The sequence below is a fragment of the Chionomys nivalis genome, chromosome 5 (genome assembly GCF_950005125.1).
Source record: "Chionomys nivalis chromosome 5, mChiNiv1.1, whole genome shotgun sequence".
NCBI classification, from domain to species: Eukaryota; Metazoa; Chordata; class Mammalia; order Rodentia; family Cricetidae; genus Chionomys; species Chionomys nivalis.
Genome location: NC_080090.1, coordinates 22723008 through 22997875, shown reverse-complemented (window position 1 = coordinate 22997875; position 274868 = coordinate 22723008). Strand labels below are relative to the sequence as shown.

Sequence of the window (274868 nt, the reverse complement as noted above, 5' to 3'; positions counted from 1 at the left end):
GTTTAACCCCCAGTATTGCAAAAACTGAACAAGCCAAAATGAGTAACTGACACTAGGAAGCACATAGTTTATGTATGGCAGAGACCTGCTCCAAAGGGATGAATTAAATTTTGAAGAACAAGGGATTTGAGGATGGGCAGTCCTAATATTAAGCCAGGTCATGTCAAAAACTACCATCTGGAGCCAGGGAGATGGCTCAGTGGATAAAAGCACTTTATATAACCCTGACAACCTGAGTTCAGTCCTACAAAACCCACTTAAAGGTGGAAGATGAGAATCAACTGTACAAAGTTCTCTCTGACTGTCACATGTGCACACAGCCACACACACAACATGCAATAATAATAATTAACAATTAATTTTTAAAAATTAAAAGCCTACCACCTACTTCCAGCTAGCAGAGACAAACTTTAAGTCCCAAAGCTTTCTCTACATGGTAATATAAAAACATGAGAAAGCAAAAGTTCTCTCCATTCCCACAAAAAGTATTTACAAAAAATAATTACTTTTTCTACCTAAAAGTTGCTACTTAAAAAAAAATTACATGGACTGGAGAGATGGCTCAGCAGTTAAGAGCACATGTTGCTCTCCTCGTGGACTAGGGTTTAGTTTCCAGCACCCACATGGTATTCACAACCATCTGTAACTTCAATTCCAGGAAACCCAACGCCCTTTTCTGGACTCTGAAGGCACCAGGCACACACCTGGTACATAGACATACATGTAGGCAAAACACTCATACACATAATAAATAAATAATTAAATTTTTTTAAATTACAGTTTATTTATTTTGTGTGTGATGGTGTACAACACAACGCACATGTGGGAATCAGACAACTTGCAAGGACTTGGTTTTCTCCTTCCAACATGTGGATCCTGGGATCAAACTCAGGTAATCAGGCTTGTAAACCTGTAATACTGGTATTCCGGAGGTAAGACACAGGAAGACTACTGTAAATCCAAGGCCACCCTGGTCTAAACAGCAATTTCCAGCCAGCCAGGGATATATCAGGACCTTGTCCAAAAAGCCAAAAAGGAAAATGAAAAAGAAAAACATTCAACAACACATCCTTTAATCTCATAATTCCAGCGAACACTTCCAAAGCATTGAAGAAGGTGACCACAATGAAGTTCTGGAAGCCAAAACATTTACTATGTTAATTCTATGTAATTAGAATTGTTCACTATGTGCAAGGCGTGTGGAGATAGAAGAGCTTATTAAGACCCCAAACCTGAGCCAGATAGTGGTGATGCACACCTTCAACCCCAGTACTCAGGAGGCAGAGACTGGTGGATCTCTGAGTTCGAGGTAGGTTGGTCTACTCTACAGAGTGAGGAGTGCCAGGACAGCCAAAAACTACAGAGAAACCATGTCTCAAAAACCAAACTAAAAAACCAAAAACGAACAAATAGTATATCTTACCTGGATAATTTATTTTAAAAAATTTAAACTCCAGCATCTAATAGTTTAGGAATTAGCTTTCTAGCCAGTAGGTTGTGGCACATGCCTTTGATCCCAGCACTAGGGAGGCAGAGGCAGGCAGAGTCTGAATTTGAGTTCGGCCTAATCTACAGAGCAAGTTTCAGGACAGTCAGGGCTGTTACACAGAAAAACCCTGTCTGGAAAAATAAAACAAAACAAACAAAAAGCTCCAATCGTCTAAATCCAATAGTCTTCTAAAGGGTTTATGATGTCCATCAAATCACTGACACTAGACACACATCATTTCAAGAGCCTTATGCTCTACAACAGAGCATCAGAAGGGACCATTATTCGAAGAGAAAAACCCAGCCAACCCTTCTTCAGTTCTCTCTCTTCCCTTTGGAGGCAAGAGGTGAATGCTGACATTGTGTGCTGAGGGCTCTTAGAAAGAAGTGGGAACAAATCTCTTTAAATCAACTGAATTGTCTCTGAAGTTGCAGGGCACACATTCCTCACAGCAAGCTAGGCCCCGTCACTCAGCTACCCAGCAAGAGTTTGCAGATGTGGGCTGGAATCTACCCTACCGCATGTTCTTCTGTCTGGTGCTATTGTTCCCCAAATACCAATGTACGCTCGACACAAGGCCCTACAGAAACAAGCTGCATAAACTCCATAGCCTTATTTGAAATATGAAAGTAAGTATCTATCCTTGTGTTCCACGTGAAACCAGAACCTCTGAAAAGACTTTCTGTGCTGGAAAGGAGCCAGCGAGACGGTTCAGAGAGCAAAGGCACTTGCCACCAAGCCAACCTTAGTTGGACCCTTGGGAGTCACAATTGTCCTCTGACCTCCCCACACAAGCCACGGCACATGTGTGCCCACCCACACCCACAATAAAGGAAAGTGAAAAAATTATAAAGGGTTATGGCTAGAAGCAAGTGCTTCGTTTTGAGATAGGATCCTACTCTGTGGCCCAGGCTGACCTGGAACTCACGCTATAGCTCAGGCTGGCTTCAGTATTACAGCAACCCTTCCTGTCTCAGTCTCCTAAGTGCTGAGACTACCGGTGTGAGCCTCCTCAGGCAGCTGATTAAGTCACTTATTGTAGGGCCTGGGATGTCCTGAGCACACTGTCCTATACTTCCAATAACTTCTGTATTACTTATTATGCCCAATAGAATTTAAATGTTCCATAAATGTTATGCCATATGGTTTAAGAAAGAGGGGTGCTACCTATGTGCAGTCCAAATACAATCAACGGGGAAAAGATATATACACACACACACCAATGGGCAGTCCAGATAAACCAATCCCATGCCTACACGAGAACAAAGGTTTTGAAGCAAACAATACCCATAAGTGCTGAACTGAGAATGAGTATCTGAATGACAGAAGGCTACAGCAGGGTATACCTACAGTTTCATCCATATGAACTCAGCATAACACTTGTCAGGTAACAAACTCAAACTAATGAAATGTTTGAAACCAATACGATCATTTCAAGCTAAATGTTAATTCACCCAACAAGCCCTAACAGTCACTAACATATGCTACATCAAAGAATTTGAAGGCATTCAATTATGGGTCAAATAACTAACAATGAAGGGCGCAGCTCTGGAAAACCTGGTCCTGTCATATCTCAGAGAAGAGACGCCTAAGAAAATGCACAGCGCCGTGAAAATAAGACTAAAGATAACTGATCCCAACTTCCAAAGACTCACTTTGTAACAAAGAAAACTAAACAGAATCCCTCTATTTTTATACTGCATGACTGAAGTGGAAAGAGAAATGAAAACACATTTGGGAGAATCAGGGACTGGAATTTCAACAGCACTGAAGTTAGTTTTCCATAACAAATAATTTCCAAAAATAGGACAGGCATAAAACTGCGTTGGGATTCGTACCACAACTGTCTATGCCCTTACAACTATAGAGACTCTGGGGATGATACCAAAAGAGTGAAGAATTCAGAACAAAAGAAAATCTAGGCTATTTCTCTGGACAGGAAATTGAATTTCAGAGTAAAGCGGGGATACCCACCATAACACAACGCTAATGAAAACAAAGCGAATTTTCTGGGCAGCAGCAGAGACCCACTCCAGCTGCTACTGTTAACCCTGGGCTGGGAGGGATACATTTGGAAACCAGATAGTGCCCACGCGTTACAGCAGCAGAACTGCCAGGGATTAGGAAGCATGGAGGTGCACGAGCCCCTCCCCCTATAGTTCCTAAATCCCCCTCCCCGCAGGCCTAAGGGGCAACTGATCTTGAAGTTAGAGGTTTTTGGAGCCTCGGACCTGGGTGGGTTCACAAGAGCAATTTGGGAAGAGGCTTTAGACGTGGGTGAAGCAGAGGGACAGCCGCGCCACGCATCCACACAGAGTGACCTCTAAGCCCTTCCGAGCCAGGCGGGACAGGGGATGCTAGGATCCCTGGGGCGCGGCCTGCACATCTACGGTCCTTTCCTTGTCCCCGTACGCCTACGCCGCTGTCACCACCCTGAGGGCCCAATTCAGGTCCTCCAAGGATAGCGGGCACGGATTCCCAGCCCCAGGCTAAAGTCACCTCAGCAAGAGCGCAGCCATCTTGAGTTCCGGTCTGGACGGAAATGACGCACGGCTCCCATGCTGCCCCTCCCTTTGCGGAGGAGCGGGCGGGGCTGTCATGTGACGACTTAGGTTTTTTTTTTTTTTTTTTTTTTTTTTTAAAGCTGTGTTTTGCGGTTCGGTTCTTTGTGGATGGTGATCCCCCTCCCCCGCCCCCGGGTCTTTGCTTTTCCTCTCTCGTCGTAGTTTCTAGCATCGTTTGTCAAAGCTTTGGCCAAAGCGTAGCGTGATTATACTTAGTGCCTTTACCTACCTAAGTGTTTATTTTGTACGGCTGGCTTTACCAGACAGCGACGTCGCCCCGTTTATTCACTGAGGGATTCGGCAGCTCACTTCAACTCCCTCCTTTCCAAGTTGTCCTAAAATCTCCGAGTTAACTGACTGAGACACTCAAGGAAAAAGCTACTTTGGGCTTCCTTTGGTTCCTTAGTGCTTTCTCACGGTGCTTCAGCCCTAAAGAGATGTTAGGCAAGCACTATACTTTCGAGCTGGTTCCCTAGCGAGATAAGCACACTGAACCCCAATTTGGACAGTACAGGGTGGGGGCGGGGCTGTCAGAGGGCCTTACACCATTATTTGCAAGGGTCGGGGATCCTCTTTGACCACCTCCATTAGGCCTGAGAATTCCAGGCTGGCATGAACCAAACTCCCACCGGCCAAAGACAACGCTCCCTTGTTTCTTTTTCAGCGCTACGTGGGTGACACCCACAGCCACAAGAAGCTGGGGCGTGGAGAACCCAGTTTTTGATTTATATGTGCTGTATATAAATGGTTTTGAGGAATCCAAGTACCGAAATCAGTTGCAGAGCACTCTCAACTGAGAAAAGAGAGTGAGCAAGTGAGAAAGGAATGAAATAGAATGCCAAAGTTCCTGACCCTGGGAGCTGTGGTGGCGGGGCAAAGGGAGAAAGAATAAGGGGGAGAGCAGGGCGACTTATTCTATTGTAAATCTCTTTCGGTTGTGTTAATATTCAGATCCCATTTATATTTAGCTTGCTAGCACTCTCCTGCCTTTTTCCTTTCAGGATTTTAATAGTACAAATTCGCGTTTCCCCCTGCATCAAATGAATAATATTATTTCTGTAACGTTTGACAACGCTCTTTCATATTTTAGGGACTGGAAGGGACCTTAGAGGTTCTCTCGTCCAATCTTCTATTCAGTGCAAGAATCTATTTTGCAGTGTTTCTTGATCTTCAAGACGGCTGCAGCACAGTTCAGTGCTAGATACATCAAAAAATAAGTTTCATGTTGGGAATAGTGGCGGTGCCTGTAGTCCCAGCACTTAGAAGGCTAAAATAAGAAGATTGTGAGTTTGAGGCCAGCCTCCAGAGAAAGGAAAAACAAAACAACAACAACAACAACAAAACAAAACCCAGCTTTTAAAAATTTAGTAAACAGGAGAAACAGAACAACAAAAAAACAGTTTTTAAAAGTAAATAGGCTAATCAGTAAATACCGCCTTCTGATATTGAACTCTAACCCTCTCTAACCCAGGCTTGGTGGCACACCGGCAATCCTAGTACTTCGAAAGTAGAAGCAGAAAGATCAGGAGTTCAGGTCATCCTCAACTACAGATTGAGTTCCAGGTAGTCTGGACTACATAAACCATTATCTCAAAAACAGAAACAGTAAAATGTAATGAATGCCTGTTTAACTCAGCTCTGTTTTTTTTATTTTGTTTTGTTTTAGTATATATAGGTGTTTTACTTGTTTTGTATGTGCACCACGTGTGTGCTTGGGGCTCCAGGAGGCCAGAAGAGAGAGCCAGATCCCCGGAGCTGGAGTTACAAACCTGTGAGCTGCCATGTGGATGCTGTGCTGGGACTCAGTCCCCACCCTCTAGGACAGCAGTCAGTATTCTTAACTGCTGAGCCATTTCTCCGGTCCCATCACTTGTCTTTTATAATTTTATTGACCATATATGTATAATTGATTTTTTGCCAGTCTGTGAAAGTGCTATAGGGGACTCAAAGATACAAGAATATGCTGACCAGCCCACCTGAAGAGACTTACACCCTTAGCAAGGTCAATGAAGAAACAAACAGAAAATAGTGAAGCTGGGTACATAGCCAAGCGAGTAGAATGACTGCCTAGTATTCACAATGCCCCAGTTTTTAGGCCAGCACTGCAGATAACCAGACACAGTAGTGCACACCTGTAATACCAGACTCTGGTCAAGTAGACATTCCAAACATCTTGTTTGTTTGCTTGCTTGATGAGATGATCTTTTATAGCCCAGGCTAGGCTTGAACTCCTGAACCTCCTGCTTCCACTTCCTAAGTGCTAGGAAGACAGGCATAAACTGAGGCTGATTTCCCCATCTCTAATTCAATTCTTGAGGAGATCCTTACAGTGCACTAGAATAAGTCTACCCTCTTGAGCCTGTCATTTGAGACCTTCAAGCTTCCTGTTCAGACTTGTTTCCTACTGTACCCTAAGATCCCCACATCAAATCAAACATGGATGTATATAATCCGCTCTAAAAATGTCCAGAGTTTCACAAATGTCTCACACACACACACACACACACACACACACACACACGGGATCAGGGAGGACGACTTAATTTTGCTTCTGCTCTCCACTGTTCCATCTAGCCACTGTCCCTCATAGTCCCCTTTTCAAAATGGCACTTTTCCTTCAAGGTCCCTATAGAACATTGTCCCCTAGACCTGGCTGCTCCTTCCTCTGAACTTCATATATTAAGTAAGGGTTATTTGAAGAACCTAAGCTTCCTGATGGAGTGAGTGGTTGGTGTTGTGTGGTATTCCCAGCGTTCTGTTCATTGGCTGTTGATGAGTTTGTTGGCTGTTTTTCCCCTCTGCCTCCTCAAACTAGATTTTGAGCTTGCAGGCAGAACCGACTTACCATTTGAATACCAGCATTCTTATACTTTCTAAATGGCCAGCACGCAGGACGATTTGTGCCTTTGCTTGTTTAAACTGCCGTACAGCATAAGGCATTGAAGGGTTTCCTAACAAAAGGGGGAGATTTGGGCTTCTTCTTGGAAGTTTCTAAGTTAAAAAAAAAAAAGCTTCTGTCTAGGTAGAATCTCCTAGGATTCAGGGAGATGGAAAAAGTTGTTCCCAAAGGGCTTTGTCATCTCAAGGAGGCTACAGTGTTGCCGTAGCAATCAGAACAACATGGGACATCCTAATTTGGGAGTTCTCTAAAAGAAATTGGCCTCTAGGTCCTAGGACTCTCGGGCAAGGAGGCTAAGAAGGAAGCTTTTGCATGACTTTTTGGATTTAGGTTTCTCAGCTTATCTATTCCCCAGAGAAGGGTGTCTGTGTCCCTTTTTCTGTCCCTCTCCCTCATCCCCCCAACATTCCAGCCTAGGGTAGGGGGAGGTCAGAATATACAAAGCTCTCTGTGTATGGGGTGGTATGTGTTCTCCCACCCCTCCACCCAGAGTATACAATGCCCCTTCTGCTCCATGCCCCCTGCCACCCTCCCAACCACCTCTCAATTGCACATGCCAGGCTGCAATTGGTCACTGGCTCAGGACAGCCCCCTCATGCTGGGAATCCAGGGGATTTTAAGCAGGTTCCAGAAAACCCTGCTCAGTTCCTTGTCCCCCACTTTCTCCACCCCACAGACGCTCTGGGCCCTAGCCCCTACCCCAGCTATGGCTCCTGGGGCACCCTCATCCAGCCCCAGCCCTATCCTGGCTGCCCTGCTCTTCTCTTCTTTGGGTAAGTGGAGCCCCCCGGTCCCTCACAGCAAGTGAGAGCAGAAAGTGGGTGCTATGTTAGGTGTGGGGAGGGAAGGAAGAGGAAAGGGTATTTCTTGAAAAGACACAGTAAGAGATCACAGAGAGCTTCCCTGAGCATCCAGGTTGGAAACCAGTCAGATGTCCCCAGATCCATGCTGACAGCCCACCAAGAAGCAAAGAGGGGTACGGCAAAGAACAGGATCAGACGCTGGTTCTGAACCCCATTCATTCCCAAGTGGTGCAAGAGCTATCCAACCTTAATTTCCCAGAAAATAAAAGCCAGGCAATATGAACTAACGAGTGAGCCCACCCTCAGGGGTGTCAGCTTCTTAGATTGGGTTTCTGCTGTGGCCTCTCGTCTATAATGTGAGTGAATCCTAAGATCTTGTCCCACTAAAGCCGTCTTCTTTAAACTGACCAACCTTTTCCTTTACCTCTGACAGATGTTGAGTGAGCAAGAGAACATTAGAAAGCAAGGTTAATTAAGGGGATCCTTCCAAACTGCCTTGCCTTCCAAAGGCAAATCGGAGTAAGGGCGGGATGAGCAGCAGGGGAGGGAATGGTTAGAAAATCTAAGGTTCTTTCCTTGGTCAAGTTCAACTCTTTGGGTTGTATATCCAAAAATTAGACTTTTTTGGTTCATACTGGGCTTTCTGTGGTTCCTCAAGACTATGATGAAGATAAGAAGTTTGGGGAAGCCTTGGTAAAGGAAATAAGGAGCAAGGGAGTCTAAGGGGGTGAAAGCTCTGTCCCACCCATAGAACCACTGAGCAAGTTGAGAAGAGCAAAGATTGATGATGGAATAGGAGGAATAGGAGTCAGAACCAATCAATAACCCTCTTTATTATATTGGGGATTCCCAAGGACGCTCTAAGTTAGAATTCCCAGGAGGCAAAGAAAAGATATTGCATGCTGAAGTGGAGGATTCAGGACCACAAGGGTGAGAGTGGGTGTGGCATGAGCCTCCAGCACTGTCTAGACAACGAGACTTTGTTTGGTTGCCCCTCCTAAAGAACAGAAAAGTCTGCAGTTGTCCCCAGGGCCAGCCCACACATAGTCGCCCTGGCATGACTCTCCTGTGTGGGTGGCTTATAGGGGTGGCAGCGGGCCAGTGTGGCCAAGACGAGGGAAGATGGGTGACCCGCAGAGGTCCACATGCAGAGTCCCACATGCAGAGTCCCCTGAGGGCTGGACTTTGGGTCTTACTCTATGTCTAGTTTTTCCCGACGGTGATATGAAGTCCTTTCTTCCCTGGCTCCCCAGTAAAGAGCAAACTAAACAGCAACCAGGGATGCAGCAGGCAGACAGGACAATTGTGCCCAGCAAGAGGACTCACATTCCTAATTACCTTCTTCTTCCTCCTTCTCCTTCTCTTCTTCTTCCTCCTTCTTCTGTCTTCTTGCAAGAATGTGAATTTGCTGTACTGTGAAATGCTATAAAACTTCTCAGTATGGAATGATGTCTATGAGTCATCACGGAAAGCCATCCCAGATACATAAATTCTTAATTCAAAACAAAAAAGTAAATTATAATCCAATATATGGTATATATACTATATTTTAAAAAGCTCCACAAAACAAATTTAGCCATTTGTTATAAGCACAGATAGGTCTAGAGTGTATTGCATTTATATTGGGTTTTATACATAGAGAAAGTATATTTACTAACTAGTAATGGTGGTTCAAAGTGGGTGGAGATATCAAGAAAGAAATTGGTTGTTAGAGTAAGTATGAAAGGAGACATCATCTTTATTTGTATTGCTTTAACAGCTTATAAGAATGCATGCATGACACGGTGGTGCATGTTTTTAATTCCAACATTCAGGAGTCAGCAACAGGTGTATCTCTGTGAGTCCCGTTGGTCTACATATTGAGTTCCTGGTCAGCCAGGGCTACATAGTAAGACTCTTTGTCTTAAAAAAAAAATAAGCTGAGTGGTAGTGGTGCACACCTTTAATCCTAGCATTCAAGAAGCAGAGGCAGGCGGATCTCTTTGAGTTCGAAGCTAACCTGGTCTACAGAGTGAATTTCGGGACAGCCAGAGCTACACAGAGAAATCCTATCTTCGAAAAAACAAAAACAAAAACATTAGCTATCAACCATTGGCACATGACTGTCATCCCAACACTCAGAAGGCTGAGACAGGAGGATAAGAACTATGGGCTATAGTAAAACTGCCTCAGAAGAAAGGAAGAAAAAAAGGAAGGAAGGAAGGAGAAAAAAAGAGACTAAAAGGGAAAGTGAGAGTTGGCCACCACACACCTTCTAGAATCCTACAGAAAAGCACTGATCTATCTCCTCCACGCTGAAGGAGCTATCCCATCCAAACACTAAGCAGACCTGAGCCTGCTTAGCTTTTGAGATCAGACAAGATGGGATACATTCAGGGTGGTATGGCTATAGACACGAGGAGCAGTCTTTCTGCTGAGACCATGGACTGATGCAAGCATTTACATTCGCCAACCAAATTTGTCCAGATGTGTTTCTTTGCTACAGCCTTACCCGCGTCCCGGCCCTTGATGGCTGGTTGGTCTCACATCCTCTCCATGTCTGACTGGACCGCTGTTCTTCTGCTTGCAGTGCTGTCCCCGGCCCTGGCCATTGTGGTTTACACAGACAGGGAAGTCTATGGTGCTGTGGGCTCCCAGGTGACCCTGCACTGCTCCTTCTGGTCCAGTGAATGGGTCTCAGATGACATCTCTTTTACCTGGCGCTACCAGCCTGAAGGAGGCCGAGATGCCATTTCGGTGAGTGTGCTGGGCGGGGTAGTAAGTGTCCTGGAGTTAGATAGCAGGGTGCTTCAAACAACAGAAAAGTGAACTTGGGCAACAGAAGGGAAGCTATTTTATGAGCCATAAACTTAACTGTAGCAAAGTAAGTAAACAGTCTTTGTCACCTTGCCTAGGACCTGTGTGCACTGTCCTCCCTCTCCTGGGACAAGATCTGTTACCCTGAGTCTGGAGCCCAAGATTCAGCAGTTTTCACACTAGGGTTCCCTCACACGATTTCCCTCGTTCCTCATAGATCTTCCACTATGCCAAAGGACAACCTTACATTGACGAAGTGGGGACCTTCAAAGAGCGCATCCAGTGGGTGGGGGACCCTCGCTGGAAGGACGGCTCCATTGTCATACACAACCTTGACTACAGCGACAATGGCACTTTCACCTGTGATGTCAAAAACCCACCAGACATAGTGGGCAAGACTTCTCAGGTCACGCTCTATGTCTTTGAAAAAGGTGTGAGAAGGGACAGGGGACAGGGGTCTGGGAAGCAGTTCAAAGAAGGTATCAGGGAGGGTTGATAGACTGGGGGAAGGGCAAACAGCCTTAGCTAATCTGGATGTGGTAGTGTGAGCCTTTAATCCCAGCTCTGGGGAGGCTGAGGAAGTGATTGCCTGGGTCACACAGTGACCAGGCTGAAATATACAGTAAAACTGGGGTAGGGGTGAGCAGTTGTGGGGATAGGCATGGTGCTTCTGACTGGAATCCTAGTACTTCAGAGGTAGAAACCCATCCATCAGAAGTTCAAGGCCATTGCAAGTACCCAAAGACTCGTCAAAGGCCAATCTAGGCTACGTGGGACCCTACCCAGCCCAAAAATTATAGTAAAATAATAGTAAAAAAAACAAAAACGCTGGGAAGGGAGGCAAAAGGCAGTCTTGGCTAGAATTTTCACATTTCCAACTATTGGAAGTAGGTGTAGTAAGAAGCAACATAGATACAGGCTTCTGTTACCTATCCCTCGACCTACGTTATTTCTTTGTCCCTTCCTAGTGCCCACTAGGTATGGGGTGGTGTTGGGAGCCGTGATCGGGGGCATCCTCGGGGTGGTGCTGTTGCTGTTGCTGCTTTTCTACCTGATTCGGTACTGCTGGCTGCGTAGGCAGGCGACCCTGCAGAGGAGGCTCAGGTAAGGGGCGGAGCCTGACTCCCCACCTTCTATCCAGGATCCGGGACTGCTTCAGAGGTGGGAGGGCGAAAGAAAAGAGGAAATGCGTTCGCTAGGAGTAGGTTTCAGTGAGACCAATCCTGTTGCAATCCCTCTTTCCACAGTGCCATGGAGAAGGGGAAATTTCACAAGTCTTCCAAGGACTCCTCGAAGCGCGGGCGTCAGGTTAGCGAGACGTGAAACTGGGGAGGAGAACGCTGGGAACCCGGGACAGCAGCGAGGGATGGGTGGGCGAGGTCAAGACCTAAACTGATGTGTGCAACCCTCCCCGCAGACGCCAGTGCTGTATGCCATGCTGGACCACAGCAGAAGCACCAAAGCTGCCAGTGAGAAGAAGTCTAAAGGGCTGGGGGAGTCTCGCAAGGATAAGAAATAGCGGTTAGCGGGCCGGGCGGGGGGTCGGGGGTCTGCGACGGAGTCCTCCAAAGGCTCTCAGGTGGTGGTCATCGAGATGGAGCTTCGTAAAGATGAACAGAGCTCAGAGCTCCGGCCTGCAGTCAAGTCCCCCAGTAGAACCAGCCTCAAGAACGCCCTCAAGAACATGATGGGCCTGGAATCGGACAAATGACCGTCACGTCCAGGCCCTGTCAGAGCAGGGGGACCTAGGCTCCTCTTTTCCCAGGTCTAGGTGCTTTCCTCTTGCTCCTCAGCCCTGCCCTGCCCTTACCTCCCAATGAGATGTAAAGTTTCATTTCAACCTTCCTTTCCAAGTTCTTGTATCCCTCCCTCACCTTTACCCCTCGGCTTTCTCGGAGCCTAGGGACTAACCCTACTCCTCGCCTGCCCCAAGGGCTGCGTGTTTGGTGCCTGTCCTTCAGGCACCGAGAAGAAAGGGATCTTGATAGCCTCTGCCCAACAACAGGCCACATGGCCTTCCCATTCCCCCACAACTCCACCCCAGCTGATCCCCATGGCTCTTTCCTGCTCTCTCCTTTCCTTCCCCCAGAGGCCCAGCTCCAAACTCTTGTCTTTGGGCTCAAGTCCACATCATCTAGACCAGACTCTCCATCGGGGTTTATTTAGGTTGTCGAGCATTTTTTATTTGTTCACCATATTTTTTTCTGTTTGTTTATCTGAGCCCATGCCCCCATGACTGAGGACCAATGACGTCATGTGGCTTTTGCAGTTCCCCACTCCCTGCTAAGTCTTTAGCCAGCCAGCCCAGGCAGTGGAGCCCCTGATCCTCAGACCTCAGCTACATGATTGATGCCCTCTGACCACACTGGAGCAGAGTTCTGGGACTCAAGATTTGGGGAAGGAGAGAGAGAAAAATGGATCCTCACGGGTCAGGGGTGGTGTAGGGGGCTTTAAGAAATAAATAATGAGACAGCAAACAGCAAAACCACAGAAGAACAGGAGGGAAAGGAAGAGGTTGCGCTCCCAGGCGCAGGGGATTGTTAGGATTTTTCTACGTTCTGCACATTTCTTCTACCACCTCCAAATGTCCTTAAATGTTTAATAAACACTGACATTTCCAGACACCGCTGCCTCTATCTTGCATTTTCTAGTCCTCATAAGAATCCCCACCTCTTCTCTCATTCCCAACCCACATTTCTCTGTGTCCGGCTCTGCTTGTACATGGTGGGAACGCAATAGCTTTCTTTCCCGAGACCTGAACTCTAAAACATGCCAGCTGCTCACTGGTTGTGTTCCCCAGGCTGGTTACTTGCCTTTGGTAAGTTTGTTTTGCTCTTCATAAACACACAGGACCATTTTATCCACCCTGAGTGATTCCCAGGCCTTTTGTAAGAATCAAGTAAGAGACGGTGGAACCTCCACAGCTACAAGCTTAGTTGTACATAGTATAACATTCTGGCCTTTGTGGGCAATGGGTGCTCACATGGTACACAGATGCACATGCAGGTGAAACACATGTACAAATAATAAGATAAAATTAAAAATAAACGAGTGTACTTTATAAACTAGCACAAATCTCGTTCACCTTTACAAATATACATAGAACTTCAGGCTAAGCATGACAGTACATACCTATAACCTCAGCACTTGGAAGGTACAGTCAGGAGGATCAGAAGTTCAAGACCAGTTCTGACTAAATATCAAATTAAAGTTCAAGGCTAGCCTGGGCTACAAGAGACAATGACAACAGCAACTTCATTTTCTTTGTTCTCTATTCTAGAAACACTATTAATAACTGGCTAGACAGTTTGTTGATAAATCAATACACACACACACATACACATATATATCACTGATATATTAGAATCCTTAGATGACTGTGGAAACATGTTTGCAACAGCTTCCCCTGAGCCGGGGGGATCCCCTGGTTACAAAAGAGAGAAAACAACTATATGTCATTCCCCCTGTAAACCAAAGACATAATTGACACCGGCTTTGCCAAACCCAAGAGCGTGTCTATTCACTTGAGGATATGGCTTACATATTTAAAATTTTTATTTATCATTAGTTTTTCAAGTGAGGGTGTGTGTTCACACACATTGAGTTCTACTGTTTGAGGAGTCCAGAAGAGAGTATTAAATTTCCTGGAGCTGGAATGACAAGCCATTGTGAGCTGCCTGGTGTGAGTGTTGGGACTTCTCAGCAAGAGCAGTGCACAGCCTGTCTGTGGAGCCATCTCTCCAGCTGCTCAAAAGGGTTCTTCGTAAAAGACATCGGCACAATGTCGGAAAGAAAACGGAGATTTTATTTCATACCATATTAAGAAAATGAAACGTAGAGGTAAGAAAGTGTGGTAGCCCACTGCTGTGACCTTCAGAAGGCCGGAAGGCAAAAGTATTGCGAGGAGTTCAAGGTGAGCTAGAGCTGTGGAACAAGACCTTATTTTTTTTTAATATTTATTTATTTATTTATTATGTATGCAATATTCTGTCTGCATGTATGCCTGAAGGCCAGAAGAGGGCACCAGACCTCATTACAGATGGTTGTGAGCCACCATGTGGTTGCTGGGAATTGAACTCAGGACCTTTGGAAGAGCGGGCAATGCTCTTAACTGCTGAGCCATCTCTCCAGCCCAACAAGACCTTATTTAAAAAAAAAAAAAAACTAAACAAATACACATATGAGTAGCACTAAAGGGACTCAGCAGGGTGTGTTTATTCATCTCTCTCTCTCTCTCTCACACACACACACACACACACTCACACACACATATACACACACCATTAATTAAAGAATAGTTAGTGAATTTGAGAAGGAGTGGGGGAGATAATTATTAAAAACATATTTGTTTAAAGTATGACAGGTTGGCAGATGCCTGCAATCATCACTTTTGGGATTTTGAGGCAGAAGGATGGCCTTGAATTCAAGGCCAGTGTGGGAGTGAGAGGGGATGGTGGGGGCACAGGATATTTGCTTAAACTCCTTTAAGCAACACAGGAAATGTAAAAATCACACAGGAAATACTTCAAAATTTTAACCTCTTTATTGGCAGAAAATACTGTGATAAATATTATAAACGAAATCCGAAAGTGAATTGGTAGTGACCAAGGAAACATGAAGCATTTTAATAGCGTCCATACTTCCATTCTATCTGCAGTGTGCTTCCCTGTGTAATGAAGCCATTTGAATATGTCTATTGTGGTGCATTACCTGCAGTATGTCCCATTTTCTCCCTTCAGCCTGCTCTTATCTTTCATGTCTCCATTTCCATCAACCCACTAAAATTGTGCTTCTCAAAGGGCATTAATAATGTCCATGCTAACTAAATATGCTTCTAGCATAGCATAGTGTGTGTGTGTGTGTGTCGTGTATTATTGGTGACTGAACCCAGGGCCTTGTGCACTTGAGCCTAGTGATCTACCACTAAGCTACACCACTAGCCCCCTGTTGTCAAATCCAGTGGTCACTTTTGGGTCTTTGTCATCTTTCAGCAGTGTTCAACATTATCAACCATTTCTTCTTTTTGGTAATGGTTTATCTCTTGGCTTCCTTGAGATACATTATTCTGCTTCTTTATTTTTATCTATTTGAGAAAAATGCTTGAATTAACTTCCCAGCAGAGACTGAAACATTCTCTTTAGCTTATTTCACACACTATGTTTATTCACATTAATGTTAAAATTTCCACAAGGCTACAGTCGATCAGAGATGAATATTCTTTTCCCCCCTTAACTTGTTATTTTTGAAGTTTTGCTTTTAGATTTATTTACTTTGTGTGTATGAGTCTTTTGTCTGCATGTATGCCTATGTACCACATGAATTCCTGCTGCCCAAGGAGTTCAACAGGGGGCACTGGATCCCCTGAAACTGGAGTTAAGGATCAACAAGTGTTCTTAACCACTAAACCATCTATCCAGCCTCCCTTCCCCCCTTTAGATGGAGCTTTGTTTGTTTGTTTATTTGTTTGAGACAGAGTCTGACACTCTATCCCAGGTTCATCTGGAACTTACTACATAGCCAAGGCTTACTTCAAACTCTTCAAGAGATCATACTCGGGGGCTGGAGAGATGGCTCAGAGGTTAAGAGCATTGCCTGCTCTTCCAAAGGTCCTGAGTTCAATTCCCAGCAACCACATGGTGGCTCATAACCATCTGTAATGGGGTCTGGTGCCCTCTTCTGGCCTGCAGGCATACATACAGACAGAATATTGTATACATAATAAATAAATAAATAAATATTAAAAAAAAAAGAGATCATACTCAAGTTATCAGTCTCTGAGGTGAGCGCCCTCAACAGCTGAGCTATAGCACTAGACCCACTGAGGTTTTCAAAGTATGTGAGATAATTCTTTTGCATTATTGTCTAGCATCCTTATTTTTCCTAGACTCTAACTACCATGTTCTTCCACTCTGTATAGCCACACAAACAATCTTTTAAAGTTAATTTTTAAAAAGACAAACAACAGGGGCTGGAGAGATAGGTCAGTGGTTAAGAGCACTGACTGCTCTTCCAGAAGACCTGGGTTCAGTTCCCAGCACCCACATGGCAGCTCATAACTGTGTGAAAATCCAGTTCCAGGGGAATCTGACCCCTTCACACCAATGCACATAGAATAAAGCTAAATAAATAAATAATGACAAACAACAAACTAAAACCTTCCGTAGACTCTTGACACTTTCCCTAGAGGACAGTACATCCTCCTGTTGAGAACTCTTTAGAGGTATAGATAAGGCTTCAGGCCCTCCCAAGAGTCAGAGAACTTGTACAAGCCAGTGTTACACCTGATATGAGTCCCCTGTTGCCTCTCCCCCTCCAGGCACACCAGCCCTTCTGAGCCCCATTTCTCTATCTAGTTCACTTCCAACTACTTTTGACTTTAGAGAGCCTCACTATACGCTCCCTGCAGCAACAGGGAAGCCATTTGGATGAAACTGAGGTCCAGCTAGAAATCTGAGAGTCAGGTAAAGCCAGGATGGGGTCTTCCTGAGAAGGAAGAAAGAGGGTCTGGTATGTGTCTGGTATTCTGGACCAAACAGGTATTCTGGGGCTCAGTTAAAGGGTAGCCTGCCCCACCCCTTTGCCTTCTAACTAGCCTGGACTCTAAAATGACTCTAAAGCCATTTCTGACAATTCTGAAGCCATGTCTGAGGCCTCTCAGCAGTAGTGCCCCCCCCCACAACCAAGGACATAACACATGCATGTACTGAGATGTTGGGAACTTTCCATCTCCCTGAATAGGGGCAAGATAACACTTAGGTGTTGACTCAGTTCCTGGTGTTTTGACTCAGTCCCTGGGAAAGGGGCAAAGTGACCCTCAGATGTTTCCTTTTACCTCATCTGATCTGGCAACTGCTCTCCAGCCAATTATTGGTAATAGCCCTTTAAATAAGCCAATCCCAATAGTTAAAAAACAACCCCAGACACCCCCATGCTTCTGTGACTTTTTCCTTTAAAAGTAGCCTGTACCAGCCATTTGGGGTCTTTCTGGCTCCTCGAATGCTGAAAGAACCCATCACGACAGAATTAATAAAATCCTCATGCTTTTACATCAGCTGTGGTGAGAGAGATGGTCTCTTGGGGCGACTCCTCCTTAGTGATTGGACTCTAGGGTCCAACACCTAACAACCAACCTTCAGCTATCCACGTGGTATAAAAAACACAAATTTGCGAGTCAGACAGCCTGAGTTCTACCCCTACTTCAACTACCCATTTGTTTTGGGAGTTATTTAGTACCTCGGTGGCTCGTTTTCTTCATTTGTAAAATGGAGATGCCAGTTCATTGTAAATGAACCCTGTATAGTGGTACACACCTTAACCCAACACTCAGGAGGCAGAGGCAGGCTGATCTCTGTGAGTCTGAGGCCAACCTGGTCTACAAAGCAAGTTCCAAGACAGGACAGCCAGGTCTGTTACACAGAGAAACGCTGTCTTTAAAAAAAATAGAATGAAATGAGTTAATATATGTGAAAGCTCCCGGAACTGGGACTAACCCAGAGTGGCACTTGACAAACCTTTCTTGCCACTACTCATGTCCTCTCTGTAGCATGAGATGGAGAATCACCCCAACTTCTGCTGGAAGTTACAGGCAGTGGTAAGCTGCCTCGTGTAGAAGGTAGAGCAGCAAGCTCTCTTAACTGTAGAACCATCTCTCCAGCCCCACCTGCTGTACTTCTGTCTGAAGCGTCTATTCGTCATGAAATTTTAATGTTTTAAATCTACGGAATGAGAATCCCAGAGGACCCCAACTATGAAGTTGCCTAAGTCAACAGAGTTCAACCTAGTAAAGACTATCCGCAGATGACCTAGATGGCCTTGTCTTCTCACCCGCCTGCTGGCCCTTAGAGTCCGACACAGCAATCTCGCTTTACAAATGAAGAAACTGAGCCACAGTGACATTTATTAACTTTCCCAAGGCACACAAGTCATTGAACTAAGACTAGAACTCAGGACTAGACCTAGAATCGAGAGGACATTGAGGGGCAGCATTTATGCATCTCAGGTAGTGTCCAGGTGTGTGAGCTTTGGGCCACCTTCGCCGTTTGACTGCAGGCATCTGGAAAAACCAGACAATTACATTGTGCTCAGAGACACAAACTATGCATCTGAAGATCGGATTCCCATTTTGTGGACATTTTTACTATACACGTTCTTCATCTTCTGTTAGTCAGTCTCAGCTATTTCCCGGCATTCTATAGAAAGGAATTTTTACTGCTTTGCAATACAGCAGCCCTGCTTGCCCGCTTAAGCCCCTACTTGTCTCACGTCTTTGAGAAAGACACATTCAAGGCCGTCTGAATCTGGCTCCTTGGTTGTATTTCCTAAGACCCCCAAATGAAGTCCCTTAACTTCCACAGTCTCAATGATTGAGTTGACTGATTAACAGTCGTCGTGTTGGTAAATAAACTCTAAGGGAAGCTAAGGGGGAATCAAGGGCCGCCAGAACTCTCCTATGACTTCCAGAAAGAACTATCCGAGGAGGGAATGAGGATGCTTTTCTTGCGGTCTTGTGAACAGGCTGACTTTCTGCCTCTCTGGAGACTGTGACTCTCTTGCTTTTCCAGATCTGGAGTCTGACCTGTCTCTTAACCAGAAGAAAGAGCACCTGTGATACCTAACAATATAAAAAGCAGAACTCCCCACCCTCAAACTCTCAATTTCCAGAAGCATAGACAACAGGGACTATATTTAGAGTGGTTATGACAAACAGGATGACAGCGGCTAATTAAAGTTAGTCCGGTGAGGCCTGATTCTCAAACACCGAACACATGGCAGGGACAAGGAAGCTTCCAGGAACCACTACCTCTGCAAACAAGATCAGAAATCAGGAACACTCAGGAATAAGAAGCTAAGAGCTGGGAAGGAAGGGCAGCTCCTAGAAGGATATCAGCCAGGGATTCCCAGAAGAGGAAGTCAGTTCCAGGATAGGCTCTAAAACTACAGGGGAAACCATGTTGCAAAAAACCAAAAGAAAAAAGAAAAAAAAGGAAACCAGGGAAGTGAAAGAAACTAGCTCAACACTGGGCAAGATCAATACAATTCTTTCCTGCAACACTGCCAAGTCTCTGAATGCAGCTTGAAATACTGTCCAGAGAGAATTCTTGTCTCTTTAACACCCCATTCCCACTCCTGACCTCACCCAGACCTTTATCTGTCCAAGTCTGGGCTTTGGGAATGTAATTAAAAGTATATCCCTAGCTTATCAGATCCCCAGGCTCCTTCTACTTTTGTCAGGGCCGCAACCCTAACTCTGTCATCCCCACACAGCTAAGAAAGCTCCAGAAGAGAAGTCAGTGTTACGGATGTGATAACGTGATACAGTAAGAAATGTAGGGTCAAACAGGTCAAAGAGAAAAATCCATTTCTAACTGATAGATCTTAACTCTCTGGAGTCTGACCTAGTGACTTGTAATTCTTTAGGCAATTAGAGACCAGCTCCTAATGGCTTCTGGAGCCTCATCCCAAGTGGCGTGCGTCAAAGAAGACAAGTGTTGATCTAAGATTTACTACCTTGGGATTATGAGCTGCTCTCTGGATTTTATTCAAGTATGACCCTGCACAAATGGCCCACAAGGCTGAGAGGCTTCAAACTGCTGTTAAAGGATCCTGTTGCATCCTGGATATCTCTCTCTCTCTCTCTCTATATATATATATATATATATATTTTTTTTTTAAATTGTGTATGTATGTGTGTGTGTGTGAGAGACAGAGACAGAGACAGAGACAGAGAGAGACAACAGAGGCCATGAGAGTTTGTCAGATTCTCTGGAGTTGGAAGTTGGAAGTTACAGGCAGTTGTGAGCTGCCTCGTGTAGAAGGTAGGAACCAAGCCTGGGTCCTCTGCTAGAGCAGCAAGCGCTCTTAACTGTAGAGCCATCTCTCCAGCCCCACCTGCTGTACTTCTGTCCAAAGCGTCTATTCTTCATGAAATTTTTATATTAATTCTAGTCTAGTAAATTCCTTACCCACACAAGCCTTGGACTAGTTCCTACTAAACACATATGTTTTGTCTTCACCCTTAGGTCTTAACACAGGAATCCCAGAACCCCTGGAACTTACTGTGTGCTAAGGGTGAGGGGAACAGCTTTCAATATTCCTAAACCCTTTAACCCCTGCTTGAATCTCCCTACGTGGCTCAGGCTGACTTCAAATTCACTGTGTAACCCCAGGTTATTCTCCAAGTCAAAGCAATCCGGCCTCCTGAGTGCTGGGATTACAGGCCTGCGCCACCTCGGCTAGTTCAAAAGCACAATTCAGCCACACCAGAGCTGATGTTAGTTATGACTCCAAGATGACTCCTGGAAGCTGGCAAGGTCAACTGCCTGAGAAGCCAACTTTGTGATGTGAGGATGAGAGCTTTTAGCCCAACCCTGATCTCTAGGAAGGGGAAAGGGAGTGAAAATTGATTTAACCACCAACATCAGGTGACTTAATTGTGGTTATGTAATGATGATTCTATTAAAAACTCTAAAACTGGGGTTCAAAGTTCACAGAGCTTTCAGATCGGTATATCAGTGGCCAGGAACATGCCCAAAGGCGGCACACGAGATTCTATTTACCTCATCCCTTGCTCTGTTTATTTCTTCCACGTTCATAGCTGTTCCCTAGGAGATAGGTAGGGGAGTTTTTCCGTGTTTCTCACCTCTCACTAAGTCACTACTTAGCTCAGGCTACTCCTGAACTCCCCATCCTCTCTTGCCTCAGAACCCCAAGTGCTGGGATTGCAAGTGTCCCTCACCATAGTGGGTTCTAAGCTGTCTCCTTTAGGACGAACTGACAATAATAAGGAGGAACTTCCTGAGCCAGTCCAGCAAATTTCTGAGCAGGAGGAAGCATTCTGACCGGCAGCAGATTAGCTAGAAGTGCAAGCCACAAGTGGCCTTAATTCTGGATACCTGGTGTCATAACTACAGGATAAGATGTCTGGAGCTGGAGAACGGCTTTATGTGAGAGGAAGTCACACATGTGTTGTCAGAAGTAATGGACATACGTTTCTTTTTTCTTTTAAACTTTTTTGGGGCGTGGAGGTTGAGACAAGATCTCATGTAGCCCAGGATAGCATTGAACTAAGTATGTTGCCAAGGATGACCTTGAACTCCTGATATTCCTGCTTCCACCTCCCAAGCTCTGAAATTACAGGCACACCCAACCATGCTTTGTGTCTTTTTTTCCCTTCTGTTTATCTTTTCTGTTAAGATCTCCAGTTTTTGTTTCACAAGACAAAATACTCGAGAAAAAAAAAAAGTCTCTCTGTGATTAGCATTCAAAGATCATTTCTTTGGCAGAGTTTTAGGGCTCCAAGGAGAGCCCATCAAAAGTCGTGGACATCAAGAGAGTGTTCCAGGCAGGCAGAGAGAAGCAACTCAGCTTAAGTCGTGAGGAACGGCAGGTGGAAGAGAAGCAGCCCTTAGAGTGTTCATTGAGAAACACCACTGATTTAACTGAAGATGACCAAGTCTCTGTTTTGGGTCAGAATTATCTTTCTGAAATCAAAGGGGTTGGGGCTGCGTGAATAGGCTTCACATTAGTGTGGCAAAATGATTCAGCAGATCCCTTCCAACAGCAGGTCTACAGAGACAGGCTGACAACAGAGAAATCACCACTGCTTTTAGCACCAGCCACACCGCCAGGACCAGGAACTTCTGCCTGGCCTCAGCGTCATAGAGGCAGATCAAGGTAGCGTGCCGTCGCTTCTCATCTCATCCATGGACCAAAGGACAAGGAGTATTTTAAAAGGTTTATTGTTGTTATTATTATTAATAATTAGTGTGTATTAATAATTATGTGTCTGTGTGTGAATGTGTATGTGCATGTGTATTTGAGTGGTCACAGAGGCTAGAAGAAAGCATTGAACCTCTTGGGGCTGGAGTTATACCTGACTTGGGTCCTATGGAAGACCATTCTGGGAGTACTTATTTTACATCCCAGCTGTAGCAATGGGGTCCCTTTTTTATTTACCTACGAGGCTGAGATTTAAGACTACCGTGATTACTCTATTGCACTCATATCCGATTCCAAACATAACAATGAAACTTCCTTCTTTTCTCTGGCATCCGGAAGAAGTACTTCCTTTTGCAGAGGGCCTTCCTATGACTTAGTATTCAATTCTATTAATATTCCATAGCCATGGCTTGCTAGGAATGAATATACTCTGGAATACAGGCTGACTTCCAGAGATACCGTGGCTTGTTTCTTTTTTTTTAATTAATTAATTTATTTATTATGTATACAGCATTCTGCCTCCATGTATGCCCACACACCAGAGGAGGGCGCCAGATCTCATTACAGATGGTTGTGAGCCACCATGTGGTTGCTGGGAATTGAACTCAGGACCTCTGGAAGAGCAGACAGTGCTCTTAACCACTGAGCCATCTCTCCAGCCCCTGTCGCTTGTTTCTTACACTTGGCTGCTGCATGGTTTTGATTCCTATATTCCTGGACCAAAAAAAGAAGGAAGTTATGTTGTGAAACATTACTTTAACTATGTGTTACATTTGTTTCTGTTGCATTTGTTACATTTGTTTTACCTTGCCTGCCTAAGGCACCTGATTGGTCCAATAAAAAGCTGAACAGCTGATAGCTAGGCTGTAGAGGGACAGGCAGAGCTGGCAGGCAGAGAGAATAAGTGGGAGGATGAATCTAGGCTTGAGAGAGAAGAGAACAAGAGAAAAAGAGATGGAGATGACCAGGGCCAGCCAACCAGCAACCACTGGCCAGTCAGACACGGAAGAAGCAGGAAAAATAAGAAATACAGAATGAAAGGTTAAAAAAAAAAAAAACAACTCTGAGGCAAAAATAGATTAAGAGACACAGTTTAAAATAAGTTATAAGAGCTAATGGGACAGGCATAAGATAAGGTTAAGTGTTCATAATTGATAGTAAGTCTCCATGTCATGATTTGGAGAAGGCCTGCTACAGAGTTACACATGGTGGTTTTTGTACACTCCTATAATCTCAACCCTCAAAAGAGGATCTTAAGTTTCAAGATAGCACCAGCTGCAGGGTAACACCCTGTCTTTAAAAAAAAAAAAAAAAAAAAAAGAAGCCAGAGAGATGGACAGTAGAACAATAAAATTCACAGAGGCCAGGAATAGAGGGTGGGAGTTGTTTAAAAGATAAAATTTGGGGACTGGAGAGATGACGCTGCTCTTGCAGAGAACCCAAGTTCAGTTCCCAGCACCCACATGGCAGCTCATAACCTCCTGGAACTCCAGTTCCAAGGAAATCCAGGGCTACCTTCTGGCCTCTGTTGACACCAGGCAAACACACGGCGCGCATGCATACATGCAGGAAAACGCTCACATACATAAAAATGAACTCAAGGATGGAGTGATGGTTTAGCTGTTAAGAGCACTGGCCTTTCCTCCAGAGAACCTCGGTTTGGTTTTCAGCAGCTACATGGTGGCTGACAATCATCTATCTATATTCCCAATTCCAGGGGATCTGATGCACTCCTCTGGCCTCCATGGACACCAGGGGATCTGATGCACTCCTCTGGCCTCCATGGACACCAGGCTCACCAAGGCTCACCAGGCTCACCAAGGTACACAGACATATATGCAAGCAAAACGCGATATACATAAAATACTCAAAACCCCCAATTCATAGTATATATAAAGTAAAAAATAAAAAATGGTAAAATTTATGTTTTTGCAAAGTTTACCAAAATAAAAACCATTAGCTGGACATAAAGGCTGTAATCCAAGTCACTTGGGAGGCTAACGCAGTAGGTTGTGAGTTCAAAGACATCCTGGGCTACATAACAAGTGCTAGGTTAGCCTGGACTACAAAGAGAAACCATTTTGTTTTGTCATGTTTTTCTGGAGACAGGGTTTCTCTGTGTAGCCCTGACTGTCCTGGAACTTGTTCTGTAGACCAGGCTGACCTCAGACTCAAGAGGTCATCGTGCCTCTGCCACCTGAGTGCTGAGATTAAAAACATGTGCCACCACGCCTGGTTAGTGCAGTGAAACTGTTTTAATCGCCACTCCCCGCAAAAAAAGTAAAGAGAAGCGTGGCAGGTATAGATGATTTTTTTTGCACAATCTTCAGTCATGTTAATGTGTAGAGCCCATTGCTCAGCAACGCTACCTCACTTCAAAATCATTTCTGCTGATTTCTGGTTAAAACCCTCAGTGTAAGAGTGGTACTCTTTTAGTGTCCAGAGCCATTGTCTCCGCCTCTTAATTTTATAAATGCTAGGAGGGGAGGGGACGATCTGGGATGAAGACCAAGCAGGGAAATCTAGAACAGGTCATTTGGGGATAAGAAGCAGGGAAGAAAAGGTTCGTTTTCAGAGATATGTACCAAGGGTGATCATAGCTGGCAGAAGAGCATGAAGCCATTGTCCTTGCAGGTGCACCTGGGGGCGATGACAGCAGCAGAGCGACGCTGTGTGGGTGTCACATCAAGGTGAGGCCAAGGTCAGGAGCAGGAAGGCAGGATTAGCGTCAGCGGGAATTTGCTCAGGCTGTGTTAATTTCCCGTGCCGCCCTGTAACCCATGCAGTTTCTCCACTGCCCTCCCTGGGCCAGTGTAGGCTTACGTTCATGCTCAACCCAAGAAAAAACACTAGTAGAGGTTCAGTGGCCCCATTCGAGGGCTTTTTTATTGTTATGATTATTAAACATGCTAAAATCACATTACAGTGGCTATTTTTGCCCTGACTCCACAGTGGGGTGGCTGAGAACTATAGGGGTGTCACTTGGCTCACGTGGCTCTGGGGATGACTAGAGATGGGGTAGATTAAGAGGTAGGCAGATTAGCAATGGCCAGAAAGCCCCTCATGTAGCATTTATTTAACAATTAAATTTAAATTCTAGCTTCAGACATCTTTCCCTTCTCTACTTTTCTTTCCTTCCTAAATGTTTTCTGACCTATGGCCTCTGGGCCTTCTGCCATCTTTGGCTCCTCTGATTTCAGACTGGACCATGAAGGAAGATTTTCCTGTCTCTACCTGCTTTCCTTCCTTGGAAGGAATCTACTCAGCATGCACTAATTTATGAAGCTGCTTTGGGGTGGGGGGGTGCAGTTTTTTTTTTTTTTTTTTTTTTTTTTTTTTTGAGACAGGGTCTCTCTCTATGTAGCCCTGGCTGGCCTTGAACATAAAGAGATTCCCCTGCCTCTACCTTCCAAGTTCTGGGACTAAAGGCATGCATCATTACATTTTGCAAGCTCCTTGATTTATGTCTGCCCAGGGGAAAGGGCAGCTGCTTTGTGGCTGAAACATGGGAGATGGGAGGGATGGTGCAGAAGGACCAGAAAGTGTTACCTGAAGTGTGAGTGCTGCCTCTAGCAGAGTAATCTCCCCACCATCAGGCACTGCACCCTGATGGCTTCTCCATCCTGCCCTTGACATTAGGGGGAGAGGAGGGTCAAACCTCAAAACCTTTTGTTCTCTGCAACGCACTGATCCACCCTTAGCCTAGTGACAATCAACTGGCTTCTTCTCAAGTCCTGTGTCTCTACTACTGTGATGGCTTAAGAGAGCCTGAGAAAAGAATCTATAAAGGTTCAGCTTGCCTCTAGGAGAGGCCAGAGGGATAAAGGGACAAGACACGTGAGAGCCAGAGCTGTGGGGGGGAGAGAGGAAGTAGAAGGGTGAGGGGAAGGCTGGCCATTCAGGAACTGGAATCCTTTTTCCTTTTCTGGAATCGCCTGAACTTGCCCTGAATCGCAAGGGCAGCCTTCTCTGTCTCTGGAGCCGTCAGGTCAATGTCAATCTCCTCCTCCTCCTCAGCCTTCTTGATGCTGCCAGCCTTCCCTGTAGACAGAAAGAGAGAGATTGATGAGTCAACCCAACCGATTCCACGTCTTTCCTCAAACCTCAAACCCAGCACCTAGAGTCCACTTTGAGCTAGAGTCTTTGAGGTCCCCCAGTCTGGAGATTACAGACAACTGATGATTCTAAAAGTTAGGGTGCTAGGCTTAGAATTAGCATAATTACCACCAGAAGTTTTGCTATCCTTGAATCAAATGACAGATGTCTTCTTTCATTACTTATTCCTAAATCCTATGGTTTAAATCCCAAAGCACACACCCTTCAGTGTCTGATGGAGAACAGTGGCTTAGATTATCTGAGAAGTTTCTTTTTATCGATCGATGTTTTATGGGGCTAGAGAAATGGCTGAGCGGTTAAGAGTCCTTAATGCTCTCACAGGAGACCAGGGTTACAGTCCCAGCATACACATCTGGTGGCTCACAACCATCGGTAATGCCAGTTCCAGAGGCTCCGAAGCCCTTGTCGCCTCTTTGGGCACCTTCAAGCGTGTGGTGCACATAAGCTCATACAGGCACATATATAGAAACAATTTTTAAATAAACAAATCTTTTAAAATACATTACTTTTTTACTTTCAGAATCTGTACGTGCCCCATGTGTGTGGAGGTCAGAGGACAATTTGTGAGTGCCACTTCTTGTCTTCCATCATGTGGGTCCTAGAGATTGAACGGAGGTCATCAGGCTTGGCAAATAAGCGCCTTTTCCCACTGAGCCATCTCGCTGGCCTTTTATCACTTTACTGTAACACTTTACACGCCTTTTCTAACCATCCACAGTTCTTGTATCACGTTTCTCCCTACATTGGCTCTGCTAATGGCCTAGCCCAGCCTCACTTACCTTTTTCCTCAGGGTCAGATGCCTGGTTGGTTGCTGGGGGTGTTTTTGTGTTCAGCTGGAAGAGAAGAATCACAGTGTGAGATATGCGTGGAGGGATGAAGGTACCACTGTCCCAGATCTCTTATGCACATTCAAGTTTTCCATGACCCGGCAGATTTCCCACATCTCGAAGAAGGAGGTCTTAAGATCATATGAAAAAAATCATCAACATTCATTCAATAAGCCCAGCATGATAGAGAGTGCTCGTAATCCCAACATTCGCAAGACTGAGGCAGGAGGACTACCATGAATTCCAGACCAACTCAGGCCACGTAGCAAGCTACTTAATAAAAACCTTTTTCAAAAAGAATTAAATCAATGGATATTTATTGATGTCAGAGATTGTAGAGGACAAACCAGACAAAGTAACCCGCCTTCACAGAGCTCATTCGAGGGATATTGAGACAAACAAGGTGACCGTGGTGTAAGATGGTAAAAAAGTAGCCAGGCGGTGGTGGCCCACACCTTTAATCCCAGCACTGGGGAGGCAGAGATGAGATCTCTGATTTTGAAGCCAGCCTGGTCTACAAAGTGAGTTTCAGTTCAGCCTCCAAAGCTACAGAGAAACCCTATCTCAGGGGCCGGGCGGTGGTGGCGCACACCTTTAATCCCAGCACTCGGGAGGCAGAGGCAGGCGGATCTCTGTGAGTTCGAGACCAGCCTGGTCTACAAGAGCTAGTTCCAGAACAGGCTCCAAAACCACAAAGAAACCCTGTCTCGAAAAAACCAAAAAAAAAAAAAAAAAAAAAAAAAGATGGTTAAAAAGTACCAGAGAAGAGGGCAAGGTAGGGAAGTGATGACTGCTAGCTAAGGACAGAGGTACAGGCCTTTACACAATCATCAAGATAAATCTATCTGGTCAACTGTGGAGCCATCATCATATTATGATGATGATGATGTACTGGGGATTGAATCCAGGGCCTCATGCAAGCTAGACCAGTGCTTTAACACTGAACTATATCACCAACCCTGGAAAAGTCTCTCTGAAAGGTGGCACTTGAGCAAGCTGTAGGAGATGAGTTGGTAAAGATTGCAGAGATCCGTGGCAAGACCCTGGGGTCTTCGCCTCTTTGAAGACCATCAGGATCCAGGCATAGCTGAAGTGGAGAAAGGAAAGAAAGACGGACGGACAGAGACCTAGTTACGGGTGGGAACAGATTATGTAGGGCTTTGGGGGAGACCTAGTAAGGAATTTCTTGGACTAGAAGTAAAAACCATTCGCAGAACTCTGATTTGCACAAAAGGCAAATGAAAGAGGAAGCAGAAAGCCTGTGGGGAGGGCGCGGGACTCCTGCAGTAAACCAAGCAAGAGAAGATGGTAGCTTGAATCAAGAACAGTGGCAGCGCAGGGAGCACGTGGTGAGGTTTTGAGTACTATTTTCAAACTATGACCAAGGTGACTTTAGTTGTATAGGTGGTTGTGGGATAGAGGGAGTTGATTCTCCTCCTGAGAATGAGAATTGGCCTGAAAAATGAAAAGAAGGATTTCTCATCTCCTGCTACAGAGACGACAGCTAATGGCGTGGGTTTTACGGACAGGATCAGGAGGGTTTTGTTTTTGTTTTTGTTTTTTTATTTGTTTTTGTTTTTAAAACAAGTTTGGGATATCTTTTAATTATCCAAGAGGAGACTTTTCTTGTCATTTGCTTGTTTGTTTGACATGGGGTCACTATGCAGACAGGGTAGGCCTTGAACTAATCCTCCTGCCTCCAGCCCTTCACCTCCCAAGTTTGGGATGACAAGTGTGTGCCGCAGTGCCTGACTCTGGCATGTTTCTGTTGTTGTTTTGATAGTGAGGGTTTAAGGAAGGATATAGCCCATCCTGGCTCAGGAGGCGTGGCAGAAGGTGTGTGAGGAGGCTGATCACGTGGCAGCCTCTCTATCAGGTGTTTCAGGGATGAGTCTGTCTGACAGAGATTAAACTACCTAAGAGAAAGACCTTGGGGGAAATTGGGAGGGTCTGGCACCTTTGTAAGCAGGACAGTGGGCGTTTAGACTAGGATCACAGTGATGGAGAGAGAGTATCAGGCGTCAAAAACGTTTTGTGGTAACAAGTTAGATTGGCAGGTGTAATTTTGAGCACAAAGAACTCTGTGAAAAAGCTTTCTCTTTAAAGACAGCAGAACAGGGCAATAGTTTGGGCTGGATATGAGGTTGTAGAAAGGAGCCTGTTACAGTAGGAGATCTGAATGCTGATGGGAATAATTTAGTAGAGAAGGAAAAATTGATGATGGAAGACAGAAAGGATAATTACTAGAGAGGTATCTAAATGAGCAATAAAGAAAAGGATTCAGCACCTAAGTGGAAAGGTTGGCTGTAGACAGGGTCCTAACACAGCATTAACAGATAGGAACGAAAGCATGCAACGGATGCAGATGTACAGATGATCTCTATCGAGTGTTCCCATCTTCTCAGTGAAACAAGGACAGTTGTCATCTGAGAGTTAAGGGCAAGGTGTAGAATATTATTTTAACTAGGCAAAGACTCGGTACATTTGTTTATGTTGCATTTGTTTAACTAGGCAAATATGTGTTACATTTGTTTATGCTGCATTTGTTTAATTACGTAAAGATGTGTTACATTTGTTTTACCTTGCCCTGGCCTAAGGCACCTGATTGGGCTAATAAAAAGCTGACTGTCCAATAGCTAGGTAGTAGAGGAATAGGTGGGGCTAGGAGGCAGAGAACAGAGCAGGAGGGAGGAAGAGAGGGAGCTACCTAGACAGGATTTCTCTGCGTATCAGCCCTGGCTGTCCTGAAACTCACTGTGTAGACCAGGATGGCCTCAGACTCACAGAGATCTGGGATTAAAGGCATGTGCCGCCACTGCCCAGCACCTCACTGGAATTTTATGTTAATATTTTTTTTTTTTAGCTTTAAGTTACTTTCTCATTTTTGTTTGCTTATTTAGAAGCAGAGTTGGAGTTAATTTAAAAAGTTGTAAGATGGCTCAAGAGGTAAAAGCACTTGACCAGCAAGCCTGCCTGACAAACCGAGGTCTAGTCTTGGAAACTCTGTCTCAAAAAAACCCAAACCAAAACAAAACAGTGAGTTATGGAGTGGGAGGATAGCTCAGTTACTAAAGTGTTAGCTTGTATGCAGGAAGACTTGAGTTCAATACAAAGAAGCAGTGTAGGGGGCTGGAGAGATGGCTCAGTGGTTAAGAGCACTGTCTGTTCTTCCAGAGGTCCTGAGTTCAATTTCCAGCAACTACATGGTGACTCCAAACCATCTGTAATGAGATCTGGCGCCCTCCTCTGGCATGTGGGTATACATGGAGGCAGAAAGTTGTATACATAATAAATAAATAAAAATCTTTAAAATTAAAAAAAAAAAAAAAGCAGTGTAAAAACCCAGGCATGGTGGCGCAGCCATCCCAAATACTGAAGGGGCAGAGACAGGTGGACCTCTGGGCTTGCTGAGAAGTGTCAAGTGTCAAGTCAACAAGAGACCCTGTCTCTCCACCCATCCCAAAATAGGTGGATGGTGTTCAAGGAATGACACCCTTCCTGAGGGATCCCTCTGCCTTCTGTATGCACGCATGCCATGTGCACATGCACACCCCCAGCGTGTAACCCACACACATGCTCACACAAATGGTGATACACTGTATTTAGCATAGGAAAGTGTCTTTAAAAGTAGGTCATAGCCAGGTATGGAGATGCACACCTTTAATCCCAACACCCAGGAGGCAGAGGCAGGCAGGTCTCTATGAATTTGAGGCCATTCTGGTGTACAAAATCAGTTCCAAGCCAACCAGTGAAACACTGTCCAAAAAAAAAAAAAAAAAAAAAAGGTCATAAACTGGTACTGTCTGAGCAAGGATTTATCTCAGTAGTAGAGTATGTACTTAGCATGTTAGAGGCCCTGGTTTCTATTCTGAGAACCAAATAAACAACAATAAACTGATTTGGTGAATTGAATAAGAATCGCCCCCATACACTCCTATATTTGAATGCTTAGGGAGTGGCATTAGGAGGTGTGGCCTAGTTGGAGGAAATGTGTTACTGGAGGTGGGTTTGGGGTTTCAAATGCTGGAGCCAGGTCCAGTGTCACTCTCTTTGCCTTCAGATCTGGATGTAGAACTCTCAGCTCCTCCAGCACCATGTCTGCCTGGGTGCTGGTATGCTTCCCTCCATGACAATAATGGACTAACCCTCTGGACTGTAAGCCAGCTCCAACTAAATGCTTTCCTTTACAAGAGTTGCTGTGGTCATGATGTCTCTTCACAGCAATAGAAACCCTAACGAAGACACTGATAGAGTCTAATATTTTTTAAAGATAGTATTTGCTTACCTATTATATCTTTACTTTTTAATCAGAGGATGGGTCTGGAGAGATAGTTTAGTCCAGGAAGTGCTTGCTGTGTATGCTTGAGAACTTGAGTCCAATCCCGAAAAACCACATAAAAAAACAAAAGGCATAAGGAGAGACAGAAACAGGTGGATCTCTGGGGCTTTCACCTACCAGTGAGTTTCAACTCAGGGAGAGACCCTGACTCAAAAAACAAAGTAGACAGAGCCTAAGAAATAATAGTCAAAGTTAGCCTGGAGCCTCAATATATAGGTATACTTATATGCTTTGGAACACACATACATACACATAGTGTCTAAAAAAATAAGAATTTAAAATCTGAGGCTGCATATGCAGACACAAATGTATAATACCAACATCTGGGAGGCCAATGAATAAGGATTACAAATTCCAAGCCAGCCTGAGCTACAGTAGTGGGGGTGGGGTGGGATTTAAAAACACACCAAACCAGGCATGGTGGTACACACACTTAGTACCAGCACTTAGAAGGTAGAGGCAGGCGGATCCCTGTGAGTTCGAGACCAGTCTGGTCTACAAAATGAGTTCCAAAATAGCCAGGTCTGTTACACAGAGAAACCCTGTCAAAAAAAGGGGGGGGGCTAGAAAGAGAACTCAGCGGTTAAGAGCACTGGCTGCTCTTCCAGATGTCCTCCGTTCAATTTCCAGCACCCACATGGTGGCTCACAGCCATCTAGGGCATCTGCAGGCATGTGTGCAGACAGAGCACTCATAAAAAATACATATATAAATAAAAGTTTAAAAAAGAAGAAGAAAAGACACCAGTCAAGATACTGAAACCCCAGGAAAGTCCTTTTAGTCTCTTGTAGATCAGAAGAGCTTCATGGGAGGAAGGATTATTTTTTGAATCTCTAGGATGACTGATCCAGTCATTCTTCTTTTTCTCTTTTTGGGTTAATTAATTTTTACTTTATTTTTGCACATGATCAAAATAATGGTCTAATCGGTCATACCTTACACTGTGCCATACTGCCGTCACAAGAGGTTTGCTCACGCTGTAAATGTATAGCATAGATCATATGTGGGATTTGCTGGCCAATTGTCAAGACATGAGAGTCATGGAGCAAGGGGCAAGTTCTATAGTCGCATGTTCTCTAACTTCAAAATCTCTGTTATCCTGGCTTTAACCATTATCCCTCTGACTCCAAGCTTATTGCCTTAACCCATCAAAACTTCCTCTTCCTCCCAACTCCTCCCTTTTGAAAATAAAAAATTGGAGCCCCATGCTAAATATCTCCCCTAAGGGGATTTTGTGATGATTTTAATGAGAAATGTTCCCTAAAGTGTTGAATACTTTATATGTATTGTCCCTGCACATGTTGGCTAGCTTTATGTCAACTTGATACAAGGTAGAGTCCCTTTTTTTTTTCTGAGACAGGGTTTCCCTGTGTAGCCCTGGCTCTTCTTGAACTCACTCTGTGGACGAGGCTGGCCTTGAACTCAGAGATCTGCCTGCCTCTGCCCTTGAGTGCTGAGATTAAAGGCGTGTGCCACCAACTTCCGGCAAGGTAGAATTCTTTTAGAAGAGGGAACCTCAATTGAGAAGATGTCCCCACCAGATCATCTGGGCAAGTCTGTGGTACATTTTCTTCATGTGAGGGGACCCAGCTCACTGTGGGCAATACTATCCCTGGGCTTGGTGGTCCTGTGAACTGTAAGAAAACAAGCTGACCAAGTCATGAGGAGCAAGTCAGTAAGCAGAACTCCTCCATGGCCTCTGCATCAGCTCCTGCTTCCAGTTTTCTGCACTGACTTCTCTGGCTGATGGACTACAAGCTGCCACATGAAATAAACCCTTGCCCCCGGAAGTTACTTTTGGTCATGCTGCTTGTGGCAGTTTGAAAGAAAATGGCCCCCAAAGGGAGTGGCACTATTAGGAGGTGTGGCATTGTTGGAATGGGTGTAACCTTGTTGGAGGAAGTGTGTCACTGTGGAAATGGGCTTTGAGGTCTCATATATGCTCAAGCCACATACAATGAGAGAGTTCACTTCCTGTTACCTCTGAATCAAAATGTAAAATTCTCCAGCACCATGTCTGCCTGCATGCTGCCATACTCCCAGCCACCATGCTCCCTGCCATGATGATAATGGACTGAACCTCTGAAACTGTAAGGGAGCCCCCTCAATTTAATGTTTTCCTTTATAAGAGTTGCCATAGTCATGGTGTCTCTTCACAGCAATAGAAATCCTAACTAAGACAGTGCTTTATCACACACCAGTAGAAACCCTAACTACAACAGTGTATTTGTTACTTTTTTATTGCTGCAATAAGACACTGTGACTAAGGAGAGTTAACAACAGAAAGCATTTAATAGGGCTTATGGTTCCAGAGTGTTGAAGTCCATGATGGCAGGCTAAGGGCTCACATCTCACTCAAACCAAATCACAATCAGGAGGCAGAGACACTAGGAAACCTGAAAGCCATTCCCAGTGACAAACCTCTTCCAGGCTACACCTCCTAGTCCTTCCCAAACAGTTCCACCAACTCAGAACTAAGTATCAAACCTAAGAACCTCTCGGGGCCATTCTCATTCAAACCATACAGTTACAGATGGTGACGCTGGTGAGACTCAAGAAGGGCAGGCTTGTTGAGGTTAGCGTGTCACTGGAGGCAGGCTGATTGTGAGAGTTTGAAGACTTAACACCATTTTCTAGTTTATTCTCCCTACATTGTGCTCCTGATTTAAATCGTGAGCCCTCAGCCTCTGTTCTCAGCATTCAATCCCTAACGCCAACGGCCTCCGCTCCGCTCGGCTATCACAGACTCCAGCCCTCTGGAAACATAAACCCAAATAAACTCTTCTATAAGTTGTCTTGGTGGAGGCATTTTACCACAACACTAGAAAAGTAACTAACACAAGCTGTTTCCTTCTCGTGTCAGCTGATCTTGAGCCAAATTCTCTAAGCAAGAGATGTGTCAGGGCTGAACCACACAGGCTGCCACGTTCGTCCGCTGTGCCAGCGTTCCTCTTTCCTGAGCCTGTCCTGGCCTCAGAATAGAGCAGTGGCTGTGATCTGGCTCCCTAGGAGTTCCCAGCTCCATTTGGGTTATATTTATGAAAGGTCATAACCTAAGATCAAGAGTTTCCACTGAGGAGGCCAGAAAGGGGTACGGTAAGGTCCCCACTGCTCCCAGCGCCCCGTGAAATCTCCCTCACACTATTAGCTGAAAAGTGCTAGAGGGTTCGTCTTCCTGCTCCTCCTCTCTCCATTCTTTCTGGCCAGTTCTCAAAATAGCTGCTGTGGGCACTGCGTTTCTAGATTTAGCTGTTAGTGACTTGTTGGGGGTAGGGACAGTTGGACTAGCCTCTATATGGTACTGGGCTTGCTCACAGGTCCCTGTCCTCTCCTTCAGTGCTCTGGGCTGTTTTCTAGAAAGTCATCGGTTTTAGATGAATCAGGGTGGTCTGGTACATGTATGGAAGGCATCAGGCTCCATATTGCAAATTCATCCTGGGCTCTAGGAGAAAACCCCTTACAAACACTTCTCTCTTCAAAGGAGCAATGTCAACTCAAGGGCCGCAACAGATCTGCGCATCTCAGCCTCTTCTTAGCCCCTCCTTCTGGGCAGGTGTGGATCACAAACCTCTCAGTTTCTGCTGCTTTCTGGTCAGAAATAGCAATGGTAAATGATTTAGCAAAGTCTTTATTCTTCTTACAGGATCCAACAGGGAGAGCTGACAGAAATCAAGGACTTGGGAATGTTACCTTACCTTGTTAATTATTATCACATAGATAATATTACTAACCTTTTTGTTTGTTGGTTGGTTTTGTTTGTTAGTTTTTTTTTTTTCAAGACAGGGTTTCTTTGTGTAACAGTTCTGGCTTGCTCTGTGGATCTCCTGGAACTCACTTTGTAGACCATGCTAGCCTTGAACTCACAAAGATCCACCTGTCTCTTCCTCCCCAAGTGCTGGGATGAAAGACGTGCGCCATGCGACTAGAGTCCAGGCTCTTGAACATTATGTTATGTGACATCTAGTTTGACAACTAAAGTATGCATATGTGTGCACACATGCCTTCACCCACATGAACTTGAGGAAGAAGTTTAATATGAACAACTTGACCATTCAGATTATCCCATACAGCACAGCAATCCCCAGGTAGGAAGGAAGATCTCAGGAATCATGACCTAATTCTATACCCACAGTTAAGCAGCTGACTCCAAAGTCTAGCTTCTCAATGCACATCCAAAACACCTTCTTCACATCTGCTCCACAGGGAGTGCTGCAACCTGCCTCCTCCTTACGGTGCCATCTTCCGTGCCCTGTGAGGACTTCATCCCCGTCTAATGCATACCCACTCAGGTTCCTGCTCTGACCTGACCATCCAGCTTACTCCCCTCCCCCAGCCCCCTTGCCATGCTTGCTATGTGAGTCTCTTGACACACCAAACTGACCTCCAGGGACTAGTCACATTCTTCACTTACAGGGCCAGCTCCTGGCCCTTCAGAGTGAGTCTGAGACTTACATGTGCAAGATCACCCCACTCTTTTCCACAGCAAATGACTCCCTTGCTTACATTCAAAACCGTTATTCCAGTTCTAGCGAGCCCGGAGCTTGGCTCAATTCTGTGTCATTGCCCACACAGGAGCAATTGCTTCGCACTCCTCAGTACCAGACACTAATTGGCAACTGTGAAGCCCATCAACTCCTGCCTTCCCTAGAGAGCCCTAGTTCCTTTCCTTGCCTACTTTCTTGTATTCCTCTCCGCCACTCTCTCCTTTGGGCCTGATGTATTCCAGCAATGTTCCATTCCATCATCTTGGCAGTAGGTGCCAATTCCCATGAGCATCCTTTTGTTTTCTCTGCAGCTCCAAGTTGTGGACTCTCCCCTCCCATGGGGGTGGGGCATAGAAGATGAAAGGCCTGCTGGGTTAGGGAACTGTTTTCTTTAGGCTTTAAGATGCAGATGGAGACCATCTTCTCTTTCTCTAGTATTTCTCTCCTCTAAGCTTTCTACCCTTTTTAGTTCTTCCAATTCCAGTAGAGGAAAACATATACTTTGCCCATCTCTACCTTCCCAGAACTTTTGTCAGCATCCAGATGATGTCCGGTCCCATCTGAGCTCCCAGCTCATCCCTCTCTCTCTCTCTTCTAGGAATCATGACAATCAGTTCCTTTTACTCTCAAACATAAACACGCCCTTTCTCTCTCTGCCTGTTCCCCCGCTTTGATGTGAATTCGTTTTCCGAGCACCATTAGAATGAAAAGAAGCAGGGTGGGCCTGGGACCAAGGTCTGAGGAACAATACTATTAAAAGGATAGGGAAGATCATTATGGTAAGAAGAGAAATAAACCAGACTCAGAAAGATGAATAGCAGGTTTCTTTCGCATGCAGACTCTAGACGGGAGGGAGTGTGTATGTCTTGGGCGATGAGCAAGATGAAAATAGAAAGGGGACCATGAAGGGGAGGAAGCGATCTTAAGGGAGAGGAGAGAATGATGGAATGCAAGTGACAAGGAGCAGAAGGGGAGACGCTGGGACAGGAAGGGGAGGAGGGATCTTCTTTCCAACAAACAGTAAGGGAACAATTGGACAGTCGTTTGAAAAAACAAAGAAGCCCACCTCAAACTATATTTGCACCTTCCAGAAATGACCTACAAACAGACACAGGACCTAAACTTTGAAGAAGCAAAGACAGGAAGACTGATGCAAGTTTAAGATCACCTTGGTCTACACAGCACTGCAGGGCTGCCAGCAACACAGAGAAATCCTTTCTCAAAGCTAAGTGTGGTGCCGCTCGCATTTAATCCCAGCACTCAGAAGGCAGAGGCAGGTGGATCTCTCCAAGTTTGAGGTCAGCCTGGTCCACAGAGTGAGTTCCAGGACAGCCAGGGCTGTTCCATAGAGAAACCCTGTCTTGAAAAAACAAACAGGAAGAAAAGAAAGAAAGAAATCCTGCCTCAACAAGACAGCAGTAGCTACAATTAAGTGTAAATTTTAGAATAAAGCATAGGGAGAAAGTTTTTGCAACTTTAGGATACAAAAAAAAATTCTTAGATATAACAAAAGCAAAACACATAGAAAAACATTATAAACTGAATTTTTCCTACGAAAGGAAAGGGGCAAGCTACAGGCAAAAGAAAATATTTACAAATCCCATATCTGATTAAGAATTTGTATTCAGAGACTTTTTCATTGTTTGGTTTGGAGTTTGTTGCTTTTTTGAAACATGGTCTTACACTGTGTAGCTGAAGCTGACCTAGAATTCACTAGGTGGCCCTGGCTTATATCAAACTCATGGCAATCCTCCTTAACCTTTTAAGTGCTGGGACTGCAGGCATGATTCACCATAGAGTAGGCTTTAAAACAAATTTTTAAGAATTTCTTATTAGAACTAGAGAGATGACTCAGTAGTTAGGAATACTGGCTGCTATAACAGAGGACCAAGTTTCATTCCCAGAACCTACATGCTGGCTCACAACCACCTGCAACTCCACTTCTGGGGGGTATAGTGCCTTTTTTTTGGCTTTCTTGGGCACCAGGCAAGCTCATGGTTCACTTGCATACACACAAGCAAACCCCCCCCCCTTTTTTTTTTTGGTTTTTCAAGACAGGGTTTCTCTGTGGCTTTGGAGCCTGTCCTGGAACTAGCTCTTGTAGACCAGGCTGGTCTCGAACTCACAGAGATTCACCTGCCTCTGCCTCCCAAGTGCTGGGATTAAAGGCAAAACACTTATATACACATAAAAATAAATCTTAAAGGGGGCAGGGGAGGCTGGAGAGATTGCTCAGTGGTTAAGAGTCTTGCTGCAGACAGGTGCCTCGGAGCACACTTTTAATCTCAGCCTTCAGAAGGCAGAGTTATGTTCTCAGAGGCTGCTTGTTCATTCCTGGCTGCCCAGAACCGAAATAATCACACAGAAACTATATTATTTGCAATACTGTTTGGCCAATAGCTTAAGTGTATTTCTAGCTAGCTCTTATATCCTAAACTAACCCATCTCCATTGATCTGTGCATCACCACAAGGTCATGGCCTACCAGCAAAGTTCCTAACTAGAGGCTCACCCCTTTCTCCTAGTGGGGGCTACATGGCTTCTCTCTAACTCCACCTACTCTCTTTATATATCTCTTTCAGTCTGGCTTTACTCTGTTAAGCCACTGGCCAAAAGCATCTTATTTATTAAACAATGGCAATAAAACACATTCACAGCATACATCACTTCCCACATCAGAGTTAGGCATATCTCTGAGAGTTCAAGGCCAGCCTGGTCTACATAGTAAGTTCCAGGACAGCCAAAGCTACATAATAGAGAGACCCTTGATTAAGAAAAAGAAAAGAAGAAAAAAAGGGCACTGATTGCCAATTCCTGGGACATCCAACCCTCACCCCAAAGAAAAAAATTAAAACCCAAGAACAAAAACAAACAAACAAAAAACCCAAAAGACAATGTGTTCAAGCATGGTATAGCATGCCTATAATCTCAGCACTGGGGAGGCTGAGTCAAGAAGATCATGAGTTCAAAGCCAATATGAGCTATATAATGAAACCGCGTCTTTGAAAAAAGAAATAAAACACAAAAAGAAAAAAAGAAAACTAAATCCAAAAATAATTATATGAGCCAGCATTGTCTTGCTTAGCTGCTCCTTCCCAGCTGCCATTATTGAGGAGTAGGTACCCCATAGCTCAGTGCTTTACAGAACTAACTCACCCTGACCCCTTCCCTTGTTTCTTTTCTTCCTTTGTCGCTTTCCCTTTTAGTGGTGTTACCACAGCAACCATTATCACTAGAAGGGGAAGACAGGGTCACCCCCCACACACATACACACACACCCCTTTTCCAAGCAGCATGTTAAAACCAGTTTGGGGAAGGGTAAACTCTTCAGTTTTCTCTGTTCTCTTCACACTCTGGGGCTCTTTAAGCGGGATCGCGGCCGGTGGGGTTAGCAATCCTCAGAAGCGAGCACCAGTCCATTGTACCCGGGCCAACTGCACCCTGTATTTGCATGACATGACTTGGGTGCTGTGCAGATGGAAATACAATCACGTAACTTCGACGAGCAGCCACGGATACCCACAGTTCTGTCTCTGTAGACCAGGGCAGAGAAACCCAAAAAGAACTTAAAGCCGGAAAAAAAATTCTAAATAACAAGCTTGAAAAGAGCCCCGCCTTTTGTTTTTGTATTGTCGTGAACCAGAGACTTCACCAACTCCGTTTTCAGGAAGTAAAGGGGAGCACAAATCAGTGGATGTTTTAAAGGGGGCACGAGTTAGTGGATCTTTTTCCAGGCGGTGGTAAGAGACTTTGTTCCTCCCCGCCCACGGGGGTGTGTCTATGAGTGCTGAAAGTGTCCTCCACCAGAGTTAAAGGAAAGTCACGGTTACAGGCCCGGACAGAAGCCGCCGGGATCCCGTGCCCCGGCGCGACCCCGGACTGCTGTTTTTGGAGTACTGTTGGAAGTGTTTCAACCCTTCCAGCGCAGCAACCAGCTGCAGTCCTCCGACTGCTTTAGAAAGATTTGCTCAAGGTCACCCTCAAGATAATAACAGAAAAAGAACTGGGAACCTGTACTCTAGTTTCTACAGATGCATATTCCTCTCCTCATACAGAAAATATAGGCCAGGCGCCTGGTATCTCAGGCGCCTTTTACCCTAAACAGCCCCAGACCCCTTGTTTGTCCCTCTCCCTTTAGCCACCCCACCCTGTTTTCTGGAATAGTTCCCTGGTTTGTACCTCTCCCCTCAGCCACCCCACTGTTTCCTGGAATAGCAGTACCCCCCACTAGAGTAGGGGCAGAATCCCCTGCCTATGCCAAATCATGGTATGCAGTGAATCAACAGCCCCTGCCCATTCCTCCCAGCCCGGGCTGCCACGGTTTAATAAGTGGTTATTTGTGGCACTCTGCACACAGCTTGGCGCTGTGCCTTTACCCCATACTGAGGACTAGGGTTTGGGGGAGAGAGAGAGAGAGAGAGAGAGTAATGCCAAAGCTTCATTTATTACTATAATCTTCAATGTGCATCCCACCCATGGCCTTAACGTTCTAAAATAACCGTATTAATCCCCCCCACAGCCTACAAAGCAAACACTCAGCTGGAGGGCTTTGTGTGGGAGGGAGGCAGCACTGAGCACAATAGAAGGGTAAATGGCACCGCTTCCCCTGGGTGGAGGTTGGGAACTAGGTGAGAAAGCCTTCAGGGCTCACCCAGTGGGAAGCAGAAATCAAGCTGCTGAGTTGATGCTCACCCCTGTGGTCCTCACCCCTGTAAGCTTAGTAGTCAGGAGGCTGAGCCAGGAGCATCTCTGAGTTTGAGGCTAGTCTGAGCCAATAAGCCTGGGCCAGCCTGGGCTAGCAATGCTGGAAGGAAGGGAAGAAGGAAGTGAGGAAGGGAGGGAACAAGGCTTGGGCAAGCCTGATCAGTGAGAAGATGGATCACAAGGTCTAAATCCATTGTCTGACTTTTTTGTTGCTGTTTTAGATTTTGGTGTTGTTTCTGTATCTTGAGCCAGGGTCTCATGTAGCTTAGGCTGATTTTGAACTTTGTATGTACTGAACTGCTGATCTTGCTATCTATTGCCTCCTAAGTACTAGGATTATAGGTACACACCACCACACCTAACCGCAGAGTCTAGGCTTCTACGCATTTATTTAAAAGGAACTTTGAAGGAGTGCAGATTTTGTGCAAAAAAAGGGGGGGGGAACATTTGATGTTTTGTTTACTCTTTCTCATTTTCATATTCTTTCCTCTCTGTATCCATAAATTCTCACGTAACACAGCCAGGCCTCAAACTCACTACCTGGAGAGGATCTTTTCCAACTTCTGATCCCCCTGCCTCTAACTTGGGAGCGCTAGGATTACAGGATCCTATTTTATGCAGTACTGGAGAGAAAACGGAGGGTTTAGTCCATGTTAGGCAAGCAATCCACCACCCGAGCCACAGCCTTAGTCTTTGTTGGTTTATTCATTTATGTTCTGATGGAGGATCTCCCCTCAGACCTGAGACCAGTGCTGAGCTGGCTACATAGCCCAGGGGGCTCAAACTAACCATCCTCCTGCTGGGAAAAGAAAGCCTCACCACAGAGTGGCACTGCTAAGGAGGGATCAGGAGGTGTGGCCTTGCTGGAGGAAGGGTGTCACTGGGGGTGGGCTGTGAGGTTTCAAAAAGCTTACACTAGGTCCAGCATGGCGCTCTCTCTTTCTCTCCCCCCCTCGTGTGTGTGTGTGTGTGTGTGTCTGTCTGTCTGTCTCTCTCTCTCTCTCTTTGTTTATGAATCATGATTTAGCTCTCAGTTATTGCTCTATCACCTACCTGTGTGTCACCATGCTCTCTGCCGTGAGGATAATGAACTAAACCTCTGAAACTGTAAGTCAGACCCCAATTAAATGTTTTCACTTAGAAAAGTTGCCTCGGCTAGAGTATCATTACAGCAACAGTGACTAAGACATTTAGTTTTCTACCAAAATACCCTATTGATAAATACAGAGGTCTTGTGGGTCCAAAACGTCTTTCTATCTTCTTTTTCAGCCTTTATTAAATCACACTGTTTCTGTTGCTTATAGAAAATATCTATAGCCGGGCGGTGGTGGCGCACGCCTTTAATCCCAGCACTCGGGAGGCAGAGGCAGGTGGATCTCTGGGAGTTCGAGGCCAGCCTGGTCTATAAGAGCTAGTTCCAGGACAGGCTCCAAAGCTACAGAGAAACCCTGTCTCGAAAAACCAAAAAAAAAAAAAAAGAAAAAAAGAAAATATCTATAATTGGGAGGCAGAGGCAGGTGGATCTCTGTGAGTTCGAAACCAGCCTGGTCTACAAGAGCTAGTTCCAGGACAGGCTCCAAAACCACAGAGAAACCCTGTCTCGAAAAACCAAAAAAAAAAAAAAAAAAAAAAAAAAAGAAAAGAAAGAAAGGAAAATATCTATAATATATTCATTAGAAATTAAGCCCGGTGGTGGTGATGTACACCTCTGGTCCCAGCACTGGGGAGGCAGAAGCAGGAAGATCTCTGTAAGTTCAAGGCTAGCCTGGTCTACAGATCAAGTTCCAGGACAGCTGGAGCTGTTACATGGAAAAACCCTGTCTCAGAAGAAGAAGTTACAGATAGGGCCTGGTAATGTAGTTCAGTTGGTAGAGGGCTTGCCTAGCAAGTAAAAAGCCCTGGGTTTTATCCCCAGGGCTGTATAAAATCTGACTTAGTGGTATACCCTCATAATCTCAGTACTAGGGAAGTGGAAGCTGGAGGATCAGAAGTTCAAGGTCATCCTTCGTCACACAGGGAGTTTGAGGCCAGCCTGGGCTACATAGACCTTTTCTCAGGGAGAGAGAGAGAGAGAGAGAGAGAGAGAGAGAGAGAGAGAGAGAGAGAACTACAGGTGGGCAGGGTGACACATACCTGCAGTCTCAATACTTGGGAGTCAGAGAGGTTAGAAAGTTCCAGACCAGCCTGAGTTACATAGTGGGATCCTGTGTCAGATACCAAGGGAGGTGAGGGAGCAAAAGTAGAATTTCAAGATTGAGGCAAGTATGGGCAATCTAATATGAGCCTGTCTCAAATAACATACAAAAGGAGCTGGGTATGATGATGGATGCTTGTAATCTCACCATTTGGGAGGTAGAGGCCATTATGTGAGGAGGTTAAGGTAGAAGTATATGTCTCCATAAGTAAATTAATTAAAAATGAAAATTTAAAGGGAAAAGATAGCTTAGTGATAAAGTAGTTGCTCTGAGCTCAATCTCCAGTGCCATACTTTTTTTGTTTTGTTTTGTTTTTCGAGACAGGGTTTCTCTGTAGCTTTGGAGACTATCCTGGAACTAGCTCTTGTAGACCAAGCTGGCCTCCAACTCACAGAGATACTCCTGCCTCTGCCTCCCTAGTGCTGGGATTAAAGGCATGTGCCACCACCTCCCGGTTCAGTGCTGTACTTTTTAAAACTCTGCATGTGAATCAGATTCTTCCAGATTCAGCAAAGTAACCAGTTAAAAGAGTCCTGAAGAAAATTCATTTGGAGCCGGGCAGTGGTGGCACACGCCTTTAATCCCAGCACTCGGGAGGCAGAGGCAGGGGGATCTCTGGGAGTTTGAGGCCAGCCTGGTTTACAAGAGCTAGTTCCAGGACAGGAATCAAAAAGCTACGGAGAAATCCTGTCTCAAAAATTCCAAAAAAAAAAAAAAAAATTCATTTGGAAAGAGGCAGCAGCAGTAATGTGCCCTAGACTTTTAGTACTGCACAAACTCAATGAGATTTGGGCTCAGGTTCTTCACCTGTAAAATAAGAGATTGGGCCAGATGATTTTTAGAGCTCTTCAGCAAATCTAAAACTCTGGCACTATACGGTCTAGATATTTCATATTGGGGTTATCCTGTAGAAGATATACCCAACTTTCTACTTTGAAGAATTTTTGCGAAACAAAGTTTCATTTTTCTATGATGAACCAGACTTACGAAAAACGATTTAGAAACTTAGAAGAGTAGAACATAAAAAAAAAGTAAGCATCCACAGAATCAACAGTTTGAAAAGAGAGCTGTTGGTTTATTTTCTTCCCCTTAGCCAGGATTACAGTCTGTATACGTCCATTATTAGGACCCCCCACAGACGGACAAGAGAGATGCATCAGACACACCCACCACACCCCTATGGCAGATGGGCAGGAGAGATGCATCAGACACACCCACCACACCCCCTATGGTCACATGCCCCACAGAAACTTGACATTCTGTGAGATGGTGGCTGCCATTTGGGAGAATGAGTCATCTTTAGACACCTGCCCACCCCCCATCACAAGATGAGAAAACCATCAACTCCTTACCACCAGAAATTCTTATTCAAGCCGCTAAAGCCAGTAACCTAAATGGGTGAGCAAAAAAAGGACAAACAAAGTTGTGAACCAAATTCTGGTTTCCCTGTTTTGAAATATAGATTTCCAGAGATTAAAAAAAAATGCTAATAATAAGTAACCGGTCCTATGCTGTTTGTTCAACTTAACCGTAGTAATAATAAACCATCAATAAGAGAGAGAGAGAAAGAAACATGGATGACAGGCTCCCTAACAACTGGCTCACAGAAGATGCTCTAATTGAATGTCCTTTGTGAGGAAGATTGCAGGTGAAGACGGATGTGCACGGCCGGGGGTGGGGTGAGGGTGGGGCAATCCCTAAAGAGCAATATCTGTTTCCGTTAGGTAAGAACACAAGTTCTCTCCTAATGATCTAGAGGATCTGTCCCTTGTTCGGTCCCCTGCCAGCTAAAACTCAGGAGAGGAACTGTGGAGGATTGTCACCAGAAGCCGTGGCTCCCATTTCAGGAGAGTGACTGCTGGACCAGACCAGAGGATTCTACCAGTTAAGTTTCTCACAGATGAGAAAATGCAACATGCAAAACCCTGCAGTTCTGCTCCATGCAGCCAGTTATGCTGCATAAAAAGGGATTAGAGGAAAGAGCCCCTGGGGACTGATGGATTTCCTATAGCCAAGCTTCACAGGAACCAGGGGAAAGTTATTAAACGACAGGAGACAGACTATGATTCACAGCAATCAAGTCCTGCCTCCAGCTGTGAACACAGACAAGCTGGCGATGGTCCCTGCAGCTCCTCAGCACAGGAGCGTGGAGACACAGGGAAACGCTCTGCTGCAGTACTGAGTGACAGCAAAGAGCCACCAAGGGAAAACAGAGCGAGCAGTCCTGCTCAGCAGCTCTACCAGGACCCTCACACTTTCAGTCACCCTGGTCAAGAGCCCCCACCCCACCACCGTCACCTCTAGTCATTCCTCAGTTGAAACATGAATCTCTTAAAGACAGCCCCAATTCCATTTTGTGCAGTGTCTCTGAAGCAAGGAAATAAGCAGGTGGGGGAGGTGAAACTTACATAAGATTCAGGGTACACGGCTTTCCTGGCCTGGGCACATCAACTTGAAGGAGGAGAAGTAAAGCCCTTTGGAGTCTCCCCAGAGCTCCAGAGCTCTGGGCAACACTTCCGCTTTTATCAGAGTTTTTTTTTTACAAGAGGAAGAAAACAGACTGGTTCTTAGACTGTGGGGAAACAGATATTCCCCCCCCTTGGGGCTCTGATTTCAAAACAGCTGGTCTCTGTGTACACCCAGGTGGCTGCCTCTGGATATTATAAATAATCATCCCTGAAGCAAGGCTCCTCTCTGCGGTAGGAGGCAACTTGGATGGCTAAATTGCTATCTGGAACCGTTTTTTCTCTGACAGCTTAGGAGGCTGGGCAGTCTTACATATAGAGTCCCCACCAAAGGATCCCACTCTTCTGCAGAGTCCCTAATTAAGGCTAGCCAAATTCAGCTGCAGTCTAAGAGTGGCCCCAAGGTATGACTTCCCTGACCACACGCCAGATTGTTCTCCTTACCATGCAACAGCACTGTTGCACCCCTAAAGATCCCTTTCAAAGCCCTCCAACGCCTGTCCTACCCAGGGGCCATGTGTCTCTCCTCATATGCACAAACTAACCACAGACCATGTCAGCAGAGCCTCAGATAAACTCCCAAGGGGGGTGGCTTGGATTCAAATGGTCAGATTTAGAAGCACGATGGTGGGAGGAGTGGTTTGAGCCCTAGACCTTGGTTGTGGGGGATGAGGGGGAGAAGAAAGCCCCTCTTCTCTTGGGAGAGCTAAAAAGCCAGAGAAAGTCACTCCTTTTATTTTTATTATTATTTTCTTTCGGCGAGATTGCCACGGTCACAATCACAACCAGCTGAGGTACGTGGAAGCTACTGTCTTTCCCCTGCAGCCCACCAGACTCGCTGGATTTCCCAGGATAAACTCCGTGGACATGGCAACCAAGACAACATAGCAGCTGGCACTAATTGACACCCTAGGTGATAACTTTTGGTAGGAGTCAGCAGAACTACTGAAAATATTCTTCTTTCCTATCTAAACCGGGGCCCAGGCTGCAGGGAATTCTCTCTGTCTCTCTGCCTCTCTCGCTCTCCCCTCCATATCTCTCTCTTCATCTCTTTCTCTCTTTCTCTCTGCCCTCCCCCATTTCTCTCTCCTCTCGCTGGAGATTGAATCCAGAACTTCACTCATACTAGAGGCCAGTGCTCTATCATCAGCGATCTTGGGAATTCTTATGCTGGTTTCTGCAGCTAACTTGAAACACACACACGCGCACACACACACACACACACACACACACACACACCACAATAGCTAATCCAGACTCCAGACTAAATGCCTATTCAGAGCCAGGTAGTGCTTAAAGTACTTTGCACATATAATTTAATCTTTTAGAACAACCAGAATTACCTTCGTTTTACAGAGAAAAAGTAGAAGCACAGACAAATTCTGTGATGCTCCTAAGGCCTCATACTGAGTAAGTAGCAGAACAACGACTAGTGGATTCCTGAGAAACAGATTGAACACAAGGACATGCTCACTAGGAAAGAGGGGGCACAGAAGGAAAGCATGAGATGCTACTGCTCATACCAACATCACCCGGGGACGACAGTCCTCGTTGTAATATGAGGATGTGCCCGGGATGCCACAAATCAAGTCAGACAATAGGACAGGTCTTCTCAAAGTCTTACCATGGACAGTGTTCTTTGAAATGAGTCAACCAATTAAAAGGACTGGGTTGGGTCTGGTTGAACATCAGAGAACCTGTCCGAAGACTTCGAGATGCAGCGCTGAAGATGGAGGTCTACTTCTGTAAGGGACCATCTCCCCAGGGATTGGACTTGCTTCTACCCCAGTGCTCATGGGAGGCAGGACAGGTACCCCAACGTTCCTCACTGCATGAGTGAAAAGTGCCAGGGATGGAGAACAACACAATGCTAGGGTAGGCTGGACAGAACCGAAGTGAGGACAGCAAGGAAAACCATGGTAACCTTGGAGCAATAAGATAGATGCGGAGGACTAGCACCCCAAGAGACAGCTTATCACCCTGAGAGCTCAGTTCCCGCCTACAGCTGACTCCAGTCACCCCCTCCCCAAAGCGTTATCGACAGTTGGTAGGCTAAAAGCACCCCCTTTCCAGTATCTTCAGGAAGACGGGAGATTGGGAGCTGTCCTAGAGGGGCAGTGGCATCCACCCAGAGAGTACCTCTCGCCTCCCGGGGACCTGGAGCCGCAGCCTCCTACCCGGTGCGGCACGGCTCACCTCGCTCATCCCGGCGGCCGGACGGGGCGTGGCAGGCGCAGGTGAGGCGAAGGGTCCTCCGGGGATGCGGAGACAGTGGCCGAGAGTTGCCGGGCTCCGGGGCAGGCGCCCTAGCGGGCTTGAAGGAGTAAGTGCACACCTCGAGACGCTGTTTCGTGCTGCCCTGGGCGCTCTGGCTGAAGCTCTGCTAAAGGGACCCCTTCTGACCAGGTCCTGTCAGCAGCTCCGCGCGCCTTGACCAGCCCCATCTTTTATAGTTGAGCTCCGGTCCCCGCCTCCAGCCCAACCAATAGAAACTCTGCCTACCATAGACTGACAGCTCCTAGAACCCAGTGGTGGCAGACTCAGAAATCTGCTGCATTTCCAAACTAGGGTAAGACAGAGAGAGCGGGAAGGAGGGGGAGACCGTCGGGGGATGAGAAGACAGAAAACGAAGTAGGAAAGCGGTGAAGGAGAGAAAAGTAGTAAGGAGTATCCGAAGGAACTGAACTCTGGTCCTCTGTGCAAGAACAGTAAAGGCTCTTGAGCTATCTCTCTAATCCCATATGTTGTATAAATATTTTAGGGGAATAAACAGGAAGGAAAAAAAAAAACACAGGTAAATGCATGAACCTTCTGGTAACTTTAGTTAATGTAGCTCTGTTTATCTATATAGTTTCATCCCTTTAAGGAAATTCTTTACATTTTTACGCCTGTGTTACTTGTTGGCATTGTACAATCTCTTACAACTTCAGTCAGCCAAACGCAGATGCTTTTAACTTTCACAGATATATTATTTGGTAGAATATAATACCTTCACAGCCGGCTAAAAACATAACTGCGCTTGTCTCAACCATTCCAGTAGTTTGGCCTCTTCTCAACAACTGAATTCCAGTAAGACTTCAAATAGTCTTTTTTTTTCTAGCTTGCCTCTGTGGTTACACATTTCCCCTGGAAAGAAGATCCACCTGAGATCCTCTGGTTCTGTTTCTATTAGGAATCTGGTTGCCTCGGTTACTAAAGTTCTAACTAGGCTAGCTCCTACTCCCTTTATGCAACCTCGGGAATCTTTCTAATGAACAATTAATTAGCTTTGAAAGGGTTGTCTTCAGTGAAACAGACCTCAATTCTTAAGCTGCTGTGACGAAATTCTAGTGAGAATTCAGCCTCCAGGTTAGGGATCAGCTACTTTTGCAGGTAGCAATCAAATTAATAAATGCTCTTGTCTTTGACGGACATAGGTACTGTTGGTGAACCATCTCCTATTATGTGTAAATACAGACACAAACAGTTGTCAACAAACAGGTTTGACTGATATAAATGTATTTGTAATCAATGAAGTTTGAATCTTATATAAATTTCATGAGCTAAGAAAGTTCTTTAAGTTTTAGTGGAAGAGCTGGGAAGATGGCTTAGCAGTTACGAACACTTGTTGCTCTTCCAGAGGACCCAAGTACAGTTCCTAGAACCACATCCAGTGGCTCACAAGTGTAACTCCAGCTCCAGAGAATCTGGAACCCTCTTCTGGCCTCCGCAACCACTTGCACATATGTAACAACATGGCATATACTCACAAATACATTAAATGAATTTTAGTGAAAGTTTTCTTTTTTTTTTTAAGGTAAACTCCCAAAGATGCTAACAATACCACGTGATGGGAATAAATGATCTAATTGTAGGATTGATTTTTTTTCTATTATTTAACTTTTTTTTTTTTTTGATTTTTCGAGACAGGGTTTCTCAGTAGTTTTTGGAGCCTGTCCTGGAACTAGCTCTTGTAGACCAGGCTGGCCTCAAACTCACAGAGATCTGCCTGCCTCTGCCTGAGTGCTGGGATTAAAGGTGTGTGCCACCATCGTCCAGCAGCACTAATTTAAAAAAAAAACTATTTATTTTTATTTTACCTGTATTTGTGTTTTGCATGCATGTATGCCTGTATGAGGGTGTCAGGTCCCCAAGAACTGGAGTTACAGATAGTTGGAAGCCACCACATGATTGCTTAAAATTGAACCCAGGTCCTCTAGAAGGGCAGTCATCACTGCTCTTAACCACTGATTCATCTTCCCAACCCTATTTTATTTCTTTTTATAAATTATTTTTACTTTGGCTTATTATATAAGTGTTTGTCTGTGCACCATATGTGTGACTGGAGCCCACTGAAGCCAGAAGAGAGTATTGGATCCTCTGGGACTGGAATTATAGACAGTTATAAGCCACTATGTGGGTGCTGGGAATTGAACCTGGGTCCTCTGGAACAGCATCCAATGCTCTTAATTGCTGAGCCATCTCTCCAGATTCTGATTTATTTTACTTTTAATTATGTGTATGTGTGTGTCTGAGGAGGGGACTCTATACATGTATGTGCAGGTGCTGATGGAGGCCAGGAGAGGGCACTGGCTTGTCGGGAGCTGGATTTACAAGTAGGTGTAAGCAACCCTGATGTGGCTACTGGGAACCAAACTCTGGTCCTCTGCAAGTGTCGTCCATGCTCTTAACTCCTGAGCCATCTCTCAGCTCCAGTAAAACCATTCGTACCTATATAGCAACCTATATTTGGCTCATAAATCAATCCCTGACTTAGATGATTCATAGGACAATATAAATATGCCTAAGTGTGGCTATAATCGTAGGTCATATAATGATAAATAGCAGTATGTCGAAGAAGAAACACGTTAGGACTAGCCGGCCTAGTTATTAGTTAGGTGTTACACGCCTTTAATCCCAGCACTCAGAGGCAGAGGCAGGCAGAGCTCTGTGAGTTCAAGGCCAGCCTGGTCTACAAGAGCTAGTTCCAGGACAGGCCCAAAGCTACACAGAGAAAGCCTGTCTTTAAAAAAAACAAAACAAAACAAAAAAAATCAGTTAGGACCAAAAAAGTCAAAAGTTTCCTAGGGAAGATAAGATTGAAATTGGGCCTTACAGGAGGGAAAGAATATAGACAAACGAAAGAAGGAAATTTGAGTAACAACAAGAAAAATATAATTAAGCTAGATATGGAAATATATATAAAGATATATGGAAGGGTTTTCGACTATCAGAAGAATTTTTTAACTTAGCTCCCATACAAATAGCATTGGTATGACTGACAAAATGGTTCATCAGCTAAAAGAGCTTGCTGCATAAGCCTGATGACATCAGTCTGCTCCCTGAAGCATATATAAAGGGGAAGGGGAGAACTGACCCCACAACACTGCCTTTGGACCGCCATATATATGTCATGGCATAAGTTCATGCCATCATACACACAATAATAAATAAATCAATAAACAATGTTTCTAGATTATTTTATTTTTACAGAGGAAACAGGATTGGTTTTATAAGAAAAGCACTAACAGGAAGAAGGCCAGAATAGGAAAACTGCAGTTGTACAAAGTATAAGAGCCCAGGTGACAGTTACAGGAGAAAGGACAGCGCCAAGAAACCGACAGCAGGCCAAGAATGGGTGCGCGCCTGCAGTTCCCGCATCAGAGAGAAGGTAGACATAAGGAACATGAGTTATAGGCCAATATGGGCTGGACATCCTTTCTCACAAAACAGAAATCCTCGTGCAATCCTCGTGCAGCGCGGTCTTTATAGTCTAAAAGGAAAGATGCAGGGGGCTGGAGAGATGGCTCTTCCAAAGGTCCTGAGTTCAATTCCCAGCAACCACATAGTGGCTCACAACCATCTGTAAAGGTGTCTAGTGCCCTTTTCTGGCCTGCAGGCATACACACAGACAGAATATTGTATACATAATAAATAAAATAAATAAATATTTAAAAAAGAAAAGAAAAAGGAAAGATGCAGGCACGCCACAGAAAGGTGGTGTTGGAAGTGCTAGGAAGGAAGTCTAGGGAAGTGAGGAGTCCCATAAAGTAATAAAAGTCATTGAAATTGCTGCCTTTGACCCCACTGTTTAGGAGGCACAGGCAGGCCTACAGAGTGAGACCCTGTCTCTAAAGAATGAGAGAGAGAGAGAGAGAGAGAGAGAGAGAGAGAGAGACTTAGCTTGAGAAAACAGCAGAGATGACTTTTAAGAATAGCAATTTTAGTTGTTAGGTGTTTGTTTTGTAGGGTCTAGCCCTGCTGCGGCTGTCTGGGAATTCAGACCAGGCAGGCCTAGAATTCATAGAAATCTACCTGCCTCTGCCTCCTGAGTTCTGGCAAGAATAGCAATCTTTTTGTTTGTTTTTATTGAGCTATATATTTTCCCCACTCCCCTCCCTTCCTCCCCACTCCCCTTTCTCTCCTATGATTCCCCACACTCCCAATTTACTCAGGAGATCTTGTCCTTTTCTACTTCCCATGTAGATTAGAGTCCTCTTTGTTGTCTAGGTTCTCTGGCATTGTGAATTGTAGCCTGGTTTTCTTTGCTTTATGTCTAAAAACCACTTATGAGTGAGCCGATATGGTATTTATATTTCTGGGTCTGGGTTACCTCACTCAAGAATAGCAATCTTAAAAAAAATAAATTACCAGTGTTATGGTGTACACCTTTAATCCCAACCTCCAGGAGGTAAAGCAGCAGAGCTCTATGAGTTCAAGGCCAACCTGGTCTACACCTTAAATTCGAGACCAACCAAGGACACATAGTGAGACCCAGTCTCAAAAACAAGCAAACAAACAAATAACACAATTCTGTGAAACTAGTTACAGATATTGGAGATCTTCACACGCTAAGATGAGGATAAATAAAGCATATAAAGCCACTTTGTAAACGGTTTTTTTAAGCTGTTAGATATGTTCGCTTCTTACTGGTGCCTTGGGAATAGTTGGATCTTTAGGGAAGAAGACAGAAGGTGGAAGGAATCAAGGCTGAGCCTGAGTAGAGAGTCTACATAGTTGATCTCAGAGTCTTGAGAGAAGAAGCACCTCTGAAGCTGGAAGAATATAGAGCTGTTGGAATAGAGGGGGCAGGGCTGGAGGCATGGCTCCGGCTCAGGAGCAGGGTTCTTCTCTGGTAATTTAACTCCCAGCACTGGGCGACAATGAAGAAAGAACAGTAGCACGAAGGTTAGAGAAGAAAAGGTCACAGAAGACAGTGTGGCTATCAGGGTTCAAAAATAGTAGAGATATTGATAGGGGAAAAATATAAGAGAAAGCCCTCTGAATTCAAGAGACTATTAGAGATCACTGGTGAATTGGAAAAAAAAAAAAAGATTAAAATCAGATTATAAGACTCAGATGAAAGGATCTCTTCCCGTTCAGAGTGTTTGTGCCAGTACCTGGGAGGTCAAACAGAATAGAGCAGGCCCAGACTGGAAAGTTGACTCAACGGACCTGAGGAAGGTCAGCCAATATCAAATGCAAACACACAGAAGATAGGAACAGCATGTAGCAACAGTTCAGAAGTCAAAAAGGAGTCTGGAATCAGTATGAGAGAATAATAGGCATCTGGCCAGAGAGTCGGAACAACAAAGGATAATCAGGTCTAACAGACAGCAGCTAAAAGGAAAATAGGAATGTTTCCAAACGACACGTTGGGACTTCGGTGTAACAAAGTGCCCCACACAGACAAGACATCCATTAAACGTTTATTGTAAGAATGAGTACATTCACTCAATATTTACTGAATGAGTGAATCACACAAATAATTTCGCATGGAGTGTAAGTTTAGAATGAGACGGTATTTTATTTTATATTACTTTATGTGTATCAGGGTTTTTCCTTCATCCGTGTATATGTACCATGGGTCTTGCCTAGTATACTCTGATGTCAGAAAGGGGACATTGGATCCTCTGGAACTGGAGCTGCAGGTGGCTGTAAACCAACAAGGAGGGCCTGGGAATGGAACCCAGGTCCTTTCCAAGGGTAACAAAGATAACCACTGAGCCATCTTTTCAGCCACTGGAATGAGACTTTAATTCATATCTTACTCAATTGTTTTAGCCAGAAAACATTTTATATGTGCCTGGAGTACTTAAGACTGTGTATGTCCCACCCAGGTATCATGGTTCATGCTTGTTTTTCTTTTTGTTTGTTTGATTGATTGATTTTTCTATAGAGGGTTTCTCTGTGTAACAGTCCTGACTGTCCTGGAACTCATTTTGTAGACTAGGCTAGCCTCAAACTCACAGAGATCCACCTGCCTCTGCCTCCCAAGTGCTAGCATTTAGGGGGCTGAGGCAAGAAGATTGCCATGAGTTTGAGGTCAGCCTGGGCTACAAAGGAAGACAATATCCCAAAAAAACCAAAAGCCACATCTCAAAGCCTCTGTGAATTGAAAAGTAAAAGATGCAGACTTTAGTCTGGCTCACTGGTTCATAAAGGTTTGTTATCATGGTACTCAGGAAGCTATGATAAATCTCAAAAGGAAAAGAAAAGGGGGCTAGAGAGATGGCTCAGTAGTTGAGAGCACTTCTGCTCTTCCAAAAGACCTGGGTTTGATTCCCAGCACCCACATGGCAGTTCACAACCGTCTATACAATGTCCTCTTCTGACTGCCATAGGCATCAGGCTTGTAAGTGGTTCACAGACATATATGTAGGCAAAATACCCATACACATAAAACAAAACTTGGAAAGAAAAAAGAAAAAGAGGAACCAAGGAATAATGACACCTTTTAATCTCAGCATTTGGGAGGCAGAAACAGGTGGATCTCTGTGAATGTCACAAAGGTAATTCCAGGACAGCTAGAGTTGTTACACAAGAGAACCCTGTCTCAAAAAAACGAAAAAGAAAGAAAGAAAGAAAGAAAGAAAGAAAGAAAGAAAGAAAGAAAGAAGAAGAAAAGGAAGAAAGGAAAAGAAAAGAAGAGAAAAGAAAAAAAGAAAGGAAAGAAGGAAGAAAAAAGAGCAATCCTTGGACTGGAGAGAGGCTCAGTGGTTAGGAGCTTATACTATTCTTGCAGAGGACACACATCAGGCCGCTCACAACTGCCTGGAACTCCAGCTCCAGGGCATCTGATACCTTTCTGGTCTCCTACACATGCTCTTGCATAGACATACAATAAATAAGGATTAAATTTTTAAGAAAATGTTTTTTTAAAGCTCCATTTTAAAAAAACAGTTCTTGCTGGGCAGTAGTGGCCCACATCTTTAGTCCCAGCAGTAGGGAGTCAGAGACAGGCAGGATCCCTGTGAGTTCCAGGACAGCCTGGTCTACAGAGCAAGAACCAGGACAACCAGGGCTACACAGAGAAACCCTGTCTCAAAGGAAAAAAAAAAATACAGCAGCTTACAATTGATTGATAGTCAGAAGCCTGCAATTGTTCTTCAGATAATACAGTGACAAATTTGAGTGCAGATATAGCTTAAAGGCTCCTAGAGGCTGAAGGGCCAGGAGGACCAAGAGAGGAGGGACTGAGAGTGGCAGGAGTTGGGTGGGGAGTGCGGGTATGTGAGGTGATTCCATCTGAATGAAACAACAAGGGCGGATGTCCGAGGTGAGTGAGCACAGCCTGTTCAGGGCACTCTGAATGTTTAAGCACTTCTAGCGCCAAGTGCGATGTACTAGGTCAGGGCAGGGAAGTGAGGACAGAATAGAAGAGGCCAGTGTGATAAATACGGGTCAGATCACAAAGGACTTTGTGTTACATGCTAAAGAGATTGAATTTTTCCCCCCGAAGGTGATGGAAATCAAATGAGGAATTTTAAGCAGGGGAGAGACATGATCAAATTTGCATTTTTGAAATAGCAACCATGGAGGATGGGTTAGGAGATGAGGCTGAAAGCAGGGAGAATAATTTAGTAGGCTACTGCAGAGAGAGTGAAAAACGGTGTGCAGAGAGAGTGAAAAACGGTGTGGGCCTGAACTCTGGCTGAGAGGTGGTGGGTGGTTAGAGGTCAGGGGACAGCAATGACAAATCACGACTTCTGGTCAGTTTTAGGGAGCGAAAAGAGGCCAGGTTGTCCATCTTCCCACTTAACATCTGGGAGAGGGTGGGGATGGAAGAACAGAGAAGGAAGACAGTAAGGGGATGAACACGTACAGACCCCTCCCGTCTTTTAAGCACTGTCCAAAGAATATATTCTTTACAATAAAGTTGTCTGGTAGTTCCCTGACCCCAGGTAAAAGGAATAGAATTTAGAAAGTGTAACACTCAGGTCTCAGCCAGCAGTTTTCCCGGTTCCTGGCCTGGGATAGGTGTGTAGGGAGAGGGTGAACACATCAATGAACTGAAATCCTATTTTCCATGGATACTCATGACCCATGCAGAAGATTCCACTCTTGGTCTGGTCCACAGAAGAGGCCGTAAGGCTGGAGAAGCTGTGCTGTACATAGGAAAGTTAGCTCAGAAAAGTCTGCCTTCAAGAAACCCTGTCTCAAAGAAGTATAGGATGTCCTACACATGGTGCTATGTGTCTATAATCTCAGCACATAGGAAGCAGAGGCAGGAGGATAGGGAGTTCAGTACCAGCCTCAGCTACATAACAAATTCCAGACAAGCTGAGGCTATATGAGACCCTGTCTCGAACAACAGCAGCTGGTAGACTTCTCAAAAAAACAAAAACAAAAACAAACAACAAAAACAAAAACAAAAAACCAAGGCTCAGAATAATTTCTAGACCCCAGTGAATGAACAGCCCAGGCTCAAATGTTTCCTCCAGTTGACCTCCCCCTAAGCGTCCTGTGCTGTTTAAGTCAAGGTTCTATTGCTGTGAAGAGACAACATGCCACAGCAACTCTCATAAAAGAAAGCATTTAACTGGGGCTGGCTTACAGTTTCAGAGGTTTAGTGTTGGAATCTTTTTGTAGACTGTGTAAAGATGTGTCTCTGTCCGTCCTCACCTGTCTAAGGCACCTTCTGATTGGTTTAGTAGAGTTGAAGGAGCAATAGCTAGGCAGGAGAAAATAGGTGTGACTTCCAGGCAGAGAGAGGAACTCTGGAAAAGAATCTAAGGCAGAAGATTTGCCAGCCAGATGCACAGGAAGTTGGACTAATGGTACTGAGGAGAGGTAATGAGCCATAGGGCAGACATGGATTAATATAAACAGGCTAATTTAAGTTTTAAGAGCTAGTTGGTGTTGGGTGGTGGTGACGGAGCTTTATAAATTTGAGGCTAGCCTGATCTACAAAGCAAGTTCCAGCACAGCCAGGGCTGTTACATAGAAAAACCCTGTCTTGAAAAAACAAAACAAAAAACAAACAAACAAACAAAAAACCTAAGCTAAGGCCAAGTTTCCTTTTTCTTTTTTGAGACAAGGTTTCTCTGTAGCTTTGGTGCCTGTCCCAGAACTAGCTCTTGTAGTTCTCGAACTCCCAGAGATCTGCCTGCCTCTGTCTCCCCAGTGCTGGGATTAAAGGCTTGCACCACCACTACCCAGCGGTAAGAGCTAAAGAGCTAAGATCAGAACTTGAACTTAAGTTCTTAGGGTCTTGTTGCAAAATATTTGGCTAACTATGTAAAGATATGTTGCATTTGTTTAATTATATAAAGATGTGTTGTTGTTTCGTCTTGCCTGCCTAAGGTACCTGATTGGTCTAATAAAAAGCTGAATGGCCAATAGCAAGGGAGAAGGTAGAGGTGGCACTTAGGGGTAAGGAAAGTAAATAGGAGGAGGAATTAGACTCAAAGGAGAAAGAAGAGGAGATGACAAGGAAATGTCAGAGGCCAGAGAGACAGACATGGAGGAAGCAGGAAAGTAGGACACACAGAATGAAAGAAAGGCTAAAAAAAGCCCCAAGGCAAAACATAGCTGAACAGAAACAGGTTAAACTAAGTTAAAAGAGCTAGTGGGATAAGTCTAAGCTAAGGCTGAGCATTCATAATTAATAATAAGTCTTGATATCTTTATTTAGGAGCTGGTTGGCGGCCCAAAGAAAATTCCAACTGCAGGTTTCTTACTCTCCCTCTCTCTCCCCCCACCCTCTGAAGCAGGGTCTCACTATTTAGCCCTGGCTGTCCTGGGGCTCACTCTGTAGACCAGACTGTCCACAAACTCACAGAGATCCCCCTGCCTCTGCCTACCAAGCACTGGGACTCCTGAGTGGTGGTGCATTCTAGGCTCTTAGGGCTTTATTGCTGTAGTTAACAAAAGCGAGGAGAAAAGAAGCCTGCTCATGGCTCTGCCATATCTGCCTTCATGTTTCTGACTTCTTGAACATCTGGGTTGCACTTTCAGATTGAGTTTGTCTTTGTTTTCTCCTAGCTAATTCTTTGTTGTATCTTACAAATCAACTCAGTTGTCACTCTTTCAAGAAGGAAATGGAAAATGGTATCATTCTGCCAAATCAGGATTAAGGTCCCCTCTTTTGATCACATAATCCTCTGAACATAGCTCTATCAGGGGTCTGAATATATTTCTTTATATCTGTTAAAAGGACTGTCTGCTTAACAGGTTTAACCCTCATGAATACATGAGAGTGTCTCACTCATCTTTTTATCATTATATCTATGGTATGAGACCCTATGGTAGGGTCTCAATCGGTATTTGTAGTTTTGAAGTTTTTGTTTGTTTGGTTGGTTGGCTGGATGGTTTGTTGGTTGATTTTTGGTTTTTTTGAGACAGGGTTTCTCTGTGTAACAGCCCCAACTGTCCTGGAACTCACCCTGTAGACCAGACTGACCTCAAACTCAGAGAGATCTTTCTACCTCTGCCTCCCAGGTGCTGGGATTAAAGGCGTGTGTCACCACTGCCCAGCTTCAGTCAGTATTTGTTAATAGAAATAATCACTACACCATCTTCTGAAGTTCATGGATAAATGTATACTTGTGGTACACATAAAAACACTCTGACATGCACACACATATAAAATAAATAATTTTAAGACTAACTGTTGTGGAATAATCTTTTTGCACACTGTGACAATGTGTCACTCTAACTGGCTTAATTAAAAGCTGAACAGCCAATAGCTAGGCAAGATTTCCAAGAACAGAAGATGCTGGGAAAAAGAAGGGCGGAGACAGGAGGAAGCAGGAAAGCAGGATGAACAGTACACAGATGAGGTAAACAAGCCTCAGGGCAGCACACACATCAATAGAAATGGGCTAATTTAAGCTAAGCTAGCTAGAAACAAGCTTAAGCTAAGGTTGAGCATTCATAATTAATAATAAGTTTCTGTGTCATGATTTGGGGGCTGGTGGTCCAAGAAAGCCTGCTACAAATGGGGCTGGGCTTGAGGGTTTCAAAAAGCCAAGCCGGTCCGGTGTTGCTCCCCCTCTTCCCCCGGCCTGCAAATCTGGACGTAGAAATCTTAGCTACTTCTCAGGCACCAAATCCGCCTGCATAGCACCATGCTTCCTGCCATGGTAATAATGAACTAAACCCCTGGAACTGTAAGCAAGCACCAATTAAATGCTTTTTTTTTTTCTTTAATAATAGTTTCCTTGCCGGGCGGTGGTGGCGCACGCCTTTAATCCCAGCACTCGGGAGGCAGAGACAGGCGGATCTCTGTGAGTTCGAGACCAGCCTGGTCTACAAGAGCTAGTTCCAGGACAGACTCCAAAACCACAGAGAAACCCTGTCTCAAAAAACCAAAAAAAAAAATAATAATAATAATAATAGTTTCCTTGAGCTAGGCGGGTGGTGGTTCAGGCCTTTAATCCCACCACTCAGAAGGCAAAGGCAGGTGAATCTCCAAGTTAAAGGCCAGCCTGGTCTACAAAGACAGCCAAGGCTACATAGAGAAACCATGTCTTGAAAAACCAAACCAAACATACAAATAAAATCAACATGGCAACAATAAAATTGAACCAAGTATGGGAATCCTCTGACTGCTAGGTCCTGTGTTATCAATCACACAGGTCACACACAACCCATGAACTCAGCTCTAGGACAAGAATTCCCAAATCAAGTTCAACTACTTCTAACTTATTAGAGTCGTGTGTGTGTGTGTGTGTGTGTGTGTGTGTGTGTGTGTGTGTGTGTATGTAGGCACATGTGTAAACCAGCGGACAATCTTGGGTATCATTAACTTCTCAAGTGCCATCCGCTTTTTTTGTAAGGGGTTTTGCTGTTGTTTTTACATTCCTTTATTTGGGAAAGGGTGGACATATGCCACTGAGCACTGATAGAGGTCATAGGACAACTTGCAGGGGGCCAATTCTCTCCTTCCACCATGTGGATTCTGGTATCAAAGAGGTCATCATGCCCGGCAGCAAGTGCCTTTATCCACTGAGACATTATGCCAGCCCCACCTTGTTTTTTGAGACAGTCTCTCACTGGTCTGGAATTTGCCAGCTAGGCTAGACTTACCCCAGAGATCCACCTGTCTCTGCCTTCTTGGCATTGGGATTACAAGTATGTCCCCCTGTAATGAGTCTTTATGTGCTCCACCAGCTCCCAAATAATGACTCGAAGACATAGCATTAATTATAAAAGATCAGCCTTTAGCTTAAACTTATTCTTAACTAACTTATAAAAAATTAACCCATTTATATTAATCTGTGTCTGCCACATGACTCAAGGCTGTTACCTCTCCTCCTGCACATTCTGCTTGCTCTGTATCTCCTGGCATCTCTGCCTTTCTTCTCCCTAGAGTTCTCTCTCTGTCCATTAGTCCTACCTGTACCTCCTGCCTAGCTATTGGTTATTTAACTTTTTATTAAACCATCATAGTGACACATCTTCACACAGTGTAAAGTAATATTCCACAACATCCCACTGTGCCTTTTAAAACAATGTGGGTTTGGGTCTGATAAAATGGCTTGCGGGTTAAGAACACTGCTGCTCTTCCAGAGGACCTGGGTTCAGTTCCCAGCAACCACATGGCAACTCAATATTGTGTGTGTAACTCCAATTCCAAGGGATCTGGCACTCTTAAACAGACATGCATGTAGGCAAAAACTGTCGTGGTCCAACAAAAAACAAAAAACGCAAAATAAAAAAATAAATAAAACTTTTTTTTTTAAAGTGGGTTCTAGGATTTAAACCCAGGCCCTTGCTTGCTTGCATAGTAAGCACTTCAATGACTGAGTTATTGCTCTACCACCTAGGGTTCACTTTTATTCATATCTCAGTCATCCCAAGCAGGGAAGAGATATCTCTTCTGACTTTATGCCTAAATTCTTAATCTCCTGAAGTCTTTTTTAAACAAATTTATGGGGCTAGAGAGAAGGCTCAGAGGGTAAGAGCATTTAATGCTTTTGCATAAGATTCAAGTTCAGTTCCTAATACAGAACATTGTAGCTCACAACCGCCTTTAACTCCGGTCTCAGAAGATCAGACAACGTTCTTCAATCTCTGTGTGTACTAGGTGTACACATTAAAAGAAAAAACAAATCAATAAATCTTTTTTTTAAAAAAAAAAAAGAAAAGAAAAAAAGAAAGAGCTGGGAGGTGGTGGCACACACCTTCAATCCAAGCACTTGGGAGACAGAGGCCAGTTGATCTCTGTAAGTTTAAGGCCAACTTGGTCTACAGAGTAAGTAACAGGACAACTAAGGCTACACACAGAGAAATCCTGTCTTGAAAAGCCAAAAGGAAGAAGGAGGGGGAGAAGAAGGGAGGAAGGAAGGAAGGAAGGAAGGAAGGAAGGAAGGAAGGAAGGAAGGAAGGAAGGAAGGAAGGAAGGAAGGGAAGAAAAAAGGAATTAAGTAAGTGGGGGGTGGTTAAGAGCACTGGGCTGGTCTTCCAGAGGACCTGGGTCAATCCCCAGCACCATACGGCAGGTTATAACAGTCCTGTAACTCCAGTTCCAAAGGATCCAACATCCTCACACCCCTCACACAGACATACATGCAGGCAAAACACTTTGCACATAAAATAAATAAATAAATTTCTTTGAGAGCCTGGTATAATTGTTATAGCTATCCTTCGACTGTTGGCATACTGCATGTGTAAAAACTTGCCCTCTCTCCCTCTTCATCTCTCCTCACTTTATGCAGGATCCACGTAAAGAGAAGGCTGTAGATTTAGCCTAAAGCTCACCAGTAGGGAAAACAAGTAGCAGTTTTCAATGATCTGTGAGGGCCCCACCTATCATAGCCCCTCCCCATCTGCTACCAACCAACAGCTGGAACATGCTTAGGAAAACCTCCCGCCTCAGGTCTTTGCCCTGGGTCCAGAGTCTGCATCCTACCTACTACATATGGCACAAAGAGTACCCGGAGGTCACATGCATGAGACCTAGAGACAAGGTACCGAGGATAATCCCAAATTCCTGCAGCTCCTGAGATCACAAGGAGAGTAGGGTCAGCGTGGAGGCTTGGGGAGAGATTCGGTGGCCTGTATGCGGCATGCTGCCTAAGAGAAACAGGTGGGTAATCTGTGGAAGGCCCGAGACCGAAAACAACACTTCTGCTAGTGCAGACGGTGCTGGTATCGGGTGGAGGATAGGTAGTCTTGGGAAGGGATCCCGCCGAAGAAGAGGAAGAGAGTCTAGTGTGTTTCCGAGCTGACTGTTAACTTCCTCCCACATCCAGGAGACCATGACAGCCACGCTAACACTTGAAACCATGGCCAGTGGAGAGGAATATGAGCCGAGGAACTGTGTGGTGTGTGGAGACCGAGCCACGGGCTATCATTTCCATGCCCTGACTTGTGAGGGCTGCAAAGGCTTTTTCAGGTGAATGCTTTCTCCCCATCAGAAACAACCTCCGCACTCCTATCGGGCCGCCTTGAAACGCTGGCCCATCTCCAAGCTTATGGGGCTGTCATACTCACAGCCAAGCTGTACTGTCCTGTGTCTAGCACCCTCAGTTTTGCTGCCCCCAACACTGTATGGAACCGATGACAATAGAACAGCAGGCCAACCGTTTGTCCTAGAGGCACAGCCTCTTAGTCAAGAGCACTTGTGTAGTACACATCATCTGCCCAGGACCAAGTTAGTACTACACAGTGAGGGCTCGCTTCCCCGTGAAAATGCTCCAGCAGCTTCTGAGGACCTTTGGACACAACTCAGATTAGCCTGTTGTTAAACCAGTTAGCCTTTTCATACCCTTCCAGCCTCCTCTTACGCTCAGCTGCCTGCTTCGCTGCCATCTCAGATCCTGCAGTGTCTTTCTCTGTCTCGCAGACGAACAGTCAGCAAAAACACTGGTCCCATCTGTCCATTTTCTGGAAGCTGTGAGGTCAGCAAAGCCCAGAGACGCCACTGTCCAGCCTGCAGGTTGCAGAAGTGTCTAAACGCTGGCATGAGGAAAGACAGTGAGTTGGCCCCCTACCATCCCAGGATGCCATTGAGTGTGCTTCTCTGCTTTTGGTATACCTAATAGCTCGTGTTCCACATAGCAGGCAGAGTAAGTTTTTTGAAACTTAATTAGATTATGCCATGGTTCCCAAAACTTCCAGTCTCTCTTTTTAAAAGTAAGTTTTTTATTTTTAATGTGTATAAGTGTTTACCTGCATATATGTCTGTGCACCTTGTGTATGCCTGGTGTTCACAGAGGCTCGAAGAGCATGTTGGATCCCCTGGAACTGGAGTTACAGATGACTATAAATTGCCATGTGAGTGCTGGGAATTGAACCCAGGTCCTCTGCAAGATCAGCCAGCGCTTTTAACCCTGAGCCATTTCTCCAGTCTCTCCCCGCTCCAATCTCCTTTAAGGTACATGATTTCGTACATATCCTACTTCAGACTTTGTCTCTTAAGCCCCTTCAACACATACCAGCCACACTGACTCTGTGCTGTCCTCGAGCGCAGCAAGCTTACTATTCCCCAGGACTTCCCCATTTCCTCTCCCCGAAATGCCCTTCCCCTTCAAAGTCACCTGGCTTGCTTGCCTCTTCTCTTCTATCTCTGGAGTACGTGGTACCCATCTTCTTTCTTTTTTTTTTTTTTTCTTTTTTCTTTTTTTTTTTTTTTTTTTTTTTTTTTTTTTGGTTTTTCAAGACAGGGTTTCTCTGTGGCTTTGGAGCCTGTCCTGGAACTAGCTCTGTAGACCAGGCTGGTCTCGAACTCACAGAGATCCGCCTGCCTCTGCCTCCCTAGTGCTGGGATTAAAGGCGTGCGCCACCATTGCCCGGCAGTACCCGTCTTCTTATAGGAACTTCTTAGTTATTCATTGCTGCGTTCTCTGTGCCAGGTAACTGTGCTGTGCTCCCAACAGATAATGCAGCTGGCCTCCCACAGCTTCAGCCTGTCAGCTAAACAGCACAGTCACACTTGGGCATCAAGCCCATCTGCCTCTCAAACTCCAGCACTTCCATATCACACTCTTTCCAGCATGGAGCGGGTGGAAAGGACACTGTAGAAGCCAAATGGCACTGCCTTGAGTTCCGCCTGTCTCACTTATTTTATGGCTGTGGAAGTATTGCTGGAGTCTACGCTTCTGAGAAATACGAAGCCTGCCCTGTCTAATTAGAGTAGCTACAGCCAGTGAAATCTAGCCATAGAACCTTTGAAAGTACAATGCTATGCAAATCTAAAGTGACATTTTCAAAATGAAGACCCTTCTTCAACGTTCCCAAGGAGCTAAACATCTCCCCTTCCCACTTTACTCTCCACCCTTCCCTTCTTTCCCATGGTGCACTGTTTCCTGCTGCAGTGTGTCACTGATAAATACGAGGTCAGTAGATGTGCGCAGGAACTCCCTGCCGCCTAGACACACTGGTTCAGTGAAGTCCACGGAAGCCTCAGAACCCTTCCTTTCTTCCTCAGTCCTTACACGGGGAGACTGAGTAGTCTCGTCTCAAGGGGCAGAAGAAAGGTGCTCTCTGCTGCTCTCAACTTATGTCGTCGTCTTTCTTGCCTGCCACAGTGATCCTGTCAGCAGAAGCCCTGGCATTGCGGCGAGCCAGGCAGGCACAGCGGCGGGCACAGAAAGCATCCCTGCAGCTGAGTCAGGAGCAGAAAGAGCTGGTCCAGACCCTCCTGGGGGCCCACACTCGCCATGTGGTCCCCATGTTTGGCCAGTTAGTAAAGTTCAGGGTGAGAACTTACAGGATTTGTCCTGGGTGCCTGAGGGAGTTATTACCATGCCCTGACAGAGGACAGATCTCCAGAACCCCAGAGTGGGCAGGTTCCTCAGCCAAAAACCCTTCTAAGGCTGGTGAGACCCAAAGGACGGCCAAGGCTGAGGCCTCTCACTCATGCTCTGAACTCTTCCAGCCTCCAGCCCACCTGTTCGCCTATCACCGGCCCTTCCCCACTCTGGTCCCCGTGATGCCACTGCTCACACACTTTGCAGATATCAATACTTTCATGGTGCAGCAGATTATCAAATTTACCAAGGAACTGCCCCTTTTTCGGTGAGTACCATATGGTCTTTCAGGAAGTGCTTCATAAACCATACAAGGCTCTGATAAAAGTCACATATCCACTGGCCTTTCTGAGCACTAGGTATGTCAGTCGGGCCTTTTGATGGGCAAGCCTAATTCTAAAGTGCCCTTATTTTCTGCCCCACACAGGGCCCTACCCATGGAAGACCAGATCTCCCTCCTCAAGGGAGCAGCTGTGGAAATACTGCACATCTCACTCAACCTTACTTTCTGTCTTCAAACGCAGAATTTCCTCTGTGGGCCTCTATGCTACAGCATGGAAGATGCAGCCCATGGTAAGATGGTAGGGACAGCACAGGCTGTATAAAGTATGAAGCGTGACCAGGAGGCTCCTAAGCCTACTGCCTCTCACAGTAGGGTTCCAGTGGGAATTTTTGGATTTGATCATCCGCTTCCATGGGACACTGAAACGACTGGAACTCCAGGAGCCCGAGTATGTGCTCATGGCTGCCATGGCCCTCTTCTCTCCTGGTGAGAATCATCCAAAAGCCAAGGAACTAACTCTCAGCCCCTTTGATCCATCCCTGACTATCTTGCTTCCCAGCCCACAGTGTGGATCTATAGCATTCTCAGTCCCTGTACCACATGAGGCTCCCCACCTGGGTCCCTGCCACCTTGACCTTCCCACTTTCCTATCTCAGACAGGCCTGGAGTCACCCAGAGAGAAGAGATTGATCAGCTGCAAGAAGAGATGGCACTGATTTTGAACAACTACATCATGGAACAGCAGAGGCCCCAAAGTCGGTAGGTAGGAGGCTGGGGACTCACGGGCTGCACCGGGGGAAGGAAGGGATTGGAGAAACATTGGGATCAGAATGAATGCATTTACCGTTGTTTCCTTCTGGAACCTAGATCTTCCCTTGGGCCACCCCTATCACACATAGTTCCAGTACCCAAACTGTGCACACTGCTGTTCCTTCTCACTTTTCCAAGTTTTTTTTTTTTTATTCAGTAGAGATGCAAAGTAGTAGCTCATAGCCTGTGTGATAGCATTCCTGAGACTGGTGATAGCCATCACCTCCTCTCCAACTTCATTCTTCTTTTTGGCCCTCTCCTTTCCCTTGGGTCAACTCCGTGAATTTTTCAGTTCCATTTGAAGTTATAGTCATTCACAGTTTCATGGGCAAAGCCTGTCCCTGGCTCAAGAGTCCAGGCTCTGAAGTTAATGTCACTTTTGTTCTGCTCATTCCTTGATAAATCAGTTTGCTAAGAGGGGGATGTTTTATACCATAGAACAACACACCCGCCTTCTAGAACTCCATCTAGAAGGCTCCACCTTCAGGTTCTATACAATTGAAGTTTTGGCCAAGTCTAGTTCTTTACATTTGACCTCTAAGCCCTGGGTTCAGGAAAAACTAGGCACAAAGAAGGAAGACAGTGCTGAGAGACGCCCTCTTGGGGACTTCTGAACATTTTCAAAATGTAGTATGTGCCATCCACAGCAGGATTTTCTAATGTTCAGACTCAACCTCCTGGGGGGACAGTTCGGGGGACTGGGGCTTCAGGACGAGACTCCCAGCTGCCTTATTTCCCTCTTCTTTCCCTGGTAACCCTACTACTCCTTCCAAAGGTTTCTGTATGCAAAGCTGATGGGCCTGCTGGCTGAGCTCCGGAGCATAAACAATGCATACTCGTATGAAATACAACGCATCCAGGGACTGTCTGCTATGATGCCGCTGCTTGGGGAAATCTTCAGCTGAGGCCCAGGCTGGCCTCCTTCCCCAGACCTCCTGGGATACATTGGACTGGCAAGGGGAAATTGCTGGTGCCCAAGATGGGGACCAGCTAAAAGGAACTCAGTGGCAGCAATGAAACACTGAACAGTATCTGTCTCTCCGTGCGCTCATCCATGGCGTGTGGACAGGGCAGGGGGCAGAGAGTGGGGAGTTGGGGTGACCATAGGACCAAAGCGGTTCTCTGGAAACACAGAAGATGGGAAAAGAGGCAGTCTCAGGGCTAGGAGGTGACGGTCCTTCAAGGAATGGGTGGGCCCATTCTTTGGTCTTTCTATGGCCAAAGATTTAGCTCTTTAACGCTATTTTCCCAACTTTGGGAGGCTGAAGGATGGAAAATGGGAGAAATGGTATAGGAAGTGAATCCCATGCAGATCTTTCTGCTCTGAAGAAGAAGCTAATACCTTAATCAAATAAAAATAATAAAGAAGAAAGTAGGGTGAGGGAAGCCAGATACATCCCTTAATCCTTCTCCTTCAGTCCAGAGCCATAGAGATGTGGAAAATTATAGTGGGGCTGATGGCAGAATTGGGAACCTCAAACCACTGCCTCATGGGGAAGTGATCGTATGGCAGCTTCAGTTCCGAGGACGACACGGTCCTGCCCCCTACTCTGCCCATGGGACCTAGAAGTCATCAGCAAGGTAGGCTCTGGAGAGGGACCTAGTTAGTCTCTGGCCCTAGGGCATCTGACTCAAAGGTTCCAGCTGCTGTGTGGAGGTCGCCTCCAGGACCACTTCAGCCCACGGTAATGCTGAAGCCACAATGGAATCTGTTGCGCCAGTGATTGAGGAAGGCTCCGAGGGCGAGAGTGACGGGCAGGGGGGGCATCTTCTTCTCCAACACAGCACCAACACACCAGTTACTGTCCACCAGGCCTGCCAGGCAAGAGGACACTGGTCAGGCTGTATAGCAGGACTTGGAGTAAGGAGTCAACAGAAGCAAGGTAGAGCCTCTTCCCTCCCTGTGTAACCTCAAATCCCTCACCAGTCCCAAATGTCACAATAATCCTCACCTCTAAACACCATATTGGCCTGGGGCAGAGTCAGGTGGTAACCAAAGGAGAAGGTTGTATCCTGTAGCCTTGTATTTGCCTCAAACTCCACTCCAACCTGAACCTGGGAAGCAGGGACAAAAACGAGAGGAGGAACCATCACCCTGAATACCAGAAGAGTCCCAACAGGGTAGCAGCAAGCTGGGCGCATGTGTGGAAATGTATACCAAAATGAGGGTAGGAAGAATAATAGGCTAGGAGCCTGGGGGGTCCTTAGGGGCAGAGTTTCTCGCTGACCAACTAGGATAGCTGATCAGGTCAGTAATCTTACCTGTTCATTTGCCCTGTGGTAATAACTTGCATGGGCCCCACCTGACCCAACATTCAACGTCGCTACCCAGTGTAGAGCTGGGGGGGGAAAGTATAAAGGGAAAAGACAGTTGCTGTAATAGACATGGGCAAGGAACCCCAGAAAAGCCCAGAGTCGCTCCCCCTCACCACGGTCTCACTTGGCTCCGTACCTGAGTACTTCCCAGCCAGAGTCAAGATGGCCCCCTCTTCACCTGGTCGCCGGTGATAAACTAGCTCTCCTCCTAGCACCAGCCGTTGGGTGACACTCTGCAGGAAGTGAGCAACCATGATCACTGTGGGCGAGTAAGGAGACAAGAGTCAGGTGTGCGCCCCTACCATCCAGTCATCCCCACTCTGGCCTGCCCAGAAAAGTTCCTTTTCTAATCCCCAAACTACATTGAAGATGAAACGGCATGACTGACATTGTTTGCAAATGGACAGGCAAGAAAGAACTCCATCCTAGTTCCCCACCTGACTCCCCAATCAGGTCAGGATTTCCCAGGGTCAGAGTGGCTGTGTAGTCATCTCCCCGATACTCGCCATCAAACTGCCACGTCAGGAACTTGGCCTGCTGTGTCTGGGGAGGAGAGTAAGAAATAAAATACCCTTCCCCCTTTTTATGTTCAATATTGCCTCTGCTCCTCCCCCTAGACTCCCGAGGCAGGATACCCATGGAAGAGAGAGAGAGGTGCCTCAGCGGATGGAGGCAGGAACTGTGGGTCACCTGGAAGACAGCCTTAGCTCGTAGCCGCTCTGCCAACAGAAGCAAGACCTGGGCGTTGAGACTGCCACTGCTGTCCATATCCCCCACCACGGTGGGGAACACCTGTTAAGGAGTGTAGACAGTAAGGCTGAGATGGGTAGGTAGTTTTTATTGACCTAAACAGGAACACTAAGGGATTTCCGTAACAACACACAGTGCCCCCTGGTGGGCTTCAAAGACAAACGCAGGCATCTTTGCACAGGAGTATCTCTCTACCCTGTCCCATTCAGAAGAGCTGCAGAGAACAAAGTTGCTGAATGGTTTTCCTGACAGCACATACATTTCCTCCTCAAGACCTACGCCCGCGTGAGGGAATAGGGAGTTGACGCAAATGTGGTGGAGCCCTCACCTCAGTGGGGCTAAGCTGCCAGTCCCCTGCGTAGGCGGCATGGAGATGATACCCTGGCAAGCCCAGGGCACTCATGTGCACAGTATGAGCCACCTGAGGAAAGAGGAGACAATGGAGAACACGACATTCTTCTTCAATTCCCTATCCCACCCTTGATCTTTTTCCATTCAGCGGGTGTTTCTAAAAACCTCAACTGTTCCGACATATGAAGAGGGTCACTGGATTTTAAGCAACAAGTCCCACAGGCAAAGAAAGGAAAAGGGACCCCACATCGTCCCTCACTAGTCACACCTAGCCTGACTAAGACTAGAGTAAGAGGTGTGAAGAAGAGGATCCAGGGATGGTAGGGTGGTGAAGTGAGGAGGGGCCGGAGAAGTGGGAGCACCTGGAAATGACTGCTCAGAACCTTGTTGACAACCAGCTTCACGCCCTCCATCTGTGCTGGAAATACATCTGAAAGGAGTGAGGGGAAGGGAAGGAATAAGTACAGATGAGGACCCCCAGCCAAGGAGGTAGACCTCCCTTTCAGTCCAACATGAAGCACTGAAGGAAATGACCTCCTTTCAAATCCTGCAACAAAAATGCTCTGCTTTGGACATCTGACCCTTCTTGACTGCTGGATGCTCCAGCTGTGATCTCTCTGTTCACATCACGGGGCATCAGCATTCAAGACCCTCCCCTCCTCTACCCCTTCCACCTAAGACACCCAAAAACCACGGTCCTCACCTTTGCACAACCGGTGCAGCTCATCGAAGCTCCCGGGGTTGGGCAGCGGTTCCTCTCGACGGGGGGTCCGGCGGGGTAAAGTCCCCAGCGGTGCCAGGCCCAGGGTGTTACCCATTTTAGTCCAGAGGACAGGGAGGGGTCGGGGTTAGCCTGGGGAAACAATCTATTGCTCCCTCTATCCTCCACGGGCTCCACCCCCCATCATCAGGCTCCCCAGTTTCAGAAACTTCCATAGGGTTCAATGCTAGACCTGCAACAAGAAACAGTAGGGGAAGAGAACACCGATGGAAAAATTGAATCCCAGGCACACTCCCGCCCCATCGTTGATCCTTCACCCCCACCTGTCACCCCTGTCCGCTCTCCCATTATCTATTCTTAATCACCACCACAGGCTTCAGTTAGCTCCCTAGTTTCTCTATTCTTCATTCTCACGTCCCAAGGCTCTGCCCGCAATGGAACACTAACCCTTACCATCTCAAAGCATCCTGCTGCCTCTTTCCCCTAGGCACACCCCGGTCATCTTGATGGGGGCAGCCATATTAAGTAATGGCAGAACTATAGCTTCAACCTGCATTCTAAGCATGGCCATAAGCGCCATCTTGGAAATGGGCAAAGGAAGCGCTCAAAGACCCAACCCACCCAATGATGAAAAAAGGTGCTTAAATTTCCAGTGACCAATGGGAGAGGAGGAAGCAGAAGAGTGGCAGCCCTGACGGCCCCAGAGCTTCAGTCCGCCGCTGCAGGGACAAGTGGGAGTTTGTGGGTGGTACTTTAGACTTGAGTCGGAGGCCACGTAACTAAGATAGCCCAGCCTCTTCAAGGTCGAGAAAAATTTGTGTGCGTTCGAGACGCCAGGGGGAGCATTTTGTCCAGCATCGCTGGAGCTCCTTAAACCGGACCCGAGAAAAGTGAAACTACAGTTTGAGTTTGGAGACGTGTTTTATGAAGAGACGCTCAGGGAGGGATTGTGAAGACACCAGTTCGCATTACTCTCTACCTACCTAAAATCCTCTGGGGGATACCCACAGCCCTCCCACACCTCCAGAGGGCTGCTGCTCACAAACACAGCTCTCCCCTAGAAAATAGAACTCTATCACCACTACCTCCCCCGCTCTGGAATTCTACAAGCCAGGCCTTCTTGTTAGAATAGGAAAGGGTGTGAGTTTGAGGGAGGGGAGCAGGTTGTGGGTAGAACTAATTTCTGAAGCTGCCCTCTCCAGTTACTCCTTTCTTGCAGACCGGACTAATAAAATCCAGGAATCCGACTACTGCCTGTCCTTACACTCTTCCCCCAGGGCTAGGGGCAAGCGATACTGTGACAATAGAGCTACTTCACAAGAGGACAGCTAGAAATGGGAAACATTTCTTGGTCATTGTTCGCATCCTGCCTCTCAGTAGTATTCCAGTGCACACAGGGTAAATTTAGGGGGCCGAAAGGTGAAAGGTAGCAACGTTTTCAGTATCTACTTAGCTGATTCCACTGGAGAGCTCCGGGCCTAGGGAATGCGCCTCATAGTCGTCCCCCCACACTAATTCGAGCTTGGTCAAAGGGCCAGGACCTAACTGATAAGGTGATTAAATAACCAGGCATCTTCGACCTTTATCTGGACTGAAACCTCTTAACTGTTGCAGCTGGGAGCAGGAAAGAGGGCAGAGGCTATTTTTCTGAATTTGTTTTTTAGGGGATAGGGATGGGAACCCAGGAGTGTTAGTCCACATTCTCATTACACATTAACTCAAAAAGGGACAGAGTCAGCGGTATCTGTTCTTGTATTCCCCTAAGCCCCATTCCCTGCCACTTCCTATTTCAATTCCTTTTCCTCTCTTTCTCTCTCTTCTCTCTCTCTCTCTCTCTCTCTCTCTCTCTCTCTCTCTCTCTCTTCCTCCTCCTCCTCCTCTTCCTCCTCCTCCTCCTCCTTCTTTTTTTTTTTAAGACAGGGTCTCTCTATGCAGCCCTGAAACTCACTATATAGATCAGGCTGACCTCAAATTCACAGCCATCAGTCTGCCTCTGCCTCCCCAGTGCTGGGAAGAAAGGCACATGCCATCACGCCTAGCTTCTTTCTCCTTTCTTTTGTTCCCAAACACCTCTTTGCCAAGTTGCTATGAAAGTATGAATCCTATAGGGTTGGGGGAATGAAGTCTATCCACAGCGAGGTAAAGATAACAAGAGCTACGGGCTTCATGTCAGAACTTCCCAGAGAAATAGCTTAGAATCCTGATTCCCTGCTATGTATCAACCCTGTTAACTTCAGCCCTCGATCCCAAAAGAATAAAACATAAGCAGATAGATCTTGGTCTTCCCCTGAGTTTATACCCCCGCCTCTCATTCGAACACCAAGAGTCCCTCTTGCTTGTTCTTCCGTCCATCTCTGCAGCTTGTTTACTCCAGCATGATCTCTGCCCCTCTGGACTTGCCATGCTCGGCATCACCTGACAGGGGTGGGGAAGGAGAAGCGTATATAGCCCTGTCTCCGTCCAGGCCTGGAGTAGATGCCAAGGACAGCGGCACTACAGGTATGACGAGGGAGCAAGGATGTGGGCAACATGCAGAGAGGATGAGGCTTTGATTGTGGAAGGAATGGGAATTAAGTTAGTGTGGGCATTCTGGTGGGGGGATCTCCGAAAGGGGCTACAGCCCATTTGACTTCAATGTCCTTCCCACCAGCAGCACTGTTCCAAGGCTACGTTCCCACTGCCGCCATCATGAAGCTGCTTGCGATGGTTGTTCTGCTCGTCACTGTCTGTAGCCTGGAAGGTGAGTTTGTAATACGGAGAAAGGAAACCAAAGGAAAGAAGGTGCTGGGGCTCATGGCTACCCAACTCTCCGTGCTTCTACAGATGAGTGTGCCAGCAGAACCCAAGAGGAAAATCGTTCCCTTTCGAAAGTCTAAAAAACAAAACAAAAACCCAGAAAACAAAAAACAAAACCTCAAATACCTAGCAGGACACCAGTTTGGGGAAGCGGCTGAAAGCTGGGATGGATCTTGTGGGGTGTGACGGGAGACTAGGATTCACTGCTGGGAATCCAAATGAAAAGATGGTGCATATGTGTTTGTGTAGGGGCTTTGGTTCGGAGACAGGCAGAAGAGCCGGGTCTGCAGGGCCTGTTCAGTCAGTATTTTCAGACCATGACTGACTATGGCAAGGACTTGATGGAGAAGGCCAAGAGCACGGAGATCCAGACCCAAGCCAAGTAAGTCTCTAGGAGAGGACTCAAGGGGCTCCAGGGCTGCAGAGAATAGGAAGACAGGTGTTCTCATGGGAATCTTAACTCAGCGGCTGGGGTTCCTGAAGATTAGGCTTAAAAATCGGGAAGAAAAATTCCTCCCTCACCCCAGTAGATCCATCCAGTGTATTCCTCAGGTGGGGGCAGCAGGGAGTGGACCTTGAACTCTAGTCGCTAGTGTCTGATGCCCTGCTTGCTGCATGGAAGGTCTACTCCTCCTCTTCCAGACTTTCCAGGGTACTTCAGGGTGCACCACTTAGAAACCTGGGTTGGGTCAGTCTGCTCTGACCTTCACCACCAACACAGATCCGGTCAGCGATTGGGGCCCTTCACATCAGTCTCTGGTCCTTCCCCTCCCCAGGGCTTACTTTGAAAAGACACATGAGCAGCTGACACCCCTGGTCAAGAAAGCCGGAGCAGATCTGATGAGCTTCTTCAGCCACTTTATGAACTTTGAGAAACCAGCTCCTGCTGCTAAGTGAGGTGTGGGGCACCCGTCTTCCTACCCCAGCTCCCCACTGGCCTGCCCTAGAGCCCCCTCCTGCCCACTGGCCTACCCTAAAGCCCCCACTCTACCTTCTGCCTGTGTTGTACAATAAATGCGGAAGGAATCAAACTGTGCCTCGTGTCTTTGGGTGACTGGGGAGAAGCAGCAGAGTGGGGGAGGAGTAGGAGGAAGGAAAAAGAGAAATCTGTTTCTAAAAGGGGAAAGGGACGAGAGTTTTGGTGTGAGCTGTGAAGAAAGGGCTGAAGAAATAAGTGGTGGACACGACAGAGTAGATGCCTGTGATTTGTCTCCACACAAAGGAGTCTCCCCCGTGAGTGAGTGGCTCAGTAGCATCACTGAAGGACATGGACCTAAGAAAGCAATGAAGGACTCACAGCTTGGGGTCACAGGAAACAAGGGCAACCCTCAGAATTTCTTCTTAACTTTCTATGAATAGATCGTGAAGTGGTTGTTGCTTTGTTTTCTAAAAAAAAGACCAGTGGTGTGACTCAAGACTTGACTCCATCTTTCCCTTTGAACCTGGAGAACACTGTGTTTCCGCCATCCCACAGTAAAAGACTAGGCTAACCCTTTTCTCCCAAAGCAATCTAGTCTCTTCCCTCAAAACCGCTCATTTAGTGAGGTGTGGTAGCACACACCTACCTTTAATCCTGGCACTCGGGAATTCCAGGACAGCCAGAGCTATGAAATAAAGAGGCCCTGCCTCAAGACAAAGCAAGCCAGTAAACAAACTGCAAAAGGAAAAAGAAAACAAAACCAAAAGGCTATGGATATAATTTAATGGTAGAGTCCTTACCTAGCATGTGTGAAGCCCTAGGTTCAATCCCTAGCATTTGAATCAATGTAAAACAACAAAAAAGCAAAAACAAATAAAAAAACCTTTTTGTTTTATGTAGAACAGTGTATATATACAAGAAAGTCAGTCCCTACTTTCAAAGTGACCTTAAACAAGTTAATATTTTAAAGAACCTGAATTTCTTATACAGGTTAGTGAGCAGATAAAATGATACAATGAGAAAATACTTTGAAAATATAAATCACTATGCAATGCTGTGCTGTCCAGAACAGGGGACTGCTAGATGGACACTCTGGAGTGCTGTGCTGTCTGACTCAGGGGATTGCTAGATTGGACACTCTAGCCTTTCTGGAAGAAGGCAGGCAGGTCAGAGACAGAGCTCACTGCACCCTCCAAGGCTTAAATACCTCCATGAAGAGCTTCCTAGTGACCGGGAAGAGGACAGGCACTGGCAGGGATTCCCTGACTTGTGGGAAATGACCTCCCATTTGGACCCAACTTGTTCCCCTTGACCTTTCCTACCTCCAACCTATCAGCTTCTCTCTAAGATCCTTCTTGCTCCCAAATCCCCTGAAAATCCATTGTCCTTATAAACCTTCCACTAGGAGGGTCACATGATCTCTGCCATCACATTCCTTCTGCACGCCTAGCCCTTCAGCGATGCTAACTCGAACGTGCACAAGCTGAATTGATATTATCTAGATTGGTGACTCTTTTAGGCTAGACATACAGGCTTCTCTACAAACCAATCAGGATTCACTTTCAGACACAAAAACTATACTGAGTACAGAAGTCATTTCTTAGGTTCCAGGGTCTCTAAGTACATGTATGGGTGGGAGTGTGAGAAGGCTCCCTGCACTAGGTTCCATTTCAGAGCACCAAGAGAACAAGGGTCTTATCACTCGTCTAGATACAGTCAGCACTCATACCTCAAAAGAGCAAGGTAGCAAGGCAGTGGTAGTGCACGCCTTTAATCCCAGCACTTGGGAGGCAGAGTTCGAGGCTAGCCTGGCCTGCAGTATGAGTTCCAGGACTACAGAGAAACCCTGTTTTGAAAAACAGACAAGCAAACAAAAGAGCAAAGTAGCCCTGGAGTCCTGTGTTCTCAGCAGCTGAGTTTGCCTCACTCTAAACTGTATCTTCAGTATCCAGTCTAATGCTTAGTACAAGCTGAACCGTTATATGACAAATGACAAAATGAGTAGAGTCACATCTGTACTAGCTTTATTGGAAGGTAATCCCTTTCCATTGTTTAGCAAGAGCTGGGGATCAGGGGAGGACAGAGAAAGGAAGCAATGGAATATGTAAGGGAACAACCATCTGTGAGTAAGTCTTTAACGGAAATGAGCGACTGCTGGTGGACATTAACTTAGAGCCTGGCATCATGGGAGTAAGGTCAGCTAGCATCAAAAGCACAAAGGTAGCATCGTGATGTCAGCTGTGAGGGCTAAGAGAGAACAGAAGCAGAGAGAGAACGCAGCCAAGGACATATGCTCTAAAGCTACTGGGGTGGTTTCTCGTGCTTCAGAGTCTCGTATGTCTCTTGGTTCCGGGTACTCAGGCCCTGCAGGAGAGTCAAAGGCTGATCAGGAGTTTGAGCTCATCACAGGACCCCCATTCACCTCAGACCCCATTCTTATCAAAGTCATTCTAAACCCAAGCCTCTTTTTCTGACCCCTAAGATATGGAAAAGAGGTTCACTCACCGTGTAAACAGCATCTTTCTGTAGAGATGAAAGGAGCAAGGCATTAAAGACGTATACCTTCTTTGGGCCCCATCCCCCATCATCTTCTTTCCCACCCAGGGACTATCTGGGTCAAGGTTAGCATTAGCTGCCTTAAGCTGGGAGCACTCACACATGTGCTCCCTTACCCGTATGGCCACACCCTTCAAGAGCAGCACACAACACTTGGGCGTTGTCACCTCTGCTTCATTCTTTCCTGTCCAGACATTTTATCTGCAGCTCAACTAGATGGCAGCATGCTACTCATGCTGAGGTGAGGGGCAGGGTACAGATCAGTCTCCAAAACACACGCTTTCCCAGAGGTCTCAGTGCTAAGGCTAATAACCCAGGAAGGCTGGGAGCCTGAAAACAAAATCATTGACGCACAGGTGTGGGACTCCGTACCTCATAGCTGGCTATCGCTGCCTTTCTGACCTGGATCTAGAGGGGGGAAAGGCAATCAGTAAGGGAGAAGTTGGAGGCCCATCTCCTTCCCCTCCAAACCATGGAGAACCCCTTCGGTTTCCCTTCCTGAGACCTCCCACTCCTGGGTCCGGTTCTTCAACCGTCCCTCCCTGCCTTACCTTGAGTCGACAGTAGAGGAGGGTAAGGACAATACCATACAAAAACAGGATGGCATCCAGGATATAGCAGAGCTGGGGCTCTCCTAGGGCAGCTGAGGGGATACAGGATGCCCATGGGACCCGGTGCACAGGGAAAGGGAGGGTTGTTGCTCAGAGGAAGGGGAAGGGGTCAGAGAGGTGGGACAGGGTCTTGTGGGGGGTCCTTCTAACCCCATCTTTAGACTGTTGTTTCTCTTACCTGCCCCTCTCCCCCTCACACTATGGCAGAAGTCGGATAGGACGCATAAAGGGTTCGGTTGTGGTAGGACTTGGGTTTACTGAGGGTTACAGACTTCCCTCTCAGCCCCGACCTCTCTTTTCAGTACTGTGGTTCCTCAGGCATCATTGAGCACTTCTTCTACCTCAAGGACCCATCAGAGTTTACTGGGCTGAGACAAAAACCTCAGCCCAGTGGGGGAGGGAGAAAGAAATAGTGGCAAAATTTCAACAAAGAAACCACAAGAGTGTGTCTCTGCTAAGTCCTATGACCTGTGGCTGAGAGCTGGACAGGAAGGATGTGAGCTGGGGAAGGGAAGGAAGGCAATTACTCTATTATTGGTCATCTCAGCCTCTCTGCCGTTTGCCACCCAAGGCACTAACTATACCAAAACAAGCCAACAACAAACAAAAACAAAGTGACTCTGTTTGAGGCCCAATAGACACCATTGACTGTTCACGCAACGTTGGGTGGTGACCACAGCTCAAAGAAATGACCACAAACTAAATCTAAAATATAGATTCTTCCTCTTGCTACTCTGCCCTGTTAATCATGGTAGACCTCTAAGAGGGGAAGTTTGTGCAACTGAAAAAACAACAACAACAACAACAACAAATCACACAGGAGCTGAGAGTGGCAGGTCATGCCTATAATCCCAGCACTTGGGAGGCTGAGGCTAAAAGCATTGGGTGAGTTTCAGACAAGCCTAGGATATACAGTGAGATCCTGAAGGGGAAAAAAAAAAAAGCCAGGCAGTGGTGGCACGTGATGCCTGGGAGGCAGAGACAGGTGGATCTCTGAGTTCAAGGCCAGCTTGGTCTACACAGTGAGCTCCAGGACAGCCAGGGCTACACAGTGAAACCCTGCCTTGAAACATGAACAAACAAAACAGGAACTCACAACAAGCAACAAACAATGCCCCCCCCCAAAAAAGAGAAAAACCAAAAAACTAAGAAACAAAACTTCCCAAACAATAAGGTGTACAGGAACTGAACATGGTAGCCTCACAATATCAGGAGGCTGAGGCAGGAAGAGTGTGAATGATGCCAGCCCGGGCTACATGAGATCCCGCCTCAAATGACCGCACAGGATCTGGGCTGAGATTGCTCCCAGCCTTTTCAGGACCACGGGGTGTGTGTGTGTGTGTGTGTTTGTGTGTGTGTGTGAATGTGAGCTACTGGGCCCCTGAGGTTTGCCTTTCTCATCTGATTCATGAGTCCCTAGGACTGGAACCTTATACCGCCCACCCCCTCACCAGCTGACAAAAACGGTGTGACCCCTGTCCAGTCCACACAAGTCACTTCTACTTTTTTTTTTTTTTGGTTTTTCGAGACAGGGTTTCTCTGTGGCTTTGGAGCCTGTCCTGGAACTAGCTCTTGTAGACCAGGCTGGTCTCGAACTCACAGAGATCTGCCTGCCTCTGCCTCCCGAGTGCTGGGATTAAAGGCGTGTGCCACCATCGCCCGTCTTTCACTTCTACTTTTTTTTTTTAAATATTTATTTATTATGTATACAATATTCTTTCTACGTGTATACCTGCAGGTCAGAAGAGGGCACCAGACCTCATTACAGATGGTTGTGAGCCACCATGTGGTTGCCGGGAATTGAACTCAGGACCTTTGGAACAGCAGGCAATGCTCTTAACCGCTGAGCCATCTCTCCAGCCCCCTCACTTCTACTTTTGATTCTACAACACTCCTACACGGTATTACAGAAATCTCACAACTACATTGTGAAACAAACATCAGCATCACACTTTCGCGGAGGATAAAATGCAGGTACTCAGAAAAGCTTAGAAACACTCAGGACCAGTGTCAGGCAACAGAATTGGAACTCAAATCGTTTTTTTTTTTCTGCTTCCAAAGCCCATTCTTGTTTGCCTACAGTTTAAGCCCTACCTCTGTAAAAGCCAGCCCTCAACCAGCTTTTCAAGCTCCTTGCTGGGCATGGTAGTACAGGCCTAGAAACCCAGCACTTCTGGTGGGGGCAGGACTAAGAAATCAGGGTTAGCCTTAGCTAAACAGGGAGTTTTCAGGTTTGTCTGGGCTACATAATACCCTGTCCCCACCACACCAAGACAAACACCACACACTGATAGAATGCAAAATAAACCAAAGCTGAGGGAAGTTCTTTGGCAGCCTAGAAGCTCAGAACCACTGGGTCTTGGGCTTTTACTTCTCAACTGATGATTGAGAACACGGGACCCGACCCTCTGCTGCCTACTGGTGTCGGCTGACAGAACGGTGTGACCCATGCCATCCCCAGAAATGGAACTCGTCTATTTTGAGTCCCCTGCCTTACTTCCAAGCTCACAGTCAGGCCCTAGCCTATCTAGAGAGCATTGTATATAGAGATCGGCTCCCAACAGAGACCGAGAGCGTCCCGTGGTACTGCTGATCAAGAGACGGGACTTTCCTAGAGAAGCTCTCCATGCTGCATAGCCCACCCCGACAGACTAACCCAGTACGGGAGGTAAGGAAGGAACAATAAAGATGGAATTGATGAGTAGTGTTAGACCCAACAGGACTAACTTCAGAATCGGCCACAGCCCTGTGCCCACCCGCCTGGCACCAGCCTTCTCCCTGCCTTCCATAACTCACGCCCTGGCTTCCCACTCAAGCACAGCTAAAACACGCCAAACCCTTTCACCTACCTGCTTGTTCGACCAAAAGGAGCAAGAGCAAGACCACGGCTGGAATCATCTTGGGCAGGGGCTTCGGGGCTGGGAACTGGCGATCAGACACTCTGACAGAACTGCGCAGCTGTGCCCACGAACAGCTCCCTGACCACAGTTCCCCCCTTCCTGCCACGCCTTCCCCCCACACTTTGGCCCCTTCCCCTTCCTGCACTAGAGACCAGACGGCTCCCGGAAGGGCCAACTAGGGGAGCTGGAAGATCTGGCCTCTACGCCTCAGCTCTTTCAGGGACCAACCTCCTAACCCACAGAATGAGCAGACTTTCATGTTTGGGAAAGGCTGTCTATATCCGCCATGTTTAACAGCCCCCTCATCAGGAGGAACTGAGGGAAAAGGGGAAATGGGGAATGGAGAAGTGGAAAGGGCAAGCAAGAGTCAGAGAGGGGGTGGAGATTCAGCTGGGAAAATCAAACAGAAATACAAAGTGAAAGACAGTAAGACACCAAGAAAGACTCACTAGAAGCTTGGCATAGGGGCCGCAAGGCGGCTAATTTAATATAATTTCTCTTTTTCTAGTACATGCACAGAAAGCCTGTACAGCTAACTCGGCGTGTACATGTATGTTTGTTTATACACACGGAGACACACAGCTTCGTTTCCTATGAGGGACCTTGCAGGGAAGCTGCCAGGCGTGGGAACACAAAGGCTGTGTCTCTGCTCATCGGTCTATTTCTCCAAACACAATATCCTGGGTACCTAGAAGGTGAGAGGATAAAGTGTTATTGCCAGAGATCCAGAGCACAGGACTGTGTACGACACACTCTGGCCTAGAGTTCAGGACAGTCTACAGTGGACAGGGAGCATTTGGTTTTGTTCCCAAACAGAATCCCAAACCCCATGCCTTAGACAACCTTACTGCATAACAGGTCTCATACCTATGATGGCTACGACATCTGCCAACATGTGTCCCTTAGACATCTTGTCCAAACCAGCCTGTGGAGATGGGGATAACAACATGTTAATGTAAGTTTGCAGAGAAGAGCTCTTTAAAATTCCATCCAAGGCAGGGTTGACAGTATATAAAGTTAATCTAAGCACATGGGAAGATATTTATAGTCTGAAGCCAGTCTAGTCTACATAGAGAATTCTAGGCCAGTCAGAGCTACATACTGAGATCTTGCCTCAAAAACAAAACAAAACAAACCACGACAAAAACCCCAAGCCAAAATCCTCATCTAAGTCAGGCACAGGAGCTCTTGTCTGTAATTCTAGCACTTGAAAGCCTTAAGGCAGAAGGGTCACTGTGAATCCAAGGATAGCCCACACACATAGTGAGCTCCAAGCTTATCTGGGTTATTAAGCAAACTTGTCTTAAACAAACAAATGGAAAAAACAAATTCTCATCCGAGAGTTGGATGTGGAGGTGTGTACTGTAATCCTCGTACCTGGGAGGCTAAAGCAAGAGACATAGGGAGTTCTAGACAAACCATAGCAAAGTCCTATCTCAAAAAGCAAGGTGCTGGAGACATGTACTGCTCTTGCGGAGGACCCAAGACTGGTTCCCGAAACCAATTAACAGGTAGTTCACACTGCTTGTAACTCCAGCTCCAGGGGATCTGAGTCTCTCTTTTGGCCTCTGAAGGCACCTATACTCATGTACCATACACGCATACACATACAAATAAAGTAAAAAGAACTTTTTTGTTTGTTTTTCTAGACAGGGTTTCTCTGTGTACAGTCCTGGCTGTCCTGGAACTCGCTTTGTAGACCAAGCTGGCATCAAAGTCACTGAGATCTGCCTGCTTCTGCCTCCCAAGTGCTGGAATTAAAAGTATGCGCCCCTACCGCCTGGCTAAATAAAATTTTTTAAGCAGCTGAAAATAAACAAAAATAATTATTGATGTATTACAGTTAGAACCATTGAGATTGTCTTACCAGGTGGGCAAAACCAGGGGCCTTGATCTTGCACCGATAAGGTCGGCTGCTGCCATCAGATACCAGGTATACCCCAAACTCTCCCTGTTCAAGGAAGAAAATTGGATGCCCTATGAGTAGGAAGAGTGTTCTCTTTTCTACCAAAGCCTCTCTGGTTCATCTTTGAACTTTGAACCTTCTCTGTCACTGTCAACCTCCAGCCACCAACTTTTATTTTCCCTTCTCTCCTCACCTTGGGTGCTTCAATGGCCGTATATGTGGCTCCAGGAGGAACTTGGTAGCCCTCAGTATACAGCTTAAAGTGATGAATTAGTGACTCCATGGAAGTCTGAGGGAAGAAAAAGGAAACATATTTAAAAAAAAAAAACAAAAAAAACAGATCCAGCCAGGTGGTGGCACATGCCTTTAGTCCCAGCACTCAGGAAACAGAGGCAGGCAGATCTCTGTGAGTTCAAGGCCAGCCTGATCTACAGAGTGAGTTCTAGGACAGCCAGGGCTGTTACACAGAGAAATCCTGCCTTGAAAAGAAACTATAAAAGAAAAAGGAAGAAGTCCTATCTAAGCTCTTCCCTTGGGCTTTCCCCCAGCAGAGAAAGCACTCTCTGCCCTTTGGGAGACTAACAACCTACATGTAAATCAGGAAGCAGTGAAGACAGAATAAAACTCGAGTGTGGTTAAACTGAAAGGCAGAATTTAATCCAAGGACTTTTCTCTTTCCCATGCCTGACCTCTCGTCCCTGTCCCTGCAGCCCACCTTCATCTCTGCTCGCTTAGGTGGGGACACTTTGGCGTCATCAACCTTGATCTCTCCCGGAGGCATCTTGTTCAGACACTGTACGATGATGCGCAGGGACTGGCGCATCTCCTCCACACGACACAGGTACCTGATGTGGAAGAGACAGACTCAGAACAAGAGAAAGTAGGCAGAGGAGTAAGCAGGAGTCTGGACGGATGCCCTTTGGGAGATCTGAAATGCTGGGTAAACGTTCCTGCTTCTGCAGGAACAGTGTCTCTGCTCACCTTGGCTGCCCATATAAACCCTGCAGTATTTTGATTCTACCACTGAGTCCTTCTCCAATCCCCCCCCACAAGAATATGGCCTGTAGTTTTTCCCTCCTTACCTCTTAACCCTCTTAAACACAGTTTCGACTACAGAGTTAAGGAGTCAAATGGAAAGATAAACAGAGAACAACAGAAGCAAATCTTATTCAGGGTCAGTAAACAAGACTGGATTTTGAAGCTTAGAATCAAGCAGGAAGATCGCTGGGTCAGGAAGATTCCAATCCTAATCACTAGCAGGCTAATCCCTAACTCACGCTTCAGCTTTCTCAGCTACAAAAGCATCCAGGCTAGTTCTCTCTAAGGCAGGATGGTGGGATAAGGGTAAAAAATAAATAGCGCTATTATTTGGCATTTGTATTGGGGGAGAATACTAGGGGCTATGAATGCTAAGCACAACTCTACCAAGTTTACACATTACACAGGCTCCTACAGATACTAGGAAACGGAGCAAAGAAACCAACAAGGACAAAGAGCCGAGTAAGGATTTGGGTCTTACCTGTCATAGCAGTCCCCTCGAGAACCAATAGGAACATCAAACTCGACCTGGTCATAAACATCATAGGGCTGGGTCTTCCGTAAGTCCCACTGGATGCCTGAGCCTCGGAGCATCACTCCACTGTAGGATGTAACGAGCATAAGGACCACCCTCCACAAAAACAGGAAAGGACATGCGTGCTTCCTATCTGCCGCTTCCTGCCCACCACTTTGGTTATGGAACACAAACTCACGACATGGAGAGGAGTAGCGAGCATGTGTGCAACCCAGACACTGGGCTGTAACCCTCTATGCACTTTCCCACCCCTAAGGAAAGAAGCTGCATTCTCCTACCTGAATCCATAGTTAAGTGCATCTTCTGCTGATACAACCCCAATATCGATCGTCCTGTTTCGCCAGATCCTATTGTTGGTCAGCATCTATGGTTGGAGAAATCCAGTGTGCTAATATTCTACATGACAATCTTCAAAAGTCTCTGTACTTACATAACACTGGGTACTAAAACTCCACAAGCCCTTTTAGGGGACCAAGATATTTTTTCCCGTTGATTTATATCTTACCTCCTCCACCTCATCAATCCGAAGAGAGAAGTTCTTAGAAAACTCATAAATGTCATCCATAAGCCCAAGAGGTAGGTCCTAGAAACCAAGTAGCGATTCTTGTTACAGTACCCTTTCCCAAGGAGACAGAGTTAGTTCCGTTCCATGAACCCACACTGCCCTCCAGTGGACAAAGAGGGAAGAGGCATGTGGAGGCTGAACCACTCACTTGGTGCACTCCTCCTGGTCGGATGTAAGCAGCATGCATTCGGGCTCCAGACACCCGCTCATAGAACTCAAACATCTAGACAGAACGCACTGGGAATTAGAAACAAAGTCCAGCAACCCCCGAGTTCAGCAACACAGTAGCCCACTGCCCTACCTCTGACTTCTTGTTCTAACCAAACACTTCCTACAAATACAATCCAACAAAATATGCTTCTCTCTTGTTTTCATCTGCCTCCTCCTTCCATCTTCTCCTTCCTGCCCTCTTAAACTTCCTCCCTATTCCTATCCACGCCTCTATCTTATACCTTCTCTCTTTCTTCAAACATCCAGAAGAAAGGAGTCATGGCACCAATGTCCAGGGCATGTGTGGTCACAGCCATGATATGGTTCAAAATCCGTGTGATCTCTCCAAACAGCACTGGGAGACAGAAAGACAACAAGTGATGGACAGGGCTGGAAGGATGGCTCAGCGGGTAAAGACTTGCTAACAAGTCTGGAGGCCACATGGTAGAAGCAGGGAACTGACTCCCAAAAGTTGTCCTCTGACCTCCCCACACATGCCTTGACACATGCTACTTGACATGCATCTATATACACAATAAGCATACAAATCAAATATTTATACTGTGTGTGTGTTGTGGGATTTTTGTTTGTTTGTTTGTTTATGAGAGAAGGACAGAGGAGCCAAAGACTCATCCTGCAAATCAGTGTGGGTGGAATCTGGAGTCTAAATATCAAAGTTGCGTTCAATGCACTGACGTTCTGTGAGCTTCCAGCAGAAATAAGGAGCAGAACATACCTCGGATCCACTGTGCCCGAGGAGGAGGCTGGATGTTTAGGAGCTTCTCCACAGCTAGAGAATAAGCCTGTTCGTTACACATCATAGACACATAGTCCAACCGGTCAAAGTATGGAAGGGCCTGTCAAAAGGGAGGAATAAAGATCACATCTAACAGACCCAGAACTGCACTGTCTGCGGCTGGAAACCTTCCTCTTGTCAGGCATCAGAAGTCAATGCTTACCTGTAGAGTCTCAGGAGTCCCAGCTCCCATAATAGCTTATCTAAAACTAGCACTAAATGTTTAAAAACTGGCTCTCTAAATGATGAGAAGACCTTGATTTACCATGTTTGATAATTTCCATGGTGAAAATAATCCCACTATGGTCAATTTTAAGCTATCAAAATGTAACTGAATGTACCCCTGAGACACGTGGTACAACATTACACAGTATTTTTAGAACTCTACATAGTGAGTTCTAGGACAGTCAGAGCTACATAGGGAGACCCTGTCTCAAAAAAATAAACCAAACCAAACATAGACACACACAGACACTATGTATAATCTAATTTGTAATAATAACTTCAGCAACCAAGTCATAAAATTCCTAAAACTTAGTTCTCAGGCTCTTACAAGCCAGTACAAGTTGACTTCAGCACTGTGACCTCTCTCAAAAAGTGACCTGAACTTCTACGTCTTTCTCCTCTTAGTCCCTTGAAACTGAGATTCTGAAGGAGAAAGTAATCAGTGTTACAGAGCTTTCCCCCAGAATGTCAAGAAAACTAAGTTCCAGCTGCCTAACAAGCCAGTTCCAGCTTCCAGGAAGAAGGAGGAGTTAAAACGCTTCTCACTGGGACAGCCTGTTCTGGTCCTGATGTCATTTGTGACGCAGGATGATGCTACAGGGATTAACCCATGAAAGTCTGAACAGAAGCCACCACTGCTTAGGCTCCCTGGAGGAAGCATATGATATACAGTCACAGTCTAGGCCCTGATTCCAGTCTGCTGTTCTCAGGGCCTTTCTCTATAACAGCAAAAAGAAAAGAGCAAACAAAACCCAATCAACCAGACAGACAGAAAAACAACAAACCAACCAACCAAACAAACAACCAAACAGACAGAAAAACAAACAACCAAACAACAAACCAAACAGACAAACAACCAAACAGACAGACAAACAACCAAACAGACAGACAAACAACCAAACAGACAGACAAACAACCAACCAATGAACCAAACAGACAGACAGAAAGACAACATTTGGAATTGAATTCCAGATCCAACTCCTTCAAATCTGACCTTCAACAATTTAGGTCACACAGTTCTTCCAAACGCAGCAAATTCTGTCACAAACCTCCGGTCACTCTGACTCATTAAGTATTTCGAAAACAAATTTAAGAGAGTGGGAAGACACAAGAGTCAGCTGTTAATCCTGAAGAGCTGACGTCTCATTCCTCTGTCTCTGCCTTGAGGGACACTGGCTTTGACGCACTCATTTAAGAGGAGGGAAACTGAGGCACTAAAGTAATGACAAAAGGGCCAGCCAAAAATCAGACAGAGATAAGCTGGAGTGTGGCTCCAGCTGTAAAGTACTGATGCTGGAAGAACAAGATTCCTGCATCGTTTAACACCTGCTCCATGCTCCCAGCCAACAACGACCTCAAAGGACCAATGTTGTTATCTACTCTTTACTCTTTGGGGGACCCGCCACACAGCTCCCAAATAAATACACGGAGACTTACTCTTACTTATGAATGCCTTGCCTTAGCTTGGCTTGTTTCTAGCCAGCTTTTCTTAACTTAAATTCAATCGTCTACCTTTGCCTCTGGGCTTTTTCCTTTCTCCATTCTATATACATTTCTGTCCTTTTCTTGATTGGTATCTGTCTGTTGGCCAGCCCCTGGCATCCTCCTCTCTTTCTCCTTTCATTCTCTCTGCCTGGTAGCCCCGCCTACCCCTCTCCTGCCTAGCTATTGGCTGTTCATTAGCCCAATCAGGTGTTTTAGACAAAGTAACACAGCTTCACAGAGCTAAACAAATGCAACATAAAAGAATGCAGCACCTTAAATAACAACATCACTAAACAAATATTCCACATCATAAAGGTACGTAACACCTCTTAAAATACTATTCCACAACACACTAACCCTTGCCACCCTCCTGCCCTGAAGCTTGGGGGCAGCAAAACCATCAGGTCTCAAGCTACAGCTCAGACCCCATCAACAGAGCCCTGTTCACCTCCACACCTGCAGATAGGTCTTGTACTCAATGAGCTTTTCAGTGCCCCGGTGCAGGAGTCCGATGTGAGGGTCGCACTTCCGCACCATTTCTCCACTCAATTCCATCACCAGTCTCAGGACTCCATGGGCTGCTGGGTGCTGGGGCCCAAAGTTCAGGGTCACATTGGAGACCATTTTGTCCTTCAAAATGTCCACATCTGAGAAGTGGGAAATAGTTCAGAGCCAAATGGTAATCTCCAAAGACAGCAAAAAAAATTAGTTCTTTCTACATATCTTCTGCCTCTCCACTCCGCACCTTGTTAGCACCCTCCTTCCAATTAACTAGGAAGATGGCAAGAGGTGGGGAAAAGGGAAGAAGCTCTAAACTATCCAGTGAGAGGGGTCATGAAGGCCATATTACAGCCCCTGGAATAGTGGTTCTCAACACGTGGGTCACAACCACATTAGAAGCTGAAAGACTCATTCACAGAGGTCACCTAAGACCATAGGAAAACACAGATGTTTTCATTATCATATCATTCACAACAGTAGCAAAATTACAGTTATGAAGTAGTAACGAAAATAATGTTATAGTTGGGGTCACCACAAGAGGAACTGCATTAAAGGGTCACAGCGTTAGGAAGGTTGAGAACCCTGCCCTAGAACACCTTTTATTTTGCTGTTGTGCTGAAGATTAAACTCAGGGCACTACTTGTCCCAGGCAAGTGCTCTACCAGTGAGCTATAGCCTTCCTCCTTTTAACTTTCAGACAGGATCTCACTAGGTTACCCAGGATAGCCTTGTAGACTAGTACTGAACCCTTAATGATCTTCCTGAAGAGTTGGGCTTACAGGCCTGTGTCATGAGGCTTGGCTACTATTCCCCCCCCTTTTTTTTAGGCAGGGTTTCACTACTGTAGCCCCAACTGGCCTGGAAACCACTACATGCAGCAGGTGCTGGAATTAAAAAGATGTGCTAATATAGCTGACAAATATTTATTATCTATTTTATTTTTCTATGAGTATGTGTGTGCCTGAGTGTACATATATGTGACACATGTGTGCAGGAGCCCACAGAGGTCAGAAAGCACCAGATCCCTGGAACTGGAGTTATAGATGGTTGTGAACCAATCAGTATGGGTGCTGGGAATTGAACCTAAGTCTTCTAGAAGAGCCTTTAACTACTGAGCCTTGGCTTCTTATCAGTAACTAATGTCTAAAAGTATGTGATGAAGCCGGGCGGTGGTGGCGCACGCCTTTAATCCCAGCACTTGGGAGGCAGAGGCAGGTGGATCTCTGTGAGTTCGAGACCAGCCTGGTCTACAAGAGCTAGTTCCAGGACAGGCTCCAAAACCACAGAGAAACCCTGTCTCGAAAAACCAAAAAAAAAAAAAAAAAAAAAAAAGTATATGATGAATGGACAACCAGTGAGAAATATACACTTCAGCTCAGCGAGGGGGTACATACCTTTAACACAGCACAAAGAAGGCAGAGGTAGGTATTTCTGTGAGTTCAAAACCAATCAGGACTACATAGTGAGACCTATCCTCTAGGGGGGGAGGGGTAAATATGTTCAACATTTAATATTAAATTACAGGATTGCTCATTGTTTTTGAGACTGGGTCTCAGCTCAGGCTGGCCTCAAACTCACTACCACTATATAGTTGAAGGTGGTAACCTTAAAATTCTGATCCTGCCGGGCAGTGGTGGCACACGCCTTTAATCCCAGCACTTGGGAGGCAGAGGCAGGTAGATCTCTGTGAGTTCAAGGCCAGCCTGGTCTACAAGAGCTAGTTCAAGACAGGCTCTAAGGCTACAGAGAAACCCTTGTCTGGAAAAAAAAAAAAAAAAAAAAAAACTGATCATCCTGTCCCTACTTCCTGAGTGTTGAGATTATAGGAGTCTACAATCACTTATGGTTTATGCCATGCTGGGTATTGAACCTAGGACCTTGTTATTGTGTGGATGCCCCAAAAATGCAAAGGAACTTTGGGTGACTGTCTAGGCAGTCAGATGCCTCTGTCATTTCTAGAGTTTTTGGAAGTCATGTGCAACGCACTTTTTGTTTATTTAAATAATATTATATCCTTCTGGTGCCTCTGATGAGGTTGAAGACTAGATAGTTATAGTTGCAGATTTTCTTAGATATTACAGAAAATAAGTTTGGATTTACTAAGCCAGGATAGATTATAAAGTACTTTCTTCAAATTGAAAGACATTAAGTGAACTGGAATTCAGTACATTATGAATGTAATCTTTACTTGATAACTGTTCTTTTTGTATACACCTTCCTATGCTCAAGTTAAAGTTTTGTATTTTTGTTTAGAAAAAAGCGAGCTATGTTGGGACTATTATGTTAAGGTGTTACTTTTGTTTATGCTGAATTTGTTTAACTCTATACAGATGTGATACTCTGCTTGTCTAGAACACCTGATGATCTATCTAATAAAGATATGAACAGCCAGTAATGAGGCAGGCAGAGAGAATATACAGAAGGAGAAATCTAGGTGGAGAGGAGGAGGAGGGCCAGGCATTCAGCTACACGGCAACCCAGAGTAAGAGTGGGATAATTTAAGTTTAAGGCTAAGCATTCATAAGAATAAGTCTCCAAGTAAAGAACTTACAGAAGGAACAGAATGGGAAAAGGAAGGCCAGGGGCAAAAGGCAGAGAGGGGTAATGTAAGTTAAGTAAGTCACTACTACTACTACAATGATTCACAATGGTAGCTGTTGTGAAATATTCCTTTACAAAGTGTGACAATGCATCACTGTGATTGGTTTAATAAAAAGCTAAATGGCCAATAGCTAGGCAAGAGGTATAGCCAAGACTTCTAGACAGAGAGAGCTCTGGGGGAAAAAAGGGCATTGCCACTAAATGTAGAGAGAAAGCAAGACATGTAGAAGAGAGGTAAAAGCCACAAGTCATGTGGTAACATGTTGATAAATAGAAATGGATTAATTTAAATTATAAGAGCTAGGGGCTAGCAGTGGTGACGTATGCCTTTAACTCCAGCAGTTGGGAGGCAGAGGCAGGCAGAACTTTATGAGTTTGTGTTCAGCCTGACCTACAGAGTAAATTCTAGTACAGCCAAGACCACACAAAGAAACCCTGTCTCAAAAAACCTATAAAAAAGTGGTGGTGGTGGTGAGGGGGAGCCTACGGGGACAAGGCTATGGCAAAGGCTGAGCTTTCATAAGTCTCCATGTCGTCATTTGTGAGCTGCAGTCCCGACGAGAAAGATCACTTACATATGGCACCCAATGTCCAGCTACATATATCCACATAAGGCCTGATAAAGCTGGGGAAAAAAAGTTCAGAACACAGAGTCAAAAGTGACTTCCCAGTGTCCCTGGTCTCCTGGATAGGCTTGATGGTGAGCAGAGACTGTCTGTGGGCTGGAACCAGCCACCAGCCCCATGCACTCGGCTGAGTTTCGCAGCAGCTGACACAGCAGTTCAAGATTTGTCTCATGTGGTCAAAAAAACGTGGCAAGTGCTTAGTCAAGATAAATTCAGATGGAAAAAACCTCTAAGTAGGTTACAGTGTTTAAAAAGCGTGCACAGGCTTAAAAAGAAAAAAAAGGATATAGACACTCATAGAAAAAAATAATTTATAAATAATAAGATAAAGTCTTTAAAGAAAGAAAAATACTGTGAATAAAAACAAGCCACATAAAGATAGAAAATACACAGAGAGCCTGGAACCTATGTGGTGTTTTGTTGATTTTCAACTTTTTGATTGCTAATGAACAAAGAACAACAGCTGCTGAGACATTGGATTGTGGAAGGAACTGTTGAATCAAACCAGTTTAGATACTTTAGGAATGCCTTAACTTTAAAATGGAAGTCAGAAATATATTGCTTTAGGGAAGAGGTTATGCTTCTGTTTCTATAGAAAATAAAAGGCTGTGGATTCATTGCAGGTTAGAGAAGTTCAGGTTTGATTGGGGAAGGCCCCCTGAAAAGCCTGGCTGCAGATATAAAGAAACAAACCTAGAAAAAAATACAAGACAGGTTACATATATTTTACCTGCTCAAACATAAAACAAGAAATCATCTTTGGCTGGCTTGTGTTGTTGTAGAATATTAGTTGGAGATATGTTACATTTGTTTATACTTTGGAATATTTGTTTAATGATGCAGAGATGTATTGTATTCTTTTATGTTGCATATGTTTAACTCTGTGAAGCTGTTACTTTGTCTGCCTAAAACACCTGATTGGTCTAATAAAGGACTGGATGGCCAATAGCCAGGCAGGAGAGAAGATAGGTGGAGTTGCCAGGCAGAGATAATAAATAGGAGGAGAAATCTAGGCTTGAGAAAAGGGGAGGATACCAGGGGCCAGTCACCCAGCAACATAGGCAGATACAGAGTAAGAAGGAAAGAAAGAAATATAGAATAAAGAAAGGTAAAAGCCCAAAGGCAAAAGGTAGATAGGAGCCGGGCGGTGGTGGCGCACGCCTTTAATCCCAGCACTTGGGAGGCAGAGGTAGGCGGATCTCTGTGAGTTCGAGACCAGCCTGGTCTACAAGAGCTAGTTCCAGGACAGGCTCCAAAACCACAGAGAAACCCTGTCTCGAAAAACCAAAAAAAAAAAAAAAAAAAAAAAAAAAAAAAAAGAAAAGGTAGATAGGATAATTTAAGTTTAAGGCTAAGCATTCATAAGAATAAGTCTCCAAGTATTTACTTGAGAGTTGGATGGTGGGCCCCCAAAGAGCAAAAAACAACAACAATTACATTGTGTACATACTTGTGTTAATGTATATATGCATGTTACCTTTGAAAGCTTGTGTATTTTCACAGCAAGGGAACCAGAAACCAATAAAAACTGGTGACTCAGGTGATCCAGCCTCTCAGGGTGCCTTTGTTGCAGTCTCCTCGGAGTTCTGGATCTAGAGGAGCTTCAAGGTTACTGGTTGAGAAGGTCCAGCCTTACAGACTATTCCAGCCAGGACTACAAATAAGCCTCAAGTTTTCCCATTGCAGAGACTGAACAACAAATGTTATGGTTAGTTTTCCCAGGACTTGACCAATATTTCAATTTTCTCAGGTTTCATAAAGATGCCATCCCCCACAGACAACAAGAAGCAGTCTAGAGAACACAACACCCACATTCCCAAGAGGTGGGATGGGTGTTTTTTGGTCACTGGGTGGGTTATGGATGCTTGTCATCATTTACAGGGATTGATTACAAATTGTTACTGGTCATTGTCAGGGAAAAAGCTAAGCCAAACAAAGGAGATTCGTTGGGCTGTGGTGGCACACACCTTTAATTTCAGCACTTGGGAGGCAGAGGCAGGAGGATCTCCGTGAGTTCAGGCTAGTCTGGTCTACAAGAGCTAGTGCCAGGACAGGCTCCAAAGCTACACAAAGAAACCCTGTCTCAAAAAACCAAAAAACAAATAAAACAAACAAAAAACCAGATTAGATTTAGGGATGTCTTTCTGAAGGAAAAGGGGGGCTATAGTATAGAAATGAAAGGATGATAAAAGGGTAGATTGCTGAGTCTACTTTTGAAAACCCACAGTGTCAAATATTTACACTGGTATGGATTTTTCTTTTCTTTTTTTTTTTTTTTTTCGAGACAGGGTTTCTCTGTGGCTTTGGAGTCTGTCCTGGAACTAGCTCTGTAGACCAGGCTGGTCTTGAACTCACAGAGATCCGTCTGCCTCTGCCTCCCGAGTGCTGAGAGCTGAGATTAAAGGCGTGCGCCACCATCGCCCGGCACTGGTATGGATTTTTGTATACTGAATGCTGTGGAATAATCCTCTGTACACTGTGAAGATGTGTTACTCTCATCATTAATAAAGTTTATTGGCTGATAGTTAGGTAGGATTTTCAGGGTGGAGAGAATGCTGGGAAGAAAGGTGGAGTCTGAGGAGTAGTGAGGAGTCGCAGAGAGAAACAAGATAAACAAGCTGTGCTGAAAGAAGGTACCACCACATGGCAGAGGGCAGATAAGAAATAAGGGTTAATTTAAGTTATAAGAGCTAGTTAGAAACAAGCCTAAGCTATCAGCAGAGCATTAATAAGTCTGTGTGGTTATTTGGGGAGCCCACCTAGTGGGACAGAAAAGTCTGCCTACAATTGATACAAATTTAAGGTTATTTTTGTTATATGGTATATATGTCTATTTCTTGTTTTGGGTATTGTACCTAGGCAGCTCATTTAAAAACATAGTTTTAGTACTTGAAAACTATTTAGGATAATAAAAAAAATAAAGATTAGGGCTGGAGAGATGGCTCAGAGGTTGAGAGCACTGACTGCTCTTCCAGAGGTCCTGAGTTCAATTCCCAGCAACCACATGGTGGCTCATAGCCATCTGTAATGATATCTGGCGCCCTCTTCTGGCCTGCAGGCATACATGAAGACAGAACACTGTGTACATAATAAATAAATAAATCTTTTAAAAAAATAAATAAAAAATAAAGATTAATAACTAAATCATCTATAACAATCAATTTTAGTCATGTTAGGGATGTTTTCAAGGTCATACAAAGATATACTTTAGATAGGTGATTTTCAAACACTTCAAAGACCTTCAATACGGCATTTAAGATGTTTTAATAACATAAAACTTTTTCATGACAGTGAGAGTGAGACATGTATCTGTACCCAGCAAAACCAATTTTCTTCAAAAAATCATGATGAGCATTGAAGAACCTCCACATGGAATTTGCTTTTTTGTTTTTTGTTTTTCAAGACAGGGTTTCTTTATAGCTTTTGGTGCCTATCCTGGAACTTGCTCTGTAGACCAGGCTGGCCTCAAACTCACAGAGATCCACCTGCCTCTGCCTCCCAAGTGCTGGGATTAAAGGCATGTGCCACCACCGACCAGCTCTGGAGTTTGCTTTCTTTGTGGCAAAAGCTAGCCACTGGGCAAAAAAAAAATGGCCCTTGCTTTGACTGCTAATAGTATGTTGTCCAAAATAGAAGCAGGACAGAAAGGCAACTGCCAAACTTTGCCAAGATAAGGTAGGACTTCCTTCAAAATTCCTGCTTCACAGAAAGGTCTGTCAGGTATTATAGGACTACAAGCCAAAAATGGATACTCCAACATTACAGAGGAATCTTGGGTGACTCTTCAGGCAGCCAACTGTTTCTGTTGTTTCTATAGTTTTGGAAGTTGTTTGTTCTGCACTTCCTATCCACTCAAGTAATATTTTACCCTTCTTAGGTCTCTGATGGAGACTGAAAATGAGCTAATTATAGTTTTATAGTTTTTCTTGTTACCAAATTCAGAAAAAGAAAATCTACATAAGAGATGCAAAGTTTATAAGGTTGAGAGACATAAAAGTTTACATTGTTTATTGAAGAAAATGTTTTGAGGTCTAAAAAGATAGCTTTAAGATGATAATATAAGTTATGATAGAAAATGGTTTGGAGGGCTGAAGAGATGGCTCAAAGGTTAAGAGCAGTGGCTGTTCTTCCAGAGGCCCTGAGTTCAATTCCCAGCAACCACATGAAATCTTCTGGCATGCAGGCATACATAGAGGCAGAATATTGTATACATAATAAGTAAATATCAAAAAATGGTTTAGATATAAAACTTTAGACTCATCAAAAGGATAGATAATGGAATATTTTCCTTATATTTACCAAATACAAATTAACTGGACATTTTAAATGGAATTCTTACATGGTAATTGTTGTTATTGTATATAGTTTTACTGTGTTTATAGTTAAAATCTTTCTTTTATACAAGAAAGGGGAAATGTTGTGAAATATTCCTTTATACTGTGTGAAGATGTGTCACTATTATTGGTTTAATAAAAAGCTAAATGATCACTAGCTAGGGAGAGGTACAGCCCAGACTTCTAGACAGAGAGCTCTAGGAAGAAAATAAAAATGGTGCCAGCTGGATGCAAGAGAAAACAAGACATGCAGGAGGAAAGAGAAAAAAGCCATGAGTGACATGGCAACATGTTGACGAAGAAAAATGGGTTAAGTTATAAGAGCTTGGGGCACAAGCCTAAATTATAGGCCCAGCTTTCACAATAATAAATCTCCATGTCATTATTTGTGAGCCGGTGGTCCCAATGAGAAAGATCATCTACAAGTAGCAAAATAAACGTTACGTAGTAGCAACAAACATGATTTTATGGTTGGGGGTCGCCACAACATGAAGAACTGTATTAAAGGCCTTAGGAAGGGTGAAAACCACAACCTCACAACAATGTCATGAAATGCAGTAGGCACTCCATTCACTGGTAAATAAGAGAGTTAAGACTTGAAACCAGGGTTGGAGAGATGGTTAAGAGCACTGGCTATTCTTCCAGAGGTCCTGAGTTCAATTCTCAGCAACCACACGGTGGCTCACAACCATCTGTAATTAGATCTGGTTCCCTCTTCTGGCCTGTAGGAATACATACAGACAGAACACTGTATACATAATAAAAAAAAAATTTAGAAAATAATAACATGTAAAATGATGCTTGGGGAAGATGAAGACACTATATAGGATTCCTGGAGATGGGTCAAAAATCAGCGACAAAAATTCAGTAAACCCTTTCTTGTATTTTGCAGGGGTTCTGTTTCTTTTGGGGGTCTACTAGTGAAATATTGCAAGGGGGCAACAAAAAACAAGGAAACAAATTTTAAAAAAAAACAAGCAAAAAAAGTGACTATATGAGCTAGACAACAATGGGGACCCTAAGAGAGACATACATGGATCTAAACTACATAGGATGTAGAAAAAGACAAGATCTGAGTAAAGTGGGAGCATGAGGATCATGGGAGAGGGTAGGAGGGGAGAGGAAAGGAGGGGGGCAGAGAAATACAGCTCAATAAAAACAATTAAAAAAAGAAAATTAAAAAAAACTGACTAGAAATAAGCCAAGCTAAGGCCAAGCATCCATAAGAAAAAAAGAAAGAAAGAAACTATTGATGAAAACATATGTACCTTAAAAATTTAAAGTAGAGTTGGTCAGGACAGAGAGATACACAGAAAAGTAGAAGGGAGAGACATTCAGTTTAAGGAGTTTGGTTAGAGATGGTGGAGGAAAAGGAAGGAGACTTCTGAGAAGTAGGTAGAGGAAGATGATAAACTGGGTGCTTTCTCTGCCTCTCTGACCTGGCAGACTTTCACCCCAGCATCTGGCGCCTTAGTCTTTACTGATCCTGAATCTTTATTAATAAAACTGAACAACTGAGATTTTGTTAAAAACAACAAAGGACGCCAGGTAGCGGTGGTGCATGCCTTTAATCCCAGCACTTGGAAAGCAAAGGCAGGCAGATCTTTGAGAGTTCAAGGCCACCCTGGTCTTCAGAGAGTTCTAGGACAGCCAGGATAGGTACACAGAGAAACCTTGTCTCAAAAAACAAACAAAAAAATGACAATCATGGTACCACTGATCAAAATGAAAGATCAAGAGGAAGAGTAGTTCTAGCATTTAGGAGACTCAGGGAGGAAGATCTTGATTTTAAGGCCAACCTGGACAGCAAGACCCTGTTTCTTTCTTTTTAAAATTTTATGTGTATGAGTGGTGTGTGTGTGTGTAAAACGCATGCATGCCTGGTGCAGTGGGAGGGCAAAAGAGAGCATCAGATTCCCTGAAAGTGGAGATACAGATGGTTATGAGCTGCCATGTAGGTGTTGGAAACTGAACTCAGATCCTCTCAAAGATCAGCTAGTACCCTTAACCACTAAGCCATATCTCCAGCACAAGACCCTGTATATTTTCAAAATACTAAAACCAAAAGAGCTTAATTGTTTGGGTTTTGTTTCATTATTGCTTTATTGGCAGCTCTCTGGATCTTTTCCTATTTTAAAGACTTTTGTTTTGTTTTTCAAGCCAGAGTTTTTCTGGGGCTTTGCAGTCTGTCCTAGAACTCACTCTTGTAGACCAGGCTGGCCTCGAATTCACAGAGATCTGCCTGCTTCTGCCCCCCCCACCCCCCGAGTGCTGGGATTAAAGGCGTTTGTCACCATTGCCTGGCTATTTTTTTAAAATTTTATGTGTATGGGTGGTTTGCCTGTATGTATGAATGTTCACCACCTACATGCAGTTGCCTGAAGAGGCCAGTGGATCCTGTGGAACTGGAGTTATAGGTGGTTATAAGGCACCTGATACAGATGTGGGGAACTGAACCTGGGTCCTCTGCAAGAGCATTAAGTGCTCTTAACTCAGCCAACTCTCTAGCCCCAAAACACCTAGTTTTGATGGGGGGAAAAGATGATTCTACTTAAATAGGTTTCATTCAAATGTTTTTAGGAAACCCATGTTGTCCACAAAGAGATAGAAGTGTATTGAATCTGGAAAAAGTTGACATTAATTAAATAACGGCACAGACCTCTTAGTGTTAATTGAGGACGACTGTCATTCCTTTCTATCTCTAACTAATAAACCCCTGCTATTATCACTTTTTGCCTGAACCAGAAGGAACCCAATAGCACTTTAAAAAATCAGCCAAGATTTTGATGACTCGAGACAGCAGCTCTGAGCACTCACCATTCCAAGGAGGAGGCTTCCAGTGGGCTGTTTCCTTGGAGGGGTACATGACAGCTCCTGCAAACTGCTGTGCCCATTCTATATCTGGCTGCCATTGCCGAGCGCCTCTGAGGAATTAAAGATAGATCCTATGCAAACAGCACGAACCGTGTGCTTGGTTCCTCTGTCCCCATTCACTGTTTTTCAAAAATGTTTTTAAATTTTAATTTCATTACCACATTTCTCCCCCCCCCCGCTCCAAACCCTCCCATATGCCCCTCCCCAAACTCCTTCAAATACATGGCCTTTTTTCACTAACTGCTATTACATGTGTTCATATATTCGTATATGCATATATGTTCCTAACTATCCTCTTCACTCTTATGCGGATGGGTCCAAAGAAGGAAGGCCTGTATTGCAGGGCTGTACTCTTCAATGCCATAGTGCAGTTTGGGACACATAAAGCTGGGGTCCAAGCACGAATACGAATGTTGAGAACAGCATTTGTTCATGGTAAATCTAAGATTACTAAGAGAGAGGAGGGAGGGAAGGAGGGCGGAGAGAAAGAAAATGCAAACTGGCATATGCGAGCGAAAGAGAGGAACTAGGGAAAGAGGGCTCGGCGAGGAGGGGTCTCCCTTCCGATGCGAAAGGAGGTACGCTCAAGTCATTAATTTGTAAGGCAAGGTCTTCCGCCTCATCTATTTCGCCTCTGATAAAACAAACTCACCCCTCCCCCGCTTGCCCCATCCTCCGTTACAGGAGGCACACTGTATTTAGGGACCTGAGAAACCTGGCCTGCGCAAGGAGGGTCAGAGGCCTGGGTCATTCTTTCCTCAGGGGTCACAGGGCCCTTGAGATGACCTCAGACTCGAGAAATCCTAGTTTTGAAGAGAACGCAGGCAGGAACGGCCTCCTCCTCACCTGCTGGGTTGACTGGGCAGTCGGACCCCAGACCCGGGCCGCAGCACCTGAGCCCCGACGCCGCGGAGGCAGCACACAGCCCTCAGTGCCGCCATCTTTCCCGGGTTGCAGATCGTAAGAAGGAGAACCGGGCGGAAGTGAATCCCGTGCGCCTCCTTGTGGGCTTCTCTTCTATTGGCACAATGGGGCCACCATCTTGGAAGCTGGCAGGGCGGTCAATTGCGAACGCGACAACATCCGGATTTCGCTTCTCCGGCTCACTTGCGCTTAAATAACTACAACTGCAGTCATCTTTACTAAGGGCGTCCCTCCTGCGGCTTTTCTAGGCGTAAGAGAAATTAACTGCTCTCTCCTGAGCAACTCCGCGGTGAATTCCACCTTTCGCGCTGAGTTCACTCCCTGCACTCGAATTTACCAACTGCGCTCCCTCTAGGACTCCGCCGCACACTCTGCATAGGTGTTCCTTCACTATTCCTTTCCATTTTCGTCATCCTCCTGCGGTAGTCCTTACGGCTTTCCGATTTTTCTGAAGGCTCAGGTTTTGAGAACTGTCCTTTCTTTAATGAATCCAAGAGTTAATTCCGAAATCGGGATTATGGAAAGTGATTGTGGAAAAGTGCTGTTGGGTCTGAGAGCTAACCAAAACAAAAAGGAATCGAAGGCCAAGACCACCAGCCTTGGTAGTGTCGTGCAAGGATGTTGGATCCACCTTTTTACAAATGGAGATCCTCTGTCAGTGACCCTTATATCCCTACGGAATCCCAGATTCAGGAAGCGTTCTTAGTGATAGCTGGTACCCTACTTCCATTCAGGACAGTCTCACCCTGCCACAGTCCTCCTCAGAAGGACTAATAACATAACATAGAAATGTAATAATAACAGGACTCTGGGCCTAATTCTGTATGGACAAAGAGTTTTCCTGCCCTGGAGGCTGATTTTTGTCTCTCTTTTTTCTTTGTTTCTTTGTTTCTTTCTTTGTTTCTTTCTTTGTTTCTTTCTTTGTTTCTTTCTTTGTTTCTTCTTCTTCTTCTTCTTCTTCTTCTTCTTCTTCTTCTTCTTCTTCTTCTTCTTCTTCTTCTTCTTCTTCTTCTTCTTCTTCTTCTTCTTCTTCTTCTTCTTCTTCTTCTTCTTTTTTTTGTCTCCAAGCCCAGCTCCAGCTGGGCCACCCACTCTTTGAGGTTCTACAATTTTCTCATTGGAAAGAGGCCTCCCCCACACCTCCCCCAGACAGGGTCTCTGGGATATAGCCCACCAGCAGTGCAGCTGGGTGGAGCAGACCGACCAGGGGAGTGGCACTGAGAATTCTTAGCTGCAGAGGAAGAGGAGAAAGCCAGATTTCTAGGCTGAAAATTGACCTAATGGGAACCATACCAAAGGGTGGGGCTAGAGATCCCTGGGCTGTGGGAACTGACCAAGACTTGATGTAGACAAGGCAACCCCCCAGAAAGCCAGGGCAGAGGCTTGGTCCCCCTACCCTCTACATGCCCCTCCCTTTTCTAGGCCTTCTTCCCTGCAATATAATTTAAACACTAAATGCAATAATAATGAGAGGAGGGGTTACTCATTTTTGTGTTAATGCAGCCTATGAGAAGACAGACTCTAGTTTGCTTAGCCCTGGGAGTAGTCTAAGCTGAAACTGGGATGAGGACTCTTGGGGGGCTGCCTAGGACACTGCATCTTTTGTGCCTTCTCCCTTCTGCCAACACCCCCCACATGCTGTGGCTGCCACTCTATGGCCTTTTGTCTTGCTCTGCTCACTCACCCTCTTTGTTCTCATCTCCCGATGGGGGGATGGAAAGAAGCAATAAGAGCACCCTGGTGACAGCTCCTCTTGCCCCTGTCCCTTCTGGTCCCTCATCCCTTGTGTGACTCCTCCAGCCTCAACCCCTCTGCTCAGGACCAGGGAGGGCCAGGGCATGTGATGAGGTCAAGAGGAGAGACTAGAAGTCACCACAGGGCGGGTAATTCAGGAAGTGATAGGCACCAGGGCAGGTATTAGTGACTGGAGCAGGAAGGGAGGGGGAGAGGAAGCCTTCTGATGAATATGATGGATGTCCATCGGGGACAGGAGGTGACAAGGCAGAGAATGAATAAAGGGGATGGGGTAGGAGAGGTGGTGCTTCTCTGGGAAAGGGAAGGGACTGTTGAGTGTACTCTCCTTCCTGGGGATTTCCTGGGGAAACAAGTGGACACAGGGTGGAGTGGACAGAAATTACCCCACTGCTGAACTCTTTGCTTCCTTGCCTTCAGAGTCAACTATTAATTTCCTTAGTCCCCTCCAGTTCTGAATCAGAGAAGTCATTAGCTCCCTTCTCCACACATGTACCCACCAATCACTAGCTCCATCCCAGGTTCTAGGCTCCTGTTTCTCTTAGTACCCTCAAATGCTGTTTGCAGTCTCTCGCTCTGTCCCATGGAGAATGAGGAGTCAAAGATTACTAGATATTCCAGGAACCACTGAATTCGAAATGTGGGGGTGGGGGGAAGCAGGGATTGACTTTGAGTAATCTGGATTCCCAAGAGAGCAGGTCTTGTCTAGGTGAGAAGCTGACTGACTTAAGGAAGGGGAGGGTTTGGGATAGTTGGGAGTAGGTAGGAACAGAGCCAAGAGCCTGGGGGAAGCTACTGGGAGCTGAGCCAGGGGAATGGGCAGTCCGGAAGTCGGGGAGGAGGAGGCCTAGGGTGGAATGACTGTTCCATGCTTTGGATAAGGTAGGGGTAACTCAGGAAGGCATAGCAGAGGGGGGAGAGGGAGAGAGCAGAAAAGATATACTCTGGATCTTCCTCCTCTAAAAAGAAAAGTAGTTGACTTGACTCCTCCTTTGTCATCTGTTTATTTTCATCCCAACAGAAAGGTCCTGACTGCTGTCTCCTGCTTTCCTGTCTCTACTGCCTCTTCCACTTGGTCCCATCCTCTCTTCTCTCTTAATACTTCTTTACCTGTTCACCACTTCCTTTTAAACCCAGACAGCTTGAAATCAACCTCTGGAGTAGAGGGCAGCAAAAATGACATGTGAGAGTGTCTAGGCTATTCCAGGCTGGACAGTAGGGACATGAATTCTCCCAGGACAGAATCTCATCTGTGTGTGTTCGCCAGGCCCTTTCCCCGAGTCCCTGCTTCCCTTGGGGCTCTGTCCCACCAAAAAGGGAAAGAGACAGCTGAGGGCTGCTGGTGGGATTTGGGAAAAGGATGTGTCATCGGCTGGCTCAGTGCCCATAATGCATCTGGTTGCTAGAGATTCCCTTCCCCTGGGCAAGTCCCTCTTTTTTTTTTTTTTCTTTTTCCTTTCTTTCTTTTTAAGGGAAAGAAAAAAAAAGGAAAAGAAAAGAAACAACTAAGGTCTTTGGGAAGCGATGATACATGCGTCTGAGTCCCACTGAGCTTCTGGCTAAGTGGCTTACAGATCAGCCAATCACACACAGAGGGAGGCTCGGGATGCTTAAAAGAGCTGGCGGGGAGAGAGACTGGGGAGAACCCGGGGGAGACCCACTGATACACAGAAAGGAAAGAGACTGATGAGAAGAGAGACAGAGACAAAGAGACAGCAAAGGGAGGCAGAGACAGAGCAGGCACTGAGGGAAAGCCACAACTGGGCAGAGGGAGAAGCCAGAGAAGCTGAAGAAGAGACAAAGACCCAGGAGAGAAGGGCACAGGAGGAAGTTTTGGAGGAGAGAGGTCCTTAGGCGCATTTCTTGAGCCCAGGGACTGTTTTCTTCATTTCTGAACGTCCCTAGCCCCTCTAAAAACTTTGCCTCAGATTTTGGCACAAATCCGATCCCCTCCGGCTTTAACGAGGAGTTTTCCATAGTTAGGGTGGGGAGGATTTGATGCCTCCAATGGCCTCAATCCATCCCAGCTGCAGCACGGGTACCATGTCCCAGATGGGCTTGCATCCCGGGAGGGGCTTGACTGGGTACTGGCTGCGAAGGACCCAACTCCGCTTGCAGCTTCACACAGTGCCTTTCTCTGGTCTGGAGTGGAGGCGGTCGCTGGTGCTGCTGCTGGCCTCCCTCTTGCCCTTAGCCTGGGCAGCGAGCCCCCTCCCTCGGGAGGAGGAAATCGTGTTTCCAGAGAAGCTCAATGGCAGCGTCTTGCCTGGCTCAGGTACCCCTGCCAGGCTGCTGTACCGCTTGCCGGCCTTTGGGGAGGTGCTACTACTAGAATTAGAGCAGGACCCTGGGGTCCAGGTAGAGGGGCTGACAGTGCAGTACCTGGGCCAGGCACCTGAGATGCTGGGTGGGGCAGAGCCGGGTACCTACCTGACTGGCACCATCAATAGAGATCCGGAGTCGGTGGCATCTCTGCACTGGGACGGGGGAGCCCTACTAGGGGTGCTGCAGTACCGAGGGGCTGAACTCCACCTCCAGCCTCTGGAGGGAGGCTCCCTTAACTCTGCTGGGGGACCAGGGGCTCACATCCTACGCCGGAAGAGTCCTGACAGCAGCCAAGGTCCCATGTGCAACGTCAAGGCTCCTTCTGGGAGCCCCAATCCCATTCCCCGAAGAACCAAGGTAGGCAACCGTGGAGTTTTTGTCCCGTATTATCCTCCCGCCAAGTCTGTCCTACTGACCCCTATTCACCCTCTCTCCTCCCACTTCCACTTCTAGCTTTTCAGCCTTTCTCCTCTCTGCTTTCCATCTCCACTACCCTTACTTTGAAAAGTGTTGGCTTCTCCCTGCCTTAGCCATTTGCTTTGCTCTGAGGATTCCCCGAGGTAACACAGATTCTCTGGGCTGTACCGACCTCCCCACCACACCCCGCCCCTTCCTGGCGGTGGAGTCTCCTGCTGACACAGTTCCCAGCAGTAAAGCTCTCCTAACAGCCTGTTGGCCTAGGCTCTTTTCTCTGCCCCAGTGATTTTTACCCCCACCCCCAGCTAGAGAAGTGAAGTTTGAGGCCTGATGGGGTTGGGGTTTTTGGCTTCTGACGTTGCCTTTAAAATTGTTCTGGCAAATGGCGAAATAGGCCAGGCGAGGAGAAGCATCCATACCTCTGGGTCAATCCTCTTCCCACACTGTGGGCTGGCTGCTAGGCTGCGGGAGGCGCCATCCTTTCCTCCCTCCCACTCCTGGGTCTCCCCCTTTTTTTCTCTCCCACCCCTTCTCTAGCTTTAATCCAGACCAGACGCTCCTTCCACACCCGCCACGCTGAGATCTGGCTGTGGCCCTAGCTGCTGACTGAATTGTTCCTCCAACCACATAGGGCAGACACATCGGTCGTTGTGACAGCCCAGCCCTCTCTCTAGCTCTGCTCCGACAACCCCTGCCACACTCAGGGACCCCAGTGCCCCTCCCCAAAGCAGGCCCAGCTGCTTTTCACCTCTGGGGCCCACTCAGCCCTGAAACGTGGCAAAGCCTTCTCCTCTTTCAGAACAACAGCTGATTCTTCAACATTACCACAAAAGCCCTGCGCTTTGGGGTTAGGGGGAGGGTCCAAACCAGTCACTTCAGGAATCCTGTGAGGCGTGTGAGGGCCAGCTGACTCTGCTGAGTTCTAGACCCAGGAAGAGAAGGAGAGGAGAAGGGATCCATGGGCCTGGGCAGCTGTTTCAGGACCCTCCTCTCATTTTTTTTTTCTTTTTTCCCCCCTCTCTTCAGCGCTTTGCTTCTCTGAGTAGATTCGTGGAGACACTGGTGGTGGCCGATGACAAGATGGCAGCATTCCATGGTACAGGGTTAAAGCGCTACCTGCTGACAGTTATGGCTGCAGCAGCCAAGGCCTTTAAGCACCCAAGCATCCGAAACCCCGTCAGCTTGGTGGTGACTCGGCTAGTGATCCTGGGGTCAGGCCAGGAAGGGCCCCAAGTGGGGCCGAGTGCAGCCCAGACCCTACGCAGCTTCTGCGCCTGGCAGCGGGGCCTCAACACCCCTGAGGACTCAGATCCTGACCACTTTGACACAGCCATTCTGTTCACCCGTCAGGTAAGGCTCCCAGGCAGTACCACACCCAAAGAACCACAACACGAAGAGACACTGCCCATACACAAACCTGATGGAAAGGGCGTCTCTAAAGTCGTGCAACATGTACCTGGCCCCAGCCATCCTGCCATGGAGTGACCATCCCGGCCCGGACCATGCTGGGTCCTCACTAATCTGAGTATCAGCCCCAAGTATCTTCTGTGCTCCTCCTCCACAGGACCTGTGTGGTGTCTCTACTTGTGACACTCTGGGTATGGCTGATGTGGGCACAGTGTGTGATCCGGCTCGGAGCTGTGCTATTGTGGAGGATGACGGACTCCAGTCGGCCTTCACTGCTGCTCACGAACTGGGTAAGGGAGCACTGGGGCAGTGTGGCCCCTGAAGGGGACCTGAAGGGTACTGGGGATGCTATAAGGAGCTAAGGCGCTCACTAGAGTGCAAATGGGGGTACCAAGGTATTCTCCTCCTCCTCCTCCCCAGGCCCAGGTCCAAGTTCAATCTCCTTTTCTGTTCTGGGTGCAGACAAATATAGATTTTTCTATTAAAAAAAGTAGCAGGTGGGAACTACTTTGAACTGTATACATGTACATGAATTACATGTTCAGAAGGAGAGAGAGTAAGGGAATGGGGACTGAGGATTGGGAGTGTTAGCTACAGTGGACAACAAGCAGAAGAGGCCTTTCCTCTGGGGAAGAGAAGACAGAGCAATAGGGGCTACACATGAACCTTCAGAGAACTATAAGGAGATTTGAGGTGGGGGAGGGGAGGTGGATCTGATCAGCAGCAGCTGCAACCAGGCTTATGATGGACCACCCCCCTCCCGAGGACACAGGATGGAACCCTTGGATGCTAGCAGGATCTCTTCTCTTACAGGCCATGTCTTCAACATGCTCCATGATAACTCCAAGCCATGTGTTAATCTGAACGGGCAGGGGGGCTCCACTCGCCATGTCATGGCTCCAGTTATGGCTCACGTGGATCCTGAAGAGCCTTGGTCCCCGTGCAGTGCCCGCTTCATCACGGACTTCCTGGACAATGGCTATGGTAAGCAGGCGGCATCTTTCTCAAAATAAGACTCGATTCCTGCCCTCTCCCACTGGGCTCTTCTTTCTGGAACATTCTCTGTGGGCCCTACTGACTCCTCCATGTGTGCTGCCTCTGCTGTACGCAATGGGGTCAGAAATGCTGCTGTCTTTGTATGGTTCCCACTTCCTGTGAAAACAAATAGTACAGGTAAGGGAGACAAATACTAACTCCATACAATTAGAACTGGTCTTTTAAGCTGGGCAGTGGTGGCATACCTTTAATCCTAGCACTTGGGAGGCAGAGGCAGGAGGGTCTCTGAGTTAGAGGCCAGCCCAGTCTACAGAGCAAGTTCCAGGAAAGCCAGAGCTATACAAAAGAACCCTATCCAAAAGGAAGAAGAAGAAGAAGAAGAAGAAGAAGAAGAAGAAGAAGAAGAAGAAGAAGAAGAAGAAGAAGAAGAAGAAGAAGAAGAAGAAGAAGAAGAAGAAGAATTGACCTTTTAAGGACTAGCACTGTCCAGTGTTGAAATGGAATGGATTGACTATAAATCATGTAATTACCTTGTCATTCGATAAAGTCTACAAGACAACAGAATGACTTTCTCCAAAGTTTATTTTATTTTTATTTATGAGTGTATATGTGTATGCATACAAGCTTGAAGGTGCCCATGGAGGCCAGAAAAAGGGTGTTGGATCCCCTGGAACTGGAGGCAGTTTGTGAGTTACTTGATGTAGGTGGTGGAAACTGAACTCCAGACCTCTCCAAGTGCTCTGAACTGTGGAGCCAACTCACCAGCTCCCCAAAGTTACTGACTAGAGGCATTCTCAAGAATTCTGTAGATGGGCATGGTGGCACATGCCATTAATCCCAGCACTGAGAGGCAGATGGATCTCTGTGAGTTTGAGACCAGCCTGGTCTATGTAGTGAATTTCAGGACAGCCAGGACTGTATAGAGACCATATCTATAAAAAAAAAAAAAAATGTATAGCAGGACTAAGCAGTGTAACATATGCCTATAATCTTAGTATTGGGGAAACTAAGGCAGGATTGCCACATAACTTCCAGGCAAGCTTGGGTTATGTAATAGTGAGTTCCAAGCTATGTGATGCTGTGGAGTGAATGAATTTCCGCCCCCAAGATTCCAAATGGGGTCAGCAAGATGGCTCAGCAGGTTAAGGTGAGTGCTGCCAAGCCCAATGACCTGACGACCTCTGCAAGTTGTCCTCTGACCTCCATACATGTGCTGTGGCATGTGCAGACAAATAAGTGAATATGATAAGAAAAAAAGTTTTCAAAGCCCAAATACTAGAAACAATAATAAATTCTATGGTGAGTGAGATCAGGCGGAAGCACTTTGGCTTCTGTGCTGACTGAGCTCTTTGTTACATGCAGATACGCGGCTTAAGTTACTTGGCTTCTCTGGGTTTGCAGTTAGTTAACCGATAAGTTAGCTATACTAACAGCCAGTATCTCACAGTGGTGTGGTTAGTAAATGAGGTCATGTGGATTCAAGGCTTTACCAGTACTGATCACAAAATAAGCATCCAATACGGTGTAGCTGAGGGTACCTTAGCCACCAGGGAGCCCAGGCTTTCAGTTGGCAATCCTTAGAGCCCACTTCAGGCTCTTGCTAACTTTGTACCTTAACCCCCTTTCAGGGCACTGTCTCTTAGACAAACCAGAGGCTCCCCTGCATCTGCCAGTGACTTTTCCTGGCAAGGACTACGATGCCGACCGCCAGTGCCAACTGACCTTTGGGCCTGACTCACGCCATTGTCCACAGCTGCCACCACCCTGTGCTGCCCTCTGGTGCTCGGGCCACCTCAATGGCCATGCTATGTGCCAGACTAAGCATTCACCCTGGGCTGACGGTACACCCTGCGGATCCGCACAGGCCTGCATGGGCGGCCGCTGTCTTCACGTGGACCAGCTCAAGGACTTCGATGTGAGAGCCCAGAGCTCGGCTTGGGTGAAAGGCCTGCGGGGAGGACACTGGTTCTGAACCTAGGAGAGTGTACTTATCCCACTTCCGTTCTGTGCCTCTGCAGATTCCACAGGCTGGGGGCTGGGGTCCCTGGGGACCATGGGGTGACTGCTCTAGGAGCTGTGGGGGTGGTGTCCAGTTCTCCTCCCGGGACTGCACAAGACCCGTCCCCCGGAATGGTGGCAAGTACTGCGAGGGTCGCCGTACCCGTTTCCGCTCCTGCAACACTGAGAACTGCCCAAGCGGCTCAGGTGAGAGCTGGGAAGGCTGAGAGCCCTCGGAGGGATGCTAGAGAAGAGGTGCTGTCCCTAGAGTGCTGAACTAAGGTGCTAATTGACTCCGCTTCCGGGGGGAGTTTCTTTATCTTTCTAGAACTGTCCCTGGCAGTCTGTGAGGGAGAGAGATGTCATGCCAGCTAAAGTTCTGAGAGGCTAGGTGGAAGGCTGTGTGGGCTAGTGGGAAGAGAGAGAGGCTCAGTCTGCCCATTTTATCCCTATAGCATTGACCTTCCGTGAGGAGCAGTGTGCTGCCTACAACCACAGGACGGACCTCTTCAAGAGCTTCCCAGGGCCCATGGACTGGGTCCCTCGCTACACAGGTGTAGCCCCACGAGACCAGTGCAAACTCACCTGCCAGGCCCGGGCACTGGGTTACTACTATGTACTGGAACCACGGGTGAGGACCAGAAACGCTTATGCCCAGTCACGCTTCCCAGTGATCCCTGCGGGAAGTGGGGGGGGAGAAGTCCCTCCAGACCATTGCTGGAGTGCATCACACCACGTCAGCCTGCCTACAGATTCACTATCTTGTCTGTCCATGCCCAGTATTAGGGAAACAAATGCCTAACTCTGGATATGTGGCCAGGGAAGCTGCTCTAACTTGTCGTATCTGCTTCCTTCCCTCTTTGTCCATCCTTTTGTACCCCATTTGGTGAGAATGAAGCCTGTGGCCTTTTGGGGAGGTCCTCAACTCTCCTTTCCATGGAGTCCTCTCTCAAAGTATTGACTCTTGGACAGCCAGTCGTCAGTGGACAGACCTCCCAGAAATCACTGACATCCGGACACTCCCACTGTAGTGACAGAGTGGCTGGTTCAAGGCAAAGCATGCCCTGCCTACCAGCTTTGGACCCCCTCCCGTCCCCAGTAGTCTATAGAAAATTCCTACAGGTCTGTTGCCCTCTAGCGTTCATCTAGAGGCCACACCATTAAATTTTTGTTGCCGGGACTAAAAACCCTTGCCTTCTCAGTTTGTGATCTTTCTAAATCTCATAATTTCATCCTTAGAAATCTCATGTAGTAATTGTGGAACCTAGATTTTGTTTATAAAGCATTTTGCACATCACCTGTTTCATAGGCAATGCTGGGAAAATGCTCATATCACTATTATCATTATAATCCTGTAGAGGCTGGGTGGTGGTGGCGCACACCTTTAATCCCAGCACTTGGGATGCAGAGGCAGGCAGATCTCTGTGAGTTCAAGGCTAGCCTGGTCTACAAGAGCTAGTTCCAGGACAGGCTCCAAAGCTACAGAGAAACCCTGTCTCAAAAAAAAAAAAAAAATTCCATATAGGTAAAGCCCCACTACATCCCTTTCCTTACCCATTTTTTTCCTGATACCACTTTCCAGATGTTTAGCTTACAAACCCCTGCTGACTTAGCAAGAACCCTTAGCCATGTCCCTCCTCTACTCCTCAGGTGGCAGACGGAACTCCGTGTTCCCCAGACAGCTCCTCAGTCTGTGTCCAGGGGCGCTGTATCCATGCTGGCTGTGACCGGATTATTGGCTCCAAAAAGAAGTTTGACAAGTGCATGGTCTGCGGCGGGAATGGTTCTAGCTGCAGCAAGCAGTCGGGCTCCTTCAGAAAATTCAGGTCTTTTCACCATTTCTGTTTCCCCTCTATTTTCCTGGTTGCTGTGCTGGGCTTGGGACTAAATGCTAAAGTGGGAGACAGACATTACAATGCAGGGTTCCACAGGGTGGACAGAGGGGACACAGGATGCCGTAAGAGCCTTTGAGGGCACCAGGGAAGGCCTCCTGGGGTGGTGACCTCAGAAATAAGAGTAGGAACTGGACAGGCCCCAAGGAGGCCGGGACTGGAAAGACACTGGAATAAAAAGCAGCAATAGGAACTGTCCAGTGAGGAAGACACACTTGCTGGTAGCTCTGTTCTCAGGTGAATACGTGTCTCGTGTAAGCCTGAAGACACACACACACACACACACACTCAGGCAATCACAGTAGGGCAAGCTGAAGGGATTCGAGAGATGCCGAGTTCTTCACGTACTTTTTCCTCACAGGTATGGATACAGTGATGTGGTCACTATCCCCGCCGGGGCCACCCATATTCTTGTACGACAGCAAGGGGGTTCTGGCCCCAGGAGCATCTACCTGGCCCTGAAGCTTCCAGATGGTTCCTACGCCCTCAATGGTGAATACACGCTGATGCCCTCCCCCACGGATGTGACACTTCCTGGGGCAGTCAGTCTGCGCTATAGCGGAGCCACGGCAGCCTCAGAGACACTGTCTGGACATGGGCCTCTGGCCCAACCCTTGACGCTGCAAGTCCTGGTGGCTGGCAACCCACAGAACGCACGTCTGCGGTACAGCTTCTTTGTTCCGCGACCAGTTCCTTCAACACCACGCCCTCCTCCCCAAGACTGGCTGCACCGCCGGGCACAGATTCTGGAGATCATTCGGAAGCGTCCCTGGGCCGGCAGGAAATAACCTCACTCTCCCGGCTGCCCTTTTGGGGTGCCGGGGCCTCGGACTCATCTGGGAGAATGAGGGGGTTCTGCAGCTGCCTCATGCTAAAACACAGCAGGGAAGTGCTGTAGAGGGCAAAACCTGCCCTGCCTCTCTGCCCTAAACTGCAGGCTGGCCCTGCCCTAGCTTCCTGCCCTGGGAGGCAGTGATGTGTAGGTGAATGGAAAGGGGTTAGGAGATGGTCCCCTATCTAAACTGCCCCCTCTGCCCTGCAGGCCACAGGAGGGAGAGGGGAAGGCAGCATGGGTCCTGGATCCCAGTTGTATTTATTTAGTATTTATTCGCTTTTATTTAGCACCAGGGAACGGGACTAGGGTCTTGGGGAAACTCACCCCTTATAGCCCCCACCCTAGCTATGAAATCAGGGTGGTGGTAACAAATATAAGTGGTGTGTGTGTGTGTCTGTGTGTGTGTGTGTGTATGTGCACACGTGTGTTTTTGTATGAGGTACAACCTGTCCTGCTTTCCTTTCCCTGGCTTTTTTTGGCTGGGAAAGGGAGAGCCAAAGGTAGGATTGGTCTTCAGGGAGTGAGGGATTATCATATTTTTAAATGTACAGATTGAAGTCTGCTATTTATATGCCCCTTTGGGGGTCAGACAAATGTGGGTTGCACCTTGGCCCCACATCTTTGAGCATTTGTTTTCTCGTTTGCCAATAACAATAATACCTCCCTTAGAAATTTGTTGTAAGGGTTAAATAATGTAAATAAAGAACTAGCATAACGCCTCACCCTCCACAGGTACTCAGCAAATGGTGACTGCTCTTATTCTCATCAGCGTTCTGTCCACACTCCTCCTCCATGGAGGGTCTGCCCTGCACTTAAAGCCGACAAGCATCCATGTCACTTATGCCACTCTTTATCCCCAGGCTCAGATCCCGTAGTTGTCGTACTCTAAGATTGGGAGACACTGTCAGAAAAGGCCATTCTGTCTAGCACTTCCGTGGGCACATAATCACCTGAAGCAGACACAATAAACACTTGGCAATATAGCCAACAAGAACATGAAGATACAGAAACCAAAAAACCCAACTCCTTCAACACAAACAAGAGTGTAGTTGTAAGAGTGATGGTTTTGAGGGATGGAGAAGGATGTTGCAATAGCATCCTGGCACTCTAGAGCTGATGGATCTGAACCTTATTACCTAGGTGATGTTGGGCAAGTCACTGATACACAACTTTGGATTACAAGCATACGGAACAGGGCCCATAGTAACTGCTCCCATTGCTCTGTGCTCGAGGATTTTCGAACAGTAAAGGGTGTTGTAACATGAGAAGTGACCTTTGTGATGACTGACTCGGACAGTGACTCCACCATCAATCAACGTAAGCCCAATAGACTTCTTGGAAGATGTGAGGTTAGAATGGAATTTAATGAGAGGAACAGGATGTGGTCTGGTAAGCAATAAACAGCAAAGCAAAAGAAAAAAAAAATGAAGATGGATCTAATGAGAGTGGAGCCATCTGTTCAGTGATGCAGAATGTGAGGAGCAGCACTGAGCGGAAATGGATCTCCTTTCCTTGAGGAACAAGAGGAATAACCTAGTCAGTCTTGGGTGTGTTATAGATGGGACAGGTGGGCAAAGGCATAGTGGAGAGTTTTGAAAGTTAAGTGGCAAATGCAGACCTGCTAGGGATTGGGAAAGGGACTGGATGTTGAGGTGGGAAGGAGCTGTAGGAAGAGAAGACCCCGAGGTGAGAGTGGACCATGGAGAAACCAAAGGCATCTTGCTCTGCCATACCACCTTCAGTGGGAACTGCCAGACAGGACTTGAGGTGCAAGGCAGGGCCTCTGAGGTTGAGAGGCAGGCCCAGAGGTTGTCGATGTTTGTGCGTACGCTCTCTTCAGTGGAGCTATGCTGTGGAGTATTAGCTTAACTATTGTAAAGATGTGTTGCTTGGTTTATGCTGCATTTGTTTAACTATGAAAAGATGTGTTCTGTTCTACCTTGTCTGCCTAAGGCACCTGATTGAACTAATAAAAAACTGAGTGGTTAATAGTTAGGCAGAGGAGGGATAAGCAAGGCTGGTGGGCAGATGGAAAAGGGACCAGCCAGCTGGGTGCCCAGCCAGCCAGACATGGAAGAAACGGGAAAGCAAAAAGGACAGTACGTAGATGAGGTAAACAAGCCTCAGGGAACCACGTAGATTAATAGAAGTGGGTTAATTTAAGTTAAAAAAAAAAAACTAGCTAGAAACAAGCCTAAGCTAAGGCCGAGCATTCATAATTAATAATAAGTCTCCATGTCATGATTTGAGGGCTGGTTGTCCAAAAAAGCCAGCTACAGAGCAAGGCTTTGCTGATCAGGTTCTGTATGAGACAGAGCTTCACACGGTGCCCTGTTCTTTACACCACCCAGCACAGTGCCTGCCTGCTCACGCTGCAGCAGCGGAGAGAAGGGACGGCCTCACTCCTCTCTCTAGCAAGCATGGCTCCCCCTGCTGTTCTTGTTCTCTGGTGGGTCTTAGGGTCCTGCTACCAACCAGGCAGGAAGAGGCAGAGACAGGAGAGTGGAATAAAATTAAGGTGATCTGCAGTTGCTTTGTCTAGCCGGTAAAATTGGACCATATGCTTATGGACCTTAATACTATGATCTTATGGTACAAGCCGAGCTCTGTTCAAGCGAAGGTAAAATAAAAACACAAATGATATATGACCGTGTCCTTAAAGAGCTCACATTGCCTCCTGGGGAGGAGGTTGTGCATTGCCTGTGCACAGAAACAAAGGGATAGTACAAGGAACTATAAGATAAGGGCAAAACGAACTTTGCAGAGGTTGAGCCTGGAACCTGAGCACCCTCAGGGCTCAGGAAGGAGGAGCCCTGGTTGAGTTTTGTTTTTTTTTTTTTGTTTGTTTGTTTGGTTTTTTTTTTTTTTTTTTTTTTTTTTTTTTTTTTTGGTTTTTTTTTTGAGACAGGGTTTCTCTGTGGTTTTGGAGCCTGTCCTGGAACTAGCTCTTATAGACCAGGCTGGTCTCGAACTCACAGAGATCCGCCTGTCTCTGCCTCCCGAGTGCTGGGATTAAAGGCGTGCGCCACCACTGCCCGGCTGTTTGGTTTTTTTTTGTTTTTTGTTTTTTGTTTTTTTTTTTGGTTTTTCGAGACAGGGTTTCTCTGTGATTTTGGAGCCTGTCCTGGAACTAGCTCTTGTAGACCAGGCTGGTCTCGAACTCACAGAGATCCGCCTGCCTCTGCCTCCCAAGTGCTGGGATTAAAGGTGTGCGCCACCACCGCCCGGCTCCTGGTTGAGTTTTTGAAGGTAGATCACTATGATAGCCCTTCTCACATTTCCTTAGGGCACTTGGCAATTTACTTTGTAAATCACTTTCACAACAATTATTTTTAAGAAACTACTTTGTTCACTAGGCTGATACAAAGAAATTTTCTCCTTGGAAGGTGGAAGGATCGGGACTTCAAGGCCAGCCTCTGCTGCTACATCACAGTAAATTTAAGGCCAGCCTGACTACACAAAACCTTGTCTCAAAAGAGGAGGAGGAGCGTTGGGTGGTGGTGGTACACGCCTTTAATCACAGCACTCAGGAGGCAAAGGCAGGAGGATTGATGAGTTAGTGATCAGTCTGGTCTACAGAGAGTGTTTCAGGACAACACAGAGAAACCCTGTCACGAGGGAGGGGGGCGGCACGAAGAGGAAGAGAAATTTATTTTTTCCAAAAATGTATTGAAGGCTAGAGAGATGGTTCAGCATTTAAGACCACTAGCTGGTCTTCCAGAGGAACCGGGTTTGAGTCCCAGCACCCACATGGCAGCTCACAACAATCTACAACTCCAGTTTCATGGAATCCGATACTTTCTTTGGGTATTGGTGTTTCTCTGCCAGCTCAGTGGTTGCACACGAATCTATTGTATTCTAATGATCACCTACAGCCCCACGGCCCCTCAGTCAGCCATCAGCTGGCCACTCAGGGGCAGACTGGTGAGGCTTCCAGTCCCTAAGCCCCGATTATGTTGCAGCTGTGATATGTAGGTTTAAATTAAATCTTTATCATTATATTTATCAATAAGACTCAGGAGTCAAAGGCTGGGCACAACCTGCTAGCTCAGAGAGGCTGAATAGCAGCTAGCTGATATTGTTTTTTGGCGGGAGACACCGCAAGAGATGAATCTCTTCCCTCATCCCACAACCAAGAGACTCAAACTCCAGTCCCCGTCCTTTTCCTTTCTGTGCATCTTCTCTATCCAAATTGTTTGCTTCTCCGTGGTCAGTTCTGGTCAGCTGGTCACTGGCTCCGCCCCCTGAGTCAAGTTAAACTTTATTGGGCAGTCTTGGGAGTGTCAGAGTGCGATCAAAATGTCCCGCAACATGATCTCTGTGGGTACTAGGCATGCGTGTGGTGCACAGGCATATATGCAGACAAATCACGGATAGCCACAAAATAAAAATAAATTTAGAAAGGATTGAGTATAAAGACTACTTCTGTGATTGAGAGAGTAGGTAGATTTATATGGTGAAAGGGGGTCAAAAAGAGCTAGCCCTTCAAAAAGATGAGTAATCCAGTCTTCAATGTCACTCAGCCCCTGACCCCTTTCAGGAATGTCTTCCATATTCCACGCTGCCCCACAGCCAGAATATAAGCTTCACATAACACCCATCTTGAAGTTGAGTCCAACAAGCTCTTGCTAGGAACGGAGATGAGGGAATATACCTTTTCATATATGGGTCAAGATGACCTTGGTCAATACCAGTCTAAGTATTGCCTCCGTAGGTTTGAACTATGATGTGGCGTAGAAGTAGTTGAGGGGCTGGAGAGATGGTTCAGTGGTTAAAACCACTGACTACACTTCCAGAGGTCCTGAGTAGAAAGAGGGAAAACAGAAAAAAGGAGGCACTGAAATTGTTCACGTATCTATTTGTAAGGGTAAAAAGAGGGAGCAGTGAGGTACTTGAAAAAGAGGTGGCAGTGATTGACAAGGGACGTACTTCTTAAAGTTCAAGAGGAGTTCGGACTAGCTCATTTCATGAGATGGACTCATCTGAACAGGGAAGGAGATTGAGGCAAAACATGGGTTGGACCAATTTCTTCAAACCCCTCCTGCCTGGCCATGATATTCTCACTTCTGCGGTTAGAGCAGAGGAAATCTGGGCTTTTGTCCAATCACTATTTTTGTGGTAGTGGTGGGAGAGCCAGGGTTTCTGGAGAGTGCTGTGAGATGGGTATTTTTTTTCTACACGAACTCTTGCTCCCCTTCTTTTCTCTCCACGCAGTATTTTTTTCTCTGTCTCTAAAATACTAGATTGACAGTGATAAAGCAGTATCTCATTGGTCAGAGCTTGTCAGGGAGGAAGGGCCAAGGGACTGGATTCAAAGGATTAACATTTTATTGGGTAAGATAACGATGCTTCTGAGCCAGTTGAATACCTTCCCCATTGACTGTTGCTGGGCGGGTGGGGGTGGGGTAGGGGGGTGGGAGGGTGTGGTTTGGGGGGGGCCAAGATCTTTGGCAGCAAGAGTCACCAGCTGACAGCTGGAGGAAACCACCAGCTCTAAATATGCTTGGAAAGAGGGGAGTCGGAGAAGGTGGAGGAGCAATATACTCAACAACATCCCCAGACAGGACCTTATATGGGGACAGGCTCAGAGTACTTAATTAGCCTTGGGAAGGAGAGAAAGGGCGGAAATATATTTAAGCACTCACTATAGTCTTCAACTAACAAAAGTCCCATGAGTTCTCGCAAACAGTGACACACATTTTACATACCCCCTGATAGAGACATGTTAGGCACATTCTCTTGATAATGTATATGCAAATGTCCACGAGAGAAAGAGACAGAGAGACAGACGAGATGGAGAAGTATAAAGAGAAGGAGGAGAAAGAGGAGAGAGGAGAGAGATCAGGAAAATGAGTCTCAAGAATAAGTTAAAAATCCTGCTTGGGGATGGGAAGTGGGGTGGATTGGAGGAATGGCTTAACAGTTAAGAGCAGTGGTTGCTCTTCCAGAGGTCCTGAGTTTAATTACCAGCAGTCACACGGTGTCTCATAACTATCTCTAGTGGGATCTGATGTCCTCTTCTGGCATAAAGGCATACATGCAGATAGAGCACTCATATACATAAAATAAATAAAATGAAATCTTTAAAAAATCCTGCTGGGTATGAAGGTATATTCCTGTAATTCTTGCACTCAGGAAGTTGAGGCGAAGACTTGCCAGGAATTCCAGGCCAACTTTGGCTATGAAAAATGACTGCCTCATGCTAGGCGTGGTGGCACAGGCTTTTAATCCCAGCAATCGGGAGGCAGAGGCAGGTAGATCTCTGCGTTTGAGGCCAGCCTGGTTTATAAAGTGAGTTTCAGGACAGCCAGGGCTACATAGAGAAAAAAGGGAGGAAGGAAAAAGACTGCTTCAAAAACTCGGAAAGGGTCTACTGAGGCAGCTCAGTGGGTACAGCATTGCCACAATGTATCCTAGAAAGGGGGTGGGAACAGGTAGACCTCTGAGAGCAACTAGCCAGCTGGCCTAGCCTAAGTAGCTAATCTCAGCATCCAGATCTGGTCTCCAAAGACAAGGTAAAGGGCTGAAGAGATGGCTCAGTGGTTAAATGTATACACGAGTTTTGAAGACCAGGTTGGGTTCCCAGCCCCCACACTGCAGTTCACAGCCACCTGTCACTCCAGTTCCAGGAGATCTGACGCCCTCTCTGGCTTCTGCAGGCACCACTCGGTGAACATGCATACAAGCAGGCATACAGGCAAATAAACACACTCATGAAAAAAAAAAACTAATGGGGGCTGGAGAGATGGCTCAGTAGCTTTTGCAGAAGACTGGGGTTTGGTTCCCAGCCCCCACACTGCAGCTCATAACCACCTGTAACTCCAGTTCCAGAGATTTCAATACCCTCTTCTGGTTTGCTGTGGGTAATAGGCATGCATGTGATACACATATGTATATAAAGACAAAACATATGAACATACACAAAAATAAAATTAAAGAATATCTAAAAATTAAAGAAAATAACTATATCTAAAAGAACAAATCCCAGCAATTGGGAGGTAGAGGCAGGGAGATCTCTGTGAGTTTGAGGCCAGTTTGATCTATAGAGAAAGTTCCAGGATACCCAGGGATACACAGAGAAACCCTGTCTTGGAAAAAAAAAAGGGGGAGTACTTTCTATTTTGTCTGTGGGCAACAGCATCTTTTTTTTTTTTTTTTTTTTTTTTAAGCTTTGGAGTCTGTCCTGGAACTCCCTTTGTTCTGGGCCCTACAATTGAGGCTTAAAGTAATCATAAATGCTCAAGCAATAGCTCAGGATTATTACTAACTAGCTCTTATATTTTAAGTTAACCCATGTTCCTTATTTACACTCTGTCATACTGCAGCCCCTTTACTTATGGCAAGTTCATCTCCTGCTCCCTCTGCACCTGGCTGGCAATTCCAGACTCTGCCTTTCCTCCTCCCGCTTTCTCCTAATCTGGCTCTCCTGCCTACCCTTACTCTGTTCAGCTATTGGCCAGCTTCTTTATTAAACCAATCACAGTGACATATATTCACACAGTGTAAAGGAATATTCCACAGCAGTAACATTTACTGTCTGGTCTCAGAAATGTTCCCATGTATAGAGATCAGTTGGAAATAATTTGTAAACATTCTCCTCTATCCATAATTTATCATTATATGGACAATATCTTATTAGCTGACTCAAACATGGATAACTTAAAAGAAATGTTTAAGGAAATGAAGAAAATAATACCTTACTGGGAATTACAGATTGCTCCTGAAAAAATATAAGAGGAGATTCTATTTATTACTTAGACTATAAAATAGGTTTACAAAATTCAACCACAGCCGGGCGGTGGTGGCGCACACCTTTAATCCCAAGCACTCGGGAGGCAGAGGCAGACAGATCTCTGGGAGTTCGAGGCCAGCCTGGTCTACAAGAGCTAGTTCCAGGACAGGCTCCAAAGCTACAGAGAAACCCTGTCTCGAAAAACCAAAAAAAAAAAAAAAAAAAAAAAAAAAAAAAAAAATTCAACCACAAAAAGAACAAATCCAGAGAGATCAACTGTGGAGCCTTAATGACTTTCAAAATTTACTGGGAGACATTAACTGGCACACAACTGGATGAACAACTCATGGACTAAGTAATTTATTTAGAAACTTACAAGGTGACAAGGACTTAACTAGTCCAAGAAAATTATCAGCTGAAGCTGAAAGAGAATTGGCTGTGGTAGAGAAAAAAATTACAGAATGCACATGTGGGTCACTTGAATCCAGAGCTTGATTTATCCTAGTTATTCTACCTTCTACCTGTTCTCCTACTGGAACTCTCTCTCTTTCCCTCCCTCCCTCCTTCACCCCCCTTTCTCTCTCTCTCTCTCTGGTTTTTTTTTTTTTTTTTTTTTTTTGAGACAGGGTTTCTCTGTGGTTTTGGAGTCTGTCCTGTCCTGGAACTAGCTCTTGTAGACCAGGCTGGTCTCGAACTCACAGAGATCCGCCTGTCTCTGCCTCCCGAGTGCTGGGATTAAAGGCGTGCGCCACCACCGCCTGGCTCTCTCTGGTTTTTTGAGACAAGGTTTCTCTAGACCTCTGGAACCTGTCCTGGAACTCACTCTGTAAACCATGCTGGCCTGGAACTCACAGAGATCCAATTGTCTCTGCCTTCCAAGTGCTGGTATTAAAGGAGTATGCCACCAATGCCTGGCATGCCTACTGGATTTTTAAATAAAATTTATTTATTTGTTTGTTTATTATGTATGCAGTGTTCTGCCTGCGTATATGCCTGCACGCCAGAAGAGGGTACCAGATCTCAGTATAGATGGTTGTGAGCCACCATGTGGTTGCTGGGAATTGAACTCAGGATCACTGGAAGAGCAGGCAGTGGTCTTAACCTCTGAGCCATCTCTCTAGCCCCCCCCCCCAACTGGAATTCTTATGCAGAGAGAAGATAATATTCTGCAATAGATATTTTGGTCACACAAACAGAACAAAAAAATCAAAGACCTATATAAAAAAGATTTCTGAATTGATTCTAAAAGGAAAATTGAGACTTCGTCAATGAACAGGAATAGACCCAACAAAAATTGTCATACCTTTTACTAATGCTAAAGTTTCCTCCTTATGGAATAAAAAGAACACTGGCAAAAAGTTTACAATAAATTTTTGGTAAAGATTAACAGCATATAGCTCCAAGAGAATTCAATTTATAAAAGGAACCAGTTGGGGGCTTTCTCACATTGTATGGGGAACACCAATACCTGGAGCCCCTATATTCTATGCAGGTGCAAATAAATTAGGAAAAGCAGGTTATAAATCAAGAAATTTAATTAAAATGGCTCAAAGCCCTTATGATTCTGTTCAAAAGTCAGAATTATAGGCTATTCTTGTGGTATAATTAGATTTTTCAGAAACTCTTAGAATACTTACTGACTCTCAATATGCAGAAAGAGTTGTTTTATGTGTTTAAACTGCTGAACTTATTCCTGATGATTCAGAATTAATTTCATTATTTATACAATTACAGTAAATAGGAATAGGAATCATCCCATATATATTACACATATCAGATCCCATACAGGTCTACCAAGCCCTCTGGCTCAAGGTAATGATGAAACTGATTAGCTATTGCTAGGAAATGTGCTGGAAGCCTCAACATTTCATAAGAAGCACCATGTTAATAGCAAGGGTTTGAAAAGGGAATTTTTCATTGTTTGGAAACAAGTCAAGGAACTTATAAGAAAATGTCCTACTTGTTCTTTGTATAACTAAACTCCACTACTTGCAGGAATCAACCTGGGGTAGTCAAAGAAACAAAATTTGACAAATGGATGTGTTTCATTTTTCAGAGTTTGGAGAAATAAAGTATGTACCCCATACCATAGATACATTTTTTTTTTTTTTGGTTTTTTGAGACAGGGTTTCTCTGTGGTTTTGGAGTCTGTCCTGGAACTAGCTCTTGTAGACCAGGCTGGTCTCGAACTCACAGAGATCCGCCTGTCTCTGCCTCCCGAGTGCTGGGATTAAAGGCGTACGCCACCACCGCCCGGCCATAGATACATATTCAAGATTTCAGTGGGAAACTACTTTGAGTTCTAAAAAGGCTGATTCTGTAATTACACATCTATTAGAAGTTATGGCCATGATGGGTATACCTTTTCTATTTAAGACTGACAATGTTCCAGCGTATGCCTCTAGTAAAATGAAATTTTTTTGCATATTACAACATAAAACATATTACAGGTATAGCATACAATCCTACAGGACAAGCAGTTATAGAAAGTTGTAACTGCACTTTAAAATAAATGCTTAAGTGCTGGAGAGATGGCTCAGAAGTCCTGAGTTCTATTTCTAGAACTATACAGTGGCTCACAACGAAATAGAATGAGATCTGGTGCCCTCTTCTGGCATGTAGGCATAAATGCAGGCAGAACACCGTATACATAATAAACTCTTTTAAAAAAAATTCTTAATAAGCAAAAGGGGCAATAATGACCCCTGGAGTCAGATTGCACAATACTTTATTGATTTTAAACTTTTTAAATGCTAAGAAAAGGGAACAACATCTGCAGAGAGACTTTAGATAACAGAAAAAAACCACTGAACTGAACCAGCCAGTGTACTTTAAAGATGTGGAAAATGTTATGTTGGGGAAGAGGTTTTACTTTTATTTTTCCAGGAAAAGAAAAGTATGGATACTGTCAAATTGACAAGGATTCCATTCGAAACAGGAGAGACCTTTTGATTAGAAGAGGTGATCGTTCATCAGCCAATGTGGCGATTCACCCTAACAAGAGGGAAAACTCACCAAATTAAGGTAGGGACAGGGATTTGGTTTTGTCTGTCCAAGAAAATAAAAACATCCAACTGAAGAATCTGAAGAGCTTTGGACAAATGAACCATTGAAAAAAGAAGGGAGAACCATCGGAGAAAAGTAGCACGACAAGGAGTAACCTGGCCCAATGGTATAGAATACTTCCTATAGAATAAGATTTCATAAGCCTTCCAAAAGGTCTGTTTTTGCTGGTTTCTACAGACACGTTAAACAGGTAGTCTTTATGTAATCCAACTTAATTCAAAACTAAGGCTGGCTTTGGAGTTGGAGTGTGGCTTTCTCCTTCTCTAAACCCAAGCAAGTCTGCTAAATGAAAATTCAAAGTCTCTGTCTCATATCAGAAGAACCACTTGGTATGGGACAGAAGAAAACTAAAATCTGGAGACTATTGTTTTGTCACTAATCTCATACCCGTCAAATTTATTTTGACTCTTTAAAACTTTTTTAAGGTATAAGTATTATCTCAAAATATAAACTTTGCTTTGATATTAATGTTATTATAAAGTACTAACTAATTCTAACCTTAGGCTTCATGTAGCTTCCTGTATATGATTTCAGGCCTGAGTTTAAACAACTATTTAGGAATTAAGTCTGGATATCCCAGGCGTATTTAGTAGATCGTGGTCCTTTAACTTATAGCATATGAATGACATTTAATATGTTTACGTTTTCTACAGTTAACAATAAACATTTCTAACAACAATCTCTGAAGTCTCCAAAAAAGATGAGAGGGTCCCACAACGACGATTCTACCTGGATTGTGATAATGCCATTAAGCTGATAAAAACCACCTAAAGACTGGCTTTGGGCTGCAAACTGCTCAGGATAATTCCAAGGTGGCTAGTTGAGATGACCCACCTTCAGGCACTACTCCAGCCAGTACTTCAGATAAGTCCTACACTTTCCCGTTACTCAGAAGCTGGTAACACATGACACAGCTAACTCTCCCAGGATTTGACTGTTGCTTTATTTTTTTTCAGGGTCCCTTAGAGAAGCATCACCCCCCCAGACAACAGGAAGTAATTTTAAGAACACAATGCCCGCATTCCCAAGAGGTGGGTATGGGTGGTTTATGGTCTTTTACTCGGTTATGGATATTTGTCATCATGTAGGGTGCTTGTTTACAAGTTATTATTGGGTACAGTCAAAAAAAGGGGGATATAGATATAAGATAAAATGATAGATTATTGGATCTAATTTCAAACTAAAAGCAATAAGTAGACTTAAATAATTTACATTGGTATAGATTTTTGTATATTGATACAAATTTAAGGTTATTTTTGTTACACTGTATGTATGTTTCTACTCCTGTTTAAGATATTTTTGTATATATATATATATATATATATATATTGTTTTTGCTTTTTTGTTTTTCGAGACAGGGTTTTTCTGTGGTTTTGGAGCCTGTCCTGGAACTAGCTCTTGTAGACCAGGCTGGTCTCGAAGTCACAGAGATCCGCCTGCCTCTGCCTCCCGAGTGCTGCGATTAAAGGTGTGCGCCACCACCGCCCGGCCTATTTTTGTATATTGTTACAAATTTAATGTTATTGTACTTATACTGTACATCTGTTTCCATTTTTGCTTAAGGTATTACCTATATAGTGGTACCTATACAGCTTGTTTAATTATGCAATAAATAAATAAATTTGCCAGTTATTTATGAACTGGACATTGAGAATGTATTTCTTACTTGATAATTGTTCTTGTTGTATGTAGTTCCATTTTTGTTAAGGTAATTACCTTTCCTTTCTATTTGGACAATAATAATTCTTTTTTTTTTTTTTTTTTTTTTGGTTTTTCGAGACAGGGTTTCTCTGTGGCTTTGGAGCCTGTCCTGGAACTAGCTCTGTAGACCAGGCTGGTCTCGAACTCACAGAGATCCGCCTGCCTCTGCCTCCCAAGTGCTGGGATTAAAGGCGTGCGCCACCATCGCCCGGTGACAATAATTCTTATTGTATATAGTTTTACTATGTTAAAATTGGAGTCTTTCCTTCTTTTAAATATTTATTTAACTTTATTTTATGTTTATTTGGTATGAAGGTGGTCAGATCGTTGTGGTCCAGGACCAGCCCAGACCATAAATTTTTTTCTCGGATCAGTGGGGAGGTGTGGGAATAAAGGCATAACTCACATGACTTTATCGGAAGGGAGTTTTCAGGGATCTTTTGTGAAATTCGGAGTTCACATCCTGAAAATCTCCTGCGTTTATTTTCCATACAGTTTTTATATGTAAACTGAGGGGGAAGTTGATTAGCATTCTGTTTCCTAGGTAGCCGGGAAAATGACTGTGGTCATGTCCACACCTATCTATGCCCCCTTTGTCACGTCTTCATATCTATGGCTGTTCTTCTCAAACGTAGACGAATTAGCACCTCTTACTCAGACGTCCTCCCAAATTACAAAGAAGGAGCAGAGCGACATTAGCAGATCCTGACCCTTTGTCTAGGATGGCGTCAGTTTGTCTCAAAAAGCTAGGTGACCACCTCCTGTGTGGCAGGGGCAAACTGGCCTGAAATTCTGGCTGCCAAACAATGTAGAAATATGGGCCTGAATAATATGGCCCTACATCAGATTCCCTGGAACTGCAGTTACAGACAGCTGTGAGCTGCCATCGGGTAATAGGAATTGAACCATGGTTCTCTGGGTGAGCAGCCCGTGCTCTTAACTGCTGAGCCATCTCTCTAGCACCAAGCCTTTCCTTCTTAATTACACAAAAAGGGGGAAATGTTTCGGGAATTATGTCATTGGTCCACTTGCCAACTGAGAGGAGCATTTTGGTCCATGAGATGGGGTATTTATTGGGGATGAACATGACAAGAGGCGGAGTGGTGGAGGACAGTCTTTTTGAACCAGAACGCTGCGAGGGCAGGGCTTTTCATTGGTAGCTTGCATCCCACCTCAGGTTTTTAATCTTACATTTTGTTCTTTAGTTTTATAAAAATAAACAAAAGAAATCAGTAACACCATACAAATCCAGACTCCCTGTGTAGTTCCCATCTTTTTTTAAAAAAAAAAAATTTATTATATATACAATGTACTACCTGCAGGCCAGAAGAAGGCACCAGATCTCATTATGGATGGTTGTGAGCCACCATGTGGTTGCTGGGAATTGAACTCAGGTCCTCTGGAGCACCGGGCCCATCTTTACTGTGTGTCTCTAGCCTTTTATGACTGTGTGAGCCAAACCTTAAATTGCTGTGGCTCTGGCGGCTGGCTCCACCCCCTTCTCGATCTGTGAGCCTTAAACCTGTTTAAGCATTTAACCAAGAATTTAATTCAACCACCCCAGCTCTAGGAAGCTGGTGCCCGCTCTGTGGCAGGTGTTTTTACTTAGCTTTTTGTTTCTACTTAATGTGCGAGCTACTCAAGTGTTTGCTGTATGGCACAGCCTCTTAAAGGAGCTGTATCCATTGGGGGAGGGGAATTTTTTCTTTTTTCAGCTTTTTCAGGCCCTATGTGGAAATCTGATCCCCACATTGGAACACCACTTCATACTACATAGCCTTGGCTAGCCTGGAGCCTACTTAATGTAGACCAGGTTGACCTCAGCTGCCTCTTGCCTGGGATAAAGGACATGTGCTACAACACCCAGTCACTTACATTATTTTTAACAAAAAGATTTAGTTATGTGTATGAGTGTTTTCCTTGCATGTATATATGGGTACCACATACCACATGTATGTCTGATGTCCTTGGAAGCCAGACGATGGCACAGGAACCCTTGTACTAGAATTGCAGATGACTGTGAGCTACTGTGTAAAGCTGCTTATCATCAAACCTGGGTCCTCTACAAGAGCAATGTGTGCTCCTAGCTACCAAACCCTCTCTCTAGCTCTAACAATACATTATTTGCATAAGCTTTATCTCACTGCTGATTTCTATAGCAACTGCCTGCATAGCCTTCTTGCCGCCGGTCTTTTTACTTGCTGCCAAGGCTAAGTAAACAACCACAGAGCCAGAGATCCAGCGTCAGTCCTGACCGCTTTATTGATGCTCCACATCTCCACCAGAGAAACATTCCGAGCAGAGCACTCTGGTCAGAGCAGTTTCTTGCCTTCTTCTTGCCCTTGAGATAAAATCAGGACATTAAAAATTGTGGTGATCCGCCACCACTGACCTACATCTATTGTGTGATGTTTTTTACTCTTTTGACTTTTTGGGGGAGCCTGCCACTCAGCTCCCAAATAAATCATGCCTGGGGGCTTATTCCCACATATGAATGCCCGGCCTTAATTAAGCTCGTTTCTTTCCAGCTTTTCTTAAATTATCCCATCTACCTTTTGCCTCTGGGCTTTGATCTCTCTCTATTTCTGTATACCTTTCATTACTTCTTTCTCCGTGGTTTGCTGAGTAGCTGAGGGCCCAGCCCAACAGCCTCTTCTCATTTCCTCATTGCTCCTTATTCTCTTGCTCCCAAATTTCCCCTTCTGTCTATGCTCTCTGCCTGCTAACCCCGCCTATCCTTGTTACTACCTTGCTATTGGTTGGTCAGCCCTTTATTAGGAACATGAGTTGTTTTTAGGCAGGCAAAGAGTCACAGCTTCACAGAGTTAAACAAATGCAGCATAAACAAAAGCAACACACCTTAAAATAATGTTCCCCAACATACAGCCTCAGCTCCATACTCTTTTAAAGGGGTTTGTAATCTTTTGATTTTGTTTTTTTTTTCTCATTTATTGATTGATTGTGTGTGTGTGGGGCACATATGCCATAGTATAAATGTGTGGAAGTCGGAGGATATCCTGTGGGAGTCAGGGTCCCCTACCAGTGGTTTCAGGCATCTAATTCAGGTCTTGAGGAGTTGGCAGCAAGTACTTTTCCCTGTCCTTGTCACTGTCATCTGACTTTTCCATGCTTAGAATATTTTACAACCTGCTTGAACTCCAGTCACAAATCCCAGCATTCAGATTTGTTATATTTTGACACTTAAAATAGTTAAAAAACACTTTTTCTTTTCTTTTCTTTTCTTTCTTTCTTTTTTTTTTTTTTTGTTTTGTTTTGTTTTTTTTAAGACAGGGTTTCTCTGTAGCTTTTGGAGCCTGTCCTGGAACTAGCTCTTGTAGACCAGGCTGGCCTCAAACTCACAGAGATCCGCCTGCCTCTGCCTCCCAAGTGTGACATCACCGTCTGGCTAGTTAGACTTTCTTCAGGATGATTGTAAAAAGAAAAAAGATGAGGGAAGCAGGAAGAACAGGATTAGGAAATCTGACAATCGGCCTCAAAATGACATGAAGAACAGAGGGGTACTTGGTGAACTGCCTTGACAGGATTTTTTGTTTTTTTTTTTTTTGTTTTTTTTTTAAATATTTATTTATTTATTATGTATACAATATTCTTTCTGCGTATATGCCTGAAGGCCAGAAGAGGGCACCAGACCTCATTACGGATAGTTGTGAGCCACCATGTGGTTGCTGGGAATTGAACTCAGGACCTTTGGAAGAGCAGGCAATGCTCTTAACCGCTGAGCCATCTCTCCAGCCCCAAATGTAAAGGCCCACTTTTTTTTAAATTTATTTTTTATTATGTATACATTATTCTCAGTATTCTGTTTGCATGTCTGCCTGCAGGCCAGAAGAGGGCACTAGATCGCACTACAGACCATTGTGAGCCACCATGCGGTTGCTGGGAATTGAACTCAGGACCTTTGGAAGAGCAGGCAGTGCTCTTAACCACTGAGCCATCTCTCCAGCCCCCCCCCCCCCCCCTTGACAGGATTTTTGCTGAAGGCAGATGGGGGCGATCAGAAAGGGTGGGGACAGTGGGTGGTACAACTCTTGCTTATCTGGTTTGGCAGGATTCTTTCTGGCTAAAACTGTTTAGGCAGTACCAAGATAGGGCCACCAAAGACAAGATCTAATTAAAAAGAGGGCCTAGCCAGGTGGTGGTTGCGCACACCTTTAATCCCTGCACTTGGGAGGCAGAGGCAAGTGAATCTTTGAGATCGAGGCCAGATCGAGTTCTAGGATGGCCAGGGTAACACAAAGAAAGCCAGTCTTGAAACCTCCCCCCCCAAAGTCTTTTTTAATAGTCATATACAAAGGGAATATTTGTTTATACTGCTTAAATGATGAAGGAATTGACTTTACAGAGAACATGTTTACAGATGAATATAAACTGAATGAGAAAATGGAGACAAATACTTGGCTTTGTTTTTCTCTTGTTTTTCTCCAAGAGGTGTTCACTGACAAGACAGAATTTGCGCGCAGGTCACTCACCTATACTGAGTTGTAAGGTAACTTTCGTGAAAACAATGTTTAAAGCAAGATATGCTGCAGACAAGTCCTTCAGGCTTCCCACTAGACATGACTGACCTTTGAGAAGCTTGCCAGTATTGCCGCATGTGAATAATGAGGTGTACTTTCTTTTTCTTTTCTCTCTTGGTTTTTCGAGACAGGGTTTCTCTGTAGCTTTGGAGCCTATCCAGGAACTCACTCTATAGACCAGGCTGGCCTCAAACTACAGAGATTGGCCTGTCTCTGCCTCCCGAGTGCTAAGATTAAAGGCGTGCGCCACCACCGGCGGCTGAGTTGTCCTTTCGAGTCATCATGATCATTGCATTATGTTGTTTGTAGCTCCCCACCACACACACACACACACACACACACACACACACACACACACAGAGGAGACAGAGCACTTTTTAAGGCAAACGCCGTAAGTAATTGGCTTTTTATTGTTTCCTTTTATGAACATTTGCTTCTAAGAAATAATAAACTATGGTCTGGTAGAGGCCACTGGATTAAATATCTTGCACAACGTCGTAGCGTTCATTTTAGTCTAATACTTAGGAAAGCGTATTTACACCAGGGCCAACAATTTCGATACTAAGTAGCACTAGGCTACAGGGGGCGCCATTGACAAACTTGGGAAAGGGCTCGCGCGCCCTGGGGATGAGGTCGTCCGATGCACCAGAAACTGGTTCTTAGCCCTACTGAGAAACAAGGGCTTTGAGCTGCTGTGTTCCGACGTGAGCAGTGGAGCCCCGTAAGGAGGCTGTGAGGTAGATCAGGGTTCTGGGACTCCTCCGAGACACCAGCGAGCTTCTCAGCGGTGCAGGTCGCCAGCTCCGGGGCTAACAGGCCGGGCGCTGTTGGGCCCCTGCGCCTACCCGCTAGAGGCTCCGCCCCGTGACGCGGGCCCCGCCTCCTGCGCCCGTTTCCAAGATGGCGGCGGCAATACCTGCCCGGCTGTCCGAGCGGCGGTGACGACCGGGAGCAGACCAGGTATGGTGGGCTTGGAACCTCGGAGACAGAGTCCTCGGAGAAAGGATCGGGAGGTCGGGAGGCAGGGAGGAGAAGTTCTGAGTAAAGGCTGCAAAATCAGATTGAGCACAGACAGGGTCTCGGGTGGAAATGTGGACGCGGGCCGGTGCCTTCACGTTGCATGGTAGGGACAAACACAAGAGACTGAGATGGGATGGGCATGCCCGAGAAGAATGGGGTTCTAATCCCCATCCCCCGCGCGCGCAAAGCGCTGACCACGCCCTTTCAGGTGAGCCGGCCCAGGTGTCCTGGGCCGAGTCTGCCCTGGCCCTCGCTCTCTACTTCTCACTTCACCTAGAGCTCGCCTCCCCACCCCCACTAGGGTTGGAGCGAGGTGGACAAGGACACCACCCCCCTTCTCTGGGCTTCGCTCCGGGGTTGCTTGCTTGCAGCTCCCAGGTGGTCAAGCTCCCTGCACCTGCGTGAAAGAACCGAAAGAACCTGTTTCCAATGTTTTCTAGGCCACGCCAAGGTCCTGTCACGACTCTCTTGCCTCCTGAATAGTTTTTTTTTTTTTTTTGTACCTCCATTCATTTTCCTGCCCTCCCAACCCCCAAACAAATTCATTTTGTTGGAGTAGAGAGTTAGGTACAGATCTGACACTTGCCCTCTGCTGCAGGGAGCCTGAGACTTGACCTTTTCTTTTTCCAATCACTTTCCCGCACTCCCCATGATAGGAAAGTTGTTTCTTTCTGATTGTGAACTCTGCTGTACAGGTCACTGGTTCTCCTTGATCACGTCTGTCCCCGCTGGTCCCACGCTGGCTGTTGGAATGCCCTTTTCTGTCTTCTGTGGCAGTTCCAATTTTAGATAATGCCTCCCCTCTCTGGTCCCCGGGGACCTCCTGGAGCCCCCATGATCCGGAAGAAGACAGCTTGAACACAGGTGCATGTCTCTCTTCTTTTGTAAGATTGGGTTTTAAAGACTTCTGAAGTGGACTTGGGACTTGAATGATGTAAGCTTTCTTGAGGGTGGAGACCGAAAGTGGGTGCTGTGGATGAAAATGAAACTTGACTTTTAGTGACTTGTATTAAGGACTGGTAATGATTGGCTCCCTTCTGGACTGTTTTTTTTTCCTTGTTTGAGTACAGCAGTGTTCTTTTTGTGACTTGTTCTCTGCCCATTTTCCTTCCTCCTCCCGGCACCGCTTTCATCTCTACCCGCTGATGTCTCCGCTGCCTTGCTCTCCACCTTCCTGCTTGCTTCCAGAAATCTCTTGACTCTTTCCCTAGCCCTCAAGTCAGGATGTTGCGGAGGCTACTGGAGAGGCCATGCACATTGGCTCTGCTTGTGGGCTCCCAGCTGGCGGTTATGATGTATCTGTCTCTTGGGGGCTTCCGAAGCCTTAGTGCCCTATTTGGTCGAGATCAGGGCCCAACGTTTGATTATTCTCATCCCCGCGATGTCTATAGTAACCTCAGTCACCTGCCTGGAGCCCCTGTCGCGGCGGGTGCTCCTCCAGCTCAAGCTCTGCCTTACTGTCCAGAAAGATCTCCTTTCTTAGGTGAGTACCAAGGGAAGAAGGTGAAGAAGAGAACAAGGTGAGGGGGCAGGAACCTTGGACAGGCATGTATTGAGACTTAGGTTAATGTATTCTAAGCTGGGCTCATGTTGAGATGGAGTGGCCTGTGAATTCAGAGGTTAGATTAAGCTTTTGGGTCCCAAGCTTTCCACTGCCTGCCCATTTTATGGGCTCTTTATGCCCCAGGGTGGGAATTACTTCTCTTGTAGATGAGTCTTGGCTTTATTAGGTAGAGGTCCTTTTGCTCTTCTCCTGTAGCTTCAGTGTGGGACAAGAGAAAGTTATATAAACCCTAAAATAAGAAAGTAAGTAGTCTAAGGTAAGGAGCCTGCCTGCAGCTTTAGGCTTTGCGGAGCTGTCTTAATGAAGGGAAATCCAAGGCATGTTAGATTTTTGAGTGAGTCCTTGGGGGAAGTGAGCCCTGAATCAGGCTATTTGGCCAGAGGTATTCTCAGATTCTGATGCCCATTTTCTCCTCGTGTCTCCAGTTTCTGAATTTGCCTTTCCCTACCAACAGTGGGTCCTGTGTCAGTATCCTTCAGCCCAGTGCCATCACTAGCAGAGATTGTGGAACGGAACCCCCGGGTGGAACCAGGGGGCCGGTACCGTCCTGCAGAATGTGAGCCGCGCTCCCGAACGGCCATAATTGTGCCCCATCGTGCCAGGGAGCACCATCTGCGTCTGCTGCTCTATCACCTGCACCCCTTCCTACAGCGCCAGCAGCTTGCCTATGGCATCTATGTCATCCACCAGGTATCCCCACATCCACCAGGTATCCCCATATCCACCTTACTCTTGTTATTCATTTTTTTCATTTAGTTTTTGTTTGTTTTGTTTTTTGAGACAGGGTTTCTCTGTGTTGTAGTTTTGGCCGTCCTGGAACTCACTCTGTAGACCAGGCTGGCCTTGACTCACAGAAATCCACCTGCTTCTGCCTCTCAGGTGCTGGGGTTAAAGACATGTGCCACCAACACCTGGCTCCTTCCTCTTTCTTTGATGTTAAGGAAGCCTCAGATAAATGCCTCTTCTCTCATCTAATGGGTCTGGGGAATAACTGTAAAAGGATTAGACAATAGATAATTGGAGACTTCCTCTTTCAACTTTGTTAGTCCCATTCTTTTTCTGTCAGGTCTGTCTCCCTATTATTTTAGGGTATTCCTACTCTCCTATATTTTTTCTATGATTTTTCCTTTGTTTTGTTTTTTAAAGATTTGTTTATTATGTATACAGTATTCTGCCTGCATATATCCCTACAGGCTAGAAGAGGGCCTCATATCTCATTATAGATGGTTGTAAGCCCCTGTATGGTTGCTGGGAATTGAACTCAGGACCTCTGGAAGAACAGCCAGTGCTCTTAACCTCTAAACCTCTCTAGCCCCTCTTTGTTTTTTTTTTTGTTTTTTTGTTTTTTTTTTTTTGGTTTTTCGAGACAGGGTTTCTCTGTGGCTTTGGAGCCTTTCCTGGAACTAGCTCTTGTAGACCAGGCTGGTCTCGAACTCACAGAGATCCGCCTGCCTCTGCCTCCCGAGTGCTGGGATTAAAGGCGTGCGCCACCACCGCCCAGCTCTTTGTTTTGTTTTTTAAGATAGAGTCTCATGTATCCCAGGCTGGCCTAAGAATTTATTATGTAGCTCAGGATGACCTTTAGCTTCTGATCCTCCTACATCTACCTTCCCACACTGGGGTTACAGGCACACGATACCATGCTTGGTTTTATGTGGTGCTGAGGATGGTACCCAGAGAGTAATGAATACTAGGTAACACTCTACCAACTGAGCCGCATCTCCAGCCCTTGTTTTGCTTATAGTCTACCTAAGATCTTCCTGTCTTCTGAGTGCTGGGATTACAGTCCGGTACCGCCACGCTCAGCTGTCTGTTCTTCCTTCTGTTGGCCCCATATTCCGCTTAGATCCTTCCTGTTTCCACTTCAGCACTCGTGCACAGAGTGCTTTCTCCATGCTGAACCCGGTCCCCTTCGTTACCTTCTAGGCTGGAAATGGAACGTTTAACAGGGCAAAGCTACTGAATGTTGGGGTGCGGGAAGCCCTGCGCGATGAAGAATGGGACTGCTTGTTCTTACATGACGTGGACCTCCTTCCAGAAAATGATCATAACCTGTATGTGTGCGATCCCCGGGGGCCCCGCCATGTTGCTGTTGCCATGAACAAGTTTGGATACAGGTAGAGGGCCTGGAAGAGCACTAGAAAGCCGGGAAAGCAACCTGGTAGCAGGTGGAGAGCTCAGGGGATTGTGGGTAGGGTTGATGCTCCAAATTTGTGAAATACAAGGATTTTTTTTTCTCCTTAGCCTCCCGTACCCCCAGTACTTTGGTGGGGTTTCGGCGCTCACTCCTGACCAGTACCTGAAGATGAACGGCTTCCCCAATGAATACTGGGGCTGGGGTGGTGAGGATGATGACATTGCTACCAGGTCAGACTTCTGACGACACCTCTTTCCCAAACCCTGGCCACAGTCTTTCAACACAGATCTTTAGCTTCCTGGTTCTGCACTGAGCCAATTCTTTCCTTTGACCTTCGTCTACTCAAGTCAGGCTTTGCCCACGGCTGCCCGTTCCGTCAAATTTCACTTTTCTAGATAGATCTGGTTGGTTATATTCTTTGGAAAAGGGGTAAGATCAACTGGAAACATGGAATTCTAGCTCTCAAGAAGAGGCCTAAAGACAGGTTAGCTCTTCATTTTGATAGGCTTATGTAGAGACTGCTTCCGTGAGAGTGGAAGAGATTCTGCTCCATATAGCCCAGAATCACTTTTTTCTTTTCTTTTCTTTTCTTTTCTTTTCTTTTCTTTTCTTTTCTTTTCTTTTCTTTTCTTTCTTTCTTTCTTTCTTTCTTTCTTTCTTTCTTTCTTTCGGAAAAAGGGGGAGGGGCTCCTACCTGGCATGATGCCCACTTCATGTCCTAGCACGTGAAACATTCTTACCTTTAGCCTCCCCTGAGCCAGTTTTATGAGCAGTGTATTTGAGCTTGGTTATGCCAGGTTCATTGCTTCCCTTCCTCTTTTGTCCCCCGTAACAACATCTTTATGTGAATTCTTATCTGTTTGTAAATTTTACACCCTGAAAATTCTAAATGTATTTTTTTCAGTTCTTTGTCAGACTACCTCCACCCCTTGCTTTTATGTTTCAGAATTCGGGCTTGGTTAAGGTCCTGAGCATCTGCCTGCTTCTGCGCTCCTCTTTCACACAAGGCAGCAGCTGGAAAGGAGCTGGGTAGTTGAGACACTACTTCTAAATAAGACTTGCTGGGTCAGGGGTGCAGCTCGGCAGTCACGTGTGTTTAGCATACATAAGCCTCACTCTAAAGCCCAAAGGCAGAGGTGGATGACTTAGGGTCTGCCATTTCTATGCTTTAGACAAAATGGCTCCTTTTCTCTGTCCTCCCAAGACTCCAAGGGCAACTCCTAGGAGCCATTTAGAAAGGGAGTCTAAGTTACATATCTGTCTCTGCCAGTTCTTTTAAGGCCCCAGGGCATCTGGCATTAGGCCCTGCTGACTTGGGTACAGCCAACTTTACCTTCTTTCCATTTGATTTTCTCCTGCCTTCTTGTTCCTGGCAGTTTTTATTTATTTATTTTTTCTTGCCAGACAGATAGTAATTATTCTTTGTGTGTAGGCATATGTCATCACTTCCTTGATTGTCTTTACTTTCCTCATTCACCTGCCAGCAGCTTTTTTTCCACTCTGGCTCCTCCAAGGCTCCCTCCCTTTTCTCATAGGGTACGTCTGGCTGGGATGAAGATCTCTCGACCACCCACCTCTGTGGGACACTATAAGATGGTGAAGCACAGAGGGGACAAAGGCAACGAGGAAAATCCCCACAGGTAGGAAGGGGGTTGTTATTGGGGTCCCCAAACTCCAGGCTATTCCTTTTAGATCTTAGTCTTAAACCTTTAACCTTCAGATTTGACCTCCTGGTCCGCACCCAGAATTCTTGGACGCAAGATGGAATGAACTCACTGACATACCAGTTGCTGGCTAGAGAGCTGGGTCCTCTCTATACCAACATCACTGCAGACATTGGGACTGACCCTCGGGGTCCTCGGTCCTCTGGTCCCCGATACCCACCGGGCTCCTCCCAGGCCTTCCGACAAGAGATGCTGCAACGCCGGCCCCCAGTTAGGCCTGGCCCTCTGCCTACTGCCAACCACACAGCTCCCCACGGTTCACACTGACTCTTCTTTGCCCACTTTAATCATGAAACTGAATCAGAGGGATTGTGTTCCCCACACCCTCTGCTCCACACTGCTTTCGGAGGATGTGAGGGGACTAAACTCTAGTGCTGGGCTGGGGGGCAGGGACCTCTCCTCACTGCTAGACTGGAGCTGGGCTCCTCTAGACCTGGAGGTTCCTCTTTCTAGGGGCCACCTATCAGGGCTTATGACTGTGAATCCTTGTCATTTTATGTGACGAATCCTGGGAGTCCCCTGCCCCCGGGGTAGGAGCAGGGCTGGACCCCAAGCCCCTTCCTCGTCCATGGACGTCACTCTTTTCCAAGAGTGACCTGGCTTCTCCTGGGACCTCTGTGAATATTTATTCTATTTATGGTTCCCAAGAAGCTGTCTGGTGGAGGAAGCCCCTTCCAGGGCATTTCCTGCCTGTGCTGGAGTAGCTCCTCTGGTCTTGGCCCAGGGGGCTAGGATTTTGATAACTTTTCTAATAAAGGACTTTGTCTCATCTTTGCTTGTGCCTTTTGCATTCCAGGATATTTTATCCTCTGGGCCCAACAAGCCTGTAGGTTGACAGAATAAGCAAGACCAAACCAAGTTCCAGCAACTTTTATTTTCGTGAGTGGGAGAAGGGGAATCAGCTGTTAGATTCTGTGCCCAGGACAGCAACTGCTGCCTGCCGTCCACTCTCTATACAGTCATTGACCGCGACCCCCTCATAGGAAGCTCCAGCCAAAGTCAGGGGCAACCTTTGAGCAGTCAGGAAGCGCATAGCTGACTCTGAAAGGAAAGGAAGGATGAGAGGAATGTTATAGCTGGGCTCTGACTTCCTCAGCCCAGCTGCTTTCCCAGCTTACCTAGTTTTTGCCAGTGTCCTAGTGTGTACTGAGGGATACAGTTCTAAGGAGAGACAAGATGTAAGGGCAAGTTTATTACTCATTTCCAAGGCCTCGTTTGAGTGACATACTGATAAACATGTTAGTCCTTATTTTCAATGGGGAACTAATAAGAATCTCAACTCACCTTGTGTAGATGGACTAAGCAGTGACTTGGTGGCTCCTTCAGTCCTAACTGTGTAGCAACTGCTTCCTGTGCTTGCTGTCGGAGCAGCTCTGGAGACAATTCATGACCATTAGCTTCCAACTTCTGTAACCAGTAGCCTCCCAGCATCACCTGTGAGGAAACACAGCATCGGCCATCCTGCCCTGGCTTCCACTAAGGCACAGAGGAGTCCTTGGAAACCCCACTATCAGCAAAGTTTCCTTCTCTCACAGTTACTCTGAGGCCTGGGGGGTTCCCATCATGCTCAGGAAAAGCAACTGAGTCATATACGACTCCCAGAACAGTTGGGTCTTCTGATGATGGCACCAAATGTCCAAATCCCTGGGGAAAAATGTCTGTAGATCAGGAGGGAAGGGCTCTCGCTGAGCCTGTGTCCTCCCTCCTCCTCTTCCTCCTTCTCTTCCTCCTCCTCCTCCTCATACCTGAACAGGCAGATGAGCTCCTTGGTACTGCAGATTCACCACAGCGACAGATACAGCAGTGATGGTACTCAGGACATGAGCTAGAGGTGCAGCCTCGGCAGGGAGCAGCTTGCTGAGCTCTGGGGATCAGACAGAGGCATTCATAGTAGGCAAGCTTTTTCTTATAGGAATCCCTCATGGATGACCAGCTCAGGAACCCGGTGTGGCCCTGCTGGCATAGGAGGGCATACTATCGCCTCCTGGTGGTTAGGGAAGGGAGGGACTGTCCCATTACCTGCAGCTGGAATGGCACTGATAATGTGGTCAGCCTGCAGACTGCTGTCCCCTAGAGACACCTGAGACACATTTGAGAGAGCGGGGTTATGAGGACTTTAGAGGTGAGATTTGCTGCCTCACCCAAGAGACAGGAAAGACTGGGTGTTGACCCAGGATGAAGACTGGGAATGACAATATCATCTGAACAAAAATCCTCTGCATGATCCAGAGGGTGGACCAGAAAGAGGTCAGTGTGGCTGCTCTGAAATGGTCAATGAAGGTGGGCTGTCCTCTCCCTGTCCCAGACACTCCAAAGAATTACTTCTATTCACATCTATAAGGGCTGTTTGAGGAAGGTTCATACATAAAGCTTAGGAACCTGAGGTAGCCAATATCCAAAGAGCTTCTCTAAGGCAAGAAAACAGTAAGTCCAATGCTATCAGCCCTGACTCGGTTAAACCACTCAAAGATAGTGACACAGGGTGTGTGTGTGTGTGTGTGTGTGTGTGTGTGTGTGTGCACACAAGTGCAGGAGTCTGTGGAGTCCAGTAGAGGTCGTCTGAGCCCCTGAGCAGGAATTCCAGGCAGTGGTGAGCCACCTGATGTGGGTTCTGGGAACACAGCCCAGGTCTTCTGCAAAGGCAGTATGTACTCTTAATTGCTGAGTTATTTCTTCATCCCCCCTCCACCCCCTTGCTCCATAGCAGAAGAAATTTGTGGACAAGAAGTTATCACTGACATTAAAAGGTGGCAGTTCTGTCCACGGAATACTGCAGGGCTTTGACACCTTTATGAATCTTGTGACTGGGAGGTATGTAGAGATGATAACTAGTGGACTACGGAATATTAGGATGGAAGTCACATGAGCAAATGTGTTTTTAAGTCTTGGACCAAGTTTAAAGAGATGGATATTCAGCAGAGATGTCCACATTCCTCCCCAGAGATCCTATTTGACTATGGTATAAAATCGGGTTGTGCACATTTTCATATGATACTTTTTGCTAAATGTATTTTTGCAATATTAAATATAACAACACCAGCAACAACAAATCCAATAACACTGATACAGGTTGACTATACTCCAGAGGGTTCTCCTACCTTCCAGCGCCCTTCTGGCTGGAGGCTGAGCCCACAGACTGGCTGGCCTCTGAAGATAGTGACTCCTTTACTGGTTAGGTGGTCGTGAAGGGCCTGGGGCAACATCTCCAGCCCTCCACGGAGTGACCACTGGCTCCACCGCTCAGCCCGGGCCTGACGAATTAATGAGGAGTCTGGCTGTGGACTCCGTCCTAAAAGGAGACAAATATATATAATCCAAATAGTACCCCTTGTACAAAGCACCTCACTTTGTCAGGCTTTATAATTCACCCTTTGAGCCAATGCTCCCCCCCTCACCTGCCCCCAGCAGCAGCCCCAGTAATATGGACCGATGGGTTTGCTCAGCTTGGAAGAGACTGGGAAAGCAGGACCGGACACTGAGCTCACGGCTGTTGCCTGCAAACACTCCTCGGCAAAGACTGTCGATGGCTAAAGATGCCACCTTAAGGGTAAGACTGGGTCTGAGGGGTCAAGGAATAAGCCACCCTGACTGATTTCCATTGCCCCTGCTTGGGAGGGAATGAGGAAGGGAGAGAGTTTGTGTTGGGGGGTGTTCCCACTATAACCAAAGGGTGGGAAGGAAAGGAAGGCGTTTATTCCCAACACCGAGTGATGGGAAGAGGACATCCCTAGATACAGCAGCTGGTTTAGGCGGGGAGAGGGTTGAGACCACCTCTGTCTGAGCAGTGTCACCTCAGGTCCAAGGCGGCGCTGGGCAAAACTGTGCACAGTCTCATCAGGCTCTTTGCCCCTGGGCTTCATCAAATCCCTCAGCCCAGCCCAAAACAGAGGTTTGGAGAAGGGGGGTGAAGGGCGGAGTAGCCCCCTGCATGGAGGAAGGCATGGTGAAAAGAAAGCTCCTGAGTCACCTTCCCAGCTCCTGGGTATTATTCTCATTCATTTAACCCCTGTGGCTGGAAGGGCTGACAGGGAGCGGATGGAAGAGGTTAGTATACAGTTAGGAGGTGAGCATTACCTGAGGCCAGAGGGTAGGGGGTGCAGGGCACCCCCTACATACAGGAACCTGTTCTGGGCAGCTGGATGATTCCCCGGGACAGGCAAGACTTCTGACTCCAAGCCAAGCTCAGAAACCTGTTCTCCACAAGCCCTCAGGAAGAGGAGACACTAAGGAAAAACTGACCCAACAAATGTCTTCCCCCCCCTCCCCCCCCTCTCTCCCTCCCTCCCTCCCTCCCTCCCTCCCTCCCTCCCTCCCTCCCTCCCTCCCTCCTCTCTCTCTCTCTCTCTCTCTCTCTCTCTCTCTCTCTCTCTCTCTCTCTCTCTCTCTTTCTCCCCCCCCCTCCGCCTTTGGAAAGCTCCTCCCCTCCCCCAATCACCTGTCAGCCCTACACATTCCACAAGACGCTCACCAGGAGCAGGGTCCGGGCTCCCAGCACTCCAGCTGGCCTAATTCCTCGAGGTCCAAGTTCAAAGATAGCACCACCTGATCCTCGGACTGAGCGGATCCAACCTCCCAAACGCTTGCTGCCCTCCACTAAGATCACCTGGTGCCAAAAGTGAGACACTGTGGGTTCAGGGGAAAGGGACTAGAGATAGGGGAAACTTCACATTCCATGGAACAGAATCTATTCAGTTTTTATAGGAAATGTTAAGAGTTTTAAACTACTCTTTCTTTGGTTCTAGTGGGAACTCACCTTAGGGGGAGAGGGGCCTCGGATCAGATGATAACTTGCGACCAATCCACTGATACCCCCGCCAAGCACGATCACAGTCCGGCCCATTGTAAGGCCTAGGGAAAGGTCAAGATACCCGGCAGAACCGGAGGCACCCTGTTTTACAACTTCAGAAACCCCCACTGGTCCCGTACCCCACTTCTGGGCACTTACTGATTTGTGAGCATCTAAGGCAGGGCGCGCGTGTACTTGCTGGTAGAAGAGTGAGGTCTTCGTTCAGAGGCCAGGACTTACCCACAAGATAGGGGGAACCAGGGAAAATGAGTGATATAGAGGCCCTAAGACCAGTGTCTCCTGTGGGTGTGCAGATAAGGCCCACGCCCGCGCTATCTTCCCAGCTCAATCCCTCCGGGGGCCAGAATTCTGCAATACGCGGTTTCCCCAGCCTCAGCGGGTAAGCAGGTTCAAGCCTAGGATCCCCGCCCCTAACTTTTAGGGTCCCTCCGACTCTCCGTCTACTCCATTCAGTCCGCCCGCAGCTGCGCTTCGCTTTACTGCTTCGGGATTGGTGGGTCCTGGAAAGTAAGCTCTGGATTGGTGAGCGCTGGATACATCCACCAATGAAAACACCAGATTGGCAGTGACGTTACCAGCGGAGTAGCAGTTACGTCCAGAGTCCGCTACCAGGTTAACCGGTTCTTTGCCTACTCGGAGTTAGTTGCAGTAACCGGCACCACCTTCCCCAGGGCCAAGGCAGTGAAAAGCTGAATCCGGGAGGTAGCATTCCCCAGCTCAAGCTTCCTAGGCCTGTGGTGAGAACCCTGGAGGGAAGGCCCCTTGAGCCCTGGTTGGAGAGAGACACTTGGAGGCCTGTCCGTGGGGAGGTGGTTCCATAAACAGCTCTTTGATGTTAGCAACAGTCAGGGCCTACGGGAGCAAAGGCCACCCGGCAACGAAACCAGTGTTTGTCAACAGGGGTTCTTGGGTGCCTTGCTCTCGAGGGGCAGTTCCCCTCGCCGGCAAAACCCGGCATGCCAATGCCTGCGCTCTAGTTTTAGGCCTCTCCGCCGCTTCAAGTCTCAAGGTTTTTCTTCCGAGTAATACTAAAACTCGGTTAGGGCACAAGTATTGGCCTACTCAATCCCTGTTCTTTTCCTTCTACTCTGAGAGCGCCCCCGCCTGTTCAGAGACGGAAGTGGGCTCCAATTGAACCAAATGCTGGATATCCATTCCCTCTTATCCGCAAATATAAACGTGAACATCACTTTTTCTTAATAAATTTATTCACAAAAAGTGAGATTGCAGAGGTCTGGGGGCTGTACATGGTCAAGGGCCTGGTGAGCTCTGTACATGGGACAGGAAACAAGGTGAAAGGGTGCTTCTTAATAAAAAAAATAATGGGAGCTACAACCACCCCCCTCCCCGATTAAAAAGACACAAAAATAGACGTCTCTGAGGTAAATGGGGAGCCTGGGGGCTTAAGGGTGTTGAAAAGGTCTTCACAGGTGCCAGGGCTTCAAGATGGTGTCACAGGCACCGCGGCGGCTCCTGCATCAGTTGGTAGAACAGCACGTAGCCCTCACTGGACGCCACCTGATTTTCACTGACAGGGGAGACACTAGGAAGAAGGGAAATACAGAGTAGTAGTAGTTATTCCTGTGTGTCCCCTCCTCCCTACAGGCCTCAACTTAGAGTACCCAGGTGGAGCTCAGGAGAGACTCCACCCAGCCTTTGTCAGGAGCTCATCTTTTGGGGTCTCAGAGGAGGGGAGGGGGTGCCAGGGCTGCAGTGCGATGGGGCAGGAGTTGAATAAGAGGCTGTGCTCACCGGGAGTCATTGTAGACATGCCAACCAGTCTGGCACCGGCACAGGGCTGTGTAGTGTCCGTAGTGGACACTACCCGAGTGGTTGCAAAGAGCGTACAGCTGGTAGATAGGGCTTCCTGCGGGTTAGACAAGGTCAGTTTCTACAATCAAGAGTTGTGCCCCCCCCGCCCCTGAAAGTGCCGCAGGGCATTCCCCACCAGACTCACCCACTTTGTCACTGGCAAAGTCCCCTAGGCTCAGTCGCTGCAACGGGAAGTCTACACCTACTGAACTTTTCTTGATGGAGCCTCGGGAGGTGGAAAATCGATTCAGATCTAAGCCCTGGTTAAGGAGCATTTGGGAGGCTAAAGGTCTCTAAGGGAGCTGCAGTAAGAAATTCAGTACCCTCTATTCCCCCAACATGTCCTGAAAGATGGCAAAGAAAGTTGGGGTGGCAGGTTTTTCTCAAGAAAAACTCAATGAAGGTGAGGAAACAGAATGTATGGGAGATGCCCTAGAGGAATAAGAACGCGAAGATTAGGATATGGAGCACGAGGATGCGGGGGAATCTTTGTACTGTCAACTTTTTGGTACTTCGTGTTTTCTGCCGGCATCGGTCACACACCTAAGTAAACAGCAAATAATGTTAGGTCGGTGTGTTATCACCTCAGCTCGTTTTTGACACCCCACTTCACATATAAATTTAGTATGTTTCTCATTGCTTTGCCCCTGCCCCCCCAACTTAGGCATATTACAACATATCTGAGACCCTAACTTTAACACACCCAGACATGTAACTGTTATTCCCAAACTGAGGAAGTGTACATCTCCTTTTACCCAGACAGACCCCCACATGTCCCCCACCGTTGTACCCCACATACTGGGGCGTTTTCCGACTCCAGCTCCTCTTCCTTGGTGAAGAGGCTGAAACAGTCCCGCAGAGACACTTTGCCCCCAGCAAATCCTTTCTGGGGGAAGGAAGGAAGGGTCAGCATGTTCTGAATTTCTTTCTTTCTTTTTAAATCTTTTATCTTTTCATAATCCAGGCTTCAATTCTGCTTTAGAGGCCCACATGGTTCCCACCCACACATAGGGCTGGGTCACAGAACCCATGTTTCATCCACCCCTGGAACCCTCCGGAATCCCACCTTGGGGATGGGCAGCGACAGGTCACAAAAAACCTCAAAGGTTGTGGAGCGATACCCACAGGCCTGGCACTTTAGGCAACTTTTCAGCTGGCCTACAAATAGGTCTGGATAGAAGCAAAAAGCAGGAGAAAGTCACTGTTGGACGCCGAAGGTGCTCTCTCAGAATCCTGCCCTTGCTGGACCTGCCTTTCTGACTTCAACACTGCCACCACCCGGCTCTACAAACCACTTCCCATCATCATCCAGCCTCGCTCTCATTCCTCTCCCAAGCCCAAAGCCCCAGTTTTGCCCATTCCATACCCACGATCTTGCTGTCTTCTCGCTCCAGGTAGCGCTTCCACATTAAGTTGGCTCGATCATCATCACTACCACAGATCAAGGGAAGGGAGGGAGCACCCATGAGACAGTTATAATACGGGGTACCCCCAACCCATTGAAATTATCCAGAGCCCTGTTCCCTATCCGCATTCCAGGTCCTTCCCTAAATTTCTAGTCAAAGGAGTAATTATTTCAAGAACTTTCTGGGGAAGTCCAGAATGAGGAAAAGTATATAAAGGAAAAGTGCCATCCTACCTCTGCAAGCCCATTAGTATATTTTATTGTAAAAGATCCCTCCTTAGCCAGGCGGTGGTGGCGCACGCCTTTAATCCCAGCACTTGGGAGGCAGAGGCAGGCGGATCTCTGTGAGTTTGAGACCAGCCTGGTCTACAAGAGCTAGTTCCAGGACAGGCTCCAAAACCACAGAGAAACCCTGTCTTGAAAAACCAAAAAAAAAAAAAAAAAAACAAAAACCCTCCTTTCCCAATTTAGTGACACCTCCAACTCTATTTTATGCCTCTATCTGCATCCTTCAGCTTCCCTCCTCCTCCTCCTCCCTTCTGTCCTTTCCCGTACTTACAAACCATTTATTTTTCTATGCTAAAGGGTCTTCCCAAGGCCCCACATTTCCAGTTTCAGTTAGCTCAGTTCTGTGATGACTGATTGCTACTGGGGAGAGGAGCAAGGGGGAGCAACCTTTACCTTAATTCTGGTTCTTCATGCAGAGCCCCTCCTCGGCGAGGTGGAGAGGGAACTGGACCACTGGCCAGGATTGGTGGTGCCCGGCGGCCTCGTCGGTTGATTTCAAGATGCAATCGCTCCATGAGGAGCTTCAGAAACTCTTGGGCATCCTGCTGGCTACAGCCAGACAGAATATGAGCAACTGATCCTCTCTTAGTCCACAGACAGTATCCCCTGCCCAAATATGGGTCCCTATATCCTCAGTGCAGAAATTCTCAAGGCTCCGAACGATGGAGCTGTAGCCCCTGCTTGGCCCCAGCCCGAGAGAACTTCCACCCTCTGTTTCCCCACCTGTATCCAGAGAAGGAGGGAACGTATTTCTGGAAGACAGCCCGGAATCGAGTAGGGTTCACAGCTTCACAGGAGTCAGGGTGCCAGAGGGCACCAATCACATCTGCAAAGGCTGTTGGTGTGACAGTGGGGAAGGTTACAAAGGTTAGTGTCTAGAAGAGCAGGCAAGAAGAGAGTCAGTGGAGAGAAAACCTCTAGAAAGAAGGAACCCGGAAAATGGATGTAAGTGTCAGATTGAAGGGCTGGGAACCATAGGTACTGGGATATAGAATTGAAAGGATAGGGGGAAGTGAACAGAAGAATCAGAAGGATGTTGCCCACCTTCTGTGAGCTCCTGGGCTCGGCCTCCTCCAGGGACCTCTTGTCGGAAGTCCCTCCGAAGACAAAAGTCTCGAAGAGGCCTTGTGCTGCTCAAACACTGTAGCACGGCGTTCAGGAAACACTGGGGAAGCAGCAGGGACACTGCCATTACCTTTCCAGTCTGGGGTCCAACCAGCCTTAAGGAGAGGTCAGTGCTCTCCTGTGTGCCTTCCCCAAACTCGCAGGCTGGCTCCACCCCCAACACTATTTCACACTCCCTTTACAGAGGAAAGAACAGGAAAATGGCTCTTACTGTATTCCCCAGATTTCGGAGGCCAACATGACCAGAGCCCAGAAGCAGGGTGTGATGAGCCTAGAAGGTCAGAGTACAGTCATTTTCTAGACAGCACTTTCAACAGCATGTTGCTGAATGTCTGTCTCCCCACCCTATTCGGGAGACCCTTTTGCCCTCCCTGGTCCTCCTACCTCATTGGTCATGAGTAGTAAACCCATCACAGCTGAGTGTACCACAGACTCAGCCATGGCTGTCACACCTATTCCCCATTTACTCCGCTGCCCAGCTAGCCGGCGCTGCAGCTCCTGAGGCAATTCCCCAAGCACTGGCATGGTTGCCCAGCTGCTCCCCACCCCCACTTTACTGCCCGCAAATCCCCCTCCTGCCCCCGTGGCCCCTTCTTGCACCCTGTCCTGCTGGCTCCAACTGCAAGCAGCTTAGCGCACTTAGCTCAGGAAATGGGCAACAGCAGCAGTAGACGTCCTAGCCCCGCCCCTTCTCAGCCCAGGTGCTCTAACTCCGCCCCTCTTCAACCCAGGGATTAATTAGGTCTAGGCCCAGTCCTAGGAGAGAAATTGCCTTAAACGGGCAGGCCTAAGGACCTAAAGAAGAATTCTAAATAGTTAATACCCTAGGGACCAGAATGGCACATGGAGTTGAAGAATCACATACAACCCAAAATAATATCTAGAAGGCCTCAGAAAGGAGAAGAGTCCACTGGTGTCATAAGGGGTTGACAAGGGAACTTGGAGAAGGGAACAAGAAAGCCATATCACGACAAGAGAGTTGAAGGCAAGAGGAACATGGTCATGGGAGACCACGTGTGCTGGCAAGTCCTCACCATCTTGTCATCAGAGTAGAAAGGTTCAGAGGGTCGGGCAGATATCATGTGGAAGGAGCCATGGGAAGTAGGGGGCTCTGTCCGTATGCTGAGCAGGGTAGGGGGGCCAGGGAAGCCCCCAAGACGCCGGAGAGAAGTGCTACGTCTCAAAGTGGGCGGCTCAGGCCGGAGTGCCAAGCGGCTCAGTGCAGCCCCTAGCTCGCCGGTGCCACGGTGCCCTCCCAAGGCAATCCCCATTGGACGCAAGTCCCCACTGCTCACAGACTTGGAACGGGCTAAATTGGTCCGGGACGGGAGAGGCAGAGCCACAGTCGGGGGCGGTGAGCCAGGCAAGGGAACCCCATGATCTGCTCGAAGGGGGCCTCTAGGACGAGAGCCTGAGGTCCGACCCCGACCCAGTTCCAGTTTCTTGAGCCTTTCATCTGGGGGACATGGTCTGGGTGGCAAAGGTCGTAACATAGGGTTTGGCCCAGGAACTGGGTTTCGGCGCTCCTTGCTGCGGGCCCGGGGAGGAAATGGGATCTTGGCTCCCACTCGGGGCTGTACATTGACAGGTGGCTCTCGAGTCCTGCCCAGGCGGTGCTCAGAAGCCTGGGGCATTGTGGACACCTCAGGCTGGACCTGAGAACAGAGGATCAGCATTTGAATTAGTAAGGGAGATAAGATACAGGCTACCATGCAAGCTGGCTTCTACATGTACCGAGGACATGAATCACGTCTATAAAATCAATTCTTGCATCCCCAGAACTTAGCAATGTTTGACATAAAGGAAATCCTTAGTATCCCTTGAATAAACTAATGACTGAATAGTAGCCCATCATTTTGACCTTTCACGCCCCACCCCCTCTATAGAATACAGATTTATTGAAAAGCCAGTGGTAGTCCCAATTTCAGCTGTTTTTATAATCTACAAACTCCTAAAAATCCTCATATCTGGTAGTCAAGTGAGATATACCCCAGACCTGGGACCCTGGATGCAGGAATCAGTCCAAAAGACAGCATTCCAACCTCAACCCTTGCCCCTCTGGGTTGCAAATGAAGCCGATTAAATGGGTGATTTGCAATCCATTCCCTCTCCGGTTCTGGGCCCCCACTTGATAGCTGAGCTCAGGGGGCAGTGGTTTGAGATGGAGGACGAACTACTTGACCCCTAATTTCTGCACCTCTTCCACCACAGCGGGGGGTTTTACCCGGGTCCGCCCCCCTCGAGGGCAGAAAGGCCGAGGCCGCTGATTGGCTACGGGGTCCGGCGGCATATTCCCCGTGGTCCGAGAATGCTGTTCCTCCAGCTCGGTTCTCCCAGGCCCCGCTGGGCACCGCGAGCCTCTCCCTTTGTGATGAACGTCCTCTGGGGTCTGGATCCTTCCTCCCTCAGCTCCCCCACCCCACCCCACCCCACCCCGCCATAAGGTCCCGGCCCATACCTGTCCCCCGGTGAGGCGGCGGGGGAGGCCAGCCGGGGTCCAGCTCCAGCTCAGGGCCACCCCCTCCGAACCCCGAACAGCCTCCCTGCGGGCCGGGCTGCAGCTTTAGCCGCAGCTGTTGCCCAGCTTGCTCCCGCCGCAAGGGCCACCGCCATCTTTGTTGGTGCCGCCCGGCCACCGGCCACCGGCTTCACAATCTCTTAAGGCGCCTGCGCGCCCACTCTCGGAATCCTCCCACCCACCTCCTCGGCGCTTGCGTGAGCCCGCCCCCACGGCTCCCCGACCGACACCATGGAAACGCAGCCAACTTTAGAATCACTAGTTCCCGGCCCTGCTGGTTAGTGGTCTTTAAACCATTGCTGCAAGTCCTTGAGGGCAGGGGCCCCCATCCCTTCATGTGGTCCAAAGGGATGAAGAGCCGAAACATCGAATAACGGAAGGACTTGCAAGGGCTTCTTTCCAAACAAAAGGGATGCAGCATGGAAAGCTGCATGCCAGGTCCAGCTCCAGCCAGAAAACCAACAGTGAAGCATTTAGCACGCCACCTAGGCATGAGAGATCCCTAATGGGCATAGAACGCCAAACCTATAAAACCCATTCTTCAAACCCCTTTGCAGGCTCAGGCAGTAAGGAAAACATGGCTCATCGCTAAAGGGCAAATGCAAATCTCAACGACAGTGAAAAGAAACGGATTTTCTCTTCCATTTGTTATCCCTTGAAAGGACATTCATTTCCCCCTCCCAACCTAGTGTAGTTGTTCATGTCCCTCCGTATTTTGCTTGTTCACCTTGTAATAGTCATCAGTGAGAACCACAGGCTACATATATCGGAAGCAGCTTTTATTGACAGGTTGTTTCCAGAAACCAAAAAAAAAAAAAAAAAAAAAAAAAAAAAAAAAAAGCCATGAGCTGTCAGTTAACGCTCTGTGCCTCCAAGATGCCTCCAGGGTTCCACTTGCAGAAGGGATGCAAACTGCCTCTTTCAAGGTTCAATCAAGTCTTTTACCTTCCTGTACAGCTTATCTTAGAAACTTTGTGAGCTTACCCTACTGTTGGGTTTTGGTTCCTCCCCCCTCCACCTATAGCTACTTTGTAACAGCCAGAGGTGACCCGTGAAAGAATCAAGAGTTAGGAGAAAAATTCACAAGAAAACAGGAATACAGCCTATCAAGTTCCACTGTCCTGCCTCGGTGGCTTGATCCTTCATTGGTTGCATTTTTCTTTGTGCTGGATTACACCCTTCTGAATCAGATCAGGGACTTCCACTGCCAGCCAAGGACCCAGCTGCAATACAAGGGAGACCCTGTGAGGTTACTACCATAGTCAATGCCCCTTGTTGCACCTGACCCTCCTTCCCAGAGACTCTAGGGCATGCCCAAGTGGCAGCACCTTTACTCATTTCGTCTCAGCTACATTTCTGGGACCGGATAGGTCACGAACCCTCCCTCTTCCTCTCATATACCAAGAAAAAAAAACTTACCCCTAGGGCCATGAGATGAGCTAGTCCAAACTTGGGGACATTCCTGGCCCACAAAGGTTTGAAATGATCAGTCAGACATATTTTGCCACCCCTATGAGGAGGACGAGAAGAAGGCGTTGACATAAAAAACTAGCCATAATGTATTGCAGCCTCTTGGGAACACAGGAAGATTAGCGCTCTGAACTGAGAACAGGGTCAGCTAAGCACTTTGCATAGGCGTGGCACAGGGAAATCTAGACTCCCTCCAGACTCTGGAGTAGTACCCTCTGGGGAAACCCTCTGTCTCTTGAGCTCCTCCCTAAGGCTTTCCTTGCTCTTTCTCACCTTCTAGCCAAGGCCTACCTGTACATCTTTGCTGTCTTTCCATCCAGCTCAGGGACTGCAATTTCTGGAGCAGTAGTGGGATATGTGATAGGAATCTGGAGAAATTACAAAGCCTTAATAAAACAGAATCAAGAGAGAAATGAACTAGTCTAATTAAACATACACATTTCTTGGTTGAATTGCTTATTCAGCAGATCCCCCAAGCAACATGTACAGGCTAGGATTCGAGACACAGAGATTAGCAACTGTTACATATCTGCTTCAAACCTCAGCTTTCCCCTCCCATTTTAAAAGTTTTATTTAGTCCCTTCAAAAAGTTTAGCTTGCTAACAATTATCTGATCAATCCCTTCTACTAACCTTCATACTTCCCATTCTATCACACTCACGTCAAACTCGATGTCAAACTCATATTTGAGGAGGTCATGGATGTACCAGCATTTTCCAAACCACCTGGAACAAAGACCAAACCTCAGTCTAGTCAGCCCATTCCGATCATACTCAAATGACATCTGTTTAGGCCACCAAGCAGGAAGACTCATAGGTCAGGAATTAGGGAACTCTAAACTGATGCATGGCATGGCGACTTTGGGTTGGTTATTGGATAACAAATTGCTTAAGCCAGGTAAGGATCCCACTCATACGTCCCAAGAGGGTCTGCTTACCGGGTTCCTTCCTTGTTGGACTCTAGTCGGAACCAATCATTGTCTGAATTCTTGTTGTTCTCCACATACTGAAAGCAGAAAATGAAATCTTAGAAGAAGGAGCTGGAGCCAGGCAGTGATAGCACACACCTTTGATGCTAGCATAGAAGGCAGAGGCAGGAGGATCTCTGTGAGTTTGAGGCCAGCCTGGTCTACAAAGTAAGTTCCTGTCCAAAGAATTATTCAGAGAAACTCTGTACAAAAAAAAAGCGGGGAGGGGATTGCTGGAGAGAGAGCTCAGGGGTTAAGGGAACTGGCTGCTTTTCCAGAGGTCCTGAGTTCCCAGTAACATGGTGACTCACAACTATCTATAATGGGATCTGATGCCCTCTTCTGGCATGCAGGCAGAACACAGTATATATAATACAATAAATAAATCTTTTTTTTTTAAAAAAAGGGGGGAAGCCGGGTGGTGGTGGCGCACGCCTTTAATCCCAGCACTCAGGAGGCAGAGGCAGGCGGATCTCTGTGAGTTCGAGACCAGCCTGGTCTACAAGAGCTAGTTCCAGGACAGGCTCCTAAACCACAGAGAAACCCTGTCTCAAAAAAAACCCCCCAAAAAATAAATAAATAAATAAATAAATAAATAAATAAAAGGGGGGAGCTAGAGTCAAAGGTTGCCCCTCTTCAAAAGTATGCCTACTTTCTGTTTTAGTACATTTTTCACAACTTTTCAGACATAAGCAAAATGAAAGAAAAGGATACACATGTAAGCTGGGTGCTTTCCCAGAAGAGAGAACAGAATGTCCAGGTTTCCCACAGTACAGCAAGCACAAAATGTTTGGATACTCATCGGGTTATTTTCTTACTTCTGATAGTACCTGTCCTCAGCCCCAAACTCACTTTACCATCTACATTATTCCTGGAGGACCCTGTGCTAGCTTTCATTAGCAGCTACAAGTTAGTGACTCAAACCAGAATTTCAGGTTCTAGTATTCAATTGCGTGTTTCAGTTTATTCCATTTATTTATTTACTTAATTTTTTAAAGACAGGGTTTCTCTGTGTTGCCCTGGCTGTCCTGGAACTGTTTTGTAGACCAGGCTGGCCTTGAACTCACAGAGATCCACCCACCTACCCACCTCTGCCTCCTCAGTGCTGGTTTTAAAGGTATTTACAACCACCGTCTGGCTTCAATTTATACCTTTATCTAACAGAAAACAGAAACTTAGCACTCCCATCTGGATTTTATATTGTATCCCTCGCCTCTTCCACTTCAGGGACTCCTGCCAACTGACATTTTATAATTAAGAATGACCTTGACATTTTGATCCTCCTGCCCCTCCCGAGTGCTGGGAGAACAGGGGTGAACCACCACGCACATTCTCATTTCAGGAGGCAGTCTCATTCAGTCACTAAACCAAAAGGCCTTCATCCTTGACCTTCCCTTTCCTTTCCCCACTAATATTTCATGATGTCCTGCTGACTTTAGTTTCTGCTGTTTGCCTGTTACAAGGTCTCTCTGTAGCCAGGGCTGGCAATAAAGTCACTGAAATCCTCCTGCCTCTGCTTCCCCCATACTAGGTTTATAGGTATATACCATGACATCCAGCCTTAGCCCAATTTTTACTTTTTCTTTTCTTGATAGGGTCTCACTAAATTGCTCAGGCTGACGTTGAACTCATTCTGTAACCCAGGAAGGCTTTGACACTGTCCAGGCTGGTCTCGGACCTGAAATTTTTCTGCCTCAGCATCACGACTGCTGCAATTACAGGCTCCCAGCTTACACCATGCTGTTGCCAGCTTGCATTCCTCTGCCCATGCTCTCCTTATATTGTTATTTTTTTCTTTGCAAAACAAAAAATAAAAACAAAACTCTAAAAAATATCTATATGTGTGAGTGATTTTTTTTTCTGCCTGTATATATACCACACATGCACATGGTACCTGAGGAGGAGACTCAAAGAGGGCATCAGAATCCCTGAAACCAGATAACTGTGAGCCACCATTTAAGTGCTGGGAACCAGACCAGGTCCTCTGCAAGGGCAGTAAGCGAGCTACTTCTCCAGCCTCTGTCCTTATGTCTTGAGTATCTTTTCCCTATCCTTAGGTCTTAGATGCATGTGTGTGTGTGTGTGTACCCATGTCAAGACTGTGCATGTGGTAGCCAGAGGACACTCAAAGGATCCTGTTCTCTTCTTCTGCTATGTGGGTTCCAGGGGCCAAACTCAGGTTGTCAGGTTGAGTAGCCCATCTCTACAAACTGAGCCATCTCTCTCTTGCCCTGTGTTTATAGATTAAATTTCAAGTTTTACCACTTTTTAAAAAAGATTTATTTATTGTGTACACAGTGTTCTATCTGCATGCATGCCTGCACACCAGAAGAAGGCATCAGATCTCATTATAGATGGTTGTGAGCCACCATGTAGTTACCAGGAATTGAACTCAGGACCTCTGGAAGAGGAGCCAGTGCTCTGAACCTCTGAGTCGTCTCTCCAGCCCCCAAGTTTTATCACTTCTGAGTATCCTTACCTTAGCAAACTAAAGTTGAATCACACATCCCTCCCCATACTCTCAAAATATACTAGTTATGTCTGTCTTTCCACTTAAATACTGTTCCTGTCGACCTTAGTAGGACCCTTCTTAGTGGCTCTGTATACCTTCCAGGGTACTAGGAACACAATAATGTTTTATTGTTGTGTTTGAGGCAGGGTCTCATGTAGTCCAGAATGACCTGGACTTCCAATCCTCCTGCCTCCACATTCTGAATGCTGAGAATGCACGAGCCACACCAGTTTATGAGGTGCTAGGGGTAGTAGAACCCTGCTAAGCAAGCACTCAGCCAGTTTCTCAGTGAAGCAATATATAAGAAAGAAGAGCTGATAGAAACCACCATAAGGGCTGTAATCTTTCTCTTGACACAACAGATTAGCTGAAAAGATGGCTATTTTATAACTAGAGGCACCAATCTAACACCTTACGTTTTCAGTTCTGACATTCATTCCTTTCATTCATTCCATTAATTTCATCACGAAGAATAAAAGAGAAGCAGTGATGGGCTGAGAGACCTCGGGCTCTAAGAAGCGCTTTTGACCCCCCATTCCTACATTCAGTAGAGCAAACACCTGGAGCGGGAGCGACACGTCACCTTCCAGGAACACTGCTGTTTTTTCCTTCAAGGTCTAGTCTTACTGTACACCTAACCAGGGTCTCTTCTGTATCCAACCCTCCGTCCACCCGTAACCCCCCCAGACTCCCAAATAGTCGCATTTCTATGAATTTATAAACTTAAAAACCGGAAGTGGCTTCCACACGGAGCCAATTTCTGAGGACACCTGATTCCCCGCCACCACTTTTCTACGCGGTCAACCGCAGCAGTAAAACTGACCCGGATAAGGGACTGATATTCCTCCTTTAGTCGCTGCACCCACAATTCCCGATCTCGGGGTCCGGCGTTAGTCTTCAGCACCGGGATCTCGGACACGACCCGCCGAGTAGCCTCATCCGCCATCTTGGACCAGGGCACAAGAAAAATGCGGAAGTGGAGTTGCTTGTTACTTACTCAGGGCTTCGCCATCTTTACTATGGGAAGATGAGGCGTTGTGTTGCCATAAAGCCGTCTCTGAATGCACTCTTATTTTCTTGTAAGAAAATAAAATAGACCCGCTGGTGTGAGCCTCCGGAAGAACAGAATGAAGACGGGTTACTCCGTCCAGAATATGGCACCTATCATTAAACCACACCGGAGACTGCTCAAAGAGTGACTTCCGCTCATGCTCAGAAGCAATCTTGGAAAAGCCCACGACCTTCCCAAACCAGGAAAGTAGTTAGAATTTCATGTTTTTCGAGACACTCTTCAAAGTATTGTCTCCTAGAATGTACAATTTACGTGTTTGTGCTCAGAGTTACTTCCTTAGTTAATACAATACCTGCCCTGAAAAACAAACAGCACCTAATCAGGAAGTACACGTGCTTATTTGGGTGTTTTTTTGTATTTTTTTAATTGATTTTTATTGAGCTCTACATTTTTCTCTTCTCCCCTCCCCTTCAACCCTCCCCCAGGGTCCCCATGCTCCCAATTTACTCAGGAGATCTTGTCTTTTTCTACTTTCTACTTCCCATGTAGATTAGATCTATGTCTCTCTCAGTGTCCTCATTGTTGTCTAAGGTCTCTGGGATTGTGGTTTGTAGGCTGGCTTTCTTTGCTTTATGTTTAAAAACCACCTATGAGTGAGTACTTGTGATAATTGTCTTTCTGTGTCTGGGTTACCTCACTCAAAATAATGTTTTCTAGCTCCATCCATTTGCCTGCAAAATTCAAGATGTCATTAATTTTTCTGCTGTGTAGTACTCCATTGTGTAAATGTACCACATTTTCCTTATCCATTCTTCGGTCGAAGGACATTTAGGTTGTTTCCAGGTTCTGGCTATGACAAACAGCTGCTATGAACATATTTGAGCATATGTCCTTGCTTGTTTGTTTTTAAAGGGAACAGAGTCTCACATAGGATAGCCTGGAACTCTTCTTGCTTATGTAAAATAATGAATGTGTCTATGTTTTAAAACCAACTGAAAGATAAAACATTTTGAAAAGAGTTACTGAATATCTTTTGTGTGCTATGCACTAAGTATATAGACATAATTTGGTCCAGGATGAATTTTCCCAAATGGCTAGAGGACAGACACTGAGTGCCTATTCTTAGCTTAAGACAAGTCTTCTGGTAACATTTTGTTGATTTTGAGACAGGTTCTCATGATGTAGACCAGGCCGGCCTCCAACTCAGAGAGCAGCCTGCCTATCTCCCAAGTGCCATCGGGTAATTTTTAAATTCATTTGATGCTAAGAAATCTCACTGGGACACAGTGGCCCACACTGGTTATCCTAGCATGGGCTGCGGTGGGGTGGGGCAAGACAGGAATATTGCTGCAACTCAATCTAAAACAAACAAACGCCCCTATGTGGCAGCTGTGGTGGTGCACACTTCTGAGTTTGAGTCTACACAGGCAGCAGATCCCGTCTCAAAGAAAACAAGAACAAATGTGGAAATGGCTCAAGTGGGTATACATGCTTGTAGCCCAAGCCTGGCACCTGAGCCATCCCTGGAACCCACATATTGGAAGGAAGGAGAAAACCAACTCCACAAGTTGTCCTCTCCTCTGACCTATGTACATGTGCTGTGGCGTGTGTGCCCCTTCAACTAAAATTTAAATTTTTGTGTTTTTTTGCTCAAGACGGAGTTTTTCTGTGTAGCAGACCCTGTCACCCTGGAGTTCATTCTGTACACCAGGCTGGCCTTGAACTCAGAGATCGGAAGTGGTAGGATTAAAGGCATGCACCACTACACCTGGCCTATTTGTTTCTATTTTATGTGAGTGTTTTGCTTGCATGCATGTAAGATACCATGTACATGCAATGCCCCTGGAAATGACATTACAGTAACAGACATTACTTCCATGTGGGTGCTAAGAAGTAAACCTGTCTTCTGTGAGAATATAGCAAGTATTCTTAACTGCTGGGCCATCTCTTCAGTCCTCAAAACAAAACAAGAAATAAAAACCACAAAGGTGCATTTTTAATTATTGTTTTATTTGTTTAGTTTTTGTTTGGTTTTTTGAGACAGAGTTTCTCTAACAGTCCTAGCTGTCTTGGAACTAGCTTATGTAGACCAGGCTGGCCTCAAACTCACAGAGATCCACCTGCCTCTGCCTCCCGAGTGCTGGGATTAAAGGTTTGTGCTATTACCACCCACCCAGCTGAGGGTTTTTATCTTACTAGCACACTATAAATTTCTTTATATGAGGGTTTTTATCTTATTAGCACACTATAAATTTCTTCATAAAGATATTAGATACAGCTAAGACACAACTTTGTAATGATTTACTAGAGATCTCCTAAGGTAAATAAAGGTTTATTTCATTTTGGTGTAGGCACAGTGATGTGGTCAGAGAACAGAGATGAAAAATGAGGTTTTACAATTATCCTTGGTTATTCTAATTCTGTGACATGCATCTCTAAAGAAATACTAACTTTTCCTAACATTCCTGGTTGGATCTCTACATGTACTTCCTTTTTTTTTTAAAAAAAAAAAAAACACTTTTAGAAAATATATTTAAGTATTTTTTATGTGTATGAATGTTTTACCTGTATATATGTACACCACATGCATCCTGATGCCCACGGAGGCCAAAAAAATGACATCAGGTTCTCTGGAACTCGAGTTATAATTGTGAGTTCTCACGTGGCTGCTGGGACCAAACTCCCATCCTTTACAAGAGCAGCAACTACTGAGCCACTGCTGTGGAATAATGTTTTTGCCAAGACAGGGTTTCTTTGTGGCTTTGGAGCCTGTCCTGGAACTTGCTCTGTACCCAGGCTGGCCTCGAACTCTCAGAGATCTGCCTGCCTCTGCCTCCCAAGTTCTGGGATTAAAGGCATGCACCACTACCATCTGGCTGTTGTTTTTGGTTTTTTTTTTTTTTTTTAATTAATCTTACTTTATTTGCATTGGTGTTTTGCCTGCATGTATCTTTGTGTGAAGGTGTCATATCTTGGGAGTTATAGACAGTTGTTAGCTGCCATGTGGGTGCTGGGAATTGAACCTAAGTCCTCTGCAAGAGCAGTCAGTACTCTTAACTGGCGAGCCTTCTCTCCAGCCCCTGGAATAATCTTTTTTGTACACTGTCTTTGTCAAGGCACCTTCTGATTGGTTTAATACAGAGCTGAATGGCCAATTGCTAGGTAGGAAGAGGTTAGGCAGTATTTCTGGGAAAGACACCAGAGGACATGGAGAGAAAACAGGAAGTGCAAGATGGAAGAGAGGTAAAAAGCCACAAGACAAAATGTAGATTAATATAAATGGTTCATTTAAGTTACAAGAGCTAGTGGGACAATCTTAAGCTATATGCTGAGCTTTCATAATTAATGTCTTCGTATCATTATTTGGGAGTTGGCAATACAGAGAAAGACTTGCTACAAGCCCTCTCTTCAGACCTTCTACCTCTGTTTTTGATTCTGAGAGAGAATCTAAACTTTTTGAATATAGTATATTCCCAGCACCCAGTGGCTCACCATCTTCCACCTTCTATAATTTCAATTCCAGAGGATTCGACACCCTCTTCTGGGCTTCATGAACACTGCTGAGGACCAGCCCAGACATAAACCATTTCTCGTACCAGCGTGGAGGTGTGGGAATAACTGCAGCACAGTTTACACGACAGTATCGGGAGGGAGTCTCAGTGTTCATTCAGATCCTGAAGATCGCCCGCATTTATTCTCCAAACCGCTTTTATAAACTGAGGGGGAAGTTCATTAGCATTCTGTTTCCTAGGTAGTGGGGAGAATGACTTAGGTCATGTCCACACCTATGCCTATTCTGTCATGTAGACTGAAAAACACCTCTTCCCCAGGCGACCTCCAAAATTACAATAGAAGGAGAATGACATTAGCATATCCTGACTACTTGCTTAAGATGGTGTCAGGCTGTCTCAATATCAAAAGGCTAGGTGACCACCTTCTGTGTGGTAGGTTCAAATTGTGCCTTGCCAGGTTGCTCAGAAATCTGACTGCCATACAATGTAGGAATATGGGCCTGTATAATCCGGCCCCTACAGAATACGAGGCATGCATGTGGATGCACATATATACCATGCAGTCAAAACACTCACACAGAAAAAAAAATAACTTAAAAACTTAATACTTTCTTTGAACATACTATGATATTGGGACATATCCACTGATATTCACTGGTTCAGGGCTGCTGAGATGGTTTTTAGAGGGCAAGAGCACAAGCCTGAGTTTGACCCTAAGAACCTACATTAAAGTGAGGGACTGTGTAGGCAGACTTTTCTTTCTAACCTACTAGTTCCCCAATAGCCAACATGGAGTCTTACACTAATTATAAATGCTTAGCCAAGAGCTCAGGCCTATTACTAGCTAACTCTTAAAATTTTAAATTAACCAGTATTTCTTATTTACCCTCTGCCAATGTTAGCACCTCCTTTCAACACAGCACATTCATCTCTCTTGCTTCTCTCTGCATCTCTCCTGATTCCTCCAACTTCTTCTTCCCAGTATCCTCTCTGCCCCAAAAACCTTGCCTAGCAATCGGTCAATCAGCTTTTTATTAACAATCAGAGCAACACATTTTCACAGTGTACAGAAGGATTCTCCCACAGCAGGACCGACTCTACAAAGTTTCACATATGACGCTGTGTTATGCACATGCATCACACAAAAATAATAATAATAAAAAATCACTGATCCATGTGAGATTAAACTTTCAATGAGCATGCCCATGTTTGAAGAAATATTTCCTAAAGCCACACTCAGAGAATTCAGGCAGCATTCTGTTCACAGCAAAAGCCTGTCCCTGACTACAACTAATAAACCTGGGGTAGTGGCTCATCCAGGTAAGATGTTCTGACCTGGAGCCAGAATTCAGATCAGTTTGTAGACAAATAATCAAGACCATTAATCAGTACACAAGGTACAAAGAGCCCTCTTAGCAGGACAAAGATCTTCATTGCTTCAGAGTGCAAACCAGGGTAAAACAGGAGGGGGACTATCAAATTTAGTCTTTTCAAGTGGTCTCTTTCTCTCCCCACCCCCTCTCTCTGGTTTTTCGAGACAGGGTTTCTCTGTGTAACAGTCCTAGCTGTCCTTGAATGAGTTCTTGTAGACCAGGCTGGCCTAGAACTCACAAAGATCCACCTGCCTCTCCTCCCAAGTGCTGGAATTAAACATGTGCACCATCACTGCCCAGCTTCAAATGATCTCTTATGAATTTATTCTTTTGGGGTTTTTGTTTTATTTTTATTTGAGGCAGTTTCACTCTGAAACTCTGACTATCCTGGAACTCACTCAGTAGTCCAGGCTGGCCACTAACTTACAGAGATCTATAGCTGCCTCTGCCTCCCAAGTGATGGGATTAAAGGCATAAACTACCACCACCCGGCTGGTTTATACTTGTTTTAAGAAATTCTTATAGAATATTTATTAGAAACTAAATTCTAAAAGATTAAAGGAGGGCCTCAAGTTCACCTGTTTTTAGAGGAAGAACTCACCTATAAACATGTGTTTAAAGAATTCCTACTTAACCGGGAGGTGGTGGTGCACACCTTTAATCCCAGCACTTGGGAGGCATAGATGGGTGGATCTCTGTGAGTTTAAGGCCAATTTCATCTACAGAGCGAGTTCCAGGAAAGGCGCCTTAAAAAACAAAACAAACAAAAAAACAACCAAAGCCTACTCTATTCTAGGTGTTGGAGATAAGGTAGTGCACAAGGGACTCAGAGTCCCCGTCCCTGTCCTTATGGAAATAGAAATGATTCTAACACATCTAAGCAAAGTAGCAGTGCAGGTCTGATGGAAGACTGCTGTTTGGCTGAAGAGTGCAGCTGGTAAATGGGGAAGCTCGGAGTTTCTGGTAGGGCCATTATCAGTCATCACAGGGCAAGCAAGTTTGTGGGACAGGAGGAGATATGACTGTTCTGTCAGGGAAAAAAACATTGGATTGGAGGAAAACAAAATTAAAACAGAGACAAAGAGTTCTTTGTGAACTTTAAGGCATTGGCCTGGACCCTTTTAGAGTTACAGACAGTTGTGAGCTGCCATGTGGGTGCTGTTGAGCCATCTCTCCAGCCCCTGCTCTGGAAGATTTTTTTTTTAAAAATATTTACTTATTTATTATGTATACAATATTCTGTCTGCTTGTATGCTTAAAGGCCAGAAGAGGGCACCAGACCTCATTACAGATAGTTGTGAGCCACCATGTGGTTGCTGGGAATTGAACTCAGGACCTTTGGAAGAGCAGGCAATGCTCTTAACCACTGAGCCATCTCTCCAGCCCCTGGAAGATTCTTTAAGATGGATAGAGAAATGCTCCTTGTAGGGATGTAGAATATCAGTATACACAAGGAGTCTGTTTGTAATTTTTTTTTAATTTTATTGATTTTTTTTTATTGAGCTCTACATTTTTCTCTGCTCCCCTCCCTGCCTCTCCCCTTCCCTTCAACCCTCTCCCAAGGTTCCCATGATCCCAATTTACTCAGCAGATCTTGTCTTTTTCTACTTCCCATGTAGATTAGATCTATGTAAGTCTCTCTTAGGGTCCTCATTGTTGTCTAGGTTCTCTGGGATTGTGATTTGTAGGCTGGTTTTCTTTAGTTCGTAATTTCTTTCTTTTTTTTTTTTTTTCGAGACAGGGTTTCTCTGTAGCTTTGGAGCCCGTCCTGGAACTAGCTCTTGTAGACCCGCCTGCCTCTACCTTCTGAGTGCTGGGATTAAAGGCGTGCGCCACCACCGCCCAGTGTAATTTCTTTTAATTATCCTGGGGACATCAATATGAATTATTGTAAATTAAAGTTTGATCTTTATTATTGCTATAAACTATTAGATTCATGCATAAGAAAACAGTAAAATTCACAGGATGTTTATTGTGTGCTAGGTATGGTCCTAAATATTTTATGTATGTTAACTCCTTGAATACTAACAACGGCTCTTCTTAGGTACTTTTATAATTTTCAATTACATATAAAGAAATAGGCTGGGCATCTCATTACTCAAGAGGCAGAGGAAGGAGGCCACTCTGGATTATACAGTGAATACCAGATCAGCCTACATTATGTAACAATATTCTGTATCAAAAAAATGACCATGGCTAGGGACATGGATCAGAGGATAAAGAGATTACCGCACAAGTACAAAGCCCTGGATCTGAATGTTCGGAACCCACCAAAGCCAGATGTGGAAGTCTGAATCCTAATCTTAGTGTTGCTAAGGGAAGATGGGAGGCACAGACAGGAGAATTTTCAGATGCTCACAGGTCAGCTATCCTGTCTGCAGTGGTGAATGACAAAAAGAAATCTTGTCTCAAATGAGGCAGAAGGCAAGGACTGCAGACCTCCGTACATTCGTTATGGTATCTGCATGGCTGCATTCACATCACATACAACACACATATCACATTATGTACAAAGCTATATATATCACATATATATATAGATATAGAATCACACATACATACACATATTACATACAGGCACACATCACACACACATACATATTACAGAATATATACATATAGATCGTGCACACAGATATAAATATCACACACACATATGTAGCTGGATTTTTCTTTGGGCCACCAGCTTACAAATAATGACATGGTGTAGAAATAGGAGCGGCAGGTGCATTCCTGCCACCTGGCTCCCGGCCGCCTGGCTAGCTTATGCCCCGAAATAACAACACACAAATTATATTCATTTAAACACTGCCTGGCCCCTTAGTTTCAGCCTCTTATTGGCTAATTCTTACATCTTGCTATAACCCATATTTCATAATCTGTGTAGCACCATGAGGTGGTGGCTTACCAGGAAAGATCTTAACCTGCGTCCATCTCAGAGAGGAGAGCTATGGCGTCTGCCACACTGCCTTCTCCCAGCATTCTGTTCTGTCTACTCTACCTATCTAAATCCTGCCCTATCAAAAAGCCAAGGCAGTTTCTTTATTAACCAATGAAAGTAACACATAGACAGATGACCCTCCTCCATCAACATGGAGACATTATGAAAGCTTGGCCGTAGCTTAGGCTTGTCCCACTAGCTCTTATACATTAACCCATTTATTTTAACCTACATTCTGTTGCACAAATCCTTACTTCATCTCTCCATACCATCCATCACCCATATTGCTCCCTCCACGTCTGGCATTAACATAGGTAAGACAATAGAATATTCTTCGAAATTGCCAAATACAATGAATTGGATATTGTAAACGTAATTCTTACTTGGTAATTATTCTTGTTGTATACAGTTTTACTGTGTTAGAGTGTAAATGGAATTTCCTTTGGGGCACTAGCTCACAAAAAAATGACATGGAGACTTATTAACTATGAATGCTCAGCCTATAGCTTAAGTTTGTCCCACTAGTGCTTTTTTTGTTTGTTTTGTTTTTAGAGACAGGGTTTCTCTGTGTAACAGTCCTAGCTGTCCTGAAACTAGCTCTTGTAGACCAGGCTGGCCTTGAACTCCTGGAGATCTACCTGCCTCTGCCTCCCAAGTGCTGGGATTAAAGGCATGCTTCACCACCGCCTGGCTCCACTAACTCTTATAACCAAAATTAACCCACTTCTATTCATCTACATGTTGCCACGTGACTCATGACTTTTATCTCCTCTATATCCCATCCTGCATACTCCTAACATCTCTGCCTTTTCCTTCCCAGCATCCTCTCTGCCCCAAAAGTCCTGCCTAGATGTTGGCCAGCTTTTTATTAAACCAGCCAGACATAGAGGAAGCAGGATGTGTACAAAATGAGGTAACAGGCCATGAGTCAAGTAGTAAAACTAAGATTTAAAAAAAACTGGATTAAGTTGTAAGAGCTAGTTAATAATAAGCCTGAGCTATCAGTCAAGTATTTATAAATATTTATTGAGTCTCTGAATTGGTTAGTTGGGAACTGGCAGGCAGGAAAGAAAAGTCTACCGACAGCTAACACAGCAATGAATCTGTTCCTCTTTTCTTTTTTTTTTTTTTTTTAGTATTTATTTATTTATTCTGTGTGTATGCCTGCATGCCAGGGCACCAGACCTCATTACAGATGGTTGTGAGCCACCATGTGGTTGCTGGGAATTGAACTCAGGACCTTTGGAAGAGCAGGCAGTGCTCTTAACCACTGAGCCATCTCTCCAGCCCCCAATGAATTTGTTGAGATGGAATTTGTTACAGCACTAGAACAGGTGGTAGAGCAGCAGTTAAATGCTCAATATATTGAAGAATTGATCAGTCCTTGGAATTCTCCCATATTTGTTATTAAAAAGAAACCTGGAAAATGGAGAATGGTAACAGATCTGAGAGCTATAAATAAGGCAATTCAGCCAATGAGGTCTCTGCAGCCTGGAATTTCCTTGCCTTCTTTATTACCTAAGGGATGGTCTATTATAGTGTGCTGAAGTATATTGTGTCTCTGCCTAAGGCACCTTCTGATTGGTTTAAGAAAGAGCTAAATGGCCAATAGCTAGGCAGGAGAGAATAGGTATGACTTCCAGGCAGAGAGAGAGAAAAACTGGGAGGAGGAATCTAGGTGAGCAATTTCATCACCAGACTCAGAGCAAGTTGGATGTACCATATCAAAAAGAGGTAACTGAGCCATGTGGTAGAAGGCAGATTAAAAATTATGGGCTAAGTTATAATAGTTAGTTGGATAAAAACCTAAGCTAAGGCTAAGAATTAGTAATACGTCTCCGGGTCATTATTTGCAGGCTGGAGGACCAAAGATAGTTTGACAAGAAAGCTTGCTACTTTTTAACTATACCTTTACAAGGTATAGTTATAGACTGCTTTTTAACTATACCTTTACAAGAACTGGACAGAGAAAAACTTCTCTTCACAATGCTTACTTTTAATAATTCCCAGCCTGTTAAAAGGTACCACTAGAAAATTCTTCTACAAGGAATGTTAAACAGCTCCATCTTATGTAAATATTTTGGTTTTTTGTTTTCTTTTCTTTTGTTTTGTTTTCTGAGACAGGGTTTCTCTGTGGTTTTGGAGCCTGTCCTGGAACTAGCTCTTGTAGACCAGGCTGGTCTCGAACTCACAGAGATCCACCTGCCTCTGCCTCCCAAGTGCTGGGATTAAAGGCGTGCGCCACCACCGCCAGGCTATGTAAATATTTTGTACAATAGCTATTAGAAGTAATTCATAGGAGCTGGAGCAATGGCTCAGAGGTTAAGAGCACTGGCTGCTCTTCTAGGTCTTGAGTTCATTTCCCAGCAGGCACACGGTGCTTCACAACCACCTAGAATGAGATCTGGTGACCTCTTCAGGTGTGTGAGCATACATTCCAGCAGAACACTGTATAAAAGAAATAAATCTTGAAAAGAAAGAAGGAAAGCAGGCAGGCAGGAAGGATTCGTAGATAGTTTCCTCAGTCTAAAATCTATGGTATCTTACTGGCTGATTCAGATGTAGATACCTTTGAAAAAATGTTTGATGAAGTAATGAGAAAAACAGCGTAATGCAAATATCGGAAATATAATACAATGTGATATGGAAAAGCAACATAATTCAATCTTGGGGTTCACAGTGTGATCCAATATCCTGCAACATATGGCTGGTCTTTTACATAGGTCCAGCTTTGGCTCAAATCATATCCTTCAGCTTTTTGAGTGCTGGGATCATAAGTCTGAGTTGCCATGCCTGGCCACAAAAATGTTTTGTACATAATATCTTTCCATTTCAGTCCGGTTCTTACAACAGCTTTCTTCAAATGTACCTAGTGTCCTTTCTTCTTCCACAATCCATAGGACGTGTTTTAATCCACATCTTACCTGACCTGTTACATGTAACACTTTAAACAGATTTCCTTGACGCCTTTCTCCTTTCTTTCTTCCTGTCTGCTCCTTCTTACTGTCCTCTTTTCAGCTTCCTCCCCTCGTCTAATCCCTCAATCATATTTCTTCCTCTCTAGGCCATTATCCTCTTTTACGGCGCCAAGAACTATCCATATGCACAGAAGCGCACTTTAAAGTTTCTTGGTTTCCAACCCACACGATCTCCCTTAGAGTTAAAATAATATAACCCAGTTCTTCAAGTCAGAACATTCATACCACCTTATCCAACGCATGCCTTCCTACCTACACACCACCACCGACTCTTCCTTATCTTCCTAATTGTTCTCTCCTCTACTTTTCCAAACATTCTTTACAAGGCAACCGGTGATCTCTCTCTACCCAGCCCCGCTCCCTGGGGACTGAACATCAGGCTTAACTGTGCTAACACATTCTCTCACTGAACTAACGTTACAGTGGTCTTCCTCGCTTAGACGAAGCCCAAACTGGTCTCCACCTTCAGAGCTCAAACAATCCTCCTGCCTCAGGTTCCAGACCGGCACTAACATGCCCAGGTTGGCAAGTAGTGATCTTTCTACAATACAAACATAATTGCTCACACTTCTGTTTAGACCCTTCAAAGCCTTTTCATTGCCCTTAGGATAAAGTAAATCTACAAGGCCGCGACACCAGGTCCCTCCCTATCTCATAGACCTTATGCATTACCTTTTCCTTTAGCCACGTTAGGCTGTTGGCAGCTCCAGAGCAAACGTGAGCCCCACCCCACCGCACCCCCCTATTCAATTCCCGACAGTCCTTCTCGAGTCAGCTCAGGAGAGACGTTCGACAGGAAGTGAGAGCGCAAAAGGAAAACACTGAAGGGATGAATTCCGAGAGCGACTCTGAGAAGCGCTGCAAGGTCCGGGTTTCAGAACGTCCGGGTGACAGGAAGTTCAAAGCAAAGGTTAAAGCCAGATCTTGAACTTTCACCCAAGTTCACCAGGCAGTCCAGCTCCCGTACTATTCCGCCCTTACGTGTCATGGCTGCCAGCCCAACTCTCCCAATGGGCTTCGGAGTCCGATACCAGCCAGCTCTGGCGCCACCAAGTCGTCCACAGCCAAGCGCGTTACTCTCTCCGCTTCTTAGAACCGCCCCGAAACCGCCGCTAAGAAAACCCTGCGTTGCCAGCTTGCCCCAAAGCAAGATGGCTGCCCGTCTCCATTCTCTCTTCCCTACGTGAAGCTAGCCATTCCCTGCTTAATGCCGCTGCCAGGCTGCCCTCACCTAGTATGGCTCCTCCGCTCATGCCTCGTTATGGTCTCGAAGCCGACACTAACCGGCCAGGTTCCGGGAGGCGCTGTGCAGGATGCAGCCACCCCCGCCCGTCCCTCCCCTCCCCCACGCCCGCGGCGGCGGCGGAGGCGGAGGCGGCGGCGGCTGGAGCCCGGATGCGGCGCCGGGAGACAGGCCCGGGAGAGCCGCGCGGATGGATCCAACATGGCGGCGCCGAACCTGAGCCGAGAGTGAGGCGGCGGGGCGTCCGGAGTGGGGAGGGGGAGTCGAGTGGGACGGGGCGGGGCCGGGCGGGGCCGCCGAGGGCTTGGGGGAAGGAAAGTGAAGGGGGAGGCGGTGGCGACGTCCAGCCGGAGAACCTCCGGGGAGGGAGGTGACGGGACGCTGCCAGGTGGGGGAGGGGAGCGGCCGAGGGGGGCGTGCAGGGGAGGTGGCAACTGTGGGAGAGGGCAGGGGTCGGGGCGCACGAGTGCGAGCATGGGGAGGGGCGTAAACAAGGGCCCAGGCCGGGCCAGGCCAGGGGTATTAAAGAGGCCGAGGTGGGGAGCGGGGCTGGGATCCAGCGCCTCGAGAGGGGTAGGAGCAGGAGGGAGAGGCTGAGGGTGCGAAGGGGCAGGGGGCTTGTGGCATGCGGTGGCAGGAGGGACCGGACTCCCGGGAGCGCTGTTGTGAGGACGTGGGAGAAGGGGGGAAGAATTGGACTTGAGACGTTTCGTGAAGGGAGGCTTTCAAAGTGTTAAAATTGGAAGTGGAAGCGGAAGGGCCTTGGGGAGAATTCGGGTGGAAAAGGAGAGAAGGAGGGTTTGGGGAATGGGGAGAGTGGAGATGTGCCGAGGCGGTGTAGAAAGTGAGAGACCCGGAGGAAAGTTTGGAAGGAAGGGGAGATAGGGTAGTGGAGCTGCACGGATGAGAGAGGTTTGGGGGTTTCCCTCTCCCCTGTGGAAAGACAGCAGAGTTAAGCAGTATCAGTTGCAGCCAATTTTAATTGCCAGGCGCTTAGCTTTTAATAGGGTGGGAAGGGCAGAAAGGAATGGTCATGTGGGTTTGGAGAATTGGGGTTGAATGAGGGTTCAACCGGATTTGCTTTCCAAAACAGACTCTTGCTTACTGCTTCCTTGTTTTTCCTGGTTACAAATAGGGAGATGAGTAAAGCGCTCTTCTAGTTTTTTTTGCAATTAGCCGTACAAGAATGGGGAGGGAATCGTGATTGGAACCTTATATACCAAGGTGGAGGCACTGGAAGCCTGAGGAGGCTATGGAAGAGGCAGGCTGGCATTTAGGTAATCAGACTAATTAAATATGCCTTCCTTTGCAGACCCTCCTTTGGCTCTTCGGGTGCTGGGAGGGAAGGGGGGGTCCATATGCATGTTTCGAGGCCTGGTTCTTACTGAAGCGTAGGTGTGACTGGATGCTGCTTTAGTGCCTATTTTGTTCTTGTTGTGTGCTAAAGGAAAAGGTGAAGTTGGAAATTGATTCTGGCCTGCTGAGTGAGGTCTAGCGAAGCTTCCTTTCTTGGGCTTTCTTGGGCTGCAACTTTTTCCCTTCCAGTTCCCCCTGAGCGCCCACGTTGTAAGAAAATACATGGACTAAGGATCTGAGGAGAAAAGGGAGACAGTGTCAGAGGAATGGTTTTTTTCCCAGAGGTGGTTAAATTGGGGCTCTTCTTGCTATGAGCCATTGAGCCTGGAAATTCTTGGGGTTGATACTACATTGTGAATTGACAATCAGAGAGGGGACTTTGGGGACTTTGTTATGTTTGAGTTCTCTTCTTTAGCTTGGAGTAGTTTGCTCAGTGAGGTGACTTTAGGCTCCAATGACTTTTTTTTTTGACTAACTGTGGACCTTTGAAGTTTCAAAATAAAGCTTGAAATTTTGCTCTCTCCCTCCTTACTTGTTTTTGTTTTTGTTTTTCTGCTGGCTTTGAAACTTGTGCTAGGAAGAGACCTGGGAAATTAAATTTCTTGCAAAGGTAAGTCTGGAACTTTTTGTTGTTTTCCAACAGTGGAAGGGACTGGGAAGGGTATGGCAAGCATTGGGGTGAGGTAGATAGATGCTAGGGAACCTGAGGTTCACTCACTCTTCTGAGGTCATTAAGGTTTGCACAGTTACTCCTCAGGTAACTGCAGTTAGACAGGAGGAGAGAAAAATGGATCTTAGGTGTCTTGGGACAAGGTCCTAGCTTTGGTTTGCTATTGTCTAGCTTTCTGGTCAGCTCTGAGTGAAGCGTGTTTAGCATATGGAAAGCTGTGCTCTTGTACATTAGCTGTGAAATATTTCTCTTGGAGGGTGACTGAGGCACTTCAGCAGGAAGGCTTTTCTTCTAGTTTACTGTCTCTCCCAGCTGTTCAGAGTTCTTGGGATTTTTTTTTTTTTTGAAAACATACTGTGTAATTCTGCCTTCCAGATATATTTGGTTATGTTTTCCTAGTCCCACCAGCAGGAAAGCGCTTCATGTACTCTAACTACCTTGAAGATTTTTTCATGTAGTAGTTGCTTCAAGGTTCAAGCCCCTGTCCTCACCCCACTCCCTCCAAGACAGAGTTTCTTTGTGTAACAACTCATTGTAGACCAGGCTGGCCTCGAACTCACAGAGATCCGCCTGCCTCTGCCTCCACCTCCCAAGTGCTGGGATTAAAGGCGTGCGCCACCACCGCCTGGCAAGCCATTCTTTTTTTTAGACAGGTTCTCACTATGTAGTTCTGGCTGGCCCATAATTTGCTATGTAGACTAGGCTGGCCTCAATCTCACAGAGATCCGCCTGCCTCTGCTTCCGAAGTGTGGGGACCAAAGGTGTGGGTGTGCCACACACCTGACTGTTGTCGCTTTCCTTTTTCAAAAGTTCTTCCACGCCGGGCGGTGGTGGCGCACGCCTTTAATCCCAGCACTCGGGAGGCAGCGGCAGGCGGATCTCTGTGAGTTCGAGACCAGCCTGGTCTACAGAACTAGTTCCAGGATAGGCTCCAAAAAACTACAGAGAAACCCTGTCTCGAAAAACCAAAAAAAAAAAAAAAGTTCTTCCACATGGCTTAGTCTTGTAAGGGCTTCCAAAAGTCAGATTTTTTTTTCTCTTGTGAAAATATAGCTGTTATTCCTGTTAGAAAGAAGCTACATTTTCATCCTAAGATATATTTCACATATTGTTTCTGATAATCAAAGCACTTTAAAAAGTTAGAGTTGTCATTTCTGGATGGGAGAGTCTAGACTGCTTGGGCATGGAAACCCAATAGAGAATAATGTGTCAGGAAGAAACTGTCCAGGCACATAGAGCCTCTTAGAGGCCTTTGGTCATCTCAGTCCTCCCTAAAGGAAAACAAACTAGGACTCAGGAAATTCAGCAGTTCATCAGAATCTAGAATTATTCTGTGCTAGGATGTATGTAGCTCAGTGGGAGAGCGCTTATCTACTCATGCCCAAGGCCCCTAGGTTTTATCTCTAGTCCAAAAAAATTTACATGTTAATATCTGAAATATAGCAAGATCATTCAGTGGATCAGTATACTTGTTTATGGTTGTGTATCTGTTTTTATAGAGTCTCACTATTGTAGATCAGGCGGCTTTGAACTCAGAGATCCACCTGCCTCTGCCTCCCAGGTGCTGGGATTAAAGGTGTGCCACCGCGCTTGGCTGCCTGCTGCTTTCTGTCTCTCAGTAGTTACCGTATCTTAGAAACCAACACAAACGTTCTTTCTAAGAAATCTGTTTGGAGGAGTGTGTTCTGGCCACGGTGCTATCTTCCATCTAGGGGCTCTGTGTCTAGGCTGAATTCTCTTGCCACTGAAAGCTGAATATAATTTGGATTAAGAGGAAGTTGGTAACATTCTTTTCATCCTGAAGTGAGATTCTTAGGCACTTTGGCTGGGTTGCTGAGTTAACTCAATCCTAGATGATAATTAAGTGGGAGAGCCACCTAGCAGCCTGCATGCCAGCATCTTGATATTATGCTGGAAGACATGCCTTGGGAAATGCTTGTTTCTGTGTTTTGCTTCCTTGCATAGTGTTAGTCTGATCAGTGGCCCAACAAGGAAGAGTCTGGATCATTTGTGTTGGTCTTGAAGAAGATGGCATTTTCTTAGTCCCACACAATTTCAGATATAACTAGGTCAAAGTAGACCTCCTGGGATGGACCAGAAAGGAGCATGTCTCTACCACCTGCTGTTCACCTGAATGGCAACAGCAGGCGACAGAGGAGGCATTGCTGGGGTGAAATGAAACTCCTTTGTGATAGTTGGATTTATGAGTTAAATGAGCTGTGTCTGACTGGCCTTCCTTTTCTTGTAGAATATGATAGAATTGTTTTGGGTTGAAGAGACCTAATAGCTTCTCTGGATCTAATAAGGAAAGTGACATGCATCCTTTTTTAACCATCTTTCATGTAAAATAGAATTTCTCAAACTTAGTACTATAGACATTTTTATCCAGATTATTATTATTTTGTTTTTTCAAGACAAGGTTTTTCTGTTTAGTTTTGGAGCCTGTCCTGGAACTCACTCTGTAGACCAGGCTGGCCTCGAACTCACAGATCCACCTGCCTCTGCCTCCTGAGTGCTGGGATTAAAGGCTTTCACCACTACCGCCTGACGTCGTCCAGATAAACTTTTGTTGATAGTGCATGTCTCCTGCGCTGTAGGATGTGTAACAGTGCCCTAGCATTATTGGATGCTGGTAGTAGGCTCTTCACAAAGCTTGACAATCAAAACTGTCTCCAGTTTTGTCTCATTGCCAGATGTCCCCTGGTTGGACAAATTGCCCTGATGAATCCTAGTACCTTAGATGATCTAGGACTTAAAGGTGATTCTGTCCCCCTCCCTCCCAAGTGAAGGGTGTTGATCCCAGAGGATCGAAACCTATTGTAGAATTACATTGATTGTGGAATTAGGACTATAGTGTTTTATTTTGCCTCATTTTCCAGGGACAGAGTATGTGGGGGTGGTTTTTCTTTATTGCTTAGGGTTTCAGGACACTTTGAATTAGAGAACCAAGGAACAACCTGCTCTTCTGATTGGTTGGACATGAAGCCTGCCCATCTGTTTTCTTTGGGATGCTTATAATCAGCAGCTGGCCAAGGGAACAGGTGGGATAGGGACCATAGAAAAGTTGCAGAGACTCTAAGGAAGCTCAGTTTTCTCCTGCTGCCTACTTGAGTAAGAAGCTATTTTTCCTCAGCAGCCCCATTTGTGCTCGGTGACAACAGGTGAAACGGGAGAGGACGCGATGGGGAAAGCCAGTGTGTAGTTAGATAATGGTTTCCTCAGCTGTTTCCCATACTGTGGGTGGGATACCTGGGCTATCAAAACTACGTGTGGCTTATATTTCCCTTTTTTTCTTGGATTTCTCCTTTTTCTTTTTAAAATTTATTTATTGTTTTTTCTTTGTTTTGTTTTGTTTTTTGAGACGGGGTTTCTGTTTGTAGCCTGACTGTCCTGGAACTTGCCTTGTAGACCAGGCTGGCCTGCCTGCCTCTCTGGAGTGCTAGGATTAAAGTCATACATCGACTGGCTTATTTTTTTTTTTCGTTTAAAGGGAAGGAGTCTCTCTGCACTTTCCTTGTTGGGTCACTGAGGGAGAAAGGTTCTGTCAGCTATCATGATGGTCCTTCTGAAGTAGCTTAGCACTCTGTTCTTTTCTCTTTGGTGCTAGAAATGGACCTGAGCATCACTCTACCACTGAATGTAGCCGAAGCTTCTCGGTTTCTCTCTTGTATTGTAGCCAGTATCCTTGTGTGTAAAATGGTCAGAACATCATCTTCTTGAATAGGGTGGTTTGCTGTGGGTAGTTTTTTATGGTATGGAGACAACTCTAGCTGGATTTATGTACTTGATTACTGAAATACAGAATGTACTCATGTGCACACCCCCCACCCTCCCCATTCCGAGTCGGGTCCCACTGTATAACTCAACCTGGCCTTGAATTTGTTATCCACCTCAGCCCCCCTAATTCTGGGATTATAGGAGTGCACACGTACAGCCATGCCTGGTTTCCATGTCTTTTTGGTGGAGTCCTCTCTCCGTCTTGGACTTTGATAAGTTTGAGTTTGGTTGTTCAGTTGGTGTTGCTCGTATTGTTGACCTCTTAGAAATTCAGTTCAGTTCCCAACAACAGGCTGCTCCGACAGATGTCTGCTATTAGGGTTAGGACTACAGAGATGAGCCAGGCGGTGGTGGCACACGCCTTTAACCTCAGCACTCAGGAGGCAGAGGCTGGAGAATCTCTGTGAGTTTGAGGACAACCTGGTTTACAAATCAAGTTCCAGAACAGCTAGGGCTGTTGCACAGAGAAACCCTGTCTTGAACCCCCTCCCTGCCCCCACCAAAAATATTAACGTGGTGAGTTAGATGTGGTGGCAAATACCTTTCTTTAATCCTAGTACTCAGAAGGTAGAGGCAGGTAGATCTTCAAGTTGGAGGTCAGTCTGATCTACATAGAGTTCCAGGACAGCCAGGGATACAAAGAGAGACCTTGTCTCAAAAAACCAGCACTTCCCCCACAAATATTGATGGTGTTAGAATCTGCCTGCAATCCTAGCATTGAGAAGGTTCAGGTAGGATGAATAAAAGTCCATTGCCAGCTGGGCGATGGTGACTCACACCTTTAATCCCAGCACTTGGGAGGCAGAGGCTGGCAAAAAAGAAAGTCCATTGCCTACCTAGGTTACTTAGCAAGTTCAAGGCTAGTCTGGGCTACATGTTGAGACTTTGTGTCAAAAAAAAAAAAAAAAAAAAAAAAAGATTTAGAGAACAGAGACTCCTTGAAAGAGTCAGTTGCAGAAGCTGGTGAGATGGCTCAGCAGGTTAAGGCATGTGCTACCAAGTCTGACAATCTGTCTTCCATCTCTGGGACCCACTTTGTGGAAAGAGAGAACTAACTGGCCCCTGAACATTGTCCTCTGACCTCCACACGTGCACTGTGGCCGTATGCCCTCATACTCATACACACACTCACAATATAAATAAATAAATAAATAAATAAATAAATAAATAAATAAATGGAATACAAATTAAAATAGAGCCAGCTGTAGTAGTATAGTTCACACGATGATCGGAATCTGAACCATGGCAATGGCAGTAGCAATGAAAGGGAGAGCACACTTAAGAAATATTTTGCCGCCGGTCAGTGGTAGCATACGCCTTTAATCCCAGCACTGGGGAGGCAGAGATAAAAAAAAAGAAATATTTTGCATTGTACAGTAGGAGTTAAGAACTGGCTGTGGTTGGTGGTCTTGGTCAGGGTAGAACAATACTCAGTAGAACTATCTCTCAAGACAGTAAGTATGAATAACTATAAAGTGGAGGTGAAAACTGTTAAGACTAGATGATTGGTTGATGATATTACCCAGGGTGAGTTTGTGAATGAAATACAGGACTGTGATTGGTCCTTCACAGGGGGTTGTTACATGCCATCTGTGAGGAAGGGTTAGTTTTTTGTTTGTTCTTGTATTCTGTTTTTGAAACCAGTGGCCCAGAATGGATTCATCCTCCTATTGCATGAGGCTCTCAGTGTGCTGGGATTATGGCGTGTGCCACTATGCTCACTTTGGCCACTGAGACTTTGAAGTTAAGGGACATGTTCAAAGTCACACAACTAGAGTTTGTAACGACACAGTCAGAATTTAAACTAGCTCTAGCTAGTGTCTGATTCAGTGTCTATATCAAAGATTGTATTCTCTACTTTTCGGTTTTGCCTATATTTAAGAAATGGGGCAGATGGTGGTGGTGCACACAGGTGGATCTCTGAGTTCAAGGCTGGCCTAGTCTACAGAGTGAGTTTCAGGACAGCCAGGGCTACACAGAGAAACCCAATCTTGAAAGAGAAAAATAGATTATATGGGTGAATGAATGAGGCCAGGAATGGTATTGCCTGCCTTTAATCCCAGCACTCCTCAGGAGACAGAGGCAGACAGATCTCTGAGTTTGAGGCCAGCCTAGTCTACATGGTTTTAGGACAGCCAAGTTTACATAGTGGCCTGGGGCTCTCTCTGTAGACCATTAGGTTGGTCTCAAACTCACAGAGATCCTTGTGAGTTCTAGGATCAAAGGGGTACACGCCCAGATGTTACTCTTACTGTATTTTGTTTGTTTGTTTGTTTGTTTGTATAAGATGGGGTTTAAATAAATAGACCAGGTCGGTGTGGAATCAGAGCCTAATGTCTCTCCCTCATCACTGCTGGTTTAGGCATGTGACTCCATGACCATTGTTTTCAAGGGACCAAAAGCAGTGTTTTGAAGGCAAGAGGTATTGTAGTGTTGAACAATCTGGATAGCATGAAATAAAAAAGCAAAATTTGAGATAGTTTCTTGTAGTCCATACTGGCCTAGATCTTGCTCTATAGTTGAGGATGGCTTTGAACTTCTGGCTTGAGTGCTAGGATTACAGGCATGCTTTATCACACTGGCTTGTTTTGTTTGAGAAGTGGTCTACCTATGTACCCCTGTCTGGACTGCAACTTGCTGTGCAGACCAGAATGGCTTCAAACTTAGGACACAGTCCTCCTGCCTTTGGCTCCTGAGTGTTGTAAGTACAGGTGTGTACTCTGATGCTTAGCTGCAATAGAAACTTCTGAACTATGCCATACTAAAATCGCACAAAACTTCTCAAAGAAGTGACTGTATCCCTCCGTAGGATCTGGACTTAGGGTGTCATCTGTTCAGTATGAAGAGCCTTAGGATGGCTTTTATTTGTTTGTTTGTTTTTTGAGACTGGGTCTCTATGTAGCTTTGACTGTCCAAGAACTCTGTGGTCTACTTGTGTCTGCCTCCTGGATGCTGAGATGAAAGGCATGAACCACCACACCCAGGATGGGTTTATTTGTTTGTTTACTTATTTTTAGTAAACACTTTGTGATATTTAATAAATGTACTAAGCAGTATACTGTTAGTAGCATGCTGAGACAATGCAGATAAATAAAATTAGTTGTTACCAGTGTGTGGCTCATGGGTTCTTGGCCTGTCTTACAGGACACTGGAGATTGCAGCTGCTGAGCAGGGGTTCTGGAAGGCACTCTGTCCCTGAGCCTCTAGCATGGCGGGCCTGAAGCGGCGGGCAAGCCAGGTGTGGCCTGAAGAGCATGGTGAGCAGGAACATGGGCTCTACAGCCTCCACCGTATGTTTGACATCGTGGGCACCCACCTAACGCACAGAGATGTTCGTGTGCTTTCTTTTCTCTTCGTTGATGTTATTGACGACCATGAGCGTGGACTCATTCGAAATGGCCGTGACTTCTTACTGGCACTGGAGCGCCAGGGCCGCTGTGATGAGAGTAACTTTCGCCAGGTGCTGCAGCTGCTGCGCATCATCACTCGCCATGACTTGCTGCCCTACGTTACTCTCAAGAAGAGACGGGCTGGTGAGGGCTTACGGGGTCTGGGAGCACTTGAGTACGAGAAGGCTCGTGGGAGTTAGTAGCATAGGAGTCTAAAAGGGAGGTGGTCTTGACCGAGGGAGCACCCAGAGAATAAACTGTTGTGAGACCCTTGGGAGGAGGCAGATGTGTATTTTTTTCTGAGTGCCTCGTTCTCCTCCTACAGTGTGCCCTGACCTTGTAGACAAGTATCTGGAGGAAACATCAATTCGCTATGTGACCCCCAGAGCCCTCAGTGATCCAGAACCGAGGCCTCCCCAGCCCTCTAAAACAGGTGAGTTTTTACTTGTAATTTTCATAAGCAAGAATATTGACCCCATCACGTGCCTGGCTGGGCCAACATAATGAAAGGATGTTGTCCTTTTCATCTACCCATTAAAAAAGTCAGAGACCGGAGAGATGCTCAGTCTATAACGTGCTTGTTGCCTAAGCATGAGGACTCAAGTTCAACATCCCAGCACCTACACAGAAAAGCTGGGCAATCAAAGAGTGGCTGTAACCTCAGTTGTTGTAGAGGCAGAGAGAGGCAAATCTCTGGAGCTCCCCGTCAACCAGCCTTAGCACATTTGTGAACTCGAGGTTCAGTGAAAGGTCCTGTCTAGAAAGTAGTGGGCAGAGAATTGAGGAAGATGTCCACTGTTGACCTTTGGCCTTCGAATCAGGCATGCCCGTGTGACTACATCCTATGAACATGTACACACACAAATCAGATGAGATACGCTTTGTCTAAGTCCAGTGTTTGCTCTCACTCAGATCTTCCTTTAAATAATTTTTTGAAAAAAAAAATCAATTTTATGCATATGACTATTTTGTCTGCATGTCTGTTAGCCTTCTCTCCAGCCTCTAGGGCAGTTTTGTGTTTTTTAAATTTATTTTTATGTATATGAGCATCTGCCTGGATCCTGTGGAGGTGAAGAAGGGTGTCAGATTCCCTCAAACTGGAGTTACAGATAATTATAAGCCACTGTAGGTGTTGGAAATTGAGCCTGGGTTTTCTCCAAAAGCTACAAGTGCTCTTAACCACTGAGCCACCTCTCCCAACTTTCTTTCTTTCTTTCTTTCTTTCTTTCTTTCTTTCTTTCTTTCTTTCTTTCTTTCTTTCTTTCTTTCTTTCTTTCTTTATTTATGGGAGACAGGGTTTCTCAGTGTAACAGTCCTGGCTGTCCTGGAACTCACTCTGTAGATCAGGCTGGCATAGAACTCAACAGAGGTCCACATGCCTCTGCCTTCCAAGTGCTGGGATTAAAGGGTGCGCCACCACACCACTGTCTGACCTTCTCCCAACTTTTTTTTTTTTTTTTTTTTTTTTTTTTTTTTTGAGATTTCTATTTAGCCCAGGTAATGTAGAACTCTGTGTAGTAGTCCAGGCTGGCCTTTGACTTCATCTTCCTTCACTTTTTTTTCTTGTTGCTGTTTTTTGAGACAGAGTTCTGAAACTCACTGTATAGACCAAACTGGTCTCAGACTCGGAGATCTGCCTGCCTCTGCCTCCCAAACGCTGTGATCAAAGGTGTGCATTGCTGCCCAGCTTTCTTCTTTCACTCTTGAGTGCTGGGATAACAAATTTCTTCCGCCACACTTAGTACCCACCCCCATGCTGGGGTTGAGCCCAGATCTTCATTAATACTAGGCAGACATTTGATCACCTCAGCCATCAGATTCATCAATACTGCTTTTATTATTAAGTATAAATGATTCCTTTGCATTATTCCAAGTGAAGTATTTGAAGTTCTACTTTTAAAACCTTGTGTTTTCCGTTTCCTTTCTGGCCAGTGCCTCCCCACTATCCTGTGGTGTGCTGCCCCACTTCAGGTTCTCAGATGTGTAGTAAGCGACCAGCCCGAGGGAGAGCCACACTTGGGAACCAGCGAAAACGCCGGAAGTCGGTGACACCAGATCCCAAGGAAAAGCAGACATGTGGTAAGGAAATTGAAGGATTCTAGAGGAAAAATACAAAGAACTCCTGGGATAATGGGCAGTGTGTTCAGTGCAAGGCGGCTTTGGTTGCTTTTGTCAGGTCGGGTGTGGTTTTTATGAGATTATCCTTTGGCAATGTTATATTACAATTCTTTTTAGTTAAGTCAAAGGAATGCCAATATGACTTCTTTATTACAGGATGAACCAAGTCAAGACAGAATTAAAACACATTTCTGCACCTTTTTAAGAAAACAGCTGTTACAAACAAGGTGCTGTTTGTGAATGACCTGAGCATATTCACTGTAGGGAAGCTCCAGCACTGAGGCAGGACTTCAGAGACAGAGCGGAGAACTGGCTTTGGGGAGGGTTTCTGCTCTGCTGGTCTTGCTTGCTTTTCTAGCTTTGGATGTAAACCCAGTCCTTCCTATAAACCATTCTCCTTAAATTCTCCCAGACATTAGGCTTCGAGTGCGGGCGGAATACTGCCAGCATGAGACTGCTCTGCAAGGCAACGTCTTCTCCAATAAGCAGGACCCACTTGAGCGCCAGTTTGAGCGCTTTAACCAGGCCAACACTATCCTCAAGTCCCGGGACCTGGGCTCCATCATCTGTGACATCAAGTTCTCTGAGCTCACCTACCTCGACGCATTCTGGCGCGACTACATCAATGGCTCGTTATTAGAAGCACTGAAAGGTGTCTTCATCACAGACTCTCTCAAGCAAGCTGTGGGCCACGAAGCCATCAAGCTGCTGGTGAACGTGGATGAGGAGGACTATGAGCTGGGCCGACAGAAACTCCTGAGGAACTTGATGCTGCAAGCATTGCCCTGACCTTTCCCCCTTCTCACCTCTGGGGATTGTTCGCTCCATCACGTCTGGAGCTTACATACTATTCTGGGGTTTGTTCTCTGCCCTTCAGCCAATCACACCGCCTTTTTTTTTTTTTTTTTTTAAAGGAAAAGACAAAGGAAAGTGGAAGTGGTGTTCCCTACCCCTCCCTGCACCCATGTGCCTGGGCTTCCCCTCTGTTTCCTGTTGCCACTTACCCCATAATGTGTGTCTACAGCCACCTTACCACTGAGCCGTAAGACAAGTGTATAGGGACGGAGTCTATGGAACATAGCCTGTGTAAGGGACTGAACGTTGCTTTCAGGTGCATCGAGGGGTAATCGATACTTCTGGCTTTATGAGGGCTCTTAGATTTGTCTGAAAACCAAAGGGCTGTGAGTAAAGGAGCTGTGGAAGGTGGGACTCGGAAGTGTATTTTGGAAATTAATTACCACCTTCTTCCAAATTATAGAATTTTTTAAAAACAAAGAAGCTGTGGCCCTTTCCACTCTCTCCTGGCCTCTGGTGCTGCTCCTCTCTGCCTTTCCTTCATTCCATGGCTTGAAACTGCTGCCTCGTGTGGCTCCCTCCTTTTCCCCTTTGTTAGATCCTCTCCAACAGTTAGATGATTGGGGCAGCCTCATAACCCCTCCCAGCTGTGATGTATGCGTGACACCAATACACAGGATAGACAGAGGACAGGGTGCTGGTTAAAGTTTCTCTGAAAAGGAGGGGGTGTGTGGCCTGTCCCTTCCATTTCTAGTGAAAATAACAAATGAACTCTTTCCTCATCCTGAGCCCCTTTGCCCTTGCTTCCTTCTGGCTTGAGAGAAAGTGAGTGTTCAGTATCAACTCCTGCTCCTGCCCTCTACCTTTCTTCCTGGAGAATGGGGCTAGGACATGCACTGAGCCTTGTTGTACTTTCTTAGGTAGGGAGGCATGTTTGAGCCAGGGGCTACAAGTGGAGCCTATTCGAGCAGGTACCACACCACCTCCCCTTCCAGCCCCCAAAGGAGAAGCCCAGACAGACATTATGATTATTATATTTTTTTCAATGCCAGTGCTGCTCAGCCTTCAGCGTAACTTCAGTTTTCATGAAATAAACACTGACTATATAAAATTTTACTTTTCTGAAACTGAAATCTGAGATCAGGTCAAAGTTTCTTCTTTCCCATGAACCTGAACCTGTGTTCCATTAAGAGTTTAAGGTTCTGCAAGTGAGAGAACTGTGCTTGGGTCCTGCCTGCAAGTCACAGTGGCCTCACTTCACAGCTGAGTATGTCTGTGTGTCTCTCAACCCCAGCAGAAGTCACAAGGCTTAAGACAGCGGTTGACCCAGACTGCCATACAGGTCAGGTCTGCGATGCTGGAACACAGGCAGGTGTTGGCGCATCTGTCGCAGAAAGTTGAGATCAATTCGGGCAAGGCAGAGGCCTGGTCCCTCGGAGCAGCGGGCCACCACTGTACCCCAGGGGTCCACCACCATGCTGTGGCCATAACTTGCTCTTGTCTCATGGTGGCGTCCACACTGTGCTGCCGCTATTACATAGCACTGAGATTCAATGGCTCGGGCCCGCAGCAACACCTGAGAAGGAGAAGTGTGTTCACTCAAGCACATACAGTGATTAATAGGCAAGTGACAAGAAGTGGACACTCCAGGCCAATCTACTCATTGACCATTCTGCTAATCAACCAGAATTAGTGACTGTATCAACTCTCTAATACGACTCAACATCTATCTAAGAAATGAATTTCCCCCTAGATAGGGAAGGAAGATAATCCTTTCAAGTAGAAAGAGAAGAGTAAGATTTGGCTGCTTTTTTTGTTTTGTTTTTGCTTTTTTGTATTTTCTATTTTTTTTTTTTTTTTTACTTTATTATTTATTTTGGTTTGTTTTCAGGGCAGGGTTTCTCTGTCCAGCACTACTGGCTGTCCTGGAAACTAGCTCTTATAGACCAGGCTAGCCTTGAACTCATAGAAATCCGCCTGCTTTTGTCTCCAGAGTGCTGGGTTTAAAGGTTTGTGTTACCACCGCCTGACATATACTATGTATTTTCTATTTTTTGAGGTAAGGTCTCACTGTGTAACCCTGGCTGGCCTGGAAGCCACAGAGATCTGCCTCTGCCTCACAAGTGTTGGAATAAAAGGCAGGCACCACATGCCCCACTGTTTTTTGTTTTTCAAGACAGGGCTTCTCTGTGTAACCTTAGCTGTCCTGGAACTTGCTCTGTAAGCCACACTGGTCTCGAACTCAGAGATCCACCTGCCTCTGCCTCTAGATGTGTGCCATCACTACCTGGTTTCTATATTGTTTTGAGTCAAGGTATCTCTATGTAGAACATATTGGCCTTGAACCTGTGGCAAATCCTTAGAGTGCCTAGAGTTTAGCTCTGTACCATGCTACTCAGTAAGATTAAAAGGAGTCCTTATGGTTTGAATAGGCATTCTCTTACCTCCCAGTGGGCAGGTCCAGTAACCGATCCAAAGGCTGAAGGATAAGTAAGTATTTCTGCCCCAGCTTGAGCCAATTTCAGAGAAAGTTCAGGGAACCGCATGTCATAACAGATTGCTAAACCCACCTGAAATTAAAAACAACCCACTCATCTTCCCTGTCCCGTTCATCATAACATCCAGCACCTTCATTATCCTACTCCAAAGGGGAATGTTTCCACTTCTTCAATGTATTCCTGTTTCCTTTTCGAACTCCCACCTTGCCTGCTGGTGTGCTGATGGGTGGCTCAAGAGTGCGTCCAGGCATAGTAGAGTTGCTTTCCCGCATAGGCCCCTGACCTGGGATCTCCACATCGCACAGATGTGTCTTCCTGTACTGGGCCACTACGAGCCCTAGAGGAAGAGATAGACAAAATACTCAGTACAGGCAAGTGAGAAGCCCAGCTACGTTCTTCTCCCAAAGAGTAATAAAGCTAAGAACAAGTACAAAACGCACTAAAGCCAAATAGTTGAGAAAATAATGCTGAAGGATCTGGGCTGAAGGTAGAAAAGCCTGGAAAGAGGCGAGCTAAAATGTTGAGTCTCACCCTTGTTGTTCAGAAGCACATGACAATTGTAGATTTTCTGAGTCTGCTCCCAGTCTTGGCCACGCTCGTGGAATCCACCCAAGGACAGCCAGATTCCACATTCCCTGGGGGGAGGGAACACTGACAGCTCTACTCAAGGCTCTACCCCCTCTTTGTGGCAATCCAGGAACACAGCCCAGTAATGATTCTATTTCCTTCCCACCCTTGTACCTGGCAAGCTGGCTATATCGTTCCATAAGGTCCCCATCCAGTGGCTCAGACAGTTGTAATGTCTCGGCAGGATTTCGTGCAATGAAGTCAAATGCCTCAGGCAGAAAAGCCAGGCAAGCACCCAGTCTGGCCGCCTCGAGAACCAGCTCAGCACATGTTTTAAAGTTCTCTTGCTTGTTTGGGGTTGATGTTACCTGGCACACAGCCACCAGGGGCAGCTCCCAGGAAGTTGATGAGGACACCGCCATGGCTCTGGGCCTGTGAAGAGCACAGGCAGTGTTCTCAGATTCGCTAGCATGGAGAATCCCAGAGGCTCCAGTGGGACTGGGCCAGAAACATAAATGTTTTTCTCTTTTGAGGCAGGGTGTTTTGTAGCCCAAGCAGGCCTTGTTATGTAGCTGTGGATGACCTTAAACTCCTGATTGATCCTCCTCCTGCCTGTTTCCCAAATGCTGAGATTACATGGTGGTGTGTCCCACCATTCTTACGGAGCAGAACCCCAGAGCTACTGGAGTTCACTTATTAAATGCTTGGTGGGTGGCAGATGCCTTTGTCTCCCACTATGCAGTTAGTAACATGGATTGAGCAGCAACATGCCAGGCAGAGAACATAAAAAAAACATGTTACCTGGGCTGAGTACAAAGTACTGAGCTTCGGGGTAATCGGTATCCGATACACAGAAGGGACAGGAGTTGGCGAGGAGGCCTGGTGATGAAGCCCAGCCTGAAGAAGGTGAGAAATCAGGACACCTAACCCTCTTTCAAGCAGTAAGTTTCTACAATTCTCTGCCATTTTCAGGCCTGGTCAGTGCTCCCCTCCCCCAAGGCTTCAAAAACACTTTCTTTAAAAACTATTAGTAGCTATGGAAGGAGATCATAAAATGGAAAAATGAGAGAGGAGACTATAATCCGTGCCTCGATACCTCAACTTCCAGTGATCTCACATTTAAAACTGAAGCCCTTTTCCTCTGCCAAACGTTTCCGCAGCTCAAGTCATCTCATGGAACCTTCCTCGTTTCCCCAATTCTCTTCTCGGTTGTGCCACCTGCACAGCTTTATAGACTCAACACATATCTTTCCCCTTACACCAGTATCTCGGAGGAACGTTCACTCTCTCTAGATCCCCACCATCTCGTGGTGGGTAGGGGGCACAGGACCAGATCCCAACCCTAGACCCCGCCCTGTGATTAGCGCGTCCTTCCCCGCCTCTCCCTGGGACAAGAATCTCTGTTGCACAAGTTAAAGCATCGCAGGTGGAATTCACCGCAGCGGGCAGGGTTGGGGAGTAGGTCCTACATGAAGACACCGCCAAAACCATTCGCAGGGTCGATCTGAGGAGCTTCCGGGAACCAGAAGCGCTGGGGCAAGTGGGTGGTAACTACTAGACCGGATGTGACGCACTGGGAGTGCGCAGGCCGGAAAGCTTGCAGGTGGCGAAGATGGCGGACAGCGGCGGCCGTGTGAGCAAGAGCAGCGGGAACAGCACGGGGAAGGGAGCGGTGTCGGCGGAACAGGTGAGGATCGGATCTCGAGCGCTGAGGGTTACTGGGTCGCTGTCGAGTTCGTGCAAGAAATGGGGTCTGTCGCTTGGACGGGCCCTTAGCCCCCTCCACGCTCGCCGTGGCCGCACACAGGGGAAGGGTGTCTTTGGAGGTGGTCACGAGCCCTCCTAGGGCATGGGTAGGTGGGTATGTAGCTGAGAGCCACGCCGCGGGGTGGGTGTGGGTCGTCCTTTGCCCCGTCTCCAAGGTACCATAAAGAGGGTATGGTTTGGCATGGCATCTAGTAACGAATCCCAGAGGGCTGTTAGTCAATAAGTTGTTTAGTCTGTGACTCCAAACCCCGCGTTCACCATCGCCGACACTCTGCAGAACCACGTGCCTCGGACTCGACCAGTTTAGTCTTCTGTAACTATTTTAACCGAGGAATAGTTAGTAGATGAGCTTTGTGGTTTGGTCTTGGAGTGGGGTAGAGGTTGCGACAGGGTCGCTCTATGTAGCTTTGACTTTTCTAAAATTCACTGTGTAGATCAAGCTGGCCTGAAACGCAGAGATCTGCTTGGCCCTGCCCCTGCCTCTCAAATTCTGGGATTAAAAAGCGTGCGCTACTATGTTGGGCCAGGGTTGTTTAGTCTTTTGAGACATGGTCTCACCAAGTAGCCCAGGCTGGCCTCGAAGTCGCTGACTGTGTTCTCGGAATGTAGACTGACTTTTCAGAAGGGACCAGAAACCCTTTTCTGATCCAAGTTTACTTCTCCTATATAACATTGGGATACGTCTGACTGATCAGAAAGCCCTTTGTGGTATGGGAACTGTGCCTTGTTAAGTGATTAATTCATATTAGAAGAAAAATCACACCGTTGAATTGTGGCTAGCGGTGTAGCTAAGTGGGTCAAGTGGGAAAGCCCTGAAGTGTAGGATGAGAGGGTGTTCAGGTTGGTGTGTGTGTGTGTGTGTAATAGTTGTTTTAATCATAGGTGCATTTGTTAATTAATTGTTGAAAAATCAGTACAGGTAGGTAAAGGGTATCAGCATAAAGAGTTTAAAACCGATCCTATCAAAGAGCACAATCTATTGGAGCCACAAAAGGGGGGAGGGAGGATTTTCATAATTCTGTTGTGAGACAGAAAGTAAGTGTTCGAAGAGAAGTAAACTGCAGTGAAATTTTGAGACTGGAAGAGGTAGCATCTGACACAGTGGGATAAACAACAAAAATAATGCTCTTTGAGGGTCTGTCCTGTGTTAGGCTCCAGTGAACACAGAGAAATAGGTAAATGAAATAGACCTTGTCTTCAGCTTGATCAAAGACTAGTTAGAAAAACAAGATGGCCAAGTGTGGTGGCTTAAACCTGTCATCTCGCTGGATCACCACGTCCATTTCCAGGCTAGCCTGGGCTACAGAGTGAAACACGGTCTCAAAAAACAAACAAGACAGACAGAAAAACAAATAAAACAATGAGGCTTTAAAAAATTATTTTATGGGCCTGGCGGTGGTGGTACACACCTGATCCCAGCACTTGAGAGGTAGAGGCAGGAGGATCTCTGTGAGTTCGAGGCCAGACTGCTCTACAGAGCTAGTTTAGTTTCAGGAGAGCCAAGGCTACCCAGAGAAAGACTGTCTTGAAGAATAAACAAATAAAGAAATGTTCGTAAGGGGCTCGAGGGATGGCTTTTGCAGGGCCCCAAGCTTGGTTCCCAGCACTCATGTTGTTTGGCTCACAATTCCCTGTCACTTCAGCTCAAGGGAATCCAATGCCCTGTTCTGCCCTCCAAGGCAACTGCACTTGAGTGTACATGCTCTCATGCAGACACACATACATGCACATAATCTGAACAATTTTTCACTTGTTTTTGTTGTTTTGTTCCAGACAGGGTTTCTTTGTGCAGCCTTGGCTGTCCTGGAACTAGCTCCATAGACCAGGTTGGCCTTGAACTCCCATCTGCCTGCCTCTGCCTATTGAGGTCTGGGATTAAAGGCATGCACCACCACTTGCCCAGCCTAAACAATTTCTATAAATGGTAATTTGCTTTTGTTTTCTGGAGGGTAAAATTCTTCATCTTAATTATAAAGGATGAGAAAAGTTGATCAAGAGTTTTAGTTAGAAGTAATAATTCGAAAGCGTTGAGACATGAACTGCCTGGCATTGGAAATTCTAGTGGACTTGAAAGCTATGTAGTGGAAAGTTTAAAGGGGGCTACAGGGTTTCTGTGTCTAATGGACAGTGGCACTTTAGATGAGGGGGGAAAAAGTGGAAAGGAGATGGTCCGGCTGTTATTTGAGGGGTGATAGGGAAGAGTCTCCAGAGGAGACTTAAGTGTGCATGTATTCTTGTCTGCAGGTTGCAGGCCAGAAGACATCAGCTGTCATAGGTGTCATTTACTTTGTTGTTGGAGACAGCTTCTTTCGTTTAGCCTAGAACTCACCAAACTAGCTGGGATGGCTAGCCAGAAAGCCCTAGGTCCTCTCTTTCCCCAGCACTGGGATAGCAAATGTGCCTCGGAGTTTAAGATCACCAACAGTCTAACATTCCTTTGCAGGCAATTTGTGCCTGCAGCTGCAGGCCTTCTCTCTCTCTCTCTCTCTCTCTCTCTCTCTCTCTCTCTCTCTCTCTCGTCTTTCTCTTCTTTTCTTTCCTTCCTTCCTTCTTTCTTTTTTCCTTCCTTCCTGTCTGTCTGTCTGTCTGTCTGTCTCTCTCTCTCTCTCTCTTTCTTTCTTATGTTTTCCAGACATCAAATTCGGGTTCTTGAGCTTTTTACCTGTGGGACTTTCTCCCCAGCTCAATTAAAGTGTTTATCACTGATGTTAATTCAAGGCAAATATGTCTCTTATAAGGAAGATAGGTAATACCTTATATGTATCACTTGTTTTATTTTCTGTTCTTTATCATTTATTGGGGTTTTTGTTTGTTTGAGATGGGATCTCCCTGTTAGCCCTGGCTAGCCTGGGACTTGCTATGTAGACAATGCTGGTCTAGGACCTGTGGGGGCATTCTTCCCGTTCCTGCCTCCTGGGTGCACCAAAGCACTTGGCAACAGAGTGTTTGTCTGCCTGTGTGTGTGTGCATGCCATATTTATACCTGGTGCCCTTGGACTGTGGAGGGCAGAGCATCAGATCTCCTGGAACTGGAGTCTCCATGTAGGTGTTGGGAACTGAACCCAGTGCTTTTAACTGCCGAGCCGTCTCTCCAGCTCTCCAAGTTTGAGACTTTTTAATGTAAGCTGTGAGGAAATCCCAGAAACATACTTTACAATTAGTTTTACTCTATAAAACAATGCATGTTATTGTGGTTAGTGTAGAACGCGTAGGGACAGGTACAAATGGGATATGATCTTACTGTACTAGACTAACTTTTATTTTATTTTATTTTATTTTATTTTTGCTTTTTCAAGACAGGGTTTCTCTGTGGTTTTGGAGCCTGTCCTGGAACTAGCTCTGTAGACCAGGCTGGTCTCGAACTCACAGAGATCCGCCTGCCTCTGCCTCCCGAGTGCTGGGATTAAAGGCGTGCGCCACCACCGCCCAGCTAACTTATATTTTAAATATTTATTTATTTATTTATTATACAATATTCTGTCTGTGTGTATGTCTGCAGGCCAGAAGAGGGCGCCAGACATCATTACAGATGGCTGTGAGCCACCATGTGGTTGCCAGGAATTGAACTCAGGACCTTTGGAAGAGCAGGCAATGCTCTTAACCACTGAGCCATCTCTCCAGCCCCTAACTTATATTTTAGACTATGTCTTCTGCTCGTCTCACATTTTATTCTTTTGTGTGTGTTTATGGATGGAAGAAACATGCCCTAGTCCATGCTACTGCAGCCTAGGGAAGCCTGGGAAATTTACAAATGAAACATTTATTTTGCCTCAGGGTTCTGGAAGTTGACAATTTATTTCATGGCTGTAGCAGCAGTATTGGCAAGAGGTAGACAGGGGAAGGGCGAGTGCATGCTTGCAGAAAGGGAAAAACTCGAGAAGCGGTCTAACTCTACAAAAACCTGCTTTCCTGGAACCAGCCTCCTGTAGGTGGAGTTTTTCATTGGGACCGCAACTAACCACACAGAGACTTAATATTAATTATAAATGATTAGCCAATAGCTTAGGTTTGTTACTAGCTCTTACAATTAATCCATACTTCTATCTGTTTCTACCACGTGACCTGGTGCCTCATCCTGCTCCTCTTTGTCTCATCTTGACCCCACAGACTCTGCCTTTTTCCTTCCCAGCATTCTCTCTGCCCTGAAAATCCCGCCTAGCTATTGGCCAATAAGCTTTTTATTAACAATGAGAGCAACACATTTTCATGGTGTACAGTAGGATTGTTCAACATCAGGCTCCCACGTGCCCGCACACACATGGGTGCCCACACACAGGTGCGCCTGCACACATGTACACACACAAAATGGAAAAATAAAAAGAGTTCTTTCACAAGGTCAGCAGGATGATTCAGGGGCATAGGATGATGTTTTGCTTCATTCCCAGGATCCATGTAAGCCCCCCCCCCCACGCCTGTAAATTGAACCCTGATACACAAAGGACAAGTGCCCTACTACTGAGCCAGACCTTAATTTGTTTTCATGTTTTAGAAGTAAACAAGACACGGCATCTAAGCTGTCATAGTGCTTGGCACATAGTAGATGCTCTTTACTTTCCATTCTGGGGAAAGCAGTTGTAGGGTCATGAAAGAGTTAAGTGTTTAAAAATGGGTTATATTTGCATGTTAATTTTTCCAAGAGATAATAGAAAAGAAGGCACAGTGTATAGTGGCAAGACAAATATAAATAAAAAAGATTTAGGGTTGGGGGTATAGCCAGTTGGGTCAAGTGCTTGTCTTCTATGCATGAGGCCTTGGGTTGGATGCTTAGCATTGAATGTACTGGGTGTGAAGAGCACTCTTGTATTCCTAGCAGGACTTGGGAGGTGGGGGCAAGAGGATCAGAAGTTCAAGTCATGTTGGCTACATGGCAAATTTGAGGTCATCTTGGGCTATATGGGATAAAAAAGAAAAGAAAAAGTAGAAAAGATTTTCTGGGGGCTGGAGAGATGGCTCAGAGGTTAAGAGCACTGGCTGTTCTTTCAGAGGTCCTGAGTTCAGTTCCCAACAACTATGTGGCTCACAACCATCTGTAATGAGATTTGGTGCCCTCTTCTGGCATGCAGGCAGAACACTGTATATATAATAAATAGATCTTTATTTATTTGTTTGTTTGTTTGTTTATTTATTTATTATACAATATTCTTTCTGTGTGTATGCCTGCAGGCCAGAAGAGGGCACCAGACCCTATTACAGATAGTTGTGAGCCACCATGTGGTTGCTGGGAATTGAACTCAGGACCTTTGGAAGAGCAGGCAATGCTCTTAACCTCTGAGCTATCTCTCCAGCCCCATAATAAATAAATCTTAAAAAAAAAAAAAAAGATTTTGTGTTTAAAAAGGGGGAAAATACTGGGTTGGTGGTGCCGCATGCCTTTAATTCCAGCACTCAGGAGGCACAGACCGGCGGATCTGAGTTCAAGACGAGCTTGGTCTACAGAGGTTGAGAGCACTGGCTACTCTTCCACATGGTAGCTCACAGCTGTGCATAGTGGGATCTGATGCCCTCTTCTGACCTAAAAAGAACAATAGGGAATAAGGAAAAGAGAAGAATTAAATATAGCCATAGCGGAGAAGACCACAAGAAAATTTGTATTTTTTTTTAATATTTATTTATTTATTATGTATACAATATTCTGTTTTGCATGTATGCCTGCAGGCCAGAAGAGGGCACCAGACCTCACTACAGATGGTTGTGAGCCACCATGTGGGTGCTGGGAATTGAACTCAGGACCTCTGGAACAGCAGTCAGTGCTCTTAACCTCTGAGCCATCTCTCCAGCTCGAAAATTTGTATTTTAAAAGGAACAATGGAGCTGGGTGGCGGCAGTGGTGGTGCCCTCAGGAGGCAGAGGCAGGCGGATCTCTGTGAGTTCAAGGCCAGCCTGGTCTACAGAGCAAATTCCAGGACAGGCTGCAAAGTTACAGAGAAACCCTGTCTCTAAACACACACACACACACACACACACACACACACACACACACTAACTGTGGGAATTCCGAGGAGTGGGAATGGAGCTAGATAGTTTTGAGACCCCAGCAATGGCTGCTTAAAATTGGCTGAGTGTGCATCCCACTCAGAGTTATGTTGCAGTTTGCTGCTGACAGTGCATTTACTTTTACTGCACTTAATGGCCGAATTGTTCCACAACTGGGGATAATTCACTCATTTCAGTAGATTTAGTTCATATCCTGAAAGACAACAGCAACAGATAGTTCATATTACACTAGCATAAAGAAATAGGGTAGGTGGCTGGGATAGCTCCCTGGTAGATGCCTTCTTAGCATCATCCCCCTCCCCCTGCAAGCCCTAGGTCTGATCTAACACTACAGTGAAAGGGGTGGAGAGGTGGCTGTTGGTAAGATGTTGGCCAGGAGTGTGATACCACATATGTCCAGAAGAGTGCGCCATAGTGCTGGGAGAACATTTAGAGTCTGCTTTAGTCAGAGGATTTCCTTTTACTTCACTTCCCCCTCTCCTCTTCCATTTCTTTCTTTCCTTATCTTCCCTCCCCTCTTGCCCTCTCTTCCTCTCACCTCCTCTCCTTCTCCTCCTTTTAAAAGACAGGGCCTCTGTCCCAGGTGGCTTTGAACTCGGGATCCTCCTGCCTCAGTCTCCTCAGTACTGAAATTATGGACTTGCGGTACTAGGCCAAGCTCCTTTTTATTTATTTATTTTTTTAAATATTTATTTATTATGTATACAATATTCTGGTGCCAGAAGAGAGCACCAGACCTCATTACAGATGGTTGTGAGCCACCATGTGGTTGCTGGGAATTGAACTCAGGACCTTTGGAAGAGCAGGCAATGCTCTTAACCGCTGAGCCATCTCTGCAGCCCCCAAGCTCCTTTTTAAACTAAACAAAACAAACAACTCGTTTGTCTTTTTCTCATTAGTTTTCAGGACAGTTTATCACTGTAGCCCTACTAGCCTGGAACTTACCACGACCGTACCTGTTTTAATGAGTGTTATTGAAGAATAGCAGGTAGTTTGCAAAATTGAGTCGAAAAGGGCTAATTAGACTAAAGTTCAAGAACTGGGGCTGCTTTAAGGAATCCAGGAAGGTCACCTTTTTGTAAACCACAGGTACTGTAGCTTCAACTGCTTTTATTAGACCTTTGTTTCTATCCACAACTCAATAGCAGAAAAAGGACTGGTGTAGGTACTAACGTCTAGGGTCAGTGCTGGGATTAAAGGCATGTGCCACCACCGCTTAGCTGCTAACAGCCTTCCTTACCTGCTAGTCTCCTGTGGGTCTTCCAGCAGCCCCCCCCCCCCATTTAGATCTGTTTTTTTTTTTTTTTCCATTTAGATCTGTTATTAAATCTCCTTGTGCCTAGCAAATACCTCACACATGTAGGCACCAAGTGCCTCCTGGGAAGGAATTACACAGACTAAGAAATTGCAGCCGGGCGGTGGTGGCACATGCCTTTAATCCCAGCACTTGGGAGGCAGAGGCAGGCGGATCTCTGTGAGTTCAAGACCAGCCTGGTCTACAGAGCTAGTTCCAGGACAGGCTCCAAAACCACAGAGAAGCCCTGTCTCGAAAAAACCAAAAAAAAAAAAAAAAGAAAGAAATTGCAGATTTGTATTCTATTCCTTTCCCAAGACGGGTATCCACTCCTCCATCTTTGTGAAACTTGCCGTCCTGTGGGCTGCCTTCACTTTCTGGCATTTTCACTGTCTCATCTCTCATCTTTTCTCATGTCTTAGGTAATTGCTGGCTTTAATCGCCTTCGGCAGGAGCAGAGAGGCTTGGCATCCAAAGCAGCTGAGCTGGAGATGGAACTGAATGAGCACAGGTAAGAAAGTCACAGAGAAACAATAGAACAATTGAGGAGGGGTGCAGTAGAGTGGGACTGAATTTTGAGGTCTTGTTCTCTACCCTAGTCTAGTGATTGATACCTTGAAGGAAGTGGACGAAACCCGCAAGTGCTACCGAATGGTTGGAGGCGTGCTGGTGGAGCGGACTGTCAAAGAAGTGCTGCCTGCCTTGGAGGGTAACAAAGAGCAGGTGAGCAAGGGGTTAATAGGGTGACCAGGAATAGAGGGAATGTGAGGGAAGAAAGTCCAGGCAGGAATTCATGTTGAAGACAGCGTGTAGCCTGTTAGTCTGTGCCCTTTATACGATTGCGAAGTCCAACTCCTTACGTGGGGAGTTGCTGGCTGCGTGCCCTTTCCATAGGCTCTTTGATGTGGTTGATTTGGAAGGAGGGTGGGTAGAGCAGTGTTTCTCACAGTGTAGTCCATGGGTACCTGAATCAAAATCACCTGAAGAACTAGTTTAACAGCGCTGGATCAAATCCAGGCCTTATGCATTCCAGGCTAAGAACTCTGCCACTGCTACACCTCCAGCCAAGAATCTGTTGAAAATGCAACTTCTTACGCTCTCTCTGGATCCACTGAACCAGACCCTCAAAGATACCATAAGTGACATTTTAAAAGGAGAAAGAGTACTGACTGGGGTGCTACATATTGGTGATTAAATTGCTATGATGAGGCGGGGAATCTTGGGTTTGAAACCATCCCGGGAAAACTATAAGTCAATAAGTTAAAAAAAAAAAAAAATGAATGTGACCAAAGAGAAGAAATGATAAGTGATAAATGCTGTTTTTTTGTTTTGTTTATTATATATACTGTGTTCTGTCTGCATGTATGCCTGTAGGCCAGAAGGGGACACCAGATCTCATTACAGATGATTGTGAGCTACCATGTGGTTGCTGGGAATTGAACTCAGGACCTCTGGAAGAGAAGTCAGTGCTCTTAACAACTGAGCCATCTCTCCAGCCTGATAAATGCTGTTTTAAAAACAAGCAACCCACCCTCCCTGGGAAGCTATTGGCAATTAAAGGTTGCTAGGAGAGGGTGGGCTGTTGAATTCAGTAATGTAGCCCCTGGTGAGTTGCTCATCCTCCAGTAAATAGCTCCAGACTCGTGACCACAAGGGTGTTCTGGTAAAACTCTGTAGGTCACAAAACAAATCCAAGATATATGATTATGAGATGGGGGATTTGTCAGGGAGGTGGATAGAGTGGGGCTGGCCAGGTGGTGGTGGTGCACACCTTTAATCCCAGCAGTTGGGAGGCAGAGGTAGGTGGATCCCTGTGAGTTTGAGGCTAGCCTGATATACAAAGTGAGTTCCTGGACAGCCAGGGCAACACAGAGAAACTCTGTTTCAACAAAACAAAAACAGAAAAACTGGGGCTAAGTATCTAAGTTTGATCAGAATATATTATGTACATTGTACTATTGGAGGAAGCCGCTTATTGGTTCCTGGCTGCCCTGCTAGCTTAGACCCAAAATAATCACACAGAAACTGTATTAATTAAATCACTGCTTGGCCCATTAGCTCTAGCTTTTTATTGGCTAACTCTTATATTAATTTAACCCATTTCTATTAATTGGTGTATCTCCAGGTGGCAGTGGCTTACTGTTCCCAGCGTCTGTCTCAGGCAAGGATCTGTGGCTTCCCTCTGACTCCGCCCTTCCCTGCCTAGCTAAGTTCTGCCCTGCTATAGGTCCAAAGCAGTTCTTTATTCATTAACCAATAAAAGCAACACATAGACAGAAGGACCTCCTATACCATTGTACATTTATGAAGTTGTCAAAGACTAACAAAAGTAAGAAGGTCAGATGATTCCCTTGTATAAGACACTGTGTGAGAAAGAAACCACTTGAGAGCCTGGGCTTGGTTAATTCTGGGCTAAAGGTGAAGTTGAGTATGATCTTGTTTCGCTTCCTCTAATCACTGTCCACTCCAGGTCGGGGAAGGGAGACGTGCAGCCTTTCTATGGCCTCTTTTCTTTACTTCCAGATTCAGAAGATCATTGAGACACTGTCACAGCAGCTTCAGGCAAAGGGGAAAGAACTCAATGAATTTCGGGAAAAGCACAACATTCGTCTTATGGGGGAAGACGAGAAGCCAGCAGCCAAGGAGAACTCAGAAGGGGCTGGGGCGAAGTCCAGCTCAGCAGGAGTGCTGGTCTCTTAGGAACTAAGGCCTCTAATTTTTTTTTCACCCTGATACCCACTACTAATTTCTTTTTATTGTTGTTATTATTATTATTATTTTCTCTGCTATTGTAATATTTTTTGTTAATTAAATGTTTTGGTCAGAATGCTTAGCTGTAGCCTGAAACTTTCTCTCATTAAGGGCAAAAGACAGCACACAGCTGGACATGTTGGCAGCACACAGCTGGACATGTTGGCACACGTGCTTTTAGTGCTTGGGATATAACAGGAGGCAGGTCTCTGGGGTTAAGGCTATCCAAGGCTATATATAGTGAGACTCTGGTTCAAACATGCAAACAAAAAAAAAAATAGTATCTGATTTGCAGTTTTTGTCTCTGCCAGGTTAGCGGCTCCCAGTATCAGAAAAGCTTTGGGCTTTCCCTTGCAAATAAAGGTGTCTGTTTATTTAGTGCCCTTCTAAAACGGACTCAGAGACAAAACGTTGATTCTCAGATTGAAATTTAATAAGTATTTGAAGTGGGGCAATAGCTCTGATGAGAGTGCTGTGTGTGTCTGCCATGACACAGAGGCTCTGGCCATGTGCCTTTCGGCTGCTCTTTAGACGAAGAGTTCCAGGATGCAAACCTGTGGGCTAGCTGTCCTGCCGTCCTCACCAAAACCCCCAACCAAATAAAGCTGGTCATTCCAAAGGCAAGTGCGATGGCCCACGCGCTTCAGTCCACGGTCTGCGCAGGGGAAATGGAACCACAGAGGTGGAGACTTGCCTGTAGGGTGGAGAGCAGAGGGTGGTTACTGAGGAGGGATACCTCGGTCTTTGCTTCAGCAGTGCTTGCCTGTTATTTTTTCCCCATTTAATTTGTTGACCTTTTCAAATATTCTATGTATCTTGTCTATTTTGTTTTGTTTCTTGAAGCAGGATCTCACTACCCTGGTTGGTTTCAAATTGTATGTAGACCAGGCTGACTGGCCTCAAACTTCCAGAGATCTGTCTGCCTCCAGGGGCTGGGATTAAAGGTGTGAACCACCATACCTGGCTCTTTCTCTTTTTTTTTTTTTTTTTTTTTTTTTGTTTTGTTTTTTTGAGACAAGGTTTCTCTGTGTAGCCCTGGTTGACATGGAACTTGCTCTGTAGACCACGCTGGCCTTGAACTCACAGAGATTCTCCCGTCTCTGTCTCATGAGTGCTGGGACTAAAGGCATGTGCCATTACAGCCTGGCTATGGCTCTATTTTTAAGAAGTGTATATATATTAGATAGGGTCTTATGTGTAGTGCTGACTGACCTGGAACTCATTATATTGTAACAGACTTTCTTTTGGGCCACCAACCAGCTCCCAAGTAAAGGCATAGAGATATGTTATTAGTTATGAATGCTCAGTCTTATTTTATGCTTGTCCCACTAGCTCTTATTAACCTCTCTTTACCTACATTTTGCCTCGGGGCTTTTTACCTTTCTTTAATTCTGTATATCCTACTCCGTGTCTGTCTGGCCCTGAGTGTCTCGCTCTCTTTGTCCCTCACTCTCCTCGAGCTTTAGACTCCTCCTACTTATTCTCTCTGCCTGCCAGCCCCACCTCCCCTCCTCTGTCTATGTATTGGCCGTTCGGCTTTTTATTAGACCAGTCAGGTGCCTTAGGCAAATCCACACATCTTTATATAATTTAACAAATGCAGCATAAACAAGAGTAACACATTTTTTGCCTAGTTAAAGAACTATTCCACAACACTATATAGACCAGGCTGGCTTTGAACTCAAATAGAAGGCATTTTACTTGCTTCTACCTTCCATCTGAGTTGAAAGGTGAGAGCCTCCATATCTGGTTCAGTATATTTTGATTGATGGCTTGGTTGTAAGCCTTAGCCTTTAAAGGCTGAGCTAGCTTTCTGATCCTCTATTGCATTTTCCTTTTTTTTTTTTTTTTTTTTTTTTAAGACAGGGTCTCTATGTAGCTCTGACTGTCCTGGAACTTGCTGTGTAGACCAGGCTGGCCTTGAACTCAGAAATCCATGACCACCACACCCAGCCCACCTTTAACTCTTGTCAACAATTTGTCTTCCATTCTGTCCCACCACTCCATCTTTTTGTAGTTTTCTGGTTCACGTGTCTTTCCCTCCTCCCTTCCTCCGAACATTAGTTTGGCTCTCACGGGTGTCATAGATGTAGAGGTCATTGCAGATCGTGTCCCTAGCTCTGGTCAGAGTTTCCCCACCAAAGAGTACAGCGAAAGGTCCCACCACTGAACAGGAATGGTGTCGCAGGCTCTGGGGTCCCTGCTGCAACCCCTGCCCACTGCTCACAAGCCTTGCAAGCTGTTCCATCAAACGAGGAGCAACAGGTGGTTCCTCCTTTGGAGAGAAAAAAAGGGACTGTCTGAAGGGTTTGCTCACCTCTACTCATTTCTACTCTAAAATGTGAGAGGAGCTAATACCTTAATTTTCCCGTGGCTCCATTGCCCTGCTACCTCTGGTTCAACGGAGTTGCAGCCCCCAAAGAGCAATAGCTGATGACCCGGGTGGGGTCCAGCAGTTGGCAGCAGAGCAGCGCAGTGACCAGACCGTGAGACCGTGTGGCAGCCTTCTTCATTGTAGCTGTTGGTACACAAATTCGGGTTTTTTGAAAAGATTCGAGTGTTGTACCGCTTTGCCAGAGTGCCCTTGTGAAAGAGAAAATTAGGCTTGGAGCAGATGGTTAAGCCATCTTGGAAATTGTAGATCCAAGAAGGAGGGTGCTAGGGTAAGGACAGGAATCAATTACCAATAAGTTTGTTAAGTTTTGTTTTTCTAGATAGAAAATGAATAAGCCGGGTGGTGGTGGCGCACGCCTTTAATCCCAGCACTCGGGAGGCAGAGGCAGGCGGATCTCTGTGAGTTCGAGGCCAGCCTGGTCTACAAGAGCTAGTTCCGGGACGGGCACCAAAGCTACAGAGAAACCCTGTCTCGAAAAACCAAAAAAAAAAAAAAAAAAAGAAAATGAATAGATGTTTGGGGCAAAGGTTGCTGTACCAATAAGTGCGGGTGCTGTGGTCCAACTTTAACGTGTAGATGCTTCCATAACGTCGCTGAGTGCGGGTACCACCCTCTCTGCCGGACACTCGCAGCTCTCGGTCTGATAGGCGAGTGCAAGTGTGACTGCTGAGGCCAGCAGGAGGGCTGTTGCCAGGGTTCGCAGTCCATACCTCCCACACTCCACTCTCCGTGTCCAGAGCGGCCACTGTGGCTAAGCGACGTGACCCGTCCCAGCCTCCCACCACACAGAGCCAACGTCCTCCCACCAGAGCCGCATCGTGGTGACTGCGAAGGGGACTGCCCCGGGCTGGCAGTCGTACAGCTTGGCCCCCAGCTGGGTCAAAGATCACAGTATCACTGCTGGGTACTCTTGCACCACCTTCTAAGAGACCCCCTACCAGATAGAACCGTCCCCGCAGTTCGGTGCATGAATGGAAGGCACGAGCCAGAAGCGCATCCCGCGCCACTGGCCTCCAGGTCCAGGCTGAGCCCCTTGCTCGACCGGGGGATTCCGCCCCAGCCATGGGCCCAGCAGAAGAAAGAGCCGTTGGATCGCTTCAGATCACACCCCTTCTTGCGGGGCCCAGCACTTCCTTCAGGCATGGGCTAGCTTCCCCTTCAAGACCAACCCAGGTTCCCTCCCCTCCCCCCCCCGTACTCAAGACACCCCTTCTCTCCACTGTTGTCGCCCAGCAACCACTGCAGGGACTGCTGTGCGACCGCTGCAAACCGAAGGTCGCAAAGCGCCTGTTACCTTGGAGACAGGAGACCTGGTTAGCTACCGCGATCATACAGTGATGTCGCCAGGGCAACGAGATGTGGTGAAGTCAGTAAATATCCTAAAAGACTTGGGCTCAAAAAAGGGTGGGCGCTGACAGGTCCTTAGAAGAATCCAATACTGGCGAGTTAGCTTGATTATGACATTCGGGGCGCAGGGGTTAGGGGTTGGGGGAACGGACAGTGTCTCCCACCCCCCCGCTGCAGGGTTTCAAACTTGGAATTTTCTCTAGGGATGAGGTAGGAAAGAAACAAGTCACAGGTCAGATGCTGAGGGAAAGAACGCGGACTAAGTGACTTGGAGTCAGAGATTTGGGTAGACTTCCCCCAGCGTTCCCATTTATGTAACCGTTAGTGGTAAAGTCCTTCAAAGTACTGATTGGGTGGAGAGTCTTTTCACCTCTGGCCACTAGAGGGCAGTAGAGTCCAGCCTCCAAGGGAAGAGACAGGAGCGAAAGGTGGTGAAGGTGGCAAGAGATAGAAAAAAAGAGACAACATGGGGAGGAGGAGATGAGTTAAGAGTGGGCAAAGTGTGTGAGGAAAATTAGCTTAGGCTTATCTCGGACAATTTTTCACTACTGAGTCCTGGGAAGAAAAATTATTTCATCTTGCCTCTTTAGAATCGTGTAATACATGGCTCTGTGGAACTCAGGATTAAGGAAGGGTGGGGAGTTTCTCCGATAGGATCCTGGGCAGAGGTGCCCAGCCTTAGAGGTGGGTGGGGGTGAGACGGGGAGGAGAGAAAAACACCCCTGCCCCTCCCTGCTCTCTTCCTTTGATTCAAGCCGGGTTACTGAAGGCCTTAACGCTGTCCCCACAGGACCCAGTGCAGAATAGAGAGGCCCAGATCAAGGCTGACTGGTTTCGGCTGTAGGAGGAAATGAGACAGATTTCTCCTCCTAGCCCAGCTGGGGAGGGGCAGAATCAGATCTGTGTCCCCCAAGCTGGGCTTTAAGTGGGAAGGGTGCCTGTGACTTTGGCCTTTGGTTTCTAAACATGAACTTGCTCCCCATTAGCTTGAGAAATCCAGCCCACAGAAAGTGTCCAAGATTTCAGTGGGAACGGCCATGTTATTCAGGGGACTGGGATCATGTGCACTGGGTCTTTTCCCTCCTGATCCCAATTAGATCTTGAGAGGAAGCTACATGGGGAGGGCATGCAGGGGAAGGCACAGTTGTAGACTATGTGATTACCAGGACCCATTGCCGTTTTCTCCATCCCTCCCTTCCTTTTTGGAAATGTGTATTACTGAGGATTGAACCTAGGGTATTGCTAGGCAACACTCCACTACTTCTCGGTTTCTCCAACCCATGTGTTGTTTTTTTGTTTTGTTTTGGTTTTTTGTTTTTTGGGTTTTTTTTTTTTTTTTTTTTGAACTTTGAGTTACGGTCTTGATAAGTTTCCCAGGATGGCCTTCAACTCATTTTGTAGCTCAGGCAGTCTTTGCCTCAGTCTCCTGACTAGCTAAGATTGCAGGCCTGCCCTGCCCACCAGGCCTGTCCCCACCTGTACATTAAGCTGAGATTCAACAATAGCTTTGTGTCTTTGCCCATCCAGTTATCTTTTCCTGCATTTGACAAGTCAGATTCTCAGTTTTCTAAGTTATGGTAAAATTCTCTTCTACAAGAAACACCTAAGGCCAGGGAGGTAGCTCAATGATGCAAGTCCCAGGACCTGAGTTCCATCCCCAGAATCCACATAAAATAGATGGGCATGGCATCCCAGTGCTGGCAAGGCAGAGACGGCGGATCCCTGGGCTTGGTGGGCAGCCCTAGTCTATTAGATGAGCTCCAAGGCAGTGAGAGATCTGGCTCAAAATACTAGTAGACAGCACCCAAGAAACAATACCTGAGATTGTCCTCTGGCTTCCACATGTACACACATGTGTGTCCTTCCACATACACACACATGAATATGAATAACCAGGGCCTTCGATTTCAGCAGTTGGGAAGCTGATGCAGGAGGATGGATGGTCTAGGCTACACAGGACTAAGCTAACCAAGACTACATGCAAAGGTCCTAACTTTTTTAAAAAGTTAAATAATAATATCTCCAAAACAAAGACCCCCGCCCACCCCAACTTTTTGTATCTGTAGCTAAAAGCTAATCTCCCTAAGGCCTCTCACTGACTCCCTTTCCAGCCGGTGGACACGGATCTGACACACTCAGTCCTTGGAGCCAACATGGTGCTGGCTAGGCAGGGTGGGATCATTTTACTTGAACCTCATTGGTCTGCTACACATTTTCGGCTCTTGCTCTTGCCTGTCTTTGACTGATTTGCCAGTCTTATTTTCTGCCTCTCCTAATGAGACATAGTAACTCTCCATCCCAGGGGCCTTTGTGGTTTCTCCCAGCTTTGTTTCTCTTCCTTCTAGCTTGGACTAGCTTGGACTCTAATGCCAAGCATTGGACACTTGCATTATACCTGGACATGCAGCCTGAGCCTCACACACTATTGCTGTACGCACTCCAGTTCTGTATTTCCTTCGGTTCTACCTAGCAATAACCATGGAGAGAAATTCCCAAGAGAGAGATTGCCTAGGATTCCCTCTTCTCCTGATTGTTCTAAACCAAGTCCATATCTTGGAGGAAACAGGAAAAAAGACAGGAAAAGGGAGAGCTGGCAGGAGGAAGTGGGCCCAAACCATTCTGCATTTTGTTTTGGTTTTGGTTTTTTCAAGGCAGGGTTTCTCTGTGAAACAGTCTTGACTGTCCTGGAACTTGCTCTGTAGATCAGGCTGGCCTCGAACTCACAGAGATCTGCCTGCCTCTGCCTCCTGAGTGCTGGAATTAAAGGCGTGTGCCACCACTGCCAGTCTGCATTTGCATGACATGTTCCTGAGAATGGCACCTGAGGTGGTCTATGCTGTCCAGGCTGAGCTATCCCTCCCAGCCTCAAACCTAAGTAAGCCTTGACTTCAATCTTCACAGCGTTCTTTATCTTCTCCCTGCATTACCTCCATGTTCTTTTCTTTTTTGAGACAGACCTTGCTAAGTACCCCAGGCAGACCTTAAACAATTTTGCCTTGGCCTACTGACTGTTAGGGTTACAGACATGTACCACCATGTCTGTCCCTGACTCATTTGCTGACCCTGGCATCGTCTCTGGGCCTCAGAATTGTTCAGTGCACACAAAAGTCAACGCTTCTGCCAGCGAGTCTCTGTCACACTCCCAGAACTTCCACAGCGCCCTCCTGTCTCCTCCAGCTGCCGCGTCTGTCAGGCCTTCTCTCTGACTCTTCCTCTAGTGTCCCTGACCTGTCTACATTTTTCCTACAACCCATTCTGGTCACTTGACTTCCATGACCTTATGCTAGCCTGACGCAGATTCTGACCGTGTTCTTAGCTCAAAGGGGACATGGACAAACAAGATCAGAGGAGTGGCCAGGAAAATAAATCGCATGAGGCCAGGGGCTTGAGAGTGCCTTTCACTGGACATGAGCTAGAAAGTATCTGAGAGAAGCCAGTCAGTGGTGGCTCACGCCTTTAATCCCAGTGCTCTGGAGGCAGAGGCAGGTGGGTCTCTGAGTTTGAGGTCAGCCTGGTGTTCTAGGACAGTCAGGGCTATACAGAGAAACCCTGTCTTGAAAAACCAAAATAGATAGATAGATAGATAGATAGATAGATAGATAGATAGATAGATAGATAGATAGATAGATAGATGGATGGATGGATGGATGGATGGAAGGATGGATGGATGATAGATAGAAAGAAAGATAGATAGATAGATAGATAGATAGATAGATAGATAGATAGATAGATTTTAAGGAAAGTATCTGAGAGAATGAAATCCTTCCAGTAGTGGGCAGTAGGCATCCAGAAATTTCTCTTAAAGGATTTCTCTTGTTCATATTTTGTCTCCGAATTTCCTCTCTAAGATAACTCAGTAGGGAAAGGCTCTTGCAGCTAAGTCTGATGACCTGAGTTCGATACCCCAGCCCCACGTGACTTGTGCAAGTTGTCCTCTGACCTCCACATGAGGGCCATTGTATGCACTCCCACCCCCCCCACCATCCTCACAAGCATAAATGTAATTTCCATTCTTTAGAGATGGTCTATCTTTTGCTTTTTTTTTTTTTTTTTTTTGAGACAGGGTTTCTCTGTGTAGCCCTAGCTGACCTAGAACTTGGTTTATAGACCAGGCTGGCCTCAGAGTCAGAGATCCCCGGGCATCTTCCTCTGGGGTGTTGGGATTAAAGGTGTGGCTACCACACCCCGCTATCTTTTGCTTTTAAAACTCTTTTTTGGGGAGCTGGCAAGTTGGCTCATCAAATAAAGAGATCTGCCACTAAACCTAGGACAGCCAAGGCTACCCAAAGAAACTCTGTCTTGAAAAAACCAAAACCAATCCATAGAATACAGGCACTCCAGGAGGCTTCTTCCCTCCACCAAAAAATGCTTCCTTCCTTTTTCTTCCTAGTGTAACTTTCTTTCCGCTAGTTTGGATCTGTCTCTGTTTTCCCTTGCTTTCCTTTTAGGATTCTGCCTTTTCCTCTCTGCCGAATGGAGCCGCCACCTGACTTGCCCAGGAATGGCTGGACATCTTCCCTTCAGCTGCATCTTAGAACCACACACGGTGGTTCTAAGTGGAAACCCTTGGCACAGTTCGTAAGACCTTCATGAAAAGGACCTAAGTGAGCACCCTGTAGGACTTTTCCAGGCATATGACCCCCACCCCTTGTCCCCCAGAAGACCGCAGTGAGTGGAAGCCTAGATGCTGATTGGTTAGTTACCGTCCTTATTCCTCTACCCTTTCCTTATAGCTCTTAGACTAGGCTCCTGACCTTGCTAGTTATCAGTGGCAGTGGACATTCTTGATACCTAACCCTTTTGCCTTTAATGCTGCTTCTGGAACTGAAGGAAAAACCAATCAGGAAGACTTCAAAGTGAAGCTGAAAGGCGGGGCGGCTCTGGGAGCCCCAGGAGGAAACTGGCTCTTTCTATGATTGATAGTGGGGACAGGGAGAACACAGCCAGGGTCCTCACTAGAACCCATCTTCTCACCAGATTCTCAGGCTTCCCCCTTACCTTCCCTCTACTTCTTTAACCCCCGCTACATCTTCTGTTCTGCTGTCACCTCTCAGAAGACTGACTTCCCTGAGAGTTCCTGTCCTCATCCCGTGCCAACCGGGGCCTATTCCAACAGCCTTCTAAAAGTGCCAGCCCATCCGTAAACACAGGGTAAAATAATAAAGGCTTTGTCTCTTCACTCATGTTCTCGTCACTGGTGTTGTGGAAGTGTGTTTACGGAGGCTGAGTGAGAGCGAAGAGGAGGGGCTCTGCGTTCAGCCGCCTCTGCCGAGAACAGGGACCCAGCTATGCCTTGTGTTCTGCCCTCTCTGTTCCTGGGTGGCTCACTTCAGCTTTTGAACCCTTGAGGAACAAGCACGCCCAGCCCCCTGAGCTCGAAGGGATGTTGTTAGGCAACCAGGAAATGTGGTTGTCATTAAGAGATGGGATGGGTATCGAGACTGCATGATTGGCAGATAAGAGCAGAGGGCACATATCAACATTTAGATGGAATATCTTGGAAAACAAGATGCCACCATCCCAATGTTGGGTGTGGCGAGGTTTTAAGGTGGAGGTTTTGAGTCCTTTTCCGGTGTAGGAAGGGCTTCTGGAGCCCCCTGTGTTGTGTATGTGGGGGTCTCTCTCCACACCTCCGTAAGTGGAGAGGCATCCTATGGAGGACCCGCTGCAGCCTCAGTCCTGGAGATGGAATCAAGTCCCAATGATCAGTGTTCTTCCACCACGTCAGTCAGCAGCCACAGCTTTCTGTGCAACGTGTGCAGGAAGCCGGAGGATGAACCAGTGGGGGACAGCTTAGCAAGGCTGTGCAGAAATGGAGCACCAACATTTCGTCCACACCCATGCGCCTACCTACTTGCCTTCTGATTTATTATTCAGCCTCCTCTCTCCCACAGCCAGAGTTCCTCTTCAAGCTCATGTCTGCTCTCTGACCGGGAATCTCACTGCAAACAAACAGGACATCACTCACTGAGGAGCCCTCTTACTTCCTCCTACCCCAGGCCCATTCTCCTGACACCCCACCCACCCCATCCCTTCCCACTCTGGCCCACTCCCGCCCTCCCTTGATCACTCAATCTGACCCTCACTCTCACTCTTCTTCCCCCACACCACTCCACCCAGCCTTGTCCCTCCCTGACTCACCTCAGGTCCCATTGTCACAAACAAAAATTTCAGCATAAGCCTCTCCAACCGGTTTGGCTTAGGTGTGCAGCCTTCCATGGGGACTGAGACCAGTTGAAGTGGCTGCTTGGACACATGCAGGTAATATCCACATGGATATGGACAGAGACAGGCCGGTGTATATTAGCAACACACAGAGACACGCAAAGGAAACGTGATGGTGAGGTGTCATGTGTCACATGTGTCTGTCCTCTCCTGACCGAGGGGCCCTTGAGGGCAGGGATCGTGTGTCCTATGTCTTTGTCACCTCCCTTGAGCCTGACACTTAAGCGTCTCTTGATTGAATGTGCACTTGCAGTCATGCCCCGTGATGCTGCTCAGACAAATGCGTGTGCTAAGGATGCCATCTATCATGGCTTGAATTGTCCCCATTCTTCGAGCTCAGAATGTAGGTGGGAGGAGGGTAGGTAGTGAGGCATGAGGGGAATGGGGAGTCAGTGTTGAAAGAATTGGGCTCTGAACGTAGGCCCTGGTCCTGAAAGGTTTTCATAACCATTATTTTAGTATATAGTCCCTGATCTGCAATATGGCTTCCCTGGGACTTATCTCAGAAGAGGATAGAAAAGGCCTAAATATAAAGCATGTTTCTCAGGAGTATGGTCCACATGAAACATTATAGGACTAAGGGAGAGAGGACTTGAAGATAAATATTTGTTAGATGAGGAAAGAAAAATCCCAGCTAAAGGCATGGATGGCCACCTTATTCTCTCTGCCCGTGGCACCTGCAGCCCCCAGTTTAAGGTTGTTTACCAAGGCCTGACCATATCCACGAAGATGTGGGGGTGTTCATTACCTTAATACTGCCTCAGAGAAGTCCTGTTCCCCTTTAGTGATTTAGGGTCCCAGCCTCCAGGGGCTCAGAGATACTCTGGCTGGTAGCCCTCTGAGGGGAAGAGTATATTGTGAATAGATCCACCCAAGCGGACTGGATACTCACTTTGTGGTCTAGCTGCTTTCCCACCCCCGTGCCTCAGTTTCTCCCGTGATTTCCTGTACCTAGAGGGATGAATCCGTGGGAAGGAAAGAGCTCCTCTGACAGCATGTGATAGGATCCAAAGTGTGATAATTATAATTATAACACAGGATGCTCCCCCTCCCATCCCCCTGGCCCTACCCCACCCCTGCCACACTGGATCTCAAAGCAGCATCGGGGTGGGGCTGTTCCCCTGGCATAGGCGGGGACCTGGGTCCTGAAGAGGGGAAGGGGTTTGCCAAGGCGGAGGTGGAGAGAAATTAAGGAGATTTGGCATCCAGCCTGACCCTTAAATCTGCCTCTGACCCGCAGGAAATAGCCCTTGAGGAAGAGGCTACTATCCTAATCACTGCTGAGAGGTAGGGTCCAGAGAGGGGTCTACTCTGGACAGCGTTAGAGCCTAGATTACAACCCAGGTTCAGGATGGGAACATGATCATTGAGATCTCTGCCTGCTGACCCTCCCTCACCATCTTCTCCGGACTGACACTGGTTGATTTAGACATGCAGGCCTTCTTAAAAAAAAAAATGCACTCAGTTCCCATTGGGGTTGTGAACTGCCCTAGCATGGCTGACTGGGCAAAAGTACCTTTAAGTACTGCACAGAGGACAGCTGCCATCCTTTCCCTCGGTTTAACGAGTTTACTGTTAAATCTCGGGCATGCAACAGGCCTCAATCAATGGCTCTTGAATTAAAGCTTACAATTTAGTTAAGGAGATAAGATGTGCACAAATTATGAGTGCGCAAGCTATAATAAAGAGACTGGCAAGGACCGAGGAAGACGAGAAGAAAGGTGGGAGGAGCCGAGAAAGCTTCAAGGGAGATACGGCCTTTGAGGTCAGTTTTGAGAGATGAGCAAGATTGACAGGTAAGGGGACTGAGGAAGTGGCTTGGTGGTAGAGAGCTTAGCTTGTATGCACAAAGCGCTGGTCCTAGGCCTCTGCCTAAAAAACAAACAAACAAGAAAACCAGAACAGGTAGAGTTGGGGAAATCGGGACGGAAAATCTTCTACATTAATAACCTCCCCCATTATTGATACTTCTTTCTTCTTTTCTATGCTTCTGGACACGAGAACTGTGTGACCTCTCTATTCTCTTCCCCTGGGTTTATCTCCACATGTATGTGTCTTTTTAAAGTTATTATTATTATTATTTGAGGTAGAGCCTCATATAGCCCAGGATAGCCCAGAACTCTATGTAGCCAAAACTGCCTTCACCTCCCAAGGGCTGGGACTGCAGAGATGCATCAGCATGTCTGGCTTTTACCTGTCTGTGAAATTCCAGTCTGCCAGCGATCTCGCCTCCCTCTTTCAGGGAATAGATATGTACCCCTTCTTCCGGCTCTCTAGCTGTCCCTTGGTTACTTTTATTCACCCACATTGGAAATATGTGATCAGATGAGCATAAGAGTTACAGGGGTAGAAGGATAGAGTGAAATCCTCGCAAAGTCCAGACACATTGTCCTCCCCATGACCATGGGGGGGCACACCATAGAGAAGGAGAAAAGAAAACCCCGCTCCTCGGGTTGCACTGATGCACTTTTAAAACTCCTGCTAGCCGGGCGGTGGTGGCGCACGCCTTTAATCCCAGCACTTGGGAGGCAGAGGCAGGCGGATCTCTGTGAGTTCGAGGCCAGCCTGGTCTACAAGAGCTAGTTCCAGGACAGGAACCAAAAACTACGGAGAAACCCTGTCTCGAAAAATAAAAAAAAATAAAAAAAAAAAAAACAAAAAAAAACAAAAAAAACTCCTGCCATGGGTTAAATTGTTGAGCGAAGGTTCTGAGAGGAAAAGCAGGAATTCACAGGGCTAATCCCCTGGTCAGCCCCTCCACCTCTCCCATGCAGGGATGGGCCAGAGGAAAGCAGTGAAGTTCTTTCTCAGAGGGTTCTCTGAACTAACTTTCTGCTTCCAGAAAATCACTAGACTAACTTGACTGTCCTCTAGCAAGTCCATCCTCCTATTTAGGCCTTCTGAAGCATGAGGTAGATGGGCCAGCAGGCCAGGGACCTCCTCAGTTCTCTGATTCTGTGGCACCAAAAGTTGAATCCTTCAGGAGTTTGAGGAACTTGTCAGGGACCCCAGGAAACAGCTGACCTGGCTGTCATATGAAAGGGTTGGGTGCTTTTTCAGACACATCTGTGCTTCCGTCTTTAAGACACCCAGGCCTCCTTGTTCCACGCCCCCTGCAAGAGGCTCACCACCACCCTCACGCCGCTGTCCATGGCCTCACAGGTAAAGCCCCTGATGCTGATGAGATCCCACTGCCCGCACCCAGATCCGTCCCTTCTTCCCTCCCTCCTTGGCGCCCATTAGCTAGCCCAGGCCGTGGGGGCGGTGGCTGCGGAGTCTCCTCTCTGTGCCAGGCCCGGCCCCCGGAGACGCACCTGTTCTGACCTGCTTAGCAGGTTCCCAGGTTTCTGCCTTCGTTGTTGGCCACGGCGTGGGAAGCAGCTCTGGGGGAGCTCAGGGCTCCCGATCACGGCTTCTTGGGGGTAGCCACGGCTGGGTGGGTAGAACTGGGGCCTGGGTCCCCTAGTGGAGACCCAAGTGGGATAGGCAGGTACGTCAGTGCCTGAGGACTCCGTGACTTCCTGCCTTCTGGGTCAGAGCTTTACACAGCTCCAGAACCGGCTCCCAGGGAGAACTCCGTGGAACTCAGAATCACTGGCCAGGTCTGCCTTTCAGCCAATGCCCCTGTCCCTGGGAGCCGAGATGTGGGGCCTTGAAGCCTGGCTGCTGCTGTTGTTCCTGGCATCGTTTACAGGTAGGACTTGCCTGAACCGTCAGGACTCTTGCTTCTGAGCTCTACCTGGCAGAGATAGGCACACACAGACAGACAGACAGACAGACAGACAGACACACACACACGAGTGTACCACATACCCAAACATTCCCTTTCCTTGGACTCCGGATGGAGAAGACAATCTCTTTCTCCTGTTCATTCCATTTACCATCAGTGCCCTCAAAAGAACCAATGTAGCTCTTTCTTCTCAAGTCTCCTCTCTGTCCCAAGACCAAGCCACTTAATGTCTGCAGTCCCTAACTACCTCTGCTAAAGCCTTGCTTGCCAAAGCCTCTGTGGATACACACACACACACACACACACACGCACACACGCATGCACTCACACACGCACACACACACAGGGCAGGTGGGCTGAAAGGTGGACTCCGAGGACCCTGCTCACCCCAGGGCTTCCTGAAGGCTTTGTGGCCTACCCACTGGGCTTCAGACCTGCCTCAGCATTCACCAGGAGCAGGAAACCTGGTGTCTGGGGAGTGGAGGGGAATTTCTGTCTCCTTCTCCTCTCATAGTAATATTCTGAGCAGTAATATTGGGGTGCTTGTTGTGGGATTACAGGAAAGCCATGAAACTCCTCTCACCCTAGCGCCTCTCCCTCCCCGGCACATGCACTAGTAGGTGGAGAATAATGGTGTGTGTTTCTTACACAATGGGGGGATGTTAAAGGGTAAAGGGGCTTCTAGATGAGATGCGGTCCACTTTTATTCATTTATTATCTTTCCATTTCCTCGGTTGAATGCCTATACAATACTTAGACTTTCTGCTTGCCTAATGTAGTCAGAACATACATAAATCATCAGAATGTATCATTGTCAGAGCGAGAGGGAGAGAATATGTGTGCAAGGAGACCAAAGTAGGGTGCTATTGGCTGTTGCTGGGGAAGGAGTAGCTAAGAGCTCTTTTTCCTTAGAAAGACAGGGCCTTGTCTGCAGAGGACAGTAGGGTCCTCCGCTCAATAAACAGAAGCAAGGGACTCTCAGTTGTCCAGCAGCACTTGGTGACTCTCTCTCCACCCCCATTCTCAATTGAAGCACACACACACACACAAGGCATAGATGGAGAACAAGGCATAGATGCCTGGATTAGCAGGCTTCGAGGTCGCCCTCACTCTGGTCTTGTAACAGAAGGGTCAGTGGGTCACTCTCCAGTATCAGGACGCTAAGCTCCAACCTCTGCCACCTGCCCTTACCCTCAGCCCCTGCCCTTAATTTCCATTTTCCAGATAGCCCTTTTCCCTGGGTTAAGGCAAGAGGGTGGGGCCTCCTGCTGGGCCAGGGAACCCAACTGACACTTTCCTGGGGAATCTACCTACCCCTGAGGAATGAAGTCATGCTGTCTCAGGACTTGGGTAGGATCAAAGAGATCACTACTCCAACTCCTTCATTTTAAAGATGGGAAAACCAAGAGAAACAGATGGGCAGGTGAGATCTGCAAGATTACTCAGTGTAAAAAGCAGAACCAGGGTTAGGGCCTTGGTCACCCGACTCCTTGTTAAAAAAAGAAAAAAAAAACAGGATAGCTGAGAGCATGTGGTACTAGAGGCTGGCGATACAATGGTAAGGGTACTACTCCCGCCTTCCTTCTCCATGATGCAAAGCTGGTCTTTCTAGTAGAAGCCCAGAGAAGAGGGAGAGAACTCCTGGCTAGAAAATTGCCCCAGACTTCACCCAGGTCTGGGAGAAGCTAAGCTTAGGAGAAAGGCTGGCTCCAGGATTGCCCAAGAGGCTAGTAGCTAATCGGATGTCACTGAACTTCTGCTGCCATGACGTGCGCAGAGATGAAGGCTGTTCCCAGGAATCCCTGGAAACTCGTATTATGGGGCCACAGCCCAAGGACTAGAGAGTCCCATCCCCTTCATTTTGGCTCCTTTGTGTGTATGTGTAGGCATCTCGTTAATGGCCCTAGGAACCTAGACTCATTTTATATCTCTGAACTCCCCTCAGATTTGGAAATCAAGAGCCTTGAGTTCTGATCCCATTTCTTCCATTAATTTGTTAGGTATTTTTGAACAGCTGAGAGACTGCATCAGGAGACCGAGAAGGACTGGAGGGTCTCTGCAGACCTTTTGACTCTGAAATACTAGGCTTCTGTGATTGATTGTCCAGCTCCTGGCTTGAAGTGTTGTGGTGGTTGAAGAATTGATCAGTCTCCCTGTGGCTGAGAGGACCCTTCCCAAGGACACAGCCTTCCTGGCCCAATTGCAAAGAGACACCTGCCCCCCAACTCCAGGACCATTAGAGCACTGAGCCCTAGGGCCCTGCCCCACCCCTGACAGGGAGAGGAGCCCAGGCTTGGGAGGCGCCTCCAACACCACAGCTCTTTGTTTCTCCTTAATGGGATGAGTTTCCGGGTGAGGTCCCATCCCTCCTCCCTCCCCCATCTCTTGCCCTGGGGCTGAGGGGCCTGAGTCTGCAAACTGTTTTCCTATAGGTTCCCAGTTTCTAACTCTTTGGGTCTTGCGAGCTCTGGGAGTAAGCTGGTCCATGAATTCTAAATTCTGTCTTCTGCCGGTTAGGATCAACTTTCTGTTGAGATTAATTTCCTAGAAAGGGAGGGGCCCCATCCCTACTTTTCTGCTCCTGATGACAGAGGTGGGCAGGCCCTTTCCTGTAGGGCCTACCCAAACCCAGAGAAGCCAGAAAGGGAGGCTTGCTTCCCCGCCCAAGTGTGGAGAACCAGGAGAATCCCAGGGAAGCCCTTGGCCCCAGTGACCCTGGTTCCATCCTAGCATTTTGTATTGATGCAGCGGGGGTGGAGAGACCCGCAGCTACAGAGATAGCAGTGAGGAGGTTAATGTGCACAGTCCCATCTTCTAGAGTATAGCCTCAGAATCCAGGGGTCCTGGGACCACTGAGGGGAGCAAGTCCTGTAGGGAGAGAATGTCTGTAGAATCTGGACTCCAAATCTTGGAAAGACTCGACAAAGAAGGGATGGAAATGAAAAGTGGCAAACTAAGTCAGAAGCACAGAGAGCAGAGGAACTTTGGGGTCCAGATCTGGAAACAGAATGTAAAGCAATTAAGTTTTAAATGGGAGGTACCCACCTGTTTTCTGGAGGAGAATGGGGGTACCATACCCTATCCTTTCACTGGAACAGGAGCCAACAGGGTGCCTGTGGCCTGAGGAGCTGTTCCCATGGCTTTCTGTGCCACCCCCAGCCCCAACATGTCTCTCTAAACTGTTCTGAAGGCTAAGGTTAGGGCTGTGATGTGGAATGAAGCTGGCTAGACACAAAATGGGAGAAGGGATGGGCAGAATTTGGGTGGTGGTGGGGAGGCTAGATCTCAGGGGTTTGAGAGAAGTTGAATTCTAGGTCTCCCACCCACCCACAGCGGTGACTCAGCGGGGCTCAGACTCTGGCTCCTGGGGGGTTTAGGGGACTTATCTGTGCTGAGAGCTGTGTCTAAGGCAGAGCCGCCTGCCTCATGAACTGTCCGTCCTCCCCATTGTTCCTCTTTCCCTCTGTTACTTACGTGGCCCCCCTCCCTAGACACTAATCTGTGGGTGGGCGCTTTGCCCAGCTTGGGAAGCTCTCGTTAAGCTGGGGGGCTTAGGAAAAATGAGGGGTATGTAAGGGAGGTGGGTGAAGGCGGAGGGAAAGTTTTTGGTTTTCAAAGTCCCTCAATTCCAAGGCCAAGGTTACGGGCAGAGGAAAGTCCAAAATAACCTTTTGCTTTGTCTGTGTCTCCTGTCCTGGGTGGACGGGGACTAGAAGCTTCCCTCTCATGTCTTCTCTTACCTCTAACACACCTACGCCAGCCTTCTCTGGTGAAGCTAGCGAAGGGAGGGAGGCAAGAGTTAACAAAAAATATGAGACCCTAGACAGCCTGGACCCCTCCCCCTAGTCCCAGGCATACCCCCACCCCCCTGCTTCCCACCGAACCTGCACCAGACAGTTCTTACCTCAGGCCTGGAGCCAGAGCTGGTTTTTCTGGTGGTAGCAAGTAGCAAAGCCCTGACAGAGATTCCCAGGGAAGAATCTCTGCTTGGGGGGTCAGAGTCCTGAGGGGGCCCAGGGGTGTGGCCATAGGGGGTAAAAAGGGTGGGAGTCCCTTTGTAGGAACCCAAAGAGAAAAAGAGAGGGAGCCTTTGTTTTGTTTGTCAGGGAGGTTCGGTGGCAATTTCCCATCACCTGGAGGGACAGTGACCTCATCTCTGGTTACCTCCACCTTTAGCCTGAGATGAATCTGCCCTGAAGTCTTGGGGTGAGATGGAGAGGGAAGCCAGGGGCAACATTAGAATGGGCAGAAGCCCAGAGCCACACACTGACCAAATGCAGCTGAGCCAGACGTGCGGAAGCCAAGATAAACGCCATCAAAATATTTACTGTGTGTGTGGAGTTCCGCAGTAGGGTGATGTAGACTGTGTGTTCAGAGGGTGAGATGTATATGTAATGGTGCGTGCATATATGTTCATATGCTAACACATAGCTCTTCCCTCTGGGTACAGAAAAGTTAGGATGTAGATTTCCCCGAAGAGAGCTGTGAACACATATATGTATGAAACACCCCAGGTTCTTGCAAGGAAATAGTTTCACATTCATATGAACTAGAAAAACTGGCCTAGCCCTCATCCAAAGATTCAGACACAAAAGACTTGACAGTTATTACCTTTGTCACACAGACACACCTCAAGGACCCCAATGTGTGTACATCCTCTTATGTACCAGCAGAAGACACTGATGGATAAAAGTCCCTCAAAAAAAAAATCTCATTCTCAAACACATTGCTAAGGTTGGGTATCTACAAGTGCCAGCCTCAGTTTCCCCTTTTGAGCTTAAAGGCCAAGACTTACACAGAAAGGAAAGCAGGAGCCAAGAAACAGAGTAGGGTGTAGCCAGCTAGCCCAAGCCAGGAATGGAGGACCTGTCTGGGAGCGGGCGGGGTACACAAAAGGCAGGGCCCCAAAGAGGCCTGAGGGGGCCTGGCCAGGGGTGGGGGAGGCTGAGGGCAGGGATCCCGTCTGGCCAGTTGGGCCTGTTCTCTTCCTTGCGCAAGGTGGTGGTGGCTGTGGCTAGGCCTGCTGCTCTGTGGCAGCTTCTGAGTCACTAAGGCTCCTGACCAGCGTCCTGGTGCTCCTTGAGAGGAGGGGTGGGGAGAGTCAGGAGGAGGAGGAGGAGTGCCCAGGAAGCTAGAGGCCACCAGCCTCAGCAGACTACACACGCAGCAGTAGAAGGGTCTGTGGGCTTGGCCTGGCCTGGCTACTGCATGCCCATAAGGTGACCTCACCAGGCAGGCGGTGTGTCTCCTTCAGCCTGGTGACATCATCATGCTGACGCCAGGCAGGCCCTGGGTGGGGGAGAGGAGGAGACAATCCTGGCTTGCCCTGGCTTGGAAGCCTGGGTTCTTGGGTCCATTTAGCTCAGGACAAGGATACTTGGGCCCAACTTCTCTTAACTCATTTCTTTTGATTTAGAAGATGAACTGAAGGCCTTTAGAAGTGGGGATGCCTCAGCCTAAGATACTTCCACTAAATAGCGGCTTTAGGACAGTGTGGGTTTTGTAGGAGCAATTCCAAAGGAACTTTCCTGTCCCATTAGGTGCCTCAGTCTGCAAAACTGGGGCTTGAACCTTCAGGATGAGGATTTCGGACTCACAGGTTAGGGACATTATGGATGGAGACGCAGGCATGTGATGGGTACCCAATTCTTACTGTGCTCTAAGGAGGTATTTTGGGGGACAGAATATGGATGACTTGTAGTAGGGGCAGGGGCCAGTCTAAGGCCTTGAGAGATGATGGTTAAGAGCACTTGTTCTTGCAGAGAACCTGGGTTAATTTCCCAGAACCCCCATGGCAGTGACCAGCCACCTGTAACTCCAATTCCAAGACATCAGATGCTCTCTGCTAACCTACATGGCCACCAGGCACATAGTATACATATATGCAAGCAAAACGTTCATACACATAAAAAAAATAAGTAAGTAAAAATTTAATGATGGAAATATGGGATCTGCCAATGTCACAGAAATGTCTTTGGAAAGATTTCTATCTCCTGGTGGGCAGGACTTGGGGTCCCTGTGACCTGCATCCACATTATTGTAACTTAAATCTACATCAGTGTTTTGCAGCAGAGTGAGCTGAGAGCCCATATCGCACCCCACCACCCGGCTTTTTTGACAGCCTTACTCCCTTTAGTGCTAGGAGGAGGTACCTGGGAGGGGTGCAAGCTGGACTCCCAGGCTGGGCTGGGTGGGACCCATGTCAGCTTAGGCAGGTCAGGGCCCTGGTATCTGGCCCTGCAGGTCTGTCCCGTCCAGTCTGGGGCCCTCCCAACTCCCAGCAGCAGCATCCTTCCCTCCACGCCTCCTATCAGGGCCACAAGACCCATTCATCTGTCTCCCTGGAACCCTCTGCCTACTCCATGCTTCGTTTCCTTACTACATGCCTGCCTGTCTCCATCACCTTTGTCCTTTGGTCCAGAGTTGGAGCTCTGTCAGTGAACCCAGACAGCCAGTTTATCTTTACCCCCCGCCGCCCCAAGGTTGCCATGCCAACACTTTCCCTGCCTCATCCAAATAAGGGACTGTGCCTTCCTCTTGGTTCTACTTTCTTTCTGCTGCCTCTTTCATGCATCTGCTCACTCATTTGTATATTCTTTTTGTTTTTGATTTTTGTGGGGATTGAGACATTGTTTCACTTTTGCTCAGGATGGCCTTGAACCCAAGATCTTCTTGTCTGAGCTTCCCCAAGTGTTGGGATAAGAGGTATGGGCTACCAAGCCTGGCTTTGTTCATTCATTCATTCATTGATTCACTCAGTCAACAAACATTCATCAGCGTCCAGTTATGTGACAGGAAGAAGACCACATACCACTGACTGAGCATGAAATCAGAAACCATGTTTTTAATATGTGATACATGACCCTCTTTTGACTCTTCTGAAGCTCAATGCCTTGGGGAAGGAGAGCACGAAAACAGAAAGTCTGATCTACAGGTTAAAGCGCTATGATTGAGGCTAAAGTAGAGTGCTGGTGGAGCACAGGGGCAGGGCACCCGAAGCGGCTTGAGGTGGGGGAAGGGAGGGAGGACTCAGGAGGAAATGATGTCTAAGCAGAGTCTTAAGGCGTGAGTAGGTGTTCTCCAGACAGTGATGAGTAGCAGCAACCAGACACAGGGAGGAGAGCATTCCAGGCAGGGGTACAGTGTGAGCAAAGGTGACAGACAGCAGGGTGTGGGGGGTACTGGTTAGAGCCAGGGATTATCAATAGTTGGATGCTCTAAGTTGAAGCTTTGGCCATTCCAGAACACTCTTCTGCCCTGGCCAGGCCCCTGACCCTGGGTTTTGTTTATTTATTTATTTTTTATAACCATAGGCATTCCCAGGCCCAACCTTCTTTATAAGCTACTCGTTCTAGATATCCAGTTCATCTTTGAGTCTTTCCTGTTCCCTGCCTCTCTCTAATCAGTGACCAAATTCCCACCAAAAGCTCCCTTTTATCTTCCCAGTACCACCTTGCCAGGCTACGGCCTCATGGTATGTGCCTCAGTCTCTTTCCATGACCTGTTTTCTGGTCAGACTACATGTTGTCATCTGCTTCATGCCACTTGCTAGCTAGGGAAGCTTTGGTGACTCTCCACTTCCTACTGACCAGATTTGAATTCCTTTTCCTGGCATGGGTAGTCCTGGGCTATTCGGACCCACCCTACCCCAGCTATGGTTTCCCTGCTGCTCAACACACACACCCTATCTTAGGTTGGGCCCTCTTCTCTTTGCTTCCTGAACCAGCAGCCAGCCTCGCTACTCCCTTAGGTGTTTGCTTACTTGATCCTCTATTATCAATGCCTTTCTAGGCCTCCCGGGCCTCCTGATCCCACTCAGCTCACTCATGAAGTCTTCCCTATGATTCCCACATGGCTCAAACAACCTAAGACCCAGTCACCAAACACTAACCAGAAACCACCACTGCAAGTCAGGTGGGGTGGTGTATCCAGTAATCTAAGCACTCCGGAGGCTGGGGTGGGAGAACAGTGAGTCTAAAGCCAGCCTGACAGGCTACATAGTTTTTTTTTTTTTTTTTTTTAAAGATTTATTTATTTATTATGCATACAACATTCTGCCTCAATGTATGCCCGCACGCCAGAGGAGGGCGCCAGATATCAGTACAGATGGTTGTGAGCCACCATGTGGTGGTGGGAATTGAACTCAGGACCTCTGGAAGAGCAGCCAGTGCTCTTAACCTCTGAGCCATCTCTCCAGCCCCCCAGGCTACATAGTTAGACTGTCTTAAAAAGAAAGAGGAAAAGGAGGAGGGAGGGAAGAGAGGAGAAAAAAAAAGAAATTATCATTGCATGATTCCATACCAGATAGATAGATAGATAGATAGATAGATAGATAGATGATAGATGGATAGGTGGATGGATGGATGGATGTCTATCATTTGTATTTCTTCCTCCTAAACAGACCTCGAGTTCCATGAGGGCAGGAAATGGATCTTTATTTGCCAGTAAGGTTATGTAATGGACGTATCTAAATTCAAAATTTCCAAATGCTTCCTACAGCTGCTCATCGATTACCAAAGCACTAGTCCTTCATCCCTGGTCCTCTGATTCTGGCTCAACATTCTAACAATTGCTGTGTATCTGCCCTGACCTCATCTCTCCAGGCCCCTGACCTCGGGGCCCTTTTTGTCTTCAGTGACTTGCTGGTTCCTGCCCCTAAGCCTGTTCATGCCATTCCTCCCACATGGAAGACCTCCTTCTCTCTGGGAATCCAGGCCTCTCATCTTCAAGCCATGGGAAAAAGCATTCCCAAGGTCCTTATCCTTCCAAAATGGCCCATCCCAGGCTCCAAACGTTCTGAACATTTTCAACCACTCTTCACCATTCCTTCCAAAAGCACTGGCTTTTACTTTTACCCCACTTCGTAGACTGTGCCTCCTGTGAAATTTGTCCTTGGTTTCCTGTTTCTCTGGGCAGAGATTTCATTTCCTGGAAGGCTGTGAGCTCTGTGAGGGGCAGAAGCTAGGTCTCTGGTCCTGTTATAGTTTCTTTGCTCAAATACAATTCTAGATGGCAACAGGGTGAGTCTTCCATAAATCATCTGTGTGGCCTTAGGGAAGCCACTTCCCTCTGGGTCTCAGTTTCCTCCTCTGTTAAATGGCGATAATAACGCCTACCCTCTTGGGAATGTTGAGTGGATCTAATGAGGTAATGGCTAGAATGCGCTTTGCAAGCACAAATTGCTCCTGCAATTCCGGCTGCCTTTGCTGTCATTATCATTTTGATTGCGTTCCTTTGGTTCTGACAGCCCCCCTCACCCTGACTTACTGTCTACCCCCTGCAGGCCGATGCCCGGCTGGTGAGCTGGAGACCTCGGACCTAGTGACGGTGGTGCTGGGCCAGGACGCAAAACTGCCCTGCTTCTACCGAGGGGATCCCGACGAGCAGGTGGGGCAAGTGGCATGGGCTCGGGTGGACCCAAACGAGGGCACCCGGGAGCTGGCCCTACTGCACTCCAAATATGGGCTTCATGTGAGCCCCGCCTATGAGGACCGCGTGGAGCAACCACCGCCCCCACGAGACCCTCTGGACGGCTCCGTGCTCCTGCGCAACGCTGTGCAAGCAGATGAGGGCGAGTATGAGTGCAGAGTCAGCACTTTCCCCGCCGGCAGCTTCCAGGCACGAATGCGGCTCCGTGTTCTGGGTTAGTAGAGCCAGCTGGGCACAATCAGAATTCGTGGGTGTGTGGACGGGAGCGGAGACAGGACGGGACTGCAGAGATGGATGGAGCAGAGGCAGAACAGGCAAACATAAAAGATAAGGCCATGTAGGGGTGAGGGAGGATTACCCAGTCCCTCCCACCCAATCCGTAAATTCTCTCCAAAAGCCGCCAAAGCTGGGGAGTAATACATATTTTAGGAAGCTTGCGCTTCCCACGGTCCGAATTTCACTCTGTGCACCTTTGTCCTTCTGGAACATGGGCTTATTCTTTCGAATAGCTTTTCAGAGAGCTGAGAACTTCTGGCAGACTCCACTTAAATGCCCTCGTTTCCAAGGTGCACTTACTGATTCTACGAAAGACACCAATGCACCAATACAAAGCTTTCTTCACCATCCTAGGCGCTGCGGTTTTACAATGTGAGAGTCACAGATGTGAACATGAGGCCCAGCTGTGATGTGTCTATATGTGAGCAGGGGAGCGGTTAATAGGTTAATACGCTCCTTGATTGGGACTTCAGTGGACGTGATCTAAGACCACGATCACGTCTGTCTGTCTGTCTGTCTGTCTGTCTATCTATCTATCTATCTATCTATCTATCTATCTATCTATCTATCCATCTCTCGGTTTTTCGAGGCGGGATTTCCTCTGTGCAGCTTTGGAGCCTCTCCTGGAACTCGCTTTGTAGACCAGGCTGGCCTTGAACGCACAGAGATCCACTGTCTCTGCTTCCCCAGTGCTGGGATTAAAGGTGTGTGCCATCACCATCTGGCTCACAATTGCATTCTAAACCACTGCTTTGCATTATGGACAGTGGTGCTGGTCAACCTGTTCCTATGGTCAAGGTGTCTTTTCAATTTTGTGGTTGGGCTATTTTGAAGCTAGAATTTTTTTAAAAATTCAAAAAATTGTGCTTTGAGTTATTTTGAAGTTAGAAATAAAAAGCCTTCATGTTTTTGCTTTGGGTGGAAGTTAGTAGCCTAAGTCTTGGAGGGAAAAAAAAAATAAAACTTGAGTGAAAAAAAAAAAAAAAAAGCTGGGCATAGTGATAAATATCTTACACTGCTCCAGAAGCTGAGTCAGGAGAATGGAGAATCTGAGGCCAACACACACCCCAAAACAAAATCTGTGACTCTAGGCTTTGTCACTTAAGAGCTGACGACCTGGAGCAAATCCCTAACCCTTCCTGAGCTTTGGTTTCCTCATCTGAAGAGCAAAGCATAATAATACCACTTCACTAGTATGCTAGCAGAATCAAATGAGATAATGCATGAAAGCATTTAGCATAATAGTTGACACATGGTAAGCAGTGATTATTATTGTTATTATTACATAGATAGTATCTAATTAGTTCTAAAATTATTTTATTTTTTTAAAAAATAACCTATGCACATTGTAAAAAATTCTAATAGCGAAGAAAGATGTAAAGACACTTGAAATTACACCACTGATCTGGCACTTTTCTTAGTAAGATAAGAAAGGGGGACTGGAGCTCGCTTCGGCAGCACAGATACTAAAACTGGAACGATACAGAGAAGATTAGCCTGGCGACTGCACAGGGATGACACGCAAACTCGTGAAGCCTTCCATATTTTTAAGACAAGATCTCCTTGAGTAAACTGGGAGCATGGGACCATGGGAGAGAGTTGGAGGGGAGGAGAGAGGAAGGGAGGGGAGCAGAGAAAAATGTAGAGCTCAATAAAATCAATAATTAAAAAAAAGGGGGGGGGGCTGAAGTTTGCAGCTGGGTGGGACTGAGAGAGGCCTCCTGACAGCGGATCTTTTATATACTCCTCTCCCCATCCACAGTGCCTCCCCTGCCTTCACTGAACCCTGGTCCACCACTAGAAGAGGGCCAGGGCCTGACGCTGGCAGCCTCTTGCACTGCCGAGGGCAGCCCAGCTCCCACCGTGACCTGGGACACCGAAGTCAAAGGTACTCAGGCCAGCCGCTCCTTCAAGCACTCCCGCTCGGCTGCTGTCACTTCAGAGTTCCACCTGGTGCCTAGCCGAAGCATGAATGGGCAGCCACTTACCTGTGTGGTGTCTCACCCTGGCCTGCTCCAGGACCAGAGAATCACCCACACCCTCCAAGTGGCCTGTGAGTATTGGGATAGATGGGTAAGATACCCTATGTTCTGAGAATAGTGCTAAGACACTGTGACCCTGAACCACACCAGGAGGGTCAGCCTGAGAACAGAAGACTTGGGGGCCAACCTAGATGCCCTGGGAAAATCATTGTGGTCTCTGTGAACTATATTCCAAGTATTGGGATTAAAGGCAAGCCCCACTGCTGCCTGGTATCTCTGTGAACTTTGTAGAAGAGACTGCCTTATTTTTACAGTGTTGATGGGAGAATAAAATATAAATATGATACTGAAGGTATTTGCAAAATATACAGTTTAGAGTTTGGAGACAGACTTGGGACAAGCCGCCGTTCTGCTATTTACCAATAGTTATTTAATCTTGTTAGACCTCATTTTATTCACCAGAAAATGAGTGTAATTATACCAACTATACAGGATTTTGATGAGAATTAGCGTCCTTGAATGCAAAGCATCTCACAGATTTGAAATCCTGTAAGGGTTCAGGAAATGATAGTGTGCTCCCAGCGTTAGCCTGCAAGCCAGATTACACCGCCACTTGGCAGGAAGTAGGAAATCAACACACATCTGTTAGGAAAATGAACAAACTGGCGGGTTTTAGGCCCTTAGCGAGCACCTGCTTGGTGAGTAACAGTATGCTAGGTGTCACCGGAGAGTCAGAAAGACTGTGAAACTCCCTTACTCCAAGGGACGTGCGGGCTTTGCAGCACAGGTCAAGCAAAATAAACTCTGAGCTTGGGGCAGGGGTGGGGGGCACATGACAATGTGGTCAGGAGCTGTGGGTGAGGGGAGAGGGAGGCTGTTCACATAGGACAAGAGGGGATTCATGGATTAAAGCATCCTCCCATTCTTCCTCCTCCCTCCTCCCACTCCAGTCCTTGCAGAGGCCTCTGTGAGGGGCCTTGAGGACCAAAACTTGTGGCATGTTGGCCGAGAAGGAGCTACACTCAAGTGCCTGAGTGAAGGACAGCCCCCTCCCTCATTCAACTGGACACGGTAAGGGCCTATGCCTGCAGAAGGGCCTAGCATGGGACTAGCATCCTTTTCTTTTCAGGATGAACCCTATATTAGTTAGGGCATATGTTCAGACCAATATAAAAATATGCATAGTCAGCAAATATTACTGGCGCGGTCCAGGGAATGTGTGATTACCCATAGGGAATGTGTAGATATCTTCTTGGCTTTCCCCCCTAACTTTAAACTAGGAACTAAAACTATGGTAGATATGAATCTTTTAACTATTTCTGAGCGCTAAAAGTGCACGAGACAAAAACACAGCTGGCTATAGCTGCTGTTATACCAATGCTCCTTATAACCATCATGTTGCTAGCACCGCAGAAACACCCACCCCCTTCCACCAGCTCCTTCAAGAGCCCTTGTCTTTTCTTCCAGAGAATTACAAAAGGGTAGGATACCCATGTATGTGAGCCTATGATAGACAGGTTCTTACATGTGGACATATGAACGGTACATGTGACCTTGTGCCTAGGGCTAGGTTTGTTTACTCCGCCACGTAATATCATAGGTGTTGGAGCATGCAATCACAGTTTCCAGGTACCTCCAAGGCCAGCTAGGAGTGGAGTGTCCTGTTGTGTGGACTTTATAGCATGTATACCTGTTACCTGGTGCTAGATGACGTGATGCCTGTGGGAGCATGTGGGATGGCACGCGTGTGGATCTTCCCCAAGTGTGTGTGGGGGTGCCCGGGTCAGGCTGGGCGGCAGGGAGAAAGGACCTCTGCCTAGACCTGCCTAGGGTAGGGAGGGGCACCGTGGGAACAGCCTGAGGCTCTGGATGACGTCATGGGGGAGGGGGATGAATAGCTGCCTGGGCACGTTGGGTGGTGGCAGCCTTAGCCAGCCCCAGCCAGCACCCTTCAGCTTCCCTGTCCTTCAGGCTGGATGGACCTCTGCCTAGCGGGGTGCGAGTGAAGGGGGACACTCTGGGCTTTCCCCCACTGACCACTGAACACAGTGGCATCTACGTCTGCCACGTCAGCAATGAACTTTCTTCGAGGGACTCTCAGGTCACCGTGGAGGTTCTTGGTAAGCACAGTGGTTGGGGAACAAAGACAGGGAGGCTGAATCGGAGCTGGGGATGGGCAACAAGAAGCAAGACAGAGAAAGAAATTGAAAAGAGTGTCTTTGGGGATGGTGGATGGAGCTAAACTGAGTGGGTAGCTGAGGATGTCTTCTGTGAGGATAATATTTGGGTAGCAATGGGGTCTGGGGTAGATCCAGAAAGGATCTGGGCATGCACCTCAGACACAGCCTGTCTCCAGCAGACCCTCAAGATTCAGGAAAGCAAGTGGACCTAGTGTCGGCCTCAGTGGTGGTAGTGGGCGTGATTGCTGCACTCCTGTTCTGCCTCCTGGTGGTGGTGGTGGTACTCATGTCCCGGTATCACCGACGGAAAGCACAGCAGATGACCCAGAAATAGTGAGTACTGGCTACACCGAGTGGGTGGAGCCTAGCTGAGAACAAAGACAATGAAGTAGGAGATGAACCAGAACAGAGGAGAGAGGACACTGGGTAGCCTATGACTGGACAGCTTGTCCACCAGAGACGGGCAAAGCCTTTGGGGAAGTGAGGAAAGCCTGGGGCCTGGACCACAGCTGGATGAGGAGGCATAAGTCTGAGAGAAGCCCAGATCCATATTCTCCAGGAGTCATCTACTATGCATACTTTGGCACTATGTGGCACACATACACTTTGCAGCCACATTGTCATCTGCAGCCACAGACTCTAGTGCAGGCATAGTTTGGCAAGAGTACCCTCCAGCCATTGTACACAGGCTCAGCCAGGCTAGACTCACCCTAGGAGGCTGTCACTGCTCTCAGGTCTTGACAAGGGGGTGTCTTTCCCAGTGAGGAGGAGCTGACTCTGACCAGGGAGAACTCCATCCGAAGGCTGCATTCTCATCATACAGACCCTAGGAGCCAGGTGTGTGCTAAGGATGGGTGCATGTGTGGGGCATGGGCACACGGGTTTGCTTGGGTCTGGGCTACTCTATAGATAGGAATATAGCCCTATACTGGGTCTGGCTGCTTACTCATAGCTGGAGCTGAGCCGAGGCTGGGATATTAGCCCGGGATAGATGCTTTGGGGCTGCTGGGACTCCTCTTTGCAAGGCCCTTTCAGCACTGGGTTGGGGGCTGCTCTAGAAATCCACCACCAGTGCTGGTTCCAGGGTGGGTTTTTGGGAATGAGTGTGGGAAGGGGGATGTTTGTATAAGAGAGACAGGGAACTATGGGTTGGGAGAAAGGTGATCAGGGAGGACGCCGGTAGAGGATGAGAGGTGAAGAGGCTGAGGGGAGGAGGCTGGACTCTCTTCTGACTCCTCCTCCCCTATGTCTGGGCTCCTGCAGCCGGAGGAGAGTGTAGGGCTGAGAGCGGAGGGCCACCCTGATAGTCTCAAGGACAACAGTAGCTGCTCTGTGATGGTGAGGCCCCCGGCCCCACCGGTGTCCCCAACACTCTCCTGGCCCCAGATGTGGTGTGACAGCAGCCCCCTCTACCAGTCCCTGCCTATCATCCCTGGCTCCCATGTGAGCCCCGCCCCGCGTTTCTGCTGTGCCTTCATTCTCTGTCTCCCCATCCCTATGTTTAACACCAGCTCTTGCCCTCCCCGCCCCCAAATTTCCAAGCCCCATGCCTCCGGGACAGCCATTACCCGTGCTTTACCTGACCTCTGTCCCCATCACAACCCATCCCTACCCTACTGTGTCTGCCTGTTTGATCTCGACTGCTGACTTATCCTCTGCCCTTGGACTCCAGAGTGAAGAGCCAGAGGGCCGTAGCTACTCCACATTGACCACAGTGAGAGAGATTGAAACACAGACTGAACTACTGTCTCCGGGCTCTGGGCGGACAGAAGAGGAGGATGATCAGGATGAAGGCATCAAACAGGCCATGAACCATTTTGTTCAGGAGAATGGGACCCTGAGGGCCAAACCCACAGGCAATGGCATCTACATCAACGGGCGAGGGCACCTGGTCTGACCCAGGCCAGCCTCCCTCCCTAGGCCTGGTTTCTTCTGCTTCCGTGGGGGATTTCAACTCTTCTTAGGGGAACCCTCCTTAAAAGCCTGCATTTCTTTAGGAAGATACTTCCCACCCCACTGACTGCTCCACTTTTACCTCCAATCCTGGTCGTCAGGAGGGCTCCACTGGTTGAGTGTCTCCTATTTGTGTGTGTGTGTGTATGTGTGCGTGTGTGTGCACGTGTGTGTGTGGCATGCATTGTGCTGTCATGTTAAGAATCCCAGCGAATGGTACATGTGCCACAGGATTTGTGGCTGTGTGCAGAACATAACTAGGGTGTGGCTCGTGCCTAGCATGCCTCATGTGTGACCTCTGCCTGCAGATGCAGGTATTATCCTCAGACCCCAGAGCAGTATTAGTGATGCAGAGGTTGGAAGGGAGACGTGGAGACTGTGGGCCAGATCCAGGTGTGCAGGCATAGCTGGAGCTAGAATCTGACCTCCAAAGGCGGGGAGCTGTGTTCCCACCCTTGGGGGGCAAGTGTGAAGCAGGTGTCCAGGGTCTGCCAGAGGCTTGAACTGTTACAGAAGCCCTCTGCCCTCTGGTGGCCTGTGGGCCTGCTACATGTACACACCATACTGTCTGTAAATTAACCTCCAAGGGAGCCTCCTGAGGTCCCCTCAGGTTCCCTTAGTAAGAGAAAAAGAAACGTAAAAAACAAACAAATAAACAAAACCCTTTTTGTTACTGTGCATGCTTCTTGCTGGGCTTGTTTAAGCAAGGCCAGCCCACCAGGCATTCAACAAGACTGTTTAGCAGACCCCACAGCAGGAGCTAATTCCTATGGTTCTGGAAAGTTCTCCTCCTAGGGCATCTTCACCCAAAGAGGCTCTGGGGAGGAAACTGACAGCTGGCGGAGTCTGGAACCAGTGGTGTGAGGTATAAACGGGGAGTAGAGGGTAGAGATGGGGTGCGTGACTCCCATGGCCCTTTAAATCTTCCCCTAGTTGTGTCTACAGTTCATGCCTTCACAGAGTTGGGACTTGGTGTCAAGGGCCCCTGGTTCAGTTGTGTAGAGGGCAGAGGGTAGCAAGGGAAGGTAGAAGTTCAGGTGAGGTTTGAGCTGCTGTGGGCGAGGGTGACAATAGCTCCTTCCCCAGGGTTTCTGAGTCATTAATTTGGGGCTCTTCTGGCATTTTCTATGTGTGGGGCCTGGGATTAGATGTTTTTCTTTAGCCTGCCCAAACCTACTCAGCCAGAATACTGAGATTTACTATTCCAACCTTGTTTGGCCTGCAATCTGGTCTAATGGAGAGGCTTTCATCCCATTCCCATGGACTTGTGGACCCCGAGGATCTGGGGTCCTAGTATGTATATTTTATGTAAATATATGTATATTTGTACATAAAATGATATTCTGTTTTTAAATAAACAGATAAAATCTTTTCTGTCTGATTCCTGTCTTGTCCCTTGACCTGGATAAGTCACAAGTGCCATCTCGGTGTCTTCCTTCCTATGCTCCTGGGCAGGGTGAGGACCCAGGTACTTGCAGCTAAGAAGGAACAAATAGCTTTTAAAACCCTTTTAGCCATTTCTGAGTGCCCTCAGGTAGGAGAGTGTGGACGTGACCTCCTTTAGGGGAAGCCAGTGCCTTAGTGTGCAAAGTGCTTCGAATTTGACTGTGCTGGAAACTTCCAACAGCTGTGTGGGGTGGACAGCCGTGTACTCTTCTACAAAGAAACTGAAACTCAAAAGGCAGCTGGTCTGTGTCCTCGTTTTCAAAGGTATGGCAACCGAGGCTCAGTGACGAAACGTGGCTTGACCACGATGACAAAGCCATCAGAGGCATCCTCCATCCTGAGTATATTATGCCTGGTCCTTGCTCCCCGAATTTGGGTCTCTGGAAATGCCAACCACCTGCTCACACCCCAGGCCCCATTACTCCACCCAAGCGTCCTGACATCACCTCCCTTTGTGACCAATAGACGAGGTCCCAGCAATGATGAGGATGTGAATGTCAGCTACCTCCCCCACCGCAGGCCCTGTGGTTGCAAAGATGCTCTAACAGGAAGCGGGTTTGAGGAGCTGCACAGCTTCCTGCCCCCCTAGAGCTTCACAGTGCGAGAAAGGGCCAGGGCTCAGCTTGGCCACGAGATACAGCTTCATGCCAGGGTTCTGGTAGCTTCCTCTTCCATACCCACTTCCGTGTGGCCCCGAGTGGGCCCCAGAGGCAAGTGCTGCTGTCCGTTGCCCAAGCCACCCTCCACCTCCAGTTTGGAGCCCTGCCCCTCTAGGGCTGGGCCAAACCAACTACTGACTGGGATTCCATGGGGGACTGGTAGGTCAAAGGTCTTGGGGAACAGAAGTGGTGGGGCCAGATCCTGGGGGCTCTGGCCATGAAGTCTCGGCAGAAAGTAAAGAAGAAGGGCTGCTCCAAGGAACGAGTGTTTGGGTGCGACTTACAGGAGCATCTACAGCACTCGGGACAAGACGGTAAGGAGGCCAACCGAGCAGGGGGCAGCGGAACGGGTGGGCGGACTGGCACGCAGGCACCGAGCTTGTCTTCTCTGGCTTGATTTGATCTGTTGGGAAGAATCAACTCCGAGGGCCCCGTGGCCCAGGATCACTATCCATGAGACCTGCACCCAGGAAAGACAGGAAATGTGGCTCAGAGGAGGCAGAGAGGTTCGCTTCTGTAATAGTTGTGGGGCAGGTCTCTGAGAGGGTGAGGATAAGAACTCCGAGGGGACGCGAAGTGGGAGATGGTGATATTTATAAAGTCTAGAGATGCCGACAAATCAGGTGAGGAGAGGGGGACAGAGGGTAGGAATGGAGCTCCTATGTCAGGAGAGTGGCTGAAGGGATGGTTGATAGAAAAATAAACGGAGGTGGGAATGGGCCCAGTGGGTCTGAGGACATAGCTTGGGGAGAGTGGAGGGAGGCATCCTAGCTGGAGAACAGCACCAAGGGACAAGGACCTGGCCCTTCTGCACCTTTGCTGGGCCGCGGGAGGGTGTGGGGGAAGGAGAGACCGTCTTCTTTAGATTGCTTGCAAAAAAGAAACGGGTTTGCAGTAGAAGGCAAGGGGAGAAGCTGTTGATATAGGGAACACAGAAAAGTGAAGGAGATGGCTTAAGCCCTGGTTTGAAGCTGGGAGTAGAAGCTGCAGAAGTGTGGGCACTGTCTGGAGCTGCCTCGGTTCCTTGCCTGGCTTACTACGCGGTGGCCTTGGAAAGCCAGCCTACCCAGGGACAAGCCCTGGCTCAGTGCTCTGCCTAGCATGCGCTCAGAACCATGTCTTATTTGATTTGAAATTGAGCTATCTTGACAATACTGGCCAGCTTGTTTTCAGCACACTGAGCGACTTACAAAAAAGGGCATGATTCTGCCCCCCCCCTCCACCCCACCCCAATCTGTCATTTCCTCTTTGTCCCCTCCTCTGGTTGTGGTGCCTGCAGAGAAGGGAGGGCGATGGTGGTTCCCAGCTCATTTCCTGCTCTTAGCCCCGCCCTTGTGTCCCCAGACACCTCCTTCCCCTTTTCTCCTCCATCAGAGGGCCCCATCCCTACCAGCCTCCATTAAGGGAAAGTCCAGGCCCCAAGAAAGAGTGTTTACAGCCAAGGTGGACTTTTCTGTGCCTTCCTCTTCTCTCTGAGCACACCTGGCTCCTTTACTATCATTCCACTGGCCATAATGATTCTTTTACAAAAAAGTATCACACCGTTTACTTATATATTTTGTATGCATGTTGGGAAGGAGCAAATTGGTTCCCCTGCAGGTATGGAGGTCAGAGGACAACCTGAGGGAACCAGTTTTCTCCTTCCATCATGTGGGTCCCAGACATCAAACACAAGTCATCAGGCTTGGTGGCAAGTACCTTCATCCAGTGTACCATCTCACAAGCTGTATTTTGTTGTTGTTGTTGTTGTTTTTCTTTTTTCTTTTTTTTTCTTTTTTTTTTTTTTTAAGATTTATTTATTACATCTACAACATTCTTTCCATGTATGCTTGCAGGCCAGAAGAGGGCACCATGTGGTTGCTGGGAATTGAACTCAGGACCTCTGGAAGAGCAGTCAGTGCTCTTAACCTCTGAGCCATCTCTCCAGCCCCTGTTGTTGTTTTTCAAGACGGTTTCTCTGTGTGGCCCTGGCTGTTCAGGAACTTGCTCTGTAGACCAGGCTGGCCTCAAACTCAGAGAGATCCGACTGCCTCTGCCTTCTGAGAGCTGGGGGTTAAGATTAAAGGTGGGCACCACCACTGCCTGGCAGGCTATATTTATTAGTAGTATCAGTATCAGTGTGTGTATGTGTGTCTGCATGTACCATGGTGCATATGTGGAAGTCAGACAGCAACTTTTTTTTTTTTTTTTTTTTTTGGTTTTTCGAGACAGGGTTTCTCTGTGATTTTGGAGCCTGTCCTGGAACTAGCTCTTGTAGACCAGGCTGGTCTCGAACTCAAGAGATCCTCCTGCCTCTGCCTCCCAAGTGCTGGGATTAAAGGCGTGTGCCACCACCGCCCGGCAGACAGCAACTTTTGGAAGCCAGTTCTCTCTTCCCATCATGTGGGTCCCAGCGTTGAACTGAGGTTTTCAGGCTTGGTGGCAGGCATCTTTTACCTCCTGAGCCATCTCACCGGCACTAAAGGATTTTCTTTTTAATTTTGAGATTTTTAAAAAAAAATTTATAGGCATGAGTTTTGTCTGTGGGTATGTCTTTCACATGTGTGCAGTACCTATGGAGGCCAGAAGAGGGCATCAGATTCTCATTAGAACTGGAGTTCCGATCGGTAGCTGCCAAGGGTGCTTTGGAAGAGCAGTCTATTCTCTTAGCTGAGGAGCCGCCTAGCCAGCACTAGATAATGATTCCCGACAGAGAGCCATATGTCTTCATTGGACTTCATTGGGGATGATGTTCTTATAGTTCCTGGTAAACCCTCAGTTCAGCCTTCTTATCCTGGTTCAGCCCTTCCCTGTGATTCCCATGCCCCACAGACAGCCCAGACTCCCCTTCTGGGATTCTCAGGGCCACCATTCCCAGCTGGTGAAAGGTTTCTTTCTAGAGATCCAGGGATAATGAAAGGCCAGCGGCTCCTGGTTGCAGGTGAATCCAGAGCAGGTGAGAAATAACTTCTGTCCCTTATCAGAACTTCACCTGCGCTCCAGGCTTGAGAGATGACTCTTGGGTATCTCGGGTATCAGTGAGAACCCCTCTCCTAATCCAAAACATCCTGGTACAGAGAGGTGAAAAGTGTTAGGGAAGAGTGAGGCTGGTTGATTGCAGCTTCTCTCTTCAGCTCAAGATCCAGCAAGAAATTGAAGGTCCCTGTAGGCGAGATCCATCTGCTTCTGGTGTATGATTCTCCCCGGTCATCTTAGTTTTCTCCACTCTTACACCCTTGCTTGACTTTAGACCTCTTCCCTAACTCTTCTCCCCTAAATGGATCTTTCCTTATCCCTGAGCCCTATATACACTCTGATAACTTGCTTGTGTTTCTCATTCACTGTCGGTCCTTCTTTGACTCCACCCATGTCCTCCGCATCATGTTGACTCCATCACCCCAATCTTGTTCTAGATTCCATCGTCTTGTCTCTGACTTCATTTCTCTGATGTATATCTGCAACTCCACCAACTCTCTGACCCTGTTATCTTTAGACCCATTTCCTTTATGACTCAGGCTCCTTAAGACCTTCCATCTCTGTAAAGACCTACTCCAGAGGTTCAAAATCAACTGAGAAGAATAGGCAGGAAAACCTGGTTTAGATGAAACCTAGGAATTTAGAGGAGAGAGGGAGATTGATGTTTGAGGTGCAGTCTCGCTATGTAGCTGGGATTACAAGTGTGCACTAACTGGACCCAGTCAGCAGCCTATTTGTGAATCAGTAGAGCAATATGGTGGCCAAAAGAGTGGATGCAGGATTTGGCACCCAACGGCAGAGCAGCAGCTTCAACAAGTAGGGCAGCCTCATCTCTTCATTTAGTGCTGAGAACTAAGGATGGGGGACCACAGAAAAGCGAGAGCAGGTCCCAAAGGCGTGAACAGTAATCCACAAGGCTAGACTGGAGTGAGGTGAGGAAGGGGACAAGAGCCCAAATTTAGGAACCACTCACTCCAGAGACATTGTGCAAATGTCCTGGGTCCCTCATTCTAAGCATTAACACGCGCACAACCCTGAAAGCAAAGACTTCCTTAAATATTTTTTTAACCCTCCATGCTGTTCTTGTTTTACCCAAGTTCCGGGTTATGAGCAAAAAGACAAAGGATCTGAAAAGCAGGTCACAGGAAGAAAGATGAAAACCAGTAGCCAATGGGACTATTATCTATACCCTTCACCCTGGTTTTCTGTCATATTTGTTCCACAAAAAGCTTGGGAAGGCAGCTGTTCTCTGTGCATTTGAGGTTAGCCTGGTCTACAGAGTGAGTTCTAGGACGGTCAGGACTGTTAAACAAAGAAACCCCCGTCTCGAAAAATGAAACAAACAAACCTCAAACAAAAAGCTTGGGTTGACTCCTGAGAGGCAACACAACAAACAAATAAATGACTGAGGAACTGAATTAAATGGAAATTAAGAAGAGTAGGACCCAGAAATGCACGTCAGATAGTTCTATGTGGCTGCTAGGGGTGGGCCTTAAACCGCGTAGTAGTTAAAGTCATATGAAACTCACAAGCCTTTTAGGGAACAAAAATTTAGGTAGCTGAGAAGAAACACAACTTTCCCTGACACTGATAAATGCAAGGAACTTCTCTGGTGACTTCCAGTCAACAGGATTCAGTGTTCTGTGAAAGGCAATGTTCTTTATCAAATCTCTAAGGGACTTTAGTGATTCAGATGTAATTCTGAATTAATTCATTGTGTAATCTAACAAACATTTGAATATCTCATGTTCCACCACAGTGAGAGATATGATTCTCTGACGAGAGAGTACCATTTGTCAGGAGGTATAGATACAGCCACTTACAATAAAGTGTAGTAAGTACTATAAGATTGGGGGCTGGAGAGATGGCTCAGTAGTTAAGAGCATTTGCTGCTTTTGCATAGGACCTGGGATTAGTTCTCAGCGTCCACATAGTGTAGCTCACAACTGCCTGTAACTCCAGTTCCACCCTAATCTGACGCCCTCTTCTGGAATCCTCAGGTACCTGCATACATAAGGTGCATGTACAAGATGCTCATGTATATACATACAAAAAATATTGAGATGAGCAAAGAACTGTAATATATATATACATATATACACATATACATACAAAGGGTTCAGAATCAAGTGATTTTTTAAATTTGTTTTTATCTTATTCTTGTGTGTGTGGATACATGTGTGTGGCTATTTGAGATTAATATTTGGACTCACTCTCCATCACTCTCCAGCACATTATTTTTGGCAGGGTCTCTCAGTCAAGCCCACAGTTTGCTGATATAGCTGTATCACCAGCCTGATTGCTCTGGGGCATCTCCTGTCTCTACTTTGTGAGGACAGAATTGCAACCCATTTACATGAATTCACATGGATTCTGGGGACCTGAATTCCAGAACTCTTGCTTTCCAGGAAAACACTCTTAATTGCTGAACCACCTTTCCAGCCCTTGTTTAGTTTGTTTAGTTTAGTTAAGGTATTTTTGTTTTGTTTTGTTTTGTTTTGTTTTGTTTTTAAGATGATCTCATCATGTTGTACGTTGGCTCTGAATTCCTGGGCTACAGTGGTTCTCCTACCTCAGCCTCCCAAGGAGCTAGGACTATAAGCATGTGCTGCTCTGCCCAGCCAGGAGGCTGTGCTTGAGATGTTTTGAGTAACAGTTTACCAGGCAATTGGAGGGGAAGGTATATTCCCAGACAGGAGAATAAAACAAGTGCCTTCATCAGTTCTGGGTTGCTCCAGCAAAACAGCTCAAATGGAGAAATTATGGAGAAGTTGATTTTGCTCATGACTACAGTGGCTGAAATTTTCAGAAAGCTTATGCTAGTATCCTGGCAAGGGACGCCTGGGTATGTCACAATATGGTGAGGTGGAAAGAAAACTATCTGCATACAGAAGGACCAGGAGCATGGAGTGGCATTGCTTTTGATAACCCACTTTCTGATCCAGTCATGAAAGACCCACTCCCTCCCGCCCCCAAAGAGGTAGCATTGTAAGCTTTGGTGGCACATGTTTATAATCCCAGTACTTGAAAGGTATAGGAGCATCTTCAAAGGCCTGTCTGAGCTAGTAATAAAGACCATCTCTCAAACAAGAATATACACACATTTAAAAAAAAAAAGCCAGGCCAGGTGATGATGGTGGCGCACGCCTTTATTCCCAAAACTTGGGAGGCAGAGGCAGGTGGATCTTTGTGAGCTCGAGGCTAACCTGGTCTACAAAGCTAGTTTCACAACAGCTAGGGCTGTTACACACAGAGAAACCCTGCCTCAAAAAACAAACATAAAAAACCATGCAAACCCCCACAAAATCCAAGAGAGTAATAATTCATTCATGAGGAGAGAGTGCCATGATTTGATTATCACTCACTAGGTCCCACCTTATTGACTGTTTCCCATCTCAACACCACAACTCTGAGAGGCGTCCAGCACACAAATCTTTGAGAGAAAAAGCATGTCCCAGCCACATCACTGAAGAATGGTACCCAGGCTTGCTTATGGGTTAGTAAAGGGCTCAGTCATAGAGTTTGTCAGGACGTGGTTTGTGAAGGTCTTCTATCCCAGGTTGAGGAGCTCATATTTTATTCTGTGTCTTTAAGATAGGTGTAGGGTAGGCTGGGTGTTTCTGTAGCCTAGGATTAAAGTGTGGAAGGGGCGTAGTTTGTAGGTTTGAGTTAGGTTGCATTCACAGCTATTCACAGCTATCTTTGCATGGCTTTCTTTTTTCTTTTCTTTCTTTCTTTCTTTCTTTCTTTCTTTCTTTCTTTTTTTTTTTTTTTTTTGAGGCATGGTTTCTTGATGTAACCTTGGCTGTCCTGCAACTTGCTCTGTAGACCAGACTAACCTTGAACTAAGGGAGATCTGCCTGCCTCTGCCTCCTGAGTGCTGGGGTCAAAGACATGGGCCTCTACCGCCTGGCTACATGGCTTTCTTTCTTTCTTCTCTTTTTCTTTTTTTCTTTTTTTGATTTTTTGAGACAGGGTTTCTCTTGCGGCTTTGGAGCCTGTCCTGGAACTAGCTCTTGTAGACAGGCTGGCCTCGAACTCACAGAGATCTGCCTGACTCTGCCTCCCGAGTGCTGGGATTAAAGGTGTGTGCCACGAACGCCCTGGCTAGCATGGCTTTCTATAAGGGATTCAATACTTGTTTTTGAGACTCTATCACAACTGCTACTCTATCAAGATAACATGAGAAATACCATGATAATCTTTAAGGAGATTAGTCTAATAGCACAATATTGGCCCAAGATCAGGAGAGATAATATATTTTTTTTGCATTTTTAAAAAAAGGTTTATTATTTTGTCTGTATATAGTGTGGACACACATGTGCCATGAAGGGCATATGAAAGTCAAAGGACAACTTGTGGAAGTCGGTACTCTCCTTTTATGCCTGACCACGTGATCAGGCGTGGTACTTTCCAATGCCAAACTGAGTAATTGCAAGTTTTCTCACCAGAGAAAGTGTCTGAAGCTAAATGCCTTCAGCTGCATTCCATTTCAGCCGGGATAACCAGGGTTCATTTGTTCATGGCTGACAGAGTGTTACATAAATGCAATTTGGGTGCCAGTCTTTTACTTTCCCTTGTTTGCCCCACAAAATTGCTGTTCCCTTTAAAAATTCTGGGGTATGTCGTGGGGTGGTGGCGCAAGCCTTTAATCCCAGCTCTTGGGAGCCAGAGGCAGGTGGATCTCTATGAACGCGAGGCCAGACTGGTCTACAGAGCAAGTTCCAGGGCATACAGGGCTACACAGAAAAACTCTGTCTGGTAAAAAAAAATCTGGGGCAACAACTGATGACAAAGAGAAGTTTCAGTTCCAAAGCTGTGGACCTGTTCTTCCGGTAACTACAGCACTGACAGCTGAATGCAGGGCAGGAGGGATGGCTCAGCAGTTAAGAACACAAACTGTTCTCGCAGAGGCCAGGGTTTGGTTCCCAGTACTCATGTTGGGCAGCTCACAATCACCTGTAGTTCTAGCCCCTCGGGGATCCTGGGATGCTTCTGCACTCGTAAGCACATGCACGTGCACACACATGCACACACACAAGACTATTAATGAGATGCCATTGGTCTAGTCAGGCGTTGGTGACACATGCCTTAATTTCAGCACTCAGGAGGCCCATGGCTACACAGAGAAACTCTGTCTTGAAAAACAAAACACAGTTACCATTTATCTTACTTCTCTATTTTATGTTGTGATTTGGTCTAATAATTTTATTTGTATTTTCTTATACAGATAGTGATATTTAAAGTTAGATTGAGGTGGTTTTCTTTTATGTTGCTTTCTTTGGGGAGCATTGTTTCAAGACAAGATTTTGTGTGTGGGTGTGTGTGTGTGTGTGTGTTTGTAACAATTCTAACATTCCTGAAATTTGCTTTGTAAACCAGGTTGGCCTTGAACTCACAGAGATCATCCTGGTTCTGCCTCCCCAGTGTTGGGATTAAAGCCATGAGCCACCATTGCATGGCTCTTTTGTGTTTCTTAACTATTTATCTGTTTTTGTTTTGTTTGAGGCAGGTTTTCTCTGCGTAGCCTTGGCTGGTCCAGTACTTGATTTGTAGACCAGGCTGACTTCAAACTCATAGAGATCTGCCTGCCTCTGCCTCCCAAGTGCTGGAATTAAAGGCATGTGCCATCGTGCCCACCTTTATTTTTTATCTTTAACTTTTAAAGTTTTTGTCAACTGGATTATATATAAGCTGTTAAATATCTATAAATTGTTAAAATAGAATGTAAGGTTATTGTAAATGATTTGCTGTTCTACAACCATAGCCCATCATTTTCTGTATAAGCTAACACTGAGTACATATCATAAAAAGGGAACTGGGAATGTAGCTTGGTTGACAGAGTGCTTGCCTAGCGTGCATAAGCCCTGTGTTTGATCCCAGTATCATACAGACCAAGTATGGGGGCACATGCTTATAATCTCAGTATTCAGGAAGCAGAAGCAGGAGTATCAGGAATTCAAAGTCACCTTCAACTACACAGCAAATTCAAGGTCATCCTGGGTTAGGTAAGACTCTCAAAAACAAACAAATTGAATGTGATGGGCACACCTGTAATCCCAGTACTCAGGAAGTAGAGGCAGGAGGATCAGAAATTCAAGGTCTTCCTCAACTATACAGAAAGCTGAAGGTCAGGCCCTGTCTCAAAGCAAACAAATGAACAAACAGAGGTAGAGCTGTGTTATGGAATATTACTTTAACCAGGCAGAGACGTGTTAATATTTGTTTATGCTGCATTTGTTTAACAATGTAAAGATATGTTACATTTGTTTATGCTGCATTTGTTTAGCAATGTAAAGATGTGTTACATTTGTTTATGCTGCATTTGTTCCAGGATGTAAAGATGTGCTGCTGTTTCACCTTGACTGCCTAAAGGCACCTGATTGGCCTAATAAAAAGCTAAACAGCCAATAGCTAGGCAGTAGAGGGATAGGCATGGCTGGTGGGCAGAAAGAATAAGTGGAAGGAGAGGGAAGAGAGAAAGAAGAGTGAATGAGGGAGAGAAAGAGGAAGATACCCAGGGCCAGCCAGCCAGGTAGCTGCCTGCCAGACGCAGAGTAGGACATACAGAATGAAAGAAAGGTAAAAAGTCCTGAAGCAAAATGTAGATGAAGAGAAATGGATTAAATTTAGTAATAAGAGCTAATGGGACAAGCATAAGATAAGGCTGAGCGTTCATAACTAAGTCTCTGTGTCATGATTTGGAGGCTGGTTGGTGGCCAAAATAAAGCCTGTTACAGAGCTGGGGCTCAAGAGATGGCTCAGTGTTTAAAAGCACTTGCTGCTCTTGCAGAAGATACAAATTCAGTTCCCAGCACCCATGTTAGGCAACTCACAAGCCTATATAATTCCAGCTACAGGGATATCTGCTGTCTCTGGCCTCTGCAGGCACCAGTACTATATGCAAATTCCCTTGAGCAGACACATACACATAATTTTTTAAAAATATTTATCTTTGAAAAAGAAATAGAACTAAGAGGGTCAATATTAAGTAACAATGAACTCCTCTTCAGAACAGGAGAGACTTCAGGACTATGGGATAAAAATATGATACAAAGATAGTTGATTTAGGTCTGATCACCTGTAAGAATCTTTCTAACGAGTTTTTTATTTCACAAGCTTTGCCCTTAATCTTGGTGAACCCTCTTTCATGATGCTGCATCTCTCAGACCCCTTACAGTCACTAGCTTTTCAGATTTTATTTTCTCTGCCCATCTGTGTCCCCAGTGCCCCAGGTGCTAAGGAGCTGTGCAGAGTTCGTGCAAGAGCATGGAGTGGTGGATGGGATCTATCGCCTCTCAGGGGTCTCCTCTAACATCCAGAAGCTCCGGTGAGTCAGACAGAGTGGACAGGCTCTGTGGGCCAGACAGTCATTATAAAAGCTCCTGGGGAGAGCTGGAGGAGGGGTAAGGGAAAGTGGGAGAAGGAAGCACAGATGTTAGGTGCTATTCCAGGGAGAGGCTCTTAAGAAGTCTGGTCAGGCAAGGTGGGGACCCCAAGCTCACTCCCCCAGCACACATACACTCCCCGTTCCCACATATGCAGTCTGCTTTTAAAACACACATACACACACGCATGCACATACACATGATTTGCATACTATAAAATTCACCTTTTAAAAAAGTTTGTATCAGTTATGTTTAATGTAATCACAACACCACAATCGTTACCATTAATTCCAGAACATGTCACCATCCTCTCTACATTCCCCTTCACCTAACTTGACTTTCTGTCTGTATGGATCTGTCTCTTCTGGACATCTCATAAAAAGTAACAATACAATGTATGTTTTCACTGTCTCTTCACTCTGAGTCCTTTCAAGGTTCACGCACGCTGCGGCATGCACTAGTATTTTATTGCTTTCTGTAGATGAATACAATTCTCCAGCATCGCTACACATTTTTTTCTACTCTCTTATCAGTTGATGGCTCTCCAGGTTGTCTCTACCTTGGGTTATTATGAATAATTCTACTACAAACATGTGCAAGTTTCCATGACTGTATCTCGGTTATTATGAACGTGTACCTGAGTGGAATGGCTGGGCCATATGGCAACTCATGTTGAACTTTTCAAAGTAACTGCCAAACTGTTTAATATAACAGTGTATCACTTACATGTATGCCAGCCCTATATGAAGGCTCCGGTTCTCCGCATGGCTGGCAACATTTGTTACTGTCTTTCTGATTGTAGTCATCCTGGTGGGTGTGTATGATATGTCATTGTGATTTATGTGTGTATCTCCCCAGCTACAGATGAAGTTGAACACCTTTCGTGCCTTCCTTTTGGGAAACACCTATTCAAATCTTATGCTTCTGCTTAATTTCTTTTAAAATTAAAAAAAAAATTGAGTTGTAATAAATTATATGTTCTGAATATCAAAGGTTTTTTTTTTTTTTTGAGACAGGGTTACACTGGGTAGCCCTAGCTGTCCTGGAACTCACTTTGTAGATCAGGCGGGCTTTGAATGCACAGAGATTCGCCTGCCTCTGCCTTCTGAGTGCTGGGATTAAAGCGCACCATCACGGCCTGGCTGAGTACTAGGTTTTAATCAGATGTATGATGAGCAGTATTTTCCCCTCCCCATCTGTGGTTTGTGGGTTGTTCTCTTCCTCTTCTTCTTTGTGGTAGCGGGGATTTTGAACCCAGGGTTCTTTTTATTGATAGTGTCCTTTGACACATAAACGTTCCTTTTCTTCTATTGTGGATGGTATATGCACGTATATGTTCATATGGTTATGTGCGTTTGTGTGGAGGCCAGAGGTCAATGTTGCCTGTTTTCCTCAATTGCTTAATTTTAAAAATGAATTTATTTTTATTAAAATATCTTTATTTTATGTGCATGGGTGTTCTGCCTGCTTGTATGCCTGTGTACAATGTGTGTGCCTGGTGCCCAGAGAGGCCAGATGAGGCCCAGAACTAGAGTTACAAATGACTGTGAGGCACCATATGTGTGCTGGGAACGGAACCTTGGTCCTTTGGAAGAGCAGCTAGTGCTCTTTACTGCTGAGCATCTTTCCAGTCCTCTCTACGTTTTTGTTATTATTAATGTTGTTGTTGTTGTTTGAGTCAGGGATCTTGCTGAACTTGAAGCTTTCAGATTTGGCTAGACAGAATGGCCAGCAAGCTCCTGAGATTCCCCAGCGCTGATCCTACAGGTCTCTGCTGCCTTGCCTGGCTTTTCCTATGAGTGCTGGGTATCCGAACTCAGAGGCTTAAGCTTATGGGGCAAGCACTTTATCAACTGAGGTGTTTCCCTAGCCCTTTGTCTTGCTCTCTCTCTCTTTTTTTTTTCTTCCAGTCTTACTCTGTAACTTAGAATTTATTGCATAGCATAGGCTAATCTCAAATTCACAGAAATCTTCTTGTCTTGGGAGAATTTGTGTCATCTATTTATCTATCTTCTTTTGGTTGTTGGCACTTTGGGTGCCATATCTGAGCACCTGCCAGCTAATCAAATCAAGATCATGAAGACAACACCCAGGCTAGGCAAAGTGGCATATGTTTTGAATGCCAGCATTCAGGAGGCAAAGTCAGATGGATCTTTGTGAGTCAGAGCTCAACTTGGTCTATATATTGAGTTCCAGGCCACCCAAGAACTATATAGCAGGACCCTTCCTCAAAGAAAGAAAAGGAGAGAGGAGGCGGAAATTTTAAGTAAAAAAGAATAAAATAAAGAAAAAAAAAAGAAAAGGAAAAAGGAGAGACACATTTAGGTCCATCGCCTGTGTCTACTGAGTCCGCTAAACCTCTTCGCTGCTAATCATAGATCCCTAGTTAGTCATGCGCAGATCCACTTACCTGTCTCTACTCATCTTTAAATTCACGTCTACATATCCACATATGCAATTCCTAATATTTCCTGACACACATAGAAAATATATGTAAATACTCCAGTGAACGTATTTAATGTTTACGCATGTGAATATGCATACATTCCAGCATTCTCCCTCCAAGTCTCACCCATGTGGACCATGACCCTGCCTGCAGCTGACCTCTATGGGTCCTGCTTCTCCCTACATATCCTCCCCCCACGTCTGACCTGTACCACGCCTGAGCACTCTGCCCCTCCCCAGGCAGGAGTTCGAGGCCGAGCGGAAGCCAGACCTTCGGCGGGACGTATATCTCCAGGACATTCACTGCGTCTCTTCCTTGTGCAAGGCCTATTTCAGAGAGCTGCCAGATCCCCTCCTCACTTACCGGCTCTATGACAAATTTGCCGTGAGTTGAGAGGCAGGGGGGTGGGAGACAGGGTTCAAGGGCCACCGTTTCAGTTTTGACACCCCAGGTGTGTCACGTGCCAGGCACGTCCTGAGAGCCTGACAGTTAAGCATTACCGAGGAGAAGAGCCCTCCTTCCCAGACCTCGACAACCCCCTGCCACCTCTGCCAGGCTCTGTCCCTCTTGTCTTCACTCTCTCTCTATCGTGTTTCCCCTAAGACCTGCAGACCTCACAGAGCACAGCGGTAAGACTTGGGAGGTAAAGGGCAGGCTGTCAGAGCTGGGAGGCCTTGGAAAGCACCTAGACCAGAGTTTCCCTACACTTAAGAGAACAAAAATGCTGTTTACATAACAAAAAAAATATTTTCAGGAATGTCCCTCCAGTTACAACTATAACTGTATCTTAAATATTAAACAGTTTTGGAGGAGAAAACACATGACAAAAATGGTGTTCTGATTTTTTTCCTTTTCTTTTTCTTTTTTTGGTTTTTTACACAGGGTCTCTCTGTGTAGCTTTGGAGCCGGTCCTGGAACTTGCTCTGTAGACCAGGCTGGCCTCGAACTCACAGAGATCCTCCCAAGTGCTGAGATTAAAGGCGTGCACCACTATCACCCGGCTTGAGTAATACTTTTAAAGTAAAGTTCTAGCTTCTTCGGAGGTTGAGGCAGAAGGATTGCTGGAGCCGAGAGTTTGAGCGTAGATTGGGCAACATAGCAAAATCCCATCTACTTGCCAAGAGCTTGCATTTTATTGAGTGCAACAACACTGAGACTCAGAATAGCAACCGCAGCCTGCTCAGTCCATCCAGACCAGCTTGGATGGATCACCTTCCCAGATACCTTTCAAAGGTCTAGCTCCAGAGCTGTACCAAGGTGGTCACTGAGGCAGGGGAAATGGCAGTGAGTTGCTCAAGGTCACAAGTGAGTTGCTCAAGGTCACAAGACGATGTATAAATAAGATTCAGCAATCAGCTACGTGGTGGTGGCTCCTGCCTTTAATCCTAGCACTTGGGAAGCAGGTGAATCATTATGAGTTTGAGGACAGCCTGGTCCACAAGAGCAAGTTCCAGGACAGGCTCCAAAGCTACAGAGAAACCCTGTCTCAAAAAATTAAAAAAAAATTCAGTAGTCATTTGTGCGCCCAAAGGTCCTAAGCTTGCTTTCTGTGGTTCTGGGGATTGAACCAGTGCTCTTGTGCATGGTAGGAAAGCACTCTACCACTGGGTTACATCCCGATCCTTGTTTCCTGCCTCCTGCCTCTGCCTCTAGAGTGCTGGGGTCAGAGTCATGTGCTACCATGCTCAGCCTGAGGTGTTTTCACTGTCTTATGGTGCTTTGAAGATCTAGACGGGGCCATTGTGGGACATAGCAATAGATGATCCCTGTGAGTTTAATTTGGACCTCTGTGAAGCAAGCAGGTCATCTGTGAGTCAATGTCTCCTTCTTATACCCTGATCCCCAATTAGGAGGCAGTGGCGGTGCAGCTAGAGCCAGAACGCTTGATCAAGATCCTTGATGTGCTCCAGGAACTCCCTGCCCCAAACTATAGGTGTGTGGGGTTCCGCCCTCTGTACTCCAGAGACACCCCTGCCCCGGCCCTCCCTATGGCCCCAGCCTTGCTGGCTCTCAGGTCAGCCCACCCTTGCCTTGATGTTCTTTTGGGTGATTCTGTTCTTGATTTCTGCAGGACGTTGGAGTTCCTTATGAGGCACTTGGTCCACATGGCCTCATTTAGTGCCCAAACCAACATGCATGCCCGAAACCTGGCGATTGTGTGGGCCCCCAACCTGCTGAGGTGGGTGTATGTGTGAGCAGTGTGGAGCTGCTCAGAGACTTGGTGTAGCAAGATATACTCAAGTGGATGTGGTTGTGAGGGTGCACTGGAGAGGGTTTGGGGTCTCATAAACCCAGCAAGACAGGAAAGTTGAGCAGTGGCTAAATAGTATAAAGTCCACTAACTTGGGCCTTCACTGAGACCAAGTGAATTTCTTTTCTTTTTTTTTTTTTTTTTTTTGGTTTTTCGAGACAGGGTTTCTCTGTGGCTTTGGAGCCTGTCCTGGAACTAGCTCTGTAGACCAGGCTGGTCTCGAACTCACAGAGATCCACCTGCCTCTGCCTCCCAAGTGCTGGGATTAAAGGCGTGCGCCACCACCGCCCGGCCTCCAAGTGAATTTCTTAAGAGCAAGACTTACACTGTGCTGTGGAGGCTGAAGACTAGAATATTGGTCTTTGCCAAACATTTACTAAGCGAACATCTTACAGTCTATTCAGGAATTGGCCTGTCTCTGACTCATTATGGCACAAAGCATTATTAATTATAACAATTCTTGGTCTTCCTTTTGCGGTACAATGCAAGGACATTGCAGATGGCTTTCTCGGGGGAAGTGGTATTTGAACTTGAATCATATCTGTGGCTTAAGAGGTAGTTGTGAAGGTAAAGACCAGGGGCAGAGGTATAGAGCATTTCAGAGGTTAGGCATTTGTAACATGACTTTGACACTAGCACTTGGGAGACGGAGGCAGGTGGATTTTTGTGAGTTCAAGGCCAGTCTGGTGTACACTGACAGTTCTAAGTCAGTTACAGCCACAGCTACATAATGAGACCTTGTCTGTCATTTGTGTGTGTGGTGTGTGTTTTCGGGAAGACTTTAGATAGGAGAGTGTTTTGAGTCTTGGGAGGGACTAACTCCACATCTTTACAGGTCTAAGGACATAGAGGCCTCCGGCTTCAATGGGACCGCAGCGTTCATGGAGGTGCGTGTGCAGTCCATTGTCGTGGAGTTCATCCTCACCCATGTGGAGCAGCTTTTCGGGGGTGCTTCCCTCTCTGGTTAGTGTCCTTTCTGCCCGTGACCCATCACCACTCTCTGCTGGAAAGAGCTTTTTAGTTGGTTTATGGTTTTGACTTAAGATCAGCTCTAGAGAGCCTCACAAGTCGCTTCATTCAGACTCCTCATTTTGTGGGTAGGAAGACTGTGTCTCTCACAGGGGGCAGTACGTGATGAGCACATGCAGAGAACACTGGAGAAGTGTTAGTACAGCTAGGGCCTGGGCAGGCCTCTTCTGTTGGCATTCTAGCACATAGATTAGTCTCTGCAGCACCACCTTGGAGGACAAGGCTAATGTTTTGGGATCTCCTGACCCTCTTCGTTCTTGAGAATACCCTTCTGAAATGGATAGAGAGGATCTATCTTCAAGAGCCTCTGAATATATCCTTAGCTTGGTAGTTTGTTGGGGGGGGGGAAATGGGGACTTGAGGTTCCTTTCTCGGTTCTGTTACTGGCTGGCCAACTCTTTTCGTTCTCCTAGCTGGTGCGGATTTGGAGAGCGGATGGCCATCACTTCCAGGGGCCCGGGCATCAGGCAGCTCTGAGGACCTCATGCCCAGGCCTCCTCCCTACCACTTGCCTAGCATCTTACAGGCTGGCGATGGACCACCGCAGATCCGGCCCTACCATACTATCATTGAGATTGCAGAGCACAAGTAAGGCCTGCTTCCCGGGACTTCTTCCCTTGCACTGAGTCACCCAGACTCCACTCCTAATTGTATCTCCGTTCTCTGCAGGAGAAAGGGATCTTTGAAGGTCAGGAAATGGCGATCTATCTTCAATTTGGGTCGCTCTGGCAATGAGACAAAACGTAAACTTCCATTGCGGGCTGAAGACAGGGGTAGGTCTGGGATGATGAGGACATGGGGCTCTGGTGAGGGCGTGCGAGGTCTTGGTGCTATGCACATTCATCTTTTTCAGAAGAAAAAGCCAACAAGGGGACACTGCGGCCCGCTAAGAGCATGGACTCACTGAGTGCTGCAGCTGGCGCCATTGATGGTGAGGACAGATGTTAGTAGCTATGTGTGTATGTGCTGTGACAATTACAGCACAGGCTTGGGTATCTATAAATGTGGCCAAGTGTGTCTAGTAATTTAAAAAAATCACAAATAATTATATATCAGTCTTGGATACACATGGCAAGTTTTATAATAGATGAGCCTATTGTCTAATCTCTGGGTATATTCATGAGTATTTGTACATGGGAGACTCTGTGTTTGTGTGTGTGTGTGTGTGTGTGTGTGTTAGTGGTAGCTAGTGAGAGGGAAGAGGATCCATCAGGTATGTGTGACCTTTAACCTGCTGACTGGGTGGATAATTTGCAGTAGAGGCCAAAAGGAAGCTGGGTCTGGTACCTTCCAATTATCCTACCTCTAAAACCTAAGAAAACAGAGCTGCTGAGTCTGACTTGAGCTGTCAAGACCCTTTGGAGCTGAGGCTGCTGAATACTTGACCCCCTCTCTCTTCCACAGAGCCGGAGGGTCTGGTGGGGCCCAGCAGTCCTCAATCAAGCTCACTGATGTCTGAGAGCTTGGAGAATAATTCTATGGATGCAGCAGAGGGTGAACAGGAACCTGAGGCCGAGGCACAGGGCAGTGCGAATTCTGAGCCGGGAACTCCACGAGCTGGGCGGTCAGCTATTCGGGCCTCGGGGAGCAGTCGTGCGGAGCGTTGTGCTGGTGTCCACATCTCAGACCCCTACAACGTCAATCTCCCGCTACACATAACCTCCATCCTCAGTGTACCTCCGAACATCATTTCTAACGTCTCCTTGGTCAGGCTTACCCGTGGCCTCGAGTGTCCTGCCCTACAGCCCAGGCCAAATCCTGCCTCAGGTCCTGGCCCCGGCCCTGGCCCCCCAGGTGAGAATTTGGAGATTTCCCAGGACTGGAAAGGAATCTAGAACTTTAGGTTGAAGCTGTGGTGCTGAGGACATAGCGTTGGAAGGTCAGAGGTCAGAGGCTTCAGCCCTTAGTTACGCTTTGAACACAATCTGACATTGCCTGCCTAGATTTGGGGTTTGGGGATCCAGTAATATTATTAGGTTATATGAAGTGCATGGCTTCAAATCACTGATTTACCCCCAAGAATAGGGGTCTGTGCCAGACACATAAGGGATTTAGTAAGGTACAAGTAGGGGTAAGGATAAAAATTGCTGTTAAGAGTCTCAGCAAATTAATATTAAGAGCTAAATATCACTTATCAATTCATGCTGAGGGCTGTATTAGACACTTCACAGGTATTAGCTCATTTTCTCATAACATGAAGATATAAGTATTTTTATTCTTACAACCGTAGAACCTGAAAGTTATCTTCAACAATCTACTACTGATCTAGGATGTGATTCATTCTCAGATTCCTATGCCCTAAGTGTCACTGATGAGAAAGCCTGAGGTTGTATAAGGTCGAAGTAAATAGGACAGTTAAGTGGACGGAGCTCAGATTTTGTCTGCGCCACTTATTAGCTGCATGGCCTTGGACAAGTTGCTCTGAGCTTCAGTTTTGTTAAAAGCCAACTGAGGATGAAGAGTTGGGGACGTAGCTCTGTTGGTACAGTACTTGCCTGGCATGCACAAAGCACTGGATTTGATCCCCAGCACCACATAAACCTGGTCTAGAGGCTTATGTAATCCAACACTTCGGAGGTAGAGATGGAAGAATGGAAGTTTGAGGTCATCCCTGTCTCCATAGTTTGAGATCAGCCTAGGATACAGGAGACTTGTGTCAAACAAAGGGTGTGGTACAACATCCTCCATAATATTTCTTTGTTTTTGGAAGGTATTTGTGTGTAGGGGAGTTGCCTGTGCAGGTGTGTACATGAATATAGGAACCAGAGGGCCACCTTAGGTGTTGTTCTTAGATGTCCACATTTTTTTTTCTGTGACAGTATTTCAATGACCTGGAACTTCCCAAGTAGGCTAGAGTGGTCAGCTCCAGGGACTGACCTGCCCCTCTTGCCTAGCACTGGGATCAGAAGAGCACATCAACTTTCTGGGGATCAAACTCAGGTCCTCGGGGCTAGAGAGATGGCTCAGAGGTTAAGAGCACTGACTGCTCTTCCAGAGGTCCTGAGTTCAATTCCCAGCAGCCATATGATGGCTCACAACCATCTGTAATGAGATGTGCAGGCACACATGCAGACAAAACACTATACATAATAAATAAATAAATAAATTTAAAAAAAAAATAGGTCTTCATATTTGCATACACTCACTATGAACCAAGCCATCTATCCCTATACATAACATTTTATTCTGTAGGGAAAACATAAAGATTAATTATAAAAATATCAAACACAGTCAGGCAGTGGTGGCGCATGCCTTTAATCCCAGCACTCAGAAAGCAGAGGCAGGAGGATCTCTGTGAGCTTGAGGCCAGCCTGGTCTACAAGAGCTAGCTCCAGGACAGGCTCCAAAGCTACAGAGAAACCCTGTCTCAAAAAACAAAAAACAAAACAAACATACACACACATACACACATCAATGCCTAGAGCTGGTGGTGCATGTCTTTTTAATCCCAGTGTTTAGAAGGCATAGATATCTTGATCTCTGTGAGCTGAGGCCAACCTGGTTTACTTAGTTCAGGCCAAGTAATGCTATGTAGTGACACCTTGCCTCAAAAACAAAGAAATACACAAACAACCCACAACACTTGGCCCTTGAGTGAGAACAAAGAGAGCTATCAGTAGTGAGTCATTCTGGTCTGAGAGGAGGAGCCATGTTGACTGGTACATACCAGGAGTGCTGGGCCCCTAGAGTATCAATGTGAGGAATACCCATACCTGAAAGGTTGGGGCTGACCTTGACTTTTGGATTTCTGAAACTACTTTTCTTCCAACAGATGAGAAGTCGGAGACAAGATCAGCCCCAGGTCCCCTGGCTGACTCAAACCCAGCAGACATGACTCCTGCCCTGGAGGACTCCTTGTCCCAGGAGGTGCAGGATTCCTTCTCCTTCCTAGAGGACTTGAGCAGCTCAGAGCCTGAGTGGGTGGGGGTGGAGGATAGGGAGGTGGCCAAGGCAGAAGCCGCAGGAGCAGCAGGAGCAGCAGGAGCAGCAGGAGCAGCACCTTTCTCCCTTGGGGAGGATGACCCTGGGATGGGCTACCTGGAGGAGCTCCTAGGAGTTGGGCCTCAGGTAAGGAGGAGCTGTGCTGGGTATTTGGGTAGTGTGTAGCCTAGAGAGTGGCTAGGGCTACCTGGTCCTTAAGACACAATGCTTTGCCTACAGGTGGAAGAGTTCTCTGTAGAGCCACCCCTGGATGATCTGTCTCTGGACGATGCACAGTATGTCCTGGCTCCCAGCTGCTGCTCCCTCGATTCTGCTGGTCCCACACCTGATGTGGAAGAAGAAAATGGGGAAGAAGTCTTCCTGAGTGCCTATGATGATTTGAGCCCCCTTCTGGGCCCTAGATCCACAAACTGGGAGGGTGTAGGGAGTCTGGAAGAAGAAGCAGCAAGATGTGGGAAACAACCTCCAACACAGGCTGAAGAGAAACAGGAGTGCCGGGAAGCTGAAGAGGACAAGGAAGCTGGGCCTGGAAGCACATCGACTAACAGGGAAGATACTGAGGCAACTCCAGAGGCTGAGATGGAAGCAGGGGAAGCTGATGAGGAAGGAGGGGAGGGGGAAAGAAGCCAAAAGGTGATGGGTAGTTTTGAAAAGGGGAATAGTGAAGAGATAGAGACCGTGGAAGGAAATTCCAAAGGTCAAGAGGTTGAAAGTATAGAGACCAAAGATATGGAGAAAACAAGAGAAGAGGATAAAGACAAGCAGGAAAGAGAGAGTGGGAGAAAAGAAGGAGCTGAGAAGGGAGAGGACACCCCCGTAGAAACTGGAATGGATCCAGAGCATCCGGTCCAGGAATACCTGCTTCCTGGAGAGAGCTGGGAAGTGGTACACAACCAAGAGACTGAGAAAGGCAACAAGGATGAGATCAAAGGACTGAGTGGGAATACTGACCACCAGTCAAGAGAAGACCAAGGACATAGTGCAGATAGTAGAAGTCCAGTAGAAGATAATGATAATGGGGAGGAAGGGGAGGTCAGCAAGGAAGAAAAAAGTATAGATATAGAAACTGAAGGCAAGAGAGCTGTTGGTGACCACTTAGAAAAAGGGGCCCTCTCTGAAGAGCCAGGTGTAGAGTTCCTGGAGGTTGACAGTACAGAAGAAGTCAATGAACAGTCGTCTGAGAAGGAACAAGGCCCTCCACAGCCATCTGAACCAGAGGGGATGGAGGCTGAGGGACAGCTCAGTTCTGAGGCATGTGACTTGTACTCTTGTCCCTGTGGTTCAACTGGTGGTGTGGGCATGCGTCTGGCTTCTACCCTAGTTCAGGTCCAACAGGCCCGCTCTGTTCCTGTAGTACCCCCCAAACCACAGTTTGCCAAGATGCCCAGTACAATGTGTAGTAAGATCCATGTAGCACCTGCAAACCCATGTCCAAGACCTGGTAGGCTTGATGGGACTCCTGGAGAAAGAGCTTGGGGGTCTCGTGCTTCTTGGAGGAATGGGGGTAGTCTTTCCTTTGATGCTGCTGTGGCCCTGGCCCGGGAACGCCAGAGAACTGAGGCACAGGGAATTCGGCGGACCCAGACTTGTACTGGGGGTGGGGATTATAGCCTCAACTCCAGAACCTCTCCCTGTAGCATGATTCCTGCCCATTCTTCCCGGCCCCTTAGCTGTCTGGAACTCCCACCTGAAGGCACAGAAGGGTCTGAGCCAAGGAGTCGGCTTAGTCTGCCCCCTAGAGAGCTTCACCCCCCTGTCCCTCTTATGTCCCCTCAGCGTCAGACATATGCCTTTGAAACACAGACTCACCGTGGGAAAGAAGGGCTGTGATTAGGATGAGACAAGAGGAATCAGAAATTTATCATCAATCTCTGGAACCCTTGCCTAGCTGTTGCTGCACCCTTGGCAGCTGAAGTGTCCAATTCCATAGGCTTGGGTCCTCCAGCTACTTGTTTTGACCATGGGAGGCACTGCCTTGGTGGGTTTACTTGAGTTTGTGTTAGACACAAAGCACTTATCTCTTAGCAGAGTCTTAAAAATATAGGAAGATCTTATTCCCATAAAGTTGTGATTATTAACCAAAACATAGGGTAGGTAGAAACTTAATATTTTTCTTAAATATATACACGGGGGGGTGGGGGAATTCCAGTCAAACTCCTGCCCTCTTCTGAGACTGTGAACATCTCTTCATAGAAGCCCAAGGCAGATGTGGAAAATACAGATACAGAATTGCTCACTCCTGTTTTGTTCCCAGATCCTTAGCTATCTCCTCACCCTTTTAGCTCCAGAATTAGGGGAAACACATCCAAGAAGCTCTTTAAAGTCCTCAGTGTTCACTGAAGGAAATGGATGGCATCTTCTGCCTTCAATTATTTGCAGAGGAAGTTCTGTACAGATCTCTCTGGTCTTTCTTTTTCCCATTAGAATAACCTCCTATTTCAGGAACGGGATGTCTGGTCATCACTCTGGCCTTGGCACTGTTTCTCTGCACAGGTGGAGCTAGAGGCCTCATTTAGCCATGGTGGCTGTTTGATAATAAAAATTGAATTTTTTATACTTAAATAGTGTATGGACTTACTCTTATTAAAGTCTTGGGGGGGAAGGTATCACATTTGAATGTTGCCAAAATGTATATATCTTGTTTGGATATTCTTTCTCAGTTGTCATGGGAACCTAGAGCTAGAAAGTAGAACTAAGTTCGTGGTGGTCAAGAAATGAGGAAGAGAAACCTGTATTTACATAATGTTCATCTAATGCCAGGAATTGGGCTAGATTTATGTGCATAAAAACTTTGCTCTTGAATTTATTCAATCTACTTAATTTGGTAAAGTTGGTATTAGTATTTCCATTTTACAAATGAGAAAATTAAGCTGTAATTAACTAAAAATGCATGCTTATCAAAGATCTCAGCAGAGTAAAGAAGCAGCAGTTTCCAGTGGCACATGCCTTTAAACTTAGGCACTCAGGAGGCAGAGGCTGGGGAATCTATGTGACTTCAGAGACAGCCTGGTCTACATAAAACAGTTCAGAACTACATAGTGATCCTGTCTCAAAAAAAAAAAAAAAGGCGTCAATTGAGGATTTAAGATCGGGATTTGGAATGGTTTCAGAATCTGAATTCTAGCTATTATACGTCACTATTCAAAAACCATCATGGGTATCACCCTGAATTAGAAAAATGGTAATCAAAACTGTCACATATGAGTCTCAGAAAAATTGGAAGCTATGAAGTCTTTGGGGGATTGCTGACGCTAGTACAAAGGAATATACCCAGATCTACGTATGCCCAGAAATGTCCCAATGTCCACTTGGAAACCCCTCAAAATGATGCCCTGATCCAAGATGGCGTCCCAAATTGCCCTTGTTAAAGATGGCGCCGAAGAACGCCGTTTCTCCCCCTACTTCCTTTTAGCGGAACTAAAAAGGCTCCGCCTAGCACCAAGATGGAAGTACAGTTTAGACTTTTTTCTGGTTCTTGTTGAAAAAGCTGGAACTCTAGCGACGTCCCCAAGGATACTGCTTCTCTTCGGGGCCCGTAAAAAACTTGCGCTTTAGCGCGCCTCGAAGTTCGAAGCGAACGGAAACCGGGCGGTCCTGGGAACCCAGCGGTCGGCTGGGCGGGTCGAGGAGACACTTCCGCCCCTCACCAATATGGCCGCAGGCTGCGATTGCGCATGAGCAGCTGTCTATGGAGAGACCTAAATCCAAAGAGGGAGAACGCTGCCGGGGGAAATTGGCGACTAAAGCGGCCTGGGTCGGTGAGTGCCTAGGAGCCAGCCGGCGTCTGGAGACGAGGTGGAGCGGCCAGGCGGGGCAGCTTTGGTGTTGCTTCATTGTGTCAGGCCAGGCAGCGCCTGGGCACGGAGCCTTTGTTTTGGGGGAGGGGGCCGTGGCCAGCTCTTTATCTCCTGCCCTGCTTTGTGGGCCGAGCTCACTCCCCGCGCCGGAGTGCACACGTCTCACCCTCCTGCGGTGTCCCGCCGCGGGCCGCAGCTGCCAGCCGCAGGCCTGGAGAGGTCCCCGGCGTCCTTTCCCGTCTCCTCTGCGGAGCAGCCGGGGCGCGGGGCGAGCAAGGCTGGGCCGGCGGGGTCAGCGCGCGGGCTTCGGGACTCGCGCCTGGTGGGTGCTCGGCTCCCCAAGCGCCTCCTACTAGTTGGTGGGCCTGCAGGGTGACGCCTCGTTCTCCGGTCAGGTTCTGGCGCCTGAATTCTTTCGGAACTTTATCTTTTTTTGTTTGTTTGTTTGTTTTGCCTTTGCGTCCATACTTGGCGGGGCGTTTGCTGGGCCCGCCTTTTGAGCGTGCAAACCACAACACCCTATGCTGATTTCCGTGTCACTTATTCTTAATGCTCAGGAAACGCTTCCGGACGTACAACCAAGGTTTGAGTAAGTAGCCTAACGCCGTTGCTGGGTGGCCTCAGAAGTTGCACTGTCTGACAGTTGTGGGTTGTACAGTTACCTCCTGTGCCTGGCCTTCTCCCTTACCGCCTCCTGCAAGCCATGCAACTAGCTTCGGAGGTGCCCTTCCTCCTGGCGTTTGAGGATGGAGACCTAGTGGTCCCTAAACACTGGCGCTGCCTCTCTTTGCAGCATTACTTTGGACGGGCAGTTTCACTTTCAGTTCCTCTTTGTTGTTGTTATTGTTACCATTTTCTTTGCACGCGGGCTTTCCAAGGTGATTTATCCGCTAAAGATTTTCTTTGGATTAGCAAGGTTTGGAGGACCTTATTGGTAGAGAGTTTACAAAAATCTTGCCCTTTCTTGCTGAGATTATTTTTATTGCGTTGTACTGTGCAGCTGTTTCTGGAGGCATCTGTCTGCTCAGGTCTTTGTTTTTCCGGTTCTCTGGCCGGGTGTCAAGAGTTCTAAGGCAGAAACATTGTAGATGGATTCCTCCCCCCATTGTCTTTTCTCCTTCAGAACCCTGAGCCTGGATCCTCTCCACCCCCCCCCCCAGGATTTGGAGTTGTCATGGCAACATTTTTGCAACTGTGTTTCTCTACAGGAAGTCTTGATGAATAAAATAAAGAAGCCTTGAATATGTTGCACTTGGGCTTTAGAGCTTGTAACAGATGCTGTAAATCTGGACTCCCCCAACCCAACAGCCCTGACGGTAGAATGGTGCCCAAGAGCCAAATCTAGGTTTTGTGGTTCCTGATGATTTTCCAGTGGCAAAAAGAGGTTCCGGTTTTCCCTTTAAACTTGAGGACTGGAATTTCTTTTTTCTTGTTATTTTATTTTGAGACATCTCACTTTTGATGATCTTCACATTTTGGAGGCTCTCACTATATAGAGCCCTGGCTGTCTTGGAACTCAGTATGTAGATCAGAATGTATTGGAACTCAAAGAGATCCACCTGCCTCTGCCTCCTGAGTGCTGGGACTAAAGGCGTGCACCAAAACGTGTGGTGTGGACTAGAATTTCTTTAGTTTTTCCAAGACAGGGTTTCTCAGTGTAATCCTGGAACTCACTCTGTAAACCAGGCTGGCCTTTAACTCAGAGATCTGTCTGCTTCTGCCTCCCGAGTGCTGGAATTAAAGGTGTGTGCCATCACCACCCAGCATCAGGGAACAGGGCGGGTGTTATTTGATCGTGGTGGTCTAATATGGCCCTGCTATTCCTATGAAACTGCTGTCGTAGCAGACTATAATAGCTTTAGTAATAATCCATAATTGCTTCAATAATGCACCTTGAAACACATTATTTCTCAGCCTTCCAGTATAATTATCTCCTTCCTCTCAGAGTTTGAATGACTAAGGAGGAATGGCCAGGCAGTGGTGGTGCGTGTGTTTAATCCCAGCACTCAGGGAGGCAGAGACAGGCAGGATTTCTATGTTGGAGGTCAGACTGGTCTACAGAGTGAGTTCCAGGACATCCAGAGCTACATAGAGAAGCCCAGTTTTAACCAAAACCAAAAGAAAAAGAGCAAAGAATATTATTTTAAAAGTTGCTTTAAAAAAAGTTCTGGTATTTGTGTGTACATACATGCATGTGGTCTGTGCACCTGTGGAGGTCAGAGCAGAGCTTTCGCGACTTAGTCTTATCTTTCTTGGTTTTTCAAGATAAGCTTTCTCTGTAGCTCTAGATTGTAGTAGGCTTTGACCGCCAGCCCCCAATCATGACACAGAAATTTATTATAAGTTATGAATGTTTGGCTTTATCTTATGCTTGTTTTTACTTTCTTTTTAATTACTCTGTGTGTCTTTTACATCGTGTATCTTGATCCCTTTTATTTCCCTATCCCTTTGAATCCGCCCTCTGCCCTGCACCCCTCCACAAATAAAACAGAATTTCAGAGGAAAAAGGGAAAAAATTAAAAATCTCGTCGTGAAAGCTTCAGTGTAACACAGTGCATCACACAGTAAACCCCTTTCCCAACTATCATCACTTCACTTCCAAGTGTTCATTGCAGAGAGTCATTAGTCTGGTGCCCAGCCTCTGGTTTCTGCTACGCTCTTGATGCTGGGCTCCCACTGGAACTTCTCTTGGTTATCCTGCTGTTGCTCTGTGTTGTGGAGATCCTGCAGTTTTGGGTCTGCAGGTTAAGTCCCTTCACGTGCTCCAGCAGATCATAGATGAGGTGGATGTTGGGGCTTATGTTTGTTTCTTGTTAGTTCTTATAACTTATAGTAACCTGTTTCTCTTCATCTATGTTTTGCCTTGGGGCTTTTTTTTTTTTTATGTTGTATATCTTATTTTGCTTTTTCCTCTGTGTTTGGCTGGTTGGCAGTGCCTGGCTTTTGGCCCTGGGTGTGTCCCTCTCTTTCTCCCTTATTCTCTCTTCTCCAAGCCTAGATTCCTCTTCCTACTTACTCTATCATCTGCCTGCCAGCCCTGCCTATCCCTCTACTGCCTAGCTATTGGCCAGTCAGTCAGGTTCCTTAGGCAGGCAAAGTGAAACAGCAACACATCTTTACATAATTAAACAAATGCAGCATAAATAAATGTAACACATCTTTGCCTAGTTAATGTAATATTCCACCTCAGTAGATGTCCTGGAACTCACCCTGTAGCCCAGGCTGGCCTTGAACTCACAGCAATCCTGCCTCATTTTACCTCCCCAGTGCTGGGATTAAAGGTGTGGACATCTACTGCCCAGCTTGCTAAGCCGTCTTAACAGCCTGATTTTTCTCTTTGGTTCAGAGGACAACTTTAGGGTGTCGGTCCTTGCCTTGTTACCTTGTTGGAGACAGTCTCTTCACTGCTGCATTTGCTCCCCGGCTTCCAGGGATTCCCTTACCTCTCCTGCTCGTCTGTCCGTCAAGGCGTGCTGTGACTTACAGGTGCTCACGACGGCGTCCCTGCTCTCACCGCTGCGCCCCTTTCTTGTGTAGGTTTAGGTTTCCATCCCAAGTGCTTTTGTCCCTGAGCCATCTCCCAGTTTATGGTTTTTCTCCTAAGTATTGGGATTACAGGCATGGGCAAGCACACCTGGTTCTTTTTCTCTCCAAGGTCTCACCCTGTAGCCAAAGCTAGCCTCAAACTTGCACCAATCCTCCTGTCTCATTCCCTTGAGTGTTAGGATTCTCAGAGTGAGCCAACGTGTCTCAGGAGAATTGCTTTTCAATCGCTGCAGGCCAGCCCTTGCCATCAGAATTGGGGAAACTGATTGTCCTTTGCAGATAATTAGTTTATTTTCCTGGCTATGTCTTCTTGGAGCCTAGGTTCCAGAACTTGGAAAGCTGTTCAGTTGCCTGGCTCACTGTTAACTATAATTTCCACCAGGATTTAGCTCTCAGACCTTTCAGTCAGGAGATACGAAGATTTCCAAAAGGAGACCAGATCCTCGGATGAGCTCCCTCACAGAGAGATGAAGGGGTAAGTGGACAAGTGGTGTCTGGGTGAGAGAAGGATGACCATGGGGAATGCAAAGTGGCTAAGAGTTTAGATTCAGGCGGAACTGGATTTGGGTCCCCCAGCTCCATTACTCACCCGCTCTGTGATTTGGTTTCTAACTGTAAAGTAGCATTATTGATTTCATATGTTGTTATTAGTATCATCCATTGGGCAGTAGTGGTGCATGCCTTTAATCTCAGCACTTGGGAGAGACAAAGGCAAGCTGATCTTTGAGTGTGGGGCCAGCCTTGTCTACGGAACAAGTTCTAGGCCGGGCGGTGGTGGCGCACGCCTTTAATCCCAGCACTCGGGAGGCAGAGGCAGGCGGATCTCTGTGAGTTCGAGATCAGCCTGGTCTACAGAGCTGTTCCAGGACAGGCTCCAAAGCCACAGAGAAACCCTGTCTCGAAAAACCAAAAAAAAAAAAAAAAAAAAAAAAAAGTGATTATAGCCTAATTCTATGTGCATAGCAAACACTTAGTTCACTAGTTTTTGTTGTTGTTGTTTATTTCATTTTGTTTTTGAGACAGAATGTATCTCTACATAGCCCTAACTGTCCTGGAACTCACTATGTAGACCAGGTTGGCCTCAAAAATCACAGAGATCTGCCTGCCTCTGCCTCCTGAGTGCCGAGATTAAGGGCATGCGCCACCGTGACTGTTTCCTGGCAGTAAACACTGTCGTTATCTAACCTGACCTAACATCACCTAATGCTCGTGAGTGTGGGAGCCATGTTACTAAGGCAGTGAGCTTCTCACATCTTCCCTTTGTTTTTGTTTCACCACAAATAGGCAGCAGAAAACAGCTGAAACCGAAGAGGGGACGGTGCAGATCCAGGAAGGTGAATGCTAAAATCAGGACCAAAAAATCAGGACCAAGCACCCATTGTAGCCTCCCTCCCTCCTCAACTGACTGGCCCATCTTCTGTGTACCACGGGTCTTTTAAGTGCCATGCAAGTAGAACAGGGAGAAAGGCAGTTAACTCATAGATCTTTCTTTACCTCTTTTTTTTTTTTTTTGGTTTTTCGAGACAGGGTTCCTCTTTTTTTTTTTTTTTAATTAATTAATTAATTTATTTATTTTGTATACAATATTCAGTCTGTGTGTATGTCTGCAGGCCAGAAGAGAGCACCTCATTACAGATGGTTGTGAGCCACCATGTGGTTGCCGGGAATTGAACTCAGGACCTTTGGAAGAGCAGGCAATGCTCTTAACCACTGAGCCATCTCTCCAGCCCCCTTTTTTTTTTTTTTAAATTGATTTTATTGAGCTCTACATTTTTCTCTGCTCCCTTCCTTTCCCTTCCTCTTCAGCTCTCTCCCATGGTCCCCATGCTCCCAGTTCACTCAGGAGATCTTGTCTTTTTCTGCGTCTCTCTTTGCCTCTTTTAATTTAGGTGCAGTGGCTACTGGAGAGGACCCAACTAGTGTAGCCATCGCCAGCATCCAGTCAGCTGCCACTTTCCCCGATCCCAACGTCAAGTACGTCTTCCGAACTGAGAATGGGGGCCAGGTAAGGGAGGGGGCCAGGTGACTGCAGATGTTACCTGGGCTTGGGTCAAGGGAGGTGCCTGGACACATTTGGGGAGCTGTGACTTGGAGAATGAGATGGAACTGTACTATTAGGGTGAAATGTTAACAGGAGGCTAAGATAGAGGTTGGTGTGGGGCTGGATATGCGAAAGCCTCAAAATGAGGAAAGAAGGGACAAATAGCTGAATCTGCTTTTGAAAGGTCCCTGGGACTCAATCCAAGAGGCACTTTTTTTTAATTATTAATTTTTTTTTTTTTTTTTTTTTTTTTTTGAGACAGGGTTTCTCTGTAGCTTTGAAGCCTGTCCTGGGACTAGCTCTTGTAGACCAGGCTGGCCTCGAACTCACAGAGATTGGAGTGCTGGGATTAAAGGCGTGCACCACCACTGCCCGGCCTAAGAGGCACTTTTTGAGAGGGCCTAGGATTCTGGATACTTACTCTTGTCTTCTCTTCCCACCCCTCACCCCTCTTCGTTGCTTCTAGGTGATGTACAGGGTGATCCAGGTGTCTGAGGGGCAGCTGGATGGCCAGACAGAAGGCACTGGTGCCATTAGTGGCTACCCTGCCACTCAGTCTATGACTCAGGTATGGGGATAAGCTGTGAGAGGGCTAGAGAGCTCTTAGCACTAAGAGAAGCTATGGAGCCAATAGGAAGGAGGGGTGGGGTTAGAACAGTGGGATGTATCTTGGGTGGCTTTGACCCAAAGGACTGGATTCAGATGTATTCAACTTTCTGAATACAACTCCTAAAATGATTGTTTATAAATGTTTGTTTTCATTTAAAGGGGGGGTTAATTATAAATAGTTAATGGTCATAGTTAATCTCTTTTAAGAAAGGGGGGAATATAATATAGAAATGATACATTACATTGATATGGACTTTGGTTTATTGATACAAATTTACGGTCAATTTTGTTATATGTATATTTTGACTCGTATTAAAATTATAAATCATCATTTATAATAGTCAAACTTGTCATTTAAGTATTGTCATTGAGACATGTCCCTGTCATCTACAAAGATCATGCCCATGAACAACGCAGCTGGGGCTGGAGAGATGGCTTAGCAGTTAGCAGCAGTTCTGAGCACTTTTTGCTTTAAAGAGAACCTGAGTTCAGTGCTTAATATCTGCATGGTGGATCATAGCCATCTGGTTTCAGGGTATCAAATATCCACCTGCCTCCTCGGGCAAAAGGCATACATGTACACATACATACATACATACACGCAGGCAAAATACTCCTACATATAAAAATAAGTCTTAAAAGACTCACACAATTGAATTAAATGATTCATATTTTAAGTAAGGATAGTTTTGTGTTGGTTTGCATTCATAGTTATCTTTGGCCACATGTGTTTCTCCTTCCTTCTGGTAAGGGATAGAAAGAAACTTCAGGGTGATAGCGTGGGACTATGTCCCTGACTGACTGGATTCTGCTCTCATTTCCCTTCTCAGGCAGTGATCCAGGGTGCTTTCACCAGTGATGATGCAGTTGACACGGAGGGAGCAGCTGCTGAAACCCACTATACTTACTTTCCCAGCACGGCAGTGGGAGATGGGTCAGGGGGCACCACGTCTGGGAGTACCACTGCTGTCGTTACCACCCAAGGCTCAGAGGCACTGCTGGGACAGGCAACCCCTCCCAGTACAGGTGAGAATGGCAGCCAGAGGGGCTACTGTGGAATATGGCGGGGGCTCTGGGCCCTAGCACTTGACTTAGTGATTCTAAGATCAGGGTCACTGGGGGTGATCACACGCACCTTTAATTCAGGCACTCAGGAGACAGAGGCAGGCTGTTGGAGAGTTTGAGGTCAGCCTGGTCTACAGAATGAGTTCCAGGACAACCAGGGCTTCACAGACAAAGCATGTCTGAACCTCTCCCTCTGCAAAGTCAGGGCATATAGTGAGTCTGAGCTGCTTTACCAGCAGGTGGTAGTATGTTTTCAAGAGGGTCCTAAGGTCTTGGTGAGGCTCCTGGCCCTAGGTCCTGACAAAAACCTAACTCACGCCGTCACAGGTCAGTTCTTTGTGATGATGTCGCCACAAGAAGTACTGCAGGGAGGGAGCCAGCGTTCAATTGCCCCCAGGACCCACCCTTATTCCCCGTGAGTGACCTTATCTCTCCTTAGTCGTTTTTGAGTGATTTCAGTGCCTGCTAAAGATTGTGTAGTTCTTCACCCTAAACAGTCTTTTTTTGCTTGTTTATCTTTAACTTGGTCTGGTCACCCTGGTCTCTGCCGTCAGGAAGTCAGAGGCTCCCAGGACAACTCGGGATGAGAAACGCAGGGCTCAGCATAATGAAGGTAGGGAGTACCCAGGTGTGAAGCTGGGCGCCACCTGAGTAGATCTGGGAACTGCAGTGATGTGTGAGGGTGGCAGGGCTGCTCATCTTTCACAGAGTCACTATGTCCTCCACTTTGCCCCACAGTGGAGCGCCGCCGCCGGGACAAGATCAACAACTGGATTGTGCAGCTGTCCAAAATCATCCCAGACTGCTCTATGGAGAGCACCAAGTCTGGCCAGGTCATGGAAAGGCCCTGGTAGCAGGGAGGAGGCTAGAGTTCTGTCTCCTGGCATTATTTTTAGAAATGGTGGCGAGTAGCGTTCACGGCAGTCCACTTTTCCTCTTACTCTCTGAGATGATTGTCACCACTCTGAGGGACATAGGCTGGAAGTATGAGTGTGCTCTTGGACAGTAAGCGGGGTGTGTTAAGCCTTTGTCCTCATTTTGTTGACTTTGCCTTGCAGAGTAAAGGTGGAATCCTATCCAAAGCCTGTGATTATATCCAGGAGCTGCGGCAGAGCAACCACCGGTTGTCGGAAGAATTGCAGGGGTTAGATCAGCTGCAGCTAGACAATGATGTGCTTCGGCAACAGGTCAGACAAATGCCAGGGCAGGCCCCCTTGGCAGCCCTGTAGCCACTGACCCAGTTTAGATTCCCTAGAAAACACTTCACATTGCCCTCCTCAGCACTGGGTGTGTGACTGAATTTGTGCTTAGCAGTATCAGTTGTTTGTTTGTTTTTTTTTCCTATCCATTTCCCTTACTGCCTCCTTTCTGTGCAGGTGGAAGATCTTAAAAACAAGAACCTGCTACTACGAGCTCAGTTACGGCACCATGGATTAGAGGTCGTCATCAAGAATGACAGCAACTAACTGTGGGGATGAAGGGGCTTTGGGCCCTAGAACTGCAGAGAGCCCGGGAGCAACAGGCTGATCCCATGCCCCTTCCCTTCACTGCCGACTTCTGGCGTGTAGGGGGGAGGCTGGCAAGCGTGTCCCTGAACTGAGGCTAGTGGTGTGAAACACGAAGTGGACCTGTCCTGACAGCCTCACCTGCTCCCTCTGTAATCCCCGGGCCCTGTGCTCCTTTGCACACTGCATGTGCCGTATCCATGGACACTGGACACACGAAATCTGAGCTTGCCTTGTGCTCGCTTAGAGTGCCCAGCAGAGGGTCCGTGGACACTCTGTGGGTTTAGCACTTCTACTGGTTCTTCCTTTCCCTGGAGCAGGAGCTAAGATATGCACCTGGTTACTCTGGGGAGCAGGCTTATTCGGAGATGGGGGAAGGATGCTGGGTGGCTGCTATCCCATGAGTAGTCAAGGGGCCAGTGTGCAGCTGGGGCCTCTGCAGAAGTCTCTGAAGCCAGGGAGAAAGATAGGCAGGGGCTCACCAAGAGCCTTCCCCTTCTGGGGGTGGTTCTTTTTATTTCTTTTCTTTCTTTTTTTTTTTTTTTAAAGATAAAATTGTTTAGAGCCACAGTTGTCTGTTTTCCTTCTTTTGTGGGGCTCTGGGGGAAGGGAAAGTGCATGTTACCCTTTGACCAGTAGGGCTGGGTCACGCTTTGGGTGGGGTTAGTATTCCTATATTCATTACCCAGAGCACGGGTACCTGTGCCAAACCTGGAAGTCATTTCCGGCCTACACTGGGCAGATTTTAAAGGTTTCAAGTGTGCACTGGTTAGAGTTGTCACCAACAGGTGCTTCTGGGGCTCTGCGGGTGCCAACCAGGTGCCGCGCTTTGCTTCTATTTCCTGTCTCCCTGGTTGGACTCAGGGAGGGAGGGGATATGCTGCGGATTGCATTCCTGCGTCTCTGTCACACAGCTGCTGCTGGCACCATGACTGGAGGTACTCGAGAAGGATATGAGGGTACCTGAGATGTGGGAGTGGGGCTGTGTGTGCTGGTCTCCGAGAGGAGTGTAGGGGTGTGATCACAGTTCCACTGGGTTGGGAAGCTCCCAGGGAGAGGGCACAGACCACAGGTGTCTTGTGGTCCCCCAGCCCTTGATTCTTTTCTGTCGTCTTTCTCAGTGCCTACGGTCTCATTATCTGAACTACGGTCACTCCTAGCCTCAGGCAGGGCCCGGCTCTTCGATGTTCGATCTCGGGAGGAGGCAGAAGCTGGTACCATCCCCGGGGCACTCAACATCCCTGGTATAGGATTTCTTGTATTGGCAGAGTGACAGTCCATGTTGGTCTTAGCTAAAGGGGCCTCACTCAGGGTAGGGATGATGCTGGTAGAGATAGAGATGGCCTTATATCTGCTCAAGCCAGCCCTCGGGTTCCCTAGAGAAAAGCCGAATGGAGAATCCTGGCAGTGGAACTAGCTTATCCAGTTTGAGGGGACAGCAGGCAGCCAGAGGGGTAGATCAGTCCCTATATACATGGCTTGCCTGAAGCTGGATTCCCTAATCCACCTGATCCTCTACCGCCTCTTTAGGACCCAGAAAGTGGCTGCATTGTTGGCCTAACTTCCTGCAATGGCAGGCTCTTCCTTGTCTTTGAGGTTGGGGTGGGGTGAGGGGTGGCCACCATATGTGGACAATCTCTGCAGACCGGCCAGGACTCCGCTCTTGAGGTCCACATTGTGAACCCCAATGTGCCACTGGCTCTCCATTTTGTCCTCTCTCAGTGTCTGAGTTGGAAAGCGCCTTGACCATGGACCCAGCTGCTTTCCGAGCTTTGTACAGTGCTGAGAAGCCAAAGCTTGAAGACAAGAATCTCGTTTTCTTCTGTCAGCTGGGCAAGCGAGGCTCCCAGGCCACACAGCTGGCACAAGGTCTTGGATACACAGGGTACGACAGGGCGTGAGACTTGCTGACTGGGGGCTGACTGGGGACGGCTTACAGGACCTATTCATCCCTCAACATTCTTTTTCTTCACAGGGCTCGACACTATGCTGGGGCCTATAAGGAATGGCTGGAGAAAGAGGGCTAGGTAGAAGGCTTAGGGGTTGTGACCCTTCGCATGACCACCTTGCTGGGTTGCACAAGCCCTTATAGTGTTTTGCACATGAAAAACTCAAATAAAGAACATTTAATCAAGTATTGCAAGCATTTAATTTGGTAGGTGGACAAAAATGGTTCCAATGTTAATCTAGTTCTGAGAGTTTATTGTAGGATCCTTGTCCATTCGTTCATCTGTTCTCTGCTACCCAATCCAAGCAGTTTGCTAAACAGTTGAAGTGGACCAAGGGCAGTAATGTCCAGCCCAGAATGCATATCAAGTAATCACCTAATAGCTTTAGAGTTTTGAAGCTAGGTGTGTTCAGTCCCAGCTACTTGGGAGGCTGAATCTAGTTCAGTTCCTGGCCAGTCTGGTAACAAGCAAGACTGAAGAGCTTATTCTGACCCAGGCATGGTGGCACACTCCTTTAATCTCAGCACTCAGGAGGCAAAGGCATGTAGTGGGAACAGCAGGCTGTGTTTCTGCCGCCCAGCTCCCGGCCGCCTGGCTAGCTTATGCCCCGAAATAACAACACACAAACTGTATTCATTTAAATACTGCTTGGTCCATTAGCTCTAGCCTCTTACTGGCTAACTCTCACATCTTGACTACCCCATTTCTATTAATGTGTGTAGCACCACGAGGTGGTGGCTTACCGGGAAGATTCTAACTGCGTCTGTCTCTGGTCAGAGAATCATGGCGACTACCTCATTTCCCTTCTTCCCAGCATTCTGTTCTGTCCTATCAGGCCAAGCAGTTTCTTTATTAACCAATGAAAGTAACACATAGACAGATGACCCTCCTACATCAAAGGCGAGCAGATCTCTGAGAGGCCAGCCTGGTTTACACAATGAGTTCCAACTCAACCAAGGGTCTGTAGAGAGAGAGCTAGTTCCAGGGATCTGATGCCCTCTTCTGACCTCCGTGGGCACCAGGTTTGCAAAAAGCACAGATACATACATGCAAGCAAGATAGTCGTACACATAAATATTTTTTTAAAAAGGAACTTTTTAGCTATGTATGATAGAATGTGTATAATCCCAGCACTTTGGAGGAGGAAGCAGGAGGATTATAGATTTAAGGCCAGCCTAGGCTTCATAGTAAAAAAAACTTAAAAGCTTAGACACTTGTGATTTTATGGGCTCCTCTGATGTTTCCAGTATGCAGCTACAAACAACAGACTGCTGTCTTTACCAGTCCTTTTTGTTGTCTACATGGATAGGACATGTGCCTTTTGTACAATATTAGCAGAATCATGGAACAGCTACATGTCTTTCAGAACCTAAAATGGCACTGTCTAGTCCTTTATAGAAAATGCTTGCCGGGCGGTGGTGGCGCACGCCTTTAATCCCAGCACTCGGGAGGCAGAGGCAGGCGGATCTCTGTGAGTTCGAGACCAGCCTGGTCTACAGAGCTAGTTCCAGGACAGGCTCCAAAGCAACAGAGAAACCCTTGTCTCGAAAAACAAAAACAAAAACAAAAACAAAAAAACAAAAAAGAAAGAAAATACTTGCCCATTACTGCTTGAGATTTACAGCTCTTCAGCCCCAATTCCACCTTCCTCAGATTCTAGAACTGGATTAAGGTAATGAAGTTACCTATGGACTAGTGGTAGTAACATATATATAAAACCCTGAATTCAAAAGGGTGGCTCACGCCTTTAAATTTAGTACTTGGGAGATAGAGACAGGTGGATCTCTGTGAGTTAGAGGCCAGCCTGGTCTACAGAGCGAGTTCTAAGACAGCCAGGGCTATGCAGAGAAACCCTGTCTCAAAAACTAGAAAAAAACACCTAAAACACACAGAAAAACTCTCTGAATCAAGCTATTCGGGAGTTTGAGGCAAGAGGATCACAAGTTCAAGGCTAAGTCACTGTGGGAAATAATCTTAAGAAAATAAGTACATTTAGGTCAGGACTGGTGGTGAATGTCTGTAAGGTAGGAGACTGAGGCAGGAGTATCACATTCAAGGTCTGTCTAGGATACAGACTTAAGTTCAAAGCCAGCCTGGTCAATTTAGTGAGAAACTCAAAAATTTACAAAGGACTTTATACAGAGCTCAGTGGGAGAGCACTTGCCTACTTACCACCAATAAATGAATAAATCAATATATGTATACGTCAGATACCTACCAGTCAGATATGGTGACATAACACCTTTAGTTCCAGCCCTTGGGAAACAGGCAGATCTGAGTGCAAGGCCAGCCTGGTCTACAGAGCTGAGTTCCAGAACAGTCAGGGCTATGTAGAGAGCCCTTGTCTCAACCCAAGGAGCTTAACAGCAACTTGCAAATTCTTACTGAAATAAGTCTCACTGAAAAGTAGATCTACCCTAGGGTGGTAGATCATTTGGATATTCTTTTGAGATACTGAATTTTTTGTTGTTGTTGTTTTTGAGAGATGTTTCTTGTAGCTTTGGAGCCTGTCCTGGAACTAGCTCTTGTAGACCAAGCTGGTCCCAAACTCACAGATATCTGCCTGCCTCTGCCTCCCAAGTGCTGGAGATATTAAAATGTTTTTGTGGGGCCTAGAGAGGTGGTTCAGAGGTTAAGAGCACTGGCTGCTCTTCCAGAGGACCCGGTTCAATTCCCAGCACCCAAATGGCAGCTTACAATTGTTTGTAACTCTGGTTCCAGAGGATTCGGCACCCTCACAGACCTACATGTAGGTAAAACACTAATGCACATGAAATTATTTAAAGATTAATTTAAAAAAATTTTGTGTGTGTGAATGTGTTAATTGCCTTAACTGCTTTCCACCTTTAGTTTTTGAGACAGTCTCTTACTGAACCTGAAACTTAAGGATTTGGCCAGGCATGTTGGGTGGGCAATGGAGCTTCAGAATTCACCTGCCTTTGCCCCCCAAGGGCTAGAGTTACAGTCATATGCCATCACCTCTGGCTTTTTACATGGATTCTGGGGATCTGAATTCAGGTCCTGAGTAGTTTGCAACAAGCCTTTTCCCCAGTTCTAATGGAAAAATGGTTTAGCAGGTGTGGTGGTACACACTTGTAAGCCCTGCTCTGTGGCAGATGCAGAGGCAATGCTAGCAGGATTTCTTTAGGTTTTAGTCTGGGCTGGGCTACTGTGAGTTCTGTGCAGCCACAGCAACATACCAAGACCCTGTCTCAAAAGGAAAAAGCTGCTGGTTGTGCACACCTTTAATCCCAGCAGTGGGAGGCAGAGGAAGTTGAATCTATGTGTGTGTGAGGCCAGCTTGGTCTGCGTGGTGAGTTCTAGGTCAGCCAGGGCTACATGGTGAGACACTATCAAAAACAAATCAGAAGATGGACAAAACCTACATATGGGCTGGTGGGATGGGTCAACAACTAAAGGCTCCTGCTGCGAAGAGGTAAAAAGACAGACCGACTCTGCAGATTGTCCTCTGATCTCATGTGTAGCATGTGCCCATACCCAAAACATAAAATAAATACTCATTTTTATAAACCACATGAAATATTCCTTGGCTGGTGAAATCGTTCAGCAGTTAAAAGCACTGATCCCTGGCTCTTCTTCCAGAATGCCTGGGTGTGATTCCCAGCACCCACATGGGAGCTCATGACTGTCTGTCACCCCAGTTCCGGGGAGTCTCCTCAGTCACCAGGCACATGTGTGGAAAGATTGGCACACAGACAGAACACCCATACACATACAGTCGAATGAAAATTGAAAATATTTGCAGGGTGGCGGTGGCACCCACCTTTGACTCCAGCACGGTCAGCCACGCCCACAGAGTGAGACAGTCAGAGATACACAGAGAAATTATTTCGAAAGCAAAACAATGTCCCCCACCAAAAAAAAAAAAAAAAAAAAAAAGAAAAGAAAATGACTTGTTCCTTTAGCTAGGAAAGCAAGCTTACTCAGATATGTTTCCAGTTTTCTGATTTTTTTTTCAAGTGCTTAAAACAATTTACCAGACATTTCCTGTTTTCTTTGCTTTTTTCCTTCTTTTCCTCTGCTCTCCCACCCACCTGGATTCTCCGTCGCTGAACCAGCCTACTTTCTCCTGGACTACTTGAGTTAGTTTTTGTTTGCACATGCTCACCAGGTTCTCCATTTCTCAGTCGCCTGGCTCCCAGCCCAAGTCTGGAGATAAGAGTGGTATTCACCTTTGGGTCAGGTAAATGGCAGGTGTCAGTTTTTCCCCCAAATTCAGTCTCTAACTCTGCAATAGATTGGAAAATCTCTCCTGTGTGTAACTTTTCTTGTCATGAGTGTACACAGTCCTCCCAATACCTTTATTATGGTTCATAGTATTTCTTTAAGACTATAATTACTGAGACATAATTTATTTGCAACAAAATACAGTAGTGTAAATGCTCAGTTCATTGAAGGAGCTTGTTTGTTTTTGACAAACCAAACAGGGTCTCATATACTTTAAACTTTTTAAATTTAATACAGATTTTACAGACAGGGTCTCATTGATTGAGTTGAATTTCAGATATTCCTGTCTCCGCTTCCTGACTGCTGGAATACCCTAAGTGGTGCCAGGGATTGAACCCAGCCCCAAAATTTTTTGTTTGGTTTTGGTTTTTCAAGTTCAGGCTTCTCTGTGTAGCTCTGGCCATCTTGGAACTCAGAGAAACCCTGTCTTGGAAAGAAAAAGAAAAAAGAGGTACACCTGCACAGTGCCACCACCACCTGATCCCAAGATTGATTGATTGAGTCGTCCCATCCCTGCACCCCCCCCCATAGGGTTTTTCTGTGTGCCCCTGGCTGTCCTGGAACTCCCTCTATAGACCAAGCTGGTTTTGAACTCACAGAGATCTGGCTGCCTCTGTCTCCCAAGTGCTGGGATTAAAAGTGTGTGCCACCACCGCCCCACCCAAAGTTTATTTTAAAAAGCATATTAGGGGGGCTGGAGAGATGGCTCAGAGGTTAAGGGCATTGCCTGTTCTACCAAAGGTCTTGAGTTCAATTCCCAGCAGCCACATAGTGGCTCACAACCATCTGTAATCGGGTCTGGTGCCCTCTTCTGGCCTGCAGGCATACACACAGATAGAATATTGTATACATAATAAATAAGTAAATATTTTTAAAAAAGCATATTAGTCTGGTAAAATGGTTCAGTGAACAAAGGCATTTGCTGCCAAAACAACCTGAGTTCAATTCCCGAGATCTACAAGGTGGAAGAAAGAGAACCTACTATTGAAAGTATGCTCTGACCGCCACACACACATAAATGTAATTTCAAAAAGTGGGGGTAGAAGGGAGGTGGGGGGAGGGAATGGGAGGAGAGGAAGGAGGGAAACTGGTTGGTATGTAAAATAAATGATTACTGGGGGCAGGAGAGATAGCTTAGTGGTCAAGAGCATTTCTTTCTTTCCTTTCTTTTCGGGGAGGGGGGCATTGAGAAAGGGGGTTTCTCTGTGTAGCAGCCCTGGTTGTCCTGGAACTCGCTTGCTAAACCAGGCTGGCCTCAAACTCAGAGATCCGCCTACCTCCGCCTCCTGAGTGCTGAGATTAAAGGCATACACCACCATGCCCAGCTGCAAGTCAAGAACATTCTTGCAGAGACCTGGTTCAAGTCCCTGCACCCACACAGCTGACCACAGTTGTTGGTAACTCCAGTTCCAGGAGACCTGATGCCTTCTTCTGACCTCCTCAGGTATCAGACACGTACATGGTACACAGATATAAACACTCATATGTAAGACTTTAAGACAATCCTGAAGCCATTTCTGACAATTCTGAATCCTCTCAGCCTCCGTGCCATAGTGCTTCCCCTCCTCCCCTGGGAACCAAGGACCTAACAGCTACACATGCACGTACTCAGTTCCTGAACAATTACCCATATACGTATGTTTTGATTCGGTCCCCTGGGAAACAGGGTCAAAATGACCTCTTACCTCATCTGATCTGGCAACAGCTCTCCAAGCCAATTATTGGTAATAGCCCTTTTGAATAAGCCAATCTCAACCCCCCTTGCTTCTGTGGCCTTCTCCTTTAAAAGTAGCCTGTGCCAGCTATTCGAGGTCTCTCGGCTTCCTGAATGCTGAGGGACCCTGTCATGACAGAATTAATAAAATTCTCATGCTTTTGCATTGGCTGTGGTGTGTGAGGTGGTCTCTGGGGGTGACTCCTCCTCGGTGTTTGGATGCTAGAGTCCAACATATACACATAAAATTAAAGGAGTAAACCTAAAATTAAAAAAAAACTTACTAAAATAAAATGAGTCCTCTTTTTTTACTTTTCCTTTTCAAAACAAAAAATTTTAAGCGGGTGAGACAGGACCTTGCTATGTAGTCCTGGCTGGTCTCCAGCTCGCAGCAATCCTCCTGTGTCATTCCAAATGCTGGGGTTACAACTGTGGGTCAGTATGTCTTTTTCTTTTTTTCTCTGTGATGCTGAGGGTTGAACCCAGGTCTTCGTGCATGCCAGGCAAGCGCTCCATCAACAGACCTACATCTTCTGCCCAACCTGTGATTCTCCTGTCTCAGGCTCCCCAGAGTGCTGGAATTACGAACATGGAGCACTGTGCTTCGTGCTCATTCATTTTGCTTTGCGTTTATTCACTTGTGGCCACTTCCCCTACACAAGGACTGACAAGCTGAACCTCAATTCTTCTTCTGGGTGCCTCTCCTCAGTTACCCCATGTACACGCTACACTCTTGGCCTCAGATTTGTAATCCTCCTGTTTCAGGTTCCTAAATGTTGGGATTATAGCTCAGCTATTTTTTTTTCCATCTCTAAGTTAGTCTCACTACACAGCCCGGGTTGGTCCCAAATGCATGAGCCGTCTACATTTGCTTGGGCTTACAGGCATACTTGGTTTCTAGGCAACAACTTTCTTCTATCAGCGTAAATTAGTTTTCTAGCTGCCCTCCTGGACAACATCTTTCATTTCCTGTGGCTTCATAGCTGAGGGTTAAAGGGAATCCTAAGGGGAAACAGACAAGGCCCTCCACATGGTTGCCCTCTGGTTTGATCACTGAGAGAAAATTCCTTCCCCCTCATTAAGTAGCTGGTTCATAACCTTGGTAGTTGATAGGCTGCTTTAATTCATTACCCCACCCTTTAAATTTTTCTTTTCCTTTACGCAAAACTTTCAGGTCTTTTCTTTTCTTTTTGGTTGTTTTTTTTTTTTCCTTTTTTTCTTTTTTCTTTTCTTTTTGGTTTTTTGAGACAGGGTTTCTCTGTAGCTTTGGAATCTGTCCTGAAACTAGCTCTTGTAGACCAGGCTGGCCTCGAACTCACAGATATTGGTCTGCCTCTACCTCCCGAGTGCTGGGAGTAAAGGTGTGTGCTATCACTGCCTGGCGTATTCATGTCTTTTCATCAGAACACAAGGGCTTACCAGCTATACATTTTTACCTTGCCATTTTTCCTTCCTTCCTTCCTTCCTTCCTTCCTTCCTTCCTTCCTTCCTTCCTTCCTTCCTTCTTTTTTTTTTTTTTTCCCGAGACAGTGTTTCAATGTAGCTATAGAGCCTGTCCTGGACGTAGGCCAGGCTGGCCTTGAACTCACAGAGATCCGCCTGCCTCTGCCTCCTGAGTGCTGGGATTAAAGGTGTGCGCCACCACTGCCCAGCACCTTGCCATTTTTTGCCTTCCTTCTCGTATGGAAGTGGACCTCCCCAACACTGGCATCCTATTCTTTGTCAGACTGGTGTTTACCAAGTGTCTGGATCATTGTATCTACATTTATCTACATTGTATCTACATTGTATCTCCATTTTTGTTGCTCGTCTCCTAAATAAGTGTCTTAAAGGCATTGATTGAACCCTCTTATGTCTCAATCAGGGTGTGGGGGTGTTCGTTTTTATTTTTTTATTTTTTGGTTTTTCGAGACAGGGTTTCTCTGTGGCTTTGGAGCCTGTCCTGGAACTAGCTCTTGTAGACCAGGCTGATCTCAAACTCACAGAGATCCGCCTGCCTCTGCCTCCCGAGTGCTGGGATTAAAGGCGTGCGCCACCACCGCCCGGCTCGTTTTTATTTTTTAATTAATTAATTAATTTATTATGTATACAACATTCCTTCCGTGTGTGCCTGCAGACCAGAAGAGGGCACCAGATATCATTATAGATGGCTGTGAGCCACCATGTGGTTGCTGGGAACTGAACTCAGGACCTCTGGAAGAGCAGCCAGTGCTTTTAACCACTGAGCCATCTCTCTAGCCTCCGTTTTTATTTTTTTGAGACAGGACTTCTGTGTGTAACAGCCCTAGCTGTCCTGGAACTCAGACCAGGCTGGCCTTGAATTCAGAGAGATCCACCAGCCTTTGCGTCCTAAATGCTGGGATTAAAGTACACGACCATGCCCGACGTATACCCTTTCTTTACCTCAAACACCTTGAACATCAGTTCTCAAACAGTGCTTGTTGAGCCTTGCTAATCTACTGGCCTTCAGAATCTTCTAATTCCAGTCCATCTGGAGTATGGCTGCCTGTCTAACCTTGAAATAACATTTTTTATCAGCCAGAAAGTCGATCATTTACAGCAGGTCTTTGTTGCCCAGTGGCTGGAACATCCTCACTCTCGGAGCAATCTATGGTTCAGATTTGGCTTCACCCTGCCTTACCAAACTATCCTGCCAGTGCTTGCGTCCACCAGCCTGGTGTCCTCAGTGACCCAAACAGACTACAGTCCTTTCTGATCCCGGCCTTCACTCATCATCTCTTCTGCTTGAGAAGCTTCCAGACTTTCAAACCCTCTGGGTTTCATAAGAATTAGGAAAATGTATTTGGCAGAAGTTTTGCGGTTCGCCTCAAGAGGGTTTTTGTACTCAGGAAGGAAGATTAGCAGATAAATATGTATAATTGGATTTCATGAAGGACATAGATGCAAAACAGTATGTCTCAAGCATGGACTTCCGTGGTAACCCTTACCACATTGTATAATCACTTGTTTTTTTTTCCTCTTTAGACTTAGCTCTTTTTTTTAAAGTGTGTATATAATATATATATATATAATTTATTTTTTTTATTTTATCTGCATTGGTGTTTAGCCTGCATGTATGTCTGTGTGAGGGTGTTGGATCTTAGGGTTACAGACAGGTGTGAGCTGCCATATGGGTGCGGGGAATTGAACCCGGGGCCTCTGGAGGAGCAGTTTTCTCTTTGCCGCTGAGTCATCTCTCCAGCCCCCTAGGCCTATCTCTTTACAGAAAGGAATCTTTATTTCATTGTTATAACTAACCATGAAACCCAAACATGGCATATATTCAGTAAGTGAGCTTAGAAATTCCCAGGGGGAAAGCTGGGAATACTAATGAGTGGGAGTGGCTTATTGTGGAAAGGGAATGTTGGGGTCTGGGTGTGCTAACCATAACTGAGTAGCTACCACGAGGCACTTTTAGCTACTTCATCGCCTTCACTATTTGTAAAATGAGAATTATGAGGTTTATGGTCCTTCCAGGTATGGTGGCTCGTGTCTAGATTCCCAGCACTTGGGAGGCTGAGGCAGAAAGGTTGCCATGAGTTCAAGGTCAGCCTCAACTATAGCAAAATTTTCTCTGTGGCTTTCGTGATAGTTTAATCCCCATGAAGTACCTGTCACAGAGAGCGTATGGTTTGCTACTGTAGGAAGACCTTCAGCTTGTAAGTACCCGCCTACTGGGGCATGGGCTCTTATACTATACATGCGGATAAAAAATCCAGGTCTGTCCCTTTTCTTCTTCCCCTTGCTCCTTTTCCGGCGGCTGTTCTTTTTGATTGCGTGATCCAACCGGTCAAGAAGAGGATTCTGATTTGTGAGTTTACCCCTAAATAAATAACTATTTCTCAATTCTGAGCTAGTGTGGGATTTCTTTTAAGCGTCTATTCACTGCTTCAGTTTGTATACATGTATACCAGTGTAAGTAATAAGCATAAGAAGCCAGGCGGTGGTGGCTCATCCCTTCAATCCTAGCACTTGGGAGGCAGAGGCAGGTGGCTCTCTGAGTTTGAGGCCAGCCTGGTCTACAAAGTGAGTGCCAGGGCAGCCAGGGTTACACAGAGAAATGTTATCTTGAGAAACCAAAGGCATCACATGCATGCAGATGACAGCGTTTTACAAATGAATGTACTCATTTGACCAGTACTGTGTGGGACAGAAAAATATACACTGTATGGTTTAATAAAACATGTTGAGGCTTGCCTTGTGGCTAAATGTGGACCCCTGGGCTGGTCCAGGACTGAACAAAAAGAGGAAGGCGAGCCTTCATCTTGCTCTGTTTTCCGACTGTGGAGGCCACGTGAGCAGCTGCCTTACCCTCCTGCTGCCGCAGCTGGAGCTGTTTTCTCCGCCATGCTCCGCCCCCCACAGCAGAAAGGTTACTCTTGTCGGGTGTTTTCTCACAGCAATGGGAACAGTAATGCACTCCTTAGCACAGGGTGAGCAGATAAACACACTCTATGCTTCATATAATACATGATATATACTTCTGTGGATCAAAGGTCGAGAATATGGAAACCACCAAGAATGGTTTATTATCTTGAGGTAAAGACATCCCTATAACTATGACTCAACACTAGAAGCCATAGAAAAAGCTGACGATACCAGGCGTGGTGGTGCACACCTTTAATCCCAGCACTCGGTAAGCAGAGGCAGGAGAATGAGTTTGAGTCCAACCTAGTAGCCTATGGAGTGAAATTCACCCAAAAACAGAATGTGGTGTGTTGCAAGGAGCGGGGCCTGCTTGTTCGTCCTGGCCTCCAGCTAGCTTAGCCCCGAAATAACCACACAGAAATTAAATCACTGCTTGGCCCATTAGCTCTAGCCTCTTATTGGCTAACTCTCACAACTTGATTTAACCCATTTATATTAATCTGTATATCACCATGTGGCAGTGGCTTACCGCCAAAGATTCAGCATGTCTAACTCTGGCAGCAGCTCCATAGTGTCTCTCTCTGACTCTGTCTCCTTTCTCCCAGCATGTCATTTAGTTTTCCTTGCCTACCTAAGTTCTGTCCTATCAACAGGCCCAAAGCAGTTTCTTTATTAACCAATGAAAGCAACACAAAGACAGAAGGACCTCCTACACCAGTGGTGCAGTGGTAGCACATGTCTCTCTTTAACTGGGCACTTGGATGAAGAGGGAGGAGGATCTCTGAGTTTGAGGCCAACCTGGTCTACAGAGTGAGTTCCAGGACACTCCAAGGCGACACAAACCCTGTCTCAAAAACAACAACAATAACAACCAACCAACCAACTAACCAAAAATACAAAACAAAAATCGATTAAGTAAAATCTAAACGGCTGCACTGGTAAACACACAAGTCAGAAGGAACAGTAACTGGGAAATGTTCAACTGATAGCAGACATAGGAAGGCTAATTCATTTCATACAAAAGGAACACTTACAAATGTGTAAGAAAAAAAACCAATTATCCTGCTATAGTTTGTACAAGGTTTGGGAGTCCCCTAACGGGCCATGTGTTGGACTTGGTCACCGGAGTAGGTGACTGAAAGGTTCTATAGGTCTTTAAGAATGAGGGCAGGGTGTAGTGGTGTAGGCCTTTAATCTTAGAACTTGAGATCCAGAGGCAGGTAGATCTCAGTTCGAGGTCAGACTCCTACTCAGCAAGTTCAAGGCCAGCTAGGGCTAAATACTAAAACTGTCATTATTTTTGTATTTTTTTTTTGAGACAGAGATTCTCTATGTAGCTCTGGCTGTCTTGGGACTTGCTCTGTAGACCAGGCTGGCCTCGAACTCAGAGATCCTCCTGTCTTTGCTTCACAAGTGCTGCCCACACATAAGGAATTGAGTTCTAGTTCCCAGAGCACATGTTAAAAAGCCAGGATTAGTTGTGTGTGCCTGTAACTCCAGTGTTGTGATGGCTGGAGAAGGGGATCCTAGGGTGGACTGGCTACTAGTCCAGCTGTAAGTTCAGTGAGGGACTCTATTTCAAGAAAAAAGGTGGAGGGTGACAGAACAGGTCACCTGGCATCCTCCTCTGACTCTGCATGCTAGTGGGTGGGCATACCTGCTACATACAAGCATACATATCACCGAGGGAGGGAGGGAGGGAGGGAGGGAGGGAGGGAGGGAGGGAGGGAGGGAGGGAGGGAGAAGGAAATGCTGACAGGAGATCTTTGGGTTACTGTAAACCCTCAAAGGAGATTAAAGAATTTCTGGTGTGACTGCTTAGCGGTGTTTGGAGGCTGTCACAGGGGAAGCCTAGCTGTACCCAGTCTCTGCATCCTGGTTTGAGATGTGACTTTGCTTTGGAATGCATCCCCTGCCATTGCCAACTGCCACAATTCAAGGTAGCTCAGAAAGGGCCCTCTCAAGAATTGAGCTGGTGGGCTGGAGAGATGTTGTTTCAGAGGTTAAAAGCACCAGTTGCTCTTTCAGGGGTCCTGAGTTCAACTCCCAGCAACCATATATGTGGTGGCTCACAACCATCTCTAGGGGGATCTGATGTCCTCTTCTGGCATAAGGGTGTACATGCAGACAGAGCACTCATACATAAAATAAATAAATTAAATCCCCCCCCCCCCAAAAAATATAAAGAAATGAAAAGAATTGAGCTGATGCCTCTGGAGGAGCCTCAGAAATCAAGGAAAAGCTGATGGGGTTTCTACTGCTGTGCTACACCTCCATAACCAAAAGCACCTTGGGGAGGGAAGGGCTCCTTTCAGCTTAAGGGTGGGCGAGAACTCAAGCAGGGCAGAGACTTGGAGGCAGGAACTGATGCAGAGGCCATGGAGGAGTGCTGCTTACTGGACTGTTGGAGTGCTGCTTACTGGACTGTTAAACCTGCCTTCTGTCATTCCGGATCACCATGATCACCAGCCCAGGGGTGGCACCACCTACTGTCAGCCAGTCTGGGGGGGGGGCACTTTCCCAGTTGAGGTCCTCTCTTCCCAAATGACTCCATTTTGTGTCAAATAAAACTAGCCAGCATACTAGCACATATTCCAATTTGAAAAAGAAAATTGAAGCAAGGTGTGGTAAAGGAGGCTGAAGAATAAGGATGGTCAAGAGTTCAAGGCTAAGCTAGACCACATAATGAGAGGACAGGACAAGCCTGGATAATACAATGAATCCCTGTTTCATCCTGTTTCCAAATAAAATAAATAAAGACTGTGATATAGATATAAATAATTTGCATTGGTATGGATCTTGGTCTAATGATACAAATTTAAGGTCAATTTTGTTATATGTATATTTCTGTACTTGATTAAGGTATTGTGTTTGTGCAGCTCATTTAAAAATGTAATGTATAATTAAGAAATATAGGTTAATAGATAGTCATCTATAAAGGTCAAGCTTGTAGTCATGTTAGTTAGGTTTTCTAGATATATAGAGATATATTTCAGCTGGATAGATATTCTTCAAATCTTTCAGAGACCTTCAGAATATGACATTTAAAATGTTTTAAGAATTTAGGACCTGGAGGGATGGCTCAGCCATTAAAGGCTAGGCTCACAACCAAAAATATAAGAGTTCGGTTCCTAGCACCCACGGCTGTCCCTCCAGGTACCAAGAAAATAATGTTAAAAAAAAAAAAAAGAATTTAGGAAGCCAGGCAGTGGTGGCACATGCCTTTAATCCCAGCACTTGGGAGGCAGAGGCAGGTGGATCTCTGTGAGTTCGAGACCAGCCTTGTCTACAAGAGCTAGTTCCAGGACAGGCTCCAAAACCACAGAGAAACCCTGTCTCGAAAAACAAAAACAAAACAAAACAAAACAAAACAAAACAAAACAAAACAAAAGCCAGCATGGTCTATAAGAGCTAGTTCCAGGACAGTCTCAAAAAATAAAATAAAATAAAATTAGGACTTATCATGACAATGAGACTTATCTGCTCCTGGCAGCACGAATATGCTTCAAAAAGAAGATGGGCATCGAAGAGGCTCCTTATGGAGTTTGATAGCCATTTGGGCAAGAAACTGCTCTTGCCTGAACTGCTTGATGTTATGTTGTGTGAACTGGATATGCAGGACACACAGAGAAATGACTACTAAACTTGCCTAAAGGTGAGACCGTCCTTCAGGGTTCCTGCTTCATGAAAGAGTCTGCCAGGACACAGAAGAAAGCAACTGATGGACTTTGCCATTACAAGGTAAAACAGATCTTTAAATTTTCTGCTTCATGGAAAAGTCTGCTGGATATTATGGGCCTGTAGGCTGAAGATGGGTGCCCCAACAGTACAGAAGAACTTTGGGTGACTGTCCAGGTAGTGAGATGTCTCTGTCAATTCTAGAGTTTTGGAAGTTGCTTACTTACAATGTACTTCTTGTTAACTTAGGTAATATTATATCCTTCTGGAGTCTTTGATGGAGTTGAAGAATAGATAGTTATAACTATAGTTTTCCTTAGTTATGATAAAAGATAAAATAGATATAAATATTGCAACTATAATTCTTGCTTGATACTTGTTTGTTATACGTAATTTTACTATGTTAAAGATAAAACCTTCCTTCTTATTTAAACAGAAAAGGGGAAACGGTGTGAGAAGTCCCTTTGTATATGTGTTGCTTTTATTGCTTAAAGAATAAAAAAGCTGGGTTGGAGAGATGGCTCAGCGGTTGAGATCACTGGCTGTTCTTCCAGGGGTCCTGAGTTCAATTCCCAGCAACCACATGGTGGCTCACAACCATCTGTAATGAGGTCTGGTGCCCTCTTCTGGCCTGCAGATGTACATGCAGGCAGAACACTGTGTACATAATAAATTAATAAATAAATCTTAAAAAAAAAAGAATAAAAAAGCTGCTTTCAGCCAATGGCTTAACAGACTATAGCCAGACTGGAAGATCTATCTATCTATCTATCTATCTATCTATCTATCTATCTATCTATCTATCTATCTATCTATCTATCTAGAGAGTAGATGGAATCAAAGAGACACCATGTAGCTGCCAGAGGGGAAAGATGTGAGCTGTCAGCTGGAACCTTGCTGGTAAGGCCACGAGCCTCATGGCAAAATATAAAATAATGGAAATTGGTTAGTTCTAGATGTAAGAGCTAGCTAGCAATACACAAACAGTACTGCAAATAATATAGTTTCTGTGTAGTTATTTCAGGGCGGAGCAGCCAGGAACAAACAAGCAGTCTTCTTTTACAGATGGGTGCGCCAAGGTAGTTGATTGTATCCACGTAAAACCTGAGAAAGCTTAAAAAGTAATTCTAGAAAATAATAGAAATGGGTTATAGGCTAAGCAGTGATTTCATTAAAACAATTTATCTGGTTATTTTGAGTCTGGGCAGCTGGGAATGAACAAGCAGCCTCCTACTAGAAGACTGGGTTTGCCAGAGGTGGTGGCGCACACCATTAATTCCAGCACTTGAGAGGCAGAGGCAGGCAGATCTCTGTGAGTTCGAGGTCAGTCTGATCTACAGCGCTAGTTCCAGGACAGTCAGGGCTATTACACAAAGAAACCCTGACCCAGAAAAACAAAAACAGAAAAAGCAACAACAAAACACCCATATGACTAAAAATTCAGTGGGTCCTCTGAAAGAGCAGTATACACTCTTAACCACTAAGCCACCATTCCAGCTCCTAATATTTATTGATTTAGATTTTTGTTTTGCTTTTTAAGACAAGCTTTCTCTGTGTAATTTTGGAACCTGTCCTGGAACTTGCTCTGTAGATCAAGCTGACCTTGAACACACAGAGATTTGCTTGCACCACCACGACCAGGCTTATTTTTATTTTATTTTTTTAAAGGAAAGACTACCAGAAGAAAAGAATAATTAAACATTTTGTGCATTGCCAGAGCATAGTAGCTGTAAATTAAAAAAAAATAGTTTCACAAATTTATTAGGTATAGTGTTCACGCTATAATCTTGGTTTTTTAGAGAGGCTGAGACATCCTGAGTTCAAGGACATTTTGGGCTATGTACACCCTGAGTTTCAGACCAGCCTGGGCTAAAGGAAGACCACCCCAAACAAACCTAAACTGTGTAAGGTCTCACCTTAGGACTTTAAATTTGTTTGAGAATGAATAACATAGTTTGCACTTGGCAGGTACCCAGACACTTGTTTCAATTTAGCAGTACAAAGTTTTTTTCTTGGTTACACATTGTCCTGTTTATTTTTTTTTTTTAATATTTATTTATTTATTATGTGTACGGTATTCTTCTTGCAGCACCAGAAGAGGGCCCCAGATCTTACTACAAATGGTTGGGAGTCCCTATGTGGTTGCTGGGATTTGAACTCAGGACCTTTGGAAGAACAGTCAGTGCTCTTAACCTCTGAGCCATCTCTCCAGCCCCCTGTCCTGTTTATTAAGGTGCCAACCTTAAAGTCACAATTGTTTTTTGTTTGTTTCTGAGAAGAACTGCTGTTTTTATTTATTTGCACTTTCCTATCTCACCCAGTCAATGCTTGGTAAACATGTCGTTGTTGTTATTACTGGCTTTTTGAGACAAAGTCTCCCTTTGTAGCTCTGGCTATCCTGGAATTCACTATGTAGAATAAAGGGGTGTGCCACCATGCCCAGTGCAGCCGGCACTCTTAACTGCTAAGCCATTTCTCCAGCCTGTTTTTATTTTATTATTTATTTTTTAACCCCCATCCCCCTGCTCGAGACAGGGTTTCTCTGTGTAACAGTCCTGGCTATTCTGGAACAAGCTCTTATAGATCAAGCTGGCCTTGAAGTCACAGAGATCCGCCTGTCTCTGCCTCCTGAATGCTGGGATTAAAGGCGTGTGCCACCACTGTCCCAGTTATTTATTTAATTTTACATACTAATCCCAACTCCCCCTCCCTCCCACCTGCTCCTCAGTGAGGGTAAGGCCGCCTCTGGGAAGTCAACTAAGTCTGTCCCCTGACCTTACTGAGGCAGGACCAGTAAGTCCCCCTGCCCCTTCCTAGGCTAAGCAAGGTATCTCTCAATAGAGAATGGGCTCCACAAAGTAAGTTTTAGGGTTAGATCCTGGTCTCACTGCAAGTGGCCCTGTTGTGCCTGAGTCCTAGGACCCCCAAGAAGACCACCACGGAGCCACACTTCCGAATGCAAAAGCAAGATTTCGTTTATTAAGTACGGGCTAGCACAGGTCCTCTGCCTCCCAGTCTGACACAGCAGATGGAGGAGAAGGACCTCGTCTACTATTGTAAGGGGTTTATAAAGACGAAAACCACAAAACAGTCATAAGGTTACAGTCTCAAAATACAAAATTACGTATCCTATATTATAATTGGCTAAAGATTTGGTAAAGCTCAGTTGTTAGTTCCTGATAGGCTATTAGTCTAAGGGGGATAGCATCCCTCCACACTGTTACGTCCTCCAGACATCTGCTGACCCTTTGCTAACCACGGGGGCTGTTTGAAGTATTACCCAGCTGATAGGGGAAGTTGGGTGGTCAACATTCTCTGTATGACTACGGGTGGGGGAATGGGCTGCAGTCAGCAACTTTGTGTAACTTAGGTTTTTCCATTAGCTAATACTTCCCCTAAAGAGGGGTCCCACGGCCTTCAGCTTATCCTGAGGGCTGGGGTGTCAGCCTTCCGCTTTTCCTGGGGGCTGGGGTATAGTTCAAGGGCCCAAAAGGGCCCAGCATAGAAATGGAATCTTTTCCGGCCTTTCAGCCCCACATACTGCCCAATCCTCCCCCCTCCCATTGTCACCTGCATTCAAGGGCCCTAGTTCAGTCCTATGCAGGTTCCCCAGCTGTCAGTCCAGAGTCAGTGAGTTCCCAGTAGCTCCCGTCAGCCGATTCTGTGGTTTTACCCATCAGGGTCCTGCCTGTTTTTTTTTTTTTTTTTTTGAAATGGGGTCTCTTTTAGCCAAGGCTATTGTCAGATTTACTACCTTGTCAAGGATAGCCTTAAACTCTTAATTCTCCAGCCTCTCCCTCCCCCCTCCCCAGGGTCTCTAAGTAGCTTTGGAGCCTTGGAATTTACCAGGCTGGCCTTGAACTTCTGGAGATCTGCCTGTCTCTGCCTCCCAAGTGCTGAGATTAAAGGTGTGTGCCACCACTGCACGGCTTGTTTTTAAAGGTTACAGGCACAGACACTATGGTTTTGGTTTTGGTTATTTCCTTCCCTCTGCTGCTTCCTCCTCCTTCTGTTCTTCCTTCTCCTCCTCCTCTTCATTTTTTAATTTTGAGACAGGGTCTCATGAAGCCCAGGCTGATCTACAACTCAACAGGTACCTAAGACTGGCCTTGAACTTCCAATATTCCTGTAGCTATCTCTTGGGTGCTGGAATTACAGGCACGTGCTGCGGTGTGGGATAGCTTTTTCTATAGGAAGATCCACAGCTCGAAGCCAGCTTCAGCCACATAGCTAGCCCTGGTCTAAGGAAACAAAAACCAACCCAAATGTAAGGCCCAGCAATGGAGCTACTGACTAATCATACCCGTAAAAAAGACAAATCTCCTGTCATCCAGGGAACTGTAGGTCAGCTTTTATAAACTGGATGTTTTGTGTTGTCTGTGTATTGGGTTTCTTTTTGAAAGAATGTAACCAGAAGGACAGAGTAACCCAGTTTGGGGTAGGTACTCAAAGTATCTCTCCTCCTTTCTCCCAACCTTCCCATATTAATATGTGTTTTTTACTTATCAAGGAAGGGAGGGGGGAGGATTGTGCAGCATTAAGCAATTTAAAATTAATGGGAAAAAAAAACAACCAGATTCTTAAATCTTAGAGGCCTGTGACCTTCCCCATCTCCTCTTCAGAGATAACTATTAAGAGCCCGGCCAGTCAGAAAGGTCCTAGCTGCAAACCCTGCTGCCAA

General features: G+C 46.4%; 21 protein-coding genes and 1 non-coding gene across 58 annotated transcripts in view; 12 read left to right on the top strand and 10 right to left on the bottom strand.

The window, feature by feature from the left end:
* Positions 1–4041, bottom strand: part of Sdhc (succinate dehydrogenase complex subunit C) — a 19159-nt gene extending 15118 nt beyond the window's left edge. The window contains exon 1 of the mRNA XM_057769948.1: positions 3989–4041. Within this exon, the coding sequence (XP_057625931.1) occupies positions 3989–4008 (20 nt within the window). The 5' untranslated portion in view covers positions 4009–4041. The remainder of the gene's footprint in view (positions 1–3988) is intronic.
* Positions 4042–7658: 3617 nt separating this feature from the next.
* Positions 7659–12262, top strand: Mpz (myelin protein zero). The gene is given in 6 exon segments (XM_057770605.1): positions 7659–7725; positions 10325–10491; positions 10769–10982; positions 11520–11655; positions 11799–11859; positions 11969–12262. Coding segments are annotated over 6 exon segments (939 nt in total).
* Positions 12263–25122: 12860 nt separating this feature from the next.
* Pcp4l1 (Purkinje cell protein 4 like 1) lies at positions 25123–47856 on the bottom strand. The gene is made up of 3 exons (XM_057770272.1): positions 47596–47856; positions 27165–27219; positions 25123–26310 (listed from the first exon to the last, which is right to left on the bottom strand). Exons 1-3 carry the CDS (start codon positions 47602–47604, stop codon positions 26168–26170), a joined length of 207 nt encoding a protein of 68 aa, XP_057626255.1. The 5' UTR covers positions 47605–47856; the 3' UTR covers positions 25123–26167.
* Positions 47857–61673: 13817 nt separating this feature from the next.
* Nr1i3 (nuclear receptor subfamily 1 group I member 3) lies at positions 61674–66396 on the top strand. Of its 7 annotated transcripts, none has more exons than XM_057770461.1 (8): positions 61674–61693; positions 62453–62583; positions 64137–64306; positions 64487–64626; positions 64786–64931; positions 65011–65127; positions 65298–65400; positions 66227–66396. In XM_057770461.1, exons 1-8 carry the CDS (start codon positions 61674–61676, stop codon positions 66354–66356), a joined length of 957 nt encoding a protein of 318 aa, XP_057626444.1. In that variant the 3' UTR covers positions 66357–66396. The 7 variants fall into 7 exon arrangements, with proteins under 7 accessions (XP_057626444.1, XP_057626447.1, XP_057626442.1 ...); XM_057770459.1 differs by lacking the exon at positions 61674–61693 and adding an exon at positions 61866–62002 and having other exon boundaries at positions 65014–65127; XM_057770458.1 differs by lacking the exon at positions 61674–61693 and adding an exon at positions 61866–62002.
* On the bottom strand, positions 65511–70158 carry Tomm40l (translocase of outer mitochondrial membrane 40 like). The gene is made up of 10 exons (XM_057770466.1): positions 70043–70158; positions 69572–69821; positions 69231–69298; positions 68846–68938; positions 68458–68559; positions 68205–68310; positions 67904–68026; positions 67714–67790; positions 67404–67506; positions 65511–67266 (listed from the first exon to the last, which is right to left on the bottom strand). Exons 2-10 carry the CDS (start codon positions 69684–69686, stop codon positions 67127–67129), a joined length of 927 nt encoding a protein of 308 aa, XP_057626449.1. The 5' UTR covers positions 69687–69821; positions 70043–70158; the 3' UTR covers positions 65511–67126.
* Positions 70159–70453: 295 nt separating this feature from the next.
* On the top strand, positions 70454–73397 carry Apoa2 (apolipoprotein A2). 2 transcript variants are annotated; one of them, XM_057770574.1, is made up of 5 exons: positions 70454–70550; positions 71950–72088; positions 72243–72329; positions 72635–72767; positions 73162–73397. In XM_057770574.1, the coding sequence occupies exons 2-5, from the start codon at positions 71965–71967 to the stop codon at positions 73280–73282; spliced, it is 465 nt and encodes a 154-aa protein (XP_057626557.1). In that variant the 5' UTR covers positions 70454–70550; positions 71950–71964; the 3' UTR covers positions 73283–73397. The 2 variants fall into 2 exon arrangements, with proteins under 2 accessions (XP_057626557.1, XP_057626556.1); XM_057770573.1 differs by having other exon boundaries at positions 72240–72329.
* Positions 73398–75313: 1916 nt separating this feature from the next.
* Positions 75314–79684, bottom strand: Fcer1g (Fc epsilon receptor Ig). Its single transcript, XM_057770252.1, has 5 exons — positions 79321–79684; positions 76412–76503; positions 76233–76268; positions 75810–75827; positions 75314–75668 (listed from the first exon to the last, which is right to left on the bottom strand). Exons 1-5 carry the CDS (start codon positions 79367–79369, stop codon positions 75606–75608), a joined length of 258 nt encoding a protein of 85 aa, XP_057626235.1. The 5' UTR covers positions 79370–79684; the 3' UTR covers positions 75314–75605.
* Positions 79685–79831: 147 nt separating this feature from the next.
* Ndufs2 (NADH:ubiquinone oxidoreductase core subunit S2) lies at positions 79832–98044 on the bottom strand. Its single transcript, XM_057770947.1, has 14 exons — positions 97914–98044; positions 97011–97117; positions 86588–86778; positions 84362–84482; positions 83868–83980; positions 83564–83638; positions 83356–83433; positions 83129–83214; positions 82797–82916; positions 81993–82122; positions 81471–81566; positions 81239–81322; positions 80239–80296; positions 79832–80059 (listed from the first exon to the last, which is right to left on the bottom strand). The coding sequence occupies exons 1-14, from the start codon at positions 98006–98008 to the stop codon at positions 80022–80024; spliced, it is 1392 nt and encodes a 463-aa protein (XP_057626930.1). The 5' UTR covers positions 98009–98044; the 3' UTR covers positions 79832–80021.
* Positions 98045–101399: 3355 nt separating this feature from the next.
* Adamts4 (ADAM metallopeptidase with thrombospondin type 1 motif 4) lies at positions 101400–110769 on the top strand. 2 transcript variants are annotated; one of them, XM_057770953.1, is made up of 9 exons: positions 101400–102425; positions 103512–103835; positions 104050–104182; positions 104706–104876; positions 106517–106803; positions 106907–107093; positions 107342–107517; positions 108537–108712; positions 109140–110769. In XM_057770953.1, the coding sequence occupies exons 1-9, from the start codon at positions 101742–101744 to the stop codon at positions 109564–109566; spliced, it is 2565 nt and encodes an 854-aa protein (XP_057626936.1). In that variant the 5' UTR covers positions 101400–101741; the 3' UTR covers positions 109567–110769. The 2 variants fall into 2 exon arrangements, with proteins under 2 accessions (XP_057626936.1, XP_057626937.1); XM_057770954.1 differs by lacking the exon at positions 103512–103835.
* Positions 110770–127456: 16687 nt separating this feature from the next.
* On the top strand, positions 127457–133866 carry B4galt3 (beta-1,4-galactosyltransferase 3). 2 transcript variants are annotated; one of them, XM_057770924.1, is made up of 8 exons: positions 127457–127610; positions 128366–128534; positions 128882–129153; positions 129689–129924; positions 131161–131351; positions 131479–131601; positions 132907–133011; positions 133092–133866. In XM_057770924.1, the coding sequence occupies exons 3-8, from the start codon at positions 128895–128897 to the stop codon at positions 133360–133362; spliced, it is 1185 nt and encodes a 394-aa protein (XP_057626907.1). In that variant the 5' UTR covers positions 127457–127610; positions 128366–128534; positions 128882–128894; the 3' UTR covers positions 133363–133866. The 2 variants fall into 2 exon arrangements, with proteins under 2 accessions (XP_057626907.1, XP_057626906.1); XM_057770923.1 differs by having other exon boundaries at positions 127458–127610; positions 128859–129153.
* Positions 133867–133961: 95 nt separating this feature from the next.
* On the bottom strand, positions 133962–138397 carry Ppox (protoporphyrinogen oxidase). Of its 4 annotated transcripts, none has more exons than XM_057769783.1 (13): positions 138041–138397; positions 137849–137983; positions 137564–137698; positions 137170–137285; positions 136887–137019; positions 136491–136635; positions 136194–136384; positions 135115–135175; positions 134841–134959; positions 134629–134739; positions 134380–134529; positions 134214–134256; positions 133962–134136 (listed from the first exon to the last, which is right to left on the bottom strand). In XM_057769783.1, exons 2-13 carry the CDS (start codon positions 137933–137935, stop codon positions 133994–133996), a joined length of 1434 nt encoding a protein of 477 aa, XP_057625766.1. In that variant the 5' UTR covers positions 137936–137983; positions 138041–138397; the 3' UTR covers positions 133962–133993. The 4 variants fall into 4 exon arrangements, with proteins under 4 accessions (XP_057625766.1, XP_057625765.1, XP_057625767.1 ...); XM_057769782.1 differs by having other exon boundaries at positions 137849–137943; XM_057769784.1 differs by lacking the exons at positions 137849–137983; positions 138041–138397 and having other exon boundaries at positions 137170–137301; positions 137564–137696.
* Positions 138398–139097: 700 nt separating this feature from the next.
* On the bottom strand, positions 139098–145184 carry Usp21 (ubiquitin specific peptidase 21). 2 transcript variants are annotated; one of them, XM_057770844.1, is made up of 13 exons: positions 144991–145184; positions 143567–144187; positions 142744–142803; positions 142452–142572; positions 142131–142242; positions 141801–141956; positions 141081–141145; positions 140781–140884; positions 140514–140600; positions 140179–140257; positions 139860–139967; positions 139655–139769; positions 139098–139445 (listed from the first exon to the last, which is right to left on the bottom strand). In XM_057770844.1, the coding sequence occupies exons 2-13, from the start codon at positions 144164–144166 to the stop codon at positions 139355–139357; spliced, it is 1698 nt and encodes a 565-aa protein (XP_057626827.1). In that variant the 5' UTR covers positions 144167–144187; positions 144991–145184; the 3' UTR covers positions 139098–139354. The 2 variants fall into 2 exon arrangements, with proteins under 2 accessions (XP_057626827.1, XP_057626826.1); XM_057770843.1 differs by lacking the exon at positions 144991–145184 and having other exon boundaries at positions 143567–144926.
* Positions 145185–145814: 630 nt separating this feature from the next.
* Ufc1 (ubiquitin-fold modifier conjugating enzyme 1) lies at positions 145815–163072 on the bottom strand. 3 transcript variants are annotated; one of them, XM_057770203.1, is made up of 6 exons: positions 163047–163072; positions 147458–147525; positions 147153–147245; positions 146812–146888; positions 146470–146560; positions 145815–146273 (listed from the first exon to the last, which is right to left on the bottom strand). In XM_057770203.1, exons 3-6 carry the CDS (start codon positions 147165–147167, stop codon positions 146193–146195), a joined length of 264 nt encoding a protein of 87 aa, XP_057626186.1. In that variant the 5' UTR covers positions 147168–147245; positions 147458–147525; positions 163047–163072; the 3' UTR covers positions 145815–146192. The 3 variants fall into 3 exon arrangements, with proteins under 3 accessions (XP_057626186.1, XP_057626184.1, XP_057626185.1); XM_057770201.1 differs by lacking the exon at positions 163047–163072 and adding an exon at positions 150823–151178 and having other exon boundaries at positions 147182–147245; XM_057770202.1 differs by lacking the exon at positions 163047–163072 and adding an exon at positions 150997–151178.
* Positions 162782–176269, top strand: Dedd (death effector domain containing). Of its 7 annotated transcripts, XM_057770196.1 has the most exons (7): positions 162782–163285; positions 164194–164335; positions 164992–165024; positions 172006–172394; positions 172576–172683; positions 174183–174329; positions 174781–176267. In XM_057770196.1, exons 4-7 carry the CDS (start codon positions 172070–172072, stop codon positions 175155–175157), a joined length of 957 nt encoding a protein of 318 aa, XP_057626179.1. In that variant the 5' UTR covers positions 162782–163285; positions 164194–164335; positions 164992–165024; positions 172006–172069; the 3' UTR covers positions 175158–176267. The 7 variants fall into 7 exon arrangements, with proteins under 7 accessions (XP_057626179.1, XP_057626176.1, XP_057626181.1 ...); XM_057770193.1 differs by lacking the exon at positions 164194–164335 and having other exon boundaries at positions 174781–176264; XM_057770197.1 differs by lacking the exons at positions 162782–163285; positions 164194–164335 and adding an exon at positions 163423–163446.
* On the bottom strand, positions 176182–179753 carry Nit1 (nitrilase 1). Of its 5 annotated transcripts, none has more exons than XM_057770188.1 (7): positions 179698–179753; positions 179030–179125; positions 178403–178660; positions 178193–178296; positions 177865–177998; positions 177608–177733; positions 176182–176739 (listed from the first exon to the last, which is right to left on the bottom strand). In XM_057770188.1, coding segments are annotated over exons 1-7 (987 nt in total). In that variant the 5' UTR covers positions 179700–179753; the 3' UTR covers positions 176182–176472. The 5 variants fall into 5 exon arrangements, with proteins under 5 accessions (XP_057626171.1, XP_057626173.1, XP_057626172.1 ...); XM_057770190.1 differs by having other exon boundaries at positions 179325–179738; XM_057770189.1 differs by having other exon boundaries at positions 179346–179738.
* Positions 179754–179772: 19 nt separating this feature from the next.
* Pfdn2 (prefoldin subunit 2) lies at positions 179773–190116 on the top strand. The gene is made up of 4 exons (XM_057770205.1): positions 179773–179915; positions 187706–187794; positions 187883–188006; positions 189807–190116. The coding sequence occupies exons 1-4, from the start codon at positions 179841–179843 to the stop codon at positions 189981–189983; spliced, it is 465 nt and encodes a 154-aa protein (XP_057626188.1). The 5' UTR covers positions 179773–179840; the 3' UTR covers positions 189984–190116.
* A 341-nt stretch (positions 190117–190457) lies between these two features.
* Klhdc9 (kelch domain containing 9) lies at positions 190458–193602 on the bottom strand. Of its 2 annotated transcripts, none has more exons than XM_057770186.1 (4): positions 192967–193602; positions 192393–192552; positions 192111–192309; positions 190458–190728 (listed from the first exon to the last, which is right to left on the bottom strand). In XM_057770186.1, the coding sequence occupies exons 1-4, from the start codon at positions 193491–193493 to the stop codon at positions 190562–190564; spliced, it is 1053 nt and encodes a 350-aa protein (XP_057626169.1). In that variant the 5' UTR covers positions 193494–193602; the 3' UTR covers positions 190458–190561. The 2 variants fall into 2 exon arrangements, with proteins under 2 accessions (XP_057626169.1, XP_057626170.1); XM_057770187.1 differs by having other exon boundaries at positions 190550–190728; positions 192199–192309.
* Positions 193603–203119: 9517 nt separating this feature from the next.
* Positions 203120–220806, top strand: Nectin4 (nectin cell adhesion molecule 4). Of its 5 annotated transcripts, none has more exons than XM_057770152.1 (10): positions 203120–203163; positions 203617–203695; positions 213015–213374; positions 215199–215489; positions 216369–216489; positions 217390–217538; positions 217775–217931; positions 218360–218435; positions 218862–218936; positions 219271–220806. In XM_057770152.1, exons 1-10 carry the CDS (start codon positions 203152–203154, stop codon positions 219493–219495), a joined length of 1545 nt encoding a protein of 514 aa, XP_057626135.1. In that variant the 5' UTR covers positions 203120–203151; the 3' UTR covers positions 219496–220806. The 5 variants fall into 5 exon arrangements, with proteins under 5 accessions (XP_057626135.1, XP_057626131.1, XP_057626130.1 ...); XM_057770148.1 differs by having other exon boundaries at positions 203124–203163; positions 203539–203695; positions 217778–217931; XM_057770147.1 differs by having other exon boundaries at positions 203124–203163; positions 203539–203695.
* On the top strand, positions 214879–214985 carry LOC130875273 (U6 spliceosomal RNA). The gene has a single exon (XR_009057204.1). It is a non-coding gene; the product is annotated as a U6 spliceosomal RNA (small nuclear RNA).
* A 747-nt stretch (positions 220807–221553) lies between the features above and the next one.
* Positions 221554–244204, top strand: Arhgap30 (Rho GTPase activating protein 30). Of its 2 annotated transcripts, none has more exons than XM_057769812.1 (12): positions 221554–221970; positions 231839–231941; positions 234685–234829; positions 236296–236378; positions 236517–236624; positions 237532–237659; positions 238139–238313; positions 238395–238498; positions 238579–238656; positions 239130–239519; positions 241498–241592; positions 241887–244204. In XM_057769812.1, exons 1-12 carry the CDS (start codon positions 221874–221876, stop codon positions 243495–243497), a joined length of 3117 nt encoding a protein of 1038 aa, XP_057625795.1. In that variant the 5' UTR covers positions 221554–221873; the 3' UTR covers positions 243498–244204. The 2 variants fall into 2 exon arrangements, with proteins under 2 accessions (XP_057625795.1, XP_057625794.1); XM_057769811.1 differs by having other exon boundaries at positions 241498–241793.
* A 1032-nt stretch (positions 244205–245236) lies between these two features.
* Positions 245237–254798, top strand: Usf1 (upstream transcription factor 1). 6 transcript variants are annotated; one of them, XM_057769727.1, is made up of 12 exons: positions 245237–245425; positions 248811–248950; positions 249393–249485; positions 250295–250344; positions 250900–251015; positions 251518–251619; positions 252491–252686; positions 253053–253140; positions 253280–253338; positions 253464–253558; positions 253784–253912; positions 254102–254798. In XM_057769727.1, exons 3-12 carry the CDS (start codon positions 249478–249480, stop codon positions 254189–254191), a joined length of 933 nt encoding a protein of 310 aa, XP_057625710.1. In that variant the 5' UTR covers positions 245237–245425; positions 248811–248950; positions 249393–249477; the 3' UTR covers positions 254192–254798. The 6 variants fall into 6 exon arrangements, with proteins under 6 accessions (XP_057625710.1, XP_057625712.1, XP_057625711.1 ...); XM_057769729.1 differs by having other exon boundaries at positions 248811–248997; XM_057769730.1 differs by lacking the exon at positions 245237–245425 and adding an exon at positions 245435–246053.
* Positions 254799–254951: 153 nt separating this feature from the next.
* Tstd1 (thiosulfate sulfurtransferase like domain containing 1) lies at positions 254952–256291 on the top strand. Its single transcript, XM_057769734.1, has 4 exons — positions 254952–255168; positions 255352–255474; positions 255953–256115; positions 256206–256291. Exons 1-4 carry the CDS (start codon positions 255108–255110, stop codon positions 256255–256257), a joined length of 399 nt encoding a protein of 132 aa, XP_057625717.1. The 5' UTR covers positions 254952–255107; the 3' UTR covers positions 256258–256291.
* Positions 256292–274868: the final 18577 nt, after the last annotated feature.

Bases quoted from the DNA above. Each gene is read 5' to 3' on its own strand.
- Pcp4l1 (XM_057770272.1), bottom strand. The intron at 26,311-27,164 runs GTAAGTGAGGCT...TTCTGTCTACAG, and splicing joins ATCTGACCCTGAGGAAAAAG to GGAAGGCTGGCAGCATCAAG.
- Nr1i3 (XM_057770458.1), top strand. From the start codon at position 61,866: ATGACAGCCACGCTAACACTTGAAACCATGGCCAGTGGAGAGGAATAT. The intron at 62,584-64,136 runs GTGAGTTGGCCC...TGCCTGCCACAG, and splicing joins CGCTGGCATGAGGAAAGACA to TGATCCTGTCAGCAGAAGCC. The intron at 64,932-65,010 runs GTAAGATGGTAG...TGCCTCTCACAG, and splicing joins CATGGAAGATGCAGCCCATG to TAGGGTTCCAGTGGGAATTT.
- Tomm40l (XM_057770466.1), bottom strand. From the start codon at position 69,686: ATGGGTAACACCCTGGGCCTGGCACCGCTGGGGACTTTACCCCGCCGG. The intron at 68,027-68,204 runs GTGGGGAACTAG...ACTCGCCCACAG, and splicing joins TGACCTGATTGGGGAGTCAG to TGATCATGGTTGCTCACTTC. The intron at 67,507-67,713 runs GTAAGATTACTG...CCTGCTTCCCAG, and splicing joins ACCACAGGGCAAATGAACAG to GTTCAGGTTGGAGTGGAGTT.
- Apoa2 (XM_057770573.1), top strand. From the start codon at position 71,965: ATGATCTCTGCCCCTCTGGACTTGCCATGCTCGGCATCACCTGACAGG. The intron at 72,330-72,634 runs GTGAGTTTGTAA...GTGTTTGTGTAG, and splicing joins CACTGTCTGTAGCCTGGAAG to GGGCTTTGGTTCGGAGACAG. The intron at 72,768-73,161 runs GTAAGTCTCTAG...TCCCCTCCCCAG, and splicing joins GAGATCCAGACCCAAGCCAA to GGCTTACTTTGAAAAGACAC.
- Fcer1g (XM_057770252.1), bottom strand. From the start codon at position 79,369: ATGATTCCAGCCGTGGTCTTGCTCTTGCTCCTTTTGGTCGAACAAGCA. The intron at 76,504-79,320 runs GTAGGTGAAAGG...GTATCCCCTCAG, and splicing joins CCTTTTGGTCGAACAAGCAG to CTGCCCTAGGAGAGCCCCAG. The intron at 76,269-76,411 runs GTAAGGCAGGGA...TCCCCCCTCTAG, and splicing joins TCCTCTACTGTCGACTCAAG to ATCCAGGTCAGAAAGGCAGC.
- Ndufs2 (XM_057770947.1), bottom strand. From the start codon at position 98,008: ATGGCGGCACTGAGGGCTGTGTGCTGCCTCCGCGGCGTCGGGGCTCAG. The intron at 84,483-86,587 runs GTGTGGAGGTGA...CCCTTTTGACAG, and splicing joins AGTACAAGACCTATCTGCAG to GCCCTTCCATACTTTGACCG. The intron at 83,639-83,867 runs GTATAAGATAGA...CGTTCTGTCTAG, and splicing joins TGTTTGAAGAAAGAGAGAAG to ATGTTTGAGTTCTATGAGCG.
- Adamts4 (XM_057770953.1), top strand. From the start codon at position 101,742: ATGCCTCCAATGGCCTCAATCCATCCCAGCTGCAGCACGGGTACCATG. The intron at 107,518-108,536 runs GTGAGGACCAGA...TCTACTCCTCAG, and splicing joins ACTATGTACTGGAACCACGG to GTGGCAGACGGAACTCCGTG. The intron at 108,713-109,139 runs GTCTTTTCACCA...TTTTCCTCACAG, and splicing joins GGCTCCTTCAGAAAATTCAG to GTATGGATACAGTGATGTGG.
- B4galt3 (XM_057770924.1), top strand. From the start codon at position 128,895: ATGTTGCGGAGGCTACTGGAGAGGCCATGCACATTGGCTCTGCTTGTG. The intron at 131,352-131,478 runs GTAGAGGGCCTG...TTTTCTCCTTAG, and splicing joins ATGAACAAGTTTGGATACAG to CCTCCCGTACCCCCAGTACT. The intron at 131,602-132,906 runs GTCAGACTTCTG...CTTTTCTCATAG, and splicing joins GATGATGACATTGCTACCAG to GGTACGTCTGGCTGGGATGA.
- Ppox (XM_057769783.1), bottom strand. From the start codon at position 137,935: ATGGGCCGGACTGTGATCGTGCTTGGCGGGGGTATCAGTGGATTGGTC. The intron at 134,740-134,840 runs GTATGAGGAGGA...ATTTTTCCCCAG, and splicing joins GAGCTCATCTGCCTGTTCAG to GGATTTGGACATTTGGTGCC. The intron at 134,137-134,213 runs GTAAGCTGGGAA...CTTTCCTTTCAG, and splicing joins AGGACACTGGCAAAAACTAG to AGTCAGCTATGCGCTTCCTG.
- Usp21 (XM_057770843.1), bottom strand. From the start codon at position 144,244: ATGGTAGCCTGTATCTTATCTCCCTTACTAATTCAAATGCTGATCCTC. The intron at 142,804-143,566 runs GTGAGGACTTGC...CTGACCTTCTAG, and splicing joins TCTACTCTGATGACAAGATG to GCTCATCACACCCTGCTTCT. The intron at 139,446-139,654 runs GTGAGCACAGCC...CCTTCTTCCTAG, and splicing joins CATGTCTACAATGACTCCCG to TGTCTCCCCTGTCAGTGAAA.
- Ufc1 (XM_057770201.1), bottom strand. From the start codon at position 150,945: ATGGCGGATGAGGCTACTCGGCGGGTCGTGTCCGAGATCCCGGTGCTG. The intron at 147,526-150,822 runs GTCAGTTTTACT...TTCTGCTTTCAG, and splicing joins AATATCAGTCCCTTATCCGG to TATGTGGAGAACAACAAGAA. The intron at 146,889-147,181 runs GTGAGTGTGATA...TAATTTCTCCAG, and splicing joins AGTTTGACATCGAGTTTGAC to ATTCCTATCACATATCCCAC.
- Dedd (XM_057770200.1), top strand. From the start codon at position 172,070: ATGGCGGGCCTGAAGCGGCGGGCAAGCCAGGTGTGGCCTGAAGAGCAT. The intron at 172,395-172,575 runs GTGAGGGCTTAC...CTCCTCCTACAG, and splicing joins TCTCAAGAAGAGACGGGCTG to TGTGCCCTGACCTTGTAGAC. The intron at 172,684-174,182 runs GTGAGTTTTTAC...CTTTCTGGCCAG, and splicing joins TCCCCAGCCCTCTAAAACAG to TGCCTCCCCACTATCCTGTG.
- Nit1 (XM_057770188.1), bottom strand. The intron at 178,661-179,029 runs GTAACATGTTTT...TGCTCTTCACAG, and splicing joins GTACTTTGTACTCAGCCCAG to GCCCAGAGCCATGGCGGTGT. The intron at 177,999-178,192 runs GTGAGACTCAAC...CTCTTCCTCTAG, and splicing joins TGTGCTTCTGAACAACAAGG to GGCTCGTAGTGGCCCAGTAC.
- Pfdn2 (XM_057770205.1), top strand. From the start codon at position 179,841: ATGGCGGACAGCGGCGGCCGTGTGAGCAAGAGCAGCGGGAACAGCACG. The intron at 179,916-187,705 runs GTGAGGATCGGA...CTCATGTCTTAG, and splicing joins GAGCGGTGTCGGCGGAACAG to GTAATTGCTGGCTTTAATCG. The intron at 187,795-187,882 runs GTAAGAAAGTCA...TCTCTACCCTAG, and splicing joins ATGGAACTGAATGAGCACAG to TCTAGTGATTGATACCTTGA.
- Klhdc9 (XM_057770186.1), bottom strand. From the start codon at position 193,493: ATGGCTGGGGCGGAATCCCCCGGTCGAGCAAGGGGCTCAGCCTGGACC. The intron at 192,310-192,392 runs GTATTAGCTCCT...TTCTCTCCAAAG, and splicing joins GGAGCCACGGGAAAATTAAG to GAGGAACCACCTGTTGCTCC. The intron at 190,729-192,110 runs GTGAGAGCCAAA...TCCACCCTACAG, and splicing joins CCTCTACATCTATGACACCC to GCAAGTCTCCACCTCTGTGG.
- Nectin4 (XM_057770147.1), top strand. The intron at 216,490-217,389 runs GTAAGGGCCTAT...CCTGTCCTTCAG, and splicing joins CCCTCATTCAACTGGACACG to GCTGGATGGACCTCTGCCTA. The intron at 217,539-217,774 runs GTAAGCACAGTG...GCCTGTCTCCAG, and splicing joins GGTCACCGTGGAGGTTCTTG to CAGACCCTCAAGATTCAGGA.
- Arhgap30 (XM_057769811.1), top strand. From the start codon at position 221,874: ATGAAGTCTCGGCAGAAAGTAAAGAAGAAGGGCTGCTCCAAGGAACGA. The intron at 231,942-234,684 runs GTGAGTCAGACA...GCCCCTCCCCAG, and splicing joins TCTAACATCCAGAAGCTCCG to GCAGGAGTTCGAGGCCGAGC. The intron at 236,625-237,531 runs GTGGGTGTATGT...ACATCTTTACAG, and splicing joins TGGGCCCCCAACCTGCTGAG to GTCTAAGGACATAGAGGCCT.
- Usf1 (XM_057769728.1), top strand. The intron at 251,016-251,517 runs GTAAGGGAGGGG...CGTTGCTTCTAG, and splicing joins GAACTGAGAATGGGGGCCAG to GTGATGTACAGGGTGATCCA. The intron at 253,141-253,279 runs GTGAGTGACCTT...CTCTGCCGTCAG, and splicing joins AGGACCCACCCTTATTCCCC to GAAGTCAGAGGCTCCCAGGA.
- Tstd1 (XM_057769734.1), top strand. From the start codon at position 255,108: ATGCTGCGGATTGCATTCCTGCGTCTCTGTCACACAGCTGCTGCTGGC. The intron at 255,169-255,351 runs GTACTCGAGAAG...CGTCTTTCTCAG, and splicing joins TGCTGGCACCATGACTGGAG to TGCCTACGGTCTCATTATCT. The intron at 255,475-255,952 runs GTATAGGATTTC...GTCCTCTCTCAG, and splicing joins CGGGGCACTCAACATCCCTG to TGTCTGAGTTGGAAAGCGCC.